This window comes from Xiphias gladius, chromosome 9 (genome assembly GCF_016859285.1).
Source record: "Xiphias gladius isolate SHS-SW01 ecotype Sanya breed wild chromosome 9, ASM1685928v1, whole genome shotgun sequence".
NCBI lineage: Eukaryota > Metazoa > Chordata > Actinopteri > Istiophoriformes > Xiphiidae > Xiphias > Xiphias gladius.
Window position 1 is genome coordinate 9,471,766 of NC_053408.1, and position 240,536 is coordinate 9,712,301.

General features: G+C 39.6%; 2 protein-coding genes across 6 annotated transcripts; both read left to right on the forward strand.

Annotated features, from left to right (window-relative positions):
• Window positions 1-487: 487 nt before the first annotated feature.
• On the forward strand, window positions 488-34,113 carry LOC120794299 (disks large homolog 5-like). Of its 3 annotated transcripts, none has more exons than XM_040135235.1 (34): window positions 488-786; window positions 6,772-6,840; window positions 7,889-8,057; window positions 8,427-8,570; window positions 10,285-10,468; window positions 12,794-13,050; window positions 13,434-13,746; window positions 14,481-14,711; window positions 15,948-16,132; window positions 16,279-16,404; window positions 16,684-16,816; window positions 16,938-17,062; window positions 17,588-17,763; window positions 17,979-18,082; window positions 18,790-18,882; window positions 19,429-20,391; window positions 20,758-20,881; window positions 21,139-21,283; window positions 21,891-22,012; window positions 23,430-23,513; window positions 23,609-23,768; window positions 24,049-24,126; window positions 24,667-24,829; window positions 24,917-25,050; window positions 25,409-25,573; window positions 25,804-25,987; window positions 26,362-26,510; window positions 26,974-27,144; window positions 27,354-27,550; window positions 28,221-28,364; window positions 28,567-28,694; window positions 29,237-29,346; window positions 30,833-30,942; window positions 33,048-34,113. In XM_040135235.1, the coding sequence occupies exons 1-34, from the start codon at window positions 489-491 to the stop codon at window positions 33,149-33,151; spliced, it is 6,042 nt and encodes a 2,013-aa protein (XP_039991169.1). In that variant the 5' UTR covers window position 488; the 3' UTR covers window positions 33,152-34,113. The 3 variants fall into 3 exon arrangements, with proteins under 3 accessions (XP_039991169.1, XP_039991170.1, XP_039991171.1); XM_040135236.1 differs by having other exon boundaries at window positions 7,904-8,057; XM_040135237.1 differs by lacking the exon at window positions 24,049-24,126 and having other exon boundaries at window positions 489-786; window positions 33,048-33,157.
• Window positions 34,114-35,687: 1,574 nt separating this feature from the next.
• LOC120794835 (calcium-activated potassium channel subunit alpha-1-like) lies at window positions 35,688-125,915 on the forward strand. 3 transcript variants are annotated; one of them, XM_040136207.1, is made up of 30 exons: window positions 35,688-35,964; window positions 48,521-48,664; window positions 71,464-71,525; window positions 78,719-78,812; window positions 78,899-79,010; window positions 85,511-85,586; window positions 86,675-86,750; window positions 86,906-87,076; window positions 89,150-89,241; window positions 93,671-93,781; window positions 93,923-94,028; window positions 94,133-94,215; window positions 96,256-96,325; window positions 96,615-96,770; window positions 97,012-97,121; window positions 97,925-97,993; window positions 98,493-98,579; window positions 99,897-99,973; window positions 105,141-105,173; window positions 109,023-109,116; window positions 114,575-114,698; window positions 115,055-115,279; window positions 116,122-116,314; window positions 117,236-117,349; window positions 118,653-118,783; window positions 119,601-119,795; window positions 121,568-121,686; window positions 121,819-122,040; window positions 122,671-122,672; window positions 125,739-125,915. In XM_040136207.1, the coding sequence occupies exons 1-30, from the start codon at window positions 35,731-35,733 to the stop codon at window positions 125,888-125,890; spliced, it is 3,534 nt and encodes a 1,177-aa protein (XP_039992141.1). In that variant the 5' UTR covers window positions 35,688-35,730; the 3' UTR covers window positions 125,891-125,915. The 3 variants fall into 3 exon arrangements, with proteins under 3 accessions (XP_039992141.1, XP_039992142.1, XP_039992140.1); XM_040136208.1 differs by lacking the exons at window positions 105,141-105,173; window positions 122,671-122,672 and adding an exon at window positions 124,785-124,811 and having other exon boundaries at window positions 125,737-125,915; XM_040136206.1 differs by lacking the exon at window positions 122,671-122,672 and having other exon boundaries at window positions 125,739-125,847.
• The last annotated feature ends 114,621 nt before the right edge of the window (window positions 125,916-240,536 follow it).

A 240,536-nucleotide genomic window follows, 5' to 3' on the forward strand; every position in this document is an offset into this window, starting at 1 on the left:
ACGGAGAGACATGGCGGAGTTTGTAGTCTGGCAGAGAGGGCTCCCGGAGAGTTTCCACACTTTTCGACATGCCGAGAGAACTTGATTTTTAGGGCGACGGCGTCTTCGTAGCGGAAGTGAAAGAGGCAGACGCGTCTTGTGTTTTTTTTTTGTTTTGTTTTGTTTTTGTTTTGTTTTGTTTTTTTTTTTTTCGGGAAGGACGCAGCGGCGGTTGGGAAAATGTGTTGTCATCTCGGTGCAGTCAACAGCCTTGGGCAACAAATATGGCTACTTCTTGTGTATCCTTTAATTCGGGCTGAGACCCGTCCCGACCGGGCCGAGCGGGATACCTTCGGGGAGTCACGAAAGTAGTCCGAGGCGAAGTTGACTACCGGAAGGATTAAGAAGCTGGAATCGTCCCGAGGCTGGTTTGGTTAAAGCGAAGTGGTGGTGGTGGTGGTGGTTGGTGGTGTCGGGGGGAGTTGGGGGGGGGGAGAGAAGGGAAAGAGATGGAGCCCAAGCATTTGGAGTTGTTGGAGAAATGTTACCAGAACTTGGTGGAGTCCATGACAGATGCGGACCGAGTCGTGGACGTTCTGGCTCACCGCGGGACCCTCAGCCAGTCTGAACGCTGCGAGCTGGGTCGCAACTGCTCCTCCAACTCGGAAAAAGTGGACCTTCTCCTGAAGATACTCATACGCAAGGACGGAGACCATTTCGCGGAGTTGTGCGCGGCTCTGGAGAAAACGCACCCTCACCTGCACTCGGTGCTGCTGGGCGGCATCGGACCCGTGGATCATACGACCGGTGAGAGGCCATCCGTAGGCTTAATCAACTGTTGTTTTTTAACTATGACTCTGTGCATTGCCGTGCTGAAAATAGAGTACGAAAGACCGCGTATAAAAGCAGATTATTATGGAGGCATCTGTAGCTTTATTATGGCGATGCATCGCGTGTCTAGAGGTACTTTTTAATTGGACGTGATCCAGCCTGTTTTCGATCCTGCTCCGAGCAGCGATCTAACTAACATTAGGCGCATTGACCATATGACAACTCGATGGAGGGCATGACTTTTTGCTCTGGGCAATTTGTGAAGAGCGAGGGAGAGACGGCTGCACAATCATGGGACGCGATGCTTATTTACATCACACTGCCGTGCTTGTTTCCTTCGCCGTGTCACTAAAAGCACAGCCTGCTAGCCTTTTTTTGTGAGAGTGTTTAATGGACCTAAAAAGACTCAAATAATCGATGTAGTGACGGGCAGGGCTGCCTGAAGGGGTGTCTGTGTGTGTGTGTGTGTGTGTGTGTGTGTGTGAGTGTGTGAGAGAATCAATAACCCACTGTCAAAGTCAAATAAATGAGCGAGGCGAGTGAAGAATAAAATGTTTGGTAATGCACATAGTGCAGCGATTTACTGCAGAGTGATGTGTAGGAAATACAGAGGACAAGAGTTTAAGATGACAGTGTCACTTGTGTCCTGGTACAAAACTAACTGCAACTAATAGATATGTTCATCACCAATGAATCTGTAAGATACTTTAAAAAAAAAAGATATAAATAACTTTGATCTAAAATGTCATTAAATATTGAAAACGCCCATCACACATCCCAGAGCCCTCAGTTGACGTCTTCAAATTTGCAAGTAGAGCTGCAACTGATGATTATTTTCATTATCGATTCATCTGCTGATTTATTTTCACAATTGTTGTGTGGTCTATGAAAGGTCAGAAAATATTGGAAAAGCTGCCCATCAAAAATCCCTTAGCTCAGGGTGATGTCTTCAGATTGCGTGTTTTGTCCAACCAATAGTCCAAAACTCAAACGATGGTAAATTTATAGCAATATAAAACAGAGAGAACCACAAAATCCACACATGTAAGGAATGGGAAACAGACAGTGTAAGGCATTTGATGCTTGATCAATGAATTGAAAGAGTGTAAAAATTGTGGTCGGTTTTCTATGGTTTGACTGATACAGTTATCGTATCCTAATTTTCCACACTGACTAAAACACGCTTATTGCACTAAAATGTATGGACACCAAAACTCAACCTGGTCAACCTCTTTATTTATTTATTTTATTTTTTTGTTTTTTCCACAGCGATCAACAAGCTCTTCATTTAATTATTTTTTTTTTCTACTGTAACATAAAAATCATCGGATGAGCTCACACTACACTGTGTACCACCACATTATTTTAGTGGTAAACAGAGAATTTGCCATATTGCACATTCACATTACTGTTACAATTTTAACTTTACACAAATTCCACCTTCATGCCTTTTTTATTTCAGGCTCATCTAATCTTCTGGTTGCCAATGATTTTGTGCCTTCACATGAAAACAAACACCGGTTTGTAAATGATACAGTGATAAGATGGCACATACTTAAACCTCCTAATTGTTTAGGATGCCTCCTCCTCCTGGAGTGCTTTTAGTGTGATATGAGGTTAATTTTGCCCTTTGCTTACAAAAATACTCCCACTCAGTGATCAGTAAATCTAAATATGTTTTTCTCCCCCACAGCTAAATTCTAAAGCTACAGAAATGCTCTTGCACTTTTTATGATGCTAATAAATTTGTCATCAAATTCAGCGTAAGCCCATGAAGTCATTATTTATGTCCCAGAACTTCTCAGTACCACTTTGGGCACTAAATCCTTCATTCATCTTTAGTATATAAACATAATGTTCAGCAGCAGTAATGCATGCACGCTTGTTCATGGTCCTTGCTCAGCACTTCGACTGCATCTTTGCATTTCAAAAGCAATATTTGCATTGGTTGTTACTTTGTTCACTCTTGTGTCATACTCAGTGAGCTGTATGGTGAGTTGTTAATTATGCATTTATTCTGTCCTCATTATTTATAAGAGAACTGAAGCTGCAGAATGAGTCAATTTTTCTAATCTTTTCATTTTTGCGCTGCATTTCACAGTCATGCACTCACTCTGAGACTGAGCACTGATACTGAGTACTGACTGTTTCTACTGCTGAAGAGGTTTGTATATGAACATGCGCTGGGCTGATCTTATTAGTTTGGTGTAGTCTGCAGCTCCTTGTTGGTTGTCACACGGGACACAAATGGGCAGAGCCACTTTTTGCTACTGGGCAGACTGGTTCCTCCACTTCTCAGCCAAAAGAAGGGCCTTTCGCCAGGGTAACAGCAGCTTGTTACAGACCATGTTTTTAAATAATATGCACTTTCAGCAGCCCGATCTTGTTACTCCCCGGTCACCCAGAATCCCAGAGGGTGAGAGAGCTAGATCACCTTTGGAATCAAAACAACGTTAGCGAGTGAGAGCTTCCTTATTTAACCCCAGCAAGTGCTCTAAAACCAGTTGTCAACAACAGAGATGCTAAATGTAGCCTACTGAGATGATCAGAGCTGCAAGAATTTCACTGTGATGTGCATATGATGCATGCCAATACAGCACTTAAAACTCAAGGGTGTACTCAAGGGTTTACTTGCTTTTTTTTTTTTAACTTAACCATAGCTTCAGGCTTGACAGTAGAGACCTTTTGTTTGCACATTGTTGTCATCTTTTCTTGAAGAGCTATAACATGATGGCAGCATATCATAAGGGTGTGTATCGTGGCAGAGCCTTGCCACTACAAAATAAGACTCTAGGCAGTAGGAGAGTAAAATGCTTTCTCTCTGGGTTTTTTTTTATAAGGGGGAAAGATGCTGAAAGTGTCCACCATTATTTCCAGTGGGCTTTAGCTATTAACATTGCTATCAATGGACAATTGATAAATGCAACAAACATTTTATTGCTATTCAGTACAGTTTTTTTTTTTTTTTAAGCTGGTTCATATACATTATTGAGCTGAATTAGGCTTTAAATAGTGGAAGATTTCAAAGGGTATTTCTAAAAAGAAAACAAGACTAAGAGTCTACAGTCACAATAGCAGCTCTGTGATGTTGTAATGCTAATTGTAAAGAAATCCAACTTGTTATTTAGATAAACCAAAGTACTGGACAAATTAAAATTTTGATAGGATGATGGGACTAGTTGAATAGTCAGAGGATCACCAAAGTTCACAAAGATCGGTGTACTGCATGTCTGCAACTTAGTGAGTGGTAATCCATTCACCAGTTGTCGAGACATTTCACTGTGAAACACAAATGTTACCAAGGCTGGTGGCTTTGGTTTCATCGTCTGGGGACCATGAACAAAACAAATTTCATTCCATCCATCCAATATTTGTTGCGATATGTAAAGGTTCCCTGACGAGTTTTTTATTATTATTTATTCATTTTTTTTTTTTCCCCCCCCTCCTCCTCCTCACACTGTTCCAATGATCTACAGGTAGCGGTAACATGCGAGATATGCAGCAATCCACCAACAAAGGCAGGGAAGAAGGAGACTTCTAGCAAGTAAATATGGATGCAAACAATGGGGGATTTAAAAAATTCATATAAAAATCAGCCGTGCAAATGTTTTATACGGAAGGAAACGCACTCAACACTTTATGTTAGACCAAAAGGATACACACAGTGTGTTTTGGTGAGTAACACTGAATGTAAATATAACTTTTGTTATTTTAGAAAGCAATCTCCACCGGGCACTTCTAAGTCTAGACCAGAATGGTGGACTGACCAACTGAATGACTGACGTAGTCAAAGTCCAATTTTATTTATATAACCCTATATCACCAATCGCAAATTTTGCCTCAGGGGACAGAGCCGTCCCTCAAGCCATGTCACTGTTATGGCTAAGAATATTAATTTAAGATTAAGGCAGTTTAAAAACAAACAAAAAAACCCCCAAATCTGTAAATTAATGATTGCTAAATTTAATTTTGGAGAAAATGTAAGATCTCAGCTAACTGGTCAAATCCCCCTGAGGTGAGAGAATGTATTTCACTTATTGTCGAGCTTTCAGATCTGACAGAGGGCATGTGCCCATTTTCACAGAACGGGCACAGTATGGGTTTCTCATTCATTATCAGTGGAGCAGAGTATCGGACGTGATTTCAGATAGCAGTGCTCAGCGTCTGTGCTCGTATTTTCGACTCTAAAAGAAAATGGTGTTCCACTGCAGACTAAACTCTCCAACAGAAGAAAGTTTCCCCCCCCTCTTTCCATCTTGTTCTCATGAATATTTTAGGTAAATTAGAAAATGTCCAAAGGGCACCGAGTGGCTCTAACTGTAGCAAAGAAATCAACCTAAATGAGATACTTGAGTGGTGAGGGTCAGACCACAGCAAGGTCCAGGTCACATGACTTTCACGGAGCAGAAAAGTGAGTGAGCTATGACACAGTGAACCTTGCCCATTGAGACACTCTCTGCTCAAACAGAGTCATGGGAAACTTAAGCTAGAGCGAGAACAAAGAGAGCTTGATCCATGGGATGCCACGGTTCCTGAGGCACATCAGTCTTTTTTTTTTTTTTTTTCTTCTTTCAGTTCTTTGCTGGGAAAACGAGGGGTGAGCCATGTTAGCTGGGCTCCTTCCAGTCTTAATCAAACTCACAGTCTCATTTAGCTAGTGGGAACTCAGCCAGCCAGGGATTGATTTAAAGTACTGGGACGTGAGTAAATAGAATCGTTTGTCATGCTCCTGCTCCGAGTAGAGCGCTAGACTTTACATCGGGGTGGAAGTTGCGGATTTAACCGAACTATAAGCTGCTCATCCCACAGCCAAGTTAGAGCTCAGTAAATGTGCACTCCTGGCTGTTTGATTAAGACTTGTGCAGTCTGTTCAACATCTCAGGCATCATTGAAACTCTTTTTTTTTTTTGGGAGAAATGTGTGGAGGCGCTCAGTAGATTCACATCTGATGAAATTTGATTTAATTGTAAGTTAAGTATCCATGGGTTTTTGACTGTTAATTGGATGAAATGAACAAATTGAGTGCATCAAATTGGAATGTGGGAAATAGTGATGGACACTTTTTAGATTAAATGATTATACACTATGTGTATGTTTTCAAAATTTAATTATAAACTATAGCCCAGTGGATACTGGATTTTTTTGGCCATTCAGTCTGAATCCAGTAACAATACATCAGTAAATCCTAATTTTTTTAAATTAATTTTTTTACACAAACACTTAATACAATTAAACAAACATATCTGATAAGGAGCCATTCATTTCTGTTTAATGGAAGAATTATGACACTGACATGTCCTGAGTGGAACATTTTTGTGGTTGAAAAATAAAGTTGTTCGTGGTCTCTGGTGTATTAACTACCTAATGTAGACCCTGTTCTAAATGACTTCAAGATCTATGGAATTTCTGATCTCCGGTTTCGTGTTACTTATTGGCTCCCGTACTGTATATGATGATATATCTGCAAGAAGTGGCACATTTCGGGCTGGTGGGTCTAGCTCTATCTCCAACTTGGGCAGCCACTAGTAGTATCAAAAACAACACTGTGGCAGACAGAGCTTGTACTGAGGTTTCCTTTCTGTACAGTTAATTATGAATCACTGTAGGCTATAAAAGACTGGGCTTTCACAGGGGGGACTGTGTGATGTTGTCAGAGGAGATAAAAGGAGAACCTCTGAGGCTGCAGCCTCTTTGGGGCCAGGCTAGTCAGTATTCAAGCTCCCTGCCCAACTGATAATTAGCCACACTCTGCTGTCAGCCCACAGACCCGTCATCCCAAGTTGGGGAAAGTCCCACCTTATTATGCCTCCAGCTGGCCTTTTTTCAGTAAAGGCCCCTGAATGTAACCCAAGCTGCTGAGCCTTGATGTACCATACAATGCTGGAGATAATCATCTAACTATAATGCAGACATGGTTGAGTACGCTCAGAGCTGACTTTAATGTTTTTGTTCGCCCCGCAGGGTCCACTTACAGCGTCTTGTCCACCATGCCATCGGACTCGGAAAGTAGCAGCTCTCTCAGCAGCTTAGGTGAGTGTGGCGCTCATGGCGATCTTCATGCGTCAGGTGAAGAAATGTCGTAAGAAAACATTATCTTCCTGGAAAAAACAAATGAGTATGTTCTAAGGAACTAACCAGTTTTATGAATATTAGTCAATCTTTGGTTGCTGCCTCCTTAGACTCTGAGCACATGCAAGTGATTACACAGATGTGAGAAGGATTTAGAAACCCTCTACCCCCCCAATCTCTCTCGCTCTCGCTTTCTTGCGCGCGCACACACTCTTGTTCCACTATACCTGTGGGGACACTCCTTGACATATCGCATTCCCTAGCCCCTTACCCTAACCTCAACCCTTACTCTAATTCTAAAACCAATCTTTAACCCTCAAAAAGCAGTCTCTAACCACGTGGACCTCAATTTTTGCCCCCACGGTGACATGAGTCCCCATGGGTTACTGTGCATCCAGGTTAACATCCCCACAGGGATATAAAACCAATGCCACGCACAGACCTGTTTCATTTAGTCTTTCTCCTGACGGGGGGGGGTTTGACTGGTCCATGCCACTGAAAGTGAAACTTTGATTTGCATCATTGGGGGGATTTCCTGTGTTATATATTCACAAGCACTGAGGTTAATGAGTAAAATAGTGAGGTAGAATATTAAACACATTTTATCTTCACAATTACGAGCAACGATTAAAAATGATACAGTAAGATAATAATTAAGGTGTTTTCTTGTAACGTACTGAAAATGAATGTGTAGATTTTTGGTCCAGCAGCAACAGAGAGCTCTTACTTATGATTGGTTAATATTTAGACCATGTTAGTTCAGTCTGAGAGTGTTGAACCTTGCCAATACACTAGCCTTTTGTCTTGTTATGACAAAGTTTTAAGTTTTTAGTTAAAAAGTGGAAATAAAGAACATGGACTAGAGTTCTGTGAAAACACGTCAGTTATACACTTGAATGAAATAGGATGAGTGAGCATTTTAAAAAAAATCAACGTAACTGCAGCAATACCCCCATCATTTGAGCCTTGTGAATGGCACATGCCACCAGTGACATGCTGACTTTCACAGGTACGCCCGCTCAAGCCTCCTCCCCTCCACCTGCCCACATGGACAGCCACCAGGTGAACGAGAAGATGGAGACGGTTCTCTTCCAGCTCAGACATGTGACCCGTGAGAGGGACGAACTGCGCAAACGTCTGGCTCTTTCTTCACCCGGAACCACCTTCGATGACTGCAGGTACTGTTCTGATCTCATTTGCCTAACTGCCTGTTATCCAAAACAAACATTTACAGAAAGGTGCAGTGATCCCGTGTGTAGCTGCACTCAGTGAATAGAGGCATTTTGCCTTGTTCACCCTTTAAAAGCAACAAAAATACGAGTGAGGTAAGGTCGTACATGATGCAACATTGTTTTAAAATAAGCTCAACTCTGTAAAACAAGGGGTAAGCATACAATTTTAATGGTGCCTGTCCTCCCTTGTGCTCTCATAATCACAAAGTTTAGATGAGGTTTATCTCGATCATACGTCTGTCGTCCTCCCATATGGCATCTTAAAACTCAATTTTGATGCACTTTTGTCTCCCTTTTTCACACTCTGTGAAACAGACCAAACTCAAAAGCAGGTCATGACTATGAGCGTCTGAAGCTGCAGTGCATGAAGGCGATGGCAGACCTGCAATCCCTGCAGAACCAGCACAGCACCACCCTGAAGAGGTGCGAGGAGGCTGTGAAGAAAGCAGACTTCTACCAGTGAGTGGAAAGCCTACTAGAGTGCCTTTTGTAAATTTTTTAACAGCCGGCACATTTGTGCTATATGCATTTGCGCTCTGCCTGCAGGGTTTTAGCTGGTATTCAGTTCCTCCTCTGACATATTCACAGCAGATTGCATAGAACAGATTTTATTTTTGTGAGAGTAATAGGGATGAAGCCTTTATACCAGTCCAAAAGCTGATGAGTTAAGCCACGAAAAAATCCTTGCATCCCTTCATCAATTTAATTTCATCTTTGTGATTGTTTTTTTTTTTTTTTGGTGCAAAAAAAGACTGTTTTTGTTGTCTTCACAGCAGCATAAATCCAGAGTCGTCTTTTCAGACCGAAGGCTGTGACTAGGAACTGAATTACTTGTCTATAAGTAATGCCCTTCTTGAAGAGTTCATGCCAGAGCATGCTCTGTAATCATCATCTGAACCCTGTGTGCATGGCACGGCATCTGTGCCATGAGGATAATGCTATGAACAGAGCATTTGTTGTACCGTGAAATAAGCTGTGCTGAGTTGACGTGAAGGGTATGCTGGTCCATTTGTGTGAATTAATGATGCCATACAGCCTCTAAAGTGTAGGAAACCAACATCTGGACCCACAGCAAACAGACAGATGAAGGATTATTGCCATGTTTAAGCCGCTCCTTCTGGGCTCTGTTTGCACATCAGAGAATGTCTTTATTTATTACTGTCGTGTCTGCGTCTGCACTTATCCATTGACCCTTAACACCATCCTCTGTGAATGGGAAATCAGATTCATGCCTGACCGACGAATTGTACTTAGATTAATAAATCACTTAACACACAGGCAAGCATTAGCACTCAGTAATCATGGAGGATTTTATTGGTTGTCTTTATTCATGTTTTTACAGTTACCAGTTAATCAGTATTACATAAGAGGCTGCTTTTACTGTCAATATCTGCATAAAAGTAAGTAGCATCTCTGACGTATCACAAAGACCAGAAAAGAACATCTTTGAGTGCGAAATAAAGAGACAATGCTTAAAATATTACCATGAAATTATTATATTATAATATGTTATTATTATTCCACAGTACTTAACTATAGAATGAGAGATCTCTTAATCTCTTGTGGCTTGTTTGAATTTTTTGTTTGTTTGTTTGTTTGTTTTTTTTTTTAATTTAAGGTATGGAATAAAACAGTAAATTACCATATTAGATTAGAAGGAAAGAGAAATTCAGAACATATGGACCTTTTATCATCATGTGTGTTACTTTTGAGTAATGTTGAAATTATTAGAAATTATAGTAATCAATAGCAATTTTAAAAAATTTGAAAATGTTTAAGTAGTTTACCAAGCACAAACTCAAAATATTCTCTGGTCCCAGTGTCTCTAATGTGAGGATTTGCAGCTTTTTGCTCTTTTTCAATCATTGCAAATTGAGTATCTTTGGGTTTTAGATTGTTAATTGGACAAACACGCAATTTGAAAACATCAGCTTGGGTCCTTTTAGCTTGTGATGTCAATCTTTTTTATTGACATCCTGCAGAGTAAACAATTAATTTAAAAAAAACAAACTGTATTATTTGAAAATGAAATTAATCACCAGTTGAGCATTTGTTGTCCTGTGGCACATCAGGCATAGTTATTTTTTGCTTTGCTAAAATTGCTATAATACTGATTTTAAGCATGGCTGGCAGCGGCCGCAGTCTGATGGTACTTGTGGTGGTATCTCCTCAGTACGCTGCACAGCCGTCTGGCGAGCGAGCACGCCCAACTGAAAGATGAGCTCGAGGCAGTGAGACAGGACAACATCCAGCTGGTCAGGGAACACAACCACGTAAAGCAGGCGTGCGAGGAGCTTAGGAGACTGCATGATGACGACCAGAGAGAGGTGGCTGATATGAGGATGCTGCACCAGCAGGTATGTGTGCAACTAGCAGTCCTATCTGCATTCATGCTTATACACCAACAGATGAGAATACAGATACATTCACAGAGATAAACGGGTGAATAATGTCTCCACATGCTGTAGTACTTGGACACTCATGTCCATCTTCGACTGCCCTTGAGATGCAATCATTCGTATCTTGACATTTGAGACAGAAATCAATTTATTTCTCCCTCGGCGACCATTACTTCCAAGAAGAGGACGACACTCAGAGAAATGGGGTCAGACAATTGGTCCTCCCATGTCTCCGTCGATCAAAACATGCTTTCAAATTAGACAAATGACTTAAGCTGTGTCTTTTGCTGTTACGCCATCTGACATCTATTCAGCCTCACTGCAGTCAGAGGCTCAAAGGTTAAATGTTAGCAATACCTAACGTAACCATGAGGAATGTCTTACATGGTTCTTTGATGGCAAGGATACATGCCTCATTGTCTCCAGAGTTTAAGTAATCATTAGGTAAACTACTGTTAAGCGTCAGTCAAATTAGGAATCAAATTAGCTCAGTGATGTCAGTCCAACGGCTGACTTTGTTGTCTAGTTGTTAGATGCCAGTGACACACCACATACTGTACTTTCTCTTGCGTGAAATGTGTCCCGGTTTGTCCTTTGGCTTTTTGGTGCTGTATCTGCTATAGTCATTTTCTGGAAAAAGAGAAAAAAAAACCTGGAAGGATATGTGTTTATTTGTAGGATTTTTAGGTTAAGAGATCGGCCTGCTTAACTGGTCCGGACTAAATGATGCACGGTGTCCTTTAAGTTCTGGGTCTGTGTTCATGCTGATTTATTACAAACAAAACTAGGGGTCTAAACATGAAGTCATATAGACTAACAGGCATCTTGTTGATCGGACAGTTTTGGTGACATTCATCCTATATCATCAAGCACTACATGAAAGAAAATCAAAACAATGTTTATTCAGGTGACTGACAGCAAGTCGGGCTGTACTTACTCCACTTTTACGGGTGTATTCATCTTTTCTGGTGGTCACAAAGAAATCACGAAGAAATTTAGGTAATTGTGAGCATTATTAGCCAAGATTGCAAGTTGAGCTCATATGTAATGACAGACAGATAGAAAAAAGACAAAAACCAGGCGTCTTGTACTGTATTATTATGGGATGATAGATATCCCATAGTGGTCGTTACAGTTTACTGACATTTTTTTAATGAGGAACTGCCAAAATTGATGCAGTGGGAAAGAAGCACAAGTACTTTCCACTTTCTAATGTTTCAGGCAAAGTCATGCACTCATGTGCCGATGCGCATTTGTTACCAGGTTTGCCAAATTACCTTATATAATTATGTGGATTGTTTCCTGTTTTTTTTTTTTGATTATCTTTTGTTTTAAGATTTCTTTGGTGGAATTTTTGCCTATTTAATTAACAACATAGAGGCAGACAGGAAACATAGAGAGAGAGAGAGAGAGAGAGAGAGGGATATGATACACAGTTCCCGACCAAAAATCGAACTGTGGACATTGTGGTTATATTAACCAGTACACCACCAGAATGCTCTATTGTCATACAATCTGTATGACAATAGATATGTGATATGTTCTTACCACAAACAAACTGCAGCAGACTGAGGCCCACGTTTTTCAAGTAGTCTCGGTGCATTTTTTTGGTTCTCACCAGAGTTCAAGTGGCAGCTTTCACAGCAGCCTGAACTAACTGAATCACATGGGCAAACGCTTCAGAGTTTGTTGAACTACACCAAACAGGTTCGGTATGAAAGCACTATTAGTGTTGCTCCAGTTTAAGTGCAGTATGTCACACAAGTTTTTACAAACATTGTGAAACTTGACGACAAAGCTTTTCTCTTATGTTGTATCTTTTTAAATTTTTATCCATAGCACTAAGAAAGATTTGCAGACAGTCCGAACTTTTCTGAAAGCAAAAGCGCTAGTGAAGCACAACTATTTTTGTATTGTTTGTCCATTAAAGTAAAGCTCTTTGCTATACAGAATCTGGCGCTAAGTCTTGCTCTGGCCTGCTACTTCAGCACGCAGTGGAGTGCCTAAGCTTTAACTGATTACTTAAGAGATGAAGTTATGTTTCTGTGCCAAGACACTGTTAATGTAAAACTGGACTATTTATATTAGGCTAATCTGAATTGTAGATGTAAGTAGAGTTGAATAAGGCAATCCTGAATCGCCAGATGTCATCTTTATATAATTATACTAAAACAGTCCATTACATTATTTGGAAGCATTCTTATACTGCTTATTATACACCAAATGAGGTGTGTCATTGTGCCTTCCTAATATATTAAGATATCTCAATGATGTCATTTCCAGGTGATGAGAGAGGGGTCATCTGATGTCCTCAACAAGCTTTATGACACAGCCATGGACAAGTTGGAGGCCACGAAGAGTGACTACGAGGCTCTGAGGAAACGCTACAACGAGAAGACGGCCAGTCACAATGCAGACCTGAGTCGTCTGGACCAGGCAGAGGAGGAGAACCACCGTCTGCAGAAACAGCTGGACATGCTGCTGAAGCAGAGAGATGCTGCCATCCACTATCAGCAGCAGTATTCCTCGTCTATAAGAAGGTAGAGCTGGAAATATCGTGGCCACACACAACCAGCAGCACTAGAAGATGCACTCACACACTCAGCGGATGTAAAAAGTCTAAGGATTAACAGCAAAATGGCAAACTTTGCTACAAAATCAGTATTGAATTTAATGCCATGGTCAAATCTGTGCAGTACTTAAAACATTCTTAATCCAAGGCAGATGAAGCTTTGCAGATGGGCAGATGCTTTCCCATTTTAACTTTTCCTTTATGACTCTTAAGACTTCGAGCTTGGTTTTGACTGTCTCAGGTTCTGACTAGTTATGTTTTGGTTTTGCACAACATAGAAAATATCAATTGTAAAAAGGGTAAACGTTTAGAAAGAGCAGTGAAATACACTACATTTCCTATCTGATACAGGTTTGACAGCACACAGCAGGAACTGTCCAAGGCTGCAGCCCAGAACAAGGAGCTGCAGCGGGAGATGGAGCGGCTGCAGTCGGAGGCGACACGGCTCAAGACCCAGCAGCTCAAGGCAGTGAAGGACTGTGAGAAATACAGGGAGGAGCGAGACTCCGTGATCAGTGAGTACCGTCTGATCATGAGCGAACGGGACCAAGTGATCAAAGAAGTGGACAGGCTTCAGACTGGGCTGGAGATGGCAGAGGCCAAGCTGAAGAACACTTCCTCAGAGAGACGGGTGGCCAACGAGGAGCTGGAGGCTCTCAGACAGGTAGCAGCTGAAACAAGGGTTCTTTAGTCCCTTAATGCAAATTAAATTAGATTCAACATTTTACAGCGAGAACTGGGAGAACAGTTAGTCCTCATGAAATGAAATTCATGATCATTGCTTCAAATTTACAAAGCTACTCTTAATGTTGTATGCTATGCGTGGAAAATAACATCTGTAAACCTGTTAATGAAGAATGACTTCTTGCATAATATCTGTGTTACAAATGTGTCTACCGTAGTTAAGCTGGTTATCACTGCTGTCACTGTTTGTTTTGGCAACACCCAGAGCTTCTTAAGGCAGGTCAAAGAGTAATCATGTGTCGTCATTGGTTTTAAAAGGCTCCAATTCAGGACAAGTGGGGCAGCCAATAAAGAAAACCCAAAATGGCAATTTAAAAAAAAAAAAGGAGTTTTTAAGATAAAGGGTCTTTGTAATCCTTAGCTTTTCCCCTAACAGGAAGTTGTTTGTTAGCAGCAACTTTTGTTAATTAAGATAAGAGTTCACTGATCCCCGAGGGGGAAATTCCAGCATTGCACCTGCACAAGAAACAGGCCAAAGAAGCAGGTAGAGATAGGTGAAAGAAAATAAAAATGCTTTAGACATTGAAATTCTCATCAAAATTAAAAAAAAACAACACTTTTTTTGTATCGCCGTAGAATGTGAAATTCAGAAACTTATGAGAATTCACTTTTAATTGGTATCCCCCACTGTTAATATGTTTTTGTGATATGGAGGAGTTGGCATCAGCGCTGGTGGACAGGGACCGGGCCATCTGTGAAAAGAACGAGCTGCTGGAGAAATACTGCCACGAGGTGAAGGACAAGGCCGAGGCCCGAAAAGAGCTGAGCCAGGCCTGCAAGGACATTGAGACGGTGCGTGAGGAGAGGGACGTGGCCCGCAAGGAGAGGACAGAGGCCATCATCCAGAGGGACCAGCTGCTGCGAGAGTATTACCAGGCCAGACAGGTAGCCAGACAGACGGGAGATTTATCATTACAAATGGAGGGATTGATTTATTCCACTGACAATAATCTCTTCATCCCATCTCATATAGTAGAAGTAAATTTTTTTTTTTTTTTTTTTTCCAGCAGCTGGCAGGTTTCCACACATTGATTTTGTAAAGAGATGTGTGTATCACCCATCACCCACACTGTGTTTTAGTGTGATTGTCGGATTAATGGCGGTGAAAGTCCTGAGATGCCTGCATTATAAAATTACCAGCAATAGAGTGAAAAGGTTTCTCTGACTTTAAAGTGCACAAGAAAACTGCACTGCATCAGAAATGGGTAATTAACTAAAACAACAGTACAGTCAGATGTAATTCATTAATTTAGCTATGAGCTTAATTAATGCTCTCACTACACTGACAGTCTCCTCGCTGTACAGTTATTTAAATAGTGAGAGAGCATGTGCTACAGATACAAAAGCAGACTTTCTGTGAGATGTACATTCATTATACTATATCTAACCCACTTCAGACCACACCACCTAATCCAATCTATGACTGTTGTGCTTCAGACTAACATTACAAGATGCCATGGGTAGAAGTTGCTTTTTATTTTGCAGCAATTTAATGTAAGTGTTTCTGGTTAAATATGATGAAAAATGTCATCTTGAAGTCAGTTGAGTTGAGGGTATCTTCTCTTTTGAAAAATTCCAGTTCCTCCTAAACTCATGTACCAATTGTACGTACACGTACTAATTGCAGAAACAATCCTGGAAGTCAAGTTTAAGCAATACATCAATGGGGTTTAAGGCTTAAGGCACTGCTGCTTATAATACAATGAGACAAGAGTTCATCTCTGCAAGAGTTACCATGGATCTCTGCAAGAGTTACCATGGATGACAAGCACAAGGTTAAAAGAAGAATTATACTCAGGTGGTGAGTTTGCCGGATGACGTTGCGTTGAAGCAACAGTTGAGCCAGTTCAACTTCTTGTCAGACAGCTCTTTGTGTTTTTGCCGGATCTTGGGTATTAGGGCCCCTGTTGAACCAATGCTTTCGGAACCAACACAGCCTCAAGTGTCTCATAAAGGTGTTGGAGCAAAAATATTTGTTGTCAGGAGAACGTCTCGTAAATTCTAAATGATCAAATGAATCAAAGTTCTTCACACTATCAAGGACCATATTAGATTAAAAGACATCCTTTTTATAGTCAAACATTGATATTCCTCATTTTACATGTCCTTCAACTCCTCCAGAAACAAGACTCTGCCACTATGGACATGGAACGAGCCAACAAGGAGATCGAGATGCTGAGGAAGCAGTATGAAGCCATCTCTCAGGAGCTGAAGGAAGCCCTGCAGGAGGCTGAGGTAGCCAAGTGTCGACGGGACTGGGCCTTTCAGGAGAGGGACAAGATAGTGGCAGAGAGGGAGAGCATACGGTAAGGAACTGGTTCAAAAGCTGTCTGTGTTAGTTATTCTGAAGATATGTTACATTAACATTGCATGTGAGTGAAGTGAGGCTTCGACTAACATAGATTTGTTAAAATTTTGTGCGTCCCCTTATGAAAACGTGTTCATCTGCTAGCACACTATGTGACAACCTGAGGCGAGAGAGGGACAGAGCTGTGAGTGACCTGGCAGATGCTCTGAGGAATCTGGATGACATGAGGAAGCAGAAGAATGACGCTGCGCGAGAACTCAAAGAACTAAAGTGAGTCTTTCCTCCATGCTTTTTTTTTTTGTTTGTACTTCTTGCCAGGCTTATGCCATCTGCATTATATTTAGGTTTAAAACTTGGATGTTTTTCTTTGAGTTCCCCCTGAGGGAGAGTCTGTGCACGTCTTGTTTGGGGATCCAGGGTGTACATTTTATACCAGATCTTTGGTGCCACCCAGTGAAGAAATTATGTCACTGACTGAGCAAAGTTCAGATTACTCCTGAAGGTGACTGTGCTTGCTTAAGAACCTCATATCTTGTCTTTTCTCTGCAGAGAAAAGGTGGAGGACCAGCTAGAGGAGGAAGCAAGGTTTCGTCAACTAATGGCCCACAGTTCACATGATTCAGCCATCGACACGGACTCAATGGAGTGGGAGACGGAAGTTGTTGAATTTGAGAAGCACAGAGTAAGAGTCACTATGATAACAGTTTCTCTGACGCATTTTCAGTAAATTACCTTTTAAATTAATCAAATGCTTAATGTACAATGTAACTGTTATGGTATTATCATGTTTTGTCTTTTCTCAGGACATGGATTTGAAAGCGCTTGGGTTTGATATTGCTGAAGGGGTAAATGATCCTTATTTACCTGGAGACTGTGGCATATTTGTCAGTAAGGTGGATAAAGGAAGTATTGCTGAAGGAAGATTAAGGTAAATGTCTCACTGCTTTGCCGCCTTGGTAAATAAAGCATATTTTATCATCCCTGGGCTTCATTTGAATTATTTTTTTATATGTCAGTGCTGATAAAGCATGTGAAGTTTTAGTCAGATACCAAAACAATTTTTTTCCCGATAGTTTTGTTTGCAGAATATCAACAGAATATTAACCATTTTTAAACAAAATATGCTAAACTGCTCAGTTCAGTGTGCTTTACCTACATAAGATAGTGTCTATAGTTAGAAAAATTTCCTGATTTGGATCAAGAAATATCTCATTAAAGAAGAAATATAAACAAACCTAAGAATCTGACTAAGCATTTGATGCCAGTTTTGATACTTGACACTTTCCAATACTAAATGCTATGGTCACAATCATGTCAGTATTCAAGAAGTATTGAGGTTTGGTATCCAGTCATACATTGTATTTGTGTCCTTATTTTTTATTTTATTTTATTTAATTTTTTATTTTTTTGAGAACATGATTTGTCAAATCATCCGTCTGTTCTCTCTGTTCAGGGTGAACGATTGGTTGTTGAAAATTAATGATGTGGACCTGACCAATAAGGATAGGAAGCAGGTGATCAAAGCGGTGCTGAGCGGAGAGGGGGTGATCAATATGGTGGTTCGCAGAAGGAAGTCACTAGGGGGACGGATTGTCACTCCAATCCAGATAAACCTGGCTGGACACAAAGGTCAGTTTCAAGCTGCAATTAAGAAATAAACGTTAACATTAAAATCCCTGCTAAACAACCAAATAATGAAACTCAATTACAAAAATAGTGATATAGTGAGTGTATTTCCCGCAAGATTATAACTCCAATTGGTAGTTGTTTGACTGTGTATATTTGGTTGTTATTTTAGATAATCAACATAAATATGATTTCTCATTCTCTCTCTCACCCCTCAGATAGTGGCATAGGCCTGGAACGTGGAGTATTTGTTGCCACTTTGGCTCCAGGCAGTCCAGCTACAAGAGACTGTGCTCTTACTGTTGGTGACAGACTGTTAGCTGTGAGTATGCTGCCCAAAAACTTGGTTAAGTTATATGGAAAGGGATTATCCCTATTTAAAGCCAAGAGACAGCTATTGGACATTGTCATTGGCCTCTAGTGCCCTCTACTGACCACAGGCATGTTTTTAAATCAACGAACCCACTGGACCTGTGTCCCAAATCTACACTATACACTGCTACTATTAAGTGCACACAATGAGCTTATCGTCACAGGATAATGTTTTCGTAGTTAGTCTTCAGGAAAACCGTGTATTTTACCTTTTTTTTTTTACTAATGGGACACAAGGCTACAGCTTTAGAAAATTAAAAAAAAGGAAGATTTTTTTTCCCCAAGATTTGAGACTTTATTGTTTTGTTTTCTTTGATGTTTGTTTATGAAACTGTGTCGCTACCGCCCACAATTAGTTTAAAATTGTGTATTTTAGCTGTGAGCAGCTCCTCCACCACTGTGGGACACTAATATCCATGGAGGCTGCACTCAAAAATCAAGCAAGTTTAACACGCATAGTATACATTGTGAAAATGGGACACAGCTATTTCCAAATTCTCATGCAAATTTATTTTAGATCACCATGTGTTAACTGACCATCCAAAATGATTTAGTGAATTTTGAGATTCTCATACATGGGCCTCGGCGTTGTATTTGTCATGTTGTCTTAAGAAGTTAGTTGTAATTTCTGGGATCTTCTTTTACTTTCACTAACAGATCAATGGAATTGCTCTTGACAACAAGTCACTCTCTGAATGTGAGTCTCTGCTGAGGAACTGCCGCGATTCTCTCAGCATCTCCCTCATGAAGGTGAATTCCTCAGACCTTAAACACAAACAAACACTGCCGCTGATCTCATCCCAGGTATCGTGACATAGACCTGACCAAAAGACGCCCTTTGAAACTACATGGAGAAGATTTAATTTACAGTGCCTATATGAAAGTGTCCCTGTTAAAGGCTTAAGCAAGTAATATTTCTCTCTGAGACTTACACAGTCATTCTAAATCTTAACTTCAGCAACCTGTGTGGCAATGAAAATTGTAAAATCATGTATACATTATTTCTATTTTGTGTACAATACCTAATCCGCCATGTTCATAAAACATCCACAAATTATGTTAGAGACAAAACGTATATTTTACTGTAAAGTCTACTTAGCACTTTTATGTGAGGAATATCTTTAGCTTTTTGCATAGTAAATATCTCACAAACCAAGATGAAACATCAGTCTCACATCCCACTGCGAGTCCCTGCTGTTTTGTTTCCATCAGATGATCACTTTAGTCTTTAATTTCTTGCTATTTATAAAATAAGTATAATGAAATAAATATTAATTTACCTACCTTCCTCAACAGTTCCTCCCACAGAGCTGTTCTGGTCAGAGTCTATTTGAAAGCTTGAAAGACTCAGAAAAGATCTCTCGGCTCCAGTCATGTGAGGTCCACACTCGGAACTGCAGGAACTCCAAGCACAACTGCTCCACACAAACAGACATTTGCAGCTGTGACTTGGGTGGCAGAGGGGAGGAAGTGTGTAAGGATACAGATGACTCCCTGGACAGCAGCAGCAGCAGTGCTCATTCCCACCACAAGCCCTTTTCCCACACCTCTCTACACTCCCGCTCCCTTTCCACCTCACACACTCCCTCAGAACCCCACCCAGAGTTCTGCTACAGGAGGCAGGAGCTCCACCATCACCCCTTCACCTTCACCCCTGTGCTCTCCGACTGCAGCTCGCCTCAGACAGCTGTGGACCGGGTGCAGTGCTCACCAGCCCAGCCAAGCGGAGGCACGTGGCCTAAAGTAATAGCGGGAGCTTCGATTCCTGAGCACGCTCAGCTGTCCATCTACAAAAAACCCAAACAGAGGAAGTCCATCTTTGACGTCAACGCTTTCAGGAGACCTGAGGCGCCCCCGAAACTGGACTACATGTCTGTTTCCCAGTTGCCCAAGCACTCGCCACAGAGCTCAATATCTGAAGCCGGTCAGACCCCTCCCACTCCGCCAGCCAGAAGTGACTCATTCAAGTTCAAACATCGGCAGCAGAACAGCTCGGCGTCGGACTCCACCATCACCATCGGCACTCCGCCGGCCTCCCCGGCTCAAGCTACGGGCCCACAGGATGAGGGAAAGGCAGCAAACCAGCTCTGTTACACCGATGCTCCTCCAGGAGAGCACAAGAGCACTGCCAAGCAACCTGCTAAGGAGCAGGGGAGTCGACACAGGGCAGAGGAGCAGGAAAAGAGGAGGTACAGGCCAAAATCGGCACCGGCACTTCGGAGAAATGTGACTCCAATACACATCCCTGTTCCCATGCAGGTAAATGAGATACAGGCCTTATCTGATCTGGCATCCCTTTTGACACATGCACGTCTCTAGTAAGCCGCATGCTTCTGTCTTCCATTTCTGAATTTCTGGTAGGTCTTATTTAATGGTGAAACAATATAACCACCAACAGACAGAGATGCCAAACAGGATGATTGCAGTGAGGATCTGAGAGTTGGTCAAACAAAACAAACAATTTAAAGACACTTTAGACTATTGGAACATGGGATTGGATGTTTACTATTTTCTGACCTTTTTATAGACTAAATAATTAATTGATTGATTAAAAAAAAATTGTAGTAGTGGAAAAATAGTCAGGTGCATCCCTAAACTTATTAGCTGTTTGATTGCCTTTTTCAGGTACAGAGTTACTCTAATGACGAGCACTCCCCAGAGCCGATGGAGTTGATACGCTTTTCTCCTATGAGAACTAATCGGTACAGCATGCCCTTTGCACCTCCCAGCTACAGCAGCATTGCAGCTCGTAAGTCTTCTGAACAAGTAACCAATGAACCAAGATGTTTTCCACCACTATCTGAACACGACATGCATTTGTGGATCAAAGGATGCTAAGAGTCTCTATACTCTTTTCATCTTCCAGGAAGATGCACTTGTGATCTCCATAATTTCTTTACATTTCATTCATGTGTACACTTGTAAATTTGTTTTTTTTTTTTTTTATCATGTCTGTGTCTGTGTTGAATTTGATCTGATCTCTTTTTGTTCTTTGTGATCTTCCAGACCCAGCACAGCGAGGTTTAGCCCCATGTCCTGCTGTGACAGCTGTAATGAGGAACCCGGTCTACACCGCCTGGAGCCATGAGATCCAGAGCAACAACTGTCCTCCAGCTGCCAGCTCAGGAGTCCACCCTCATTCGCACACTAGGTGTTAACATCTGCCACTCTTTTAATTATCCAGACTCTCCGCATTTTTCGTTGTTTACACTAATAGGCCTTTTTAACAACAGACATTTTGACTTGTCAGAGGAGGAAAAGCACAGGTGTTACTAAAATGGCTGTGTTCTATTGAAGTGTCTCCGTAAGCCAGCATGAACAATACCAGGACCTATCAACTAAAGCACCTTTAGTGCTTTAATTCTGTCATCTTTTAATTATAATTAAAAAAAAATGTTTTTCTATATTTGCTTTTCCCACTGTGGCATGTCAAAATGTTCTCTCTGAAAAAGACCTATATATCCAGTGCGGAGTTAGTCCAGCGCCTCCTGTGAGTAATCAACAAATTATTTTTTCACTTTTTAGTCTGTATTGTTTAGTGGTCAAATGATTTGTTGATAAACAACTGTTTTGATAGCAATCTTTGTTTAATGTAATTGTAAATTGAATATCTTTGGGTTTTGGACTTTTAGTCAAAACAACAGTGTTTACCTTGCGCTAGATCTCATGAACAGATGGCGTGTAGCAAATTACATCTTGCTCTGATTTGAATAATTGACTGCCCGGGGACTTACTGAGGCCTTTTCCTCCACCTTTAGCCCCCAACATCAGGGTCGCCTTAGCCTGGACCTCAGCCACAAGCGCACTGGAGAATCGACTGATACAAGCTGCAGCCAGCCCCCTCACAGCACCAACTCCCTACCCTCTAGCGCCAGACTGGGTATGTACGGAGTCCTAGTTTTAGGCAGATGATAATGTATAATATGTCCTATAAATGATCGCTTGTATTTTTCTCATGGTTAAAGGGTCAGTTTACCCAAATTCACATTATTTTTATCCTCTTACTTCTAGTGGTTATAAGCCATGCATATAGTTTTGGTTAGATTTGCTTATGTTTTGGAATATCAGAAACAATGTCCTGGTTACTTTGGATTATCCACACACTTCACTGTCAACAGTTTTATTAGGATTTTTTTATTTTTTTTTTTTTTTTTAGAAAGAAGTAAGTAACGGACATTTTTGCAAGGGCATATTGCTTTAGAAATGTTTAAATATAATTGTCAACACTGTGAGCAAGACACATCTACTGCACTGCTTGACCTACTTTATTGGGATGGTGGCAGAAATCTCAGAGATGCATTTCTCAAAATGTGGGCAAATATAACCAAAACCATATCTCAGGGTTTCCCATAGTCTAGGGAATTGAGCTGCCTCGCCTTAAATTGGAACTCCACCGATTTTACACATCAAAGTCTGATTACAGGTCTTGGGGATTATTACTGCATAAGTGAAAAAAGTTGAAAAAAGCCTTTTGTGGCTCCAGAGGGAGCTGCAGGAATCCTGATGAATTGCCTCATTGTCAGTTGGTGGTGAAGACCATCATTTTGAAAATGTAAAAAACGCAGGGAGTGTGTCTTTAGAAAGAAATGAGTGTACCAGAACCTTGTAGCCTACTCCTCATCTCTGCTTGAGGCTATTAACTTGAGGCTACAATAACCTGGAGTATAAAACACCTGAATTTCCAACAAAACTGTCAGCTGTGGAGTTGCTTTGTGGGTAAGATAGGGACCAGGTTTTGACAAGGAACACAAATGTGTGGAATAAAAAAAGACTATCTCTGATTCTGATGCATCAATTTTGATCCTTTTTAAAAAAAAAAAAAAAAAAATCTGTTCATCGTGAGTCTGTAAATGTTATAGGAGTGAAAGTCCAAATTGGTAGAGACTGTCCTCACTAACGTCAGAAGAAATTACACTGTTACATTTTTAGAAATTTAACATAAACCATCAGTGAAAAAGGCTTGCAGCTTTACTGTATACCATACAGCAAAGGCTACATGTTTAATGAGTGTTTTGACATTGGTCAACTAAACTGATCAAGCAACAAGATGCAACACGATCTGTCTGACTCGGCTCAGGAGACAGTGACTAATTGACCACATCAAACATTTACTTTGTTGTAATTAATCGGAGCAGCGTATCACTGTGTCAGGAAAAATGGCTTACCACCTTCACTGAGCAATTTCCCGGGGCAAGTTCTGTATCTGCATGGCTAAATACCTACAAAGTTAAGTGAGAAAATGTTTTTTAAATTTGGGCGAACTGACCTTCTAATAAATGTCCTGTTTGTTTTCTTAGGCTCCTTGAGTACTTTACAGTTTAGGGCAGAACGTATTAAGATCCCTCCTACTCGTTATCCCCGCTCCACTGGATCTGACAGAGGTACAGTTGAGTTTCGCAGCACCATCATCTGATAGTAAGCACAACAGCAATAAACAGCAAGTCTGAATTTATACCTTTCTTTCTTGCCACTCCAGGCTCGCTCTCACATTCAGAGTGTAGCAGCCCGACACCTCCTATGTCCCCTGTCAACCTGGAGACATCGTCTCTCACCAGTAGCCAATCACAGAGCTCCATTTCCACCCAGCCCAGGATATCCGTCAGCCCTGCTCCAGTTGGTGACAGGAGGAAGGATGGGTAGGCCAGCAGCTCGTTTTTGGGTCGTTATAGTCCCATCATTTAGCAGAACATGATGTTTTCCACCATTTGTCTGTGCTTCTGTCTGGTTCATTGTGACTAAGCACTTGTAAAGTGGTAAACAAAGATGTGAGCTTCCATCTCATACCGTTATAACACAGACTTACCATCTATCATTTAATCAACATATCTTTCCTCTCTGCTCTTGTATAACTTGCAATCCTTCTCTCGTGGTTTCGGTGATCATGCTCTCTCTTTCCTCTCTTCATCTTGTTCTCAGATTTGTTTCTTATAACACTTCCTCTGTCAGACGTCCACTGGCAGTTAAGCCCAAGTTCTTCTCTTTAAAAAGCTTGAGGTTTGTCTTGTGCTGCTTATAAGCAAATGCAGTTCATGCACGGTTCATGCACTATCTGCAAGACTGTAGAGCACAAATCTCAAGACCTTCTCTGTACACAATGCATATATAAATATTATATCCTGGCCTTGCTTAGCTGCAGGGGTCCTAGATTTGTTTGAAAGTTTAATAGCCCTAATAATGAAAACTAATGGATGTGTATACCTTTAAGTCGTCGTCTTTTGTCTGCTTGTTATTTATTCAGAATGCCGTTGAATTTTGTATGATCGCATGACTTTGAGTTGGATTCTGAAACGCACTTGGCATGCCCCACACAATTCCCATATCTTGTTGAGACCTTTCAAAGGTTAGCAATGCATCTTTGATTTAAATAAACCATTATAAGCAAATCACTGTACCGAGATCTACATTGAATTGAAAAATTGGATTGCAGGCGACAGCTTCAAAATTGCATGTTGCATCCTGCCAACAGTCTTCATTGTATCCCACAGATGTCAGCGCAACACAGTAGTACAAAATGTTCCTCTTTTTCCCCTGAAGGCCGTACTTGGAGGAGCCACGCAATGTGACAGTACAAAAAGGAGCTGAACCACTGGGGATCTCCATTGTTAGTGGCGAGAACGGTGGAGTATTTGTGTCCAAAGTGACAGCAGGCAGCATCGCACACCAAGCTCGTTTAGCTTATGGAGACCAGCTCCTCGAGGTACAGCAGCCGCAACACTTCAGTTAATATCTAACTGTGGTTTATCATTTCTTCCGAATGTTCCTAATGAATCACTGCTGTTTCCAGTTCAATGGAATCAACCTTCGGAACGCCAACGAGCAGCAGGCACGGCTGGTGATTGGGCAGCAGTGTGACACTGTCACCATTCTGGCTCAGTATAATCCTCACATGTTTCAGCTGGGCAACCACTCTCGTTCGGGGTAAGGAGGAGAGAAGGAAAGAACACCACAAGAATGACTTACACCGATTTAGGTTATGAATTCTAGATAATTTAATGAACCATCCTGGCAAAGAAACCAAAGAGACCCACAAGCTGCTGTGCCAAAACAACAATGGGGCAAAACGAGTGGATTATGTAACTGAGATCAATTAACAAATGCAAACACTAAACCAATCGACATTTGCATGAACTATAAATGTGCTTAAAAAGAGAGAACACATTACTGACCATTTTAGGTCGACAATGTCTGTGATTCCCAATTATTAACTTTTATTTTAAGAAAATTCAGTTAGTGATTTGAAGAGAAATATTTTTGTCTCCACTTCTGTTCTCCTCAGTTCTAGGATGGATTCCATCAGCAACCAACCGTCTCCCCAAGCCAGTGGAGCCACCACCCCTGACAATCAGTCCACCATCGATAACCTGAGTGAGCAGGACGAGGGCACCATGACCCCGCCGTCGAAACAGACCACTCCTGCCACCAGCCCCCACAACTCCTTCAGGTAGGACTGTGAAGTATTACTGTTAAAACTCATAGTGGTGTTTTTATGTTCAGTTTCTTTCATATTTTGTGTTGTGTGACATTCATTTTGTGGTTAATAATTTGATGGTGACCATTTTTGCATTACTGTAGAAGATGAATGTGAAAAATCCGAAAAAACAAAACAAAAAACTGTAGGTAGACAACGTGGTCGAGGGTGAAATTCAAAACCCGACTGAGGTTTTTCTTCAGGCTTCCCGGTTCAGGTTCACACGGGGCTGCGGAGCCTCGACTGGTGAGGTTGAAGAGAATCCAGGTGGAGCTGGGAATCCAGATCTGTGGAGGAAACCTTTACGGCGTCTTTGTAGAGAGCCTGGATGACGACAGCCCTGCTAAGACTCCCGATGGCCTGCTGCGAGGAGACTTGCTACTGGAGGTATCTGTAGTGTTCATCAACCACTTTAATCCACTAAGAACGTGATGTATTTAATACAAATTACTTGGGAAGATGCTATGAACACATTATTGCACATAATTCAGGAATAATAGCCTTTGCATGCCAATAGCACTGGATAAGATTCACTGTGACTGATCAAAAGCAGTTGCACATTCAAAATTCAAGAACTGCTCCATTTTAGCAGATTTGGTAGCTGCATATAGGCAAAAGACTATGTAAAGTACAACTTAAGTCCTTTTATATAACTGTTGTTTTTTGGTGCAATATTTGAGTAGCTTTTACTGAAAGTGATGAGTCATTCTGTGTTGGCACCAATGTCAGTGTTCTTTTGTGTAATTGACGTTTTCAAACAGTACAACGGCAGCAGCATGAAGAATAAAACTAAAGAAGAAGCTTACCTGGAAATGTTGAAACCAGCTGAAACAATCACATTCAAGGTCCAGAATTGTGTGGACAGCCTCACTGCAATCAAAGACACCCCCGGAGATGGATTTTTTATAAGGTACCCTACATATTTCCCGTATCAAAGACTCCAAACCAGGGAAAAAAAAGGATCAATTTTCAGCCTTATCTGTTGTTGTGCACATTTGGATTTTGTAACATGCAATCAAATCAACAGAACATGAGACAGGCAAGTACACAAATCAAAAATCAGTTACAGTATCAGACATCATCATAACCATAGCCTCAGTAACTAGATGTTTGGCAATATTGGGCTTAACAAAACAGCTTTAAAGGAATTATTTTATCATTTTTTTGTGTTTTTAGACAAAAATGAACAGTTGATGTTGGCAGTTAATGATGATGATGATGATGAAAGGGTTGAATTTTAAACAGAGAATGTGTCTTACAGACTCTTAATGTTCATAGTCGACTGTGAATTTGTCCCTCAAAAGTGTCATGTCCCTCTGTTAGAGCAAAGAACTTATTCATCATAACTGCTTTATTGTTCATCTGTTTTTCAGAGCACTTTATGAGAGGGTTGCTGAGGTAGATCAGGAACTAAGCTTTAAGAAAGACGACATCCTGTATGTTGAAGATACGCTGCCAAATGGCAATTTTGGCTACTGGATGGCCTGGCAACTGGATGAGAATGCACAGAAGCTGGAGAAAGGGCAGATTCCAAGTAAATACATGTAAGTCCAGCCTAAAGTTTACTTTACTTTTGCATACCGGAGGTTATTTAATTACTACTGTCAAGCCATCATTTGTAATTATCTAGTCTATTCTAGATATCTTCATAAATCTGAATGAGCACATCCAGTATTCATGACGCTTATCTGTTAAAGAACGGGAGTGCGTTAACAGTTGAGTTTGTGTGAACATGCTGATATATCGCCATAAGGATGGACCAGGAGTTCTACAGAAGACACAGCATTGCCGATATGAAAGACGATAACGGCACCAACAAGACTCTGTCTGCTGCTGCACGGAGGTCCTTCTTCCGTCGGAGGCTGAAGCACAAACGCAGCGGATCCAAGGATGGGAAGGATCTGATGGCTCTGGACGCCATAAGCACAGATTCTTTACCCATCACAGAGGGTAAGAATGGAAAACATGGAGAGAATGGAGAACAAACTTAGTCAGAGTTTTTGTAAGAATTATTCAGATTGGTTACTTCATTATCATAGTGTGCTGCTTTCAAACTTTTAAGAAGTTAGTAAAAAGAGAGAAGTATTTGTAGGAAGGTACACTCAAGTTTCCAAAATAAAGGCAGTTGTTGTAAAGAAAGTTTAGTTTTACTGTTGAAAATCTTGTATTGCTAGTTTATGGTGTTGACATCATCTTAAAAGGAAAAAAAGGAAAGAAAAGAGTGAGAGAGAATTTCAGGAGAAAGAAATGTCAAGAATGACAGAGTATATTACAGGTTGAGCTGATTCTCTAAAACTCTTCGCTGTCTAAATTTCACTGTCTCAGACTGAAACAGCTATTTTTCAGTTACTAAAGGTGACATTTTGAAGATTTTTACACAGCAGTGAAATGAATCTAATGAGAAATTTAAGACATCTAAAATGCTTAGTAGCGAGTGGTTGTCAGAAAAATGTAGTGGAGAAAAATAAAAATATTTCTCTTGGAATAAAAATACAAAACTCAAAAAATGCAAATACTCAAAGTACTAGTATTTTCGTCATCATTCTGAAGTACATTACTTCAGCAAATACATATATTTACTTTACGTTGGAATGAATTGTATTGGTGTATTTTCACTCAGATGGAGTGAACCTGATGTACCAGCGGGTTCAGAAGGTGGAGTGCTCGTCCCCCAGACCGGTGCTGATCTTGGGTCCGTTAGTGGAGGCCAGTAAGGAAATGTTGGTGAAGGAACCCCCTGCCAAGTTCTGTCGCTGTCTGCCTGGTGAGCTTGTGTGCACACATAACCCGTCTGTAATTAGTTTATTTATTCAAGAAGGATTTGACATGTGTCCATCAGGTTTGTATCATTGATGTCATACCGTAGACGGGGGTTTTACTAAAAGCTACGTCATGTAACACATAGAGGGAACTGCATCAGTGTGAATTACACTGTTTTTTAACGATTCAATTTATTTTACTTCCAGAGATTATGAAGGCCTCTCAGCAGGCGATAGAGCGAGGAGTGAAGGACTGCGTGTTCATAGACTACAAACGGAGGAGTGGCCATTTTGATGTGACAACTGTTGCCTCAATAAAAGAAATCACAGAGAAGGTAAATTCATCTCAATGAGGATTATACTCCATACCAGTACTATCAAAGTGGCATCTGTGGCCCAGAACGTCAATGGCAGTTGTGTTTTTGTTGACCTCTGTAACCACTAAGTTTGTGAAACAGCGTCTTTACAACCTTAGACTGAAATTGGAAGCGAGTCCATCTAGCTGTGGAAGGCGCTATATTAAACATCACATCCGTGCACTGGAACAAAGATGTCATATATGTCTGTAAAAGGTTGAAAGTCCAAAAACTTAGTTATAAACTAACTAACATTTGGGATATTTTTTTCAAAATAGGCCAGTCAGGTAAGGTGTGTGATCTTCTTTGCCCCACATATCTGACAACCTGCAGAAAGAATGTATGCACTGGAGTCCACCAAAGATAAACTGAAGCTTTAATGTTACCTTAATTTTTCACATATGCAAACCCATTGTGAAATGTTAGAAACAAATATAACTTATTTGGCACATTTTTGGCACATTTGCGCTGAACCATCCTCCATTTCTCATGCAGTCTTTTGCTGTCTTTTTCTTTCATAGGACTGTCACTGTTTACTTGACATTGCCCCTCACGCCATCGAACGTCTTCACAGTGTTCACATCTACCCAATCGTCATATTCATTCGCTACAAAAATGCCAAGCAGATAAAGTGAGTAATCCCATATCTTTTAAAAAAAAAAATGTTTACTTCAGTTATTTTTTGATTTCTTGCCTGAAGACATGTCAAGTGTACGCCAAGCATGTTGTGTGTTTTGGTGCCACTGCCATTTACCCAGTCTCACTCTAAGTTCAGATCCTTCACCGACATACTGAGAAAATCATTCAACCCAAGACTTCTGGTTTTGGAGGCTGTTTGAGAATATGATGTTTAGAAAATATGGGTTTACAGAAATGAAGGTATTATGAAAATATAAAGCATGAATGCACACAAGTCTTTAGCATACACTGAAGTGTCTTTAGCATCCAGTTTAATCACCTGTTCTTTATATTGTAGTCAACTGATTGGACATGAAACAGTTACACACAAATTTAGAACATTATTTGGCGTAAAAGTGTCTTTGCATGCTTTTCCTAGTCAGGACAGTGATTTGGTTGAGAAGATGGATTTCAGAATGACTCAGCTGCACATTTCTCCAAAAAAAGCTCTCATCTATGTTGATGTCAGATCTCCCTCCAGGAAATAGAATTCTTGATTACTGTCTCTTAATTTGCTGCCTGTCAGGAATGACACTCAGGAAACTGATGCGTGCAGATTTCTTGCTCCTTTCTTAATCATATTCATCCTGCAGACACAACAGAAACTAATTGATCAGCATGTTTTGATCAGTGTCATTAGTTCAGAAACCACAGCCTGCTCTCTCCCACCACCTGCCGGGGTTTTGATAGGACGACGGTGATGTCGCAAAGATCCCTCTGCTTTTTCATTTCTAATCGCATGGGAGGATTAAATCTGCTGAACCCTCAGCATGGTACTTTACACACATGCGCGCACATACACAAATAAGGGCACGCTAAGGTCTGGCAGAAACGGGCTTTCTCGGCCACACATGCACACACCCACGCCTGCAAATGAAGTGGTGCAGCAGGTAAACATGGTCGAGACTGATTCCCGCTAAGCCTTCGCTGTCAATCAACTGAGTGCCAGCTGTCCAGGGAGAGCCTGCAGGGCCTGCGGCTCTGCTTCATGGCGTGGACGACTAAAACACTCGCTGCCCCCATCCGTAGCAGCCGCCATGTACACAAACACATCTCTCAGTGCCTGCCTGCTGCAGTGATCGACAGACGCTCAGGCTTTTTCATGGGTTTTTGTCCTCTGGGAGGCATCAGCAGACCAGCATGTTGACTGCATACTGAGTGCCAGGGAGAGATGGGAGTGTGATTCTAGGTCAGGTCAGAGGCTCCCAGTGGATGAAGACTGAAGACACATGGCTTCTTCTTAAGACTGTGTGCAGATATGGAGTGAACCAGTGGGCTGGAAGGCTTTAAAGTAGAAAGATTTCACTGAAGCTCTGTAGTGGTTTGTTTATTAGACCTGCTATAGGTGGTACTGGGGTATTGTTCCAAGTTATGAATCTGTGTAAGATGTGAAGTAAGATTTTCTAGGATGCTGACAGGCGCTGATGTTGTCTCCTCAGAGAGCAGAAGGACCCTTTGTACCTGCGGGATAAAGTCTCTCAGAAACATTCCAAGGAGCAGTTTGAAGCGGCACAAAAAATAGAGCAGGAGTACAGCCGCTTCTTCACAGGTTGGTGGACATGACTTATTTTATCTCAGATGTACAAAAGCTAGTATGGCTACAGGGATTACATAATAGCAACAATAATTTTCGGTTAACAGGCACAGCTTCGTACGCAGCTTCATAAATATACTGAATGAGACACTAAATGTGTATATGGTGAATAATTTGGGTTTCATTGCACTACTCAACACCAATTTGTGAATAAAGGTTTATCTGTTAAACCATTACTTCCCTTCAGACCTATTAAAGGGTCCGTTCACCCAAATTGCACAAAGTATCTTTCTTAATTCAGCTCAAGTGGTAAATCTCCATGCAGGCTGTTCATTGTGTTGTGATTTCCTCCTCCTACCTCAGTACAATGGAGATGAATGGAACTTTGTAGTTGTCCTAGCATTGGAAAATGTTCATTTTGAAAAACAAATGACTCATACTCACATTGTCAGATTAAGTGATCATGATACCTTAAATTTCTGCCATTACTCAATGGAGAGATGACACATGTGAGCAGTGACCGATACTATCTTTTGGTCTTTCAGGACCTGCGTGACATGCAACACAGAATCAGTTGTCTTCAGCTGTGATAAACTACAGGGTATAAAACAACAAATGGTCGTGCCCAACGCTCATTTTCATTCCCACGTATCAGGGCATTTTTGGGCTGAAGTCTTGTAGTCGAAACCAGGCATGTAAAAGTAATTTTAGGATGCTCTTAGGCACTGCAAATAAAATTTTAACATATCTGCATTATAAATAATACCAGATAAAGACAAAACTCTTTGCCTTTAGGGGGTCAGTTCAAATCCCATTTACACCAACTGATATCTATCAGTGCAGAGTTTTGCACTGTTGGTTAACAAATGTAATCCTCATGTTAATATGGTCTAGTTTAACCAGTGAGGGTGTCTTAACAGCACTGGATGTTATCTGAGGTTTTTGGAGCACAGCATCTCTGTGGTCTTTAACACATCAGAGTTAAAGTTGTTATCTGGAGCAGGAACTAGTCTGAGACACCCAACTGTCTGGCTGATTAATGACACTATAATAGGAGGCGATTTGTGGGGAAGGGCTTTGGAAATGAACACGTACCACCGCTGATCCCTTCTAACAGGGAGAGGTGGCTGGCCAACTTCTGCACACAAGCCATGACGATGAGAACTATAATTATCAGCAGTTTTAATTTTGAATGATGGGTGGTAGACGGCATGAGGTGAGGCTGATCACATCCCTGCAGTACCGTTTATCTGCAAGTAATTTGGCCGCCCAGTCCTGTTTGTCCATGAGAATGTTAATGTTGTTTTTAGCCCTGAAATGATTAGAAGATGAACCGAAAGTTAATCAGTAAAGACCTGATGCTTTTCTCGTTTTTATATTATTGAAGACTGAATATCTTTTATGGTTTTTGACTATTGGTCAGACAATACAAGCCTAATGAAGACGTTGCATTGGGCTCTGAAAAATGAGTCAGTTGATCAAAATGTATCGATTTGCTTTTCTGATAATTAATAAATTGTTACGCTTTTCAAGTAAAAACACCTAACTTTCCTAATCCCTACCTTTTCCGTTATGAGGATTTACCGCTTTTCTTTCTTATGTGATGGTAAACTCATTATATTGGCGTTTAGAACTGTTGGTTGGACAGACAAGCAATTTGAAAATGTCACCTTTTGTGGCTCCAGGTGATGTCTGTTGAGTTAGCAAGCTGCAAGCTTGAAAAATAAAAAAAAAACATCTGCGGTTGTTGAGTTTGAAAGAAGTGAGCTTACTGGCCTGTTCTTCATTTCTGCTTGAGGCTATGTTATCCACTTCTAGCATAACTCACACAAACAAACTCAGAAAAACTGTCAGCAGTTGAGGTGTACTGTGGGTAATGTAGACGCCAGGTGTGGAATAAAGAAGAGGACATCTCCGGTTCTGCTGCATCTGTGTTTGGTATGAATGAATGATACGAGTGCAGTGCTAAATGAGTAGAGTGCTCTTTTAATAGTGAAGAAAATCAGTAGTTCAGAAGACAGATTGTTTACATACATGAAGCAAAATTTCTCACAATTTTCTGCAGACATGCTTAACACCCCCCCATGTGACTATTCCTCCCCACCCCCACTGTGTTGCAGGCGTTGTCCAAGGAGGCAGCGTCTCCTACATTTGCACTCAGATCATGACCATCGTGGAGCAGGAACAGAGCAAAGTACTGTGGATTCCAGATGGAGCACCATAAAAAATTTCACCTCTCACCTCATGTCACTCTGAAATATTAGAGGACTATTTTTTATCATGGGATACACAGTGAATCGGTACATCTAACAGGCAACATGTTTAACTCCAATACTCTCACATATACCAATATCAGCACTGATGATGATGATGACCATTTAATATTCCCACTACAATAGTGATGTACTGTACTACAGATAGATTTGTTTACACTAGTATTTAATACTTGAATGTTTTATTTTCCCTTATATCTAGTAGCACTCCTTTAATCCCACTTTGACCCATGAATATGTCGGACCACAGGAAGTATGCATCGATGCAAACTGAAGTCTTTATTCTCGAGATGAAGATAGAATGGAGCACCGCGTTCCCTTCTCTATATTTATACGTATTTTCCTGCCATTTAATTTATCTAATCAAATCGAAGATGTTGGTTATGAACCTTTTGTTATACAAACGTAGTTGTCTAGTTAATAGGAAGGAGAATATTTTCCAGTTAATGTTCTTATTTATAGAGGAGAAATTGGGGCAAACTTGCTTCCTTCACATTGTGTCACAGTCTTCTGTTCTATTTTATTGTCTGGTGCCACCATTTTTTCCCCCTCTGTTGACATAATTTGAGTACTCAAAAAAAAAAAACGTTGTGCCAAGGTAAAAATATTTGTTAATCACAACACATTGTTGGATTTATTAAAAAAAAAAAAAAACCTCTTCCATGATAAATCATACTGCAGTTATGTTAGTTTGACCACAATTTGTCTGTTCTACTGGTATTGCCAATACTGTGGATTTTTAAGAAGGGATATTTTATTTCTGGTTCATGGTTGGCATGTCAAAGACATTTACATGCACGATTTTCAGTGGATCACGTTGTCAACATTTCATCTTCAAAGTTGGATGAAACGCTTTAGGTCAGGTTTTCTTCTAACGAAGGTTAATATTTCTACCAAATATTAAAAACACAACTACGGTTAATGGAATGCCAGTTGTCTGTGTGTTTCTTTTGCAATGTAGGTTGTGTTTACTTGGATAATTTCCTCATTTTTTGATTAAAAAAAACAAAACAACTTTACAAACAAGCTGATATTTGTCAAGAGAAAATGCCACAAGTTGGACCTCAACGATCCATGCACTTTTTGTCCACTAGGCGGAGTAAACCCCCGCTGAAGGTGAGAAATGGTAAGATGTCCTTTTTTTTCACTTTCCATACCCTTCACATTCTCATAGTTGCCTATTATAGAAAAAAATACTCCTGTTCATTGGCTCGTTTAAGCAGTTTCCCCGTTGATATTACTTCACGTTGTTGATGTGCCACAGTGAACAGCTCTGGTGCTTTTTATAGGCCCAACTGTAAGAGGTGAAATATGCTGGCGATGCTGTCGTCAAGTATTCATTTCGTGCTTTCTGTTTAGTTTATTCTCTGCTATCTCATCTTTAGAAATAAAAATGTTTACGTGTCTTTTTTTTTTTTTTTTTAAATCAGTTGCCGTCTCAAATGTCAATACTATGATTTAGACCAAGCAGAAAACGCACGCTTCAGCCTATAACACGTGTAAGAACAGTAATGTAAATGACACCGGGATGAGGAGGACAAATAACTTTAAAAGTTGTTATCTCGCCATTAAGTCCCTGTTTGGAAACTGGTTTTAATTTCAGAGCATGGATGTCATTCCTAGGAAAATCGAGAGAGTCTCCAAAAATCTACGAGTTTTCAACTAAGATGGCTGGAACCACAATGTTAGAATCATCAAAAATTGAAGAAGCGGTCACTATATATAACCAAACATCCAGATAGGCATCGACGCCTGCTATTGATGGCTCCGCCCCCCCCCGGCTACCTGTAAATCTGCGATGCCATCTTCCAACAAATGGATGTGACCGGCGGGCACCGGAGCCCGGAGAGCGAGAATTCCCGACGCCGCTCTTTAACTCAAGACAACGTCATTTTAAAATAAAAATAAATGACTTTTTTTTTTTTTCCCCCAAACGACGTCTCCTTAAAGAGAATCGGTAAAACGCGACCTTTAACGCGAGAGGCGCATTCAACAGTGCGCGGTGCGGAGCTCAAGTAGCGGACCCGCTGACAACTGCGCGGCCGAACAAGGTGGAGGAGTGAGTGAATCCATCGACTGGCGAGGACAACACGCCTCTTCCCTGTAACAATAATAATAATAAGACTTATACAGCTTTATCCATCGGGACTCTCTGTGAAGTCGTTAGGTTTTTTTTTTTTTTTTTTTGGAAGAGTTTACAAGAAAATGTGATTTGTTTTCTTTTATTTCTTTTGTTTTTTTTCCTAACGCACAGATCAGGCGGATGACGCGCGACCGCAGCCATGAACGCGCATCGTGAGGCGCACGGCTGACATCTCCATTTCAAAGGAAGTTTTTTATTATTGTGCGTGCGTCTGCGGTCGGCTCAACTTTTACGTCCCTTCCTCGCGAAGCCAGATGAGCGGAAGGTGGCTGAGTCGACATGGCTGAGCCGCTAGGGCATCAGGGGGCGCTGGCCGGAGCTCCCAAAAGCGCCTGAATCCCAGTTGAGTCGATTGTTTGGCTGCCGGCGGGTGACCACGAGCCGATAATGCCGAAAAACAGGGAGAAATTCAACCCGGACCCGTCCATCCACATATCAAAGATGAACGTGATCATCCCGTTTTCACCAGATGTGCCCTGTGACAGCAACGGCCAGCGGATGTGGTGGGCTTTCCTCGCCTCCTCCATGGTCACTTTCTTTGGGGGTCTCTTCATAATCCTGCTGTGGCGAACTCTCAAATACCTGTGGACTGTGTGCTGCCACTGTAACGCCAAGAAGAAGGTACGTCAGGTCATTTCATAAACCACCAACCTTCAAAGAAATGACTTATTTATCACCGGCTTTTTGTGCAGTCAGCCAGTGAGTGCGTGACAACAACGCGTCCGGCCAGTTTGATTTATGAAATGGGCTCGTAATTAAATCTGCGTTAAGGGCCCATCAACAGAGAGCCCGGTGCATGACTCTGAATAATGAACTCCGCTTCTTTTGGCTTAATGTCACACACAGTAACAATGAGATGCCATTGTACTAAAAACGATTTACTCTTGGACTAGAGACAGGTGAAGGACAGTAGGTTTGGACAGGTTTATAGTTAGGAAGTACAGCTTACATGCTGTGGTCGACCACACTCTATTCGTTCATTTTAGGGTGATTTGAAAATGGTCCAACACGCAAGCATGCTTCAATTATTATGAACTGCTTTTCCTTTCATATTTTATCATGATAATTACCTTTTGGTTTAATCTCAAAGCATAGCATTTGGCATTAAATTAATAGAAACCATTACAATAGGTATACGTAGTATTTTGTATGTTTAGATATGTTTGCCTATTCCCATTTTTTCAAACTACTTTTCTGATTTGGACTAGCTTTGATGTTAAAAATTGGGATATTCGAAGGGGTTGGTTCATCCAAATTAAAAAAAAAAACAAAAACAAACAAACTTCTCTCAGCACTAGTGTTATGTAGTCGTTCACTGGGCCTGTAGTTTTAGTTTTATTTGCCCCAAACCAAATGTTGGCCTCCATTAGTGCTGCTAAAAACAGTTTTAAGAAAAACAAACAAAAAAAAAAAAGGAGAATCCACAGACCTCCCTGTGAACATACTTTCTTGTTGAAGTATTAGCCCATATGAAAACTGTCCACGGTCTGTGTCCACAGTCTGTCCAGGGGGATTAGTCGGCGGCACAGGGACACTTTATGGAAAGAGATGTTGCTGTTGTCTTTTCAATGCTTTGAGCATCACAAACGAAATTCCGTTCACCGCCATTCAATTGGGGAGCAGGCAGATTATGTTATATGTAATTTGGCTGGCACCACCCTTTTAAGATTTTAAGACATAGACAGAAACGGGTAACTCAATTAAGCATGTCATTTCAAAAACTGGTTGCCTAGCAGTTGTCCAAAAAATGTCACCCTTATCGAAATTCTTTGATAATAATTATGTAACATTGTTTGTTGCTTGAAATCCCCCAGTGAAGCGCTGCAGCACTGTTTGTTTGACTCATTTCCAAAAGTCATGAATAGTTCTACCCCTTCAGGACAGACAGAGCCTGCCAGCTGCTGCTACATGATTCAGACATTGTTGAGATATCCAGTTCTCCCACCAGTGGTGTGTATCTGAGCGTCTCTGTGGAGGTTAACACTCACGCCATGTTGTAATCCCCAAAAATATTTTTCATAGCATTTGGGCCAAACTTCCAGTAGAATTTCTGTTTTTTGCAATTGTTGTGGCACCATCTGCCTGAGGCTGGCCGCCGTCCTGTGCTAGGAAAAAAAAACCTTGCAGTTTTCTTGTTGTATCGAGCGTTCATCAGGCTTTGTTATAGATTTCTGAACTGTGTCTGTTTTGAGTTAAAGATAACGTTTGTATCCTTCCTCATATGCTGGAGGACAAAGATGGACTAGCTGATAAAGGTGCCAGGGATGGAGCAGTTAATCTTTTCACCTAATGTATGTGCATCCATCTCTCAGACAGGCAGGGTGGAAGAGGAGAAATGGCAAAGGCTGCAAGCAGGGTGGTGCTGACCTTTTGAAGGGGGACATCTGTATCATTTCCATGCTTTGGTCGATGCTGGTAACAATTAGGGTTGCGACTAACGGTTTCTTTCATCAGCTTTTAATCTGCTGATAAATTGCGGGTTGTTCAATTAATCACTTTAAATTGGACAATAATACTGAAAAATGTCTATCGCAAGTTCCCAGAGCCCAACGTGATGTCTTCAAATGGCTTGATTTATCTAACCAACAATTCAAAACCCAAATATATTCCAGAGTAAATATATTAAATGGAGAAAAGCAGTAAATCTACACATTTGAGTTGAAGGAACCGACAAAATGGAATAATTTTTTATCAATAAACGACTTAAATGAAAGATCGACTAAAGCATTACAATATCTAAGAAAAAATCCATTAGCTTGCATCTAAGTTTTATTTATAGATTTATAGAAATGGAAAAGAAAGGCATCTCTGAAAATAAAATCGGTCCACAGTTGAGCACTGTTCGTGTGTGAGTACAAGAGAGCAGTCCGATTTTGTGCTTCTGTTTTACCAAGTGAAGCTGGTGAGCTCCACCAACCTGTTGTGCTACTCTGTGGGAGTCAGCCAGGGACTGGTCATCCTTTCACTTCCAATCTTCCCCCTCTCTGCCTTTTGCTCTCCTGGCATTGATTTCACGATTCCTGCCCCTGACTTCTTCTGAAACCTCTTCCTCCCATCCAAGAATCAACCTTTTCTCCAAAGTGTGAGAAATGCAGTGTCAGGCACATACGGTATGTGCCATATGAATCAGTATTTTGGTTGCTAAGCAACTAGCAAGCAAAGGATTTCATTATAAGAGTAAATCTCTCTCTGTTATGCTGTCGAGGCTGTGAGATGTGGCAGGTTGTGTTGGAGGAACACCCCCACCGTGCAAGTCATTAGCAGCCCAAACATGGAGCTTTCAGTGTATTGTTCATAGATGGGAGATGGTAATCTGTTTCCTCCTTTTCTGATTTTCAGTTTATTTTTCCCATCTGCGGGGCGTTCACTGCCATGTTCTGTTCCGACAGCGCTCATGTCTCTGAGACTGAGCCTCCATGTCTGTCGCTCTGCCTCCCCAGTCTCATGGTAATCAATGAAACTTGTCGTTTGCGGGGTTCTGACGGCTATTATCTGTCTGGGAGGAAGAAAAGAAATTGTGTTCATTGCAAATGGCACTGTGCTCACAGTAAGAGGACGTCAGGCTGTGGCGGCCTCTCAGTCACGTTTCAGACTCATAATGTGCAAGTTTAATTTCATTGAAGGTATGTTTTTTATTGTTTATTTAATCAATGTTCAAGGAGAGCTGCTGGAGGTTTGAGACACCACATATCAAACAGTAGACTGACGTTCAAACGTGGATGCGTCAGCGGCCAATATGTTGTTTGGTCAAGATCTTGAAAGAGGGCCCTCACCAACCAGTGGCAGTGGACGGCAATGTTGATCAGTCAGCCGATTCAGACTGAACAACTACTGGCAAAGAACTTTGGTACAAACGTTCATGGACGAATTGCAATAATTTTGGTGATCCCTTGACGCTTCATCTAGCGCCACCAGGAGGTTCACAGTTTTGATTTTGAGTGAAATGTCTCAATAACTTTTGGATGGATTGCCATGACATTTGCTACACATATGCAAGGTCCCTGGAAGAAAAACTCCAAAGACTTTGTTGATCCCCTGACTTTTCATAAAGGACCATCATATGGGTCAAAACTTTAATTTTCAGTACTTTGGTTTGTGACCAAATACCCGCAAAACTAATGACCTTCCCATCAGCCTATTCTTTGTGTTTTGAGCTAATTAGCAAATGTTGGCATGCTAAGACGCCAAACTAAGATGATGAACATTAGACCTGCCCAACATCAGCATGTTTAGCAAGGTTAGCATGCTGATGTTAGCATTAGCCATTGAATACAGCCTCCTAGAGCTGCTAATATGGCTAGAGTCTTGTTTATATTTATATTCTATTTCTTTAGTTTTAGTAAAAAAATTTTTGTTTAACATATTATAATTTACTTATTTTTATTCGTTATTTATATTAATACATATGTTTGAGTGTGTATTTTGTTGTATGTGTACGTAGTTTACATGGAGGTGGATTGTTCTACTAGTCATTTTTCAATAATTAACATTTACTGTTTTGACTTTATCTTGTGTACTTTATTGGTTTAAAGGTAAGACTTTACCTTAAGTCTTGCTAATTAGTATTTATAGTAGCATGTAAATATTTAATAAATGGTGAATGACACACAGTAGTGTAGTTACAAGGGCATTTAGGTATATAAATGTACAGTATTTGTCAACAATTATAAAAAGACACATTTTACGTTGTTTCCACTGTATTTTACTTTATCGTCACTCATGATCTGTTTACACGCCAGCCTTCACTTACGGGTGCCCAAAGGAGGCGTTATAGTTGTTAACAAATACATTAATTAACTGTATCTGCTTACCACTGTATTATAGTCTGTTATAAATCGTTTATTACATGTTTGTATAGTGCCTATAAATGCTAAATAGAATGACTTAAGGTAAAGTGCTACCAGTTTGAAAATTTTTACATGATTTTTATTTTTTTAAGAGTACCTAGAAAGGCAGGTTATTTGCAGCCAGGGTGCCTTGTGCATCTGCTGGCAGTGACTCAGAGTCCTTAGATGCGTCAGGTGCGTAGGGTGGGTGGGGGTTGGGGGGGGGGTGATTCTAGGAGTCAGATGGAGAGTCATTCTCACGATGCGTTTAAGTGCCATCTGACATATTCTAAATATTGTAATGAGACGAATGCTCATGAGGCACGAGTCAGGAAGAAGGAACAGCTGAGTGGCATTTTGCTGTTGTCTCTCTCACAGAGACATGAACACACAGACACACACACACACACACACACACACACACACACACACACACACACACACACACACACACACACAAAAGGCCAACAAGAGTGAATATTAATGCAACACAGCATCAAGTACATCATAATAAATAACAATAAAAAATTATTTTATTTTATTCTGAAACACAAATTTGCTCTCCTCTGCAGGAAATGACAATAAAATAAAGGAGCCCGATTTAATTAGTGTCCAACATTTTATCTGTAACCAGGAGTGCTTGAACACATCACATATTGTATTTCAGTATGAACTTAGAAGAAGAAGCACTTGAAGGCAGCATCATTTCTTTAATGTGTAGACCCTCAGTCCTTTCACTATAGTCTCTGCAATTTAGTTTGTCAGTCTTTTGTTGCAAAGAAAGCATATATATATATATCCATTTAATTTGCTGTATAATTAGTTAGGCAAGTATTAGCTGCTCACGTTGCATAATATAGGCAGCAAGTTGCAGCTCGGCTGTCATTCCACCATCTGGGATCCAACAGATCTCAGATGAACACAATATTAAACATCTCAACAGTGCCATAGCCTGCTGCTTTTTCCCAGTCAGCAAGACAAAAGACGAACTCGATGCTGTTGCGAGACAGGTGTGGTAAAAAGTGTTTTTTGTTTTATGTATGCACAGTATATGTATATCCTACATCTCAATTATTGGTTGTAAAAAGAAACAGTCCCCTGACTTGTGCAAATAATCCGTATTCTGCCATTTTCACTCATTTTCCCAGCCTCATTTCTGCGCTTTACTGTTGTATAAACCTTCCAGCTATTTTGAATAGGTTGTGATAATGATTGTCAACAGGTGAGTCATGTGTTGTCATTAGAGTCCAATTTTAGCATCCGATTCCATAACATTCATGTCCTCACACCCGAGCTGAATTTAGCCACTGGATAGAGGATCAGTTTACTACCTTCCAATGTTTATACATGCATGTAGATATTAACGAAATAATTGTGTTCATTCACTGAGTGAATCATTGAGTGGAAGCACATGAGGCCAGGTGCCATATGTGATACGGATACTTTTTCTTCTCACAGCTGAGGGGCCATAGATCAGTGAATCTCGGATATTTCAGGGAGTTTTTCCTCCTTTGAGAAAGTCTTGATTCATTATTAATCTGATTTATATGAATATATTTTTAAATTATTTATTCACTTTTGAAGAAATCGTGTCACAAGCCACATGTTCTATTCTAGTTTAATGTAATCTCCCTTTGAGAAATGATCGTGGTGGATCATGAGAATAGGCTTACAGCGTTGATCGATGACCCGTGGTGTCAGGAGGACTAGATTTAGGCAAAATGGTGAAACCTAAATTTGGAGGCGTAGGCTATCGATCAAAGTGACGAAGAGATGTGCTCCCCTAGCGACTTTAATGACTACATGTGCTTTTCTGGTGTCTGCTACTATTAAAAATGTATCTTGTCTATTTTCATTCCATTAAAGTAAAGTCCAGTGGAAGATTGTTTAACCCTCTTGGTGTGTAGGTAGCTATCTAAAGATACAAATTTTACAAAAGTAAACTTCACATCAACAATAGAACTTATTGATTACAACTGAATCAACGTTTTCATGTAGGAAGGAATTAAAGATTTAGATGTCAAAAAAAAGCAGCTTTCTATCATCATAATGAAGGTAGCTTCCTGCATGTGACCTTAAGATGAAAACAAATGTCTTAGCCTTTAAAAAAAATAATTGGACAGAGGCATGTCATGAATCACAAGTCATTAATCTTTGAACTCCGTCTTTACTGGCATTAAAAATATCATCATTTTAGATATGGCCATTAAAGTGCTGAGGGATAACAGCGTGACGCCAATTAAGACTGCTTAACGGCTATCACTTCCCTCAACGAAGCCTGTGTCCCCTCACGCAGAAGTGCACTGTCGCATAAATACATCAGGTCAAGTGTTTCGTAGAGTTGTGTGGGTCAAAAAGACAGAAAACTTCATATGAATTGCTGTAGTCCATCACTTGTTTCACTCCTCAGACCTTCATTGTTCAAAGTTCATATAAACATACATCATCATACATATTTAGGCTCTAGGCTCTCACCCAGAAAAAAAAAAAAAAAATTGTCACCAGAAACACAAATTAATGTCACTGAGTTCTTGTAATATATATATATATATATATATATATAAAAAGATGATATTGAACTGAAGAACATTTTTTTTACCAATCAGCCCTATATATCACCTAATGTAGCCTATGGTCTTCAAAAGATAGTAAAAAAAAAAAACACTATAGATTATCTGAAAATTAAAAAAAAAAAAGCCTAATAATCATGATACTCGAAAATTGTTCATATGATCAAGGAAAAAATACATGAAAAATACTATAAGAAAAAATGTTAAAAGAAAAAATATATATAAATATATATATCAACAAGAGAGATGTATCTTAAATGTACAGAGCCCTAAGCTCCACCAAGACTAAATTATTAGTAAATTAATTATGTCAGGAGTTTCAATCATGCAGTTTAATGTTGTCATATTCCATAAGATTTAATAAGACAAAGACCTAGCATCTTTCTTATTGGATGTTTTTTGTATTCACACTTTTTAAAAGAAGTACTCCAGCAATTTAGTGTTGCACTCCCTTAAAAGTCGGCGCCCTTGAAAAAGTCCTCAACCCTAGTTATGGCTCAATCTCCGAAAACCCCGGATCCTACAATTCCCACAATGCAACTGATAAGCTTCTTTCATTGGCGCCTCATCTTTCAAACGCTAGCCCCCAGTTTATGATGCATGTTTTCTGTGGAATACATGAAGTCTCAAGCCTAATCACCCCGATGACGACACTGACATGACATAATATTACTGCACTTTTACAGCAATTGTTTTTTCCGTCATTCTAAATGAAGCATGTGGCCAATTTGCACCGACTCACTTGTAGAACCCTAGGACAAAGAAAAATGTTCTTTAAGGACTCAACCACATATCCTAAAAGAACTCGCCACTGAGATCATCAGGCCTCAGACAAAACAATACACGACCCCATTTCCTGACAGAAATCTGAGGAGAAACAGGTCTAATAGCAGGGACAATGTCCATGTGCACCGTCTTAGCTTAGTGTGTTATATATAATAATATTCCTACAATATCAGTACAGTGACTTTGAACATATGTGGTAGTTTTAGTGATTTTACAGTGATCTAAATATACTTAGATTATTGTATGAAATTTTTAACATCAATATAATATTTCTAAGGAAACTTCACTATCTCACTGTATTTTACTATTATCAGTATTGTATAGTACGACTTTATCCAACTTGCCATTAGTTTTCATTAATCATATAGTAATATACAGTATTTTTTGTTGTGGCTACTCTGAGATATTTTTATCCCATGGTGTCCGTATATTCTAGGGACTGTCAAGGGATCATAGTGCTTCTACCATAGTGCTCGTTGGATGGTCAAAAAGCTTCTGAACCGTCGACGACACATGGTATGAACTAGTTTCAAACATACCTTGGCCTTTCCTTGCTTAAAGTCTGTGTAAACCCAGAGGCTCTCCAGATAATGGGAAAGTTGCAGCTTTATCGTCTGTTACTGCCAGTTTACCGCCATGAAACTAAAGGCCGATAGCTTTATGTTTCTTAACAGTTTAAGGCCCTATTCAGCAGGCTTCTGACTGACAAGGCAAACAGCATGTTCTTTTTCCTTTCAGTCTCTAACCCGTCAGTCTGATCCACTCACCCTGATCCCCTTAAGGGGATTCAAAAGTGAGATTTGTCTTAAATTCCCCCAGAGGCTCTGTTTCAAGGCCAGTCTTTTTTTTTTTTTTTTTTTTTTCAAAATAAATGATGTAACCTTAGAAAGTCTCACTGGATTGGTTCACAGTGTATAATAACTGCTGCAAAGGAGGCTGTTTATCCAACTTATTACAGCAAAACTTGCTACAATCTACCTGAATTAGAACAACAGTGAGTGCAATTCACAAGTGAATAATGGAAAACACATTGTCTGTCTGGAAGCTCATACCTGATGCCTCTCATTTTGACTTTGCAGTTTCACAGAATTTTCCATTCCTGTATCTTGTTGGCTGTATTACCTACTAAGTGAAGTAGACATTTTATTATAGTGTTATCAGGTTAGTGCTGCAGGGCTCTGGACAGGCTGTAGGAAGTGTAACGTGGTCTGCTGGTGGTCTGGTTGTCTCTGACTAACGGCTTGAATTTTTTTTTCGTGCAGCCAGCCATTTAGTAATAAAAATGGTGGTTGAAATCGTTGGTGTGTTGGTGGCAAAACCCATTTTTCTTTAAAAAGGTGTAAAATAGATAAGTAATTATACCCAAGCAATGGACTGTAGAATTTGACTATTACCATGTTCTGAGATGTGATCCTTTTTCTCCACTGTGTTTCTGAGGAAAATATTTTTCTTTTACTCCCGTATATTTATCACTCACAGTTATTAGATGTTAATTGCAAAACTGTGTATTTTGAATGAAAAATGTGTCGAGCTAAACAAAACTGTTAATGACCTCATTCATTTATTTAGGTCGTTTTTATGCCTTTATTTGGATAGGGACAGTGAAGACAGACAGGAAATGTGTTGAAACAGAGTAGGGGAATGACATCCAGCAAATGGCCCGGCCGGCCATAGTTGAACCGGGGACTCGCTGCTCAGGGCATTTACACCAATGCGCCTAACCACTCGGCCTATAGGGTCGCCCCATCGTTAATGATTTTAATTGTTATATTCACATACTGTCCGTCAACAATGTTAATGGTATGTATCTTCAATAGGCCATCTCTCAATAGTAACCTTCTATCCTATTTGTGGCTCTCAGGCACAAACCCATTGGTTCCTACTGCAAAAATGTCATAAAACAGCTGGGCAGTTTAGTTTTTAGCAAATGTTAATGAAATGGGAACCAGACTGGCACTCACTGGAGCAAATACCTCCTTCAAAGGCGAAGAATGCCCTATCTCGCAATGTTAAGGAAAGTGATTAAAAAAATTCTTGGATCCGCCCTTTCAACCAGAGCAGCACAAAAAATGTAATGGGTTCTTCCTTGGCCAATGCCCCATCTCTCCACCAAGTATGGTGCAAATCGGTTGAGCACTTTTTGCGTAATCCTGCTGACAATCAAACAGACAAACAAACAAACAGCCATGGATGAAAACATGACCTCCTTGGTTGGGTTAATAAGTAATTAATAGGTTGGATACTATGTATAGTTGCGAACTAATACACATTTGTTGATCGTGTATCTGTAGCAGCACGACGGTGTATATGGGACAAATGAGTCAAAATAAACTTCACTGCTCATGTTTAAGGCAAAAACTAAACATGTCACCCAGTGCAAAAGTTTGGCTTTTTGATAGTCCAGAGGAATAAGTTATATCAGGCTTTAACTACACACACAATACTTGTTAAAAGGATCAATTAATTGTTGGTTTTGGTCTTTTCATGGGGATTTGTTGACAATGAGAAAAATATAGAAGCCTCTGCACTGCCCTGCATGTCCCCTTTGATGAACATGAGAACTCTGTTGATCCCATATTCACTGACTTTGATGCCTTAAATACCCTCTAGTAGACTGAATATGTGAAAATAGTCCAATTTTTTGTTTGTTTGAGTCACATTTGCTACTAAAACGACAGTGCACGGCTTATCTAGAAAATTATTTACACTTACATGTATACTGTATTTGTGGGCCATTGGCATAGAGTTACAGCTTCAGTTGGAAACTGTGGGCTTGGGACTGAGAGCTAGCACTGTTGTACAATATTGAGACAAAGGCACTTTTAATATTTTATGTTTTCTGGGGATGTGTTGACAATAACAAATATACAAAATATTATCAGGCTTCTCCTTTCAGTTACGTAAAGGGTTTCAGTTATTTTTCCACCTCCCTTCTTCCTAAATCAGACTGCTGGCAAACAGATGCTCTTGTCGTCTAATCACGACTGTGTATCCCATAGTTGTGTGTTGCAGATGATATTCATTCATTCATTCATTCATTCACTTCACAGTAGTGCTGCAACAAAAAGAGTCCAAGTGGCTATAGCTTCGAGGCTGTGGGGTGTTTCATCAGGGAGCATGGCTAACCTCTGCATCCTGTCTCGATTTCCTGCTCTCTGAATCATGTTCTGTCCCGACAGGCAGGCAGGCAGGCAGGCAGGCAGGCAGGCAGGCAGGCGGAGAGATGGGCAGGGAGACAGGTAGGCAGGCGGAGAGACGGGCAGGGAGACAGGTAGGCAGGTGGAGAGACAGGCAGAGAGACAGGCAGGAAAGGCGGAGAGACAGGTAAGCAGCCCACTCACTCAGTAGAGCAGAAACACCAGGAGCTCAGTGGCTGCCATGGATACAGTCCTGGAGTCTCTTTGCTGCTCTCACTCTGTATGTTTACTGTATGCATGTGTGCATGCATGTGTGTGGGTTTATTTTGAAAGCCTTGATCCTGGTCCCTATATTAAGAATGATGCATTTGTGTTCTTGAAGTGGTCATTTTTGTTATTGAGCTGTTGCTCACGTTGCTTTTGCAGAGCTCTCGATCACATAACACAGGTGGTATTTTCTATTAACAAAGTTTGAGTTTCTTTAGGTTGGACTCCTTTGAGTTAACTTAACACCGATAGAATCAAATTTTATTATTTTTTTAACAATGCATGAAAATGACTGTGTATTATTTGAAAAGGGCCATCTTTCAGCTCATTGTTTTGTTTTTACAGCTTGCAGCTTTACTGTTCTGATCCCCCCCTTTCACCCACTTTATTTCCAGACGCTGCAGGCAGCTGCTTTAAACAAAAAAAAGCTCTGATGAACCCATTACTTACCTGCCCAGTACCACATAACAAACCAACAAGGCTAGCGACTAGCCGGTGAACATACTGGAGCATTTAGCAGCTAAACATGTTTTCAAGAGTTGTTGACCAAAAGAGAACTATAAGGAGAGTTAATATTGGACTTGCATTCATCAGGTGGCCAGAAACTCGATTCCAAATGAATGCTAATGTTGCTCCATGTCCGCTAACATGATAGCCGTAAGGTCATATATTAATGTTGTATTTACAGCTTAATGCTGCCCCCAAGTAGCTAAATAATCAATTACGGTAATGTAGGTTTAAAGCAAAATTTTCAAGTTAGTTATGAATATATTTATCAAGAGAATTTTTAATCACACCCAGTAGTGCTCAAGAGCATTTTAAATTCTGGTCACATCAACTGTATGTCACGATGCTAGCAGCTACGTGCCTCCTGCTGAAAAAAAAAAAAACCTGTGGCTCCTATCAGGCTAAAGTTTGAGTTGACTTTTGCCTCTGATGTTCAAAACAATATTGTACCTGCTAGAAAAATACAGTGACTGAAGATTCTATTTTTTCACACTTGGGTCTAACCAATGAGAGTCCTATATTTATGTACTGTTGGCTGCTTTTCACTTTTTTGCTAATTGATGTTTCTTTTGTTACTCACAGCTAATGCTAGATATAATGCACTTTGTCATATAGAAACATCAGATTACACTTCCAAAACAGTAACTTCATAGCCAAAAGCACTCTTGCTTCTCTGGACGTTGGCTTTTTCTTTCAGAAACTTCAAGCCCAATGTTCTCACATTGCCCCCCAAAGCTTCTGAATTGCTGGACATCACCAACAAAGTTTGACAAAAAACAATCTTACCTGGAGCACAAATACTACCATGTAGCCTTACCTGTTGGCTCCTATCTTTAATGGTCTCTGTGCTGTGGCCTGGATGCTAGCTGGACACAGATACGTTGAGAAACTAGGACTTCACAAGTGTAGCTTCTGACAAATTTTGATTCTTAATGCTGGAACTGCAAAATATGTCTTTTCCAGTGCTAGCTGTTTAGCTGTTCGGGTCCTTTGTTCCCAGGAAAAATCTAAATTAAATGTTCAAAGGCTATTGGTCAAGTGTCTGATTTTTCTCTGTTACTCTCTGTATCCTTGTCTCTGTTAGGAGGTCCATCGGATCACCACAGGTGATGGCGTCAAACGTGCCGACAAGGACGATGCGGCTGCCAGTGAGGTGGGTTGGATGACCTCAGTCAAAGACTGGGCCGGAGTCATGATATCCGCTCAGACACTGACAGGAAGAGTCTTGGTGAGTTCACTCTCAGTCTTCATGCTTTTTTTAATCTTTGATTGACATCTCAAGGTACTTTAGCCTACATGTAGCGGGCAGTCAGTTAAGACATCAGTGAGACGAAGCGTGACATATGATCATGACCATCCCCAAACTTCCTCATGACAGCTTGGGTTGAATTCCCTCATAGTATATTTTTCTGTGAGGGCGCCTCATGAAAAAATATTTATTATAGGAAAGCCAGAAACCTTGCTCAGGAGGAGCCTTGCACCTGACACACCACCAATCATGTGTGCTTGAATGATCCTTGAATTTATTCCTGCTTGACTGAAACATAAATATACCATTTTGAAATGCTTATCTTGCTAGCTTATCTCTCAGACAGAGGGGTAAATGCATCCAAACAAAGGCAGGGCAACAAAGGGGAGAGATTTAAAGAGTGTATTAAGGTCAAAAACCCCGTAATGCCCTGAGATAGAGGAGAGAGAAAGATCAAAAGGGAGGGAGGGACACACACAATTTACCAATTGCGTTTGGTCAACTGACGTAGTTGCAATGGCACCTGGTTTGTCTGTTGATATTGTCACCTGGAGATCACGTGCCTCTTTGACCACATGTTATCATCTTTATTTTGTACAGCAAGATTAAAAGAATGATCTCCTAATCAGACAATTAATTTGCTGAAATCTGTCCCACTCTGTGAGAGGTTATCTAGTCAAAGCCAGTTTATGTCTGATGGAGATTCTACTTTATTCTCTATATTTTTTATTTCACATGAGTGTGTGATGATTTGGTTATAAATGCTTGGCAATGGAAGCATTGAGACTGAGCAGTGATGAAATGAAATGGCATAAGTGGGAGCTCCATGCCAAGGCTTGCCGCAGTGCTCGGGGCTTGATCCCACTTTCACCCAACCCCCTAAATGTGGTGCCGCATTTCCAGTTGGCTCAGCGTGTGGAGGTTGTTAATCAAGAATGCTGGGTGGGCAGCCACACTCAAGCATTATGGTTTGGTGTGGAATATTAACAAGCCACTTGCTTTATGTTTGCAGGACAGAAACTGAACAAAGAGATACTGACCATGTTGGAAGGATAAGAAAATAGGAGAAGTTTTCTTTTAAAACTGTCAAATACATCTGTAGCTGTTATAAAATAAATCATTATTGTTTACAAGGATTTCAGGTCTCTCTTAACACTTAATGTCAAGTGTTTTGGTTGTTATATGTGCTCTAAAAAAACCGTGTCTGTATAATAATGTTCCTGCTTTTAGTGGATGTAGTCATTTAAAATCGTGTGAAGTGAAGTGTTTGTTATTGTTTTGAGATGATGTGTGTAGCCGTAAGCTTCTGCAAAAAGGTAATTAAAGGAAAGGGATTAAAACACTTTTTGTTGTTCTCAGTTTGGGCTAAAAGCAGCACATTTTCTTCATCTTCCTCCAAATCTCATACGAACCTCAAATGACGCAGGCTGAACTCGGGTTGTCTCCATGGCATTTTGTATTAGTTTGCCCTGAGCACAGGCCCTAGTGACGGTTAATGGTGATAGCAACATATTGCTCACAGAGGCGTGACATCAGCTCGGCTGCCATCCTGTGTTTCCTTGTTTTTCACTTTGAACCACCAACGCTCACCTCAGCTCATTCGTGTGTGTGTGTGTGTGTGTGTGTGTGTGTGTGTGTGTGTGTGTGTGTGTGTGTGTGTGTGTGCGTGCGTGCGTGCGCAGCTCAAGTGCTCTGTCTCAATGATGGCCTGACACACAACTGTTTAGTGAGTGCTCGTCTGTAACCATGGCAACTGCAGCTTACCTAAACACGGCAGATGTGTGTTTTCCATGTCGGCCTGTTTAGGGAGCACATTAAAGCCTATTTCCAGGCCAGCTGAGAGGCATTTTACTGGCTAGTAAGAGCATGTGATGGCTTAAATGAAAGGTTGTGAGTGTGTGTGTGTTTGTGTGAGTGTGTGTGTGTTTTTAATTTTATGCATCAGTCTGTCTGTGTTTAAGTAATAGTGAGCTGCTATTTCCACATCTTCACCCACGTTGTTTTCCCCTTGAAAACAGTTTTTGCAAGCAGCCTATTTTCTCTTGAAATATTTTAAAACAGCTTTTTACTCTCTATGATATTATTCTCTTCCTGTTTTATACTTGCAGCGTTCATTAATAAAGGCCAGTGGAGGGTGGATTGATTGGTTTTTAACTTCACCTCTTTGGAGTGGAAAGTGCTAGAAATTACAGCTCTTTTGTATGATACACGTGGTGCAAGTGAATCTGAGTGAAATGTGTGTCCTCTAATTAATTTGACCAAATTGAACCTGCTTAAATTATTAAGCAGAGATGTGCATGAAGTCAATGAGAGAATAAATCTTAACCCCTTAAAGACAATAGCAACACGGATTATGCAAAAAGGAGGCTCAGCTGCAGCATGCCTGCAGTATTTTGCAGTTTTGATCTAGGTTTATGGATCTACCAGAGAGAACGAATAACAAAATGTAAAGTTCCAAGATCAAGAAAACAAGTGCGTTTTTTAAGATGCTTTTAAAAAATGTGTGCAGTCACCACTTGAACCTTGAAAAACCTCACATGATGAAAAAATTCAAAATGTAAACCCATAAATCCTACATTTCTGTTGAATGTTTCTCTTTAGTTAGCTCTATAAACACAGGGTATGACACGCGACAAAGGTTAAAAGGCTGGTTAATGTGTGTACATGACACAACCCTCAGTTTTCTGACTTATCTGATCCTTCCTGAGTTGGATGGTTGTGTTTTTTCACATCACACAAAATTAATTAATTCTCTCATATTTTATAATCTGTCATTTCAAACTAAAATCAGGAGTATTATACGCAACACTTGCAGCATGGCACATTTAAACCAAATATGTGATCCTAGCTGCACACTGAGCTGAATGTTTACCTCCGATGGTGGATGTTGAGTGATACACAGGTGCAGACTCCCCTGCGGAAGGCCCAGAGGCCCAATGTTCATTTGACCGGCTGGCTTCACGTCTCAGCAGATTGTAAAAGATCAAACCTCACCTTTAGGGCTATTTGATTAAAAGGAAGGACACATCCTGATGACCTTTCAGTCCGTAAAGGTTTATATGCTGGAGATCAGCGCTTTCCTCTTCATGCGCTCAAATAAAACAGAAAAGGCGAGGCCTCGTGTTTACTTTCCTAATTCCAGGTCAGCAGCATGCTGCATGTAAGGACATGCCCCCCCCCCCCAACAGATTGGGGACACAGAAGGATCCCATCTGTCAGTTTATGCATTATTGCATTTCCCTTCCCCCCAGTCACTTCTGCATCATACAAGACCACCCTCCCTATTCATCAAAAATGTCATTACATTACTGTTTGCTCATGTCAAAACAAACAAAGCCCGCTTTGGGGGCTGAACAGGTGGCTGCAGCTCGTACCTGTGCCAAAAAACCCGGCGGGTCTCCAGTAATGTCCCTCGTTTATTTCATGTTCACACTTCATCCAAAAACGTATTCCTCAAGAACCTGTAACATGTGGAGAGTATGACGTTAGTGTATTCTGGGGGGAAATGTGATTTCTCTTAAATGATGGGACCCTGCTGAGGATTGACATTTAGTGCGGTTGTAGAGGTCCATTGTGGGGGGCGGGTCGCGGGGGGGGGGGCTGGGATGTTGCAAAACTATTATTCTTACCGTAGAAAGGTGTTCTATTAATGGAAGCACAGAACTGCCCTCTGGCACTATTCACTTTGCAGTATTTGCCCCCTAACCCCAACTGCAGTCTCAGGTTGAACAGAGTCACTGGTATTAAAGTCAGACTTGGATGAACTGTCTCCGATTGTTTAGCATTGTTGGTTAACTCTAAGCTGTTTTTGTCTCAGTGTTACCTCCCTTCATTTAAGGGATTCTGACACAGTCATTGCCTGTCTTAGTGGGGCATGCCATATATTGTTACTGCCAGGTTAAGTAAGGCTAATTTAGAAATGCCATCGTGTGGCAAATGGATGGTACTATACATGTTAGAGGACTATTTCTATGAAAATAGTTCTCTGCCATTTAAAACTCCTCTCCAACGGTTTTCAACACACAGTAAATATCTATATATGTCTGGATAGAGGTGATGGGTCAGTCTACAGTCAAAAAAAGGTATTGGTAATGTAAAATGGGGGAAAAAAAGAGCAAACCGATATCACTCTAAGTGTAAGCCTTGCTGATTTTAATCATGTGCAAAATGCAAATGCTGAAGTCCATAGTTTTGTTGGATAATCAAACAGCGTCGGAAACTGCTGCATCCAACAATTTTTATAATTTTCTGAAACAGATAATCCATCGAGCAGACTCACTTTTTGCAGAAATGAGCTAGGTGTGCAAAGGCGAGGAAGTAGGCAAGAGTTTCAACTTCTTTCTCAAACTTTTTTTAATTCGTCACACCACTACTTTTTTTTTTCACTTTTTGTGTACAAACTAGTGCCTAGTTCCATTTGCCTCTCTGGAAGTGTGTGTCCTTATCCCCAAAAACACAGAAACGAGGCAGAGTTGTTGGAGAGACATCAGGCATGCAGTGGGTGAGAAGGAGGCTATGATGGCAGGATTTTTTGCCCCATCCCATACATTCACAGGTTAGACAGTGTGCAAAAGAATTCCCTTTGAGATCGTCACCAGCTGTCAGACAAAAAGTGCTGCAGTTTCAGAGTCATCTAGGATTCCTGGTGTCAACATGTGGAAGAGGTTTCTGGATGACCGGGCGAAGGACTCGACTTCTGTGTTGATGTCACCCCGGAGCAGCTGCAGGGTGGGAAAAGAGCTCTGAACGAAATTATAGGTGAGCCAGAAGGGCATTTTCATCAGGCGGCCAAACTCACGAGGTGTAGTGGAACAATTGTTCCATTACATGGAAAAGCTTTTTGTCTGATGAGAGTGAAAAAAGCAAAAGTTAGAAGAGGTAAACACTTTTGTGGGGAGTTGCTCTCTTCTCTCAGAGCCAATTACGGTGCTGCAGCAGTAGAAAATGTCTGAAGTGCCATTTGCAAGTAATGGAAGCACATATCCTTTAAATGACTGAGAATTCAGCTTATGCTGCTTTATTACCATATTTTCCACAGTATTCAACTCGGCATGAAAGGATTCAAACAGCATTCACTTTACATGCCCTCTTCTTGACATTCCCAGTTGACTCTTGGATTCAGATTAAGACGTCAATGTTGATACATGTAATAGATATTCTACCAACGCGCCCCTGGCCTTCTAGCAAAGATGGGAGGGTGTTTGCCACCTGTGGATTCTGGTGCCAGCGGGCGGGTGTGTGACTTATCCCGCGCCCAGTGCCACAGAGTGAACAACGCGGCAGCGTCACCGGGCTCTCTGCCCACTTCTAAGTCTGCCGCTATTTTCGGGTGACAGCAGCTGCCAGACCTGTTTTGTCAGGTTTTTCCAGAAGGAAACAATGCCGTGTGCGACTTAAGTTAATTTGTTGCTTTTGTTGTCTTGAATTACTTATCAGGTAATTCCTGTCTATAATTGACTCTTACAAACTTCCTGTCGTGAAAGTGTAAAAAAAATCTGGCGTCTGTATCTTAAAACGAGAAAGAATAAGGCAGCTCAGTGAAAAATCAAGAAACTTAAAAATACTAGTACTAATTCCACTACTAATAACAAGCTCATTTGCATTCAAATTAAATGAAAAATAGGACATAAAGGCATCAAAATAAGGAGAAAAAAAGAGATTTATTAAAATATTTATGGAGTAAATCCAGGAACTTATTGGTGTTTATTTTGATTATTGTTTTGACAATTCAAAAAGAGCTTGCAAAATCATTATTATAAAAATCAGTGTGAAAATTTAATTTAAAAAATACCATTTACTATGCAAACGCTCTTTAGTCCTTGTTGGTCTGTTAGTTGGTACCGACGTTTTTCAGGATGAATCCTAATGACTTCGGTGACCCCGTAACTTTTCATCTAGCGCCATATCGTTGTGCCAAAATTTTTATTTGATTTAGTAGTGACACCGGACATATGTTTTGGATATACCCCCTTCTGCACAATTTTTGGTTGGATGTATTCAAAACCGTTTCACAAATTATCTTAATTTCTATCGAATCATCTGCAATTACTGCTCTATTTGGTGTCACTTTTACAACAGCCTGACCAAACCATATGAAAGACTTTATAGCGTTAGTAAGACTCTTAGCTAGACGTCTGGTTCTCATCACTCACGGATTAGAGATATTCATATTATCTTGTTAGTGTGCATTAAGAGTTTTTGGAGGCATGGGGGACCCCATGCGCTGATGTATAGTCTTTTCCCACCATCCCGCACTGACAAATTTTCAGGCTATATCTTGTATCTTTAGTTAACCTATTTAAATAAATGTTTTAATGGCTTTTATCTAAGTGTTTATGGGTTTGAGTTATGGTTTTACAGTATATGTGTACATGTATACACAAATATGGATATTTATTTTCATAGTGGCCATGCAACCCTATCACTTTTTATCTCTCACTGGTGACCAGTTCCTTTTCTTTTATTTGCTTGTTTGTTTTGGGGTTTTTTTTGGTCTCTCTTTTTCACCTACTGTTTGGACCTACAGTTGTTTAAAGTTCATATCGAAGCTCCCCACGCTACTTGTTATCTAATGACTTTTCAAAAAACTCAAAGTTGTGAAAATTCAAGAAAAAAACATTGCAGCTACAAAAAGAATGAGCCATACATTATGCAGGCAGTGTCTTAGCTGAATTCTTACAGGTTTCTTAATTTTAATGCAAAGAGCGAAGCTCCCTTGTTCACTGGTTTGCTTTGTATGGTGTGTGTAGTCTCTGGATTCTGTCTAGATTCATAAAATGATTGATATTTGCCCTCGGTGCAGCGCACAGACAATTCTGAGAGTCGCTTGACACATTTATTTGAGGTTGTCTGGACCCGTGGCCATCTGTGCCCGCGGAGTCTACAGATTGAGAGTTGCTGGATCCTTAGCGCTCTGCGCTCGGGGGCAGATTTCTTGTAGTAGTTCTGGACACCAGCAAGTATCAGGTGCGATATTACCCCCCCCCCCCCCCCCCCCACCTCCAAGGGCGGAGGGATGAGGCGTTTCTAATTTGGAACTTCTCTTGGCCGCCAGATTTGCGGCAGGATCACATTTGGCACAAACACTCGGTTGTAGTATAATTAGTTTGGTGGAGTAGCATCATATTCAGAGAGCAGGGAAAACAGTGGACAAGAGGGTTGTGATAACATTCTGCCCATCCCCTAAATCCAATTCTTGAGCAGTATTTTAATTAGAAATTCATAAAGGTCACGAATTTGGCTCTCCAGATTTCATTAAAAAACGTTAGCTACACAATGACCCAGCTGTCACTGCGGCGTTAGTCTTCAAAACTCATCACAACCTAAAGGAGGTGGGATGAGGTAAATCTTGATTTTTGCAGCCGGCACTTTACATCAAACAGGCTCTTCCTTGGCAATGTCAGTTTAATTAATAAACCTGACCACTTAGAGAAAATGAATATTTGGAGGTTAATAGATGTTGTTGCAAACTGGTCAGGTTATAACTTTGAAAGTTGGCGTTAAGTTAAGCCCTCGCACTGTGTGCTTAATTGCGATCATATTGCCTCCAACTGCAGAATATGAATCCGGTCATATGCATGTGTATCTCAGAGTTCACATCTCATGCATCCTACACACCCCCCCAACCCTTAAAAATATATGTGGCTGCTACAGTTACAGTATGTCCACCTTCCCAGATACAGAACATGATTTACGTTTTAGCACATGATAGAAATTTCCATCTCCTTTGTTAGCGCAGGGCGGAGTTTCTCTCTCTCAATGACAACCACCCCTCTCTCTCTCTAGAGCTGCCAGAGAGGTGAGTCATCACTTGTACCCCAGTTAATCTCTTTCAACAAGATATTTTCTCGCACATCGATAGACATCAGAGAAGTTATTTTTTTAGACATAAATATCTTTTTTTTTTGTCAGCTTCCTTTAGTCGTCAGCTGCTTTCTCTTTTTTTTTAACACACAGAGGCAAGTGCTTTACGAACTCATATTTCGGCTGAGACTCCCCCCAGCGAGAGGCTGGTGGGAAGACACCTTCATCCCCTCCCATCCTAAGGTCTTTATGCCTCACTGTGAGAGTGTTTGGGCTGCTTCCAGGATGGCTTAAATCGTGGCTAAGCCACTGTGGGATTTGGGATTCTACACTGCAAGTTTTGATTGTGGGTATTTTAATATCGGAAAAATGGCGCAAACTGTAGTGGAATAAGCTTAAGTCTCTTATTTATAACAGAGCAGAACATGCTGTTTTGGTCTAATAAGAGTAGATTTTTGGATCAATCCTGTCACATGAAAAAGAGTTACAAAAAGCGTAGAGCAACCTACATAGACCTTTAAGTCGAGCGAACAGCAGGACAGAGGGACATTCCAACAGGCCTCGACCCAAAATGCTCAAGAATAGCAGCATTGTTTTCACATCTCAGAGGAGATGTCGTCAGCGCTCATAGATCAGATCGCTCACTATATACAGTGACCAGTGTCAAACAAACAGAGGATCAGGTTTCAGGTTGTCGGTAGTTACAGTGCAATCTATACAACATGAAACACAAACTGAGCACTTGCGTGGAGCTGCCGAGGGTTTAGGGGAGGATTCGGTTACTAAGTGCTTTAATCTCCATTATTTTTTTTTAATATCTCTGCAATCCATATCAGAATCAGAAAAACTTTACTGATCCCTGAAGGGAAATTGCTTTGTAACAATTGCTCAACGCTCAGACAGTAACGGAAGTAAATAAGGAAAAGTTAAAAAAAACTACTATAAATAGTAGTAATAAGATATACACAGTAAGCAAATAGAAAAATGTACGAATGCAAATGTGCAAAAAGTATAAGGTAATGTGCCAGGTAGCATCACAGTATGGACAAAAGTGTAAAAATGGAAAAGTACAAAGTAGATTAACAGTAATTTAACAGAAAATTAACCGTCATGCATTTTTGCAGGTGAAAAGCATATCTCAGGTGAATTATGTTACTTTTTCTTTCCTCATTTACAGTTAAAGCTTAAGTGGTCAGCTGTGTTTACTTGAGCTAATGGTGCAGACATCCCACACTGGTGGATATTAAGTCAGGATTTACTGCCCCTTTTTGTATTGCTAAGCAGTCAAATTGATTCTGTCGTTAATTATCAAAGGGACCACACTGGGGTTCTGCAAATCGGCGCCAGTGAAAATTGTATGTTTGTCTCATGCAAAATGTATTTCAATATGTTGCAAAATATGATAACAAGGTATTGATTTTTGAAAGAAATAAATTTCTGTTTTAAAAACAACACCTGGTTTTTCCCTTGCGGACTGACAACTACAGCTGAGGAAATTTTATATCTGAAATTTTTATGTGTGGCCTTCTGCATGATTATGTTCTTTTCTCTGACCTTTTATGGCTCCCAGCAGGGCCAGTACAGTGTGATATGACTAAAACAGTCAGTAATACTTATGTATAAGAAGGCTTGTTATATATTATTTATCTTTTTTACAGGAAAAATCTAGTCAAAGTAGGTTAAGCGTTTTGCCAAGAATATCCTACACAGCTTTTTTTAAATAGCTTTTTCAATGACTGATCTTTTGAGCTGATAATATCAGGCTATTTATTATTCCTCACATGTGGCCTTCCTCTGCGTGGATAAATACACACTTGTGGTTACAAAATTGTAATTCAACCAATATTCCGAGTTCCGCAACAGTAAACACTTTCTTTTATGCTCCATTGCTTTCCAGACATGCAGAAAATGTTTCAATCAGATCTTGATTAGCTGCACTTTATGCGAATCAGATGAACTGCTACTGGGCTCATTTACATCTTTACTCTTAGCAAATGCCATGCCAAATTGAAAACTTGTGATGATGCAAAACTGTGCGCCCCTGACGATTGGAAAAATGCCACCCTCTAAATGTTTGAAGGATACTTTTGAATACAGAATAGAGAATAACCAGCTGGTTGAGATTATTTGCTCAAGTTACTCAGTCGGTAGCCTTGTTTGTTAAAGTCAAATGTACTTAGGGTATCTTCGTGTAACCTTGCATACCGTTGAGTTAGATATTTTGTTTTGAGACTCAGTTCAAACTCCAAACATACATACTTGGTGAACACGGCCTTATTTTTACAGTGATTTGTTTGGGCCATGAATTTTTCATCCAAACAGAAAAAGGTTGCTCACCGCAGATTTCTCGTGTTGTGTAAACAGTTTGAAGATGATCCCAGTGTCTTCCTGAAATGGTTTTCTGTCTTTCCCCTGCTGCCATTTTCATGTGCATAGAAATGTCGTTTTTAGGTAACAACCAATACATGCTTTATCATAAACAGCGGGCATGTTCTTTACTCCTTACACCTGGCTGATGGGCATAGCTTTTTAAATAATTTTTTTTTTCATGTAATCTTGCACTCAGAAAACCTCTGAGCCCATTCTTCTTTTTCCTCCTACAAATTCAAAATGGATTTTCTTTATTTTTTTCCTTCATTTTTGATTCCCAATAGTAAACCTACGGGAGCTCGATGTGTTGATGTTAGGTAACAGAGTGAATCAGGAGGTGTGAGTGGCTGTAGACACCCGGCAGGCTCTTCCCCAGGCAAACCTCGATTCTCAGGAGTATACTGCTTATTGCTGACAACAACAGCCGTTTTCCTCTGTGGTGTCCAGCACACTAGGAAAGGAATATGGCTGAGGATCCTTTGATTTGAGGTTTTTTACATGTACAGAGAAAAATTTCTTCAGATTTCTCACATTTGCAGTCATGTTGAAGACGTGACACATTCAGAGACGGCATTACTAATACAAAATCGTAAAGCAACGTGCATCAAGCTGCCACATACTGTAATTTGGCCAGCAGCTGTTAGGAAAGTTCAACGGTTATTTTTGACCCGCTGTTTTCAACACCAGAGACCACTTGCTGAAACTGTGTTAATAATTATAATGTCATCAACATACACTCTCGCTGACAATCTGTGGTAGAGAATATAGTAATGCTCACAACAACAAGTAACATACAGTATGGTTATATATATAAAAGTAAAAGACTTTCTTAACTTTACATTACTCATTCAACCTCTTAATATTTGCTTAGCTGAAATTCACTTAAAATTTCTGTAAAATCTTAAGGTACGCCATATATTTACTATTTAGTATTTAGACCTATGTACATCTAAATATAAATGATTTAAAGGACTCAAACTGGCACCATATATATATATATCATAAATAGTTTGGTATAGTGTGTCTGGAGAGGTGTTTAGAAAAGGAAAGAGCAAAAGGAAGAAGACAGATGTTGTGTCTCAAACTATACACCTTTAAAAAAAGAATTTCCATCAGCAGCAGCTCCAGACAGACTGTGTCTCCTACCAGGAATGAAAACTTGAAATGAGCAGCAAGGAACTGTTTTACCAGGAACTTGCCTCTAGTGCCTCCCATAATTACCGAAAACAATGTTCAAAGTCCGCGCAGAGTGTTAACTACTGTTTATATCAACTCTATAAATCAGGTAATGTGTAATAAATAATTGCACATTAAAAATAAAATTTAGCACCAATAAAGTTGCATAATTGTTTTTATGTTCCAGTACACCTGTTTTTGTTTAGAACAATCCAGTACAGTTTAACAAACATTAAAATTAAATACATTTCAAACTCTGAGAGGTGGGACGCACAGGGAGGGACAAGAGGCAAAGACGCTGCGTGAGCTGAAAGCGACAGGTGCGTGCAGGCGTTCTAAAAACAACAGAAAGTTAGTTTTTGTAGTTTGGCCTTATTATCAGCAAGGTCGACATCTACAGAGGCTGTGACACACAGCTCATATAGGCAAAATAAGGTACTTTTATCAGTACCAGATCACTGCAATTTTTGTTAAAATATGTACTCCTCTGAGTCGTAACTCAGTTAAGTCCGAGCACACTGACATGATGCACGTATTTTTAGATTCAGTTGTTTGTGTTTTTTGTAGGGTGTAGCACCATGATGGAGTCAGGTGAAAATAGCGACAAAATGTATGATGAGAAGAAATACAAGACAAATCCTCACAAGAAAGTCATCCTAAAGCTTGTCATTTGCATCCCGTCTCCTATTTACAGTCAGTGTTCATTTCTTTAAACCATGAAGTTGATGTTTTCCTAACCTTAACCGAGTAGTTTGGTTTGTCTTCATCTGTCCCGAGAGGGACAGTAAATCAAGGCTCATATGTTGTAGGTTGTTTTTGACTGCACTGACAACCATCCCTTTTTGTTAAATACGTGTAAGGTCTTGTGAGGATTGCTGTAACACCAAGGAGAGCTTGTGTAAATTCTTTTTTTTTATACTGGTGCCCTACTTTGAAAAAGCCTTCCAAATATCAAGTTGACAAAGACTTAAGAGGGATGTCTTAATAGGTGTCTTGTGTACAAGATGACAGGTTCCTTGAGACATCACTTAGATGTTTGGTATTGTTGGTTTTTAGCATTTTGATACGGGTAATTATATTTTCGGTTAGTGCCCAGTAACGCCCCGTAATGGGACCGCAAATATATGACGTGCACGTCCATGTGAAGCATATGTAGGTGGAGCTGGAAGCTTAGTGACGGCTTCCAGGTCGCGCAGTGTTGCAGTGGCTAGTCCTGCTGATGGCAAAGTGGACAGGACGAGGAAAACTCCACTGCTGTTGCTTCTCCTTCAACAGAGCTGCGTTATATAAAATTGGATGGTGCAATAAAGCTTCCTCCATTTTGGATAAATCCATTCAAAATATTTCTGTGGTATGGGTGTAGGTCAGAGGCTTTTATTAGTAAAGGTCTCTTAAATGTCAGACGAGACATTAATTGACAATATTACGTTAGAATGACACACAAAACTCATGTGAAATGAGTTGCTAAATTACTTGTTAATTCTGCTGTTGGTTCCCTATAGAGGCAAATGCATAAACATTTGGGAATTATGACGTTACCACTGAATAGCAGGTCTATCCCTCTGGAAATGCTCATAGTGATCCCTAATGATGTGGAAGCAGCTGCATGAGGCTCCACAGGAAGCCTGCAAGACAAAGGAATAATCTAGTTTTACTGACAAGATGAGAGAGAAATCCCTTAAACCCACTGGTTTTACTCTCGAGTGTGAAAGTCGCAGGCACAAAAGGAAAAGCCACCGATGAAGGCCTGCTTAGGATACTGCACTGTCTGCACAATGCCTGTACTCATCCTGGGAAATATTTTTAAATGATGCGGTACAAGCCTGAATATTATGTTCAGCCGCTCCAGACAACCACTGGGTTTGTAGGGGTTTCCAGGGATTCCCAGCTAAAACATGACGTGTTCAATTTAAGTGGAATGAAATCAAGTTTAAGTTTTACTGTTCTATTCGCACTGTATGTTGTACTCTAGTATCTCCCCATGTTCAGTGTAACTAATGTATAATTCAATGCTGAATTAATTAAATTATCAACGGCGTGGGTCCCTGGGGTGTCAAAAGCAGGTTTATGACCTGAAAATATTTATAAGTACAAATATTAGACAAAGCATAATAATATGAGTGACAAAAGTAACATTAACTTTTTTTTTTTTTTTTTTTTTTTTCCCCTGTTGCATTATAAATACTAAGGCTCAGAATGTCTCAGGTGTTTCATTTTGTCTGAAGGCGGTTCACAGTGTCAGCCCTTGAAAACCCCTGGAGTAACAGCTCATTTTGAAGGTTTATCAGATGCCTAAACACTGCACAGAGGTTTATAATAATCTCCGTGAGGGAGGTTTTTACAACTCTGGAAAGTTATCACAGTGATAATGATTTCATCTTTTCTTGCAACCGTTGCCAGGTAAACCGCAAAAATGCAGTTTCCTTGTTACAAAGTAATCTACCAGGAATTTGTGCCTGCGCGTATTTGATCGATCACCACAATTAAATGTCATATTTTGTCAAATTTTCTTCAGCAAATGTCCCTCTCTGTTTCCCCTCGGACACTCAGCATCACTGATGGGTGTGGTCGGAGGGGAAACAGACCCTTCACTGTTCACTTCACTGCAGATCAGTACTGAAGATTTTTAGAGGGTGTTACATTACTCTTTAAATGATGTTAGACAGTTTCGGGTTTAATGTGAGAGATAACCATCCACAGGGATTTCTTTGTTTGTTTCTTCCTGGAAGGAAAGCCGACTTATAACAAATTCCCCAGTGAGATTTGTTTATTCTAATTATTTGTTTCTCCGTGGCAGCATGTGGTTTTGATAGAAATTCATTTTCTCGCTAAACATTATCCTCTTCAATTACTCCTTTTTTTTGAAAAAAGTGCATAAAAACCTTGAAAACAAGACATTAAACAGTTTTGGCACTAAAAATGGTACTTGATACTTGAAGCTAATGTTAAGAGAATAGAACATTAACATAATGTCTTCATTTTTTAGGCCTAATGCCGCACCTGGAGGTTTCATGTGCACCCTTCCCTCTTCTCAGCACATTTGAGCTCCACTTACTAACCAACAACGCTATGTTTCAATATGGTCATCCCGCTGCTAGCAGGCTGACGCGTTGAACCCTTTCAGCTCCGTGTCCTCCAGCTTAGCCTCAGTCGTGAATCACTACATTGTTAAAGCAGCTTGGGCATGATCAGAACGACACACAATGAGCTATTTTCTTACCACACACACTTCTGGGGATTGTGTGTTTATAATTTATCATCCATCTGCTGCTCTCATCAGTGACTGCAGCCCATTATACAATCTAATTGTTATCTTGTCTGATAATAAGTAACCACATACTGCCAAGCTGAGATTTAGGTTTTCAATCAGATCTGATGCATTCATGTATCTCGGTACAGCACTGTGGATGAGGATTTCTACTCTGATAAAATCACAGCCCACTCAGGCCATTTTTCTTTATTGACGTTCATACTAGAAAACTAAAAAGTGAGGAGCACTGAGTCCTTTTCCAATCACTCTGATGATTTTTACAGCAAGAGGCGTCTTACCGTTACAAGGAAACACGCCACAGCTGTCAGTCACTTATGTGCTACTGATCTACACCTTTTCAACGACGTCTGCCGCCAGAGAATCGAAAACACAATTGAAAGAGACAAATTTTTGAAATGTGCCTTTTTTAGCTTAAAAGCTGGGGCTGGCCAGGTCGTGCACAGTTGGGTTATCAGAGCTTGTATTTTGGAAAACAGCTGCCTGCCGTGACTAAAAACGAAGTTGATGAGAGCAGTGAAAGCAGTAAGAGGAAAGTTGCTATGAAACCAAAACAATAAGCTGAAAGGAGCTATAATGCTCCATAAAGCAGAGGGGAACTGCAGAGTGGAGTAATAATTTTCTTTTGGTTTCACATTTCACATTTTAAAAAAAGCATTTGATGTTAGCCATTTGTTAATATCGAAATATTGATTACTGCAGCTTTAAGACTGCACTTCTTCTACTTTGACATGGCCACTATGTTTTTGTTTAATCTAATAAGCCAAGAACAATAATTCCGAATAACAATCATCAACTCAAATCTAGCAAAATAACTGTACTTTTCATATATACTAAAATTGATTATTGCAGCTTTAAACTCCAAGTGCCCCATTGATGTTTTACATGAAGCTTTATGTTTTTGTTTATTTCATGGGCATTTCTGTCTGTGAGAAGCTCAGAACAAATAACTTTGTTTGTTTTTTTTAAATTCAAAATCTGTGGAAAAAAGAAAACAATAACCCATATATATTGGGGAAATTTTGCACAATATGATTATGAAAAAAGAAATGATCAAAATGAACTCCTATGCTTAATGGTGAACTATTGATGCTGTTTTTCCGATGTTCTGGTTTTGACCTTTAAACTGTACATATCCACCCGTCATTACTGCCTGTGACCTTGTCAAATACAAATCTGAGTGAAACAGAACATAGAAAACACCTTCCCACTGATGCTGTGATTGGGCTGTTTAATCACAATTTCTCGTTCAGGCAGATGAGGCTGTAGACTGTTTATGAAACACATGCTGGGAAGGTTATATTAAGATCATGCTTGAGGAGGGTGCCAGGCTTCACGAGCACCATCCAAGACCCCATTAGTATGCATCTTGTGTTTTTGCCTGTCGCCACGAGCTTGGGGCACATGCATACACAGCCACTGAATACAGGTCTGAGCTCAACGGGGAGGCAGCTGTCTCTTAAAGGCCCAATCTGTCTTTCTTTTTTTTTTTTTAACAATATAATTTATAGGCAGAGCCTATATTTGCATGTGTAATCGGACTTATTGATGAAAAATAAGCATTTTGTTTGTTTGTGAGCAGGTTCCAATTACGTGTAGGCCCGTTTTTGATGCTGTGTTTATAAACAGGAATGAGTTTGACCTTACCAGCATCAGAAATCATTTATAACTTGGATTTAGCTGTCGTCCAGCATCTGTTCATCATATATTAAAAGACCTGTCAACCAGTTTGCAAGTCATAAGAGGTCTCTCATCTTGTGTTTTTAATTTTTGATGGTGGGTGACCCTGATGTTTACAATTGGAGCGCATATTTTGCCTTTAAGATATTAGTCTTTTTGTGTCTGTCTTAAATAATCCTCTTTGGATATAGACTTTGTGTGTGTGTGTGTGTGTAATCAAAATAAATAAATGATAAGTAAATAATAAACATAGGTATGCAATACCTAGGTTGATTTAAATCAGTAAAAGAAGTCAGTAGTTGTTGTTGTTTTTTATGCCAAAGTTCTAGTTTTTGGAAATATGCTTATTTGCTTTCTTGCAGAGGGTTAGATCAGGAGGTAGATACCACTTCCATGACCGTACTTTCTTTTTTACTTCTTCTCTTACATCCTAGTTCCTTTTTCTTTTTTTTTTAAACTCTTTATTTCCTTGCTTCCTTTTCTACTTTCGTCCTTAGCTACTTCCTTCCTTCCTACTTTACTTCTTTACTTCCTTTTGCCGACTGCCAACTTCTGAGGAAAATATCATTAGCATATCTCTACCTTTGTCCATCTGTTGTTTGGTGCTGGCGGTGTATACTTAGTTTAAAATGTAAAACATGTGGGCTTTAAAAACCAAAACAGTGAGCTGATAGACACTAAAGCGCTTCATAGAGCTGAGGGGAACTGTATTATTATACAAAATAATTTGATCCATTGTTAATATACAAATACTGATTAGTGCAGCATTAAGATTCAAAATAGCCACAAGGTTGATAGACAAAACACCATCAAATAATTGTTTACCTTAATTAGCAAAGAGTAGTTATTCGGAAACGCTCTGTGTGCACTCTAAATGCTCCCAATGGAGACGTGAGAACCATCAAAAGTTCATAATGAGGTCGGTGGATGTCATCATCTATCATAGTGCTTTGGCACCCAATACTCCTTTCCTAAACTGTCAAACAATAGCAAAAATAGCTTGAGATTGTAGAGCTGGAGTTGCATCACATGTCACAGATGTCCTGTCGCATGTCCTGTCAGCTGTAAAGGGCCTGGAGTTCAACAGTAATGACACTGCAAAATGTCGCAAATGTTCATTCAGTGTCCGTGTGTTCGTCAGGGCTGCAGTCCATCAGGTTTATGGCATGTTGTTGTAAACATGCTAATTTGCATTACACTAACATTTACTGCTGCTCAAAATCTAATAGAGGCACACAAACATCTAATCACATTATGGTAAATACTGAGTTATTGTAACGTTAATGGATAGACTCAGTCGAATCTTTACGAGGTGATTCACAGCCAATCCAAACAACAACAAAAAGATAAAAAAGATTTAATGATAACTGTATTGAGTTTGTAGTTATTTACAAGGCTGCGCTGTAATATTTCTCATCAATTTTCTTATTATGGATTCAAACTGAGATAATTGTAAGCTGAGTATCACCCATCTTTTTAAAAACTTTTCCCTAAGTTTTGAGGAACAAATAGATATTCACTCGTGTTGCAATTCATGCCACGGTCTGTAATTGCGCTATTCAGCTTAAGGATGGCAACATTTTCTCTTTCTTATTGTGCAGCTCTGTATTTTTTGTGTTTGTCATTATATGCAAGAGGCCGTATGAATCGATGTGGCATTTCAGGACAGACAGATGGGCTGGCTGCAGTTCACCGGGATAGTCCTTAGGTCATTTTATTTTGGAAAGCAGTACTGTGTGCCTGGGGAATATGCTGAGGGTCAGACAGTGACCCATGAGGAACACCGGGACAGGGACTTAAGCTCCTATGAACATTTAAGTTGCACACAGTTAAAGTGAGAGAAGTATGAACTGGATGTGACACACAGAATAATGGAGCTCAGACTGGACGCTTGAATCGATGTGGCATTTCAGGACACACAGATGGGCTGGCTGCAATTCACCGGGATAGTCCTTAGGTCATTTTATTTTGGAAAGCAGTACTGTGTGCCTGGGGATATGCTGAGGGTCAGACAGTCACCCATGAGGAGCACCGGGACAGGGACTTAAGCTCCTATGAACATTTAAGTTGCACACAGTTAAAGTAAGAGAAGTATGAACTGGATGTGACACACAGAATAATGGAGCTCCGACTGGACGCTTTTTACCGAAGCACAGACGGCCAGTTGACTGCACGAATAAATCAGTGGCATCCCACCAATGAGCGCTTTGATCCCACAGTGACAGCAGGCTTTAAGGGAATATGGAACAGACTGACCCCTGGTTTTTCTGAAACCTGTTTTTAGATACTGTAGCAGCTCACAAAGTAACACAACCTTCCTCTGCAGAATTTGTAAAACACTTTTCTGTCTTAACTGAATCCCAGTGAGACCTGATTCTTTCATCTGAAACACTGCAGTACTGTTATAATGCTTTTGACACACCAGTGATGATGTTTACTGCATTTTCTACTAATGATTCTTTGTTGTTCTCTTTTACTAATATTCAAATTTTTTTATTCCCAACAGCATATGAGTTCTGTAGCTTAGTGCTAAAAGCATCTTTCATTTCCATTGTGTTATTCTGAACATTTATAATTTGTTTCTATACCAACCTGTGTCTCTTTCCCAAACTACAAAAAAAAAAAAAAAAAAAAAAACATTATAAGAGGATTTTTATCTGAAATATCAGTGAGGGGGAACTCACTCCCGACAGCAGAAGTTATTTTTCTGCCCAGGTAAAGTTCCTGTTTCTTTGGCAGGTTATTCACAATAGTCGATGATGAGTCACACCCGGGGAAGAGTGGAGGAGCATGAGTGGGTTCCCTGATGCTTGCAGGTTGACTTCTGAATGCTTGAGACCTGCTAGTGCGCTCTGCCAGGCAGAGAGATGCTTTAAATTATAGACAGGATCATTGGTGATATTATGATCTCCTGTGAAAGTGGACCTAGAAGAAGTCTAATTGTCTCTTTTGTTTGTTTTTAAAAAAAATACATTTATGAGTCAGTTTTAGGTAACGTTTTTCGGCTGGAGTTGGAGATTTCTGAGAAAAGAATTTGTTTGTTTTTTTCAGCCAGCCTCAATATTCCAGTTTTGGTGATTGTGACAATTGTGTTTCAGATTTAGTTGCTTACTCTTTCTTGTTTTTAAGAGCTGTAAAATTGAGACTTAAGTCCGACGTTTGTCAAAACAATTAGGACTAGACTTGACTCGGACTTGATCGATGTCAGACATGACTTACTTGACTCCTTAAACACTTATAAGCACATCTGTTCTATGTATGACACCTTCTATGCTTCAACGCTCGATTCAGCCTCAGGTTTTGACCTAAAAAAATCCTGCAGCAATAAAAAAAGAAGTCAAACTGTGACAGACAGTTCTTGCACAGCCTTACAACTTGAATATTTAATTTTTTTGGAAAGGATAATTTTAATGCCGTGTCATTTTAGTGCATTTCCTCATGAAGACATGGTTTCGGACTTGCCCTCACGGACTTGAGATTTGACTTGAAACTTGTTTCAAACAACTTGAGACTTGACTTGAGACTTTCTCTGCCAGACTCGAGGCGTGATATGGACGTGTTTCAGATAATTTGAGACTTCACTTGGACTGTTCTCAAATGACTTGATACTTCTTTCACTACTTTCTTTTCCTGTCAGACAGTTTCATGAAAAAATCTTTTTTTCTTTTTAAAACAGTGGTTTCTTAAGTGTCTCTGGCAGTGAACAGTTATTGTTGGAACATTTTAGAGAGAATATGTGACATTTTCTTTCATTGCAAAGTGATTTCTCTTCTACCTTGTAATTGCTGTCGACAGTAAGTGAAGAGTATGATGGAAAAAATAAATGCCAATTAGTCTGAGTATGTCTTGGCAGATCTCTTGGTCGTCATGCAGCGGGAGTTACGCAGTGGTTCCCTCCTCTCTCTGAGTCCGAGCTCACTGTGCCCCCTTGTGGGCGGAGCCATCTGTCAGCAAATGGCTTAAGGTGGCTGAAGATACAGATGTGATGCATCATTATCCTGTGTCTGAGACGAATGATGAGCACTGGCCGCATCTGCTGTCACCTCACTGACAAACCCAGTCATGAGTGGCCCCTCTTTGTCACAGCCAGCGTGTCTTATTTACTGCCATCGCTGAATCCTCCTGTGCCGGTGGCATCAGCGTTTCTAGGGTTGCAGCAACATTGTTTCCAGCTTCTAGACTGGGATGGTCAGAGGCATAAAGGGATTTCCTGGCTTTCAAAGAGAAAGGGGTCGATTAAAAATGCATGCTGGTTCTTTTTTGTCATTACAGAGCCATCAGTGGTTGCAGGTTGACAATACAATTTCACATCATGGAAATGAATTAGGCTGAGCTCATTCATTATGGATGCCCATTGGTTTCTTGTTCAGGATGGCCATTGTGTCATTTCTAAATGGATGAAAGCCAGGTATGGTTGCAGATAACCCGGTAGAGTATTTCAGGATGTAAAACATTTGTTCTGCTGTCTGGCAGAAACCTTTCTCTGCATGTCTGTGTCTCTCTGGGTCGAGCCCTCGTCTACATTAGCATCGGCTTTTAAAAGGGAAAATGGGGACATTCATTTCAAAACGGTATTAATGAGCTGCTGTGCCGTTTGACTTTTACATATAAATTGATGATACAATTAATATTATGTATCAACAAGTAGAAATCTAGGTCTTTGTAACCCAGATGGCAGAAAAAATGTTTTGTAACAACTTCACTGCAAAATGTGAAATGTATAAACTCATGACCTGTGTTGTGGCTTAGTTGCTTTTTAGCCTACTTTGTAAAAAAAAAAAAGAATGCTGTGGTTAGGTAACAGAGATTTTGTTCTCTGTCCTCCATTTCTGATAATCTTCCACCTTCTTCTCTGGTTTGACAAACACAACATGACAGCAGTCACTTTTGACTGTGCTACTGTGATTCTCAGTGACAGTAGCGTTGTGTCAGGTGAGAACAAGGGCTGTTTAACACTGACTGAAATGAAGGAGCAGTCACCTCGAACTCTGTTTGTCCTCCAAATATCTAGACATACTGATTGTTACTGTGTTTCTTCCCCATTATGACTATTTATATTTACAGTTCAGTCTGTTCCTGTGGCATTAGGGCTGGTGATTATGTTTCACCTAAGCTATATCAGTGCCAGAGCTGTCACCTGACGACTCTTGCTTCGTTCGGTAACGCCCCTGGACGTCATGTTTATTACCCTGCAACCTGCCTGCCAGTCTGCTCTGAAAGTCTATCGGCTTTCTCAAGGGGTTGGGTTTATTCAGCAGCGTCACCCTCCACTGCAGAAAGGCAGAGTGACAGAAAAGAAGTGATGCCCTGGTTTTTATTATCACGCAGCTCTGCTGTGGCCACCGAGGCTTCTGACTCAGCTGTATCCATCTTTGTTTGTGTCTGTGAAAGTATTCCGTCACCTCGCCCACTCTTCCGCTGCCAATTTACATGATGAGCCGAGCTCTTGTGTATTTATTTACACTGTCAGATGAGCAGTAACTGATAAGTCTGTTGTGAAACCGCTGATCCAAACTGTGACTCCTTCTTTTTGGTTTATATAACACATATAACAATTATAACAGGCTGACGAGATATTTCAAGGTCTGTTAATGCTGTTAATAGGCATTAAACATTAGCTACACACCTTAAACAGATATGTTATTTCATTACATTTGCTCCTCAGTTCACTTTTTGTTTGAGGTTGTCTAACAGTTTATGCTTCTGAGAAAATAGACCTTTATCAGTTACAGAACAAAAGATCTAGAGCTGCAAATAACCTTTATTCTCATTATCAATTTATCTGCTGATTATTTTTTTCAATCAATCAATCAACTAATTAATTAATCATTAGTGTATAAGTGGGGTGAGGTCTTCAAATGTCTTGTCTTGTGCAACCAAAACTCTAAAACACAAAGATGTTCAATTTACAATTTTATAATTCAGAGAAAAGCAGCAACATCTCACATTGGAGAAGCTGGAACAAGAGAATTTGGTGTTTTGGTGTTTTTGCTTAAAAATTAGGATTATTGGATTATGAAAATAGTTGCAGATTAATTTTCTGACAATCCAATGGTGGATTACTTAACTAATCATTTTAAAATATAATTTGTCATTCTGTGTTTCTCTGTACATGTATTGAATTCTACTTGAAATTTCATTTGCTAATATTTTATATTGCTTCACCTGGATCCATTTGTTTTTCTTGTTTTATGTTCTGTAAAGCACTCTGTAACTTGGTTTTGAAATTTGTTCTCGTAAACTCCTCCACATCCCACAAATCATTTTCAATATTAGAATAAATTTGTGTTGCCTGCCAAATAGGTCAGATGCATAAAGCCGGTATCCTCCTTTTCCTGTTTCCCATCCTAGAGTGCAGAACATCTGAAGATTAAACATCTACTGTCTAGCTCTGACAGGTTGTTTTGTAAAACCATACTTTGGATGATTTAGTAGTATCATGACAATTTAAGTAAAATGGTCCCTTTTTCTTTTTTTACAGGTGGTTCTCGTATTTGCTCTCAGCATTGGAGCTCTTGTAATATACTTCATAGATTCCTCTGAGTAAGTATTTTTTTTTTTTTAACTTATTAGTTATCTCATCACTACTGGTGGTACTCTGGCTTATAGGTCACAATTAACCCTGGTTTATCCTGTTGCGCTGCAGAATATTTGGAATGATAGGTAGACCACATTTAAAGCTACTTTTATCCTTTCCCAGAATTCAGTGTGAAAACGTTGCTCTCAAACGTAAACAGAGATCAAAAAAAGGAGAAGTAGCCTTGAGTCTGTCTCAAGTCCTGCTGCCCATGTCCTCTGAGTCCTAAAAAGTATCAGGTTTTCTCTCAGAGAAATTAAGAAATTGACTATTTATGCTGTACGTATCTTATTCCAGTCTAAATCACTTAAATAATGCTGATAAAATGATGGTTCTTCCATTATAAAGATAAGAATGGTTCATTCAAAAATTGCATGTATTTCAGACATTTATGATTTCGATCAACCTCAGACAGCTGAGCCATTAACTGGTTCCCACAGCACACTCTCATAAATCCTCATATAGTCCATATACTGTAGCGGAGCCTTAATAACATTGAGTGCTTTGTGCTCTGTACAGAGCAGTATATGGTATTTGTGAACACGTACATGTTGGCTGTTTTCATCCAATCCCCTTCCAGGTAAACGGCTCTGGGCTTACTCACAGATGAAATTTGCTTAATCTCTGTAATGAAAGGATCAGACTCTAAAACAGGCAGGAAAGACCAAAGTTCCTGTTCATACAATCACCATCGCTCATCAAACTAGAGGAAGCGGAAGACCCTTTTAGCTCCATGTGCGACAGTATACTGTTACCGCAGCCTGGTAGTGTTTAGATAGGATGTGCCATTAAGATATAGGGCAAAATATACCAGGATAAAAGCTTTTATCAAGCCAAGAGGGAGTCCCGGCTGGGAGTAATGCTAAGGGAGAGATGAGAAAATGGGCTGTAAAATCGTGTAATCTGGCTCATGGTCCTGGAGGCAGGCATTCAGGTCATTTTTTATTTCATAAGACTGCATACAGCTGAGGGCCTGGCTTGCCCTGATGTGGTTTGCGAGCATGATCTCATTTCATTATCTGCACAAGCTCAGGTAGAGTTACACCCTCACCATTGCCATCTGTGGCCTCCTGTTCTCAGAAGTTGCTCGTAGCAGCGCCCGATACCTTTTCACCTGATGAAGGATGACCTTCGACCTCTCTCCTTAACCTTTTCCCACATAAGAAACGGCATTGTTAAATACACAATGAGGAATGATACTGCAGCACCTGTCCAACGACTTAATTTCATTTTCATCCTACAAGGCTCTTTGTCCCAATTTGCATTCAGACTTATCCAAGTCTTTCTATTATTCAGACAGTACTTTTTCACTACCTGTCAACCCGACAAACCCAGTACTTAAAGCCAGAGACCAGCCAGTTAGCCGCTCTCTTGTGTGCTTCTAAGTGGCAGCAGACTGTAACCGATATAGCCCTTCCTGTAATTAGTCCTGTGGGGCTGCTGAGGCTGTTATATGAAGGACAGGCTGACCTGGCTGGAATCGACACAGAGAGAAAGACATCAACACAGCAGACCCACTTACATTCATTGAGAAGAGCTCAAGCTATGAGCTGCACCCAGATGAAGAAGCCGGTTTGGTCCCGAGGGAGTTTTATTCAGTAAAGGTTTAGCTGTGTCTCACTTTGCACCCTCTTTTTCCATGTAATTCAATGTCATTTGTAAGTCAAGGTGAACATGGAGAGTGCCACACTGTTCTTTGTTTCATCAGTGTTGAAGTAGAGCTGGGTGTCAAACTTCAACAGTGAGTATTGAACGAATTGTGTCTGTAGCGCAGAGAAGAGAAAGCTGATGTTAAATATTTGGTCGCACTCTTCATCTTGTTTAGTTCATCTTTAATGAGATATTTATTAATGGGAAAGTTTCATTGACTAATTTCTTTGGACACCAGGGGGCAGAAAAACTCCACAACAAACTAGCAAAGCCACAGTCTGGCATATAATCGTCTTAAACCTGCAATAACAGACTTTTTTGGCCACCTGGAGGCATCTGAAACAAAATTGACATATCATCACCTTTTAAGTTGATGTGGTGAGTGCTTATTTAAACAACCAGCAGTTATGGAGCAACACAAAAATGTATTTGGAGTCGTATTTCTGCCCACCTGGCGAGTTAGAGCCCAATATTCACTTTTATTTATTTCTGTTTTTGGTCAATACGAGCCACTGAGGGAAATACCTGGTTCTGAAGATGCTAAAGGCTCCAGTATGTTCACCAGCTAGTTGCTAATAGTGCCTGTCTGCCAATTGGTGCCGAGCAGATAGTTTACAGTCGGGTTTTTAGAGCCTTTTCGCTGAAACCAGCTGCCTGCTTCAGCCAAAAACAACACTATGAGAGCAGTGAGAGTGAAGCAATCAATGAGCTAATCAATGAGCTGAAACTCACTGTAAAGCTTTTTAAACTTGAGGGGAACTGTACGTTAGGGGTGATAATTCTCTGTAGGTTCATTACAGTCGGCCCCTTCCACATTACTTAGTAATTTGATCAATTGTTACTGTGAAAATATTGATTAGTGAACCCAAAATCAAGATTTTGCTAATTGTAGACTTTTTTTTATTCAGGCAGATTTCTTGCACAACAAGAACAAGTGTTAAGACAGTAAAACTTTGAGAATGCTGGTTTATTTTTTGCCAAATGAAAAAAAAAAAAAAACGTTTTCTTGAAAAAATGTAATATTCCTCAATTTGAGGTATCAAAAGACTAACAGCATGAACTCATGTCATTTGGGGCCTGTATCAAAAAGTTTTCAACAATACCCAGTAAAAGTGGTTTTTCACCTTGAATGGATTCAGCTTTTGTTCAGGATTTGTTCAAGGTTATAAACTGTCACATTTATCACATGCACTGCCATCGGAGAACATTACGTCTTTCTACATGAAAGCTGGTCTGTCTTGTTTGATGTAAGCTTGAATTGAATGAGGGAGAGAGAGAGAGACACCAGAGCTGCTGTGGACAGAGCGGGTTTGTGATCCATAACAGGCTTAGACATCTCTCAAACCAGGCCTACTGGAACTCAATTATTTAGCACTATAGGTCTGTCTCTGCTATATGGTCTGTCACCCTGCTATGACGGGGATTTGCCAGGCTGATGTGTGAATACCGTGAGGAGGGCAGAGCTATCCAACATGTGAGGACTATTTTTAGAGGTGCCGAAAAAGAAAATTGGTTAGATTTCTTTCTTTCTTTCTTTATTGTAATTTTTGAGAAAAACAAAATTATGCAGGTGCAAGAAAGCTGAATGTAACAATTTAATGAAAACTACATCTTGAGTTGAATGACAGAGAAGGAAACAAACACCACAGAACCTGCTAAAGAACTGATGAGGTACAACAGAAAGGAGAAAGTGGCTCAACATAAATTAAACTATAGTGAAAACATCAGCCAATTGCTGTTATATTATCAGATAACCTACAAAAGTAACAAAGTTCGGTGCTTCACCACTGTAGTTTGGACAAAGTCTGACAAATTTTCTAAAACTTACCAGCCTTGTTTTTATTACTTCCGCCAATGAGGACTGTGTATGTTTGTTTGTTTTTTTGTCAGCAGGATTATGCAAAAAGTATCTAACTGATTTGCATATAACTTGGTGGAGGGATGGGGCTTGGACCAGGGAAGAACCCAATGCATTTTGGTGCGGCTCCTGTCCATCAGATCCAGGAATTTTTTTTTAAACACTTTCCTTAACATTGCGAGAGAGGGCATTTTTCAACGTTTTGACCTTGTGAGTCTGTGTGTCTATGTGTGTCATCATGGCCAAATGTGGTCCTCGAGACACTTCCCACTCTGTAGTGGGAACTACCACAGAGGTGGTTTTGAGTAATTTGGCAGGTGTTTATATTCCTGTCTGTCTGTTTGTCTGTCTGTCTGTCCGTGGACAGATTTTGTCACCACAATAACGTCTCAACCATCCAAGATGCAGTCACGAAACTTTACAGGTGTGTAGTTGAGATGAAAAGGAAGGCCGAGTTCGAAGACGGGTGTGGTCTTAGCAAGGGCACCGGAAGTAGAGGGGTTGGAAGTAGGGAAGGGGCCATTTGACCCCCCCAACCCTTTACACATCTGTCGCACATTCGTTTTAAGTCGTGGACCACTGTGTCCCAGTTTCAGTCATTGCCGTCCACTCTAAAACATTAGGTAAAACTCCAGACAGTCTTGCGATGGGATCACACAGTTGGGCATATTGAATAAATCTGGCACAGTTCACCTGTTTTCGCCAAACTCACCTCTCTCATGTTGTGTGTTCCATTGCACCACACACACCGATTTAGCATCACGGCTTGTGTGATCCCATGGCAAGATGGTCATCTAGTTTCCCTTTTCCCATGAACAGGATATGTAGCGCTTTGCGTGGAGGATGCAAAAACTTTAGGATTCCAGGTTCATTTTGGTAAATTTTTTGCCGATGTTCTATGCATCGATCTTTGTTTAGCACCTTCTAAACTGTCCTTACTCCACACACATGGTATCCTTTTTTTCAGCATGAACTCATCTTTAAGTCTGACTTCTCATTTTGTCAAATTAACAAAGTATAAAGCGACCAGGAACACAAAATACAAAAAAAAAAGGAAAAGGAACCTTTTAAAAATGTACAAATCTTTAGTAATAGTAAAAATTTTATTATAAAACAGGTCAAGGTTGAAAAAATATTTTGTTACTATTTATAAACACAAATACATCAGAAGAATGCAAGAAAAACTATAATACTGTCTTTTTACATGTAAAGTGATTCTTATCCCAACTAATTTTTATTAAAAATCTATGTATGCCTGTAAATTACTGAAAATATTAATAATTCAAAGTTTTCAAGATTTCTTAAAAAAAAGGTGTCTACACTCTACAGATGTAACAGAGATACTGTGTGAAATCCCCAAATCAGCACTTCCAAGTGATTTTCTCAGCTTATCGCTAATAAAGTTAAGTTTCTTTAATTAAAGCGTGCTCGGTGTATTCACTGGTGAACAGATGGACTCCAGAGCTTTTTCATTTCTTGTGGTCACAAAGCTCAGGAACCCATTTTCCGACCACCTTTTACAGAAAGGTGATCTTTTGACGCACCCAAACGCAGTGGAACGGCAAGTCCAGTTCAAACTTGAGGGTTAAAATAATGCAACCTAGCTGGAGTGATATACTGTCTGCTGGTGAGGATTTCTGTAAATTAGACTCGGGATGAGACGTGACGGTTGTGTGAAGCTGTCTGCCTCATCACAGCAATGAGCTCGTGATCGTCAACCAGAAGATCAACCGAGTGGCACTGCTGTGCATCAGATCGCTGCAAAATAATCCCAAAGGTATTTTAATGTCACCTCATGAACTTCACGAGGACAGTATTTTATCAGAGGGAGTTTATGAGATTTTTTTTTTTTTTTTTTTACATAACAAAAGCAATTTGCTTTAATCTGAGTGGTATTAAACAGCACAGCTGCTGAGTTGTGTGGTGTGCATTAGCGAAGCTTGTGACCGTGAGTGTAGGGATCCTGCAGGTAGAGGATGAAAACAAACAAACTATGTAGGAGTGACCTGCTTGGCACTAACGTGCTGCTGAGTGCTTTATGGCATTGGATCCCAAACCTTTACATCTTGTGACCCCCCCCCCAAGAGGAAGCAATATCTATTTGTGCCGGCGCATCAAAAGATGCTTATGTCCATGGACTGTGAAAATTAGCCAAAGTGTAATTTTTCCTTTTCAGATTCATTTATTTGTATATTAAAAAAACAAACAAACATAAGATAAAATGATCCAGGTAAGCTAAAAACTAATATTATAGTTAAGTCAAAATATAGTTATGAAAAAAAAAAAAACAGTTTGTGTTTCAGAAACACATCTTTTTTTCTGCTTTCCTATCCTGTTCATCAGGATGGTTCCTGTCCAGAGTCCTGACCCCCTGAAAACGAACCACTGCATCTAATAATTATTTTCATTATCAGTCTTTATCAATCATTATCAATCCTTTGAATATTTTTTTCTTTAATAAATCCATGGTTTTGTGTAAAATATCTTTAAAAAAAAAAAAAAAACTGTGAAACCACAATCGTAAGTTCCAGAAATCCTGAAGTAATGTGTTTTAAGTTGTGAGTTTTCTTCGACGAAGAAGTTCAAAACCAAAAGATATTCAGTTTACAATGTGAAGCCTAGAAAAACAGTAAATTCTCACATTTGAGAAGCTGGAAGCAGCAAATGTTTTGGTTTAATAAACGACTTAAACAATCAAATATCAAAACTGTTGTACTTTAATTTTTATCTCGAACAACTAATTGATTCATCGACTAATTGTTTCAGCACTAACACAATTAACCAGTCACTGTTAACATCATAAAAAAATCTCATGTTGTATTTTTATTCATGCAAAGGGCCTATCAATAGAACATACAGTATATTCCTAATCACACTAACATAATAAACTGCTTTTCAGCAGCACCTTGTTAACTTTTGTTATCTTTGTTAATGTATCTGTGTTTTCATTTCAGCTGTGAATAATATTTTGAAAGGATGTTTTTTAGCTTCCAGGTCATGAATTTTATTAAACAATCGTACTAACCTATTACATTCACATTTACTTGGTTAATTATTTCTCTTTATTTGAATTCTTAGTGCCAGATACAAGCTTTTCTGAGGGTGAGACTTCACTACATTGCTAGCATTTGCTTTGGCTGCCTGATTTCATAGAAGAAGACATGAAGCCTGCATGCATTTAACCCTTAAACTACTGCCTTGGCCCTGCATTTCCATCATGTTTGACTTAATATTTAACTGAAATGTTGTCTATGAGATGGGAAATGCAGGCCTGAAAGGAAAACAGCACCATTTTCATAATGTAATACTGCACATCGGAATACGACATATTCCTCAAATAGATTGTTTTGCGGTTATTTAAGGGTTAATCAGGTATCTCGACAGGTTATTGCTTGTGTGACAATAAATGCATGTCCTTTCTCAACAGAAAAACCATTGGAAAATATTAACTGTTGCACTTTTTTGGACACTTATGTTCCTCTTCTTTTGGGATTCCTAAAAACATTTTCAGGAAAAGAAGAATGCATCTTCTATGCTTTATTTTTCATGAAATAATGTTCTTATATATCCATTTTTTTACTAAAACTTTCCTCACTTAACCGTCAGTTCTTGCCCTTGGACATTAACAAACTTTGTTTCTGTTTCTAATAGTCCTATTGAGTCCTGTCAGAACTTCTACAAAGACTTCACGTTGCAGATTGACATGGCATTCAACGTGTTTTTCCTGCTGTACTTCGGCCTCCGCGTGAGTAAAACTCAAGTTGTTGATTTGCACTTCTCTCTGTGCACCTGAACGCTGCGAATCCAATCTTCAGCCCTTAATTTCTACAGTTCATTGCTGCCAATGACAAGCTGTGGTTCTGGCTGGAGGTGAACTCGGTGGTGGACTTCTTCACGGTTCCTCCGGTGTTTGTGTCGGTGTACCTGAACAGGAGCTGGCTCGGTAAGGATGCTCACATTGCTCACACAGGCTGATGAAGTGACCAAGCAGTGTGTCGTGAATCTTTTGAGCCTCCCAGCAGCCTGTGGTGCCCCCCAGTGGATTTACTGAGTGTAATTCTTTTCGGTGAACGCACCAGATAATCTCAGCACGTCAGTAAAGCTGCAAAAAGGGAACTTGTTGGTATTTTGTGGTCATTTATGTGGGCACACATACAACATTAGCCATATAAGTTTGATCATTTTGTCATTAAATGATCTTTATGTTGGGGCCGTGCAGGTCATGCATGAAAAGCTGATGCTCCTCGCTATTACTTAAAATCTCTGCTACAGCACAGCACGAAAACTGAAAAGCACGGTGACTCAAAGGCTTCATCAGCCTGTACTCCTAGAACTAATGCTTGTTTGAATGACAGCACTATCAAATATTGTCCGGCTGTCAAGGGTGTGCCATTTAAACAGGCATTTTTGAAAGCTGGTTTGAATGGAAATGTGTCTTTCTGTGGATTCCATGTCTTTCGCCATGTGTTCTGGGCAGTGGGAAATGCGCTGCAGTTGTCATTCGCATGCCCTTCACTTCTCCAGTGGAGCTCCCCGGCTCACCTGCCGTAACGCTCAAATGAAATCATGCTCTGATTGAAATGTACACAAATGGATAAAAAAAAAAAAAAAAGCTAATAGGCTTTGTTGGGATCTTGAGCACTGGAATAGAAGTCAATCTGCTAAATGTGTGAAGCTCATAACTCTGAGAGGTCTGCGAGGAATTAGAGGATTAAAGGGGATCTTTTTTTTTTTTTTTCCTTTTGCTGCATTACACATTTTTATAGCTGCTTTTTCTTCTCCTGTCAGCTGAGGAACAAACCTGCTGTGCAGCCAACACCAGCACCTTATTCAGCAATGAACACCCTCTACTTTAGACTCAGTATGACAGCTTGATAAGTACAGTTGCGTAATGTGCTTGTGTGTTTTCCCTGGGCTGATGTACTGTGACTCGTAGTGTGAAAACAACAGAGGTGGAAGGAAGTGGTGGTTGCTGTTGCCATCTAGTGGACATGTGAGGGTGTGGCTGGCATTTGAGATAACATAATTGTCTTTCAGCAGTTTTGTCATGATATTATTACACATGTTGTAGATTTGTGCACCAGTATACAGTCCATATCAATGTTAGTTGCATTTTAGTTTATTATTCTTATTGCAAGAAACAGTACTGAAGCCCTGGCCTTTTCATTACTGTAGTTTGGGTTTGTTATTGGGTCTTATCTCTGTGTTTTCTTGTGGCCATTTTAAAAGCAAAATTCCGAATTTTGTGCTTTTTATGTGTCCAGTTTTGCACATTTTTTGATAATTTGCTGGCTACTGCTGCACCTGAGAGCCAACTTTGTTCCTTCTTTCTGCTTGCTCCCTTCTTTCCCTTTTTAAAACAGATTGTATAAAATGTGTTATTTAACCTTTACTTATACAGTGTAGGTTGGTTAAGCATACAGTATATTCTGTTTTACAGCAGTGTGCTGTTGATAGCTAAATGAATTTACAGGAAAAAAGTAAAGATGGACACGCACGTATCTTTTCTCTTCTGTAGTGCATCTTTAACTTCTGCGTGGATGGAAAGATGTGTTAAGACCAAGTCACATACCGAACATATCTATAAGGATAACTGCAGTATAAATTGATCCCACAAAATTTTTGGTGTCTTCTCAACCAATCAACTTATAGTTGTAGAAAATGGTGCAAGTTTAGAGAGGAGGAGAATTCAGCTGCACAGCGCTTGCTTTGGTTTTTGTTTGCTGAAGTTGTCACAGATATGATAGAGAGTGGAGGTTACTCAAAACAATGGAGCAACCCATCAGTTATTTTACAAAGATATCCACATAATATTGCATACAGACAGCAACATGTTTTCTGGAGATCGATCTCTGAATTTCTTAAAACCTTGGTCTTAAAGTGGGAATCTTTGAGATTTTTAAATTTTTTTTGGCACCAGCTTTAGCGCTAATCATGGTTTTGGTTGCCTTTCCCACAGTTCCTGACTCAAACATTGTGTGCAGTAATGGGATTCTGTTACTTTTACCCTTCCTGTTGGTCTGTTGTTACCTTTTGTGTGGCTGTCGCTGCTGCTGTTTTTGTAATCTGCTCAGCCATGCATGGCTCTTCCTGCTCATTTGAACCGTGGAATTCTTCTTCTATTAACTATATTTCACAGAGACCACAGTACACAGCATCTGGCACACAACAGATACTGAGAGAGCGCAGCGCTTATACAAGCTTTCACGCACATAGTTTGTAGAGCTGAATATAGGTTTAAATCATTTTCGTATCAATATGGATTGTCTACTATAAAGGGATTTGATAATAAAATTATTAATGGCTGAATTCCATTTGGCTGCTCTGTTGTCAGGGTCTGGATATTGTTCATGTCGGCTCAGTGTGATGACTTAATGGGACAAAGCAAAAGAAAAAGACCCATTTGTGCCCAGATTTATACATAAAAAAATTTATTGTTGTTACTGAAACTAAAGATTGAAGGTAAAACAAAATAAAATACTGAGATTTCCTGTAAAATATTCTCTGTCAGACATAATCTCAGTCAGTATGGTCAGTGGGCAAGTGGTGGTGGAGGATTAGCGACTGATTTGGTGTTTAGTTAAACTGAGGTTGAACAGGTGATGAGGTCATAACCAGCTCAGCAGCATCTGCTCACAGCTGTCGAACTCCCTCTTCTGATCAACACTCCATATTTCACAGGGCGCTCAGCCAAACTGCCAATCTGCCAAGCCTGTCTGAACATTTTGACACAAATACACACACAGTATGTGCAGATGTTCTGTCAGACAAACTCTCGCAATGTTGCATGACCAGCGTGCAGGAGCGCGCATGACACACATTTTGGATGTTGTTTTGAAAATGTCTTCGCCCAGAAACAACATGCAGAGGCTAATAGACACAAGAAGCATTTTTATAACTACGTCTGAATTTAGAAGCTGAAAATCTGACCTGCTGCAGGTCTGAAATAGAGGCAGCCGCCTCAGCAGCACATTTATCTCTGACTGCGAAAGTAGTCCAGTACGTCTCGGTCAAATATTATGAGGTAAACACAACATTACTCTTCCAGATAAGATGTTCATGTCTTGGTGGTGAGCTTTTTCCTACCGAGTAAAACAGAAAGAGGCTGTTAGTATTAAACCGTCCACTGAAACAAAACGTCCTCAAAAGCAAATGCTGCTAATTAGTGGTTCCCAACTTGGGTGTCAGGACCCCCAAAGGTGTCCCAACTTACATATGAAGGGGCGCAGGATGATTAATGGAATATGTTTGCTTTATTGAGGTTTGATTGAGGTCGGTAATTTTCTTTTAATTTTCTAGTTTTTACTGAAAAGAGCTATGGAATTTGATAAAGGGAAAAGTGAGACACTGTTCTGAGACAGTTACTTGAGTTTGGTCTGTTGTGTTGAGTTTAAGGACAGTTTCCAAAATGTCCTTAAAAGATGAGCTCCATTTTAACCCATGTAAATATTAATTCATTATTATTTTATTATTGGAAACTTTATGCTCCATATATGTTCAGTTGTAACATGTTTTTTGCATGTTTAGCTGACCTGCTGTGCACTGACTGACAGACTCTCTTTCTCAGTGGTTGCCAGCTTTTATGACTTGTGACCCCTTAAATCAAAGTAGTGTCTTCTTGCAACTCCTCGTCACTGGATGCATAGGGCTCCCAGTTGTTACCAGTTCGACTGAAGAGTGATATATTTTTTTAATGTTATTTGAACAATTAGAAAAAATTCCCAAAGAAGCCGGTTGATCCAGTTACCCACAAGAAAAAAGCAAAAAGTCTAAACAGATGACCATAACTTGTGTTGCAGAGACAGTTTTTAGCTTTCTTATTGTGTTAATCCTCTCAGTATAATTAGTACAAAATTACATAGGCATTTCCAAAAATTATTGGAAACTATGGGCCCTGCAATTTAATGCATCAGTGTTTTGACACAAAATTGTTATTTTTTTCATACTTTTCTCTAACTGTCGCCTTTGTCTTCAGAAATATAGAATATGTCTTGAAAAAATATTTGAATGAAACACTCTTAGAAGTAAAAAATATCCTTGTGGTCTCACTTCTAACAGTTTAAAGACATTTGACAAGAAATTGCAAGTTGACGGTGCCTCATTTTAAATTGAAACCTTTCGAAACCACTTCTCTAAAGAACATGTATACCCCTTATTGTTTGTACAGAAATGATTTACAGGTTGTGCAGTATTTTGCTGACAACAGAAGTGACGCATATTTCAAATTTGGATTCACATTTCAGATTGAATGGCCTTGGCAGACATAGGGCTCAGTCAGCTGCTATATATTTTCTTTTTGCGGTGACATTTTTCATGCTGCTCATTTCCTTTTAGCTCAACTACAATAGAAGTTATTACATCAGCTGTGATTAATTTAAGGATTATTGCAGAATCACTAAATCCCCAGAAAACACAATGATTGCCAAAGCTTCTCATTTTTCCATACACAGCTTTACTGGCCCTTTACATGACTTGTTTTCTGCTATAAACATGAGACAAAAATACACACTGTTCTTGTCCAAGATAGGAGAATGAAATTTGGTTTGTCAAGAGCAGTTGCGGGGGTTATAGGGATGCGATGTAGGTTACATTGTGAAGCCAGCTGATGGACAGACTCTCTCTCTGGCTGCTTCCTTTCCCTGGATGAATCCTAAAGGAGCTTACACTCTAATATCCTGATGGGAAAAGGGTTTGCTTTAAGCTCGCTGAGTGCGCCGGATCACCACGAGGATACCATGAAGGTCTGAGGTAAATCAGATGAAAATGCCGCTTCCAAAAAAGAGCTGCAACCCAACTGTTTGTTGCTTCTTTTTTTTTTTTTTTTTTTTTTGGAGGAGGACCACATTTTTTCAACGTGATATGTCGGAAAGTGGAGGCAGAATTGTGAAGACGGGGATGTAAAGCAGATTTTGGACCTAACGTTGGAAAGTTTGGCAAGTAATTTCCAGACATGATTCCCACTAAGATGTTAGTGTACAGGGGGCCTGATGGAGCAACGCACTCTCAAACAATTTCAAACACGAGAAGGCGCAAGAAATCGACCGGGGAGCTCTTCCAGAAGGGCTACAGGGTCAGGATGGGCCACGGGCAGGTCAGCGACAAAGAGGACCAGGACAGCATCTGCTACAGCTTCGGCGCATGCTTCCATGTAATCTCCTACTGGGGTAAGACCTGCAGGACGTGGAAACAAGGAAAATCTCCACTAAAACTGAAGGCTGGCATGTCCAGAACTCTTTGGGCTCTGTGTGTCAGCTGGAGCAGGTTCAGGTTCAGGATTTGCTGTGTATTATGCTCCCCATCTGGCAAACGCTCACTTGAAATGAAAAATGAGCTTTGGCGAGGTACACCAGGGTTCACGTCATTTTATGATTATTTATTTATATATTTTTTTAGCTGAATGAGTCCCTGTCACGTCTTTGATTTGTGTAATTTGGCAATCACACAAACCTTTTCAAGCAGGGAAACTCTTCTGCTCCATTAATGCATGGGGAGATGGATTTGACTTGATCGCTCACTCTTTTGCTGAGGTGGCTTTTAATTGTTTACGCAGAACCAAAACTACAGTGGATAAAGCTTTTTTCATACTCAGCTGGATCCATGAAACATTTGGCTTTTACGATAAGGTGGGAGGTTCCTTTTAGCTGGTAGTTGACGGCAATGCACCTAAACTATGAAACATAAACAAGAAAACTTGTGTTATTTTGCTTTGTGTGATGCTTTTACAGGAGATGATGATTACTGTGTTGATTTTCTCAGCTTTTTGGACAGAAATGGCCGTAAAATGGTTAGAATCCGGTTGCGATTAAATATACATGAAGCTTAAATGATGGTATGATACAATCAATCAGTAATCATGTACAGGAGCTCAGGCTTGTGTTGCCATGGCTGATTTTGTTGGTGTTATGCTGTCCTTGAACTCTTGGCAGCAGGCACAGACTCCATTTTTTTTTTTTTTTGTATTCACATAAATACCCTCAAATTAAGGATTTTACGTCACAGCTGTTTACTCATTCAATTTGGTGCGACAGCGTCCACCTGTCTTTGCTCCAATCCAGGTTTTCATCTGTTCCACGTTCAGGGTTTGTTCCAGCAGGAATGAAACATGTATCAGGTAGATACTGGTGCTTTGCGAAGCTCCTGAGATTAAAACCAGTGTGTTATGAGTTGATGAAGAGAGATCTGGGATGTAGAGCTCGTTTTCATTTTTCCCCCCCACATATTCCAAAACGTTACTTTTTATGATACCGTAAGTGCTTAGTACCACTTGATCAGTCAGAATTTTTTTTTTTTTAATCAATATGAATCCAATGAAGCTGATAAACATGGATGAAAGTATGAAAGGTATGATGTTCTTGTTAAACCCCAGTCGAATGCTATTGATGTTGTCTGTGTTTTTACTAATCATGTGTGGTAATTTCTTTATGGTCTTTTTTTTTCTCACAGGCTTGAGGTTTTTAAGGGCCTTAAGGTTGATACAGTTCTCAGAAATTTTACAGTTTTTGAATATACTAAAGACAAGGTAAGTGTATGGACATTTTATCTCACTTTTTGACAGTGTGGCAGACTGTTTGTAATGTTTGTGGCAATGTGAAATAGTGCATGTGCGGTGACTTATTTTGTTGACATAAGCATAAACACAGTTTTACTTTAAAGGGGGGAGATTGATCTTTATTTGCAGTGTTTTGCTTGATGCAAAATTAATCATAGCATGAGCACTTCAATTTGACGAGGTACAGATAATTTGCAAATTTAAACTTTATTCCTCAGTACAGCAGGGAGTACCGCTCCATTGTGCACACTGGGCACACTGTACTGTATAATGGAGTCTTGAACGAAACAGCTTTCTGTTTGTCTCCTCGCTGCTTAGAATTAAATCTTTTTGCACAGATGTCCCGTCAGGAAGAGCTTATAGTGCAAAAAAAATGCTTTAGAATAATCTCCTCACTCATTCACTCCGATGAAGGTAAAGGCAAAACATACAAAGGGGGAGAGAGCAGAGGTCATGCAGGGACTCGTTTCACAATAAGACACAGGCTGTGTTATTTAAACAACCTGGCACATACAGATACTAAAACCATAGGGGGGAAGACCTTTGCTCACAAAATGCATGTGTTGTCTTTTAATGTCATGTGATGATAGAGATTTTCGTTGGGATTATTATGGAAATATACAAATACTGCAAATTTGTGAAAATGTTTAAATAGAGCCATACGTTACTATATTTTTTATGACTAACCCCAACAATACAATCGAAGCATGCACTATACTTCCATATACATTCATTATGAAAAATGTCAAAGTAGACGCAACAGTTTTAAGGACTCCACTGTTACTGTTATGTGGGGTGTTACTGTGTTTCTGATGAATCACGCTCACATGGAGTAGATCAGAATTATCTCTGTTTATAATTTTGAACAGTTTCCTTAGAAACCTTCACTGTATTTCTTTAGGACAAAAGTCGATATGGAAGCTGTATAATGCATTTTAGATCATGTATACTCCAGTTTAATGACTTGTTTGGATATTTGTCAATATGTATTTCCCTGATATGAATGAAACAACTAATAACTCAAACACTGTTGTTGTCACTCTTTCTTTTTTTTATAGTAACTCTATAAAGCTGGTGAACCTGTGTTCAATCTTCATAAGCACATGGCTAACTGCAGCAGGCTTCATTCATTTGGTAAGTTAATGTGAGCCAAGTAAGTTAAGGTGAAAGTGTGCTGATATAGCAACTAGCCGCTCATTTTTGATACATACTTTTTATTGCACTGTGGAAAAAGATAAAATCCCGCGCAGTATATTTTCTGGTTATATAAATCTCGACCTCTGTTCCAGGTGGAAAACTCGGGGGATCCTTGGGAAAACTTCCAAAATTCCCAGGCACTCTCCTACTGGGAATGTGTCTACTTACTCATGGTTACTATGTCCACTGTTGGCTATGGAGACGTTTATGCAAAAACCACCCTGGGCCGCCTGTTTATGGTCTTCTTCATCCTTGGTGGTTTGGTAAAAATCCCTCTCATTACTTATTCCTGCTTTAAATCCTCCATGCAACCTATCATCACACTCCGCCAGGTGTTAACAAACGCCGGGACGCCGTCAACTCAGGACGCCCTTCCCCTGTTGTTTACACTGAGGTGTTTTTGTGGCTCCCCTCTTCACCACAGTATGTTGCATGTCATGTATTGTATGAGTTGTCTACAAAAATGCAGCCTTTATTCAGGTATAATGCTGAAGACTTGTTTTGTTAGATATTAATTTCAAATGACATGAATTGTTATTAACTATAAAGTACTGCGGTTTCAGGTGGCTCCACCCTCCAGCCTCCCCTCCCTCTTTTCCAACAAACACAGTGATACAAGGATGATTTATTAGAGCCCAGCTTTATGGATTTAGCAACATTGCTGTATGTAACTTTCTGCACAAATATTTAAAAGCATTTTGAGGGATAAAAAAGACATTCATTTTATAGAATGATAGGTGATAATGAAAAAAAGTGATCTAACAGAAAACAACCTTTCTGGGATTTACCACAGACCTGAGTTTTCTGATAAAGAAAGTAGCCAAAGGTCATTGAGAGGATCTGGATCATAAAGCATTACTCAGAAGTGGATTAAACAGCATGGTGACATACCGTAATATGGTAAAAGAGCTGAACACAAGTGACATTTCGTCCAAAATTAAGTTTGATATCTCTTTGGAAAACCACAATGACATTCATAATCTTTTTGATGATCAAAAAAAATTTGTAATCTATAAAATTTCCAACTAAAATGAATAATTTCGGGCAACGGGACAGAAGTCTTAAGTACAGACAGTCGGTACGAAGTCATGCTGTGCATCCAAACATTGGTCAGAATTCAGAATTTAATTTTAAATTCTAGGGGAGATCCCAGAGTTTCCAATGATACCCAATATGTCAGGCTGAATTTGGGAAAATGAATTGAAAATGGCAAACGACAATATTTCTATCTGACCGACTAACATGGAGTCTTGGGTTTGAATATTTCACTCAGGGTAACCAGCATAGAGCTTCAAAGAAAAGCTGGGACAGTATGATACACAGTATATATGATACTGTAAGACAGTGTAGAATAAGATGATTTTTTTCCAACCTAAAGAAACTTAAAGGGGTAATTAGAGGAAAATTGATGTGAGGAGGTTAAATATCCCCCTTCGCTCTGTAAACAAAACGTTTTATTAGTACAGATCGACAGCAAAATGATTTGCAGTACGCCCTAGACCTTTTTCTTCTTTTTCTTATAGCTTATTTTCATTACGGGTAATGTAATAGCCTATAAATGAACTAAAGCAGGATACTTACACCTTTTGCTAATAAAAAAAGGAAACAACAAGGAACCAGTTGTTGCAAGCAGCGGTCAGTGTAAAAATAGAAAAAATATCTACATTTTCAGATTCATAGCAGCCGTCATCGTTAATTTTACAGTAAATGTTAATCTAAAAACAGAGTTAACTTTGATAAAAATGACACTTTTCACATCTAACTGTGGCCTTATGAATGAATATCCTCACACTGATACTTCAATCAAAGTCAGCACAGTTCTTCAGGTGGTTGTGCAGCCGTGCAGAGTTTCACAGTTGATGTTTGCCATCCGTTTAGCTGTGCCATGTAAATCAACCCGACATGTGTTTGTTGGGCGAAACATGGCACATAAGGCTTCTTCTTGATTTTTATCATTTATTTTCTGTCACAGATCGACATACAACTCATCAGCTGTCATTTTTCTCCTTTATTCTTCTGTTCTTCCAATATCCGTAAATATTGGCCTTATAATTTCCTTTTTTCATTTTCATACTTTTTCTCAGAATTTGGAATGTACATGTGGTATAACTTCAGGCTACATTCAGGCAATAATGACTAATCTGAATGAACTGCAACCTTTTTATTTTCTTGATCCTTTTTCCTGTTAACAAATAAATATTAATATTACTCCTGCACATACAGAAGTGTTCCTCTTTCAGACAATACGGATTTCTTTATAGCAAAAATAGAGGACCTGCTCTTCTTTGCCTGTCTTTTTTTTTAGTCTCTTCTTCTGTCTTCTATCTTCTCCTTAGGCCATGTTTGCAAGCTACGTCCCTGAAATCATAGAGTTAATAGGAAACCGCAAGAAATATGGTGGTTCCTATAGTGCGGTTAATGGGAGAAAGTAAGTATTCAAGGAGGCTCTACTGCCTCCACTGCAGTAGAACCTTCTCTGCATGCCGTTTTCTTTTTCTTTTTCATGCATGTAGGCCATGTTTGCTCGCTACGTGCCAGAAATTGCTGCTCTCATCCTTAATCGGAAGAAATATGGAGGGAGTTATAACTCGACCAGAGGCAGAAAGTAAGTCAAACAAACGAAAAAACAGCAAACTTTTAATGGTGTGGTTTTGTGTGACTCAAGTGGCTCTCTCATAAAGAGGTGACATACTCTTGATTTTTGTTTAAATAAACGACATGAAACTGTCATTTGAGATGTAATGATCTAAATTAGCACTAAAGTCACACTGTGACTGAAGAACTTGGCCATGATTAATGTGTAGAGTTTATTGTACTGTATTGCTGCTGCTTTTATTTGTGTGCAAGCTGTCATTGCTGCTTGTCATGAATCAATGTTTGCTTTTACACTGCAAAAAATTCCTCCATCCCAACAAGTGATTTTTGTCTATTATCGAGGCCTGAAAGTCTTGTTTATGTTAAACAAATGAAAAAACCTGCTTGCGCACTTTGATTATTGTGACATGTTTTCAATAACAATTCCTTTGTTTCAAACATTTCTAGAAGTGATTGTCCAAATTTTGGAGAAGAACGACATAGATTCGGGGAAATTCTTTTTAAAATACTGCATTAGAGGCATTTTGAACTGTCAGATTTTTTCATTTGTTTCAAGTAAATAAGACTTTGAGAGTTCAAAAATAGAAGAAAAATGACAAGATATTTTTGCAGTGTAGTCATATATGTAGACGTACTACTGTCATGCTTAAAGATGGCACATGTAGGATTTCTCACTATGATTTAAACTGTGATTATCCATGTTACTGTTGGGAAAAAAAAGAAAACACTGTTTCCTTGATCTGTGTGTAAAGGGATTTAAACTTATTAAGGAAAATGAGGCTAGGCTGTGCAGACTCCTCACCAGTCACACTGCAGCTTAAAGCGAGCCCACAGTAGGTAACGTTCACTGAACAGCACCCCCCTCTGGCCCCAAGTGACAATTACATGATAATGTTCAACGCTAAAACATACAGTAGTACAATAATAGCACAAGTCAAGTCAGTTTGTTTATAGAGCACATTTAAAAACAACAAACATTGACAAAAGTGCTTTATGGAGAGGTGAAATTATGGGATTATTTGATTGATGAAAAAAAACCACAGCAAAAATTAAATAAAAGCACAGACATAAATAAGAGGATGTAAGTAAATTAACAAAAGCATAGAATATCTGGATAAATTCATAAACACAACAGCCTTGCACAGAGAAAAAATAAAATACAAACCAATAAAATATAGAGTGTGGTCAATCATGTCTTCATGATGACTAGTAACAAGCTAAGGAAAAGAGATTGGTCCTTATATGGATTTTAACAATATCGGTGGAGGGGGAAGATCTGATTGTTAGTGGCAAACTTTTCCACAATTTAGGTTCCACCATGGAAAATGCTCAATCACCTTTGGATTTTAACCGGGTGTATGGAATGGAGAGCAGTGACTGGTCAGCAGATCGGAGGGGTCTGATCTAATTCCTTACATTTTGGTCCTGGTTGCTTTGGTGACACCAAGTTCAGCTGCTTCTCCAGAGTCACAGCAGAAGAATAACTGGTGTATCTTTTCGCAGCGCAACCAGACACTAAGACTAAGGTCTCTCCCTGGAACTCTTGTGCTCCAAGGGCCAAGGACTAAAATTAGAAAGTGCCGCCTCCTCTGCACACAGCATTAGAGTTAGGGGTCACTGTAGGACAAAACTAAAGGGTACGGACAAATCCAGGTTGAACAAACACTTAAAAAAAGACTTTATTTTAGGACAAAGAGGGCAGGAATAATCACTTCAACCCCGCACAGTTCACAGGTGTATCACAGTTTTTACAACCTTTATCTTACCATGACCCACTGAGAGAAAATCCTACATGTTATGTGGTGTCTGACTTGTAATTAGACAGCTCATTGTCCACGTACATCTGTGTCTATTCTGTGTTAGTAAATCAAGTATGTGTACTCATTCACAGTCTTATTTTGTTCACCAATCTCTCCTCACCCCCGTCCCGCTTAAATTTGTGTAAGATACGCATAAATAACGTAAAATAAAATAAAATAAAGCGCATATGTATTCAAAGAAAAACTTTATACAGTACTGTATGTAGTTATTAAATCTGATTTAACAGAATGCAGGAAAAAATACAAAATAATGATTTAACTCCTTATGGATCAATACACACACCGAGGACACAAAGTTGAATTAGTTTGTGTACAAATGTTTTCTCTCATTGTAATAATTAATAATAATTTAGTCATACCAGAGTGGTTAATTCATGATAAAATAATATCATAAATAATATGATTATTTTAAAATAATATTTTAAAATAATTATATCGAAAGACGGAGCCTCCTAGACAGCGAGAAAAGCCATGACAAAATGATAAACTCGGGCTTACCTGAGTTCAGTGTCCAAGAAATTACCAAACGCATACATCCAATCCTGTATGTCATTGCTTGCTTCATGTTGATTCTTTTGAACTTTCAGTTTTTCTGTGCAGGAAAAACTTTTTTTTTTTTTGCCCCGCTATGTTTGTATATTTTCCACGCTTTGCTTATGAACATTCCTGGCCTTTATCTTCAGTCTGACCTACACCCTAAGGACTAAATAAAATCTTGGGTTTAAAGGAATAATTTGACACTTCGGAAAATACGCTTGTTCACTTTCCTGCCAAAAGTTAGATGAGAAGATCGATTTGTCTTCGAGTTAAATATAAAGCTACAGCCAGGGGGCAGTGGGGCAGTTAGCTTAGCTTAGCATATAACTCATCATAAAACTACAACTTGAATATTTTACATTTCTTTTTGTGTTAATTAGTGAACTTTAGAGGTGTGTTAGATCTATTTTTGAACTTTGGACGGAGCGAGCCGTTTCCCCCTGCTAAGCTAAGTTACTTGCCTCCTGGCTCCATCCACTTAATGTACAGACATGAGAGTGACATTGATCTTCTCTACAAGTAAGCAAATAAGTGTATTTCCCAAAATGTCGAATTATCCCTTTAACATATTCACGTATCCGTGACATGTGAACAGCTCTGCAGCTGTTTCTAAACATAGTGAGATTCTGCTGGATGCCTCTAGACAAAATATGGCTTATTGTAGGATGCTTTTGTTACTCGTAGTTGTTCACTTAGTTGTGAAGAATTCAGACTTGGTTTGGGAAACACTCTTAAACCAAATCTTCTGTTGGGCAGTTTTGTAGAGAACAAACAATTAGAGCTTTTAAAGTCTTTCCTATGGATCTTATTGTGTGAGATTTTATATATCTATTATTTTGTCAATATTTTTGATTCTTGATGAAAATGAGCATTTATCAACAATCTCATTTATTAATATGAGATGCAGGAGCTGAAGCAAATGGTCAGCTGGTTTGTGTTTTTGTTTTTGGTTGTTAGAATTGTTCACACAAATGTGGTCGACACAGTGGCTTTACAGTCTTAACAGCTAATATAGCAGCTGCCTTTCGCCAACAGATAATAGTTTTGAGAAATTTAGAAAATCTGTGAATGCAGTTCCTTTTCCTTCGGATGCCTACATTTAAATATCAAAAATTATTCATTTTTAATGCCTGCTTTAGGTACTTTCACAAATGGACAGAATTATTAGCATCATTATTTTTCTATTTCCTTCTGTCTTCTTCTTGATGTCTTTACTTCTTGTCATTACTGTCATTACTGTCATAGCTCTAACGTTCTCTTAACTGTGTTCCTTTGCAAATGAGCAGAAATAGTGGTGCAAAATACCAATGAATCGGATGCATTTCTCGTAGATTAAAGCCACGAAGAAACACTGCAGTCCAGCTGTGATTCTTCTTACGTAGCAGTTCTTCCAGATGAAGTGTTTACCCGAGTGAAAAGCTGAAATCATTTTCTAAATAGTTTAAAAATAAAGACATATTAAGACATATTAAGACAGATAGGAATAAACCTAAACTGGGTTCCTTATGTAAAGAATCTGTCATAAGTGGGAATGGAGATACACTGTGTGCTGATTTCATAATCTCCATCTAAGTAAACTCTGATCCTTTATAATCTGATTGTGAAATCCACAGTACTCTCTGACCTACTCATTCGGTCCTCACTCGTCACGACAGGAACATCACACATCCCTCCTGTAACATGGTTTTAATTATGTTTCCCACATAGACTTCGAATCAGTCACCTGAACACAGCAGTACTGCTTACCTTTCATTCCCATTACATCCCTCTCATCTCAGATTTACCTTTTTGATTCTAGGACAAAGATGAAGGTGAAACGATGTTTTGTGTTTGTGTGTGTTTTGTTGTTGAGTTTTATTCCAACTGCGGTTTAGTTTCATCATTGTTTTGCACCTCGTTTTCTAGGCACATCGTGGTCTGTGGTCATATAACACTTGAGAGTGTGTCCAACTTTCTAAAAGACTTCCTACACAAGGACAGGGATGATGTCAATGTAGAAATTGTTTTTCTCCATAAGTAAGTACAAAATTTTTTTTTCTCCTTTGTGTCCCTGAAAAAACAGCAAATGTCATTGCTCAAGATAAAACAATCATCTCTTCAGCAGATTAGAAATAGTGTTTCTCCTAAGGTTTAAGACTTAATCTCTTTTTCTCTCAGTATTTCCCCTAATCTTGAGCTGGAAGCCTTGTTCAAGCGCCACTTCACCCAGGTGGAATTTTACCAAGGGTCTGTCCTAAACCCACACGACCTGGCCAGAGTGAAGGTAACTGACAGATGATTCTTCCTACCTCTGTGGCTATGAGGAAAACTTTGCCGTTTTTTTTGCCGTTAATTTAGTGTGTTTTCTTTATGTGATTTTGTTTTTAGATTGAATCAGCTGATGCATGTTTGATCTTAGCCAACAAATACTGTGCTGACCCTGACGCCGAGGATGCATCCAACATTATGAGGTAAACCAAAGCAGCTTCTCCGAGACACGTGTTTGTTCTCTTTTTTTTTATTGTTTGGTTTGTTTTTTACCCTGTAGCAATATATGTTCAATTGTATTGTGGCTTTTGCAAAAATAAATGTATGTTTGGAATGGAAGAACTGAAATTGGCAAACCTTCCAGGACAATGTCAGATGGGGAAACCACAGTTATTTTAATGGGTTTCAGGCATTTTCAGGCGGTTAGTATGTGAGAGTATAAACCCTCTCAGAACTCATGTGGGACTTTCCATTTTGGGGAAGGAAATCATCACAAAAACAACAGTTCCTGGAAGGACTGTTTCTTTGAAAGAAGTTCTTGACAGCTTAAAAATTCAGTAAAGTATTATAAATCGTAATATGAAATGTTACTGTTTTATAACAACGACAAATAAGCTTAATAGAGATTTGTATCGAGGGATTAAATGCTCAGCTATAAGAGTTCAGACATTCATCATAAGATATTGTTGCCTTACAATTAAGTTTTTTTTTTTATTCTAAAAGTGCTCAAAAATAAGAAGCTGAAAGTGTGCCACAGAAATGGACATATATTAGACATATTTAGAACTTATACACTAGCCAAGCACTTTAATAGGAACACCTGTACACCGGCTTATTCATGCAATTATCCAATCATCCGGTCATGTGGCAGCAGTGTATCTGAGGCTGCAGGCAGAGGCTGACCAAAACTGGACAGCCGAGGACTGGAAAAACCTAGCCTGGTCTGATGAATCTGGATTTCTGCTGAGCCACGCAGATGGTGGGGTCAGAATTTGGCGTCAACAGCATGAATCCATGGACCCAACCTGCCTTGTGTCAACAGTCCAGACTGGTGTTGGTGGTGTAATGATGTGAGGGATGTTTTCTTGGCACACTTTGGGCCCCTTAAAACCAATCAATCATGGTCTGAATGCCACAGCCGGTCTGAGTATTGCTGCTGACCATGTGCATCCCTTTATGGCCACAGTTTACCCTCTTCTAATGGCTACTTCCAGCATGATAATGCGCCATGTCACAAAGCAAACTGGTTTCATGAACATGTCAATGAGTTCAGTGTACTTCAGTGGCCTCCCCAGTCACCAGATCTGAATCCAGTAGGACCACACCTTTGGGATGTGGTAGAACGGAGGATTTGCAGCCTGAATGTGCAGCTGACAAATCTGTGGAAAAGATGTGATGCAATCATGTCAACATGGACCAACATCTTGTGGAATCAACGCCATGAAGAACTTAGACTGTTTTGAGAGCAGAGAGAGGAACTACCAAGTACTACTGTGGTGTTCCTAAGAAGTGCTCAGTGAGCGTATATACTCTATAATGTTTAACATGTAATAATCTGTCTGTACATAAATTATTGTAATCATGCAAAGAAATATTTCTTATTTTTCAGTTGATATCTTTTTGGATTTTTGTTGAACCTCAAACTCCACTGTGTCAGTAATATGGAATCTTTTTAAAATACAAACTTATTCAGGATGAAAACTGTGATGAAAGCTCTGCAACAGCATGGTCCCTTGGGCTTCTGACAGGTGTCTGTAAATCCAGCTACAGTGGGCGGAGACATACATAGTGTTACCAAATGCTCTTACCTTAGAAAGCAAAAACCAGTGTTTATCGCTTGCCGGCCAGGACTCAAATCAGGAGTGTTAGAGAGCGTGTCGGCGCAGGCTCTCACTGCAAACAGTCAGACTCTCAACATGAACAAACTCCTGGTGCACTTTCCTTTTTGGAAAATTATCAAGAGCTTAGACAGAGAACATGAATCTGTTATGACATACAGTTTTCCTACATTAAAAGATACAACAAACTGTTTTAAACAATCTTAAATCTCTGGGCATCAATATAAACTGCCAGCTGCTGAACTGTAAATTGTTTTAATTATATACAGTTTGAGAATGCTTTTTGGGAGGTGCAAGGAGTTTTTATGTTTATGGATGACATAAACATGCCCAGAAAAAGTAGACACTGACACTGGGAAACTTCTTGCTAGCGTACTGAGTTTGTTTGTCCCCTTTGTCCTGCAGGGTTATATCTATCAAGAACTACCATCCAAAGATAAGAATAATCACTCAAATGTTGCAGTACCACAATAAGGTTGGTAGATTCTGTTATTTTTACTTGAGTCACCATCTTCAAAGATCATTAATTCCACGTTTTTCATTGATATATTTCGGCATTATTATGGCTATTTATGTTTGGGTCAGTTTAAACTGATATAATTTACGTTTGTTTGAAATATTTATTGTTTAACCTTTTGTCTGTCTTGGTTTTTAACATTTTAGAAGCACGTAAAAATTAAGCATGTAATAAGTGTTTACAGTTCGTAGTTCTGTAAAACAACCCTATAACTTTGTGTTTTATTTTTCTCTTTTTCTCCCCGCAGGCTCACCTTTTGAACATCCCAAGCTGGAACTGGAAGGAGGGAGATGATGCCATTTGCCTTGCGGAGCTGAAACTCGGCTTCATCGCCCAGAGCTGCCTGGCTCAGGGCCTTTCCACCATGCTGGCCAACCTTTTCTCCATGAGGTCTTTCATCAAGGTAGCCACAGCTAAGATTCATTAATCTGTGCTCACTGGATTAAGTTTGAAATTTGGCCTAGCTGGCCATAAAAATAGTCTGAATAGATAATAATGATTATCCCAGCTGAGGCCCATTTACAGCATCTGGTGAGTGGGTGGGGATGAGCTTGTAAAAAAATAAATTAAACTTGCATTTCTTTTCCAGTATTTGTGTAATGGTACAAGCTTGTCTGTCTTTTGTCTCCCAATTTTTGTCATAGATTGAGGAGGACACGTGGCAGAAGTATTACCTAGAGGGAGTAGCTAATGAGATGTACACTGAATACCTGTCGAGTGCCTTTGTGGGCTTGTCCTTCCCCGTAATTTGCGAGTAAGTACACTGAAACATCGGCTTTTTTAAAATTAAAAAGTTGCCCTTTGTGGGTTTCTCTTTTGTTTCTCTTTTGTTTACTTTTCTGCTACTTTTGGCTTTGTGTTTCCTGGATGCAAGAAATTTAAGCTTTGTGGTATTTAGCTTTGGTCTTTTTTAGTAACTTATAATTCTTAAATGAAGAGTCAGAACTAAGAGGCTGAAGATGTGCAAACACAGCAGTCTGGAAGTCTTGGAGTACAAAGATGAGATATCCTTATAGCTACAGGTCTATACGGAAGCTGCGAGCCACCATGCTTGCACTTCTTTTCATTTGGCATTATTTTTTTCACAAGATCATATGATAATTATTTAGTCATGTTGGCATAACTAATTCATTTTCTTGAGTTTGCAGGTTAAATCTTTTTATCTTTTTGTTTTATGTTACTTATGTTAAGAAAACAAAAGGCTATTTTCTCAATCTCTGCGTATTATCTATTTATTAAAAAGAAACAACATCCAAAATCACATGATAATAATTCTAATAATTTCTAATTGTGATCTCAAGATAATAGGATTTTTTTTTTTCATAATTACTACAGTTAATATTTTCAGCAAGTGGGTTTCTTAATTAAAGACTCAAACAAGGCAAGATGATTTGTTTTAAAATGTACATCACATCGGGAAAATGGGTGCTTAGCCTCAAAAATATGAATCAGACCTCAAAGTGGAAAGAGGTGGGACACAAACCGAAGATGATTTTCTGAAAATTACAAATATTTTGCGTGCATGAGGTCTAATTATATTGTTATTCTCTTTTGCAGACTCTGCTATGTGAAGCTAAAGCTACTACTGATAGCTATAGAGTACAAGTCTGATCAAAGGGAAAGCAGGTAAGTGGATGTGCTCACAGTGGATTGGTGGGAGCCATTAAAATTCATTCATGTAAAAACTTTAATACACAGTTGTGTTTGCTGGCAGTATTTGCTTTCAGTGGTGTAGCTGCTTTGAATCAGCGTCTCTGTTTGACTGCAAACACAAGGCGCCTTACAAGATATGCTAAATTTGTGTCTAAATTGGTTTGTTCACAGACATCACAGGGCTTTCTGATTACATCCTGACAAATAAATGGAGGAAGTGGCAGATGGTTTCTTTAAACACAGCTGAAGCTTTGTTTTAGTGGTTCCTTCAAGGCAATAATGTTCATTTTATACAATTTGAAGTGTCACTATCTGCTTTCAACTTAATTTAATAAACAGAGGCTAGCCTGCCAAATGAGTGGCGAAAACTAATCCTGCCAGCGTGTGCCACTGCCCGTGATTAGTGCAAAGCCCTGCAATCTCTGTGATATAACTTTCCACTCTGACAACTTTGACCTATAAATCCTCACAGCACCCTGATAAACCCTGGGAACCATGTGAAAATGCAGGAGGGGACCTTGGGCTTCTTCATTGCCAGCGATGCCAAAGAAGTAAAGAGGTAATGAATGGGACCTGAGATTAGTGTGTGTCTAAAAGTAAAGTCTCTACTCTGATAGAAGCTCTATCAGGCTGTGTTCTCCTGCCCTGTTGCAAGAGCCAGTACCTACCAGTAATCACCGTCTTTCTAGTCAGTTATGATTTGTAAGCAGAGAAGCAAAGATAACGTCTTAAGAATGTGAACAATCCATAGCAGAGCTTTGTATTCCATGAGAAGGGATCCAATGTTAGATCACATTTTTCAATTGTGCACGTAAGGAGGTTAGGCCACATGTTGCCAATGCTACATAGCGCAGCTTAAGATATTGCTAGCTGGTTGTTGTTAGTTGCCGATGTTACAGACAGAGATGTAGGCTTTGCGGCTTGCTAGGATGAAGTAGCTGAGGAGGAATGTTTGGCTTATTTTTGGTGGGTAATGCGGCGTGCTGCCAGTGCTGGCAACGTGCTAGCATGCTGTTAGATGATGATGATAGCTGGTAGCTTGTATCCGCTCTTGTCTTGGGCCAGGGTAGGATTCAAAAACGCACGTTAGGATACGATCACAGACTGCTGCCCTCTGACAAGTGGTTAAGAACACAGCCTGATACCCACTGCAAGGCCTAATGATGCATCAAAACGGCATTTAACGTCAGTACTGGGTTTCCATAGGACGGCTCAACCAACCTTTCATCTCATGTATTGACAAATGCCTAGAAGTAGCAGTAGTGGAGGAATAATCTAGGCACATGGTTATGTGTGTGTGTATATATATATACATACATAAATATATATATATATATATATATATCCACATAGATGTACATACATATATACACATACATATATATGTATATGTGTGTATGTGTATATGTGTGTATATGTATGTGTGCGTGTATATGTATATGTGTATATACATAAATATATATGTATGTATGTATTTCAAGGTGGAGCTACTATGAATTATCTTATCTAGTGTTGGGTAGTTAAATCTCTTATAATAAATCATGTTTCATAAACTCATCGTAGAGTATGTTATGTAAATTATTAATCTTCAAAGTACCTAATATGTAAAGCTGTCAAATAAATGTATCGGAGTACAAAGTACAATACATTACATAAGTATAATGTAGCGGGAAATGAAAATACTCCAGTAAAGACAAGTAGCTCAAATTTGTACTTAAGTACGGCACCTAAGTAAATGTACTTAGTTACATTCCAATGGTTGCTACAGACGTAGGGAAGATAAAATGTCTGTAAACACTTTATTTTAACATCTTGGACATCGGCTGCTCAGCCATCTACAGTCTTCTGACATGAAATTCTGGTTTTTCTTCCGTAGGGCGTTGTTTTACTGTAAAGCCTGCCACGATGACATAACTGATCCCAAAAGGATTAAGAAATGTGGATGCAAGAAATGTAAGTGACTGCATATAAATATATTGTCTAAATTTGTTTGACTCCATTAACATTCCTTCACAGGCTACAGTGAAACGCCACAGAGAAAGCATTTGTGTTGCGGTGTGATGGTATATTTATATGACCTACATAGCCATGTGTCCAAACCACTTAGTTCCTGCATTAATTTTTCACCCCATGAAACCTTGTAACTTGTGCATTAAGAAAGGTCATTGGATTTCTTTTTTGCAGCCAAAACATAGAGGTGCAGTCCAACTTTCCCTCCTAAAACTACGTTTCAGCTGCTGTATGACTCGAATATCTGCCCTCATTAAAGGTTCAGTTCACCCAAATTACAAAACAAAGCTTTACAGTGGTATCTAGTCCTCAAAATTTTTTGGTATATATCCGTCTTTGATAAGAAAAATTTGCTTCTTTTGGGATTTGGGTGAACTGATTCTTTATTTTTCCCCCCCCCACCAATTCTCATGGACAAGATCGGTAGATAGGGAGAATTATTTAGCATTTATAACATATTCTCTTTTCCATGTAATACCCATCTATTATACATACACAGAGAAGTGAGAAATCAAGCAAATTAACTCCTCTAAGACCACCTGTGAATACAGTCTAAATGAGCATTTTGTCTGTTTGCTTGTGTGGTTGTTTGCTATCTTTTTTATAATAGCTGTCCGTGCTGATAGTGCGTTGATAATTTTGTGATGTTAACAGGCATCCTGAGAGACTGTTAACACCACAGGTACCTCGATGGATCACGTGAAATTAAAAACATCATGTGCCACTTTGTTGTTCTTTCACTTGGATTTCCTACAATATGTCTTGTCTTAACCATTACCTCTAGCACTTAATCTTAACATTTTATGTATTCTTTTCCTGCTGCTTTGGAACTTGGCACACTTTACTTAAAAATTCACTTTATAGTGATATATAGTGAGTAATGTGGATTCATTACCCCTCTGAAAACACAGCCTGCTACCCTTGATTGAATCAACTGTTTGACTGTACTATAAATGTTGCATGCACAATGGTTGATGCTGCCTGGATCCTTCCCCGTTGTCAATTGCACGTCACTTTCAAATTGTAAAAAACTTTCAACAAAAATTATCAACAATAACCATTTTGGAAAATGACACAAAAGGATAAACAGTCGAGCATATATTACCTACATTACCCATTTATTCTTTTATTTGGAAAATACTAAAAATTCGTTATTGCAGCATCCCCAAAGTTTCATTCATGTATGCTTGAGTTAGTAATACTCCAGTTCACCACCAGGTGTCCCCACAGTCCTTAGACAAATACAGCATCCCTGCAAGAAGAGCACAGCTGGAAAGCCACCAGGATGAGAAATGAGGAACATTTCTCATTATAACTGTTTTGTTGAAAAGAATAAATCATGTTACACATAGTTAAAAACGTAATGATGTAATTCACTGACTTGACTGCACAGGTTCTCCCAGCACATTTGATATCAAGGATGTTTTGGAACAAATGGCAAAGTTGTGCAAGATGTGTTACTTGAGGATGTCAAATGAATTCATGGTCTTACACAGTTTTGCACAAATGTTTGGGTTTGAACTTGTTTTTGTTTCTGTCGTGTCTGGATTCACTCACAAATTTATCTAGAAGCCCAAAAAAATGTTTCATGTGAGACATTGTCATGTTTACTTTGACCTTTTGTTGGAGAACGTCATCGTGGCCTGGATTTTCAGTTCTCAGTTAGAATGAAGACCCATTGTAAAAAAGAGTCAGGGTCATGTTTAGGTGACGGGTAGGGGTGAAGTCAATAGAGAACTCATGAGAATTATCGTTTCTTCTGCTGCTGAAGATGTTAATGACCTGCCCCCGCCGCCCCACCCCACCCTCACTCATGTAACATTTTTACCCCCAAAGCCACATGACCTAAGGGCCCCATGATATTTCTCACACTTATCCCAGAGATGACCCAAACTGAATAAACCACAAAAAGCGTGGGGAAAAAAATTCAGAATTCTTAATCTGACACTTGCACGTGATCGAGACAAAGTTAATCCTGTGCATCCCAGCAGCAGCCTTCCTATGTGCCCTGTCTTGCCTTTGTCCACTCTTCCTCCAGAACGACCCTTAACATTAACCTACTCTTCCTCTCCTCTCGTCTGAACCCATGACTGTAGCCAAGACGCCCGCCTACAAGAAAATGCAACTGGCATGTTGTTTTGATTGCGGCCGCTCAGAGCGCGGCTGCTCTTGCATGCCGGTTAATGTACGTTGTAACATGGACTCCCCTCAACGTGACATCCCACTCTCTGCTGTCTCTGTTAATGATTGCTCAGCCACTTTACGTGCCTGTAAGTTGTCGCCATGACAAGAGCTCTTCAGTGTTTGTACCATGCACTGTGTTAAGTGTGTAGTTTGTCTTTAGCTTGTGTGCTGTCTAGCTCTAGCGGCTGTGTTGTCACTGTCATGGATATAGATGTTGCTTTAGTGTTTTAGCTTTATGATTTTCAGTCAGCTGGTGCTATTCCCCCTGTGTTGCTACTTTTGGAGGTGACTTGTAGCTGTTGTGAAGCATGCTGGTTAACTGTTTTGCTGGTGTTTTGTCGGAGAATGTGAATTCAAATTGACCTGTAGTTTAAATCGGGTCAACAGTCACGAATGCTAAATTTTTGCAGAGTGTGAAAAATAATTCTTCCCTGAAAAATGGTGTACTTCCCCCTCCAGTTACCTCAGCAACATATTTATTAGCAATTAAAGCTGAAGCCATAAAAAATGTACAGCTGTGTATCCCCACCACAAATCTCTTGATGCACATTCAAACTTAGGAGTCCTGGTGGAGATTTTGCACACATTTTTTCAAATTATTTGTTTTGATAGGGGTGTACAAATGCTATAAGAGTGTCACTGGAGAGGGTAACTTCATCTTGGAATAACAAAACAAGAATAACTCAAATAACATCCATGTAATCAGAATGTTTCAATACTGTACCCTCCAGAAATGGGTGAACAAGGTAGGATTTGAGATGTTTGTATGTGTAGATGCCACTGACAATTTATTTATTTTTTTTTAAAAGCGGTCTTGAGAGCACCTGAGGGGATTTTCTCAGGATAGCTGTACATATTGAGGTTAATATACTGGTTTTATTAAATTAAGATCAAATGCTTGAACAACCACTGGGGGTAAAATCCCCAAAATATACTCAGTACACCAGTGTCCCATTCATTGCCACCGGAGAAGCTCTGGGTTGTAGGTTCTACCTTTGACAGGCTTACGATATTGGTTTAATTGTACAATAAGTTTAACAGAATACAGTGGAATAGAGCTGGATCGTATTGGATTGCAATAGGAATAGAAGACAATAGAACAGGGCTGGACTGTATTGGAATTGACTGAACTGTGCTGAACTGAATTGAACTGCATATGAATTCAAGTGTGATTCCCCTTTAAAGCCAGGGGGCATGTTAAGTTGTACTGATATATTGCAGAAGGCATGAAGAATGTGTCTGAGTTTGCAGAGCGTTAATACAATTTGCTGGAAACATTGTAGTCTGTCATACAGTTTTAGTGAATGTCTCTTGATCAAAGACCATGCTGTGTATAGTTGAACATCTCTGGGCGTTTCCACCCCTCAACATGTCCTCTAGTGTTGTGTGCTGCAAGCATCGCCTGGCTAGCTAAGCTTGAGCCGAGCTCTGGAGTTGCTGTCGACACAGTGTGGGAGACACGCAGAGCGAGGCCTTATATGGCCTGACATGGAAATTATGTTTGCATTTTCATTTTTGGAGTGCTACCGGTTGTCATGAAACTCAGCCTGACAGTTCCTAACCACCAGGCAGCCGAGTGCCCCCGCCCCTCTCCTCCTCTCTCGTTGTGGGACAGATGCTAGCCTGTTAGTCCTGTGACTCTGTTCGCGCCCTCCGATTGCAGGCGACAGATGCCAGGACCAGCAAGGTCCCTGTTTGAACATTGCTGTCACTGTCCAGCCTTAAGCTCATGCATGACCTTTATTGTAAGCAAGGGGTTGAAATAAGGTACTAATGAGCATGTGTGGGACTCACGGCTCCAAAAACTGACTCACACAAAGTTCCATGCATCTGTGCAGGTTGTGCCAGGCAAGTGCAGAGGAATGGGAAACAGCTTTTGGGAAAGAGAAGAAAAAAAAAACACACAATACTCTACACTCAAGAACAAGAACACATACAGTATTGTCACACATTTTAAATCTTGTTAAACTCATACCTCCTGACTAAATCTTAATGCAAGTGTACCCAGTGAGCATTGGTGATTTTTATATCAAAAGATCCTAGACATGCAGGTTAAAACCGGGCTAGATTTGGTTTAAATTACAGCATTTTATTGACTATATTTCAATTGTGTGCTGTAGTAAGGACCTGCTTCTCATTGAAATATAGTCATGTAATGCTGCTAAAACAGCAGTTATATGTAACCTTGATATAGCGGAAATGATTAAACACTTTGATTAATCAATTAGTCAATTAACAGATCTGCAAATATTTTGATGGTAAATTTATTGTTTTAAAGTCATTTTTAAGGCAAAAACATCAAAACATTCCATTGATCTCTTGCTTCCTGATTGGGATGATTTGCTAAATCAATAATATTTGGGTTTTGAGCAGATGATCGGACAAACACCCAATTTAAAGACGTACTTAGGCTTTAGGAAATTCTAGCATGCATTTATTATTATTTTCCGACATTTTATAGTCCAAACAATGAATTAAGAAAATAATCAGTAGATTTATCACTGATAAAAATAATCATTTGTTGCAGACCTAAACGTTAACATAAAAAAAGTAACTTAACTTAAATTTAGGTCAGTTTAACCTAGAAATCTAGACATATTTTGTCTTACAAAACACCGGGTCAGATCTTACTTTACCGCCTCAAATATGACTCTTCGTATTCAACAGCTGACCATCTTCAAACACTGACAATGATCCACTGTTTAAACTTACTGAGCACATTACTGAAGACCGTAGTCCTAGGTGACCTGTGTTTTATTTCTCATTGCTTTGTCCATGTTGTCTTCAAGGCATACCTCTATTTTTTTTTTAAAGTGCCTTACGGAGAAATACCTCTGTCTTCAGTTCCCAGTTGTCATTTATAATTTGCTTTCATTACGACCTGTTCTGCTCTGTAACCTTTCATCTGTCTCTGCATTTTTCTCAGCTAAAAATAGCTATAATGGATATATCAAATCAAGTAAGTTTTGATTTCCATTCTCTCTTTTGTCATTTGTTTCCAACCCTTCCACTTGTGCTTTTCTCAGGTATCACCATTTGAACTATCTCTAACCTGCTGCATTTCACTGTTTGCTGCTCATTGCTCTGCCCAGTCTATCATCATCCATCATTATATTTTATATGCAAAGCATTAGGAAATTGTTTCTGTGTTGTTTGTGTTGGGTATCAGTTCTAGCTCAGCAGTAGATGGTGCTACTGCTTCACTCTGAGAGTGGATGAATTAAATCAATGTACAACACTAAAACATGTAAAGTAAATAAATAAATATATATATATATAAGAAAATATATTCAAGATTTATAACAGAGATTCATTTCTTAGAAAACAGGCAGGGGGCGTCAAAAATTGTAAAACGTTTAAGAGTTAGTCTAATATTTTCTCAGTTCTGGTCCAGCCATTAGAGTAGTGTGAACCTTGTGGGCCATCCACTTCAACAGGATCTGTAATAAGCAGCTAATATGCCACAATGGTGGTGTCTTGGCGGAGTGCTGTGCATGTTTGACATGGGGCAGATGAATAGTGGAGGTCTGGAGCAGGAATGGTAATCTGCTAGACAGCTGACTCTTGAAATAATCATCTCTATTCTCCAGTTTTAGCTCCCAGCCATTTTTTGGAGTAAGGGGACCATGTTCTTCTGCCTCCCTTTGTCTATTTCATCATGTTATCTTTACCAGTTTTACCTCCATTATAACACCAGTGGAGCTGTAAGCTTTCATATTTCAAATGCTCAAGTGGATACTGAGTTCATTCCTCCCTCATCAGGCATAAACTGCATACAGCAGCTAGTGGTTGTTAATTCACATTGTCACCTCCTTGTTCTTATGGCATAACAATCGCTGGAACACCTGAAAGCCTATTTATTAATTCATGTGTATTATAAATATCAAAGTAAATGTCAAATCCAACATTTCATTGGTGGCTATACCAAGTGGTTAAGTGGTGTTTAATAAAAATGAGGTTTTTTAATTATTCAGCTATTAGCATTCTTGTGCCAGAAAGAATTACCCCCCAAAAGCAGTGATTGTGCTTTAATTATGATAAGAGTCACAAGATGTTTTATTAACATATGCACTGCAGGTCTTATTGAAGTCAGTTTAAATCAAATCCTATCTTGTGGTTAACATGAAGAATTAAAGGGTCAGTTCACCCAAATCACAAAGTACTTACTTCCCCCCTTGTGGTATCTAGACATGCAGATTGTTTAAGTTTTATCAAAGTCTTTATAGGCAAGTCTTGCTACTCGGCAGCCATCTTGGCAACGCCCCCAGCCACTTATTTCGGGCTAACAAGACCAGGCCCCTATCTAAATGAATGGGGAGAGAGCCATAACTTCACTTTTGAATGGTCACCGAGACATATAAATATGCAAATATAGAAACACCAGTCAAATTTGATAAAACCAGTTTAAAAGGTTTGGTGACTTTGCCCCAAAATATGATTTAAAATGCTTTTTTTCCCACAGGTTTTACTTCTACTATGCATGTGCAAGGTTTCACTTGTGTCAGTGCAACAACACGATTGGCTTGATATGTTTCCCGTTCGGCTGTTATGAAGCAGATGATTGGCTTTTGGCGGAATAGGCGGGATATGTGTCATACAACTGCCATCTTTTCTATTCAAACTGCTTTAAGTGGTTTGTCTCCTCTCTTATAACATCTCTGGTTTTATGCACTAGGTGTTTTTGAAATATCGGTCTCTGATATATCAGCGTCCATCCAATACAGTTGATGTTCATGGCATCAAAAAATCAGATTAATAAGAAATAACAGCATGTCTTTTCAAAAACAATGTCCTACTTACTCAAGATGATCTACCAAACATACTCTGAAAAGTTTTCATAAGGACTATTTCTTCTGAGGAACTGAGTTTTTCAAATATAATGTTTCAGTGTTGTGAGCATAACAAATTTAATTTAATTCATTCTGAGATGTAGGTAGAAATGTCAGACGACTATCTTAAAACCTCTGCACATAAAACCAAAGCTATCTACATGATTAGATATCACTAGAGGTTTGTGATTTTGGTGTAATGATCCGTTAAAAAAGGCAATAACCCATCAACTTGAATTGTACAATTGCTGATTATGACTCCTCTTCGTTTACCAGTAAACGATGGCCCCCTAATCCAGTCATCAACTTATCAATACGAGTCAGCTCAACTGAAACACAACTCAGCCGGGGTCTGTAGGAGGCCCCATAGCAAGTCACTGCTGTGTCGGTCCCATCGGTAAACAACCTCAAGGGAAGCCTGCTGCCCCCTGTCAAGCCCCTTGCTCTGAGACTGAGCTTCATGGGCTCCAGGGACCTGGGCCAGGCGGGCCAGCGACCAGGGGGTGACAGAGGAGGCCAGTGGGCTCGAGCGGGCACGTTGCCTGCCGGTGAAATACAGATACCAGCCCAGTCACTCCATTAATGCCACTCTCAGTTACAGGCACTGTAAGGGCTACTCCCCCCCTCCCCTCCCCCTTCCCTCGGCGTGTTTGGCAGGCCTGTACTCAGCAACAGCAAAACCAAAGCATGTGCTTGCCAGGCTGGAAGGGTTGCATGTGTAGCATTCCTTACTAATGACCCACTGTATGCAGCTGTCAGCTGTGAAACATTAAATATTGAACAGGCCGAGCAAGATGTGAAGGGCCAGTGTGTTGGCGCTTCCCTCTCCACTGGAAGCCCTCCCTGTACTTCAACATTTTCCATTATGGTGTCACTCTTAAACATGCTAGCAGTGCTTGAAATCCTGCAGGGGCGCATGATCTTTGAGACTATTAATTTATTTTAATGAAAGCTCTTTTAGCTTCTTTGTAAAAAAAGAAAAAAAACCAACCCCTGTTGACAGCTTGATGATGATTTAAAGAAACTCAAATGTATTTTCCATGACATGTAACAAGGTATTCCCAGTATAAATGATGGCTGTTAAAATGCGTTTAGTGAAAACACTTTTCTTGGTGCTTGTGTTTATTTTACCAGCGACAGCCACGGAGCACGGTTGTTTTCCTCGACTGATATTAGCTTGCGAAAATATTTGCCTGATTACTTTACTCGAGGGTAAAACTTGTAATTTGTTTCCTATGAAGAGCTCAGTGCAGTTTTGTGTAGTGATAAAGACAATGTCCAAGGGGCATCTCAGCTGTACATAAATCACTCTGGCACGAGGGCCAACCTAATTACATGAGCCAAGGGCGTCACTCCCAAGATGAAGACAGACCAGCAATCTAGACGCGATTCAGTACTGGCACAAAAGGAGCCTTATTTATGTTGTTGGATGCTTGATATTTATAGGTTATTACCTTAATTAAATGAGATTGAGAATGCTTAGCATGGCGAACAGAGAAGCTGTCCAGGTCTAGGTCTAAGTAAATTTGTTCTAACAAGGGATTAAAGAAAATGAAATATCCCAATTCCTTTTGAAGAATTTTGTGGTACTATATTATCCGAATCATAAAAATTGCTGATTTGTGGACTACAGAAATTCTCTGGATTAGCAGATTAGACTTGTAATTGGCATGATGGTTGATGATGGCACAATTGCATGTTTGCATCTTCATACACGACCATGCAAAGGATGTGCTAATGTATGCTGTGGTCATCATACAAACATTGGACTGTTTTGGAATGCACACGAGTTGAAATGTCCTGTCCAATCCATCTTGTTCACCCAATCTCACTTTCCACTCTGTCTCTCCGTGACCGCATTATCTCTTTGAATTCACTGACCTCAGATTGTGCTGTGTCGTTCTTTTGCTGTTACTGATATGCAGGTTTTGTGTTTCTCCTGATAGTTCCCTCCCTTATACCGTTGCCTTTTGTTGCAGTTGAAGAGGACCAGCAGTCAGCGCTATCGCCCAAAAAAAAGCAACGTAATGGAGGCATGAGGAACTCTCCGAACTCCTCACCCAAGATAATGAGGTAGAAAATCACTGATGACATGTCTGCTGCGCCTGACTCTGTGTTTAGTTTGTATATGGTACATTCATTTTTTCTAATCTCCAAAATTTGTTCAACAGAGATCACTGACAAGTTTATTATTCAACTGTAAAACATCCCTCTGAAAACATATATTGGTCAAAATTGAACTAAATTTAACCTGAATTTAGTTAGGTTGGGCCCCCAAGTGGCAGCACAACATGCGGCAAAAACAAACACTGATATATTATCACCTTATAAAGCAGTGACGACAGATGTGTTTACAAAAAGCTGCTTATATGTATACTGTTTATGTACATTCAACACACACAGAGCATGATTAGCATACAATGTCTGGCTCTTTAGCTGCTAAATGCTTCACCGTGCTCACCAGGTAGTCGCTAACTTTGTCAGTTGTTTTGTAGCTACAAAAAACTTTCTGCTGCGGCTGGAAATCAGGTTGATGAGAGCGGTGAGCCAAATCAGTGAAGTTACGGGCCATAAAACCAAAATAATGAGTTCACAGACACTAGAAATGCTACTTAGAGTTGAGGGGAACTGACATTCTGTCAGTCGGACATTGGTGAAGTCTCTGTGGGCTCGTCACTACAAGCAACACCTTTCACACTGTGCATAATCATTTGATCCATTGTTAATATAAAAATATTGATTAGAAATTAGAATCTTAAGGACTTTTTCCTAATTTTTTTGTTTATGTGTTTGTATTAAAAAACTAATATTAGCTGACATATATTTTTAAGATTTTTGAAACTCTCAGATATTGATATCAGACTCAAACATCTACTATCGTTCAAACTCTACAGAATAAATTATGGAAAACATCTTGGGGAACAATTTCTTTGCCCCCGTTTCCATGGAAAACATGTCAGACTTGTAAAAGGGATATATGCCACAAGGTTTCATGTGACACCCACAGACTACAGCTCTTAAACAGGCCTGGCACTAATGATAGCACCAGGCAGTCAGAGAGGCTCTAAAGGATAGATAGCCCAAGGCTATTCATCTATTGTCGGATCCCTCTGAGCTCTTTTCAGCACGTAAGGCCACAGATGATATGTATCATCACAATGAAAGGCAAATTCAGATGCTACCTTGCTTTTATCTTGTCCCTTGAAATTAAAGCTGCGCTTATTGATTTTGACTAGAGATAACACTGTTATTCAACAAGAGGCCATTAGATGGACGATCATAGTAATAGTCACTGTCATTAAGAGCCATGTTATAAAGAAGGCAAGCAACAAGGAAGTCCTGCAGCGTGAAGTATACAAAGTGGCATTTGTAGAGATGAAATTGAATTAAAACTGAAAGATGACTTTATGTTCCAATTGCTAATTTGGCTGCTATTTATTTGGCACTTAGAAAATAAATCCACAAATGTTTATATTGTTTAATACTATGAGATACAATACAGATCAACAATGTACGGCAGTTATTAAAATGACTTTGGATTATATCTAAAAACAGTGTTCATATACATAATTTAGCGTTTCTCTTTGATCTATGGCCTCTGCGTTTTTCAGGTGGGCGTTTGCCCTTTTTTGATTTAGTTCAAAGTGGTGTCAAAGTTGAATCGCTCCAGGTGATTCCCAGACTCTTGGGAATCAAAACCAGGCTTTTCCAATGCTGTAGCCATCAGCTAAATATCAGCCCACCAAACCAATCCATCTACTTGCCATGCTAATACATGTAACGATACAGGTGGATGTTTTATTTCATCCAGCGTATCTGCTGCTTACACACTGGAGAGGGCTTCGCTGCGGTAGCCTAAGGGATACTGCATTGCAACAAGCGGAGAAAAAAACATCTGGGTGTATACTGTATCAAATGTGTTTTTACAGGACCTGCGGCCTCAAGGCCTTTGTAAATAAATAATGATCAACAGATTGGCTGTGGGTTTTAGATAACAAGCCTTCGTCAGTTTGCATGAGGGGAAAGATTTTCAAAGACTTTGCCTGCCTCAACTGCTTGCATTACAGTAAGCCGGTGCAGTGATGCTGAAATAGAAAATCTACATAATATGCATGTCTAGTGTCTACTTTACGTCTTTCTCATCTGTCATTACACTCCTCTAGAGGACACCTGGCCTTATGTTTTGCCGTCGTGGAGTGTGAAGTCTAGTCAAACGTGTCATCTCACAACTAAAGCAGTGGAATTATGGTGCTGATCTTTTCGAATGTTCAGAAGTGCGCTTACTGAAATGACTCCGCGGACGCCTCTGCTCTGTGTAATGAAACAAACGGCACAAAAGAAGAAAGCGATCGGCTCTGGAAGCAGAACTGTGTCCTGTTTCCAGATGTATCAGCAAACTAACACATCCTGTCTGGAACATAGCAATGACGACCTCACTGAAATTAACACCATTTCCACAGGCTCCTTGATGGGTCATAAGACACATCTAATTGTGGGGTGTCACAACGCGTTTGGTCACACTGGTCTGCGCCGTGACATACATGTCATGTCTGCTACAGCCCTGCTGAGGCAATTGGCAGTGCAGGGTAGTGACAGGCCGTCATGGCTGACAGTGAGCGATAGCTATCCTGGCAGAGCTCTGCCTCGCCAGTCATCTCCGCAAGGACAAACTGAAGTGACAGGGGCTCCACTGAGTGAGTGGTGAAACATTCGACTTCTGATGAAATATTTAGCCGAGGTGTAAAACCACTAAATGCTTTCAGTCTTATTAGAACTTTCAAATCCGACTCGAGCAGAGGCCAACGATATAGAATAGAGCGAGAGTTATGGTAGATGATTGTCATGGACAAATGGGGTGAATTAATAGATTAGTTTATTGACAGGAAATCAATCAACTACCTGATTTATCAAGCAAAAATGCCAAATACTTGTTGGTTCCAAGCCTTTCAAATGTGAGGAATGGCTGTTTTATTTTGTTTTATTTCATTTTAAATGAAATATGTTTAGTCAGATAAAACAAGAGACTTGAAGACATTATTAAAGTCTGAGAATTTGTAATCGTCAATTTGTGCTACTTTCTGACATTTTATAGATGATTAATCATAGTATAACTGATTAATCATACAAATAATCTACAAACAAATTGATAATGAAAAGTAGTTGCAGCAATATGCAGAAAAGATACAGGGTTTAAGGTTTCAGTGTGTTGGACTTCTACTAATTGATATGTGCTCCTGCTCCTGCATTGTACACTTGCGTTCTCAAGTTCTGTACTTTTGAAAGATCATTTTTACATACCTCCAAGCACAGAATTTAATTTTCACACACCGTGTCCTTTGAAAATTAAAATTGCTTTGATAGATTGGACTCTGAGAGGTAGAAAGTGGCAAAAAAGACGTTTCCTTCTCCAACTGATTCCATTCTTGAAAGGATATCCAGGTCTTGCCTAGGGGTATATAAGCCCAAAGGCAGGCTTTTTTTTTTTTGGCTTCAGTCTCTTGGAGCCTGAGGGGTTGGTAGTTTCAGCTGACACTTTCATGCATACTTAACGTGTTACTTAAGGTAGCATTCTTTCAAAGTACTCATATGGATTAAAGAGATGCTCTTCTTATGGGGAGAAGACTTGAAGCATTTAAAAGGTTTTAGACAGAGACAGAAGGCTGCTGTCTGTGTTTTCAGAAGATAACATCTTCAGCTGTCATCTGACTCTGAGGGGAATTGTGTTGGGCAGCACATGGCTCTGTAGTTAGGACTGCGGCTGGTCATGTTTGACCGCATTGGCTGGTTGTGGTGATCTTGACTTTCTATGTTCCTTTTTGTCTTTGTGGGTTTCCCTTCACAGCTAAAAGACGTGGAGGGCAGGTAAACTGGAAACCGTCAAATCAGGCAGTAATTGAATATTATCATGTATTGTGGAATCCTGTTGTGATGATATGATCATTTTTTTGGTATCATTTTGCAAAATTCTGTTTTCCAAATTAATAATTCCAAGCGAATTGTAATTAAAATTGTGAACAAAAAAAATGTTTGTATTTTATATGTGTAAAGTTTTGTCAGTAGATTAAAGTTCACTACATAGATACGACATCAATTTGATTCCTAATTTTGCATACATTTACCATATTGTGATTAGATATCAATATTGGAAGCATAGTCTCATTAATATTGTGATATTGATTTTTGCTATATTGCCCAGCCCTAATTGCCTGCCCCTGAACAGTGATACACAGATTAGAAAATGGAGAGATGGGAAATGTGTTCAAGTGGTTACAATAAAACTACAGGACCGTAATATTTTAAAAGAACACGTACTTAAAGTTTAGTAAATTTAAATATTTCAAATAAAAATGTAAGAAATGTCTCAAGAAAATAGCCTCACGTATAGCACGTGACAAAAAGAAATAAATCTGTCACTTTTTGACGAGTACTGGAGTGACTTTAGAAAATAAGCCTAGCATCTGATGTTGGGTATGAACTTTAGATGCATTATTTCTTTAAAGAGGACGATATTAGATAGAATTTTCTACATTTTTATATGTACATATGTTTTATTTAAAAGTTGGTTTTTTTTGGGATATAGGTTTTTTTCAAATTAATCTTCTTATTTAAGTTTATGTTTTTATTTTTCCCTATTTTTGAGTGGGGCTATAGAGGAAGGAAAGGTGAACATGGGAGGGTTTGAAAGTCAGACGATGTTTTTGGTAACAAAAGTATCTTATATTTTAATATATATCTAGAAACTCTGTCAATTCGTCATAACAGTCTGACCAGAACATGCGTGATATAACCGTAGGTACTCATGTTTGGAGACCACTTTAGTGGTCAGTGTTGGGTAGGATGAAGCTCACCACTGCGCTCAGTGAAATTAGTTTATGTAGTTCTGATGCTCTGTTTAAAAATTAATACCCTTCACTTTGGAAAGCAAATATGATTGGGCAAATTGCTGAAATATTTAAAGTCTGGTCTGTTAAAGCTTTTACTGCGCAGCACACTATGTCAAAAGCTGTATACAGTTAAGGGGGCGTAATTGCATCTCCGTGCTCATGCCAGTCAAAGCAGTATGTTTCTGCCATCTCCTTCCGCCTGGCGTTGCTGATGTCACTCTGCATTTCTGCCAATGGCCTCTGACAGGAATGAGCACGGAGAGGGAAAAGGAAAAAAGCTAATTCTTTTAAAAATACGAGTGATTTATTTGGAGATCCCTAAATATTTTTTTGGTCTATTAATGAATGTTTTTAACAAATAAAAAGTTTAATTTATTATTTTATTATTTTTACCATTTACTCATTAATATTACTTGTAATCTTGATTAGCCAGACAAATCACCTTTTTTTGAAAGATGCTGTATAAAAAATGTTTTTCTTAGTATTATAACTTTTGTCCGCCTGTGAATGGTATTCTCAGGTTTATCATTTTATGACGTAGCTCTATTGGTCAATTGCCAAGACCTAGGTCATCTAATCAACAGTTACCAGGTCTTATGATATTCTTTTATTCAGTCCCTCTCTTCTCCCATCTTTTGTTTGATTAGACATGACCCCCTCCTCATCCCTGGGAACGAGCAAATTGAGAACATGGACGAGAATGTAAAGAAATACGACTCCACGGGGATGTTTCACTGGTGCCCATCCAAAGACATCGAGAAGGTCATCTTGGTGGGTTCTGCTCCTTTACGCAGCGCATGTCATTTTTCCCTGACACACTTCTCCCTGGTGACAGATGTGTCATGTCACAAATTACCATCAGAGGTTGACAGGGCACTTACACACTCTAATGAGGTGTTTGACTTGTCATTTGGTATACGGGGTCCTTTACTTAGAACATTTCTTGTACTAATACATATGCCATTTTTCAAATTACTTTTATAGTCCATTGCAGTCTTAAACTGCATGATATATTTTACGAGGAGAGAGCATTAACATTTGTTTAAAAAGCGAGTTCATGGAGCATTTCAGTCAGAAACATCTTTCTTTTCTTCTTTTTAATCCCTTGTACTTTCTTTCCCTCTCAGACCCGGAGCGAGGCAGCCATGACTGTTCTGAGCGGTCATGTGGTTGTGTGCATTTTTGGAGATGTGAAATCGGCATTGATTGGTCTCCGAAACTTTGTCATGCCCCTGAGAGCAAGCAACTTTCACTACCATGAGCTGAAGCACATCGTGTTTGTCGGCTCCCTCGAGTATCTGAAGCGAGAGTGGGAGACTCTTCACAACTTTCCAAAAGTTACTATTCTGCCAGTGAGTAAAGCAAGATCTACAATTTAAAACATGTATCTATAGTACTGTAACAGGTATGACAAAATGAGAAATCCTGTCTCTTAAAGACTATGTTCATATACAACTCATTTGCATTAACAGATACGTTTTGCAGGAAACATAACGAAATACAATGAGGAAATATTTAAATTATATGTATCTGCAAGCTGTTCAAAGCCAATGTACTTAATGTATTTGCTATACAACATTCACTCCTGGCGACTAAAACATGATTAACATTTTCATAGTTAAGTTTAATCACCTCAAAGCACTTGGTTAAGATCAGGGAAAGAATATGGTTTTAGTCAATAAGTCTCTAACATACACCTGTGGGTTGCTTTGGCCTTGGTATGATCTAGATACTATTTAAGGGTTGTTTTTTTTCCAAGGTAAATGCCGACATGAAGCAGGAGACAAGACAACTTTTTCAATATTTAATAAAAACCATGATCTTTACTGAACCAGTTCAATAGACTAAACCTAACAACACATGGGACGCAGGATGTGAAGACCGGTAATCTCTGGTGTCAAAGTTTTGTGCTTTGTTCACTAAACCATCCACCACTCTATATGACTTTTGTTCAGTCTAAGAATGCCACACTTCTGTAGTTTTCCAGTGAAGTAATCCTGGCAGCATTTAAGTGTCCTCCAGAACATATCCGGTAAAGCAATTCAGTAGTATGTAAACATATTTTGTAGGAAAAGGGGTTGAAATACGTCTCAAGGATGAGATGCAACTTAAAAGTTACATTTAGCTACATTTTCATGTACCTCTTGTATCACGTAGGTGAGATAACAAATCCTCTCCCTCACTTGCTTTAAAGGGCACACCGTTGAGTCGGGCAGATCTGAGGGCTGTCAACATCAACCTCTGCGACATGTGTGTCATTCTGTCAGCCAATCAGAACAATATTGACGATGCATCACTGCAGGACAAAGAATGCATCTTGGCGTCACTCAACATCAAATCCATGCAGTTTGATGACAGCATCGGGGTCTTGCAGGCTAATTCCCAAGGTAAGGAGTGCCCTATCATAGTTCACTGCACTGCCTGTGAGGGACAGTGGCCTGGCACAGAGAATATCCCTCACTGGGTGCTGCCTGGCTGACCCGGTGTCACTGCATTTGACAGTAAACCCTACTGACTATTCCTCAGGTTACTGTAACAACTGCTTTCTTCACAAATCTAATTGGTGGCAACAAGCACAACAGCCTCACCTGGTTTACGAATTTTTTTTATTTTTCAATGTCTGGGACCGCTTTGTAAAATTAATATCATGTGTATAATTGCTGAATATTGCATGTTACAGCTTTCAGACCAGCGACTGAAGCAATCAGTTCGCTTGAGATGGCCTTCAATAATGGTCATTCTTTGGCATAGAGAAAAATGCTTTTAGAAACCTTTTGACCTGAGCAGAGATGAGGAAAAATCCCTGCAAATTTCATTATTCCTCTAATACATGTGTGACCTCAAATTTTTGCCTTAGTCAGCACCAAGTGATGGATGTCAAAACACAGCCTATGTATAATACATACAGCATCATTGATTTAATGTGCTTACTTGTCAGTATGAGGAAAGCAAGGAATGTCAAGTCAATCTGAATTCAATCTTGTGTCACTTATTTTCTATTTCATGGCTCCATAGTGTACATGCTTTTCTTTTTGTGTGTGTGCGTGTGTGTAAAAGGTTTCCGTCTCCATGCACACACAGTCTAAGGGAAACAAAATGAGCAGTGTGTCACATCTATTATATATGGGCTAATATTGGACCCTGTCAAGAATACGGTAACATCGCACTCAGCAGCTTCAGCAGGGGCCGTAAATGGATGAACTAGCCTCAGTGTATTAGTTCTGCTGATACGCCTGTTTGTAGCCTCTGATGGAGTATTGAATATTGTATTAACAGATGTGTTTTATTACATGTGTGTGTCCATTTAGGCTTCACACCACCAGGGATGGATAGATCTTCTCCTGAAAACAGCCCAGTCCATGGATTAGTAAGGCAGACTTCTGTCACAACTGGAGCAAATATTCCCATCATAACAGAACTAGGTATGCTTGCTGCTGTATATTGGTGTCAGATGATTGATATGCTAGCTCTACTGTTGCGTGTTTGTTGTTTTGTTTTTTTTCTTGTTTTTTTAAGTTAAGTAGTTGTGAACAAATCTGAAAACACAATTTCGGCATTTAAAGGCTGTCAACACTGGATTAAGCATACTGTATTTTGAGTTATAATGGGTTTTTTTTGTCCCCTGTTGACATGCTCCAGTAACTGTTTTTCCTCAACACTTGTCTAGCACCATTAGCAAAGCCAGGCAAAAAACTGCCTGTGATTTCATTCAGTCAGGATAAAAGCAGTGGGACCAGCATACAAATGATAACTGAGCTGGGTAAGAAGTGCCTCTGTCCTGTGCTGCAGTGTTGTAACTGCTGCTGCCTCCATATCAGCTTTCTTTTGATTTCTCTCGCTGCACAAGAGGCTATGTCCATTCCCATAGCATCACTTTGAGCACATTTTACCCTTGGTTCTGGTTGAAATTGCCTGTCTTGTTTTGGCCCCTTATCTCAAAGCAAAATTTTTCCCTTTTATTTTTCTAAGAATTACAAGGCCTTTGATCCCTCAGAAGTCCTTGTGGCTGTTTTCATAGCATCTTCTGTCGGATCACATTCTCTGGCCCTTCTTTCATCTCAGCCCTGTCGATATGACTGACATTCATTTCTGTCCTCACAGAAGTAGCAGTAAATTTTACATCATTACTTTCTTCCAGCTACTGCATGTGTTTTTGTGCTCAAAGACATCTTCAAAGAAGGGTCTGGGGCAATGAGATACTTTCATTTGTTTTGACATGCAAGTACATGTAATTGGAAGTTCTGTATTGGATTTACAAGACAAACAATGGCATATTGGTGTTACTGATATTGACCTCAGTGGACTTTGAATCAAGGCCTGGAGCTTTGACAATATGCATGGTGTCATAATTGTGCATGAATGGCCTGGATATGGAATGTGGCAGAGGCAAGTTGGCCACAAGGCCAAACACGAATACCAGACACGGTTTGATTTCAGTCAATTGAAAGAAACTACAGTTTTGTCCAAATTCAGAACTAATAAATTAGGGAGAAATGTCTAACACAGATGTCTAATACAGTCCATATCTGCAGCTACTGACTGTTGTGCACAACCACTGTACTTTTGTGTCCTCCTCTTCACATCAATCAAGTATTTGCTTGATGTATGCTTAAGTACACGATCCATGCTTTTTCAAACCACAAATAAATCCACGAGATCTGGTTTTAGTGTGGCGAAAACAAGCAGAATTTAAATAATTCATGAAATTTATGTTTACCCCCATAGTGAATGACTCGAATGTTCAGTTCCTGGATCAAGATGACGACGACGACCCAGACACAGAGTTATACCTCACTCAGCCTTTTGCCTGTGGGACAGCCTTTGCAGTCAGTGTGCTGGATTCGTTAATGAGTGCTGTAAGTCAGAATCGATTTTGCTTACAGACAAATCTGTACTTTTAAAAAGATTATGATAGGGGTTTTTGTGCAGTGACATATCATATCTGTCAGCGATCTGACAAAGAAAAGAAAGAAATCTTGTGTTTTGATATCAGGGGCAGATAGCAGAATACCTCTGGTCCACCCGAAAAAATGTAGGCCCCTCTGCTCCCGTTAACACAATAGATGAAAAGACTGGAACTTGTACTAGGTATGATGGCTTCATTTGTCTGCCTTTCAGTATGAGTGAGGTTAGAACAAAGCTGCCTTCAAGTGCACTCCAGTGTAGACAAAGGTAATGCTACCTAATGGACAGCCCTCATCCATCATCTTAGTCAATAGGGCTGTCAGCAGCCGAGGGAGACGTCACTGGGCTGGAGAAGCAGGGGGAGACAAGAGACTGCAGTGCAAAGAAAAAGGGCAGATATTTGCCCTTGTTAAAATTAACAAAGCAAAACAGGTTCAAATTAAAAATATAACTACACTGAGAAAAGTGTATCTTGAGGCTTTATACGGAGTTTGTGAAGCTGATTTTTTAATCTGCTATTTAGCTATATGAAATGCCTGGACAGTACCATTGTGTACAGGCACTTCTTGTGTCTCTCTGTGATGGGAGTGAGAATGACCTGCAGTAATTGGATTCTCCTGTCTTTTCACTCATTGTATGGAGCAATGTGATGTGACAGGGAGGAGTTAGATAGCACCATTCAGGCTGGCCGGCACTTTGAGAAGGTTCAGTTGTGACTTTGGTGGCGTTTGCTTAAGGATTCAACCCCCTCTACTTTCATTCCTTCAGACATACTTCAATGATAATATCCTCACCTTGATCCGGACGCTGGTCACAGGCGGGGCGACCCCGGAGCTTGAGGGACTGCTGGCGGAGGAGAATGCATTACGAGGTGGTTACAGCACACCACAGACCCTGGCGAACAGGGACAGGTGTCGCGTGGCACAGCTGGCCTTGTACGACGGGCCCTTTGCCGACCTCGGGGTAAGAGACTGGTCTTGTCACCCAAGGGCTAAGCACATCTTTGTCTGCTTGTATTTTTGGGGGCTAACTTTAGTGAAAGGATTTAGACTAGCAGGTATGGCTGTGATTCAGATTTTACATCCAAAAATAGGTGGGTTCTGTAACAATGAAATTTAGATTTTTAATCCAATCCAGTCATCATCAGATAAGGACATTTAGTGAGCAAAATCCCAGCAATATTACATTTCATACACTACGAGATGTCAGTTAGTGTTGTATAGTTCATGAAACATGCAGGAATGCGCTTACATGGAGGCCGTTCTTTTCTCCAAGCTAATGGCTAATGTAGCAGGGAGTTGACACAATATCGCCAATGGCCTAATCAATGGTGTAATCCCTCACATGGTTACACTTACAAAGCCATATGAACAAAAACGCACACCTTCAAGTCCCCCATTGTTTTGACAGACTTCCCCGATAAACACAAACTTGTTGGGCTGGCCCCATATGAGAGGAGAGAGTGTAGAGACTCACCGGTGGTCCTGCGGCTTCGATGAGAGCATCAGTGGCTTGAACTGCCGGGATCAGGCTCAGCAAGTTCAAGAGTAAAGCCGATCTGTAGATCATTTAGAAAAGACTTAAAAGTCATTAAAAACCAGCACTAATCTTCGATATTCAGCTAGGAAACTTTAAAAATCTCAAGATTTATAAACAGAGTTTGGCGACAGCACTTCCGATTCCAGAAGCCAGGAATCCTGACGAGTATACACCGTTCAGCTACGTTTCAGTTCAGTGAGTGGGACTATACTGTCGAAGCTCTGGTCAAGCACTGAACGATTCAGTGAACAAATCTTTTTAATGAACTTATCCTAATGATTCAGAAAACTGAAAATAACTGCTTTGCACATCACTACACTACGCTTATATTTACAGTGGGCTCCATGGAAGAAGACCCAGGAAAACCACACTTTTGAAAGAGAAAAAAAGCCAGCCCGCGGTTTGCTGAAACACATGTAGACACGCCACAATCTTCTGGGAGATTATCTTTCGGACAGATGAAGCAAAATTAGAGCATTTTGATAAATCACATCAGCTCCGTGTTTACCGAAGAAAAAGAAAAGAACACCATCCCCACTGTGAAACATGGTCGAGGCTCAGTTATGGTATGGGGTTGCTTTGCTGCCTTGAATCTGTGCAGGGTGCAACGAAGTCAAACTAACTATCTTGCAAACTGTAGCTCGGTCGGTAACAGGAAAATGAGTTAACACAGTTTATTGAAGCCCACTCGCTCAGGTGTTATAACGGTCTAAAAACCACGGTCTTGTGGAGCAGTTTATACTCAGACAGAGGAGGATTAAATACAACTGAATGGTACAACACAGTTAATAACCTTAAGATAGCTTCTTCAATTTAGGACTCCCCAAATCTACATTATTCCCTTAAAGCTCAGCACTATCAAGACTACTTGCTTTTGGCCAGTGGTGGAAGTCAATCCACCGATTGCACTGAATTCATTTAATTGCACTGTGAAATTTTGCAGTTTTGAATGCTGTTGTAGCAGCGCTTTTAGGGTTATTTTGAAGAAATTGCACATAACTTAAATCTTTTTCAACATCGTCATCTGCAGCAGATAAACACTCATTAGTTCAGGACTCATTTTTAATGCTGGAGGTATATTTGATCCATGTAAATGATTATTATGATTTATTTTTATGTTATATTTTTAACATGTACTTTTAGTGGTACTTTTGTTAAAATACAGACTACACTGTGTTTTTGTCACTGTCTTGCAGGATGGTGGTTGTTATGGTGACCTGTTTTGTAAAGCCCTGAAAACATACAACATGCTGTGCTTTGGCATCTATCGGTTACGAGACGCACATCTAAACACACAAAGCCAATGTACCAAACGGTGAGTACAGACCTAATGCATCCTTCAGTTTACATCCTCAAAAGTCCATAAAACAAAGGCTTTGTCAAAGAAATCGCTTCTACCTACACTATATTTAGAACTGGCCTCGCATCTGTTCCCTCTCTCCTCTAGGTATGTCATAACCAATCCACCATATGCGTTTGAGCTCGTGCCCTCAGACCTGATATTCTGCCTGATGCAGTTCGACCACAACGCCGGCCAGTCTCGAACCAGCCTTTCCCACTCTTCCCATTCGTCCCATTCCTCCAGCAAAAAGAGCTCCTCTGTCCACTCTATCCCAACCACCAACCGCACCAACCGCACCAAAACCAGGGACTCACGAGACAAACAAAAGTATGTGCCCCTCTAAAGCTCTCTGACTTTCTATGTCTGTGAACAGTGCCTGCCAACAGTGTTGTCCTGTGTGTCCTTTTTTCGGAGTCCAGACAGACTGTAACATGGCTGGCTGGCAATGTGTGTATGTTTGTCTGAATGTGTATGCATGTGTTACTGGTATGTCTTAGTTTGCAGTCAACAACTGGGCCATCCCATGGCATAGGGCAAAGTAAGCGACCACAAAGGAATTCTGTCTTGCCTGTGGGCCCCCATGTATTGAGGTTTTTCTTTTTTTTTCTTTCCACCCAACGGTTGTTACTGTGGTTGTGAATTTTGCATTCTTATACATTTTTTTATGCCAAGAATTACAGTACACTTTTACCAGGGTTGTAAATATTTCTGTTATTCTTGAGTACCGGCGTAATGTTTGTCATAATTTAACAGAATTTTTCTTGATTTCACTATTTTCACAGCAGGACAAATTTTTGATAGTTAGAAAATCCATCCAAAATCCCTCTGCAGTTAAAAGCAAGATATCTAAATCAACAACATTTTGTTTATGGTAAACTTAAAAACAAATTCACATGTAGACAAGTGCAGTGCAGTGTTTGTTTCTACAACTAAGATAAATCCTGTTAGTTTCCAAAGAAGTGCTGACCTTGTTGATCCTGTTTGTATTGAATTTACTTTAAATCATACTTAGGGTTATTCAGGTTCACATAGTTCACTGTCTTTGTCATCATCATCATTTACATTTTTATTGCTGACTTCACTGTAGTGCTCTTACCTGCACACACAGGGCCAGCTCCTTAAACCTCTTCCAGTTTGAGATGATGCCATCTTGGTTAAAATGTGAAAAAAGGACCCTAAAAGCAAAAAGAGAGTATTTTTTTTTTCTGCGTGATATGGGCCAACACAATATATAACAGAACATGATATCTCCCTTCAGAGTAGGAATTGGCAAACATTTGAAACCTTTTAGTTTTACTTCTTTCTTATGTGAACAACTCTCACCTCTGTGATAATGGTCACTGGATCTTTCCACCTCAAAACATTCCACGTTTTACTCTGCTGAAACATTTTATTATTTTGTTTGAATAAAAGCTGAACCTTATTGTACTTGCACTGCACTTTACATGTCTTAAAAGCTCATATTTTGTCATGTCTTTGAAATACTGAACATCATGTTCTCTTAATACCTTTTGATTTACATTAACATTTAAATTCTATACTTTCACTTAAATGTTATTTGACTCCATGAAGTATTAATTTTGTCAAGATATTTGCAAGCAGAAAATGTTAGTTATTAATAAAGCTACACCACCATTATAATTATAGTGTCTTCACATGTGAATGTCACATCTCAGTGTTTATTTATATTGGTTGAACTTGTTTTTCTTTCACGCTCGACTCATTGTTGAAAATACTGACACAGCTCTCACTCCAGTTATACAAGGACCGAATGCCTCGTAGCAAGCGTCCCAGCACCTCACAGTCAGTACACCCAGGTGACACTACAAGGGAAACAGGCAGAAACCTTCCCAAGTCCACACAATACAAGCAGATTGGGCAGGCAAGATCCCGTGGCCACTCCAGTATTCCTGAAAAAGTAAAGAGCTGCTCTGTTGTTTAATGACCAGGATGGAATCCACATTTCTCTTCCTGAATCTGAGGTGTGACAATCTATCAGGGCCCCCCTGCCAGAACACTGCCATTATTTTCCCAGGGAGGCTGAGCAGTGTGATACCTCAATAATTGGAGCACACCGTCAGGTTCCCTTATTCGAAAAGGGGAACCATCCCCGCCATGTGACATTGAAGAGGTGTGTCTACGACTCCTCAACAATATTCAGAGTGTTCAGTATCTCAGGACGTATCTCATCCAGCCTTCAGCCGGCGGTTCCTGAGTATTCCCTAACCTACCTGTCACCTCTTACTCTGGTCTACTCAAGAAATGAGAATGTTGACTATGGTTGGCACCACCATAGCATGATGAATTAAGATTAACATAGCTCGTTAAATTGTACAAGGAGCCATAGAATACCCAGACAGTATGTAGGTTTAAGTTAATAAGCATTACTGTCCGTCATCGTGTGTATTTCAATTACAAATATCTAAACATATTCTATTATTAAGACAATTAGAGGATTATGCAGAATTGGTAGAGGAATGCGTTCGCTAAGTTCTTTCTTATATACTATTTTTTCCATGAGAAAATATTCACACTTTCATTTTCAGAGATGCTGAATGAGCACTACAAGCTTTCTGTGGTTAGTAATCTGTGCTAAAAAAAACATGTTCAGCTGCACAATTTCTTTAACATCGCACATTTTATAGAAATACATTTATGTTCGACATGAAGCTGCTGAGCCCTCTTATTTTGAGCTGGTACCTAAGTACATTATATAACACATTTTATATGTTACCTGCCTCATTGGGTTCGGAATTACATCTGAAACATTGACGTCTTCTACCACTCTATTGTTTTGGCAATAGGCATGGATACAGTATGGCTGCTTGACACATGCTACACTGGCTAGATGCATAATAATGGCACTTAAAGATTTCTGACATGATCCATGTTCTGTTTTTCTTTACTTTTTGTGGATTTGCTTGGTTGCAGCCTACTATTTAACCTACTCTACATCCATATGTAATGAGAGCATCTGCTGTTTTAATGCCTCCAATCATCATGCTGTGCAGTTTGTTATTAATGGTCATATTGGTAATTCCCATTTAGTGCACTACTTTCTTTTTCGAAAGTGCAACAAGGATGAATAGAGTGGGCCAAAATATGGAAATGAATGATTATGCATGTTGTTAAATAATGCATTGAACATGGCCATGTCCTTGGTGACATTGTGCCCTCTGAATGAAAGGCAAGTAGTTTGGTGTTTCCAAATGAGTGCATCAGGAGCGCATGGGTATGACCTAAGCAGTACATCTCACTGTAGGTTTTACCGTGTCATTGCCTCTAAATGGTTTGATGCCACTTGACTTTATTCTGTATCAAGTCATGTTTGATGTTTTATTATTGGCAACATGGTATCTACTGGCATACGTATGTGTTAATGTACCGTAGCACCACAGCCTTAAGTCATGTTGATGAAAATGCATGACCATGGACATTGCCAAGTGTATGAATCACCAGCGATATACTATGCCAGACTATGTATTTGCTTCTATAAGAAAAGAAAGTTGCATCGAGCTTAAAGCCTGAATCCCATCAAAAAGCTTAAAAAACCATTATGTATGAATTGTGAAGTTAAAAGTTTTAACTTCTAGTTTAGTACAATGAAGTATGAAAAAAGATTTTTTTTAAGTGGTGACCTGCATGTCTGCTGACCCAACAGAACAGCATGCTTACGTGGCAGTATGGTGTATATATATGAAAAGCATATCGAAGCGTGACATTACAGAGGTGAAGAACTGGGACAATGGGACATCGAGTGAGACGTAACTGCCATTAAAACTCCACCTCAGAGCTTATTTTTATCATGTTAGCATTTCTTTCTTTCTACACCATCAACTCAAACAATAATTTCTTTTAAAATGTACAGTGTCCTCCCAATGTTCTGTGTGAATTTAAAACACAACCCCCCCCCAAAAAAACCAAAAAACAAATTGGTGACACTGACATTGTAATTGACGTTCATGTAGCATTAACTATCTGATGTCCCTCCTTTTTGTCTCTATATGATTTTGGCACTTTCTCAGAAAAGACACGGTTTACAGATGAGCCAGAGAATACCCACCTGAGGACCATACAGATCAAGCCTGTGAATACTCTCGCCGTAAACCAAGTCAGTCAGTATAAATCCACAAGCAGCTTGATTCCACCCATCAGAGAAGCAGAAGACGAGTGCTAAGCTCCGGACCCACGCTGACACCTGGACGCTTGGACTCCCAGAAGACTTCTCATGTAGGTGTCAGACTGGGATTTGGGATATCTTCTCACCTGCAAACATAAATATTCAATTGACATTAGACGAGATGAACATAAACTGCTTTCCTCATTCACCTCTGCAGCAAGTTTATTGTACAAGTGGTCATACAAGAAATATACATAGAGACAATCATAGTCAAGTGTCGCAACCACTCAACTATTAGTTTGCACAGCTAATCTTTAGTGGTGACCAGACTCCATGACTTTTTTGTTCAATTTTGGGGAATGAGGGTCACTTGAAGGAGACGAGCAATGTAAAGATGACTGCTACTACTAAAGGAGGTGATTATTACGATTACTGGATCAAATTTTGCAATTGTAAAAGTTGCCTTCTTAGCTGTTGATGAACAACTACTACAACTACAGCATTTACTTTACCCAGTGTTGCAGAGTTATTCTGTACAGTATGTTAAAATGTGTATTTTACATTCAGCTGCGATCCCACCACAATGGCATTGTTAGTGACTGACTCTCAGTGATTCCTTTGCCATTTGGAGCTAATTCACAACATTTGTGACAGTTATGATGGCCAGTGTCCATGTGTAAATGGCATTTGGCTCCAGCCTTATCTCTATCCATTTATATTTGTCTTATGTTTGCCTTTTTGAGTTGTTTGTTATAAATGTTTTCATTTCACTGTTTGGTTGCAATGTCCAAAATCCCAGAAATCTTACTGAGTACAGCTTTTAAGTATCTACAAAGTTGCTCCAGGGGTAAAACGTTAGGAATAGTCTTTTTTCTTGTATTTTTTTTTATATTAATAGCCAAATATGATAGAGCTGTTTTGTTGGCAACATTATAATACAACCAAAAATCTTACAGTTTCTAATGCAGTGGCAGAGTTATTCATTTACTTAAGACACCATAGACAGCAAAACCAAATACTATGATATAGCATGGCACCACTATAAGTCTGTAGGTGAGCTGAATGTGAAAGCCACATATCGCATGAAGTGGGCATCTTTAAGTCCTCCTTTGGCTGTAAGCACTGCCTGACACAGGATTGTCTTGGAGGCCATTAAGCACTCGTATTTACTCCATGACCAATCTTAATGCCATAATCAGACATGTTCATGCTTTTAAAAACAGCTCTATCATAAAAAGTGGTTTTGGCTATTTATATGTTCTGATAAATTCTATTCTGTTGGTAAACCATCTTGGTGATCAATTACATGTCTGATATATCCATATAACAAACACTTTATACACATCTGATGAAGCATCAGTCATTTGTTTCAGTTTGTAAACACATGAGGCCAGAATACAGAGTTAAGGATGGTTATTAATCATGTCTTATTTGAATAATAGAACATAGTTATATTGGCACTGTTGTCACTTTACTTCAGAATCAATGAAGGGGAAGGAAAATTAAAAGAAAATAAAAAGTAAAAAAACAAGCAATCCATAAAATCCTTAATCTAATGAGGATGTTTCATAGTCTAGCCAAGGATTTATGTTGGATGTTAAAAAAAAAAGAAAAAGAGAGGTTGTGACATTTTTACTGGCACAGAGAACATCCAAACCATCCATTCATCAGTGCCAGCAATGTGCCAGGCAGTGCTGAAGCCAATAGAGGACTCCAGAAGACCCACTGCTGCGAAAAGAGGCTTCTAGTTTAGCTGGATTTAAGCAAAATGTTTTGCCTTTGCTGTGAGACTGAGAAACGTACTTTCCTCTTTGTTTTCCATCTTGCCAGCTCAGAGAGCATTCTTCAAAAACTAGTCTTTGAATTTCTTAAAATGAGGCTGGAGAAAAAGAACTGTACGAAATCATTTGAAAAGTCTTAAAACTATTTTTAAATGATCCATCATCAATAGTGGAGACTGACAGCTATTCATTTTCATGTACTCTTCAAAGAAATCTGTAAAGCTTAATGTAAAATATTTCTTTCTAGTGTGTTCTTGTTTGCCAGTACCTGTGGGGTTGAGAGACATTCAGCATTGCAGTCTAGTTTGTATTATTTTGTGCATTTTTTTTTTTTAGCACATTAACTTGTGGATACAATGACAGTGCTAATTTGATATTTCTGACTATGTCATAATACCCAATAACAAATACAGTTTATTGTCTTGTACAAATAGTCTTGTACATAAATTGTACATGATTTCATTTTGTATTTTCACAAATTAAAGCTGATGTATTGTGTTCTACAGTATGTCATTTCTTTTAATTTCTCAGACTTTACTAGGAAGTTGCTGTAACTGAATGGCTCAGCACAGAAAACATGGCTATACAGTAGCTAGAGAGGGACTATACTATATATAATGTCTTCTTCTGTGATGATGACAGACGGCACTTCCTGATAACCAGACATTACATGTGACATGGGACACCTTGTTGCACCCTCGGGATAATGGCTGATAAAAACACTCTCCACATTCTCACCTTGGGGATGGAGAGGGTCCATCATGTTGCATGTTAACGATTTTGCACACCACGGCACTGTGGGAGACTGTCAGCTTGCCAATAATATTTATAGTCTAACAGCTCGCACAGAGGCCGCTGATTTCCTCCTGCCAGCCGCAGTGTCACCTTTTCTTAATAAACAAACACGTAGCTACCATACCAAAAAAACCCCACTCTGATTACAGTATATATCAACGATAAAGGAAGGCTGTATTCATTTCATGGACTTTAAACAAAGGTTTTATGCAGGGATTTAAGGGGCATAATTATAAATGTGCTCTGTCAAATTATTATGGCAGTTGTACAGTTATTTAACTCATTGGTTGAGTTATGTAGCAATGATTTCTACCGGTTTTGTAGCTTAGTAATATTTAACTGCAGTTAGGAGTTGATACAAAACAAGGGATATGTTTTAAAATCCAACTGTAGTGTCATCTAACGGTACTGAATCGTGGTTTTCGACAGCCTAGCTCAAGGATTCCCAACCGAGGGGGATCATACCCCAGAGGGTACGTCTGGAGTTGGGATGGGGGGGGGGGGCAAGATTGTCACTGATGCCGCATTCACACAATGTTGGTAGAATGGGAAGCACAAGAAAACACTTCTTATTCAGGTGTCACATTATTCCAAGGTACTTAGTGTTAGTGCTATCGTTGTAGTTGCACCGGATAAATGGGCCGAATTCGCTTCTTTTGTTTCGCTACATATTTGTAGCAGTTCGTTACCAAGTGAAGCCAGATACATACAGTGTATAGCTCCTATAAAATTAGCTGAACTGATTCTATTAGTGTTAATGTTGGATTCGGCCAGCGGTGGTGCATTTGCAGCTATTCCGCCGAAGGTTTGTGGACATATCGGTTCTTTTCACTAAGTGGGTCAGAAATTCCCAATATCTCCAACAATTCAGAGGCTGATGTGAGGCCATGGTTTTTCCCACTGTGATGTCGTGACTGCAATTTAAACGAAATTACGTGAGCACGTTGTAAGTAGGTGAGATAAGCTATATTGGGCAAAAAAATAAAATTGAGATACAGTAATAAAAAATAAATACATACCCACATATGTTAAGTAGGATTAAAAACTGATATGATCATCTGCAGCATAATTATTGTCACAGTAACCGTTGATCCCCAACCAGGAACTGCAAGTTTGCACGTGAGACCTAACTTTCAGTTTCAAATTGATCAGTTAGCCTACAAATCTTCTGAAAATGTCTGGGCAAGTAAAATTTATCTGGGCTGTCATTGTATATACACGTGCAGACACATACACGGAAATCCATGGTCCCCAAGAAAACTCTCGTCCAGCTGCACAGACTTGGCTGGTGATAATAGTTTCCATGACAATGGAGCACTCCAAGTGCATCAATGCCAGCCTGGATAAACAGTGATCCTTTACCAAAACAAGGGGGTCATTACGGCAGCTTGTCAAATCAATGTTGAGAGTGTCCTGGCTGATTAAGGCGTCCCCTCTCAGTCCTGACACAGTGCCAATACTGGCTGGCCTGTGGCGGCACACTCCCATGATTGGACTGAAATGCCTATCAGTCAGGCAGCTGAGCTGGACTAATGATTCCCTGTGCTGCCTATTAGAGGGACATGACAATTTAATCCTGTGGGCCAGGCAAGGAAAAAGTGACCTTGGTGCTTTATATTGAGGCTGAGGTAAATTGACAAGAGCAGATAAATCTTTACCTTGGGCTATTAACAGAATTAAACAACAACAACAAAGGCAGAAGGACCTCTCTTTTTTGTTCTCTTTGCCCTGCTTTTCCAAACCCTATTATATAAGAAAAATCCCTTAAATTTGCAAAAAAAAAAACAGCCATAAGATATCACTGAATCATTAAAACTTCTGTGTTTTTATTTCAAAAACACCTTTCCTCTCAGCACTGGTGCAACTGATCCAATGCTTAGAACAAAAAAAGACTCAAATGAAAGCCATAGGTTGAATTCTTCTATACTTTGTCATGAGGTAGGAATATTGAAAGTGGATATTGCTTGAAGCTCAAGGTATTTCAGATGTTCAAAGCCATTCCAGCATGGCCCCGGGGCAAGGTATATTGCCTTGGACATCTATCTTAAGGCTATGAGAACATTGTCTACATGGTTGGAAAAAGCCCATGTGTTTACACAGATGGTTCAAGCTTTTAGCACACAGATCTTCCTGTACCGAGCTGCGCCACCCTCTTTCGTGCCAAGGGCCATATACATTTTGCATTAGTTTACCCTTTGATATAGAAATAAAGGAGGGCAGGAGAGCTTGTAGAATTGCACGCAGTGTTTACAACAAAGTAAAGATTGCCGGCACTGCCACTAGAATATTTCTCTGAATCTGATTTAAATTCAGGAAAACTGTGCTTTGCATTTGCATCACTACAGCTTCATTTGTTCCTCTTTTTTTTTTTTTTTTTTTCAGAATTGTTGCGAGGTAATCTGTTCACAGAGAGAGACTTTGTACCTCTCCACATTTCTACCAGACAAAAGAGAAAGAAAATGGCAAAATATAAGAATTTCATCCCTGTTGTAAAGATAGATCACCAGCACTGGGAGGCAATTTGCCTGTGAGGCACAGTTGCCGCACTGACCCTTCATGTTCCCCATAAAGGTCAACATTTCCTTTTCTTTTGTTTCACTCCATGCACGCATAAATCAAAACTCTTGGCTATTTTCATGTTTGAAGTGGGAAATACTACTAATCAAAAAATAAATCCAACCCTGTATTATTGTAGAGTATATGTAGTTTAATATTTAATGAAATTAAATACCATTCTCAACTGTAGATGTTTTGAATCTTTTGTGGGTTGTTTTAAGAAATAAATGCTTAAAGTAAATGTAATTTGGTTCAGCATCAGCAATCAGATTTTCCCTGTTTTCTTTTTTAGCTAAATTATAATTTTGCACATTCAAATTCACTTCCTCTTTTGCCTCTGCGCAAAGAAATTAGCAGTAGCAAACAGCAAACAGATGGCACTATCCCATAACATCACTTCTCAGCCCAAGTTGTAAACATGATTTACAATTTGCAAGATATTATTTACTGTGATTCACGTTTCTGTCAGCAGCACACTGGAGGTTAATAGAAATGCCAGCATGCTCGCTGATTTACTTAGTAAAATTTTCATCCCAAGGTTCAGGTTCAGACGATTGGAGTCAGAGAGAGTTACAGAATTCATGCATTATGCAGAAGAAGCTGACACGACCTTCAGCCATCACAGTCTTCTCTATATATCACACTGGGCTTGACCCTCCCAAGGCCAGAAGGAGCATTTGATATATTTAACCACTACTGCCATTAAATTACTCACATTCTTTATGAGCAGTAGCCATTTTATACAGCTAGCAACATGGAGGCAATATAATTTTGATTAAAAGTGGTTTTACACTTTGTATTTGCTTTTTACCGCGGGTGATGCTTTAGCAATAAGGAAGACAATCATAAGTCAAAAGCAAACTAAATCAACAAATAAATCTACTCCATGGCCATTCTGATTTTTATGCCTCACATTATGGCTTCACCATATGTCGGCCATATGTAGAAATAAAGAAGAAAATCTGCTCCCGCTGGTTGATATCGAACACATCATAAAATGATAGGAAATAAAGTGCTGTTTTAGAGCGTGCGGTCCATTTTAATATAATTGGCTTTAGAATTATTTATGACGTTAATTGCCACATTATCGACTGGCTGTCAGCTACTTGGGCTTGCAGTCCATTCTTCTTTACAAAGAGCACCAGCTCAGCCTAAAGTAGACTGACAAGCTAATTATACTATCTTCCCTCTCAATGATAAATGTCACTAATGTGCATCTGGCCCAGAAATAAGACTCCTTAGTCACCTAGACCACAAGTCTCTCCAGCCAGGATCTTTAGATAGGGATGCTTCACTCCGCTTTATTTACTCCTGTATCAAGTTATCTCAAAGAAATTCATGCCCCAAATTATGAAATTTCTGTTGTTAGGTTATGTGTATTATCTATTGAGCACTCAACACACTTGAATCTACACTTACTTACATTTATGGCGCCAGTATGCTTCTTCAGAAATGCTTGTCAGATAAATGAATGGTTCCACCCACACCTCTATGACATGAAATGGCGGGGGGGGGGGCTGTGCTCGACAATTTCTGTAACTTTCCAAAACCGACGATCGAACGTGCACAGTTACTGCATTCAGGCGGTGACTCCCCAGCGGTGCAGAGGTAAGAAAGGAGCCAGGGATCGATCTTGTCTCTATACCCCTCTTTTTTCGTTTGTTATGCAACTATCTCTGGCACTTTCTGTATCAACAACCGAGTGCAACACCATATCCCCATATCTAATCGATATCATAACAGGCTTTTTACTTGGCTTTTGAGTGTGATCATTTGGAACAACAATAAACACTTTTGACTTCCAGCATGCGCAGACAACACATTGTAGGAACCAGTTCTTTTCTAGCATATCCTAGCTCACTTTGTCAATCAAATATATGGAGAGTAAATACTGCCCACTCCACATGACCCACATCGGAGAATATATTGTGATTTTAAGATGATCTATAGTATCTGTTGTAGTTTTGAGGAGAGCGAGGGCAAACTTAAAAAACATTTTCCCGTCACGCCACCTAAAATGTTTCATATGGACTCCCTTTTCAATGAGGCTGTTTACATACTCCGACTTCACTTAGGATTTATCCTGACAACAATGAGGGCTGACACATACCAAACTTGGTATGTCCCAGAGCCATCTTCAATGGCTGGGTTGCTGTCAACTCCACCTACATCAGTGGCAGTGTCTCAATGGTAGTACGACACATGTCAGAAACTTTTAAATGTCTGCTCTTTTCAGCACAGCACTTCTGCAGCCCAGAGATGGCATTTTATGTGTATTAATGTGTGTATGAATACTGGTCAAAGAGTGAGCAGTATTTGCTGCAATATCGGCAAGTGGGAAGCTTATACTTAATTGTGACTCTGGGGCTGAGTTTAACCCTCTAGATCGATAAATTCAAATATTCTTCACACGTAAGCGTTTCATGTTTTTTTTTTTAATTCTGATAAATCCCCATAATTAATGACATAATTACTCTGCAGCTCAATCAGGCAGCTATCAGCGGAATAAAAAAATTCAGCTAATGTTGGGAGGTTTGGACAGGAAAAGCCATCTCTGGTGATTGCACATGCCTTGTGCAGCCAGACACACATCTGAACTTCGACCTCCTTTGATCAGCAGTTTTGGCAAGGCAATCCATCATGGTGCTCTTACTGTCAGAAGAGGTGCCTGGCTGCAGCTGTGTGTCACTGGCTAAGAGGGGCTGCTTAAAGGCAATCATGTCAACCTCCACACGACTGCTCAGACTTCCAGATTGAAGGAGGACTTGACAGGGGCAGAAGAGTCAGCTGAAGACACTGGAGGGCTGTGTCTGATTGCTCTGTGGCCATAAAGTGATGGCTGATTTTATCCTCTGTGAACAACCAACTGAATAAACTCAAAAATGGTCTGACCTTTCCGCTAAACCATGGCTTTTGTTATGTTTTGCTTTTGATGTGGTAGATTCAAGTATGTATGATGATGCCACTCTTTATGAACAACAACTGTATTATGTTTTTAATTGAAAATCATTTTTTAATAAGTAAATTTTCCTGTCAAAAAAAATTACAAAAAGACAGGATATGAATATCTTCCAAGTCTGACCTTCAAAATATGTTTATGCCTCGAGACAATGTCTAGACAGACAGACTGAACACTCTTTAAAGGGATCACTGGCTGAACAGGGTATGCTGCTGAGCCATGACTTTAACATAAACTTTGCAATTAGAGGAAATCTAAACAGCTCTGTTATTTTTAGGCGTCTCTCCAGCAAGGTTTCAGGGTGAGCTGACCTTACACAAACACACCAAAAACAACAAACCCAGGGGGAATAAAATATATGTACAGGCTCAGGAAAAATTGGCGGATGACTGCATTTTTGCCAAGGGCAGGAAAATTATATGGTTGGATTGCACTGATGTATGCATTGTAGATATTTCGAAGAAATCCTGGATATTTATAAAGAGACCTCTTGAGCAGCAGGTTAGGTCCTTGTGTTAAATCCCTGCACCAAAAATTGCCACTTGTCAGATTTTGGAGAACGTAGCTGCATCCTGGAGTAAATAGGGCAAACGGTTAGTGATATTCCAGTTCCAGTGCCAATGATTTCCTGACGGGAAAGCAGATAGCGTATTCCCGTCAGTTTAGTACAGGCAGCGAATGCATTAACAGAAATGGGTCTGAGTCTCAAACAAAGAAGCTGAGTGACGGCTTGCTGACTGCAGCTCAGTGTGTGCAATAACATGATGTGAAAGGACATTGTCAGGAGCCGAGGAGACGAGCCCAGATTGTACATAGTGACAGAAAACAGAGATGAGGACAGAGATACTGGTGCCATATTAGTGGCCAGCATATTCAAACACCATCCTTGAGTCTAAGCAAACTTGACATCACCTCCAATGGCTTCAAAGTGTTCACCCCCCCCCCCCCCCACAACCCCTTCTGTCTGCAGCCAGCTTTCCCCTCTGATGTGTCTCCAGACTCTGCTCGCTCTTATGTAGAGACTTACCAGCAGGCCTGTTCTGTCAGGACAGGAGGATAGGGGTGCCGCGGCCTGCGGATACCCTCAGTCAATCTACATTTGGTCACCGCGGTGGGAAGTGTGCTCATTTTTTCCGATATCTGAGCTACTTGAGGTGATCCGAACACTGAAGTGTGAGGAGCTGTCACCTTGCATAAAACTCTGCGCCAGTGGAAGATGTGCGGCCCCTGATATGCTAAAAGGGGGGAGGGGGTGGAGATCTCTCCGTCCTGATAGGCTGTGAGGACACTGGGGACCTTATAAGAGAGAGGGGGGAATGTATTCCACTCTGTCCGCCTGGGGACAAGAGGTCGGCAGGGAAGGAGGCAGCTCATCACCAGGCCCCCTGCAGTCTCACGACAAATTTATGCTGTTACTGGGCCAAACATGGGGAAGATATTTTAATACTATATCAAAATATCAACAAGGGGCCAGCAAAGAGACGCACAAACAATCGATACATCGTTGCTTTTGCAGAAAGTTGAAAGACAAAAAGAGTACTGTTAAACCCTGCAGGACAAGAATTAGTTACCCGGTAAAACTGAATGGTGGCGTTTGTTTTAGTTCTGTGTTTTTACCAGAAGGTGTGCTGTAAGCCTGTCCATGGGCGGTGGTGGGCACCGCTGTTTGTACTCTACAGGCCATTAACAGTTCACCCCACCTTCTCCAGCAGGGCAGCAGCTGGGGAGAAAGAAGCATGCAGCCGCGGTGCAGGATCTCACCAGCACGAAAAAACCATGGCCAGAGGCAGGGAGGCGGGGGTACGCTACGAGTAAAGTTGGCAGCTGTGTGGCTGTGTGTGATAAAGTGCAGCTTGCTGTAAATACACTCTGGGGCTCCCTGCACAGCTGGCAACCGTAGGTTACAGTTCTGAAAGATGGAACGCAGGAAAGGGATAGTGGGAGGAAGAGACAGATGAGGGAAATGCAAAGCCTGCATCTACACATCATCTGTCTGAGATGGAGAGGAGTATCAGGGCCAAATTCATGAGAAAAAGGAAGATGAGGAGGAGGGTAATAAAATGCTATTGTGTCAGTATAAGAGACAAAGAGAGCACACTTGTCTGACATTCATGGGCATTCAGGCAATTGAAGTCGCATTAGCTTGAAGGCATGGAAGCAATTTGGGCACTATACATTTATATATGTCTACATACTGTATGTTGCTACGTGAGAGCAAATAATAACCGTTTTCCTTTTGTGCCTATCACAATGTTGTAATCTTACATTATAATAAAACCCTGATTATGAAATGTGACAAAGAAAGTCATATACAGGTTGAGCACGATAGAAGATGTATTACCCATCACCTCATGGAAGAAACAACAAAGATACTTCAAGAAGCCCTGCCATGTGTCAGGAATTGAATGAACGTTTTTATACTGCAACAAGCTTTTAGCCTCTCGGGGTCATTAGTGTGTCAAGGGATGAAACTGCCAAAGGATTTGAGACTTGGCATTGAAGCTAGCTATCTGCTATCTCTATGGACTCTTCTCTTTCACTGAGTTAAACAGAACAATCAGCAATGGTTGTGATAGTGTGTGGATTTCAGTTGTTTAGACTATTTTACTCTCTACAATGATAAATGTCCGTATTCACCCATTGTTTTTTAAATAATTATATTGTCAAATTTTGTTTTTATCTGTTGAAAATAAATAAATAACAATAAAAAATGAAAAGTCCACAATTTGACATATTTGATTCACTGAAATATAATGGAAATGTCACGGTTAATTATTGGTTTACATACAATAGAATATTTCAAGGCAAGTTACAATGCAAACTGGCATTTACACATTACTAAGGCATGTAGTACTTAATGAAATGTTACTTTGGCCTCAATATTTATATACAGTACATATTTCATCATAGATTACCCAAAACAACCAATATGAGAGGCCTGGAGTATGAGTTTAGATGATAAATCATTCATTTCCACTATTGTTTTTGCTGATACCCTCCCGCTCCCGAAGGACACATAGAGGCACAGCTGATAAAGTTGTGCAGATATTTATTTTTCACATCCAAGGATTTAGTGTGACTGTGCTTACGACCATAATTTAGAGGAGGCTGCAGTCCGCATTCTTTTTATTGTGACCAAACAAGTGCAGCTCCTGCATACTTTCAACTTCAGGGCTATTGATTAAGGTTTTAAATGGTTGCCATATGACCAAGGGACGTCTGGGAGATTAATTTGCGTCAGTGTTCATCTGTAATTCATTAGCCATTTAGACAGCTCAACCAGATGGACTCACACAGTGGAATTATGAAGGCAAACTAAGTGCTACTAACAGTTACGTACAGTTTCGTTTTTTCAAAAGAATTCAGTACCAGCCTTATTTTTGAGATTTTGATTGAAATATTTTTAATAACATTTGATGGGATACAATTTCTCAAGCATAAAGAAAATCTTTTGTATCTACATCTCCCATACAGTATTATAGTATAGTTCAACTACTACATGTTAATGTCATCAAATTATTACATGTATTGTGAAAGGAGTCGCTTCCAGTGATGATCCCACAGAGAAGCATCGCCGATTCCTCAGCTCTATGGAGGGGTGTTTTGGTTTTTTCTAGTACGTTCACTGTACAGTACAGTCTCACAATTCTCAATTAACTAATTTCCAGCAGCAGTGGGCAAATGTTTTCATCAAAAAACAAAAAAAACAAAAAAAAGCACAGATAAACCTGCTGTGCACTACCTGCCCAGCACCAAAAGTTAGCAACTTAGCTATTAGCAGCTAGTGCTGGTGAAGAACGTGGAACATATAGCTGCTAAACAGCCAAATATTTTTCTCATGAGCTGGTGAAGACGGAAACAAAGTTAAAAGGAGAGTGAATGTCCGATTTACAGTACATTCATCACATAGACTGAAACAGTAATTGATAATATTGCAACGTGTCTGCTGGTTGTGTAAATAGACGAATGTTTGGCAACACAACTTCATAGAAAACCAAAGTGAGAGGGGAACATCTGTGTTCTGTTCCAGGAACCTCATTCAACATCCCACTGACAACGCAAATTACCACAAATCAAGCCTTAGAACAAACCTTACTCAACAACATGTCGTGTAGTTCACTCTACATGTCCAGATAAGGATTGTAATTTTTTTTTAAATTTAATATTTATGTCTTTAGCAGCCAGAACACCATTTTAACACCATTCCCCATAAGCCCTTGACCATTATGGGTTAAATGGCCCCAGCTCAACAGAATGAGGTGAATCTATTTCTTAATATATCAATGGAGTCCATGGACGAGTTGAATGTCTACAGCTACTTAAGACATGTCTGTGATAACAGCAGGGAAGAGGGAACCAAACAATCTAGACACGGAGTTTACAGCTAAGAAGTTGGAAAGATGACTTTAGTGTTTGTGGATATTAAAGATTGTGCAAGAAACCAAGTTACAATGATGTAACTACCTGTGCTGCCATGCTTGTAAATTTTCATGGAAAATCCTTGTTTAACTTCGTTAAAATCACGAAGGCTTCATCTTCTAATAGCAAGGGCTGTAGAGGAAGCCAATTAGTTTCAGAATATGGACAGTAAACTCTTTTTTTCAGAAACACAGGAAAATGGAAAGAAACGCTAGTGAAACAGAGGCTAGCCCCGGCTGTGTGCCACAACTCATTTATATTCTTTTCCACTACAAAAGATTAGGTGTATTTACAGTGCATGAAAAGTTAACACCTTAGCTAGAAAAAAATCATGACTTGATTTCTTGAAAAATAATAAATTGCCATCTGGTTTTGATGCGAGATTAAATATAAAATAAGAAATATGACTGTGAACATGAAAACTGAGCTGGCTTTGTATGAAGGCAAGTTGTGTCCTGAGGCTTTGGGTCAGCAGTCAATTAAATTATCACACTAAACTGAAAGACTTTTAAAAATCCCCTTACTGAATAATGGCTGTCAGACACTCTGTATCCTCCATGATGTTCTGTGAAAAAAGGTTGCAGCAATGGGATTAGGGCTTGATCCTCAGCTACTGCTGTGCCCAGTCTAAAATGACTATCCTCTTATCTCAAGGCAACAGAGCTACATTATGTTATGTACCGACTTCGTCAAGATAGAATGGATGTCATCGAAATTAATTTAATCTTCCTTAAATTAGCTTCTGACTATGATCTCTCCCAGTCAGAATTTATGTCCTCCAGAATTCAATTTCCTCCGCAGTGTGATATGCTTTTATCAGTTGGTAACTATTCGGTGGCCTACAATAATGAGAGCTGTCACAGAGACCAGAAGCGGATAGTGTTTGATGGCGACCATCTTGTGACCACTGGAACTGTCGCCCACATCTACCAGGCATTTAAAAAAAAAAAAAAGACTTGACGGTTACCAGACTTTACACAACAGCTCTCATTAAACGAACAGTAATTTCAGAATTAGACGCTGATCAATCTAGAATAACTTTAATCCAATTATTAGTCATTAGACCATAAGCGTGTATCAGTTTTTGATTCGTGGGTGCTGAAATGAAAGAAAGGGCATCTGATGTGGGAGATGTTTTTCAGTGCTGACAGCAAGATAACAGCCTGGAAAGATACCTTTAAAGTCATTTCCACAACAGTTCTTGCACAGAATAATACAATAAATCAATTAACTGATAAAGCTCTATTGGATAGTAATGTTTATTGGATGTTTAGCTTGTTGAAGCAAGAGAGACCATTATAAAGATTGTTATCAAAACGTGACCATAGTGGACTACATCCGTGTAAAATTGATACCAATAGTCAGTTTACAGACGTGCTGAGATGCTTAGTCCGTTGATCAATTAAACAACAAAAATGAATTGACAAGCATTTCCTTAACACTAATCATTTCAAGTCATTTAGAATGTCACAAGACTAGCGTTTACATCCATGCTAGCGGCTCTATAAGGCTGTACTAAGGCACGGTGGTACTTCGAGCTAAATGCTAAAATATTTAGCAGGAATAATGCTTACCATTGTCACTATCTTAGTTTAATTTGTTAGCATGCTAACATTTGCTAATAAATGCTGAACAGAAAGTAAAGCTGAGGCTGATGGGAATGTCATTAGTTTTGCAGGTTTTTGGACAAAGAACTGGACACATTAAAAATATGACCTGGTGATGATGTTAGATTAAACGTGAAGGGATCATCAAAGTTATTACAGTTGACCCTGACAGGGACATGAATGTGTCTGCCAAATTTTATTGCAAAACATTCAATAGTTGTCATGACATTTCACTCTGAAACACATCCCTAGTTTAAAGCACAGTACCTGTAAATGTAGCATGTAAACTTTCTTAAACCAAAAAGGGATTAACTTCAATCTGTCACTTTGAAAACAGAGGCACTTATGTATTTTGAAGATATATAAGCTCTGCGATGAGAAAAGTCCCAAATGTAACTTCCTACCTAAGATGTTAGGTGTCCACCTGGCTTGTCTGGTCCCCATTATTACTTTCATCTTGTCCCAGCTCCTGATGCTTAATAAACTAGAACCTGAGGGTCCGGCCTCCATCTCTAAACTCTAATTTGATGTGGCAAGGAGACAGAAAACAGGGAAGAGGGGGGACTGAAATAAAAGAACAAGGGATCAAAATAACTGTGCCCGACTGGCTGAGTGGAGTGGGGCCCATCAACACCAATAACCGTTGGCCGCAAACACGTGTGTCACAGCGAGACAAGTGTCATATCACTCAGCCCTCCGCTTCATTTGACTGGAACACATCAATCACTCTGGGAAATCCACACAGACGTGCTGAGATAGGCCTCACCTCTGGCTCCCTCATTACGTTGCGTCAGTGTTAGTGAAACCTCGGCCTGTCAGGAATTCACTGCCGTCTTTCTCTAAAAGAGGCTCTGTTGTCCAGTTGTTTCTATCAACGATGGGGTGAGAACAACCCGGTGAGATGCAACAGCGCATGGGAATCTTACAGCTATTACATATATGTCAATGTGTTTGGTTTTTAAGCTGACCTCTGCTACTACCCGAAAAGCAACGCATCTGCATGGCTGCACACGTCTATGCCCATGAGCTGAGGCAAATCCTCAGCGCAAATTACTCATGACAAAGACGTGCTCAACAGTATGACATTAAAAACTCTATGGCTGCAACAAATGATTGTTGTCATTACTCATTCCTCTATGATTTAATGCTCATCATGACTTCCCAGTCTTCAAATTGCTCGTTTTTCTTGACGAACAGTCCAAATCCAAACGATATATACAACTTACAATGATATGAAACTTAAAAATGAAGCAAATGTTCAAATTTGAGAAGCAAGAACCACTGAATGTTTGGCATTTTTGCTTTTTAAATGACTGTAAAAATCGAAGGATTATCAGAATTGTAAAACAAAAAGAAAAAAAGACCCTGTAAAATGTGTAGCCAAGTAGCCTAATTTTCATCTAACATACCTGGCCAGATGTTAAAAAGCACCCTAAAAACAAGACGAATCAAACTTTGACCAGTAATTTTAAGTCAGTTGACTAATTGATTGACCAAAAAGCTCACTTTTCTGCACCAGGTGTCACACACTTTGACATCCAAAATAATCAGTTGGATTAGAATTATTAATGTCACATCTATGACACTGCGGTGCTCTCACAATAAAACTCTCTATTTCAACTCAAAATCTCTATGTACATAGTGAAAATGAGAAAGCGTCCCTCAGTGGCAGGCTTTAACAAAGGATTAAAGGCTTATTAACAAAGGGCTCCCTTGAAAACCCCGCTCTCTCCCTGGCCACCGCCATTCTGCACTCAGCTGTGTATACAACTCCGACAGGTAGAATAATAACGGTTATACATCACTGCACCTGAGAGCCCAATCATCTAAATCTTCCCCTGCCACTACCACCCAGACTCCATTACTTTATTGACATGCAATCTTAAGAAGGAGAGAAATATTGCACATGTAAGGTCACTTGGTTATGAAGACATATTATCATATTATCTGCATGAGGGTTGTAGGGCTCAGGCCTGACAAAGCTAATTATAATTGGACATGATACAGAGCTCAGAGCATATTACGTGCTTGGCTGCATGACAAAGTCGCAGCAGAGATATGAAGGGAGAGAGGAGTGGAACATGAGCTGAAACTCAATGCGAAGAGGGTGAAGCTGTACAATAACAGCAGCAAGCTCTCTGATGATAATTTATGGATACATCCACTATAAGCACTGGGCCAAACCTGTTCCTGCTTGATCACGAAGCAAGAGATGGAAACAGCCAGTTGTTCAAATACAAATTTCTTATGCACGCTGACTTGTAACGGCTCTAATACCCAAATGTCACATTTTGTTAGTGACAAACAAAAGTGGCCCTCTGGCTTCTTATCTCCACTCCCAAGGTTATTTCAGTATTGCCAGACACAAACAACTGTTTCTGTTTTTCTTCTTAAATGACTAAATCCTTGTGCTGCCTCCTTCAAAGCAGCCATTTACCTCCAAACAATGATGCATTATTCTCGCTCAAACTTGAATTAGTCACTGAAAAATCAAATCAACCTCACGGAATAACAGGAAAGAAATAACTAAGTCAGGTGATACTGTACATCTGTTCTCTTCTAGTTTCCATCCAGTAGCTTTCATAACCTCATTGCATGAGTGGTGATGAGAGCTACATTGAGTAGCTGCAATTCGTGGGCAGACCCATAGGTCAGATGTTAACTTTAGTTTAACAGTGTCAGGCACACAGATGGTTTTCCCCCACTCATTTGTAGTGATTCATCACTTCGGAGGTCTATTAATATAATATGCATTCACTTATTCCCATGAATATGACTATTTTTACAACTAGTCTCAAGTCTATTAATGTAGTAACTGCACTATTTAACTTCTCACTTCTTAAATAGCTGTCATCTGTGCACTAATGAAAATGTACTGAAATGGGAAAAATTTCGATTATTTCAAAGAGCTGACTTTAATGTTAATTTGAGGAGTTAGATTTACATAACGTATGATGTTCTCAGTTGGTAGGCTTTAGCCTCCATGACTTGGTCGATTATCCTCTCTAGGCAAAATGTCAAAACATACACCTTGAAAAAAACGGTATTTCTTACTAAACCCTTGTGGAATGCAGCCATATAGAGATATTTGGGGTTTTTTCTCCCACCGCACCACCATAAAATCGGTGAATGGGATTTGATTTTCACCGGGCAAAAGCTTCCAAATATTTAATTTGGAAAAACTCAACAGCAAAAATTCTTCACTCTCTTTGGACAGTTTCCACAGTTTTTTGCGGACGTTGGTGGAACAATAAGTAATCCCTAATGAAGACTTGATAGGGGGTTTAGTCGATTATCCAAAATAAGTGCAACATTATTTACACCCCTGTCTCCAAGAAATTACATTTATTTAACTAATTTGCAACAGTGAATAAACATTGAAGGATACGCAATGCCATCTGAATTAGGTTTTCTATAAATAGAAGGTGGAAATGTTGTTGATTAATGTATTTGGCAAGTCACAGAAATGTTATTGAATGTGTTAGCAAATGGCAAATTCTGGCAAATTATATGATCTTGCAGTATAATATCCATTTGTAGTGACTACAGCCATATTCAACCTTTTATGGTTAAGTTTAGGCATTCACAGCACATGGTAAAGGTTCGAGAAAAAGATCATGGTCTGGTTTAGTATAGAAGAAGTCCACAGTGGCTTGAGACACAGCGGGTTTAATGCCATTTAAGCGAAACCTTGATCTTTCCCTAACTTGTTTTTTTTTTAATAAACCACAGAGGTAAGTCTGAATGCAAACCTTGGTCTCTGAAGTCACAGATGTGCACTTTGTACAACTACTATCCACCCCACTCCACTCCCCTCACAGCAACTCCGGTGTAGTTCATGAATGTTGCTCCTCATTCATTCAAAAAATATGTTGCCTCTAAACATAATCCAGCCAGCGATTACATTTGTCATCACAATGTAACTGGGACAACAACTTACTAATATATAAATGTAATTTCTAGAAGTCGGGGTTGGTATTTCTGGAACCAGATGTAGTTGTTGACTTTTTCAGTGCATTGAGCGCAAAAAAAAAAAATCAAAAAAAAAAACCCAACAATTAAAATTAAATTAAAGGACAAAATACCTAGCTAGTCCATGTAGAACTACACATACAAACATTTTCTGATCTAACACCCCTATCAGCAGGACGACATCATTTGTTTTCAAATACATTCCAAAATCGATGTTGATGAATCGATCTGTTTTAGGATGTGACAACACTTTGGTTAAGGTTTGGTTAGGTTTAGGCAAATAAATAACTTGGTTAGGTTTTAGGAAAGATCATGGTTTGGGTTAAAATAAGTACTTTGTTAAGGTTACAGGGCCTTCATGCCTTAAAGTCAACCAAACCTCCTCCCTATGAGGACCTCGTCCCCTATAACGTCACCTGACTTCTTTTGCTCGCATCAAAATTACTACAGCTGGCAGAGGGCATGGTCACTTAGCATAGGTTGTTGAGTGATTCATTTCTGAATCTACTGATGCTTTCATTTTTCCTCCACTTGTTTCCAATGTATTGGGGTGGACAGAAGAAGTCAAAACAGCGGAGATCTCAAAACCTGAGCAAATAAGAGCATAGCTCTCAATGGGATTTTTCCAATGGCTTTTGGATTCTTGCAGAAAAATAAGCTCTGTGATAAACAAAAGTTTATTATACTCTCACATTTTGGTCACTACACCACGGTCGCGTGACTTCAGCATCACCACCACTAGGCTTCCAACTGATAATTTGATTGAACGCGCTTACTTCTTATACCAAAGCCTTTCCTCTTAGTAAGTTAGTAATAGTTTGCAAGAGCACGAGTATAAATAAAACGAGGCTGTAAAGGCGGGATGGTGAGTAGATCGGTTTCCTTGTTCGGCGTGATGACATTTAATGTCCCCGACAACCTCTGTAGTCTCATTTAGCCACTTGTTAGCAACCGACTTTTTTAAGACATGTAAAAGCTTAAAAAAAAAAAAAAAAAAAAAAATCACATGTAGCATATTTACTTACGTTATTTATGTCATTGTGAGGTTGTGTTAACCACAGACCTTGTTTCAGGCATCTAAAAATCCATTAACTTCGGAACAAGGTGACTGGAAGTACAAAAATACTAGATAATTTATGGTTTTTAGGACTCATTCCTGCAGCACTCTATACCAAAATTTGTTTGCTTATGTAGTTTGGGTGGACTGACCCCTTAAATCAGCAAAGACATATTTTCATTTTTGTTTTTTGTAAAGAAAGCAGCTCTACTTTTCTTGACAGAAAGACTAACACAATGTGACTGGCGCCAGAATTCGGGGGCCCCACTTTCAGGTTTTATGGTAGCGAATAAAGTGGTAAAGCTACTCCACCTTTACCTCACTGTGCCAATGTGCAGTGCCATTGTTGGGTAGAGTTTCTCAAGTCTCCGTTGTTTCAAGACCCGCATCCGATCTACAATGACAGAGAAACGGCTTAACAACCTGCTTTTCCTGTTGAATAGCTTTTGCTTTGAGAGTGACAGGTGCACTTTGTACTTTGGAAAAAAAGCCTAGGGGACTAAACGTCGCTCTGCTGCAGTTTTGTTTATTTGTATGTTTGAAGGCGTATTGGATGTAAAAAGTTTTAATAGGCCATGAATTTTTATTTTGTTTCGAACCTTATTAAGAAAAACATATTGACTGGTTGGTTGGGTGGTTGGTTGATTGGTCGGAGTCGGCACCCACTTGTCCTTAGTTTCTAGTGTAAGAACGTACACAAAGTGTTTTTCAGATGAGCGCTGTTCAGATGCCCACCGCTTGCTGCCTGTTGGCGATCCGCTGCACTAAATTAAATGAATAAATAAATAAATATTTTTTTAAAAACACCACCATTTTGGTCTGGAAATATCCTGATGAGAGGGAAGAGGGAATGCATTTCTTACGATATTTTAACAGTAGGCTAGGCTGAGAATGAAAGGAAGTTGACATGAAAAAGTTCACTAGCCTATTATGTTGTCAAGACCCATTCTCCCGCCGCTATTCAGATGTAATCTACTGCATATGTTTATCCCTTAAAAAATAAAAATGTCTACAGCACTGCTGTGTTTAACTTTTAAAACATGCTCTCCCTTTTTCTGCAAATGATACTCTAACATCTGGAGGTCCATCTGCCAATAAATCTCCCTGATAAACGATGCTGCTTCAGAAATCCGAGGAAAATAATGAGTGGTGCAGCATCTTGGCACAACTAAAAACATATTTGAAATACAAGACTACATCTCAGATGCTCTGCTCTGAGACCACAAATCACAAATTCTCAGTGGACTAGGAATTCATTTCAAAGCACATCATGTCACACACACATTTGCAACTGTATATCTTTCCAGATATTGGCGAGCAATGCTGGAAGTCTGGTAATGCTCATAGGTGGACGAGCTTACACTGCAACAGCACATTTGCATGGCCCTTTGTCAAGTGTATTGTTTTTAATTGGCACATTTGTTTCTGTGCAAGTTGTTTTTCCCCAATGAGTGCAATTCAGGTGAAAGAAATTAAGCTGTAGATCATTTTCCTAATTTGAGATTGGTAAATATGTCTGAAATTAATCAAGAATAAGGAGGTAATGGCAATCTGCCTTTAATTTACTAATAAATTACTGAATGTTTAAGCCCTGCTATTTGAGCATCACAATTTTGCTTTGAACAATTAAATTTAATTAACAACTATTAAGCCTTGTGTTTCTGTTTAGAAACCCTCTCCACCCAGTCATCCAGCTTTTTCATCTGGTTTCAGAAACTCGCCATGACAGGCCATTTTTCATGATTTCTCTTACACTGGAAAAACACCAGTACTTTAATTAAGAGGCCTAAATGTCCAGATGCTTACCTATTTTTTTTTTAATGATTACTGATGGGAAAGCCATGAGCATAGCAGCTAAACATCGATGAAGGCAAGCAGGTTGCAAAGTGAGAATTCTCTCGTGTGTGGTGAAAATTGCCGTTAAAGGCTCTTTTGAGCTGAGGCTTCGCTGTTTGTGCCATTACGGGACCCGTGCTTCTCTAACAGCACACAGGTGTCTTGATACTGCTAAAATACTAAAAAAAACCTATTAGATAAGATGCTCTCTTTAGACTGTCTATTTTGTGAAATAAGTGCACCCATAGCACTAAATTAGCATAACATAAATCGTGGTTGTTGTTTTTTTAAACAAAATGTGGTGAGGAAAGGGTCAGTTGAGGGTCAGGAAGCAGATGAATACCTGTCTGAGTTTGTGCTGCTATGTTTGGACAATCCAACAGGTGGCATGAGACTCCTGCCCTGCTCCTTCATTTCTTTCATCAATAGAAAAGGAGACACAGCTGCAGGGGACTGAAGCCTCCTTTGTTGTGTTGCTATTTTTCTTAATTCGCTGCCACACAGGAACAAAGGCTAATTTCCGTATTTTGGTATTGATAATGCCAGAGGAGCCACATTATGTTTTCTAATCTAAAACAATATATGTAACATATCTGACTCAGTTAGTGTAGTGTCTTTTTTAGGAAGTCCTTACATTAATTAAAGAAATATTTTTCCCTTCACAATGTTTTTGTCTTCTTTGTGCGTTCACATTAACACAATGAATATTAAAGATATTGGCCTCTCAAGAATGTTAACAATTTTCTGGCTACTTATTTCAATATCCTCTTTGCACAAGGCTTTCATTTCCTTAGGTACGCTGTTAAAAGGCAGCTCCAGCCTGCCCTGACTAATTTCCTCTCAGCCTCACAGATCACAGGCCTTTCCCACCCAGTGCTCCCTTTGCTCCCACAAAGACCCTCGTAATCCTGCTGCTTGTCCACAATTAATCTTCCCAGTTGCCACATTATTAACACAACCACCCATGGGCAGAGGATGCAAATGGAAAGCCAGGAACAGGCCTCTATGTGTGCACCCCCCCCCCCACTTGGCCCACAGCGGAGTGGCAGAAGTGTCAATCACTCAGGGGGTTTAAACCGCTGCCCACTATCAGCAACAAGGGCTTTGTAACCTCCCCCGTCTGCTGATCAAACAACATGACCCCTCCCTCCACAAACCCCATCTATCTACCTTTTTCCTGTCTGGCTCTGTCTTTGCAATCTTTCCTGTGTTTCTCCTCAGCAGCCTGTCACTGATAAGGAGAAGGCACTGTCCATATAGGAAAATACTGAGGAAAAAACGTACTCACTTACTTAAACTCACCAAAGAAGTTGTTTGATAACAATGTCGTTTTGGATTTTGGTCAGTGCGCAAACACAATTTGATGCAGAAAAGCAGATGATGCATTCATCGATCAGTTGATCATCATTTTTCAGGAGCCTTTTAACATCTGGCTAAAAAGTTGACATTAAAAATTAAGCAGCTTGGCTAACAAACTATAGAGTTAATTTGGTTTATTTTGTTAATTAGTAACTTAAGTCAATCATAAGCAAAACTGCCAACTCCGCTTTTCTCTGTTTTATGTTATTGTAAATTGAACACCTTTGGGTTTTGGCCTGTTGCTCGGACAAAACAGGCAATTTGAAGATGTCGCCCACAAGTCACTTGGACACTGTGATGGGTATTTTTTGCTATGTTCTGATCTTTTTTTGCAAATTTATTAATGGATTAATTGAAATAGTAATGAAAAAATTAATGAATAATAGTCCATTCCAGTCTTGGTATTGCCTTTCTATGACTGCAACAAAACTGAATTAATACTCACCTATAAGTCAGGATATTATACCAAAGCGAACATGTTTCAGTTGATCTGTCCAAACAAACTACTTTTCAAAAGGCATGCTATGATGCTATTAATGTATCTGTATGTATAATAATAAAGAATAAAGCCAGTAGTTTTTTTAGTCCTGGAGCATTGTCATGTACGTACGCAGGAGTTAAAAGACAAACAATGTTCCACTTTTGTTTATCTTGTTGTGCTAAACAGATGTGATTACTGTAGCCGTCTACTAGTGTGAGCTCTACCAGTCAAGTCTTAGTCGTTAGCATATACTCTACAAATCATAGTCTTGATCAAAGCTGCTGCTGTGCGAATAGCTTGGCACCACTTAAAAAAAAAAAGAAATAATGTCCCAATCCAGCAATTCTGAAAGACCAGATGAGAGAAAGGGAGAGCGTAGCAGCTAAATGTGTGGAGGATTTTTGAGAAGTTGGTCACTCTATTGCCTTCACTGTCACTTAACATAAAAGTAATGCCAGTTCTATGGAGATCCAAGCTGTTCCCCAGTGGTTGAAATGCTATTGTGTGTCAGACAAAGGGCATGGTTTCATAGCACCCCCTTGTTTGCATGCATGACCAGCACTTTCAAATAAGGTCGTTAGATCTAAATCTTAGGCTCTTCTCAGCACAGAAGGCAGCAGGCCGCTTTGTTTTTGGTGAGAAATTACTGGGGATGTCCAAACTGAAAACTAGGCGGTCACAACTCCAAACAAGAGCTTTGATTATGCTTAGGTCTACAACGAAGCCCCACTGCGAAGACAGTCCCGCCGAGATGTGGCACGTTGTTTACCAAAGAATCTTACTGAAAGATACAGGACTGTCTTTTGCTGTTGTTGTGCCTTTGGAGATTTAACAGTGAATCATCACAGATGAAAGATTTAGTCGAACAACAGCCAGAGCTGTACTCTCTACTGAGTTAAACTTCAGTAGGTGGAGCCTCGCCACAACTGCATGAACTGGCAAACCTTAAAGAATATTTATGAAAATATAAATAAGTCAAATCTGTACTCTAAAAAAATAACTAATTTAATTTTCCTTACTTTGCAAAGCAGGATCTTGCTAGGTTGTTGGCATGTCTAAAAATGTACTTTTGATTCACTCTTTGCCTTCTGGCAGCATCATTTTCTGTAGCACCAGCGTTCGTTTTTGGCGAAAAAGCTCTAAAAACCCACTGTACACTAACTACCCAGTATCAGACAGTGGACAGACAAAGTCAGCACCTAGCTGGTGAACACAGCCGAGCGCTTGGTGGCAAAAGAGCCAAAAACTTTCCCAGGGAGGTGGTGAAGACAAAAACAGAGTTAAAAGGAAGTGAATATTGGACTTACATTTGTCAGGTGGTCAGATAAACGACTCCAAATAAATGCTAATGTTGCTCTGTGTCTGCTGGATGTGTGAAAATAACTGTTTGCTGACAAGTTTGCAGTATCAGCTTAAAGGTCATATGTCATTGTTGTGTTTACACAAGTCATCAGGTGGCCAAAGAATCTACTGCAGGTTTAAAAATATTTAAATAGTTAAAATATTTAAATTTAAAAGGGTTAAAATTAGAAAATAAACTGACAAATTACTTACATACAATCTTTTTTTGAGGACCTAGTCTAAGGTCTTGTCCATACAAACATTTTCCACCGTGTTTCACCCACAGGTAAACAGCGTTTAAGGCCAGTCCATCAGAGATTTTTTCAAACTCTTTCTAAATGGCAGCTTTTTAAAAACTCCGGTTTATGTGTATCTGTGTGGACATGTAAAATGGAGACTTTGGGAAGAGGTGACGTCACAACTCAATTTGCACACGCCCTTCATTGCTTTGTGTTACAGACATGCACCTGAAACAACAACAACAACAATGGTGGATATATACCAGTTTCTTTACGTGTGGTCAGCACCACTTCAACGGCATGCAAAAGCCTGTGTCGGCCGTGTGCCAATTCGACATATCGATTCAGACTTTATCGCCACCTACTGGCCCCGCACGCTTGTTTGAGCGTTTGTAGCCATTTTTGCATTCTCAAGTGTAAGGAGATATTTTGTAAAAAGAAGGTCGTATGTTTGTTTTTGGTTTTTATATTTTAATTTTAAAATTTTATTTTTTTAAATGGTGAAAGAAAACATCTGTTTAGAAAAATATTCATATTAGTGAGGACAAGGCCTTGAATTATTTGTTTTAATCAATTTTGAGAGAATATTTGGGGGATGATGGCAAACATATCAATATGGTGATGTGTAAAGTGGTGATTTAGCCACAACTTTAATAGTAAACTCTGTAAGAGTAAGAGCTAGGATAAAATCATTATTTTGCACGACCTAGGTATTTCTGAAATGTTTAGCTTTAATGCAAATTTGTATTCCATTCACGTACAATTTTAAGCAATATGTAATGTAATATATGTACGTAATTTAATAATGTAGCAGAATGAAGTGGTGAACGGTGACACCGACTGATGAACATGAACCGGAGCTTTAAAAGACTTCAAACTCCAATAATTCAGTGATAGGAGAAATGTTACTCAAAGGTTAAAATTTAAATCTGTAAAATACAATTTATTAAATTTCTGCTATTTCATAATTAATACAATATAATAGAGCCTCTTCCCCCAATAGTTTCAAGCAAGGAAAAAGTGGCTCGTCACAGAGTTCACCCTGTTGATCTTGATGTCAGATGTTTCTTCTACATTAAACACCAAGTTCAGTTGACCTTGTTTATTGTCATGCTTGATTTTTACTGTCAGTTTGTTCAACAAACAATGGCCTTTGACTGTAGATGCAACATGGTCAGGTTGTGTAACTGCTGTGTGTCAACTGGCATGACCAGTATTTTTCATAAATATATGATAATATACAGGAAAATTAACGTGGAATAAAATATAATCCTCTATTGCAGAGTAATAAAAAAAATATTTTTAATAATGTTTACATAATTTGTAAAAGATTATTTAGAAAACAGGTGGTTTCAGCATATGTCCCGCTCAATCTTGCAAAAATGTATAAAATTTAAATTTAGAGATAATCCTAATAAAATTTATTTTCATGTGATATTTTAAAAGAAGCCATTATTTTTGCAAGTACACTTACATACACTCTAGGTGGACAAAACATCTAACATTTCTGATTCTTTTGTGGTTACACTATTTGATATTTGCCTTTTTTAAAAAGGGTGCAAATGTCATTTCAAATGACATGAAACCAACATATATACAACATGTATATGTTTACAAACCTGATGCATGATTTTGAAACAAGTTTTTAAAAGATTTTTGAATTTCTCATCATGCGAACCCCTATGTCAGAGCTGTTACTTTACTATTGTCCTACAGTCTTGTCTTTATTTTGCTTTCCTCAAATCATAATACAAAGATGTATTTCTCATGCATGGAAAACATCCTCATATTTCACTGAAATCCTGTGGGCCCGGCTCAACTCGCTGTCAGCAATCAAAGTTATTATCAGAAAGAATGAAGAAACGATTATTCTGCAGAAAGCAAAATTCTCACAGTGATATATCAAGGCCTTGGACTTGGGGAGAGTCAGTCTGACAGTAAAATATGTGATGGTGTTTTAAACTTGAGGGAGCTCCAGGGAGCAGGAGCAGACGATGTGAATGATAAACTGTATCTGATGACCTGAACCAAAAACTATGAGTCTGAGGTGGAAACAATGAAGATGCATGAAACAGTAGACACACGTTTTGTTTAGACATGTACTGCAGAACTTGTTAACGCTGATTAATAAGCTGGTAGCAGGGTATACCAGCTCAATAACAGCTCTGACTCAATAAATATCTATGTCTGGCATGTCTCAGGGCCCCTGTCCAGCAGGCCCTCTAAATCATTCAGGATTTTTGCCCAAACGGTCCTCCAAGCCAGTACTGTCACTGTATTTGGAAAACCAAAATACAGTTCAAGCTACAATAAATAAAGTGCGAGAGAAGAATGTTTGTTGAAATCGTGAAGGGGATTAACTCATGATTGTTGTCAGGATGATGATGAAGTTAACAGCCTAAAACATGTATTTCTATGTTATTGGATCACACGACTCCTCTTCCTAAATTGCTGTGACTGGAGGTGACAGTACTTTTTACGCAGCACTACAGCTCCCAAATCCGAAGTAAGACCATTTTGAATTCTATTACTGGAATTTTATTCATGGTTTGTTTAATCATGGTTTGTTTAGTTTGTTTGTAAGAGGTCTGGGGTCCAACTGACCCCAAAAGGTCAAAAAAAAAAAAAAATGGAAAAGGTAAATTGTAATTGATTTAGGAAATATTGTTATTATGGAGACCCCAGGAAGTAAAGCCAATTTCAATACATATATTCATTTAGCCCACGGTCAAACACAAGGATACTGGTTTCATTCTATCTTGTCCCTTCAGGGAAACTCCTGGTGCTTTGCCGCGCACGGACATCTCTTTCACAGACATGTGGCTGAGGACAGAGTGGGCTGTCTGACAAAACAAAGAACAAGCACTTCTGCAGCTGCCCGATTCCCATGTGAGAGCGATGAGAACACACTGAGGGTCAGTCAGAGCTTGCTGGAGACGAGCGGCATGGAGGTAGGCCAAGGAGACGTCAAGTCTTGCTTCAAGAAGCGTTGCACACAGCAGGAGACCTTAGTAGTATTGTATTAGGGATCTTGTAAATACATGTGTCAGCTGGCAGGTAGCTAGTGAGTAATGTCAAAGCTACTGAAAATACAGAAATGAGGACACCGGTCAATACAAAGCTTTTGAGGTGAGCTGATGTGCAAAGCTATTATTTACTTTATAGGATAACTTTGGATATATCAGTGTCAGCTCTGATGAAAGCAAAAAGTCTGCAATGCTGAACCAACAATGACTGAAAGGGAATTAAATATTTTCTTTTCTTTGGGGAATTTTGCAGATTAAAAACAAACACTACTTATAACTAATTTTCTGTGGTCATCAGGAACAGCAGACATCAAGTTGGTCTTAAAAGAGTCTGACATCAGTTTTCAAATGTCAGCTGGTAAAATCAAATTAAGCTGCTTTGTCAGACTTCGACCTATGATCCGCCAATATGTATGTCGCACATCACCTGAAAAATCACGAGCAACACAATTTAATTACAACTAAAAAAAAAAAAAAAAGTGTAAACATCACTCCTTTTCATCCCTTTATGTATGTGGACAAGAAGACAATGTGTTAAGAGGAAATAAATCTGCCTTGACAGCCACATCAAAGGGTGCAGCGAGGGGCTTACTGCTACTTAAGGCATAGGAATGCTGTTGCTAAGCATCAGTCCAAAACCTATCAACCCTTTAAGGACTTTACTATTTTTGAGAGGGGGACTGAGCAGGTTACTAGAGGCCAGAAACTCCGCCGTGACACCAGTGTGAGAATTTATAAATCCTTAAAAAACAACTGATTTAGATATAAATCTGATGCAAGATTGATTTTAATACAACATAGACTCAAATCAATCAGCTTTTTTTGGTCCAGTTTGTAATAACACAACAGTGATTTCTCTGAATCTTGACTCATAAATAAGTACCTATTTGCTGTTTAGAAACTTCCTCTGCCATTTTAGGGAGGATTTGCTTGTTGATGAATTAGGATATGCTCCACTCCATTGCATAAAGGCTATGAGTCAGTGCCAGCCAACAACTTCCTGTGAATAAATTCAATTCCCTCACCTTGCCTGGGTGAGGTAAATCACTGGCAGCGTTTGGGAGCAGCGGGGTGTCACTGGATGGCTGGGTTAGCCAGCCTGTTATAATTCTGTCCATCAACCTAATTCATTATTTCAGCAGCTGCAGATTTCTACCCTGAATTAGACAAAAGTGTCAAGTTGGAGTTCAGTTCAAAGGAGGAAGCTTTCAGGTCAGAATTTGGCAAATGATCTGGAGTAGCATGTCGACTACACCCTGTCATTCACCACTTTGACTTGTAGTAAATTTTTGGGTCAGGGCAAGGGAATGTACTGAGGCACCACGAGTCTAACTTGTAGGAAACAGAAGCGATAGGTGACCTCTCGCTAACTTGTAATCCACAGAGTATTAGTCATAACAACAGTGGATAAATCCCTTTGAGAGAGTTGAGCCGTCTAAGCATGGCATGGGGCTGCCTGACCAGCAAATCTCCTTTTTTTTTTCCTAATCTCATCGCTAAGATGAAAGAGAAACGGTGCTGCAGATTACAGAGAACAATCATGCATTATTAGCAATAAAAAAAAGAAAAATACAGAATCGGCTTTGCGAGAGCCACTCATTACTAATTACCCACTATTTCAGAGAGCCTGGAAAAATTACCCACCATCACTTCAGACAGATTCCATCAGTGTTCACAAATAGCTACAACAATGTAATCTAAATGCAACAAATTACATTAATCTGAGGCTGTCAGCAGCATAGAAACTTAGGTTTTTTGGTGTTGAGTACAGTACTCAAAGTGACAGGGGCTTCTTGTTAGGTTTGCGGTAATATCCAGAAAATAAATCAATGACTTTTTTGATACTTAATTAATCATTTGTCCTTTATCGAGTAACAGAGTCTGGACCCACACTAGCGGCTCTGAAAGGCTACCCTTAGGAGCAGCAGTGCTTTTGATTTTGCTAAAGTCAGCATGCTAACTTGCTCATAATGACAGTGCTGAAATGCTGATATTAAGCAGGTAATATTTACCATATTGACCTTAGTTTAACGTGTCAGCATGCTAACATTTGCTAATTAGCACAAACATTCGCTAATGAGAATGTTTTGGCAGGTATTTGGTCATATTCTAAATTATAATTATATTATTAAAAAAAAAAAAATCAACTGATTAAATCCAGACTAGATCCAATGAAAATAATTGTAAACTGCAGAGCTTTCTGTTATTTTCCCAAATTTTTAGATTCAGTTAAAGGATTATGGTATATAAATAGCATAGCATAAACAGATAAAAACATTTCATTCCATTCTTTGCTTATTTACTGACTCGCATTGTGGCATTCACTGGGTGGAAGCTTCTCCCTTTATTGTAATCAGCTTTCATTCCAGCCCTTTTGATCCTTTGCTTTCTTTTGTGCAACACACCTCCCTCATCACCTTTATTTTTACTGCCATAATTGCATGGGAAAGATCTCCCCTTTGATACAGTCTGCAAGCCAAATCACTATCGGGGAAAGAGTGTCGAAAAGTGCCATGTGTGCTGTCTGCTGGGAGAAAAAAAAAAGAGAGCTCATACACCTGTGGAAGACAAACAGGGTTTTCAGAGATATGACATATCTATCATCCTGGTGCAGGATATGAACTGTTCTGTCATCTTAATGGTGAAGGGGGCTTTGCATAGTGGAACAGTAGGTGCTGAGAGACATGTGTTGCACATGGTGAACTGTCTGGCAGCTGGAATTCCCAGGTCTGCACCTCCCCAACCCCACCACCCCACCCTTCAAACCCTTCCAGGCCCCTGTCTCATCTCCTGGCTCTAATCTGCAGACACAGTCCTCTCCTGCAGGCTCATCACCAGGCTGCTGAGAGGAGCCGAACAGGATCCTCTGCTCCCCCTCAGGCCTCCTCCTTGTCCCTTTTACCACCACTACAACGTCAACACCCACCCTCCACCCCATCACAAGTGTCAGGTGAGGTTATCTACTGTCTCCTGCTAACACAGCTGCAAACTAAAGAAATCTTAGGCTTTAATGACCTTCTAAAGAAATGTATAAACGAAACAATGTCTAAAAAAGGATAAACTTTTTACAATAGAAATATGCAAAAAAAACAGAATGCGTCATAGTGGGGAAGAAGACTTTTGGTTTTTTCAGTTTTTTTTCTCTGAAACAAAAATCACTGACTTATCATTTGCTCAATATCAGCAGATAACAATGCAATTAAATCAGGCAGAAATGCGTTTCTTCATAAATAGCACAAAGGATGAGTTTTGAAAGTCCGTAACTTCATCACCTGACAAAGTAATTGCTCAGTGATTGTTATTGATCAATAACCTGCAGGCTTATTAGGGTAGTTTTGTGCAATGGGACATTATAATTGTGTGTTTTGCACATTGAATTTCCTGTCCATCTCACTTTGAAATAAGATTTTGTCATTTTTTACAGCAATCTCACTGTACTTGCTGAGTTACGTCAAGGCGTAAATAATTCAGACTTGTTGCTTACCGAGAAAAAAATTCTGTAAACATTTTTTTTTAAACTATACACTGAACCAAGTCTCAAAAGCCTGCAAAAAAAAATTCCTGCATTGCATCTCCCCACACAGTAAGGCAGTCGCAGCCTAACAACATAGCAGTGAGATAAGCAGGGTGGATTCTACTGAGAGAATCTGTTATCAGGGATGGTGCTATGCACTGACATTAAGGATAATCATATCTATCAGCACACTGCCAAACATCCCCAAGTGAGCCTGGCGGAGAACAAAGCCCGCATCGTCTCTCCAAGCTAAGGTTACGGGCGGATGATGATGTACTTGTCACAGGGTGCAAATGATCCTCTGCCCAGCCAGCTCCAAGTGCAACGAATAGAATCTACCCAAAGATATGGATATCAGCTGAACAGTTAAGATATCTGCTCACTCCTCTGCTTGATAGTTACAGTTCTCAACCAGGAAACTGCATGGACACTCCAGCAGCGTAAAGTGAGCTGTCTTAGATGAAATGCAAAAAGAAGTGTTGGTGGTAACAATGGAAGCCGGATAATGCAGTCCTACATCAACTCAGCAGACACATCTGTCTGGGCGAGGTCGCTGTTTGTTCTGGATTATCATTCTCTTATTGAACATGATTTGAATATTATCATTGGTGTATGTTTAGAGTGATGGCTTTGCTATTCACACTCACCTTACAATAGGTGATGACAGATAATTTAGTTACACAAAAGGAAAACATATTTTGCAAAAGTTCTATGAAGGTTGAAAAAGTGTCAATAAGGAAATAGAAATGAGTGTCTATGATGAAACTCCATACAATGCTAAGGATTATCTGTTCTTTTAGACCTATTATACCGATAAGACCATGGGTTAGCTATTATAGTCGCAGTCTGAGAATCTCATTACTGGCGAGGCACAAAAACGTAAGCAAAACAAAAGCAGGATGAGCAGCATGCTTTGGCAGCCATGTCAACTGCTGCAAGTAAGTGCATATCCCACGTTTTGTTCAAGGCCATGAGAAAACCAAAACAAAAAGAGTTGGCAGGACAATTTGAATCTGACAAAGTAGTTGAGGATGAGTCAGTGAATGAATCACTCTGAATATCACAGACCAAAGCACAGCGTTTGGAGAGAAATCCACCCTTAGCAGGGAATTCTCCATTGGCAGTGATAAATTGCCTTTCTCTGCAGTGTCTTCCACATGGTTCACATCAATATCCCATTCATTATGATGTACTAACTCCTATCACATGTATCGGTAATGTATATTTTAGGACATTTCCAGCTGATTTAACTAGTTTAGAAAACAAAATATCCAAAGTCCATAAAATAAATACATTCTGTAAACATTTACATCTTTATCTGTTTATGTAATTAAAGCTGCATCCGTGAAATTTAACCAGCAGGAGGCAGTAATGCACCAAAACAAACACACAGCCCTGGGATAACATCGGTTTATGAAGTTGTTACAGCTAACGTGTTAGCAAACAGTTTTCCACTTACACATTCAGCAGACACAAGACCAAAATTATCAATCAGTTATCATCCAATATTCACTTTCTTTTTAGCTTTGTTTGGTCTCCACCAACTCCGCCGAGAAAAATACCTAGCTCTTTAACTGCTAGATGATCAACCGTCTTTACCAGCCACGGGTATGCTTTGCCAGATTTTTGTTGTGTTGGCGTAGCACGGATTCTGTCGGCACTTGCTGTCTACAGTTTTAAAGTGAGGGGTTGAACAGAGCCTTTTGAAAGGCTTTGTTTCGCAAATATTTTCTGTTTTATTGGTTATGTTTTAGGTACTTCATCTACAATTGCCCTCTTATTAGTAGATTAATTGATACCAATATTTTTTTTGCCTTTTAAAGAGCTGGCTGAGCAACACTAATGTCCTCTCGGTATGTGTTTTAGTGCCAATATTTTAGTTTTACTTTACGTCTTTTAATCGTTACCAAAACTGTAGTCAAATCCTGTGGATTAGAGGAATATTTTCTTGATATCCACTTATTTGATTTCTTTTTGGGAATGAGATGAGAAGGTCAAGATCAATATAATGTCTATGAGTTAAGCATTGAGCTGGAGTAGGGACATGGTTAGCTTAGCTTAACATAAAGACTGGAGGCCGGGGGAAAGAGCTAGCCTAGCTCCATATGGGTTAAACAAATGAAATACATTGTGTAAAAATCTTACAGATTAAGAGTTTTTGGTCTTATTTTTGAACTGATAAGGCCAGGGTGGCTGTTTTCCACTACTTCCACTCTCTATGCTAAGCTAATCTTTGCTACCTAGCTACTGATCATGATGGTCAGTCAGGCAGTCTATTTGTCTAGTCAGGATACCAAGAAAATTAAAATTAAGTAAAAGAGACTAAAAGGAGCCAAAAGCTGCAAAGAGCTGCACAGTTGGGTGTTAATTTTCAATAGGCTTGGTATTATGAGTAATCTGATTACTTGTCTGTGTCAAAAGTATTCCTCCGTGGTGCTCTGATTCAATGTAATACATGAAAACTAACCAATTAAACAACTGATATATCCCTGTATAAACAACTTGTGTTTTACATCTTTGTCACCTGACACCTAGAGCCAGACACACAACCAGAAAAACCTCACATGCCCTCTTAGGGTGAACACACACACACACACACACACACACACACACACACACACACACACACACACACACACACACACACACACACACACACACACACACACACACACACACACACACACACACACACACACACACACACAGAGAGTCAAGGTGTGAGCAGACACAAGGTGTGGTGTGTGGAGTGCTCAGAGCCAGACGAAGCAGCTCGTCTTGCTCACAGAGAGAAACAACTATCAGTAGGATCACTCCACTTCACTCCACATGCTGGAGTCTAAACAAGTCTCTGTTTTCATTTCCATAAAGCCGCGTTCTGTCTTTTGTTCTGACGGAGATAAGATGTATAAATTATGAGCAGCTGACAAAGTATACTGGGGCGCCTCGGGCAGCTCATCAGTCATGCTCGGCCTGTCAGCAGGTAACTGATGGGGGCCCTACAGGCATAAAGCCCCCTTTTAAGCAAAGGAGGGGGAGGCAGAGGAATTAAAGCTGTTGTTGGAGTCCCAAGCACAACAGCTGACTCATATTTAAAGGAGTGAGGCAGGCGCCAAAAGCGTCAACCTTCAGAGTGGGTTTTGTTGCTCTCTCTTCTGGGGTGTATGTCTTGCTGTTGTGCTCTGTCGGCATTATACAATGGCCGTCAAGCAGGAGGTAGGCACACAGAAAGTCATCCTGAGAGACAACCCAAGAGAAGCTGGAGAGGGGTCTCTGCTAAGAAAGCTGTATGACTGTGATAATCTTTAGCTTACTCAAAACTACCAAATACATATAATCCTCTCTATGCATCTGCAGAGAATTCAACTAAACTCACTGACGCTGTACCTCATTTCTATAATGGATCATTGAGTTTCATTACAGTACTAAAGCCCAACCTGTAAAAGAAGAGGATCTGATTTACTGGAGCTTTATGCACTGTGTGTATTTGAGAGATAATTGTAATGAGACAGTGTACTGGGATAAAGATGATAGGTAAGAATTGATGTCTTTTCCTGCAGCCATGTGGTTGGGAATGAGTTGGCTTTGTTTCAGTCGGCGCTGCAGGTCTTATCTCCATTGGACACTGTTGCTTTCTGTCTTGTGGACTCGTAATCTAACTAGGGGGATGTGCTGAACATAACATGAGAGAGAAAGTCAACTTTCTGTCCAAAGTAAAAACAATGGTCTGTGCACACTGTGAGGACCAATTAGTTCTGCTCCTGCACAATTTTTTTCTGGATTACTATGCATGTAGGTATCTACATACAAGATGCTAAAAAACTCAATATTGAAAAAGTTAACTTGACTATGAGATTTTATTTAGCTCAAGAATACATAATATTCCTATGTAAAAGTGGATTGATGTTCCATTTGGGGAAAAAAAACAGCTATAGGACACAAAGCTCTTTTGTAAGAAAGGTAAGCAAATGTGACTGGTTTATGTTCTCTCATCATATTCTTGCCAACCAATCTCCACGACTGTCTGACATCTGGAAGGACATGAAGTATCACACCTTCATTTGGGTCAGACAGGTACTTTACTGTATCAAATGACTGCGAATATAAAATTTTCTGAATAGTTCCTTTATACCAGAAAAGGAAAGACACCACTGCTGCTCAGGAGATGTAAAATAATACAGCTTATCTCTGATGCCCAGGAGGAAGAGACTTGTCCACCGGTGCAAAATAATGGCATATTTCCATATGAGTCATTCAACATGATTGTTAAAGCTTAAAACCATGTTAGGTTCTGCTCAGAGCTAAGATAAAAATACCTAAATATTTTGACCTTGTTTCAGTAAAAATGCAAATGCTTTTCAAGATTGAGTGCAAAAACAAACCTAACATCACCATATTGCAAGATCTTACAATTTTTTTGAAATTTTTGTAATTTTTCCACAAAAAATTGCCAAAGAAACTTGCTGATTTCACAAATCATCACAGTTTTCCGCATGAAACTAGTCCAACTGAGAACTTTTAAGAGTCAAAGTCAAATAAAAGTCAAACCTCGATCTCCACAAACAAATTTCCTCTTAACTACCAGAGCAGGACTTTGTTTTCCTATAACTTGTGTTCTCAGGCAGCACTTGACCCCAAGCTGTACATTATCCCTCTGCCCAAATTTCTCCAATAGACCATTTTTAAACTAAACTAAATGGTTTATGGAGTTTGTTGTCAGTGCTATAAGACACCACAGGGAACTACCTTAATGTGCCAATTCAGAAAAAAAAGAATATACCTACACAGGGTGGAGGCCACCAACAGAAATGTCCTTGAATGAGGTACTCTAGAGATACTAAACTTCTAAACTTTTACTAAACTCTCACCCTAATTTTCTTCATTTTTGAATTTTTGAAAAGTCATTGCAAATTTTATCAATTTGGGCCACACTAATCAATACAATCCAGTCACAATCATCACTAAAAACCTGACCAACATCTAGGCTGACTGTGTGATTTTTAAACTCACAGAGCTGATACTTTTGGACAATTTTCTAATGACCAGAATATGACCTCAGGAAGAGCATTATCTGGACGCCGCACTTCATCTGTGTATTGATGTGTTTATGTGTACACATCTGGGGTCATCCAGGTAGACAGCCCAGATTAAAGATGAAAGTGAGAAACAGATTGGCGATGGGTAACCTCCAATAACAAACAAATTCAATACAAATGGTCAATACATCAATCTGCAAGGGCTAATTATAACTCACAGGCTGGTATTGATTGATAGCTCCGGAGCACAATTACCAACCTGTCCACATCAAACTGATGTATGAGTGTTTCAAGTATTACAGCTCCTGAAAGTTTAATACATCTCTCATTAGAACAGCACTGGTACTATACGGCGCACATCCTTCGTAAGCCTGATTTAGAGGTGACATGGAAGTGAGAGAACACTTGGACAATGATGAGAACATGCCCTTGCTTTGAACGCTGCAGAGAAAGATTAAGGTTCATTTGTGTCCTTTCATCACAAAGGTGGAAAAACAGTCCACATGCTGCCTGACAAGTACAGTAGCATCTTCTCCGGACACAACAACATAATTAGAACGACCTTGAAGAGGGATGTGTAACGTCCAGCTTCTTAGCTCTGAATCACAATGTGTTGCAATGACTATTAATCAATACTGAGGACAGTTTACTATACTTGCTCTTCATTATATACTGACATATGCTTGAGAATAGTTATTCTTGGTATGAATTCTCCTCTGCTTTATTGTACCGAGTCAATTTTGGTTGGTTGGCTGTGAATCTGAGCAAGTAAGTCTAAATTTGTAACCTGGGTGTTATTAACTATAACATGGGATTTAACAGAATATTGGAAGAACCTACTGTATTCATCCTTTCTTTGGAACTGACTACACTGAATTTTGAGTGCATCCGTGAGCTTTAAATGTACATCAGGTACTGGGGTTGGGTGCTATGTAAGCAATAATACATCATTCTGCATTCTGGCAAAGAATGCCACAGTGGATTGTTATCGTAAGTATACTAATGTGTGTACATAATGGCTTATAAAAGGAAAACAAGATAGGCTGTGTTAAAATCATCATCCATTTTCAAAAGTTTGTCTGTAGTGTGTTTAATAGACACCGGAAAGACAACTAGGAATTAGCATTTTTTTTCTGAGACAGAGGCAAAAGTTTTTTTTGTATACTGTTTCTACTTAGGTTACTATTCCCACAATATCTCCAGATGTATTAAACTAATTATAGTGGGCAATGTTGCAAATTAATGAGCAAAATTTAAAAAAAAAAAAAAAAAAAGGCCATATTTGATTTTAGGATTTTTTTTTTCATCAATGTAATAAAACATTGATTTATATTAACCAAAAAAAAAAAAAAATTCAGTCCTTAGAGTGATTGTCCTCTCAATACAAATGACAGTCGTTTATGCAAATGCCTAAAAATGGCGTATGTTTAACAGACAAAGATCTTTAGCTGTCGCTTCAGTTATGACTCACCTGTCAGGAGCTAATGCGCCAAAGTAGCATGACGTTATTAACAAGCCGCAAAGTCCGAAAGTAAGGAGGTGTGGGTGGATGGATCGGTAAACAAAGCACTGACCTTCAATATGGGACACCACTATTCATTTTTCGTTTTCAACCAACAATGTTGGTTTCTTTTAGCTATGACGACTGCGGTTCCCTAACTTTAACCAAGTAGTGATTTTAACCTAAACTATGATCTTTCACTAAGTCTAAGTCATTTTTGTGCCTAAAAGTAACCAAACCTTAAAAATAGCAGTGTCAAACCAGAAAATGGTAGTATGAATAATTTCCATAAATTGATTTGTAACTCTATAGGAGGGAACTGACAAACCATGTCATCCTGCAGGCTGAGGTGTAAGATCAGAAAATGTTAAATACAAACACTGAATTTTGTCATGTAGTTTGGAGGACTTGTCTTGTCTAGACAATCTGTAAAATATTTCTCAGTTGATTTTCCTGAACATTTACTATATCGTTGCATATATTGCAATCGTAACATATAATTGGACTACACAATACAGTGATAGATTTTTTGTACATTGCCAACCCATAGTGTGAATTTCTCTGGAGTGTTTGTACAGAGAAATAGAGACTGGGAAAAAAAGGACAGAGGGGAACTGCTATGGAAACAGAAAGGGAAAGCAAACGAGTGTGTGCTTGTGTGAGTTTGTACCAGCGCACCCACTCTATTCAGATCCAGCCCAAAAGAGTTGTCTCAGAAACAACAATAGTGGGTAACATGATCTTTCATTACACATTGTGTAAACAGTGTAACCTATCAATGCTGTCCATCAAGATGATTGATTGTGGCCTGTCACAGGAGAGGAGTGACATATCAGGAAAGAAAAAGTTTTTTTTCCTCACAAAGCGCAGTGCATTCAGGCTGCCACAGAAAGTGGTGATTAATGTGTTCTCACTGGGTAATCCCACACCCCTGGCTAATGAAGGAGGAATCTATCATCTACACTGCGGTGGCAGGTGTCGCAAGGACAGCAATCCAACTGCCTGGGAACAATTTACTTTCTTTTCTCTAATTGTTCCTGAAAAGTGTGACAGGTTTGGTGAAAAATACTTGAGTCGACAGCTCCTCGGGGTGAACACAACAACCAACGCCACCTCAAAATACAAACCAACCATTCTCCACCTGAAAGTATCATTTACTGTGTACTGGAAAAACTGAAAGATAAGAAAACCATTATATCATTTTCTACAGCTACAGTATCTTTTATTATTCTTGCTTCATGCTGCCTAAAATGGTCTGAAAGGCAGTGAAAGAAGCAAGCTAATAAAATATACATTGCATGTACTGTATTTCACTGTATAAACTTACCTTATACTCCACCATGCTAACAAGAAAAAGAGCACGGAGTTCATAAACAACTCATCTGTGCTTCATTAAGCTGGATACACCTTATAATCAAAGCAAAAAATTAAACAGCAATTAGAGAAAAAGGCTTGAAGCTAAGGGATCATCATTCATGTTCCTAAAGAATACCATGTCTTACAAAACAGCCAGTGGTGCAACATCAGCCAGAGGACAAACAGCTTTGGTTTTACTGTTGTTTGTAAAGCTGTTGTTTGCATTGGTTATTTTACTTTCATGATTTATTTCAGGCAAAAGAAAAAAGCGGCAAACACTCTCCACAGCTTCTTTTGGCATGTCGTTTCAGCACATGTGTTAGGTAGATCTTTTATGTTTGGACACAAAAGGGGGAAAGCAGCAAAGTCCAAATGTGTCACAGCTGTCTGTCCTCACATCATTTAATTTAATCTGGTTTCATGCCTGTTCACATTACAGGCCCGATAGAACAGCAACACTTTCAAACATCTGCTTGCTCGTGGAGCCTGTTGATTATTCATTCAGCTGGAGGTCAGATGGCGCTCGGCTCACACAGCCTCACACCAGCTAATAAATCAATTTCTGGAGCAATTATGAGTAATCGCATGTGCTTTAAAGTTTAACAGTCTGCTTTACGAGGTGCAGTTTTGTATGAATTATGCGAACAAGTTGAGTCATTGCTCTAACTGCACTTGTTTTTGTGAATGGTGACCTAAGTATGACCTCCAAACATACAGTACACCCCTCCCTCTGGCACTATAGGTTACAGCATGTGGGGCTAGATTAAAGGCCCAAGCTGCAATCTGGACCCCAAAACATTGCACATCCACTAAAGAGGAGACACATCAGCTATTCTCCAGACTTGATAAAAAAATATTTAATAAGTGCAAATGTTCTGATCTGCATGTGTTTGGGGAGTTATCCTGTCTAATGCAGGCCCAAAGTAGCTTGAAGGATTATGTACACTTAGTAGTGTAAAGACAATTTAGATTCACATTTTTCAAGTCTATCTTAAAACAATACTTACATGCCCATAGCTAAATTGAAAGAGTCATTCGTCACAACAGTTGCTCCTTCTATCCATACTGGGAGCGAAGGAATCCGTTCCCAATGCAATGTCAGCGTAAGTTAGTAAGTGATGGGGCCCAAAATCTAGAGTCTTAGTTCTGTGGAAAATTACATACTAAAGTTCAACTGAATTAATATGGGAATTAAGCGGTCGAAATTAGACAAATCACGTTGTGGTCTTTTTAGAACCAAAGTACTGCTTTGTGTTACTTTCACTCTGCCGCAGCTCAGCAAGGAAACACTAATCATAGAGATATGAAGAAGGAATGACCTGCATGTTTTTGGATAGTGGGAGGAAACAAACACATCAGGTTAAATGAACTGATAGTAGAAAAACACATACCATTTGATAACGACACATACAGTGTAGAAATGACATAAATCATAACTAAAAGTGCCACCTAATAACTGAGACGGTTAGCTAATGGCTGTGCCCAAGTAGAGTATCTTCCTCTACTTTGGGGAAGTGACTATAATGCCAATGATTGGCACTAGCAACTAAAGTATCTGACGGCAATGAATTTCAGAGAGGATGAAATAGTCAAAGTACATAATTAATTACGATCTGTGCCCTCAAAGCTTTTTTTTTTTTAAACTAAAATTTAACTTAATCAAAGATCACCGTGCAATAAAACAAATGTTGCATATTTCTCACTCTGAGGGACAGAAAAAAAGCTGAGGCATCAACAAATGATACCACACAACTCTATTTAAACTTGTGTCAACTTTTTTTTAAAGGGGATATTCATTTGTGAAGTCAGTTTAACACAGAGTTGTTACACAGGAAAATAACTGTAAGCAGTTTAATTACAGCCAAAAGAAAGGAAGGAAATCTTTTATTGCCAGTATTGACTAATATAAAAACCTACAGTACGTACCAATATGTACTGCTGAAACAGTAAAGAGAGCATAAAGATGATGATGTAGTGAGCCTTTGACTGTGAACATGGCTAACACCCAGCTGTTATCATAACCAAAACAACTGGACACACTGTCCACACTGTCCACACTCAGATAAACACCGGGGTTTAGATTAAGCATCTATGACCTGCCAAGAAGACTGAGTACCTGGCAGAGGTGCTGAACTGTAGGCGTGTTTTTTGAACAAGGACAGCAGAGTGGGTCAATAACTAACTTCAAACAGCTGAAAAATGTGCCCGCAGAGCTGGCAGGTGGTGCGCACATCATTTTAGGTTAGATAGAGCCTCAAATTCTGCCAGTGCAAGACATATGCTGTGATGTGAGTCACATCTCTATGAACATCTAAACTTTTTGTTATATTGAAGGCATTTACAAATAGTATCTGACTGAGATCTGTTGATGATCTTTCACTATAGGTTGTTACAATACAGCAGGATCGCAACTGCTTCGGGTCAGTGTGACTGCTTCTCTACCATAACCTTGTCCAACCTCTCAGTTTGGTGTAACAAGAGATAAATATATTTCAGAGGCTGGCCTACTCTAGCTACAGTAGTTAAAAATCACAGTTACCTCTCTGCATGTGGATGTACAGTTGACTTTTGCTGTATTGTGTGGTGTACCAGGGTATTGTATGCACCTTATGCATGGACTTCTGGGGAGCCAAAGAGTGCGTTCACAGTTAAGGTTGGTTTGTAGTAGCCAGTTCCAGTTTGGATCCAGCCTCAAGTTGGTAAAATACCTGGATTCATTTAGCTCTGAGACCAACACTTATCGAATCTATTATTGCCTCTCATTTTTAGCCCCACAAGTGTCTTTTCCAGTAGCTCCACCATGAGGTTCAACATTTGTGTTTTTTTTTTCTTGAGGGGAATGTCTAAACCACTATTACCACCATCACCGTGAAATTTTTTTGAAGGAAAAAAACTCCTTCAAAACTAATGGCATTCCCATCTGCCTCAACTGCATTTTATGTTAAGTGATAATTAGAAACGGTTAGAAGGCTAACACACTAAACTAAGATTGTAAGCATGGTCTGTAAACATTAGCATGTTAGCATTTAGCTCAAAGCCCCACTGTGCCTAAGTACAGCCTCATAGTGCCACTGGCATGGCTGTAGACTCTTAGTCTTGTTATTAGAGCAATGCTAATGCTAATATGGCTAAATAATAAAAAAAAAGACTATCAGAACACAAAGATACAAAGATAAAGATCCTTTATATTTTACAGTACAATCAGTATCTGTAACTGACATGAGTACATGCTAACACAGAAAACAGCAGTGCCGAGTACTCTTCAGTACACTGAACTCAATGGAAAAAACTATAAAACATTTACCTAGCATACATGAAGTTAAAGACAAAACCTTTTCACGTCCCTACGAGCTGATCTTTGGGCGCAGCATGATGTTACATGGCCTACGCAGGAACTTATGAGCTGACTTTGGCTGAATGATAAAGCAGAATTTAAATTATTTCCACCGGATCATGTTTATTAAACTTCTATGACTACTGCAGCCCCAGGTCTGCCTCCCAGCGAGGAACAAATTGCATTTTTTTTTTTTCATCACAGCAACAGGAAAAATTAGTCAGGACAAGATCAAAGAAAGTCACGGAGCAGATACGCAGATTGAAATTCAGATTTGAGGAGCAGATTTGGACCTTGATTCAGATTTGATAAATTGTTATAATGATATAAATTGTAATTTTTCTAAGTAGTGAATATTTCAAAAAGTACTTTAGATAGACAATTCAATGAACAAACAAAGACACAGATCTAAGATCCCTCAGAGAATGATGAAAAAGGAAATGGTCATGTAAATCAATCAAATCTGTGGTCCTCCTAATACAAGGTCAACCCAAGGTAAAACTGCATGGCTTGAACCTAATTAAGAAATTACAAGCTCCATGTATGTGCTTTGTCGCTCCAATGTGAAAGACTGTCAAGTGGAAGAACGCTGCGCAGACTGGACGGATGCTGTCTACTTTGATGTAGGCTTATGCATATAAAATGAGGTCAGATCCTGGTCATTAAAAAGAACTCCTTTACACGGGATATCACGCTACGAGAGGCAATTTCTTCAAAGGGCTTTTGCTTTGAGATTTGTAAGGGATTATGACAGGAAGGCATGTATAAACAAAGCAATGTGAGAAGAAAAGGAAAATGGGTCAGATAATGCCCTCTGTCACAGTTATTACACATCTCAATTACTCAGGCCGAGGAGACCTCTAGAAGTTATGGGGATCATTTGCCTGAGCAAGAACGAAGGACCAGTCTCACAGCCCATCTGCTCTCATGTCATTTTTTATTTCTTTCGAGGATATTTGATCTTAGTTGATATTGTTTCAGTTTGCTTGCAATTTCTCCTCCGTTGTCAACAAAGAAGCTGCCTTTAGTCGCTCTGAGGATCAAAACTCTGGAGCTATATAAAGTGCACGGAGCACAGGGGAAATACAAAACGAGCTGGAAACAAGCAAGTTGAGCAGCTGAGATTAAGCCAATGAAATGTCCACACAGCTACAAACCACAACTAAACCAGGAAGATAAACTAAGTAATATACAAAATATGTTAACACAAGCCCTTTTATGCTCTCACTGTATACATTAACCAACAACTGAGACAACAGGAATCACAGGAATACGTCTTTGTTGTTGTAGATCAAACCTAACTGTGTATAAGGTAGTTAAAATTACCTGATAGAGGCCATTATGCATGATGAACACTTCTACTGTTGATAACTGCCTACATTTTGTTCATAATTCTTCTGTCCTTGTAGCTGGACTTTTACTTGAAATTAAGTTTTTCACTGAGGCAACAAAGATTTACTTTCTTTTTCAATTAATCTATCTTTTTTTTAATTAATTGAATAATCATTTAGTCAGTAAAACTAATGAACTCAACTACTGAATCAATCTGAAAGTATCTGTATGATGTGGTATTGCTACTTTTATTCAAGTAAAGGCTCTGAATTCTTTTTCCACCCCTGGGTCTAGATGATTTATAACTTGCTTTTGTATTTTTATGTCACAAATACCTTAATGACTGTGCTTGCATTGCGCGGTGACTATAGGGTTATATTTGCTTTGGCCTAACTATCCCTGATCTGCCTCTGCCCATCCATTGTCAGCCCCTTGTGCATAACATAGAAACAAGGGCCCATTCTTGCTCTAATGCGCAGCTATGTGACATATAATAAATATTGCATCAGAGGAGCCCACAACACTGTCATTCAGGAGATAATGCCTTTCGTCAGCATCAAACCAACCACAAACGTCTCCAAAGCAAATGATTCCTTTAACGTATTCCTGTATGGTAAATGATTCATAGTGCCTACATTGTTAAAAACAGCACTTAAGGGGGGACTGGTTAAAGTAAATATAAGTCATGGTGAAAAAGCTTGTAGCATTATCCAGGGCTGTCTGAAAGCACATTAATGCCCAGGGTTGTTAATGGATACAAGGGGTTCAGGAGTGTTTTTGTTTTAACAGATCTGTCTTGGCACCCTTCAGAAACTTTGAAAGATCAATTAACATGACACAGTAAGTCATTCTATACTTTCCTAATGACATTATTCCCTTTTCAAGTATTCACTGATACTGTTTTTAAAGAAAAAAAAATCCTACAGTCAAGTATAAGTGAATTCTAGTAATTGCTTTGAGGGTAACAAGTGCGTTTTATGTTTTGTTCGAAATACAATCATTGCTTCAGTGTAACAGTTAATTTAACTTTTACATCACTATTTCAGGCAGGAAATCAATACTCTTCTCCAAAGAAAAAGGAAATACATTTTAGAAGTACAATATGCCTTGACTGCTGATTACGCAGTTTCATGAAGTCAATAGCATCAGCTTTCATTAATGTTGCAAGTGTATCAAACTATATGACATAATGTCAATTTAATATAACTGTCATGTTGCATCAAGTCATCTGTCATCAGAACAAAAGAGGAATGAGTGGACATCTATCAAGAACAACAGCCTTTGATGTGATGTTAGCTATTGAATAGTAAGTTGAACAACACTGTGCACTCCAGACACATATATTGTTCAGCCCATATCCCATTTCCTGCCATTCAAAATTCACAAATCCTCTCAAAATGGTGGTCACATACAAAAGGAGGGAGGAACAAGATAGGTTGAAAATTTGGCATGTTGTGAAAGCAACCAACTGCTTTGTCTGTGTTACTTCCCACTCCCGGCCAAGGATTGTATTGGTCCAAAACATGTGTTGACATGTGTTGACAAAATGATGGATGAAGCATGGTAAAGTGGTTAGCGGTTGTAAAGGCTCTGAAAACTTCTTCCAAAGCATAAATGACCACTTCACATCTTATCCATCGCTGATACGTTGTCTTAATTGGAAAATGAGACCCTTGGTATCAAAACACAAAACCACAGACACAATGCTTTGGAATAGAAATTTCCCTCTGCTAGATTACTACATACGCAATTAGCCCTTTAGCCATGAAGCCCCAAAGTGCTCAATATTAGTAGGTAATTATCACATGCATTAACCGTGTAAAATATATAAATTAACCAATAAATTGTGAAATAATTATAAAAAATAAAACATATAATTGTGAAATGCTATTTTGTCAATCTTGTTTTCATAATATAGGAAATCTTTATTTCATTATACATTTTTTTCCCCAATTTCTTTTTTTAAAGGTTTGTTTTTAATGAGTAATGGTATTTTCCCCACTGACACTGGTCCCTTTTTATTTCATAATGTAACTTTTCATGATAGTGGTGTTGTCAAAGCCGTCTCACCTTTCAGACAATCACATCCACCTGCTTTTCTTAAGCTAGCAAGCTCAACAGCGGCAAGCAGATTTACCCAGTTAGCATCTGTTCGTTAGAACAGTAACAAGGCCACTGTAATAATATTCTGAATCGACAAACTAGGGGCTGCTGCTGTAAATAAACACAGAACAAAGTATGATTTAACCGGCTAGCTGCTGCTGTTGTCACTGGCTCTTTGGCTCTTCGGTTACCGTGCTAGTTAGAATCGACCAGTAGTTAGTTGATTCAGAATTACTTTGGCATCGATGTTGCGTCTGCTAGCATGAGTTAAATGGCTACATTTGTGGCAGCTGTTGAGTTTGCTTAAGAGTGGTTCTGTGACTACTGATTGCTCCACTGTCACGAAAATTAACATTATGAAATCAATAGTGAAATGAAATTTAAGTTTTAAATTCCCATTGTGAAATATGTAAAACAAACTTCTGAAATTTTAATTTAATTTTAAAATTTACAGTGCATACAATGAAATAAATGAATTTTAAAATGATATTGAAATGAGTTTTAATTTCTTATAATATTTCACAATTCATTAATTTATGTGTTCTACACAAATTATTCATGCAATTATTGAATGTATTGATTAATGTCTTTTTTAAAATTTATTTAACATTTAACTCTTTGGGGCTACATATTTAGCATGTGCATGTAGCATATTAGCCCTGAGTCAGAGACTTTTATAAGAGACGAGACAATCCACTTAACCCCCCCCCCAAAACCAACAGCCGAATGGGAATCATATCAAGCCAATCGTGGTGATGCACTCACACAAGCTAAACCTTGCACATGCATAGTACAAGTAAAACCTGTGGGAAAAAGCATTTTAAAAGCTAATTTGGGTCAAAGTCATCCAAAAATTTTAAGCGGTTTTAGTCAGATTTGACTGTTTATTCTATACATGCAGTTTTTTGTGTCCTGGTGGCCATTCTAAGTGAAGTTACAGTATGGCTCTCTCCCCATTCATTTAGAAAGGGTCCTGATCTTGTTAGCTCCTAAATAACGGCTGGGGGCATTGCCAAGATGGCTGCTGAGTGGTGAGACTTGCCTGTAAGGACTTTGCCTGAGCTTCAGCAAGGGCCAACTGTACTTAGCAAAAAGTCTGCAAGCTTAATGTTGTGAAAACACCAAGACAAGTGTACCAACAGAGACGCTGCAGTTAATCTGATTATCAATTTGTAATTATGTTGACAGTTCAAAACATTTCAAAACTGGCATACAAGGTTCCAAACAGGAGCTACATTTGCTGTCTGTTATTGAAACAATTCATCAAACTTCCCAATTGAAAAAAAAGCTCTGTGTCCCAGTAGAAAATGTGAAAAAGCACTTAAGACATTTATTGGCTGTATATTGTGCATAATATTACAGTGATGGGACTATTACAGCATTCAAATAGATATGTACAAATCATTGAAATGCACTGTTGTTTTCAGTTCAGTAGCTCCAAATGTATTATTATTTTTAGTTTATAAGGAATGGTTGTTTACAGACAGTAACTGAGGTAACACTATACGATGTACAGAAGTATAATAGATTCCTTGTCAACCTTCATAAGACATCTTCAATCTCCACTAGAGGTCTCTGTGGCTCACCCCCTTCTCTCTATAGAGTATCCCCATACAGGCACATGTAAACAGTCCTCTGCCTCAGTACTGTAAACACTGAGGACGATGCAGGAAGACTGCCACTGTGAATTCGATTTTTTTTTTTTTTAAAGAAAAAAACATGTTAAAAGCATACACTAGGTAGAACTTAAATTGCACCAGACCAACTCAAAACAGGTTGAGAAGCTCTGTCATTTAAGATATTTCTGAAGCTCTGTGTAACTTTGAAAACATCAAATTAACCCAGTGACCCAGAATCAAACTCCAAACAAACATGGTTCAAAATGAGTCAAAGATTTGAGCCTCACAGAAGAATGAACTACCAGCATCAGCAGAGGCAGGATGCCTGGCATCGCAGGTTATTCTTTACACATTGGCAGCATGAGCGATGTGGGTCACTTTGCAAGTGGCCAGGATTCAAAACAAAGAAAAGGCCCAAGCAGTGGGGTCCACTGGATAAATTTGTCAATGTCTTGTGCCTTAAGGCACCCAGCCTCGCCTGACCCCAAACTCCATTCTCAAGATAAATACCTCTGTCACCATTCACCTTCAGTCCCTGGACACAAATTTAACTTGTCATCCATCATCCTTGTGCGGAGGTATAACCCCCCTCCCCCTCCCAGTAATGAGTTTAAAACCTCCAAACAGGCCAGGGATGGGACCCTGCCACTGAACATGACAAAGCATTTTGGAACACAGATTTTTTTGTGGTTATTATTTGTATAAAATGACTTGATCTCACACTCCCCACTGGAAAGCTTGCCAACTGGATAAATGATTGACTGTGACATTCATTGCAACAGTGGGTCCATACAAAGTTCAAGCCGTGGAAGGTGTAAAGCTCTGGGTATTTGTTTCCCTCAAATGGCCACAGCTGACAACCTTGTATGATAATGTGCCCACTGTACATCAACTTAATTGACACTTAAATCTGTCAGTAGCCTTACAAATGCCGACCTTCTTTGGGGAACAAATCCTTTTTAATGTGCATTCTTTGTGAGTGATAGTGTATGTGTGCGTGTGTGTGTGCGCGCGCATGTGTGTGTGTGTGTGTGTGTGTGTGTGTGTGTGTGTGTGTGTGTGTGTGTGTGTGTGCTGGGGAGGGATGGTTTTCAGGGGGAAGGGAATGAGGGAGTAAGGATACAAATGAGATAAAGGGAGAAAGCTGTCAAGATAAACAGTAGGCTACAGACAGTAAAAACAGGACTCTTATCTGTAGTGTAAATAAAGCAAGCAGCCTCTTTAGCACAAGATGTAATACAATATCATGCTAAATATGGTGAATATTCCTACAAATAAAGTCCTTAAATAATGTTGGCTATGATCCTACACACTAAGGAGGAAAATCAAATTGCTTCCAAATCCCTTTTCACCTGTCTGATTAGGATATTTTTGCCATGTAATGTTATTAGCAGCCTGGTTAAAATGGAGCCGCTGTGCACTGGGGGTTGGCTTATTAATTGTTGTTTTCGTGTCACCACTGCAGTGTGCACCCATTGATTTAATCAGCTAAATTCACTGCCATGGGAGCTGCGGCCCAAGCCCGGTTTAACGCTATAGGTGTAATAATATCATTTTGGCAACGAACCATTACAATTCATTTCCAAGAATGATTTACATATATGTGCGCTGGATAACACTGATTAGCTAAATGGGATGAAGTTATTATCTTGCTCCTTCATTGCATTAATGCTGCTGTTTCATTAATTCAATTTCAACTTACTCCTTGTAGCCCCTAAATGTCTGCTCCTCATGAAAGATTGCTTTGACTGGCTGACAGGTTAGGGCACAATGGTAACCCTGTTATCCCCTGGACATTGATAAGCACTGAGTTGTGTGTGTGTGTGCCTTCGGCTTCCTGCTCTAAGGGCAATAATGACCTGAGGGCAGCAGCTTCTATCTCCCTCGCAGGTAGAATCTTGTTTACCTCAATCCCCCCTAGACTCGCACCTTCTTCTCCCAGGAGACCTGATCTGGCTTCTTTATCCTCACCTCAGTCACCTACCTGGTCCCTCTCTCTAATCACAAACCATCTCACTGCTCTAAAGCTCCACGTTATCTGGAGGGGCAAGGCCTCTGGTACTCGCCACAATTAACCTGGGGCCTTGTTACCAAAACCCTCAGTACAGCGTGTCAGTCTCCATGGGCAAATAGTGCAAACGAGGCCTGGCTACCTCGCATCCATTAATGATGTTAACAATCATGACAAGGACTCCAGATAACACAAGTAAACCTCACAGCCTCTACTTGCAAGTTTCCTACAGGGTGCTAAAATTGGGAAGCTGACTGGTGAATAATAAGCATAAATCTGATTTTTTTTTTTTTGTGCCCAAAACAGCAAGGTCAGGTGATATTCCAACATGATGTCACAAAATGATGCGACCATTATTCTAAAACCCTTTCCCAGGGTGGAAGACTTGCAAATTTAAGCTCCTGGAGCCATCTCTCCTCACAGCCAATCCACTGAATGACAACAGACAGCTACAGTGATGCAGAGACGGGCGGACAGAGATGGATGGATTGATAGACGACTGCATATGCAGACGTGTCTATTGATAAACTCTTGCTGACAACAGGCGAACACTTTGGGCTCATCGGTGGAAATGTCAGTCATACTGGCCATTAGCTTGCATGCATTTCAGGTCGGATGTCCTCAACCTGTGACCGTGGGGTACTAAGGCCAGTCCACAAGGCCCGTAACATGCCAAAACACTTTTTTATCACTTGTCAGATTGGATTCCACTTGGTGTCAGTCCAGGCTTCTCTACTACTGTATGTGACGAGGAATAAGGCAGTCTTGATATTTGACAGTGATGAACAGATAATGTATGTGAGCAAGTGAAATGGGTCTGATGTTGCTCCTCCATGAACTCACTTTACAACAAAATTAAAAATGTTGTTGAAATAGAGCTGCAACTAATGAATGTTTTTAGTATCAATTAACCTACAGGAAGGTTTATTTTTATTTTTTTATTAATTGTTTAGTCAATTAAATTTAATGAAATGCTGTACGCCATCAAAAGTTTCCAGAGTCTAAGGGAACATTTTCGAATTGTTGTTTTTGTCTGAACAGTCCAAAATCCAAATATATTCAATTTACGACAATATCAAATAGAAATAACAATAAGCCCTCGTATTTTAGAGAAGGAAACCAACAAATGTTTGGCATTTTTGCTTCATAAATGGTGTCTATAATCAATATGCCTGTAATAAAAATTGATTAAATGTGTAATTTGAAAGGGGTCGCTCGTAGTGATGAACCCACAGAGAATCGGCACCCGCCTCTGCAGTTCCACTCAGCCCTACGGAGCTTTATGGCATCTTTCAGCTCATTGGTTTGGTTCGCCACTCCAATTTTACTGTTTTGGTTCACTCACTGCACTCATCAGTGCTGTTTTCAGCAGAAAAGGCTCGAGAAACCCACTGTACGCTACCTGCTCAGCACAATGCTGCAGACAGACAAAGGAAGCGTTTAAAGCTAAAGAGCCACATATTTCTCTCAGGAGCTGGTAGAGACATAAGGAGAGTGAATATTGAACTTCCCTTCATGGGTAAAAGGGCTCCAACTGTACGCACATTCACCATATCAACTTAAAAGATGATACTATGTCAGTGTTTTGTTTACAGCTCATTTTCGCGGGCCCAAAATTGCCACAAAAAAAAAAAAATCTGTTCTTGTAGGTTTAAACGAATAATGGACAATCCAAATTGGACTATTTTCAACCCTGTGTACATGGGCAGCACATATTTAAGATTTTATTGTAAATGCACAATAAAATATTGGTCTTGTTGTTCTACAGCTCAAGTAATGCAAGATGCACTTCTACTCAACACTATGTACTTGATAAATCAGTTTAAACGCAAGGCCTTACTCTTACCGCTGACAGTGCCTCATCACTGCAGGAGCTAGCAGCTAGCTCCAGAGTGAAGGAGTCATGTTTGTATTCTAACAAGGCCGTTCTGGGTTGGGAATGGCAATCAAATCTAAATTCCGCTCAGGGAGCACAGAGAAAAATGCCTGATGAATTTGTCAATACTGCAGGAGTGATGGGCCTCATATGTGTGTAATGGACTGGATGCTCCTCAGTACAGATGGCCTGTCGAGATAGGAAACTATAATGAATGGCATGGAGGAGCATGGTCGTAAAAAGATAAGGCTTTTTACCTTCATTTAAAAGACATGACATTGTTGATTAAAGTCCCAGTCCTTGTTTTTTTACCATATAAATTTGAGCCTAGTTCACATATATTATAAACATATAATTCAAGATTAGTGCTCTATTGTTGGATCAACAGATAACAATATTCTAGCAGATCATATCTTACATGTAGCATTAAAAATACAATATATTTAAACATGTAAATATGAGATAAATTCAGATATAGAATTGTCATATATAGATGGAAAATGATTTTGTGTGCTCGTCAACTGATCTAATTGAAAATATGGCCTGTTTTACTCCTGTGTCTACAAAATTACTGATGTAAACAAGCTTCTCACAGCATCAGTAACATACTGTAGATTTAGCTGTTGTCTGGTGTTAGTCCCTGAGAGCAATAGAAGCACCATTGTGTTCCATTTTTTTGATTTTGGGATGACCTTGTTGAATCACAGATTGTACCTTAACAGCACTGTAGCATGTATGTCTTGCCGAAATAACTTTGTTTTGCAAAACTGAATTTAGGACCATTTCAAAAATTTGCAAAATGTAGCATTAAATCCATACGAAGAATAACTGAATTAATACCAGAACTGAGAACTGGATACCTTCATGGCTACACTTTTTATAGGACAGTTTAAAAGAGAGACAGGTCTGTGAAAAAGTGTTTGAATAAAACCTTGGATGAATAATAGACTGCTTCCCAAGCAGCAGCACTCTTGGTGGTAGGAGGTTAATATTCTCACATGTCATTAGGTCTGCTGGCTCGACTGATGGCTCATTGAATCAGGCAGCAAATGATTTCCTCATGCTGCAGAGGACAGAGCACTTCAAAGGGAAGGGGCTGAGGTCAGGACAGCACTCCGCTTTGATTAATGACCGGGGCTCAGCAGAGGTTGCCTGTAGGTAAGAATGTGACGGTGAATTGGATGTGAAGGGGACCGACTTTTAAGCTAGATTTGACCCACCTCCAGAAAAACTTGCAGATACCATCACACGGGTTGGGTTGATGGGTTGTGACTGAAAAGCTTGCTGACCCTCAGGCTTATACAATCATAAAAATGAAGCTTGCTGGCTGACAGGCTTACCTGACATCATAGTGGTATTTAATCGTTTTATACTTGGATAATGAACACAGAAATACCAGCTATCAACTTTAAATGTTCATCTTAAAGTGAATTTTTCTGCTTTTAGCGCATTTAGTTTAGTTCTTGGTTGAGTGAATTGAATTTTCTTGGACGAGTTCATCCTTCATCCTAATGTCTTATTAAAGATATTCCATTAACATGAAAGTTGATTCTTAGAAAACTGAACCATCTGATTGTTTAAGTGGAATTAGGCTTGAGTGAGGATTAAACGCATCACCACCTGGGTTGTCATTCTCTTGGGCCCCATTATCACCCTCCTTATTAGTTTTTGACTCAGCAGAACAAAACGTGACCGCCTCAATCTTTGATCTCTCACGCGCTGACACAAATCCTTTCAAGCCTCCCGACGTTCCTCTGCTAAGGTAATTAGCACTAATTAAAAGGTTTCAAGATGCCTTGTGTGCATTTTTTTTGTTCCCCCACAACACATTGTCCTCACAGGTGCATTTCCTATGTTTACTGTGGGCATGTCACTCACATTCCTCCCCACTTATTCACAGACCATGATCAAGGAGATTAGGACTATTGTTTGGGGATGCTAAAGGAGAGAAGTGCCCAATTTATTGCCAGTGGGAAGCCATTTTAGGAGTTCAAGACATCTGGAAAAAAGGTGGGGTTTTCCTTTGGCTCAGTGTTAAGCAAAGGTTTTGCAAGACAGAAAAGTGAGTTTGACAAGAATTTTAATTTTATCAGTATTTTTAACAACATAATTTACTTACTTTTCTATCATTGCCTTTTAATAAATGATTACAAATGTTTTATTTTTCTCCAAAACCTGTGCACATGGTTTTGGCAAATTTTCTGGCAAGTTTATATCTTTCCTAAGAACTAGTTTTAATCTATGTTATTTCCTTTCAATGTTAACTGTAGCACCGATAATGGTTTTGTGGGTTAATATGAAAACAGATAAAACATTCCTATGTGACTGAGACATTTCATGTTGCCTTACCCCTCTATTATTTAAAAAGAACCAGCCATGCCAGCCAACTAGCCACATAACGGTCACTCCTGTAAATTCACTTGCAAGTCAAGAGCCCATAAACATCATTAACCATCATTTCCCAGCCCACTTCAGTTACATGTGAAGAGTTCTTTATTGTGTAATGAGCCAAGAATCTGAAAAGATTGCCACTTCAAAGCCTGTCTTGAAAGCTGTCGCCCATGCAGCCTGCTGACATGTCAAACTGGGATTAAACGTACCCCCATAATAATTTCTTTGTTTTCAAATGAGCCCATTGTTTATCTGCACCTTGGGTGACAGCCATCAAGGGAGCATAGTGCTTCGGAGGCACGGGAAGTGGTGAAACACACATTTCATATGCTTGCAGGAGATTCACTTCAGCCCAAAGTTTTTTTCTTTTAGGTTTGGAGATGTTTGTGGCTGCTGGGAATTCTGATTTAGATTTGTAACACTGCCAGGATTTCCTGCCAAAGAAAAGGCAATTTAAGAGATTTAGGAGAAGGAAATTTTGATATGCATACGATTTTGGACTGGATGTAGTACTTGTCATATTTCTGAATACATCCCCACTTTATCCTTTAGTTATATCACTTTTTCATTACTCAGACTCAGAGAGAAACACTCATGTACAGCATACTAAATTCAATTGTCTTTTTTCTTTTCTTATTTCTTTTATCAACCATTTCAAGCTTGACTTTAGAGCCCACAAGACTAACTTTAGCACTCATTCAAGTCTTGCCTCAATTGTTATGCAGGGAGATGCTCCCTCCATCTTGGGTTAGAAAAACAGGCCTTTGTCCAAGACCAGCAGTGTGTCATCACTGCTGGGCCTCCAGTATGGCAGGGACATTGAGCCTGGGCAGCAGGGGGACACCTCTCAGGGCCTTTAAGAACTACAGTAAATCTTCAAACAATTTATCCAAAGAAAGACCACTGTGTAAGGAGGGAGAAAAGACACAGGAAACAGATGAATAAGCAACATCAATTACCAGGCCCTGACCTTGAGAGGCCTGGACCAAGGCCCACATTTCACACCAAATGACTGCAGATTGGGGCTGACAAGCCTGGAGTGGTTACTCGCCATGCATTTCTTGGGGGCCAGGGTAAGTAGGGGAAGAGAGGGAAGAGAATGCAGAAAGAGGTGGAGGTGAGAGGTAAGGGAGCTACGAATAAAAGATCAACATAATAGGAGTTGGTTTATTTTAAAGTGACATAAAATGGCTCAATTTGAGCACTTAACCTGACAAAATGGTCACTAGTGAAATACAAGAGAAACATGGAAGTGGACGGCCAAATAAGTCTCTTGATAAGTAGGAGCCAGTGAAGACAACCATCCAAAAGGAAAATAATGCACAGGAAAACCATTGGATCTAATCAGATTGGTATGAGCCTCTGTCTTTGAGAACAGTCACCCTTATTGCTTATGCTACATTCATGTGATGTCATTACGACGATATGAGATACGATATTTACGTACATTTAACTCCTAGTTGTAATGGGAAGAAGAAATTAAGAATTTGTGAAGTCTACAATGCCTCCCTGTTGATGAAAAGGACAGATGTGTTCACAAAGTTAACACATTAATACATCAATGTTGCTATTTACAAAGAAGCTATATAGCCATTACAGTTTGTTTATATCTGGTTAAACTTGTTAACTATCACTACAAACATGTAATATGATAAAAAATAAATAAATAATCAAGGTTAAATGTCCTGGCTAGCAGCGGGGGTAACTATCCCCCATGTTGTAACAATAGGATGTCTTCCCCATTCATCCCATTTTTCTGACATAGTGTAAATGCAGCATTATTATTTATGATGACCATTCATTCATCTGTGTAAGAGATACAAAAAGAGGTATTTAATGAATACGGTTCATATTGTTACCCCAATCTGTTACACTATCCATATCACATCTGTTCCTCTTTTAAATCCACGACACAAACATTAGACTTATTGAGAATGGCCATCGTCACTATCAGGGTTGAAACAACAAGCTGATATTGAACCACTGAAGGGGGAATGGCCACTTGACCTCATAATGCTCTCTGTGAACACTGTATTAATTACTTGCCCAACAGCATACCCTGCATGATGACACACAGTCATCCTGGACGAAACAATAGATTCATGCTTTCTGCATACCAAACACAGCACACAAAATTAATTCAATCTGACTGGCCTCCAATTAGCCAGTGAAACAAGAGGTGCAAAGCCCAGTCTGGCTACTACTCACCATCACACAAACGATCAGAGGGAGGGTGCAGTGAAAGAATGTGCCTGGATCATACATTAAAGCTTTGCAATGTCAGTATCACCATTACCAGACTACTAGCTCTAAAACAATTTGTTGATTTGTCGATTAAATTATTTGTCAAGAAAAATATAGTACATTTGCAGATTCTAGCTTCGCAGATGTGAAGACTTGCTGCTATTTATTTTATATCATTATGATCTGAGCGCCTCTGGACTTGGGATTGTGTGTAAAACCAAAAAAAAAAACAATTTAAAAGACATCACATTGGACTCTGAGAACTTGTGATGGTCATTTTTCACCATTTTCTAACATTTTATAGACTAAACAACTAATAGATTAATTGAAAAAATAAGTGACAGATTAATGCAGCCCAACTTAGTACTTAGCTGCATTATGAGCATTTTTATTAAAATAATAATAATAATTATCAATATAGTAACCATCTGTCTGGTGGTATGCATAGCTGAGTAGTCTCAATATTGATTGTTTTTGAGCCATAGTAGTAAGGCTCAATGAACAAGTGAACTGCTAATAAAGAACCTGAGCACTGCAGCTAAACCTGAAGCCATTAACAAAGTCTTCGCTCCCCAGGAGCGTAACTGAAGCCCTGCCTGAATTAGTGCAACCTTTAATTACGAGGCACCTTAAATGAGAGTCTTGAATCTCAGTGAACTTTTTATGCGCTGCATGCCCTCTCTCAACAATCTGTAGTGTAAAACTGAATTAAGAATCTGTCTGTTTCTGCATTGGTTGTCACAACATGCCCGGACTTTCTACTGCTGGAGGGGATCAAAGTGTACGGCATTACTCACAATAATGCGTATGTTATAATCACAGAGAACTTACTTAATATTCAATCCACTTTGGCATCATTATCATGTATCAACATAATGAATGACTCCTTCAGAGTATGGTAATTATAATTTGATAAATCATCAGCAGAAAATTAACTAGATGTCAAAACATTCATTGGGAAGGGTGATGAATTGAGGATGATTGTGGTGATGAATTGTGTTAATCTGCGCAGTATGTATCCAGTGAAATGGCTAAACAGCCTCAAGATGGATGGGGCACAGAAGCTGCAAGGTCAGACCACAAAGCTGCAGGAAGGGAGGGAATAAAAGAAAAGCTGCGTCTGTGTGCATGTTTTACTTTGGTCATTTCTTTCCCTGTGTTTGCTTGATACATACTAATCTATTGAAGGTAGCGCCGAAACAATTAGTTGAGTGATCCATTGGTGGACTGACAGAAAATTGATCAACAGTGAATTTCGATGATCAATTAATCATTTTAAGTCATATCTTAAGCAAAAATAAATATTCTCCAGCTCCAGTTTATCAAACACGCAGATTTGTTGCTCTGAATTTAATATGATTGGATTTTAGACTGTTGTTTGGACAAAACAAGCAATTTAAAAATGCCAGCTGGGGCTCTTGGAACTTGCAATAGGCATTTTTAACTATTTTCTGATATTTTATAGACTAACTAACTAATAATAGACTACCTTACTAAGTGAATTATATTATGGCTGACTTCATTTCATTGTGCACTTGTTTTTGCTGCAGTAATCCTCAAGATATTGAAAACATTCTGCTCCTGCAACCTCCCTTCGACACGCCCATAATCATGACTCCCTCTTGGATGTTCCCAATGTGAAAGATGTGACTGCTAAGTGAGAGAGGTCAAACATGAGTCCAGATATTTATTACATGTGCTGGAACCAGATGGAGGCAACACATTCATCACAGCACCGTGTCACTGAAGTAACACCCGTTTCCCATAAAAAGCATCTCCCTCTTCCCAGCATGGGTACTGGCCTCGACTGGTGTTTACAGCGACCAACCCTTGGTTAGTCCGGCAGCCGGTCACCGTAATCATCCCCACCTCCCTACACCTGGCTCGCACCGACCGTGGTCATTTTAAAATTTTTGCTTTTATCAATACTTTCTGCTCGGTAGCTGGGGGAGATATTAAAGCCATAGCAGGTCAAAGAAGGGCGTTTCTGACACTTGCTCCCTCATTTATCAGTCCCCTTCATAGGCCCCGTCAGTGACAATGAAAAGATTTCACAATACCGCCAGGCAGAAACTCATTCCACCAGTCATCCATCATGCTCAGCCCAGCGGCCGTTCCAGTGACCTAATCGGTAATGCCTGGCTGCATGCTTAAAGCTCCCCCCTTCATTAGGCCTAGTTAGAATGAGGCAAGTCATTGGGATAAACCCTGTTACTGGGTGGGACCTGCATGCCTTGCAAGCACTTCTCATTTGGACAATATGAACTACATCATTGCTTTAAAAAGCCTGATGTCCATGGCCCTCAAGCCAGGAGAGATCCGTGTATCCGTGCATCAAGATGCTCTCGGAAAGGCAATAAGAATTTCATATTTTTCATGGTAAAAAGATTTATCCTTTCATGTGTCCTTGGAAGAAAAAAAAAAAAGAAAAAAAAAAAAAGAGTACAACAAACGGGCGGAAAATACACATCATTAACTATCCAATACACAAATGGCACATAAAACCACACCAACTGAAACAACAGCAATAAATATTTCATGGCGCTCCCAACAGAGATAATTTGTATTTCATTTCAAAGTTGTATTTTTGCTGGGAGTGGGGTAAATCTGTCTAAATAAGACTCTTGCTGGCTCGGAGGACTTCTTCAGCAGCCCCCCCCACCCCTCCCACTGAGGGGTGCTAGGTAGAGGTTCAGCCAGGTCATAGAGCTGCTGAGAATTTGGATCCCACTCTGTGGCTATGCCAGACCCAAGTTCAGGCAACACTCTGATGAGCATTAGTTAACACACAGGAGGACAGCAAGGGGGTCTGGGAGAGCTCTCTGACCCAACATTGGCTATTATAGAGAGATTATTCCCTAACCACCACAGCTGAGTTTTCTGGCACATTTCCCTTGTCTGCACCACTCGTTCTGCTGTTCCATGTATTACGGCTGTCGAATGTAACCTGTCTCTGTTGTAAGTCACTCATCTTGCCAACATTTGGGTCAAATTAAGTTTCAACAAAGATCTTCATTGTCTTATATTTGAAGAGAATGTTAAACACACAACAGTTATCCTCCCAATATAGTGCCAATACCATTACAAAGGGATATCAAGAAGCATTTGGGGCAATAGTTCAACTTCACATAAATGCTCAACTTTGGCTTTTTCATTCCAACTAATTGGGCTGAATGGTTTTAAAGATGTCAAAATTAGCCTTAAGACAGAACATTTAAAGACCCCAGATGAACTCTCAGACCAGCTACGATCTGTGAATGTGGGGATTCTGGAAATCCTGTCAATAAGAGACCCAGACCAGCCAAATCTCCAAAAAGAAAACTGTGTGCATCATGTTCACGGACGGCTGCATTTTAGTGGTTACAGCTGGCACTAGTCGAAGATCAACCAAGAAATAATGAGAGAAAAATAACCTTTGACTTAAACTAGGAGGGGGGGCTGCAACTCCTGGTGAGTTTAAAATGGTTGTATATTGTACTCTGAAGTGTCTTGCCTTGTTTGTAGCCACAGGCAGAGTTGTTGTTTGTGGATGTGGCTTGGCAGAGGTGTTGAGGCTGTGTGAGACCTGCTGATGGGCCAGAGGGTTCTTGCCTGACCCTGTGGATGACACACAGGCAGATACAAGAATGCGTGGCACTGTCAATGCATGGCATACAAATGTTTTCAGTGCGATTTAACTGTTGTATGTAGGACATTATTAAGAAAATACAGTATAAAATTCTGCTCTCAACCATGAACACTTTTCAGGTTGTGGCAAAGCCATTCCTGTATATGTATTTATTTATTTATCCATCATTTACCTCACTGGCTTTGTTGTTCTTTCTTGTACTTTTTGTAAAACACACACTATGGCCAACTATAGATGACAGGTTGCATAGGGGGGGGAGAAATGGAGATGTACTGTATGTTTATGCTCATGTTGCTGAGCATAAGAACATACACAGAAAACAGACACCTGTAGCACATTTTTCATCTGCATGTTTCATTTTGTTCACTGTTGAAGCAAACAGCTCTACGCAAAACCCAGACTGTTGGGACACCACTATAAATAATGATAATACATGCTAAATCTTCTTAAAGTGTTAACATAATAACTAATGATTCCTTAGTTAATGTGTCAGGTGTTTCACACTGATTAGGTTAAATGATCTCTGTGTAAACAGTCAATACTGAAATGATGAGGGAAAATTTGTTCTAAAGTGTGAGCAACAAATATTCCCTAAACCCTGTGTGGCTAGTAATGCTTATATCCTATTATTCTGCTAACTATCAGCAATTATCTCCCTGTCAAAGCTGCAGGTGACAAATTCTCCCCATATCCCGCCTGGCAGTATCATCAACCGGACATGAGCTTCATGTGATGGAAACTAAATCACTGGCACTGCTCACAGCCCTGACAGACAAATGGGGTGCCTTGGAAAAGCTAGGCCCATCACTCTGGGCTGGGGAAGAAAAAAAAAACTCTCTCCTTCCCAGCTGACCTTTTTTTTTATTCGCTGAGAGAGGAGATTAAATACCACAGATTCTGTATGTATGGTCTGTTTCCAAAATATGAGAATTATTAATGGCTTTTGCAGAGGGCTCGTTTAATCTTCTGCCAAGTTGCAGTCATCGTTTTTACCTTGGGCTGGTTTTTTCTTACAGATGGTCCCAGAAAAACAGGAACTGTGCTTTATCCTTACAGCATAGGCAAAGGAAGTGTGTGGGCAGCAATAATATGACAGAATAATCATCCCTCTTGAGGCAACATATCACATTATGGTGCGAACAGTATTTTAAAAAAAATTACAACTCTGTGTGAATAGTTGTGAACATTCTATATACCTGACAAGGATGCCAAACACACTTCAACAAATGAGGTGCTATGGACACTTAATTGTTTCACACCTCTACCAAGGTTTTCTCTTTGCCGCATGATCATTTTCACCAGTTGAGGATTAATAACTTGTGTTGTTATTAGCGGTGTGCTAGTTTGGACCAGAGATGCAAGAAAGCGCACCACCCCTGAAGAGTGCATACTTATAGCCACATGACACTTTTCACACAGAGGCCACAAATCAAGTCCCAAAGCCAGAATGACGACTCAATCACAGGAATATGACACAATTAGTAAATTATTCTCTTGTCTTTTTGACCTCGTGACTTATTGAACCTTGGCAAGTGACCTGCAGAAAAGTACATTTTAACTGAATTACAGTGTGTGCATCTCAATTAAATGATCTCTTTTGGCTGTACCAGCAACTCCTTTTACTGCTTTACAGTTTACCTGCCTTTAATTCTACTTTAGTAGCAAATAAGTGAGGACATTAGTGTTATGCAACTTGCTAAGCCTAAATGAAGAGAGCTAAGTCTAATAATGGAACTATTAATTGCCCCAACCACGAAACAAGTCATTGACTTCATTACAGATAATTACTATACAATATAGTCACCAGGGTCACCTTGTGCATAAGATGAACAACCTAATATAGTGCTTTAGTGCTTCAGATATGACTACAGTGCAAGTTGGAGGATGTGTCATTTGTCGAGGCAGTGGCTTCTCTGATGCCAGTGACTCGTTCTGTATGTACATACCTTATCAAACAAATGATAAATTCAAACTGCCATCCAAATCACTATAGCTACAGTGTCTGATCATCTACTAGTATCAGATTAATTACACAATAATTTTAAGTAAAACACAAGTGTACATTTAAGACAATGGGAATGTTGTGTGATGTTTAAATAGCAAAGTCAGGTAAACGCCTTCTGAACAGAAGGGACGATTCGGGGACTCCTCGTCTGCGGCTGATGTCACTGTGTTGTTTGTTAACTTCTCAGTGACAAGGCAGCTGTTGTGGATGAATTTGCAGCATGAAGTTGTTTAACGATATCCCACATCCTGAGATATCGTCTTTTTTATTCCACACATTCTTCTTCCTTGTCAAAACCTGCCACCTACATTATCTGCAATGCAACTCCGCAGTTTGGTCTGAGATTTGGGTGTTTTATTCTAGTAGCAAATGTAGCCTTGAACCACTAGCCTCCAGCAGAGCTCGAGAGCAGGCTACAGAGGTCTGGTAAACCCACTACCTTCTCCACACCCCACACCCCCACATTCTTTTCATTTTAAGCCTTTTAGTCTTCAGACCCAACAGACGTTCATCAGATTTCATGCAGTTCCCTCTGGAGCCACAAAAGGCTTGATACAACTTCTTCTCAAATATATAGTAGCACTCCCCAAGACTTGTAAACAGACTTTGATGTGTAAAATCAATGGAGTGTACGGTTTGGTAACAGTAATATCAGAGTGAAGACTGACACATCTAAGGCTGAAACCACAGCTGTCTCCTGAGGGTGGAGCAGCTGCCCCAGGTGAAGAAGTTCAGGTATCACGGGGTATTTGTGACAAGTCACGGCAAATAGGAGTCATAATGGTCGAAGTTAAACCATAACGCAAAGCTCTGTCAGTCAATTTACCAAAAAACAGTCACAGAGAGATTGAGATAAAAACAAAAACAAACAGCATTGATGAATTTGCTTCCATTGGGTGGCTGGTGGTACTCTCCATGGGCTAGAGTTTGGAGTCCAGCGATTTGCACAGACTTCAGCATCGAGCCATTGCTCCTTGGAGTTAAAGTAGTTAGGGCACCAAGTAAGGATGTGTCCTGGCCTGGTCTTTTATTTGGAGGTGTTGCTGGAAATAGTTGCTCAGTGGGCTGCTTTGCTTGCCACTACGACCATGACCGGGAATGGCAACTCAAAAAAAAGGTTTGGATGATTGAATAGATAAATCTCTCCTGCTTGAGCCCACATCAGCATTGACCTATTATGAAACAGTATGCTAGTAATGCCACAACCTTCTTCAGGTTTCCTTTGAAAAGGGATTGCAAGGGGACAGCAAATCCACCCAACAGCTCCCCTGTGAGGGATCAAAGCAACCAGAAACTGCCTGTTACATAATGGTCTCTTTGCCCTTGGCATTCACTGAGCTCTGGCAAGGAATCCATACTGAGGGACGTTTATGTCCCACTGGGATCCAAAACTTAATTAATAACTTCTACCTCGCTTTAGAGGCTGCTCCTCCTATCTTTACCAATATATCACCTGGCAGTGTCTTCATACCAAGAGAACTTCAGTAGCCTTTTCTCTCTGACCTTGGCATTTCTTCAAAGCCGCCGATTATTGATAATTTTCTGGCTGTGGTACCTCTCCTCATTTGTCATGATTATTGCTGAATTTTTAAGCTGTCATCCGTGAGCATGGATCAATGGCTGTCTACTTTCCCTTTGTCATATTGGCAGCACAAACAGCCCTTCCTCTCTAAATGAGGCTTCTCTTGCTTCTCTATCTATTAGCTGTCTGTCTTACTGGGCACTTGATCCTTTGTTAGGTCAGTCTATACATCATGCCTCCAATCAAAGCCTGACACTTTTATATCATGCATGGGCAGGGACAAAGCCGATGAATGAGTGGTGTACTGTTCATGTTTTTCTAGAGGCTTTTTTATGTATATTCACTAATGGTGCATACATCTAAGTATGTAGCAGTAATTCCTTACCTCCCAAGGTCAGTGCAGGACTCCTTAAAGATAACAGGAGAGGCAGAATTCACTTGGAAGTGCATTTATAATAGGATGCAGTTGACAATCCAATTGCTCAAGTGTCAAATATCCATGTAATAAGACCAGATCTGTCAAATTGATTAATGAATTGCCACAGCAAGAGGAACCAGTTGTAACTGGTAGCAGCCACTAGCGACTGACGATCCGTCTCATTCGACTGCATGATTTGTACCTGCAGCCAGCCCAGTGGCCCGCTGGCCTCACCCAGCTCTACCATGTCTACACCTATTCCACCATATTCCTTCTTCCTCCCTCGACTGGCTGAAGAGGTCTGACAGGCGGATTCCTTTTCTTTTCAATGTATTAAAGGCACTTTCCTACTCTGACAGCCCTCTCTGTTCTGCCACCTTCTAGCTGGGGCTTCACACTACTCTGGGCAGCCCCTGCGTCTTGACAGACCACTGTCACTTCCCATCATCCTCTCTGTAGATCCTCCTCTCCCCCCTCTAAGCACGCAGACCCACTTTCCAACCAGTGCAATTATTTTTTTTTGACAAGCCATCCATCAGCTTTAACTTTAAAGCACTTTCCACTGATACCCATTGTTACAGTTCTGTGCCTTTTTATGCAGGCGGCAGGAGAGAATATGATACCAGACATTCAGACTACCCAACCATGTAAATCTACTTTGTTCTCTTCTTTATTTCCAATCTTCTGTTCCATTTTTGCCGAATTATGCATATTTGTTGTGCATAATATGCCCTTGTCAAATCCAATTAACATGTCCTCGCTTGCACAGTGAGAAAAGGTTATAATTTGGCAGTTGCTATAGAAGCGGGGGCTAAAGTCAGACTTAAATGAGCAGCTTAACTGTTACTGTGAGTCATGACACAGTACTGTTAGATTGGGTTACACTTTGTTTGCTATAGTCTATGAGCCATGAGATTCAACTAATAACAGTTAAACGCTTCAATCAGAGAGTTGGTATAAAGATCTAGAAGCATCACTACCACTACCACAAACTTATTGTTTTCATAGCTTCAGACAGACACAGCAGAGAGCCTTGTGGCTTGGGGCAGAGACACCATGATTAGCTGACATCAATACTAACACACGGCCAAGCTGATCCATCTTGCCCTGGCCTATATAATTAGAATGACAGCTTAGAAAATTTGGTCTGATGCAGAATCTGTCTTATGCCGTGAGGAGCCCTAATTACTATCTCATTGTGAGAGTTAATGATGAGAGGTGGGAGCAGCATCTGGGGGACTCGAGGGGACGCTCTTTCCCTCAGCCTATGACATTTGCTATGTCCTAACAACTGGGCCACCTATGGCCCTCAGTGCGGTCCGTCCTGCTGACACACACTGTGAGCGCAGAAACTGTGTTGTTGGGTGCCAAATCAGGTTGTAGCCATCTGCTTATATCTTGATTGTCTGCCACTTAGAGTAGTTGCCTTGCTGAAAGTTTCATGCAAATGGCAGGCATGAAATTTACATGAAAGACAGAATTTTTTAACGTGACAATTAAAATTCAGCTGAAATGACGGCATTTAACATCATTTGTGCTACCAAGACGTCTGGTTACAATCTCATATTACAGAGGTATCTGCGGATTTTGAGGGCAGCAACTGATGATTATGTTAAATTTTGATGAGTAAATCAATGATTTTTAATATTAATCGATTAATTGTTAAAGCTATCCAATAATAGAAATAGCAAAAAAATGCCCATCACAAGTTCCTAGGCCTCAAGGTGACATCTAGACAGTGCATGTTTTCATCCAAAGGTCTATAACCAAAGGTATCAAATTTACACTTTGTATACAAAACAAAGAAAAGCAACAGTTTTTCACATTTGAAAAGCTAGAATCAGTTAGTGTTTGGCACGACTTAAACAATTAATCTATTATCAAAATTGTTGATGATTAATTCTCTGCTGATCAGCTAATCCATTAATCTGCTAATCGTTACAGCACTAATGCAAACTCCCTCATACCAGCAGCTACTTGGACCAAACAAAGCAGCGTAACCACAGAGCTTATGGGCTCCAGCAAACAAACTGTTTTCATGAACCTGTGCAACCTGAATAACAAAGTGTGAACATATGGCTCTGAATGACCCAGATGGTCCGATCACTCCTGAAGACTGTTAACCTATCTCCTCTATCATGAGATTTCTGAGATGTTCAACAATCAAGCAGGTGTTGATAAGATGTAATGAGAAAAATCCTCATTCAGCCAACAGTCTATGATTTGCAGTTTATTGGCTATTATAAGCATTAAGTACTGGGTGTAATCTCGCCCTACAGACGCTGACATGGTCAGTATGTGCGTCTGCATAATCAGCCAGGGAGCTAATAACACGCACGTTGTCACAGCTGTTAAAGACAGAGAGACACGCTGCCCTAAGTGACAATATGTCAGTGATTGTCTAGCAGATGAATCTGTGGATATTAATAAATCAAAGTGACCCCTACCTGAAGCCAAACAGATGCAACACCTGGACATGTAAATTCTTGAGTAATGGATGCCATAAATTTAAATCGGAAGACCTCCGATTTAATAACCATGCAGACAGCTGCAAGTGGGAGCTACCATTTGGTTTAATGTAAAAGACAGTTTTGGAATACCAAGTATCATCTGCTCCCATCAATCAAATGTAAAGTGTACAGTGCTGGGTAAGCAAGTGAAATCCTGCACTATCATTTCTCTTCTTTGATTATACACAGTATATATCAAAGAAGAAAGTGCAGTATGGTTTACCTAGGTGTATATAAGGTGAGCAGTGTGTGTGTGTGTGTTTGTCAGTAACAGTAGCTGGCTGGCAGCAGGGGGTTAACCTCCTGGCTGCTGTCAGTGTATTAATCACCACTGATGTGTGTTGTAAAAGGATTGCTGCAGGAAATAAAGACACCATGGTGTCAGCTGCAGTGCCCTGATGTGACACCATCAGACAAGAGGATGCTTATTGACAGGGTGAGAAGGGGGGACGGACAGAGAGAGAGAGAGAGAGAGAGAGAGAGAGAGAGAGAGAGAGAGAGAGAGACAGAGGGAGCAATCAGTCCTCGAGTCAGTCACCTTGGCACTGACGCAATGTCATGAAAGTCCACACCATTATTCCTTCGACCACACAGGAGCATTATTTAAACGTCAAACGTATACCGGGGGCTGAATGTCAGCAGAAGGGCACCAACACATATGTGTTTTTGTCCAGATACACACACATATACATCCACACACACTGGTACTGGGACAATTAGTCGATTAACAGAAAATTAATATATTACAGTATTATTAATAAATCCATCCTTTCAAACCATTTATCAAGTAAAAATATCAAACATTCACTGAATTCAGCTTTCAGATGTGAAAATTTGAAGCTTTACACTAGAGCCACAATAAAAATGAGTACATTAATTGATTAGGTGATCAACAGAAAATTAATTTGAAACTCTTTTAGTAATTTTTCAAGCAATTTTTCACATTTGAGAGGGTTCCACCTCTTTACTGCTATTCTCTGTAATATTTGATAGTAAACTAAATATATTTGGGTTTCCAACTGATCAAATTAAGCAAGCAATCTGAATATATTACCTTGAGCTGCAGGAAATTATAACAGCCATTTTTCACTGACTTATGACATTTTATATACAAAATAATCAACTGAATAACTGAGAAAATAATCATTTAATCTATGATGAAAATAACTCAGTATTTTTGTGTAATTTTACATTATTTTAAAGTGAATTCAGTATGAACTTTGTATTTGTTGTTCAGATGAAAGTAAGTCCAATTAGAAAATCGCTATCTTGAAATCCCAAGAATGACCACAAATTCAACCAGTTTCCCGCAATATTTGCGAAAAATCTGCAAAATGTCTTTTTCAAAGTTTTTCCAGTTTTTCCAAATGGTCAAAATTAAAGAATGCTTTCCAATTTTACACTGCGTCACTGTAGTTTTTTTTTTATATAAAAATAATAAAAAGTCTGATTCACAACCACTTTTACAAGCCAAAGTCTTCTCAGGTAATGCTTGCCCCCAGCCATATATCGTTCTCAACAAACTCTTCTGATTTTTAAAGCTATCAAAGTTATCTGAACTAATCTAATAATAAATACTAACCATTTGGCTTATGTTGTCAAGTTGACAACGCTACATGACACGGTAGAAAACACCAAGGTTTACGTTGAGTCAAGGAAAAACAATTACGGAAGAGCATTCTACTTCCTGGCTAGCTAGTTAGCTAGTTTGTACAGGCTAGCGCCCAACAACAGAAACTCCCATTACCAGGGTATTCCTGAGATCTTATGAGATTCCTATAGCCATTTACACTCTCACTGGATTTTGTATACATTATGTTAATCAGTAAGCATTTTAAAAAAATTTTTATATTCATCATTTTTGCCTTGCTAATTAGAAAACCTGTAAGATCCCTGGACTGATAAGTCACCTCGGTCTTTGAGAGCTTTCAAAGAGGATTCATGGTTATTTTCTGACACTTTATTGGTTAAATGGTCCGAAGAAATTATTGATAATGACAACAGTAGTTGCCCTACAAACACACACACACACATTTTCCTCTGCAGAACTGTCAGTAGATCAAAGCACTCGAAGCAAGGAAGCCCTTTATCACGTACATACTGACAGCAGACACGGGTGCAAAGCCATGCACTGACATTGCATGACCACTGGCATTTCAGCACACACGATTTAACTTAACAACAGATCCCTGCTAAATACTCTGGAAACTCTACATTTCATGCTAGATGATGCCCACTGCTCAAAAAATACAAATGAAGTTCCTTCGGCCAAACTCACAGAGTTTTATAGTTGGTTGTAGTTCATTGAGCAATAGCTCATGACTGCCTCAGTATACACATTAATTACAAGCTCCTCAGAGGTCTGATTGTTATTACATGCCTCAAAAGCTAAAGTAATTTAATTTAATCCATTTGATTTCATTTGGCCCCCAAAAAAGCAGTTGTGGGGAAATATTACACAAGAGGGACAAAAATAAAGGAAATGACTCTGGTGGACTCACATAAAAGCAGTTACAAAACTGTGTTGCCATGTGTTTGTAAATCCCATGAGAACAAGCAAAGAAGTAAATTACCAAAGTAAATTCGCAATTTACTAAATTCACAATAGTGGCATCTGTCCAGATTTTATTCCGTGTAATTGATACAAATGATAGAATTGTGGACTAATAAAGCCGATTGAGTTTTTAAATGGACCAATGTACTGGTTCAAATTAGTCAATGACCACAGTGCTGATTGAAAGTAAGGGGTTAGAGAGACAATAGTAGACAACTGTGTAATGAGGTCCCAGTAAATCTAATTCACTGTATATTTATATATGTGTGTTTATGCATGTATTCATAATAATTATATAATGAATTCTTGTGCATACATGCATAAACATACATGTCTTGTGATACATTTTTCATTTCACTTATTAATTTTAGTGGTTATTTGGACTATTCAACGTCCAGTTTACCTGTGTTCATTTTTTTAATTGTTATGTTTTTTTAATGTTGTGTTACCGTCTATACTTGTTTTATATTGTAGAGAGAGAGAGAGAGAGAGAGAGAGAGAGAGAAATTATTTTCTTTAACATTATCTTAGAAAGGCAGTGGCTCTGACTTTCTTGACCCTTCTTGGTAGACTATCTTTCCAACCTGTCTCAAAAAGGTGGGTTATTTAAGAAACAATTAGGAGCATACACAAAGCAATTTGCAGGCAGTCTAACTCCTCAGGCTCAGCCAGTGAAGGGCCTTTCAGCGCTGATTTATCACGCTGTCGCCTTCACAAGGCAACATAATTAATAGGAGCATGGACTTCTAATTCCACCCGCTTCCACGGCCAGTGGATTCCATTTGATTTATGATGGCCGAGGTCTTTGCATTTTATCAGTTCATTCGCTCGTTATTTATGCTGATGACCAATTTCAATGGGTTGCCATCATCTAACTCACTACTAATCAAAGAGAATTAGGGTTCACTGCATTATTTAGAAGCTGCTAATTTATCTTCGGAAAAAGGGGAAGAAACGCTGGAATGGAGGTTCAACTTGCAGAAAACATACAGCTCCGCTTTTGGCCGTAGCCTCAGTGTAAACATCTTCGAAGTTTCTCTCATCAGAAATATAAAATTATCTTGTTGAAATAACAAAATTAGGCCTGATATTTAGTTTTATCCCATATCTAATGGATCATGGATGGTTTGACTACATCACATACAAGCTGTTTGTATTTAAGGTTGCAATTATGTTGCCTGTGTAAGATCATATAGCACTGATTACTTAGACTTCCTATGGTGAAACAGAATATTATAAAATAATAGACACTTCTCAGTGTTTTCCAAAAAGCCACCAGAAGAGCCTCAAACTCAAATCACAGAGGACAATCAAGCCAGGAAATTCACATTTTTAAGAGGCTGAATAACAAGAGCCCATTTCACTCTCCATAACCTGTAATGGTTCATGGCTTCTTGTGCAAAAAGCTAGAAAGCCAAACTCCCACAGTTCCCACACAACAGCTGCATCGTGGAACAGTAAAGCACAACTGGACTGGAAAGATTTTCTTCAGTGGCAAGGCTGAACAATAAGAGTGAATTATTGTGCTGCTGAAATAATGGGTCATGAATGGGCCACAGATTAATACAATGCCTTATAAGAAACATAGATAAATAGGGTCACATTGCAGCTCTGTTTGTTAGAAAAATTACACCTGTTCCAAGTGTTATGAACCTGCAAATTCTATTCTGAAGGTTAAATTGTGTATTACTATAAAACAAATTGAGATGGAGAAAACGGTTGGCAGTGGGACATTATTTAACGTCCTTGCAGGCAGTGCTACAAAAGGGTAGGATTAAGATGCAATAAACCTTACAGAGTCAAAGAAAAATAGCCCTTGTAAACAACGCAGTAAAGAAACGAGTTGCTTCAGAGCACATCAGTAGGTTTAAGGCTTTACATAAGTCATTTTAATGCTACAGCAAACTTTCCAGACAGGGCTATTAGATTCAAAAAAACCTTTAGATTAAGATTTGACCTTCCTACAGTAGCTGCAGCAAAGAGCTGAATAAAAGCCTCTCTAGTAATTCTTATTTCTTAGCCAGCATGCTTTGCAGAGGGACATTATCTCCCGTCAGTCTTATTATGTTTAATTATTCAAAACAGTGACTGATTAGGTGTTTTCTGACAAAAAGAATCATGCCTTTCAGCAGTGACACCCGCCACTGTAGCAGATGCTCAGACATTGCCATCGACTGAGCTACATCCTCCCTGTTCACAAGGTGTATCATTTATCCGGGGAGGTAATAAGATGCAGAATTTACAAAGGCCTGTCAATAGGCATGTCGATAGAAGGACACTTAGCATCTATCATCCAGAGAATCAATGCCATTTTTCAGCAATGAATCCCAGGAAATGATAGCTTTCAAATGAATGGTGGAAAGAGAAACAGGACACTCCTTGGGGAGAGATAGATGTAGAGCGGCTCAATTTCCCTCTCTGCCCAGCTATCTAGTTTGATGCAAAAGGTCAGAAGACATTACAAGGAACAATCTCTAAAACAAGACGTTAAGAATCTCCGGAGGATCTGAAGAACATGACAGACAGCTCACTGTGAAGAGAGACTGACATCTCTATCAATTTCTGAGATTAAAAGCAGTAATTAAAAACACCTGGGCAATAGATTTTCAGGTCTTTCATTCTAGGATCCCACTAATCGATTCCACCAAGTTTTGTTCAAATTTCAAACCGTTTAAACTCTGATCCAGAAAAGTAGCTTGACTTCTGTTTAGGAAGTACTTTTTGGTTGTACTTGTGTTATTTCAGAATAAAAGCAGCAGACTGGGTGAGATGCTGCACGGATGGCAGTGATTCCATGGACATGCATACAGCATGAAAACCATAAAATGTTGTGGTATACTAATTTGAGCTATTTAGCCAAACTAGCTTCAGCTACCTTTCCTTGCAACGTTGCTGATATTTTTTCCTTTCCTACCTGCTTTTTGCCACGGTGTGCTGGTAAATTTTGAAAAAAATAAAATTGCAGATTCTGGTCTGACTGTGGCATTGAGGCTATAGATATGAATAAGAATAGAATACGGAGATGGGTGAGAACTGATGGGAAACACCTTGAGCACTTGCAGAAGTAAGGGTGAAACAAGCAACTTAAAAAAAACAATGCTGAGGCTAATGCTAAACTAAACTGCTATTCTAACATAATGATAAAATTAATGCTAAACTTTTCATTCTTATCTTAAATAATGCCTCAACAGAATGCTTAACTGCATGGGTGCTAACACAAACATTAAAACTGTTAATCAATAAAAATGTAAATCAATCAATTAAAATGTAAATCAATAATTCCAATATTAAATTGGGCTTGAAGATTTTTCAGAAATGAGGCAATTGAGAGTGTCACAATGCTGTGGGTGATTGCCAACTTGCTAAATCAACATCAGAAATACAGGACATTAATGACATGATGACACAACTGATTTTTATCCTTTGTATCATCAGTCTAGACATGGTTTGAACCCATGCTCTTAGTGACAGTTGGGAATGCTGTGGCAGCTCATTAATCACCAGGACAGCCTAGAGGAGCTATACTTAATCCCATGATGGTATCCTCACCATCCTCCACCACTGCTGATGCTTGTAAAAGAGAGGGAGAGAGAAAAAAGAAAATGATGTATACAAATCAATCACTCTGTGCTAGCGCTCATCGGCTGTAACACTGGCAGCCTGTCTTTACAGCTCCATTTTTAAGGGTGCCTGCCGACAGCCACACTTTGTTAAGGGCTGTGGCTCCCTAACCTTTCGTAGTAAGAAAGATTGTCACTGACTGACACAAACTTTTTTTTTCCCCCTCTTCCAGGTCAGTTGAGAGCCGCGATATTGGCGTTCAAATTTGTGGCTGCTACTGGGAACAGTTGTCACCTCTGGCAAGTAAGGGTAATGGCACCAGCATGCCCACTCTGTCTCCTGGGGCTAAACAACATACCACCACAGGGCTTCAGAGGGGGCAGGAGGCAGGAAGGACAGCCTCAACAAGTGAGCGCTTTATGAGGCTTCCCTCCAAACTCCTTCTCTGCAATTATCATCAAAGAACATCTGTTTGTTGTTCCTCAGGCTCCCTCCCCTCGAAAGTGTCCTAGCCTCACCTTGGCCCATACTTTCAATTGTAGTGGATGTTATGACTAAAAATAAACAGTGCGAAGGAGTGAAGCTACCCTTTGTGTGAGCAGGGCGTTCTCCCATGCCGCTACAGAGAGGAAGGATATCCCCAGTGGACACAGCCATGTACTCCTTCTGCTCATTCCTGCTGACAGGTACATGATCACTAACAAACGCATCAGTGGTGGATCAGATGTGAAGTATAGTCGTCGGACTCACTTTGTTTCCCAGTTTATAAGCTGATCCCACTGTCCTTTAACGGCTGTCACAGTCTGAATGACCTGTCGAAGAAAAGTTCAATAGTTCCTGGCAAGCAACCTGATACACACCGAGGTTGTGGTCTCTCCTGTTTCTGTTCCTCGACTTCAACCTATATCACAAGGCCATAGATGTCCTCCTAGTAAAGACCGAACATGCGCGCTCATAACCGACTCAATGATTAAATCAACTGTAGAAAAGGTGTGTATTTCTGAATTTGTTCATAGTCTTTCACAAATTTCGCTGTAGATGTTATAATTCACCCAGTTCTCATCAGTCACTTGGGTCAATTAGCAAAGTTATGTGAAAGATGCTTTCTATGTTACAGGGAACATCTAAAGTATAGCATGATTGGCTGAATCTGATGTACAATGTGTGCAGACATACACGAGGGCACAGAAAAGCCACCTTTTTAAGTTCTAGTAGATTAAGTATTTGGCTACTTTGCATGCTCTTTGTCTTCAACATTAAAAAGCAAAGTTACAAGTATAAATTGTGCTTAAGGGCTTGTACCTGTACTTTAATTGTCACCTGAAATTATTGGGTACCCTACAGAATGCCTGCAATGGTTTCTTCTTGCTCAGAAAGGATATTTATGCTGATATGTGAGTTCTTTCCACCAAAAAGCTCTACCTGGCAGTGTACAGCAATAAAGACTTGTATTAAAGCTCAAAAAAACAAAGTTTCATTCTTGTAGTTTCACCAAAAAGCTTAAAAGCACTCCAAGATATTTCTGCTGTGTACAATGCATTTGATACACCCAAAGGGACTTGAAACATTTAATTTATAAAGACATTTTGTAATGACTGATGATAACACATAAATGTGTCCTGAGGGAAGGCACCAGCTGTGATCCTCAGAAACCATCACCGACCTGTGAGGCAGATGTGATGACTTCTCTTCCAGGAAAGCCGAGAAATCATCAAATGACACCGTGTACCTCGGTGATTATCTGTCCTCACAGTTATAATCACAGTGGATCAGAGTACATCCCATCAGAGAGGCCGTAACAGCGCTACTTCAGTGATCACACACGATTAAAATGTGAACGTATTACTGTCCCTAATTTCTGTCACACGGCTTTTGCACGCAAGACTTTGTTTAGCATTTCAGCGCCATGCCACGCAACAAAAGGTGGAGTCAGAGTGACAGCTTTACAGATGACTGTAATTAAATAATGCGTAAGACTATTGTGCTTTGTGCTGCAGTTTTGGAAACTGGAAGGAGTCCAAACCATCTGTGTTTATCGAATGTCAATGGGTTGCTAATGTGTAAAAACAAATACAGATATCCTGAACATTAGATATGCTTGTGTTAAAGCTCTTTGTTTGGAAATCCCTGGTGAAATGTGATGGTTGCTGTAAGATTATTTCAAACACACAGCGGTGAGACGGATATATGTGTTTGGCACCACAAACACAGTAAGTTAGTCATGAGGTTTTATCAGTGTCAGTCATTGAGCTGGAACCAACTGAGCTCCAGTCAGTCATCAGTGGATGGTGGATGTGAGCTTGGAAAAAACGTAGGAGGAAATCAAGGGCGACGGAGATCCTAATAACTATGTTGAAAAAAATAATAAAATACAAACCAGATTAGGTCTCTAAACATCTGATGTGTGGGTCAACTGCTTGCTAGGGTGCTGCTTTAAAATAAAAAAAACAATATGAAGGAAGGTTGTGGAAAGGAGGGGTTCACATATAAGATGGTCAGCCACTAGTATGTGGTCTGTGATGTCCCATAAATCTTCGTCTATCTTCACCGTGGTGATGGCAGAAAGGGATGACTTGCCTCCCCCCCTTACACCTCATGCACATGTCTATCTGCCTGTTATCCATGCCCTTGAGTAAAGATTACTGATGTCCTGTGTTTTATATGTGACACATCGTGTGTCACAACGTTTCATCTAATGAATTAACCCAGAGAAGAAAAAAAAAAAAAAAAACCCAGCTGCTGTCAGTTCCACGAATTACCTTTTTTTGTGTTCGTCCTTGCTGATATTGTAGATATGAGTATTATGGCTCGCCTGGTTCACCGGTGAAGTGTTATCTGACCTCTGCAGGACTCCTTATTATGTTAGCTGGTGTATTTATCACCTCACATGTCACACACACAAGTAATTTTGAATGTGATTCCCAGTGGGTGGGCGTAATTAGACATATGAATTATTGTGGCTTTAAAATGCATGGCCAGAGTAATTATCTATATCTGTTCTGATCTATAAAAAGTGATGTTTTTGAATATACCATCTTCATTTAATATTACTTTGACTACTTTGAAAATTATACTATAATTTGTTTGTTCATTGTTTTAATAAAGTAAATCAACTGCAAAGCAGTGAGAGAATGATGTTTAGTAAAAAAAATTGTTTTTACTAAATTCCCATCATAATTATAGTCTTGAACATCTATGAATTAATGTATTGTATGAACGGATATTACAACCAGTGAAGGGATGATGAGTTAAATTTTTACTCTTGCCATAATTACAACCGAACGTAGCCCTCATGATTTACGGCTCAATATTTTGACAGTCATGATATAGGGAGTTGAGTTAATGCATGCTTCATCTGGCTACAAACAAGAACTGAGTGGTTGTATCTCCCTTCATTCATAAAAGGGCTCCATTACCAAGAACTCAGGGTGATAAACCAGTCCCATGCTGCCGTGCAACCGGCAAACCAGTCATTTGGCACATTTATTACGAGCTCTTCCATCCGACGGCAGAGATTTGCCTTTTAAATATAACTGTCTGCTGTTCATATCTCACAATCAAAAACAACAACAATCTGGAAATATATAGAGATAACTCAGCTGAAGATATAATTTTTTTTAATGCTTTGATTTTCATTTACACATACACTGGAAAAAAGATACTTCAGTTTAATAATACAAACATATTTAAAGATGCTAGCTCATTACAGTGATTCTCTCTTTTCAGTGTAACTTCTAATATAATGTTCAGCCTAATCATATCAGCTTTTGGCGTGATGTTAGCAACAACTTTAAGGCTTTTCCCTTTCTGTTATTACTTTTCGGGATTGAAGTGGGTGCTAATCTTCATTGTGGTTGGCATCATTCGTCTCATCTGAGATAAATATTGTTTACGAAAAAGAAAAAAACAAAAGTAGTCAATACTTTTTCAAACCCGAAGAAACCTTTTTCTCTGGAGAAATTTAGCCCAGAGACAATGCATGCTGCGAAGTATGCTAAGAAGCTAACAGTGATTCAAGGATTTAATGGCTTTAGTGAAAGGACAGTTCAGTTTGGATCGTGTGATTAGTGTGACCAAAAAGTACCTATATTTTTAGGTTACACTGAATGTGGTATTTATATTTAGTTTATGAAGATCAGATTATTTCATAAAATTTATTAAGTTTTTTTACAGTGTAGTTACTTAAAGATCAACAAAGGTTCAGAAAATGTTTTAAACCCATGTCAGCTTTCACTTAAATGATATTGACCATAAACATCTCATAAAATTTAAAAAGATAGAGACGTAATCAGTGTTTTACTCATGAAAAATAAGTTTGGAATAAGGTCCAAACGCAAGAAGCTGTATGACAACAACTTTTGGCACACACACGGAAAATGACATGAACTACAGAAAGCTTCATCATAAATAGTGACAGAAAGCCGTTGTTGGAAAAAACATGGGGAAACCTACAGTACATGCAGCGCAGCAGTAAAGTGCCTCTTCACCACCACAAATCTTATATCGGTCTCTGAAAACAGTTTGTATCCCACAGTGTTATTCTTTTTACAGTCGAGTCACCTGCCTGATACCCTTCAGCCATTTTCCTCAGAGGCTGTCTCACACGCCGGCTATAATATATGGCTACACCAATAAGAACAGCTGTAGCCAATCTCCATCCTCTCTCTCCTGGAGCCTACTGCCTGTCCGGCATAAAATAATACATTAGGATTAATTGATTTCCTGTCATTCTCATGGAAAAGAAAATAAATTTTCATGTAGTCTGTTTCCTGCAGCATTATAATTTTGTACATGGCAAGTAATTTAAGTTTTTTAATTATGCATGAGAATGAAAAACCATGACAAAGTGTGCTGTCGCCTGGCCCAAGGCCACAGCTCTGGCCTTTATATGTGCTGAGACAACAATAGCAGTAACTTAAGCACACATAAATAATATATTTATGTGTGCTACACATCTCTGTCCAAAAAACATTAGTACAAGAGTCCGAGTGTCACGGTCAAGGGGTGGTCATTTGTCTAAAAGTAATGACGTTCATTTGGGGCACATGAATCACCAAACACACACTCTAATGCCAAAGTCAAGTCAAGAGAAGGAAAGTCAGGATCACCATGATTCCCTGCCTGTGATAGGAAAACAGATAATGTGTTAACGGAACTCTGAAACACTGAAAGCAATAATCTGTTCCCTCGGAGTGTAACTGCTTTAGACACAAGATATATTTCAAAATCTGTTTATGGCAAAAGCCCTGGCCTCGTAAAACAAAGGACAGAAAAGCAAAAGCTCAACATTAAAGATTTACGCACAACAGTGTTTGTGCTCGGCTACTTTCATTGTTCACTAGATTAATGAGTGGTGGAGGGAATGAGCAAGTATTTCCCTAAGTCAAGCTAAACTAGAGTTAGAGATAGAGCAGGGGAGGGAGAGAGCAGCAAACAGGGTCATTAGTAGGCCAGGGTCTTAAATCAGACCAAAGGCCGGCCCTGGGGTCAGCTCCGGACTAGAGGGGGAGGAAACTCTCCACAACAATGAGGAGGGGCTGAAGGGAGGCCTATTTGTTGTGGATTTTTTGGCAATACCAGCTGGGCCTGAAAAAACAGCTGGACAGAAAGAGGCTACAGTGTGAGAGCCCTGAGCACATGCCTCTGGGCAATGGGGAACTATTGGTTATTCACTAACTCATACAAATGGCATGAGTTTCACGAGGTAACGTGTTGAAAATGATTACAGGCTTTGTTCATTCAAGAAAGCTTGAAAAAGCTGTTGGAGTGATTTATTTGATAGTTTTTGTTTTCCTACACCCACAACTGCCTCACATCTGCAAACTGTCTGACTCTGAAACTGTCCTGTGGCTAAAATTATGATGTGATAAATTACATTATGACAGATTTAACTGCTCCGACATTAAGCAGCATTCACAGCATAATGCAGTGGTATTTCACGACAGACAAAGCATTTCTCCTGCTTTGTGTGACATCTGAAAGCATTTTAGCACCATTTAGCATCATTCTCACCATCCTTTTTGTGCTTGTAGACACAAGCGTAATTTCCTCTCCATCTTTCTCACTTGGTTTTATCTGTTTGTTCACAACTACAATCTACATGTAATGAAAAACGCACGCTTGTATCAAGGGTGCGCCTTCCAGAGGATCAAAAGGATATGGTTGGACAAACAATCCGATATCCAAGGTTAAGAACACAAAGATAATAAATCGCTTGAGTGTCATGTTCAATTTTCAGGACGGCATTATCCGGCATTATCCATAACAGGATTTAAATTGTTATCAGGACACTGAACAATCCACTTTGTGTCCGACGAGCATCCTGCCTCTAGTGATTCATAGGGAGGAAACAACTATCACATTTTCCAGCGTACCACTGCAGCAGCAGCAGAACACCGGCGCACTTCATGTACTTGGATGACTGGTTGAATAAATTGCTTCCATCCTGGCTGCTGTTGACATTCATGTGGACGAGTGCTATCAGTTTTAATTGTCTTTCTTCCCTCACACAGCCTGCACTTGCAACTCCTTCCTGCCTCTCTGGAACTCAAGGCCAAAATAAATTAAGTTCAGTCGGAGATTTGGCCGAACAAGCTGTACAACATGAATGTGGACAAGAACTCTAATGTTTTGTAAATGTTTCACATCTGCTGGAAGTTCATGGGGTCTGCAGACTATTTGGAAAATATCAGAAGTGAAATCAGGAATGACTTAATATCTCTGACCAAATAAATTACTATAATGTAAGTATTATTAATGTTTGCACATGTCCCTCATCTTGGATAAATAAACCTTAAACAAGCTATTTTTAGTCGTTCCTGCCTTGACTATGTTCAGTGACAATGTTGAGAGTTAGGTGAAAAGATCAATACCACTCTCTAATGTCTGTACGCTAAACATAAAGCCACAGCCGGCAGCTGGTCACCTTAGCTTAGCACAAAAACTGGAAACTATGTCCTTTTATGGAAGTTATGTACAGGAACAGAGTCTTTTGGTCGAGCCCTGTCACTTCAATCCCTGTAAAACAATAATGTGTCATTTTTACACTTCAGTTTTTGTACAGATTAAACAAACAAGATATAACATGTTAATTAGTGAACTTTAGAGGCGCTGCAGATGAATTTTTTTAACCTTTGTACAGATCCAGACTAGCTGTGTCCCTGTTTCCAGTCTTTGTGCTAAGGTAAGCTAAGCCTAGTATTTATTGTACAGATATCACAAAATTGAAATCGATCTTCTCATCTAACACTTGCCAAGAAAGTGAATAAGCGTATTCCCCTAAAGTACAAACTGTGACGATACTTTAAACATAAATGCATAATCGTTCTGTTGATTAAAAGCAGAATCTACGCGGCATTATTTTAAATACAAAACATTATTTGCTGATGCTAATTAGTTGGATATGAATGCAGTTTTTAGGGGACAGGGGTGATATAACTGGTGTTAGTCTTAGGTTCAGATTTTTAAACTTCAGTATTTATTATAACAGCAAGTTATGAACAAAGTTACTCATTTTTTTTTAGATTTTCATTCTTTTGATTTTTCTAAATTTAATACAGAATTTCGTCTTAAAGAATGGTTTGTCCTAAAGATGATAATTAGTGTTTGTGTGCTGATTACATTTTGTTTTAAAAACCTCTTTTTTTGCTCCTGTGATATCACAAATTACTGCTGTAAACAAACCTTTAACAGGAGAAGAAAACATTAATAACTTTAATCATGTGTCCTATCTCTGTATTAAAAGACCCGTCTGCTGCAGCTCTTTTGTTTATATTTGGATCATGAATTGTTCCTTTAATACCGATCTGGCATGACTACGTATGAATGAACTATTAACAAAGCACAGCAGAAACGTTGATTAATTGAGCGTGACATACAGTACCTGCAGCCTGCCTTTATGTTAGATGCCCCTTGGTTTATTGATATATAATCCCTCCAGCTTTCTTACAAAATCTGAAAACAATCAGTGTGCAGAGCAGCACAATGCTGAGGCATTAATCACAAAAGGCAGCACTTTATTCCACACAACCACAGGATTGTTGCAACAGCTGTTAAGCATTCTGGTAAAGCAAATGATTTATGGCTGTGTAGCAATAACGATGAGACAGAGTGATTACCATATCGACAGGCTCACAGATGGATTATCCTCATTGATTACTTCATGGCCTGTTGATAAGTATTTGTTTGAAACGCAAATGAGGGGAGAGAAATGTGCTCGATGGTCCTGCTCTGCAGCCAGCAGGGAGGAACCAAACTACCAGAAATATTTCTAAGCATTCCGACCTTTTCTTAACACAAACTGGTATAATGTCTGAGGTTAATTTCACCTTTTCATACCCAGTGATGCCAGATAAAAAGAGATGGGAGGTAGATAGCCCAGGTGTTGAGCAACACCACAGAGAGATTTCACATGTGTAACATTTCACAGCTAATCACAGGCCGCCTTGATTCATGGTGCACCTCGCTCCACTTGCTCATATATCATATGATGCTTTTTTTCCTCTCGCCAGCCAGGCTTCCCATCCTGCAACCTTGCCAAGGTCAGCTGAAGGAAAAAATACCACTACATCACAAGATTTGTGAGATTCACTCCCGTTAGCCTCCCCGTTTACAGAATACATTGACTCCCACCGAGGAGCTGCATCCGTCCCCAGTGGTTTCCAAAGCAGAAGCCCATCTATTGGGTGTCACAGAGAGCATGAGCCCAGCAGCATGTCTCCCGGGACAGGTGCTAATTGAGAACCAAACACAGGTTGCATCCAGTTTTAACCTCAAAGCTTCTCTTTGCCCTTCTGTTACCACACTGACATGGGTAAACTTGGATGCTGACACAAAGACAGAAGTCATAAGATGATGTGTCACAATACTAAAATGCGAAAAGGCTGAAAATATTTACTCAATCTGACCAGAAATAGCTCCTTATATGTGCATTTTTTTTTTTGTTTAAATTCCAGAGGGAGTAAATAAATGTCCTCCTGTGAAGATTTTTACCATTAGGAAGTGTTTAGAAGCTCCAGGTTTAGACATTTTCACTTCATGTTCCTGCAATCCTAAACACCAGACAGTTAATACTGGATAGTTCTACAAAAAATGAATTATGCACAATGACATTGTATTTGATTGTTCATTTTCAAAGTTTTATAATTATTTTCATAATTTTTTTTATAATTATTTCAACAATCCAAATACCTATCAACACATCCAAGAGACCTGGAGCAACATTGGTTTAGGCATCGTGTGTCTGGCCATCCAACACACGCTTTGTCTCCGCCTACTCTTCAGCAGCTACATGTTCCACTTCCTTTACCAACTACATACTAACTCTGTCTGGGCAGGTATAGCTTATAGTCAGTTTAACCAAGCTTTTCGCCGAAAATAACACCTGCAGCGGCTGGAAAAGCTGGAGGTTGATCAGAGCGAGGTTGCTAAAAACCAAAACAGCGATGCCAAATACACTAACAGGCTCCAGAACGCTGAGGGGGAACTGGTAATTCCCAGTGGGTTTGTCACCACAAGTGACCCCTTTCACACTATACATACAGTGGTCATTTGATTCATCGCTGATATAAAAATATCAATTAGTGCAGCTTTTAAGTCAGGGAAAGGTCATGGTTATAAAAGCTGGGCATGTGACAAGCATATCCACTGCCCAAAACTCCCCATCCATCCAGCTACACTACACACTGTAAAGGGAACACTCCATCCTGCATTGACATAAACACCGAATCACCAAGGGTCCTTTCTAGGGACATCTTTTATTCTTCAGTTGAGTTTTATGTAGAGAAAGAGCTGCGTGTATAACTTTTTTCATTAGCTGACTGTAGTATGAAACTCCAACAGGCATCATGCAGGTACAAAGTAAAAAAAAAAAGAAAAAAAAGTTTTATTTACCCCAAACTGATAACCTGTTTGTGAGTGAAAGGAGATCATTTGCGGTCAGATTAATTGGAAGACAGGATCGAGGGGTTACTGGCCTTCTCTTGTCCTTGGCGGCCGAAATGAAGGGATAGTTAATGGGTGTGAGTGCGTCGCCCCTCGTCGGTGACAGGGTGCTGCCCTGCCCCATGCTCGGGGAGGACCGGGGCTTTAAATTGCTTCCATCTCTGATACTCTGATTAATGAGAATAGTTCTAATCGGAGTTCCTGAGGGCAACAGCATTAGTCTTAATCTTCCAGGCCCCATCCAGCAGCAACACTGACATTTAATGTAGTGCTAGTGCAATAGTAATGAGAATTCATTCCCCAACAAGGGAGCAAACTCTTCTACCCCCCACACAGGTCCTGGATTTGGGAAGGTTATTGGCCCTGAATTTCAGGGGTTATTAGTTTTCTTCAGGCCATGAGGTACCTAAAATATCTTGTGTTTTACAGTCCACTTTGAAGGAGGACAAATTAAACTGTGCTTGAGCACACAAACGATGTAAAGCTCCTTTACACAGCCTGGATGCAGTCTGCAACAGTGCTGAAACAAACAGTTGACTGACAGAGAGTAAATCGAGATTGGGATCATCGACCAATCCTTTAGCTTATTTAAATGCCAATCATTTGTTGATCCTGGTTTCTCAAATGTGTGGATTTCTTGCTTTTTCTCAGTTTCACATCATCGTAAATCGAATAGGTTTTGGTATGTTTGTCGAACAAAACAAATAACCTGAACAAACAGCTCTTGGAACTTGTGAAGGCTACTTTTGACTATTTACAAAAACACAAAACAAAAAACTGATTAATTGAAAATGTAAATGACAGATTATTCAACTTGCAGTCGTATAGTCTGTATTTCTCTTTATGTGTTTTTATTTTTATATGTGTGTGTGGGTTCTGGAGACAAGCAGGTGTACGTGAGTGTGTGTGCGCTTGCATTCAATATGTATCAATTTGACTATATGTGAAAAACAGCCACTCATAAAACAATTGTGTAAAATCAGCCAACCTCTGTCAACATAGTGAAAATCATTTCCACTGTTGGCTGCAGTTGTACCGATGCAAACAGTCCTATGCTCAGTTAGCAGTAAGTAAATTGCTCTGGGATTTGAATTGCTGGAATGCTTTAGCAGGTAATTCCTCTCTGTCTTTCATTTTGTTTGTCTGTGTTAACTTCCCACTCCGGCCCCATTTATTCTCACATCCAGTTCCCGGCTTTGTCCATCCATCAATGGCCGCACTTTGTCAGTGCTGACTTCATCCTGGCGGCTGCAATCACATCCGAGCAGGGCCCGACTGCCACCAGGGAGCTTTTTCACCTCCCATCTGCATCTCCCTGATCTGCTGACGGGGCCCCTGACGTGCAGTAGGTTTTCTATTGCACAGGCAAGCAAAAAAACAAAACAAAAAAAAAACACTAATGCTGCACCTCATTTCTCCAGACCACTCCTGGCCTCGCATGGCAAAAAGAAAGAGAGGGAGAAAGAGAGAGAGGGAGGAGAGGGAATGAGGTGAGATTGAAAGAGGCAGGGAGGCAAAGAGGGGGACCATTTTCAAGAAGGATTGGTTCTCAGGTCAGGCTACAACTCAATTTGCCTTTTCTCCTCAAATACATGAATAGACATCACAGGGAGAAAATGTATCACTAATTAAGGCTCGATACGCAGCAAGTCAACTGTACTTTGGAAAGAGAGATAAAGAGAAAGAAGGAGAGGTAGTCATCTATTCCACACGGAGGGTTCGGTGGTCTTTTCAGACATCTAAAGCTATATGGAACATAGAGTTGGGATCTGATTGCATTTTATGAAAGCTAGATTTAGTGTTGAATCCACTCAGCACGTCTGAACCTTTACAGATGAATCTATGTTTAGCTTTCAACAATTATAAGTAGGGTTGGTAATCATTTTTTTCAAGTTATTTTCTGGTGTTTTTGCCTTTATTTGACAGTTGATAGCGTAGAGATAGGACAAGAAGTGGACTCCAATGGGGGACATTGTGGTTATAAATTGTGTTTCCTTACACACCAAGCGTGTGGAATGCAGTACTTACAGTAGATATGGTGCATGAAAACAAGCTTCCAGTTTTCTGGTGCATGTGCAGTCGGCGTGGTTGTAGTGCAGACAGACTGCACAGTCTCAAATTTGGGTACAGACCCTTGCATTTGGCATATTAAAAAGGTCTAAATGGTATTTAGGAGAACATATGAGGAAAGCTGGGAATATATATTATGACATACTTAGCTATAGGGACAGAGACATTCACTACAACAGAATAAGGCTGATCTAATGCATAATCTGGGTTTCTACAGTTCAGCTGTCTAAAAGAAACATGGATGACGCCAACAAGGATCGTTACTGGAGAAATTCACACAACTTAATGATTCAGACTCGTTTACATCAGGGAGCACTAATTAGACTGTGATGGAGGATTATTAATAGGCTGGACCTTCAAGAATGATCTTGTTATAAATGGGCCCTGTCAAGACTTTCCTCAACCTCCAAATGAGTATTCTCACTTCACTGCCCCCATTGCAAGCATCAGCACCAACGCAAAATAACAAATGATTTCTATTAACTGTATTGTTAGTAATGATGCCTGAGAACAAACAAAAGTCCATAAATAACAATTTGCTGAGGAAAAATGAGCCTTTAAATAAGACAGATACCAAGCTGAGTTGTGGGTGGTAAATGACATCTGAGGGGCCTGGAGAGAAAAGGAAGTGGCTGCTGTTTGAGTGGAAGAAAGAAAAACTGGAAGGACTGATACAAACTCTGATCCAGGGAGTGAAAATTTGGCTGCTCTGATGTGCCCGGTGCTTCCCATATGTAATGTTATTTGCAGATTACAGTTTACTCCTCTCACACCCAGCTGAGTGGGCTTAAACAACAAAGCGGCTTCTGCTGAAGTCGTTTACCCGGACACAAAGGCAATTCCTCATATTAATTAAGCGCTGTCACCAACGTGCTCGCTCCCTCTCGCCAGGCACATGTCCGCAGCTCTGATATGTGGGCTAAGTGTTTTCCCTGATGCCTCACTCTCAGCCTGCTTTTCACATAAAGCCTCTAGTGGGAGCTGCTGTTTACAGAGTCAGTTCCACTTAAGCAAATCCCCCTGCCATGCAAACAATATCCACAGCAACTAAACAGAACCTCGCACTGTGTGTTTACGGCATGAAAAATGTTTATCCAATTAAGTGACATTTCAATAACATAATCCTAAAACCATGAAGGCTTTTAACAAGATTACATGACCTACCAAGAGGCAAGAGAGTCACTCGTTCTATGAGATGCGGCTCAATAACATTAAGAGCAGCAGCAAAATACGGCCATAATTACTTGGAGTACAACCGTCCCTGTGGCCAGTGCCTGTGTACAATAGCAAGGCACCCTGCATGTCTGTAACTATGAAATGTGATATTAAAAAGCCCATCTTTGAAGGAAAAGAAGCTTATTTTTGATCAAGAGGATTCTGGTGTGAAAAACATTAATTCAATTGCAAAAAATTGAAAATAAGAGTTTGGCAAACACCAAAGCGTGAACAGAAACAGGTTTGATTCTCATAATGTTGAAGTCGATGGAAACGTCAACTACTACAACAATAATTCCAAGGTGCACAACTCAAGCTAGTGCATCAAAATAATGGGACACATAAAACTGAGGCCCCAGGTTATGTGCAGAAAACAAATATGGAGAAGAAGGTATCAAAATAATGAAAGATTGTTTTCGTATTGTGGCATGAAATGGGAGGGTGTGTGAGAGAGGCAGCAGCGGGGAGAGGTGATGGTGACGGATGGACAGAACTGACAGTGCGGTATTCATCCTGCACGCTAGAGCGCACGTCCTGCTAGTGGCGGTCGACAGAGCAATAAATCACAGGCCCTCCATCCTGTATCTACAGCTTATTACATCCACCATGACAAATAAATAATAATCCCTGTCAGCACAGCCCTTTGCTCAAGGATTGAGTCTGAAAGCGTTTGCTCATCACTCCTATTCCTTAGTGAAAACACCAGAGCAGGGGAATTGAAAGGCATGGTTTACTGGCCCTCTGAAACTCTGAAAGACACATGGAAAAATAAGGCACACAGCAGCCAAAGATGTGAAAAATATGAGAGGGTGTGGCGGTCTACAATAGAAACACAAACTGTTATGCTGTTCAGCAATCACCATGGCAATAAAGATTATGATATTTGCAATATGAGATGGATTTATAATGGCTCCATCATGAATTTCCAGTGGAGGAACGTGTATTCAGATCCTTTACTTAAGTAGGAATACCTCAATGTATAAATGCTCCATTACAAGTTCAACTGATATCAGCAAAAGGTACTGAAGTATCAAATGTTAATGTAATTATTATGCAGAATGACCACTTTCAGAGCATTATATTATTGTATTAGTGTAACTGGTGCATTAACAAGTAAGCAGCATTTTAATGTTGTAGTTGGTTGGAGTGGAGCTTACCTAACTACATTATTTACAGTGAGGTAGTTTAATCCGTATCATTTTATCATAACCATAAGATTGACATATTTTTATGTGCAAAATTAGAAAGGAACCAGGGCTGTAGCTACTATTAAGGACATTGTCATCTTCACCTCTGCACTGAGAGTTTTAACAGCCTACAATTAAACAAATACATTGGGGGCTAATTTAAGAATGATGCTGATATTTTTTTGGGCGTATTATCTATAAATTTAGACACAAAAGGATAAATTAATTGATAAAAATAAAGATGATTCAGCATTTCTCCATCTAAAAGAGCATTTAGATCATTATCATGCATAGAGATCAAATCTACAGAAAACGTAATCAATTGAACAATTAAAGTACGTAAAAATAAATCGGAACAAATTTTAATATACAGAATTTTGGGCAGTTGGGGTAAATTGGACACATTTTTTCTGTGAAACATAGGTGAGTAGAAGTGTGAAGTAGCATCAAATGCATATGCTTACAACCCGTCACAGTATAAGAATAAATAAATGATGGATGGATGGATAAATTGAGCTGAAAATATTCAAAGTACCCAAAAACTGAACTAGAGTAAAAGAACCTAGTTACTTTCCACCACTCTGAATTCCTTAAATGATAAATCACTGCATACATATGTATATTTTATAAACAGGTCTAAGGGCAGATATGACTGTCAGGTTTTAGCAAAATCAAATATAATTTTCTATTTGGATAGATCCAGCAGTTATTTAATTGTTTAATCAATGAACGTGCAGAGCTGCCGGCTGTATTGTTTGGATCAATATAAATTGATTTACATGTGTCTGCAGAGAAACACATCCTCCCCGCTGCTCATCTCCCTCTGTGCCCCCAACTCCCTTCACATTATAGAGGACATGTGCTGTAAAGCTCATTTCAGGCCTTTGTCCCTCATGCCCTCGTGTTTCCGTAAATTGTATAAGACCATTTAATCTCCCTTAGATGAGGAACCATTTACTTTGCACCGTCCTTCAATAAAAATTAAAAGCTCACATAAAAACAAGAATGAGAGTGGGACGCCCTCAACTAAATCAAATAGCACTGTTCTTTCAAAAGCTGAGCCTGAACACTTCATGGGCCTGTTTTATTACGACATTTGTAGATAACTTGAAGTGTTAAAAAGGAAATGAAATGCAAAAGAGAGCCGGCCATCACAAAGGTTAGTGAACTGTAAATGGAGCTCTCTATCTTCCCTCATAATAGGTGTAAAATTGTAAACAGGCTGAAGGATGTGAGAGTATGCCCTGCAGATCCTTTAGGGATTGTATAGAGATTAATCACAGAATCACTCGGCCATGATTAATCATGAGCACTTGATCACACTGATCTCTGAGAGGGAATAAGAAGCTCATCATTGCTGTCTTGTAATACAGACTGTCACCGTCAAATGCAGCTACACACACACACACACACACACACACACACACACACACACACACACACACACACACACACACACACACACACACACACACACACACACACACACACACAAACAGCTAATTTTAATCTCAACAAACTGACGTCATCACCAGATCATTTATAAGCCTAAAAATGCTGCCTACAGTATAAGACTTGGTAAAAGATGGGATGGAATACTTTGAATGTGTTTCTTAGCAAATAAATTGAATATATGCAATACTTTATAATTCTTCATTATCTAAATTAGTGGTGAAACGATAAGCCGTTTTAATCAATTAGTTAATCGACAGAAAATCAATCATCATTTATTGACTTTTCACTCAGGCCAACAAATGTCAGCCTGATGGTGGTGCTAGATAAAAAATCAGGGGATCACCAAGTACAGTAGTATTCGTTCATCTAGGTGCCGTGAATATGTGTACAAAATGTCATGGCAGTACTTCTAGTAATTGTTGAGATAGTTCAATGTTTCAATGAGGACCAGAGTGGTGGAACACCACCAACTCGCTGACATTGCCATCCATAGAACCATGTTGCTAAAGTGGCTCAAAATGCCAAAACATTAGCTTCAGCTGTAGCTTCTATGGGCCTTTGCTACTTTCCCTGTGTTTTAAGTCACTATAAACTGAATATCTTTAACACGGAGATTCAATTCTTGACCTTGGGAACACATATTGGTGAAAGTATTCGTAACTTAAGGCTGAAATGCTAGTATTTTTATGAAGCTTTCAACTATACCCCACACCATTGTTCAGCAAATTGAATATCTTTGGGTTTTGGACTGTTGGCCGGAAAAAACAAGCGCTTTGAAAATGTCACCGTGGGCTCTGGGAACTTGTGATTGCCATTTTTCACACTTTTTTCTTACACCAATCTATCTAAACCTTATCTGCTCAATTCCAAATCTAAGATAATGTGGTGACAAAGCCTGTCAGCCTGTCAGGGTTTGTTTATGGTGAAAATGTACCACCCAGACCTGAGGCGAGCCCACGTTAAAGACCTGATGACCTCTGACTGCGTGAGTTAAGACAGTACATCACCAAGAAAAAGACAATTAACATGTTTTGGGGAAACAGTAAATCTTTCCTGAGCAAACAGTTTTCCTGAACTCACAGGAAAGGCCCAAATTCCACACAGTGAGAGGGTGAATATTTGGTGCAGTTAACCACGTGTCAGGCGCTTGACAAATATGAGTCAGCTGCTGATTTTTTTCTTACAGAATTCAGTAAAGTCATTGCAATCTTAAGGAATTTTGATCTGCTAAATCATCTTGTGTGGGGTATCCTAAAATGAATCATTTCCATGTTAGATCTCATGGGATGGACAGAGCACAGAGGGACCTGGGTGGGAGAAGCTTGATAAGAACAGGGTTTCCACTGCTACCCTGTTACATTAAGGGGGTCGGGAGTTCACGCCCCACTCTTCAACTCTTCAGGATGGGCTTTGAACTCCTGACCCATTGGAGAGGGGGAGGCCCTCCGTGCACAGTAGCTGCATTTACAAATGCATGCTGACTCCATGCCAGCAAAGCGGAATTGAGAGGAGTCTGATAACATCTCGCTTTAGAAGGAGCTGCTTGCCCAGCCCTTTGTATTTATGGGCAAGTCTCATGGTTACCCCCGACCATAAATCATGTTAATTGGTTTACTGATAAAATGTCTGTCAGGCTCCATTCACATAGTGCTGTGGCACCCCCAGTTACTGTTTAATCTTTGTCCTGCAATAGTTCATCCGTTTAACTGACTGGAGGTGGGGAGGAGTGGAAAAGGGAGTTGTCTTCCATATCACAGCGCTGCATAGTGTGATGCAAATTTCAGCCACTGTTCGGTTGACTTGAATGATGAATGGCACAACTTTCACTGAAAACAATCGAGAACAGAGGTTAAAAAAAAAAAAAAAAAAAAATCAGCAGATCAGCTTCCCAGGTCATCGGATGTCATTTTTCTGATTAAAATCAACTCACTGAAACAAAAACAACCTTCTAATTACTATTGGTCATGCATGTGTCCTCAGTATACTGAGTGGTCGCTCTGTGATTCATTTAGAGATGGCAGTATCTCATTCTTCAGGCTGGTGGTGACAAATAAAAAATTGGCCTGGGTTAAGACCTCTCAGCAAACTGTATTGACTTTCTGGCAAGGACATTGAAGCCCACAGGACTAAACTGTCCCTCGTCAACAGACAGACCACACACAGACTCCCATTTACCTGTCAGATTAACATTAGGAGCGATTCTGCTCCAGGCCATATGGCAAGAAACCAGGAGTGGTAGCTACCTGGAGAAAGAACTATTTGTCTCTGAAAATGTCCAAAATAAATCAAGACACATTAGTTAGCAAGGCATAAGAAGACAACTATGTTTATCTAACAGAACAAGAAAACTTAATTACAGTAGATGACAACTTAGTTTTTACTGTGAAACTTTTCTTAACTTTACTTTCTTAAATGCAAGTGATGAAAAGGAAACCAGCTGTGCTGATAGTTCATAGCTGCAGATAATTATACATAAGTTACTTTCCAAGTGGACTGTGTGCCTCCATACGGAGCTAAGGCAACGCAATGCAATCTACTCTTATTTGGGTGGCGCTGATCTTTGCATGATTAATGGTTTGAAAGGATCCAGAAAAAAGGTCAAATGCAGAGTTGGGGATGGAGCAGCTATGCGGGGTAATTAAGACAAACATGATTAATAACCCCAAGCTGCCACTGTGTTCTGTAAACAAGATGCAGCCAGATGGGATGCATATTTTGAATACTGTACATTAGTTTTCCAGACCTTAAGTGCACACAGCTATTCAATGCACTTTTGAATTGGCCTAATATTAATGTTGTTAAAACACTGTAATAGCTCGTGATGTACGATGAGAGTGCATTAATGAAACAAACTTTATACCTCATTGATGCTGCACAATCCATCTAAAAAATCCTTACATCAATGACTACAGTAATGGAATAGAAAAGTCATGGGATTTAATTGCACCCAAGCTTTATTGTCTCCAAAATATGAGCTATAGATAACACAAGTACAGTATAATACCTCCATCACGGAAACTTTCAGGACAAGCTGTGATTATGGGCCTGACTGAAAGAGGAAAAGTCTCCCACTCTTATTCAGTCCATTATCTCACCTACTCTCCTCTCTCTCTGCCCACCAGTGTGACAGACAGTATAGAGGGATCAGGTCCAGCTTCCAGGGAAAGCGGGGAGACAGGTGTCAAAATGGTCCAGCAAGCAAATCCAGCCCTCGCTAATCAGTCCTGTTGTTCCTCCACAATCCATGTCTAGTCTGCGGCTCTCATTCCGTATGAAAAACAATTACGCCAGTTTGAAGTTGAGCGCGCACTAACTCACCTGTCTCTTCTGATGAGTGTAAAAATTGAGCAGAGGGAGCGGGGAGGGAGATGGCGAGGGCAGTGGAAGAGAAAGAGGGAAGGGCTGTTTAGTGCAGAGTATATAGCTTCTCAAGTGTCCCAAAATAGCAGGGCCACGTACAATATCAAAATATGTCATAAACTGGAAGACACAACGCCCAGAAATATTAAACCACGAGAGGTTAGAAAACATGAAACCAGGAGCTTTAGAATTATATTCTGATAAGGGAAAAGGTCTGAGTTTATTTGCTCCAATGAGGTTATGTTTTCAGTCCTACTAGTCCCATTACCTGTTAGTTACTTAGCAGATTATTTCAAACACTTAATAGACTGCAATGAAATGTGGTGCAAAGTTGGGCCATGGGCCAGGAGCGAAGTGATTTGTTTTTGGTGCAGATCCAGGAACAGGAAGTGTTTCTAAACACTGCAAGGTAGGTAACTTTGGGAAATCTTTCCTATTTCCTGGTTAACAATTGCGCTTTCTTGAATAAACACAAAACAAAGAAATTTATAAGTGTAAGTTAAAACCAGGCCAAATTTGGTTCACAAGTTGCCATTTATAGGCTTAGAGGAATACATTTCAACTTGTATATAGGTCCTACTTTGACAATTACTACTACTCTTCAACTTTCACAATGACAATGAAAGTCTTGTGAATGTTGCTGAAACAACAGTTAAATGTAACATTGTGTCTAACATACAGCTAAATTTAAACGTAAATGTCTTTTTACCTGCTAATTTTCATATCAATGCTCATTGAGTTGACTCTCTATCGGTATGTGTATTTTATGGCAGGTACAGATCCAGATGCTGATTAAAGCTGATCTATTATTAAACTTCTATAGGACTGCAGCCTTGGCGGACAGCGCGCTTCCTGAAGTAACATACAGAAAACACCTTCATAGGGAACAAAAATGAGAAAATGGGGTTAATTAACTATCAGTATCCAAGAGCTTGTTCCTTTACTTCAAAGGGGAATTGTTCCAAGTGGGAGGAGGAGGATATGTGAGCTTCAAAGAAACTGGGATGGACAAGGCACCACACACTCATGTATTGAAATAATAGCTGACAAAGATCCTCAGCATTTGCGTCAGTGTAATGCTCAGTGGCACCAAAAGCAGCACCACTACCAGAGCCTCTGGTTTAATTCTTGTTGATGGGCCTGGGACTCTCTGCGGAACGAGGAGGCCCACTGATGCGGTCGGCAGTCGGCCCTAATGCACCAGCTTGATGGGAGATGAGTTAGAGGGAGTGATCGCAGCCAATGGGCACTTGCTGAAGTAAGACCACAGTGACAGTTAGCAGCTGTGAGAACTTTCATTCTCACTCAGCGGGAGTCAGCGCTAAGAAAGAATGTTTGAGAGGTTTGACAGAGGGGTGTCGCAGCGCCGAGATTAAATGGCAACTACGTGCAGACCTCTGCAAGTGGCTGTGGGTGGAACGATGGAGGTCAGGAGGACGGTGATGTCATTTATGGGACTCTTTGATCCACTGTTCCTGTGTTTGGTTTCTATCCAGCAAAGTCCACTACTGCTATTCAACTTTTTTGACTGTTTTGAGGCATCGAAATCTGAAAAATCTCACCTACTACTGAGTTAAATGATCCGATAAAGGCAGGCTTTCTTCTGCGTGGCACATTTTTTTATGATTTATTGATTTTGCTGTGCCATGCCTAATTAACTATTATTTTCATTATCGATTAATTTTGTCAATTATTTTTTTGATTGAATCGTGAGACAATCATGAAACCCATCACAGAGCCCGAGGTGACGTCTTTAAATTACTTGTGTTGTACAACCAAGAGTTCAAAACCAAAAGGTATTCCATTTACAATGACATAAAAAAGAAAAAAGCAGCAAATCTTCACCTTTGAGAAGCTGGAACCAGCAAATGTTTGGCATTTGTCTGATAAATCGATTATCAGTATTAACTTTCTTTCAGTTAGATTAATAGATTAATCGGCTGAGGCAGTACAGTTGAAATCATTATTACAATGTTAGGAAGTTTTCTGTTAGCTATATGTTATAATATAGAAAATTTATAGCAAATCAAATATAAAACCAAGAAATCCCACACACGGTTGACATTTTGCTCCTCAGAACTTCATCAGGTAAAACCCTGAACAAATTTTACAAACTGCAGTTGACTACACTTCAGTGTGTGCAATCAGACCCCCCAGGAAAAAGCCACAACTCTCTGCTTGAGATGGCTTCACTTTCAGGGTCAGTAGACTTTCCAAAGTAACAAGCCGAGCATATGCCGCAGCGGTTCCCCTTATGTCCCAAGAAAGACCCAATTAATTCATCAATCTGTACACCTCTGTCACTGCCTAGTGCATTTTAGCCCCTTGCCAGCAGAGCTCTGTCCATTACGGGCCAGGTTGTTCAGCCCCCCCCCCACAGCCTGCCTGCCAAACAAGGAGCCAGGGTGGCTGTTGGGTAATTACACATTGCCTTGACAATGCATATGATTGTTTTCCTAGCAGTATATTACTTCATTAGTACTTCCCAATATGCCGTATTCTTTAAATGTCACTTTTTTTCACCCAGCTCAGTCCAATCTCAACTCGTCTGTATATCATAACAATCATTAATAACTGTCAGTCGGCAGCATCAGTTCAGCACGCAGGCTGCCTCATTAGCATGGCCCAGCATTTGTTCTGCAGAGAGGCTGATTATTTTCTACAACAGGCCAGGCCAATTACTTTAGTGAAATGGTATCACATAAATCAAAACTTAACAAGGTGGCAAATTTGAAGTTATCAGATTCCAAGAGACAGTGTAACTAATATGTCACTGTCACAAGTGCTCTCTACAGGTATGCCTCCGCAATACCAAATATATCATCCCACAGGATCTCGGAGGCTTTCTCAAGGAAATTACCATATTCAGAAAAGTGAGAGCACAAGTGGTATGAAAATGTAAACGGTAAAGTTCAAGCAGGCTGGCTTTTGGCGGCGTAGAGGGTGAAGTGGATAGAAAGAAACTGATCCTGCTGTAATGTCTATTCAGGACATCCTGGGCAATATAACGTGCCAACTTTCTCTTGCACCCCAGACCTTTCTTTTTACTCTTTACATGATGATGTTCATCCATCACATCATGACAGCTACATCAAACCAACAACAAACATGCAAAGCCAGCAATCTAAAATATGCTGACGCCATGCGCGGACGCATAAATACAGACCACTTTAGCTCTGCTCTTGTTGGCTTTTTTTCTGTTTAAACTTGATTTTCCATCCAGTTGAAATTCCCACAACCCAGAATGTGTGATAAAATACACCTCTGTCGGTTAGCCACTGACACGAGAGCAATTGCAGAAGCCGTGTAAATGGGTTTCTGTTTGTTTGCCCTTGTTTCTTTTCCCTCCTCTCACAGAAGTCACAGTATGTGCTGCACAATGACCGTCTCTGCTCGCTGTTCGTTAGAGAGGGATTACCTCTCACTAAAACATTCACCTCATCTTGATGTTATTTGCTCCATTTGTTTTCCACTGTCTGCTGCACGGCCTCTTCTCATTTCTCATTTTTAAGTGAGGATTGAGGACAGATGGATGCGAACTCAAAGTTTCTGATCTTTAGCAGAAGTTATGGAGGGTTATCTTTGGCTGTATATCTCTGCTCTGGCAGCGCTCCCCTGGCGATGAAGGATTAACCACCGCAGCTGTCTCTTCCCCAGGATGATGCAGTGCACTGCTCCCCAACACGACAGCATCACTTAATCTTAATGTCCGCTTCTCCAGAGCGGCCGCACAGGACAAAGCCAATCAGCATCACATGCCATGGGGATGGACCTACAGCTTGGCCCTGGAGTTTCTCACCCTCGCAGGCCTATTCATCAACTTCAGCCACACCAATCCCAGAGTTCTCCTCTCGCAAACCACAGCTGAGCCGGCCAGTGATGTATAGGACGATGAAGGAGGGGGGGGGGCTGGCACACGCAAGAGAACACTTATCAGATTGCACATTATGCACTGCTTTGTGTTCCTGAGGAAAAAGAAGAGGGACGAGAAGTAATGAATGCACTCAGCCTTCCTTCAGCCCAGACCACCTATTTGCTGTGGTTAAAGAGATATCTGCTCAATAGTGCTCCAGCATTAAGGATGGGGTAGATCTACAATAATGATTACTGTTCATTTAGATAAATTGCACTCAGGGAATCCATCCGTAAAGATCTGAATTCAGCTGGAAGCAGAGGAGGCGATACTTCACTTGTTCAGCATCCTCCCACTAACAATTACTGGGTGTACAGGATGTGCATATATGGCTACACTGGGAAAGGTATTCCATAATCTCATACAGATTGCAGTCTTGATGATATGAAAACAGGCCCAAAGGCCATATGCAAGACGTATGTTACTCATCGACTTGAAAGCCAGACGAGCTCCTTTTCTGGTCAGTTGATGTTAAACATGTAATACTGTTAAAATTGAATATAAATCAGGACGCCCGCACACAGGGAGTGCATGAAAAGGGAGGACGATGTAAAACATTCAGAACAGATCATTCAGGAGACGTATTCATCCAATATCAAAGAACAAAGCAAGAACGGATAGAGCTAATCCTTTAAAGTCAAAAAGTTTGATCAAGAGATAATAGTAAAAAAAAAAAACCTATATCTGCCATATCGTAACCCAGGCTCATAATGTAAAATTATGCTAAACAATATCATGATGATAGCCTTCCCGTAGGAATGCGAGTACTTCGCCAACACCAGCTATCAACCCCCATTCTGAACCCGATAATAAAGAGATGACACTTTTATGATACCATAATTAACAGCGCTCTAGGATGAAATTAAATCAATATGCCCATCTAATATCATTTTCTCTAGTTATGCAAATCAAACATTCAAAGCCCTTGGAAAGTGATATGAATTGCTTTCACATTTCAGTTCACACATATTATCATATCAGACCTCTTGGGTTTGATGACACGAAGGATGGAGGGAGACTTAACGATGTGAAGACTGTGCTGAGGAGAAGGGAGCGACTCGACTGCTGATTAGCTCGCAGAGACAACAGGATGATAATGTGAGCGCTTGGATTAAAACAATTCCACTTATTTCTAAGATAGTAAATCACACCGTAGTTGTGCATCAGCACGGCAAAAGAAATCTGTAGAACGATGAACCTCTGAATTAAACACCTGTGCGTCAGTGTAACAAAACGTCTTCTGCGCCATAATGAGATAAATTATAAGTTTTAATTCGCCAGAACACACATGCTAGCACCCTTTTTAGCATCCCTGCATGTCTGCAGTGGGAGGTGAAGTCTAAGTATACAGCCTTTCCCTTTATGGATATGAGACAAAAGGGAGGCTGTGATGGCTAGGCGCAGACAAGGCGAGCAGTGGTGGAGGGAGAACCTAATGGCCGTGATTAATGACAATGGGCTAGAGGAGAGCTGGGACACCGGCGCTACATATATCATCCCTTCTCATCAGTCCATGCACCTCTGTGGCCTCTTCTCTGCAAAACCAGCACACTACAGTAAGAAGAAAAAAAAAAAAAAAAAAAAAACACCTCATCTGCTCTCAGTCAGCATACCACCAAGAAGCTTCTCCTACGATTCTTTATGGGCATCGCAGATCATAGCTGAGCAGCGGAATGACATGTAGAATAAGATATAATGAGTAAAGGGGAGATGGGTGTGTGTGTGTGTGTGATCACTCATGTTTTTCATGAACTGAATACTTCCCGTGCTTAAGTCACATTTCCAAGGTCTAATCTTCCATATGGAGAGAGATGAGTTATTGGCTATTTATGAATAGAAGTGATGATGAATGGTGCTGCATTTATCTGCATAAGTAACTCCAAGGGCTGGCACGGAGGTTCAGCAGCTATAATAAACATAGTTTGCACTCAGGGGCAGCTCTTTATTTATGAGACTCTGTGAATAGACATTATGTGGCCATCATCAGTTCCCCTCATTCCCTTGAGAGGAGGACAGGAAATAGCTCCTATATATGAAATAGTTTTAGAGTTTAAACTGCTCTGACTAGGCTCACCACCATCGCTGTAATCAACTCTGCAGGGTTTAGTTTTTACCAATTAATGGACCACATTCTTATGGGAATTATAACACTCTCGGGGACTTGCGGCTTTAATTAGAGGGTACCTTGTTGGATCCTTGTTAATGCTTTCAACTTACTGAAAACATGGCAAATTAATCCCCAATTAACACTACAGGCAGATTTAGTCATTATGAAACTGCTTTCTGCATAAAGGGATGAAAATATCCCATATGTAAAAAGTTTAATCTTTATTCTGTAATAGGAGTGGCATTTCCATATCCTGTACACCCCCTGCAGGGCAAAAACAAGTTTCCTCCTGACCTCCACTTCTCATCCTTTATAACATCCCAAAAAATCCTGAGAGTTGCTTATGAGGTTGAGTTATGACAAAATCACCCATGTTTTACCCAATACCCGTATGTCAACTTTACAACCTGCACACCTGAGCAGTCCTTGTATCAGTTATACCTGACTAGCATGCTGTGTTTTGCTTCACAGGTTTCCTTTTTGATCAAAATGGCAAATGATATCAGAAAAATTGATAGCCTGGGGAAGATCAATACCAAGATTGACTAAAAGGAAACTGTACATCTCCAGCATTCAGACTCCTTGGCTTTTTAGCACTATTTTACCAGTTTATTTAGCAGTGATGTTGTGATGGAATGTGTTATAACTGTGAACGGGTGTTGTTTTCCCTGAATTTTTTAACAGTATGGTTCCATTTTTTTTAAATCATCTGCTGCAGATTTGAACCCAAAATCAAGTCATTCCTGGCATCCAAAGAAAGCACTGGAACAGCAATTTTCTTACACACAGCAGCAGATATTCTCTTGGACAAAGCATTGTTTAAGTTAGCTTACAAACAGTAGAGTTTTCTGCAAAAAGAGATTTGTACTCTAGTACATGATTAAATATAACAGTGAGTTTCTGCACTGTAACACTCCCAGGAGAAATTAATTTTGCATCTACTTATCCATTTTTTTCCCCCTGAGAGCCAGTTGTTTGGGAAAAGGCTGCTTTAAAACTGCTCTCATCAGGAATCATTTCTAATTTTCATACTGAATTCTTAGTTAATTTTGGAAAATGAGCCGATAGGTCGTTAGTCAATACTCCAGCCATCCATGTTGCAAAACAGTATGCTACTGGCAATAGTTAATATTTAGCTTTTTCCCTCTTTCCTTCTTCCATTTGTTGCTTATTAAATGCTTGATGCACAAACATGGCATCTTGAGAGAACAAAAGGCATCTTTTGTCTTACCAACTGTTTTCGCTTGTTTTCCATGGGTGCTGCGTATAATTAATATCTCAGCAGTGCCGGGGGTTGTCATTTTTCAAATGGTTTCCCTGGAAATGTTCTACACCTCTTAATGGCCCTGCTAATGCTGTAGCTGTCATGTCTTGGACAGCTGCACTTTTACAAGACAAACTCAGCTGTGCCACAGGCCTCTCTGTGGACTTACTCACTCTAAAGCTTTGAGGCTGGTGCTGCCAGCTGGTGATAGTACACATAACATTTGATTAATCTTTACCTTGTGCCCATGACTGGCGAGTCACCTTCCAATAGTGTCCCTGCTGTACAGAATATTTTTGCTATTTTCTGAGGGATGACAGATCGGCCAAATGGCCCCAAATACAAATGAAAGCAGACGACCACTTACGGGTGGCCTCCAGTGTGTTGAGGCAGTGAGTTGAGAAGATTTGGACAGGGCAGTTCACACATTTAACATTATAAATAAAAAGTATTTTGCAGAATTCACGCATATTTTAGTGTATTTGCATAACCATCTGTAAATATACCAATATAAAACAGGCATTTTATACTTGAGTTTAGCTGTTTTATAGGATTTCAAGGATCTCTTAAAGCAGTGGTTCAGGACCCTCGAAGAGGTCCCAAGATAAATCTGAGGGGTCACAAGATGATAATCAACTTAGGAAGGAAGAAGGAAAAACATATTACTACAAAATATTATACAAAATTCTGTCTATTTTTTGGGAGTTTTACCTCTTCAACCCTCTAAAAATTGTTCAAATGTTCAAACAATCTGAGAGACTCATTGGCTGAACTGATCACAAAACTCATCGATAAAATACAATCTGTTGAATTTTGGGAAAAATTAATTCATACCCTGTGGCTATCTAAAGTTGATAGCGTATACGAATTCAAAGAAGGCTTCAAAAACACACTTTTGACTCAGCTCAAGGCCTTAAAAGTAAAATGTAATATGAAAGAACTGGGAAAAAATCAGTTTTGAATCAAAATTCAGTCTTTGTTTTCTTTACTCAAGGCCCGAACAACATATTCTCAGCCGACAAGAAACAGATCCATTAAATGTCAATGCTTAGCAAATATCCAAAGCCACTTGACTTACAAAAGACAACAATGACTTTTACTTTGATTTATGACCATAACCATCTTCGTGAAGCCATTTGTTTTCTAACTGTCCTCTTTGACTTTGTATTACCTGATATATTTGGCCTTTTCACATGCAACCCTGACGGAACGTCAGCTAACATTCCTCCATTACAGAACAGAAAAAGAAAAGATCCACCTAAGACAAGATATGCAAGTCGTGATAAGTAAATCACCGTGATGTGTGATATAATCACTGCGGAAGCACAAGTGCTGCTATTTTCTTCATTTCAAACACTATCTCTCTATTCCTTTCCTGAAAGCAGATATTGTTGACTGTGAGATGGTTATCATAATCCATGAAAGTTCAGCTCGAGTTCAGGACGAACACTTAATACGCTTGTTACTTTCTAATAAGATGACACAGCACAGATAAAGCCACTGTTTGGACATGGGGTGCGTGCATGCAGTGTGTGTATGAAAAGTGTTGGGATGATGGAAATACTGAATTCATTGTAACACCCAGGAAGACCATGTAATAGTGTTCATCATAAAGCAAGAAGTGTGCGGTCACAGGACAGAAGACGGCGAAACACAACAACAAGTTTGCATAAAAGGGCACAAACGTTGAAAACTTTGCAAATGCCCCTCTTGAGGTTTGAACTAAGAGTTATACGCTGCAAGCCAGAGTTGGTTTACATCTCTATCTTTGTTTGAAGCACAGCACGATGGTGGCCCTTCAACCCCCATTTTCCAGAAGCTTAGACCTGGTTTGTTTGATGAGGGCTTATCCCTCAGCTGACATATTATCGTTGGACAGGCCTCTGGCTGCGCCAAAAGAACAAGCTACGCAAAGGATTAGCCTGCACACTCGTGCTAATGCAGTCAAACTGTCAGAGAGATCAAAGCCACTCACTCCAGATTAAGACCAATTAAAGTAGGTGGCCCTACACAAATTAATAGCTGGAGCACTCACCTGTTAAAAGGAGGAAAAACAGTGAGAGGCTTTGTTCTCTCAGTTGAAGTGAGAAAATTTCTAGCTTTCCTGTTGTCAGGCCGTTATGTGTTATGGCAAGCAGTCGGCAAACAAAATCATTTGTTTCATGAGGTTATGTAAAATTCCTTTGTTTATTACACTGCAGTCACAGCCACATGAACTTGAACCACCAGAAGTGAGCTCTTAGGTCCAAATGAAAACATGACAGTTGTCACTGCTGCCTTTAATAGCGCAGTTTGAAATAACTGGCACTTTGCTTGAAGGCTACCTTCCTCTTATTAGGGTTTGACTTAGCTTTTACAGGGCTGCACATTCTGTTGCGTAGCGCACATACCCTCTAGGGTTTAGAGCAGCTGCCAAAACCATTTATAATCTAGGTTACAGTGAGAGACATCTTATTTCCTCTTCAAAGGGTTGGTTCACCAAAATCACAAGATTGTAGCAGATAGTTTTGTTTTATGTGCCAAAGCTTTGAGATATCAGCCTCTGGGACTTCTGCCACCACACCAATACAAGAGAAATGAATACAATTTTAGTTTAAAAAAAAAAAAAAAATGCAATTTGGAAAACTCAACAGGCACATCTCTTTCCAGAAAACAAATATACTTTTGTTCATTTGAATAATGCCACGCACCTCATTAGAACTACAAAAGAAATAGTTAATAGAAATAGAATGGGTAGGTCTCTGGATGATCCAGATGATCTATATTGGGTTAGTGACACAATGTTCAGCAGCTGATTTCTCAAATTCTCAACACATGAAACCAATGGCTTGATGCAACTCCGGCTAGAGAAGAAAATATGCCTTTTTTGTGTGCGTGTGTGATTTGAGTTATCTGACCCATTAAGGTTTATTCCAAAGATCCAATTAATCACTCTCAAAATCATTTCCTGCCAATGCCGGAGTAAGACAAAGACATGATCTCTTGTTGGGTGGGTCCGTTGCAGTGCAGAAGGGGTTAATACACTCAGTTATTACAGTAATGCGAACATCTCAGACTGAGGCATCTGAACCACAGCTGGTCAGATAGGCTGCGGGGTCATCTGAGGGCCAATGGAGGCTCTGCTGATCAAGGCCTCTGCTCTCGACAGGGGGATGAATGATGACTGCAGAGTAAATGCCAAAACTATAAATTTCATCCCACACTGACCCAAAGCTCCTCTAAAGTTTATTTACATTTTCACATAGCATCTACCCTCGAACGTCAATGTCAAAGGATCACAAGGCGGGATGAATTAGTGATTGCAGTGCATGCGCTATAAAACACACATTGCCAGGAAAGTTCATTTTGCTCTGACATATCCGTTGTGAGTGCCACTGAAGAGCAGACTGAAAGGATCTTTCATTAACTTGTCTTTTCTTGTTACTCGCTCTGAATCTTGCCTCTGACTTGATCCAGAAGGGCTGAGTAGAACCGGGTGCGGTGTCAAAACCTCTCCTCAAATAGAGCTTTGTCCCGTCAATTACAAATGGTAATGGCAAAAATTTTCCTTTTGAAAAAATAAAAAGAATTTAAAGTCGGTCACATTTTTATATGTGGAAAATAAATAAATAAGCTTAGCACCCCGTGGTTTACTTTCCAATGGGCTTTGCAGAGGGCTCTGTTTGATGTGGATGCCTAGAGTCAACTGTGTTTGGACAGTCATGGGGTGGAGCTGCCAGGCTTTTAACTGCTCCAGAGAACACAACCCACCACAGAGCAGCACATAGGAGTCCCTCTGTCCTGAGGCTGGACACAAACTATCAACTGAGAGAATAAGAGATAGAGCAGCACAGTGGGATTTATTCCTGCACAGGCCTGGGGGCTAACATAGCAGCATGGCTAAAACAGTGAAACTACCCCGAAGACGTTTGTGGCATGACTCTCAAAAAGCATTTCATTAGGTTTACTCTGCAAAGCGGAGAGAGAAGAATAATATATCTTTTATTTGAAAGAAATTTACCCCAATGTTTGTCAACTGCAGGTGAAGTGATGCAGCCAACAAAAGCAGATTTTGAGAACTAGAAAAAGGGATTTTAACTCAGAGCTTGGAAATATAAAATGTATATTTAGGGGAGATGGAAAGAAGTCGTTGCTCCTGTTTTGTGGTGTGGGAGGCATGCAATGCCTAATTTGAGAGAATGAACGTGCTTAAGTTATTACTGCAGGAAGGCAATCTGTCAAAGGGAGGCTGTTTTGGCATTTTGCATACTGCTGCTGAGATCATACATTCAGATTCTGCTTGCAATTACTGCTGAAGGACCTTGGATGCAGGCAGTCGGCGATTAATCCTGCTTCTGGCCTTGGACGCTTTGAAATGTCAATTCTCACTGTCCTCTGTGCCACTGCTCTGGGAAAAAAAATGCATCACATTGGCCAAACCACACCAGTGGAGTAACTGATGCCATCATTAATGTAATTAGGTTCACTTAAGTCAGCAGTATATTATGACTTACTTTGTACTGCAATGTATGGGAATTTACTGGGAAGAGGAGACCACTGAAATCTAATTTATTAGCCGTTAGCTAGTTACTGGAGCTGAGGATGAAAGATGAGTCATGATTTTAAACAGCGGACCAGTGGTTATTCAAGTCTTCAAAGCATTTCAGTAAGTAAAAGTAACAGTGCCACAAATAAAAAAATTCTTCATTAAATGAAGCTTACATGGAAGTGTCCTGCATTCAGAATTGTCCTCGAAGCGAGACGATGGAGCTTTTGAAAGACGAAATAACACAATCTTCCCTTCAAAATTAATCAATGAAAGTCACCTGTCCTATATTCAGTACACTCAGTGGTTTTCCAGCTACGGCCTCACTTGGTCTGGTGTGACCAGTTTCTTGTGGCTAAAACTTTATGACTCTCTACAGGTAGTTTATATATCTATTTGTCTATGACAATGTCACATATTTAATAAACTGATATATATGAAAAGTAAGATGTCACTTTATATCTACTAAATAAATGCAGAATAGAAAAATAGGGTGCAATACAATATTGTACAGCAAAGGTGGAAGAAGTACTCAGACTATGTACTGAAGTAAAAGCAGCAAAAATACTCCGTATGCACATTTGCCCATTTCAGAATAATGTATATTATATTATTGGATTAGAATTATTTGTTTGTATCACTTTAAACATTGCAGGTGGTAAAGATGGGGCTAATTTGATATACTTTATAAAGTACAGTGCCACATAGTTTAATCTATAATTATTCATCAAAATTCATTTGTTACATATATTTTGTATCATAACCTGAATCCACAAAGTAACTGGTGACTAAAGCTTTAAAATAACTGTAGTGGCGTAAGATCTCCGAAATGTAGTCGAGTAGAAGTTTAAAGTAGTATAAAATGGAAACACTGAAATCAAATACAGTTACCTCAACATTGTAATTGAGTACAGTATTTGAGTGAATGTACACTTTCCGTCACTATTGTACAGTACAATATTCTCTGTGCAATGTATTGGAGTAGTATAAGTTTACAAGAGCATGAAATGGAAATACTCAAAACTGTAGTTAAGTACAGTACTTAAGTATGCACTTTACGCCACTGCGTTAAACAACTATGTAAGTATATAGGACTGCTCAGTGTATTCAGCGTCCTGCCAGTTGACATCCATGTGTAGTAACAACAGACTCCCTTGAAAACCTCTCTTCACTCTTTGATCCCGTCACAAAAGTGTCTTGTTTACTATACAAAGAATGTGGGTTCATCTGAGTGAAAGCAACACAGAAGCGTTGAAAAGAAAAGGGCTTCAAAGGAAGAGATTCATCATCATGTGTCACCCCTCCCACCACCCACACTACACCTACGCATCGCTGTGATCAGGACATTTAGCTGTTTAATGTGGTATGACATTTTATCCCCACCTTCAGCATCTTGAAGCAGCGTGTTATGCACAGAGTAATTTCAGTGTCAGCAAATGCCTAAGAGTTTCTTTAACCATCTGAGTCTCAAAAGAAAAAAAAAAAAAAGGAAGCAAATGTCCCAAACACACACGAAATGTTGATGTTGCCAGAACCTACATCTGTAGATGGCTCGAAATTAGAGGCGCTGAAGACGATGAAGTTCATGTCACAAAAACAGAAATACTGCAAGTTCACGTCAACAAATTAGAAGTTCTGAAGAGGATAAAGTTAATTTCATGAAAAGACATACTGGGAGTTCAGATTGGCAAAAGAAAGCAGCTATTTGGTGAAAAACACAAATGAAGTTTTAGAAAACTCTGGCACGTCAGAATTCCAATTGACATTCCATGAACTGTGGCACTAAACATTTTGTCACACATCCAAATATCTGCATACAGGCTCATGTTATACCCGAGCATCTGTGTCCGATCTGAATTACTAGCATGACTCTCGTGCAGATGGTCACAGGATGTGACCACCTCGTGTCGCCTGTTCCCATCCATCTACCAGTAAATAGCTCCTTTGACACTCTGTGCCCGCTTTTTGTCTGAGGGACCTCACATGACCGCCGCCATTTTGAAAATGAAACTAGGAATGAGAGATGAGCAGAAGCCCTTTTTCCCCCAAAACTGCAAAACATCACACCACATGCACAGTACATCCTACGAGAACTTTTGACCCATTTGTGGCAGGCCATGAGTCACGAGTTAGTCCCCTTGATATCACTCCTTTGAAATCTTAATGTCCAACTGCCCTTCTTCATGGCCCCTGCTCAACAGCTAAATCAGATTTATAACTACTGTCAAAGGCAGGGATGACAGATAAATTAATCTTCCCTTCACGAGTTTACATCTTGGGCATCTGGACTGCTGATCCTGCCCTAACAAGCACAGAGGTCTCGGCGAGTTGTCTTTTAATGTTGATGTGTTCATGGCTGGAGATGAATGGCTCTGTCAGAGGAATCTATTTATACAGCAGTTATATGGCAGCGCCACCAGATCCAGGACATTGCACTTCCATGAGACGAGCACCAGCATCTGTTAGAGGAAGTCAGCAAGTGACACTTCTTTGGATTTGGTGTACTGTTGAATGTAATGTGTGTCAGTTACTGTGAGGTTGAAAGAAAAACACAATTGACAAATAATATTGCATATATTTTCGTCAATAAATCAAACTTGAAAGCAGTCAGAATGTACAATTCTCTTTTTTTTTTTAATCAATTTTTTATTACGGCTTATGTAAACAGACAAATAAAAACCTATCCCCCACCCTTACCCTGGTGGTGACCAAACTCTCCCATATTTTTTTTTTTGGTGATCAATTTTTTAAAACAATCACTTCTATTAAAGAAAATGTTAAATTTGCATCTCTATACAAAACTGCATCAAAATACACATTGACACAAATTCATGCTGATTGCTTGTAGACTGCCATATTTTTTAGAATTATAGTCTGGTAATAGAGGGACAATTAATCCTGTACATTTTGACAGTAGGACATGTCAAAAATGTCCATGAATTAAGTGTGATTCATGTGATTTAGACCCATGACCACATTTAAATTAGGACATTTAAATACATAATATATGTGTTCATAAATTGCAGGGATTTTTTATGCCAATTGATGTTAAATAGCCCACATTTACAAGATATTAGCATTTTCATCCAAATATCTTACTATACTGGTGAAGATTGGTTGAAAACTAAGAAAAATGGACAAAAAATAATAATAATAATAATAAAATAAAAATGGCATACATTCTGTAAAGGGTTTATAATTTGTAACCAATGGCTTTATTAATCGTTAATAAAACATTTGCTTTTTTTTTTTACAGAACTCTTTTGCCAGATTAAGCTATTTGTAAGTTTTGCTATTGCTACATAGCCAACGCTAGCATTAACAGCTATTTACTTACCAGTCTAGAGGAAACGTTGCGAGTTCAGCATCAAACTTCATTCTTTTCCTTGCCAAGAGCTGTCTCCAGCCTTGGAAAGCAACGGCAATGTTAACTTTTGATTTGCTTCTATTACTATCACTTCTTTTCTGCTGCTGGAGACTGCTAACTGGGGCTATCTGGTTAGCCAGTCCAGCCGGCCCGTCTCATCACTTCGCAATAGCAATACACTGTAGCGTCCAGGCTTCCCTGAAGAAGTAGCTCTGCCCTGAGGCCATATTATAACCTCTTTTATTGTAAACGCAATGATGGCTGAAGCTCTTGGTAAGCGAACATCCCCACCATCCGCTCCCAGCAAGAAATCAGGAAACTCACAACTAGCACCTTTAAAGTCAAACCATTGACGGTCACTAATATAGGGTAACAAACCATCAGCTCTACAGTTATAAATGGTAATAAATCATTAATAAAGGGTCAAAAGTTTCTCACTTTCTAATAAACCAGCCACAAAAGTTAGCAAGTCATCTGTATTTAGAAATGTTAATAATTCCTTAATAAAGGGTTCTTTCAACAATCCAGATCTGCAGCTGAAAGTTCTTAATAAATACATTTTGGTCCAAAATGCTCTGCAGCCCCTCTCTAGAAGATCAGAGGACCAAGGACCTATTGTATGAATTAAAGAGCTAAGAAGACAAAGCAAATGTCCTGCTGAAGGAGGATAAACACCCAAAAGTAGTTCTTCTTACTAGCTTAACAGTTCTATAAAGCATTAATAAATAATTTATTATGCATGAATAAAGCCTTTAGTTACAATTTATAATCCCCTTCATGTAGGGTGCTTTATTAGAAAGTTGTACCCTTATTCTTATTTGGAAATAGTAAAAAAAGTAAAGTGCATTATAAATGACCACAGTGAATCTCTCTGACCCAGATCTATACCAAAGCCTTTAAATCTCTTGATTGTTTTTGGAGATATCGTTAGAAGCAAACATCACTGAAAATGTTTCCTCCTTAGCAGAGGTAATTAGCTGTAGCAGTACCAAACTGTATCTAAGAAGTGGTGATATCTACGACGGGTTCAATCATTACAATGCAGATCAAACTCTCATAGTTGGAGATGAACATGTTACCATCAAACATTTTGTAAAGAAGTGCAGAGTAGAGTTATTACGAGTACAGCCGAAAGACAGGACCACCAGCACTGCAGAACTCAAGCTCGTCATTGTCGGCCCACCCTCCTCAGTACCTACCACACCTCCCCAACCCATCACATGAATCACAGCCACTACCCTCCACTGCCTCTGTAACAAAAGATGCTTTGAGGTCATGCTCCTCTTCTTTGTGCCCACCACAGCGCGTGAACAGAGAAAGAACAGAACCACTCGAGACAAGGACGACTTAAGAGGAGCTTATAATAAAAGCAGGTCCATCATAAAAGAGAATACTTGCCATTATTAAAGAAACATTCAAATAAATTACATTTTGAAGGGTGAAGTTTTGTTAGTTATCTTTTCAGGTCTTAAAAATTACAGGTGATGGTAAATAAAAATCAAATTATTTGGCTTTCCTCATCAAACTGGGTAACGGTCTTCATTGATGATAATACGCCTGAGCTTTAAGCTGCACCCCCTTTTATATTCATCGCCCCAAGAATCCTCTGTGGGGGCTTAAAACTTCAAACAGTACCTCATGAAAAAGTCAGGAGGTGTCAGACATGTGTTCCCCCTCCTTGCCCCCAACCCTGCTGGCTTGCCAACACCAAAGGCCAGAATTGATTTTGTGTGAAGCAGGACCAGCTCCACCCCCGTCAGGGATCACCTGCCTAACCCCAGCCTGTGGCTATGATACAGCACTAACAATTAGAGAAAGAGAGAAATATTGACGAGGTATCTGCGGTTTTTCAGAGTAAATTTCACTAATTATGTATCACATGCAACCGTGAAGAACCACTGCAGACTGTTTCGTACATTGTGATTTCCTGTCAGAACATCTGAAGGAAGTTAAATTGTCACGGTTAAATTTTTTCACTCTAATTCCACATGGATGATTCTTGTGTATGAGCTAATAAAGTGAGGTTTATGGAAGATTCAAGACAGATTATCTGAGGTAAGAGCGCTGTCCTGCAACTCAGCAGGCTTTAAAGTTAGTCCAGCTGTACATAAAAAAAATGCAGTATGAAAGGTCATACAAGAGCCAGCGGAGATAAAGTCTGAGGTGGCTTTCTTGTATAGTGATCCATTTATGATCCCCTTTAAATTAAACATTCCTTCCTGTTTGTCTGCATGTGCTCACGCTGGCAGGCAACGGTAACAAATAGCAGGTAAATTTCTGATTTCCATCTCTGATCCTTGCGTTTCCGATTTTTGGAAATGCCCCTGGAAACAGGCATGGAAAAGATTTGTCTGAACTTACTGTCATCCAAGTCTAGTCTGGTAAGAATTTAAACACTAATGTGATTAGAATTCAAAGGCTGATCCAATTCAAATATTAAATTTCAAAACATTTTGACTAGTTATAGCAGTAAAAACAACAGGTTAAAGTAATAACATTTTCTGTAATTAATAATATCAATAATGGATGCATTCTTTTAAGAGTCCCAGTAAAGCCATGTCAGTGAGCCAGCATTTATAATAGCCGGACCTTCGAGCTAGGACACCTAAAGGGAACAGAGCCATCATTAATTTAATGGCTTACAACCGTGCTTTTCCTGCTATGACATGTCTTAATGTCTGCTCTGAAAAGGCCTATTTTCTACTTCCTGCAAATGAATATCTTCTTTAAGAGAGAACATAAACATTTCCATTAAAAGGATCATTCTGGTTTATTACGACATTGGTCTCTTTAAACGCTTTTTTTTTTTTTTTTTTTTGCTTGTTTTGGCTATCACAACAAGGTATATAATAATAAGGTAATGATAACTCACCGAAATACTGGCAAAGATTTGGGAACACGTCAAAATCGCTAAGAAACATGAACAGTCACCTGGACAGTTGAGCTCGATTATCAAAACCAAAACTCAGCACACCAAGAATATTGTATCCTAGGTCAAAGTTGAACCACAAAATTGGTCTGCAAACTCTAAGGGATGTTTTCAGCAGCCATGTTAGGTCATAATTTAAAGTTCACCTTTGTTTTCTCTCTCAAAAAAGTTTGGCTAGTTTGTGGTTTGTTTAAAATCTGATCATGGGCCATCCATGCGGCCTTGGGGCTTAAAATACTGACCATGTAATCGCTAGTGTCCATGGTTTAAGGCTTGCGTGTCAACCCACATCTCTCTCTCTGTCCTGCCACCTGTATACAGTCCTCTGTCTAATATCGTGGAAAAACCACCCCAAATTGTATTTTAAAAATGAAATAAAATCTGTATGATTGGCTTCTTTTAAGCAGTGTCCCCACCACTATAACTTTGGTGAGTACAATTTTACAGCACTATTACTGGGAGAAATTATGGCCAAAACTACAAAAAAAAAACAAAAAAAAAAAGGGACCCAAGCTGTAATCAAGCGGAATTGGCTTTTAAGTTTAGAATAAATGGTATATGCCAGGTATAACTGATGTCAGCACCCGTAAGCCTCATCTATGCGTGAGTGACTCATGTTACTAAAACACCTATTCCATTAACACATTGCAAAAAAAAAAGGCCTAAAATAAAATCCTAATGACAACTAATATTTAATGATGTGTTTAAGTGCTAGGACCATAGTTTATGCACTATAATGAAGCACCCATAAAAAAACAGTTTAATGCAGCTGATTTCAAGCATTAGTGTTAATGGATTTGACAGACTTTTATTTTTCCTACTACTTAATGGAGACATGTGTCATTTAAGTCACTCAGCAACAGTGTAATATTTGTCTAGAGCAAATGACTTAATAAAAACACCTATGAAGTAGAAGAGGAGCTTATGAAAAGACCAAAAACGGGCTGGAAAACAAGCAGCTGTGAATGTGTTTTGGAACAGAGATTTTAAGAGCCTGGCGTCTATGTATGAGACATGACTTCCTTATTTTTAACAGTGGGCACTTCAGCCACTGGCTTGATGTCAACCTCCCGTTCTAATGGACAGCCACAAAGCTGACAGGCCGTAAATCAGACGAACTATAGAAAGCCATTAGTCCAGGGATACACAATAAAAAGCAGTAATGGTCTCGTAAAGCCCGCAACACTGCAGCAGACATTCTGATTCTGTCTATGAAGGGCTGCACGGCGCCTCAGATGAGTGAAAATAAGGAAGCCATTTCTCTTTTGTGCATTGTTGCCTGGGGTCTCGTGGTCGTGATCAAAGTACAGTAAGATGCACTGTGCTGAGAGCTATTTATTTACACTGTACTCCAGCTGAGTGAATATTAGAGGAGGCCATTGTGATTATGAAGTGATTCTATTGAGCTCCATGTTACAGATGCCTCATTGATTTACTGTCAGCTGGTTACAAATGCCAGATGTGCCCAGAGTGTTGGTTATAGTATCAAGGACAACAGTTTACATTAGTAGTTATGGTGAGTGCATTCCAGTCTTCAAATCATATTTAAGTGACGGTTCACCCAAATTACACAAATACATTTTTTTCAGTCGCTCACAGCACTAGTGGTATCTAGCCATCTCTATAGTTTTGTTTTATTTGATCAGGTTTTGAGACATCCATCTCAGAGTTCTGCGTCTACCCCAGTACAGTTTCATTTGTAGTGTTCGCAGCACTAAGACTAGCAGCTCTGTGAGACTGTAGTTAAATCATAGCAGTGCTTTGAGATACAGCAAATTCCAAGCATCCGAATGCTAACATGCTCACAATGACAATGGTGGCATGCCGGTGCTAAGCAGGACTAATTTTACCATGTTCACTGTTCACCATTTTCTGTGAGAAGCATGAATGTCTGATCCAAATTTAATGGCAGTCAATCCAGTAGTTGTTGAGATATTTCATTCTCCACAAAAGTGGTGGACCCACGGACTGATCTGCCAACAGACACACCAACATTGCCTAGAGCCACATTGCTTGCATGAATAAAAAAAAACATTTAAAAATTCAGCAGCAACATCACTTTCCAAAAACAATGCCCTAGTTACCCACAATAATCCACAGACCTCACTGTGAATAGATTTTGACGGGCCTTTAATTATCTTTACTTTTACCAAATGCTTTGATGGAGAATCGGTCTTCCAGTGAAATTTGACAAATAAGTCTAATTTAGAAGAAACAATTTTCCTGAAACCATGCCAACCTGTTTTAGCTATTCAAAAAACAGATGCCAAACGTCAAAATAATTTCAGATAAAAATTCACCAAATCAACCCAAATTTCTCCTCTCAAAAGATAAAGTCTTTTGAGTGACATTTCAACAGACTGCTCCTAACTCACAGCTAGCTTGAACTCGCCTGAAGACAATGACAAGCTCCTCTCTGTCTGATGTCACTTCCCATTTCCAGGCCGACTGCTATCTGCTACTGGCTTCTGCCAATAATAGCTCATCAAAACAACACAACCCTTCTTGGCACCAAAATAAAGGCAGCGGTCCACGTCCGTGCCACTCAGTTGTCAATTAAGACCCCTCTTCACACTGACACTTGTGACTTAAAAGAAACAGCCAAGAATGTGATGAATTCGAGCCGACAGATGAGAAGGCAGTATGCTGCGTTGCAGTACCATAATGCGCTTGAGATATGGATAACAACTGACACCACTGGCAGGTCTTATGAAGTTTGATTTCATTTGTCAGGCCTCTTCTACTTTGTCTTTTAGCTTACTTGCTCCCTCACTCTTCAATCATTGTGGTAATAGCTCATTCTGATAGCTTGAAGCCACTCACACTCCCGTCCATTAAAAATGCAAAGCCACAAATATAGTAGGTGCTGCTATGGGCTACAGATCTTGATGGCATCACGTGTTGTATCCGATACGTTACATTGTAAGTTTACATGTATGATGGCATGTAATATATGTACAAGAAGTAAAATGAACCTGGGTCTGGATGTCCACAGGGTGTTCTGATCTCTGAAATTCACACAATTTCACAACTTGGAGATGAATGCCTATCACATAAACCACAAACGACAGCAAAATAACCATCAACCTCGGTATTTGATCACTAAGTAGACAAATGGAGCAGTAAGTGTCCAAGCCTGTCTCAGCGAATACCTTGCATGCTTGTCTCCAGCCGACCACATGACGCTAATTCCTGACTGAAGCGCTCCTCCTGCGTATCCCTAATCCTGCCTGTGAAATGTGACAAGATCATTCTTTAGGCCTACTTTAGTCTGAATAATCTGCCCATCACAGACATTCATCCCGACCTGCACAGTGCTTCCAGTGTCATAACACGCTACCTGTACATTTTCACTCCGGCTTAGGCTCCATAAATTAAATCTAGGCAGGGAAATGTGAGGGATCAGCATCTAGTGCCGCATGTGTTCAAATGTGGAGAATGTTGTTTTTACACTGACAAACAAATACACTGTGTGTGGTGTCTTTTTAACTCATTTGTGATTAAGTACTTACAGATATCCTGCAAGGGAGAGGGTTGAAATGATCAACTGATTAATCGATTCGTGGATCGCCAGAAAACTAATCGGCAACAATTTTGATAATGGATCATTAATCAAGCAAAAAATGGCAAACAGTGTCTGTCTCCAGCGTCTCAACAGTGAAGCTGCTCGTCTTGTGCTTCACATCCTTGTAAACTGAATATATTTGGGTTTGAAACAGTTGCTCGGACAAAGCAAGCACTTCTAAGATGTCACACTGGGCCCTTGGGAAACATGTTTCACCACTTTCTGACAAATAATCTTTTAATAAAAGAAATTATTAACAGATTCATCAATATTGTAATTAATCGCTAATTGTAACCCTAATGGTATTCAAAATGAACATACATGTCACATGCCACACTTAGATGTCATGATGACTGCACTCTTTGTTTTCCTAAAGCTACTAGACAAGTACAGCACAGTGGGTCTTACAGGAGCTCCTTGAAGTTTTTCAAAAAGTTCTCAACCAGTAATATGGCAGCTGTCAGGATGAACTGAGCCACTGGTTCCAGGGCTAACAGGAAGTGTAGGTGAAGTTAACTCTTCTATACAGCATGACTGCAGCCCACCAGGATCCTCACTTACCTGATGGCAAGTGGACGACAGCATATAATCTCCATAGGCTTTACTTCCTACTCCTGACCAGCTTTAACTAATTGAGGAGACAAAGTGAGAAAGACCCTTCACCGCCGTGATCTTGGCTGCACCTCAACTCTTCTAACTCTCTCTGTCATGCTGCGCTCCTGTCGTCTGACTTCCTGAGAGATAGTGTAAGTTCTTCATGTCAGCGCTCAGTTGAGCTCTTGCAAATGAAGTCAACGCCACAGTATTCCGGGTGGGAGGGAGGGGGGGTGGGGGGTGCTTGGGTGTATTCAAGGGGAATGGGTATGACTTCTAAGTATCTGAAATGTCCTGTCTTAAAAACACAATATCTGTAATACGTCCTGACACGTTCTCCTATAACCTCTTATTCTGTGCCAGCTTCTGTGGGGCCTTTTTTCCTTCTCCGGGCATAGAAGAAAAGCAGTCTATTTTCTTGTCATATTTGCTTGAAAGGCGACTCTCAACTTGGAGTCTAATTTCCTGCACTTTAAAGACAGTCCGCATGCTAGGTGCATTACCATGCTATCAAGGTGATGGGAGCAATTTCAAACTGTCAGTCAGTCATGGAAATATCAGAGAGACTTAATGTCTACAGCAACCTGTCAAAGGCTCCTGTGAAGTGCTGGGGAGCATAATCTGGGTCTTATTCACTAGACACCAGTGACTTGTCAGTGTAGCTCTCTGTTTTACTCTGGATGGTATTTCATAATGAGAAGGGGATACAATATAGCCATGTACTGTATGAGGAGGTCAAACTGTGTCAGGTTTTTAAAATATATATGGGGGGGGAAAGGGGGAAATGTACAGCTGCTGCACCTCAACAAAGTGCAGTTATATTATAAATACCATAGTTTCAGTTTCCCATATGATCCCACAGCTCTTCTTTTATAGACAGCAGTTAGTTAGGGCTGTAAATTTCCCGATAGACGCACAACTCTGTGTGACACGCTGGGACTGTACTTTACCATTATTAACGTGACAGGCCTCAGTGCAAAGCAAATCAATTAAACAGGAGCAATCACCATAGTCTGGATAACGGCCTTTTAAGACTGTTTTCATGTGACAAGGAGGTCCTCGATCCAGGCCTCTGCGCTAGGACCTGACAGGTCAAGAAAGCGGCATGAAACAATAGCACCTTCTAACCATCATCTCCCCTTTTTACCTGTCAGATCCAGTTGGCCTGTCTGGCTGCTGACGTGGCACACCCTGCGCCAGCTGCCACAAGGTGAATTTTCATGTCATGTCGAGGGAATTTCTTGTTCCATTTGCTCGACATTATAAT

Coding starts and splice junctions, on each gene's coding strand:
- LOC120794299 (XM_040135235.1), top strand. CDS start 489: ATGGAGCCCAAGCATTTGGAGTTGTTGGAGAAATGTTACCAGAACTTG. Junction 16,133..16,278: donor GCAGAGAGGGAGAGCATACG/GTAAGGAACTGG, acceptor TTCATCTGCTAG/CACACTATGTGACAACCTGA. Junction 21,284..21,890: donor CACCCTCATTCGCACACTAG/GTGTTAACATCT, acceptor CTCCACCTTTAG/CCCCCAACATCAGGGTCGCC.
- LOC120794835 (XM_040136207.1), top strand. CDS start 35,731: ATGCCGAAAAACAGGGAGAAATTCAACCCGGACCCGTCCATCCACATA. Junction 86,751..86,905: donor CAGCAGGCTTCATTCATTTG/GTAAGTTAATGT, acceptor CCTCTGTTCCAG/GTGGAAAACTCGGGGGATCC. Junction 97,994..98,492: donor TCTGATCAAAGGGAAAGCAG/GTAAGTGGATGT, acceptor AAATCCTCACAG/CACCCTGATAAACCCTGGGA.